Here is a 229,894-nt window from a genome sequence, read left to right on the forward strand (position 1 = left end):
AGAGTTCATGTTGTTTGATGACTATTTAGTAGAATAGATTTTTTATTTAAGAAAAATAATTTGCTAAATTCATATTATTCTCTTTCATTCCTTCTAAAACTTCAAAAATATACTCTTTCGCTGATGAAAAATCTCGATTTTCTTCCGGAATAATCTTTGTAATCATAGACAAAATATCTAAATAGTTGTTACAGTAGAATGAAATTATTTCTATTTATCTCTGTTGTAGAAATGTAAACATAAACATTTGTGCTGAAAAATTTATATCTCTGTTAGACTTAGTTCCATAATCTCCATTTAAACAAAAAATCTTTTTGTTTAAATGGAAGAGTATAATGCCAACTGTTACAAGTGTTCTAATATAGGAGAAATTATCGATAAAAGATATTTAGTTTGTAGAGGTTGTAATTTAATTTTGTACGAAAGACCTAAACCTAAGAAATTTCGAAATAAATTAACACATTTGAATAACCTGCTTAGAAAATTACAATATGGAGACAAGAAAGCAAACACATTTTGTTACAGAATTTTAGAAAACAGAATAAAAATTTTTACTTATCTCTTAGAACCATTGACAAAATTATTTTCCTTTTCAAAGAATACATTAGGTTTGTTGGTTTAAATACACACGTTTATTATGAAAAGATATTACCTGTATTTTTTCATTATCTGGATGTTGAATTTGTCTACGATTTTAAGCTAGAAATCCTCGATGATTTTATAGTACATTTGGGAGAAATTAAATGAAAGAACCTCGTCACAAACAATGAAGATGTTGGCAATTCCCTCGACTTCTCGAGTGATTGTTAGCAAATTTCATTTTTTCCGTCTTTAAATTTTTTTCTATCTAAATGGAGTTCTTGAAAGAGTTGAACGCTGTTGGTGAATTCAAGTTTAAAGAATATAAGAAGTTGAATGAATTAGAAGAAAATAAGAAATACAAAATTTTGAATTTGGAGAAAATAAAAGATAAATTCGGGTTTACAATAATTGCCGAGTTGGAAGATAATAAAGTACACTTAACCGAACAGACTTTTGAATGTTTTTGGATGAAAAAAAGATTAAAGAATTGAATAAACTTGATAATTACACTTGGTTGTTACTGGAAAGAAGACTATTAAAGATAAAGATTGTGTTACTATCAATTTTTGTAGAGTAGAAGATTTTTCGTTTATTCGAGACATTTCAAATAGATTGATTTGACAGCTCAAGAAAGTAGAAGCAAACAGCTATAGATTCGGTAATTTTTTTCATTCGTGATTACAGATTCGTTTATTGTCCTTTAAACAGTGATTTTTCATTGATTTACCGTCTGTCCCAAAAGTGAGCTAAAAACCCCATATTCATAATCTACTTATATGTGTATATATATATATATTATATATATATATATATATATATATATATATATATATATATATATATATATATATATACCTAATTCCTGGGCTGGGTGGCAAATTACTCCATTCGAAAACTATTTCTATGGCTGCGACCAAAGACGTCCTTTTCCGCAAAGGTACAATCAGGCCGGCGGCCATTTTCTCTACTGTCGTCATATATTGGAGTTGGAGATCGTTGAAAGGTGAGTGAGTTATTTTAATGAAATACTAGTTACACCATTAAAAAAGCAATTTAAAGTTGTAATAAGAACTATCAAGTGTTTGAAGGTAAAGTTCGGAGCGCTATTTCTTACACAACTATTGTATTTTGTTAAATAGGCTACTATTTATCATAATGATTGGTGCCACACGTGGGCAATATAACAAATTTTAAACTTATTGCATTGAAATTCCAAATATATATATACCTTACTCAGATTGATTAGCTAAGACCTATTAAAATAACGTTATAATTAAGGTAAAATACTTGTGTTTGTTGTCTTTGCTGTTTTCTAACCTCTGTAAGTGACTGTTATGGGTTATGAGATTTGATGTCTAGCATATTTTTTATTTGTCATCAAAGTCCTGTATTAATTTGAACTGATAGTATTGGAATAACTTATTTGGCCAACTAGCCTAGCTTAATATGGTATCAATGGGGTTAAAGGCAAATCACGAGTTTCACATTGTTACGGTATTTATTTACAATACCATGACCATGGAAAATGGACTTTTTTTCATGGGTTGGGCATTTATAGCCTAGTATTATTATCACAGGTGCATATAAACTGGGGGGGAAAGAATATTATTGTATTATATTGATGCCTTTCGGGCATTATTGCGTTAAGGAGCACGGGCATCAGGGGCATCACGTGATCTGGGATTCGACTTTTGCAAGCTCGAGTTAATTTTTTTTCTAAAAGAGCAAGCAGTGCGCAACACTGCGCAGCGGGTAGGCATCGTTGACAGGATTAACGTACTAGTCTGCATCATTTCAGTAACTTATCACTTAGCTTAATGAACATCCAATACAAAGGTGTGCCATTACCACTACTGAACTAGGTGGTTAAGAATAGACACGGAGGAACAAAATAGTTCAAAATGGCGTCCCTTCTTTATTTGAGAGAGCCGTGGAGTAATACCAAACTGTCAAATATGGATAGTGTTGCCAGAGGTACTGTCAAAAACAGAGTTTTCAGAGAATTTCAAAAAATCGTAACTCCTTTGATTTTCGTTGCCGACGGATTTTTTTTTCACTATTATTTTCAGGAAAAATTGTAGTTTACAGGAAAAAAAAATGAACATACCTTTCCATGGTCACGATATTGTAAATTGATACCAATAACGTTATAATTAAGGTAAAATACTTGTGTTTGTTGGCTTTGCTGTTTTCTAACCTCTGTAAGTGACTGTTATGGGTTATGAGATTTGATGTCTAGCATATATTTTATTTGTCATCAAAGTCCTGTATTAATTTGAACTGATAGTATTGGAATAACGGTACTTTGGGATTATACCGACCACACCAAGACATGAATCGTTATTTGACATTTTGCTTCTACTGATTACTAGATTAGCGTAGAACAATATTTCGTCATTATAAAACAGGAATTGTCTTATCGCAAACCCCTCCCCACCCTCAGACAGAGGTCAAAGTCGAGCGGTCTAGTAGATAACGTGATTGCAGAGTCTCGCCGCCCGTTCAGCTGGTGCGTCGCTTTGTTGTACTTCCGTGTTTTACCTCTACATTTCTCCAAACACAAAAATTCAACAAAAACAAACATTACCAAACAAAAACTAAACTCTTTATTGAAAAAAAAAACACTCAAAACTTGTTTTTATTCTTGATCACACTCTGCCACCCAAAATGCGAGTGCCTCCGGCCATCAGCGCGGCGCAGCACCGAAGGAAAGAAAAAACATCCCTCGAGATAGTACCTATCAGTAAAATATCAAATTCTAGAGGGGCTGATCAGAAATATAAATTGAATTGTAATGGAAAGGCAATTATGTACCGTGCAAAAAACTTAAATAATCATGTGATGCCGCGCGGCCTGCCGTAATCGGGATTATCGAGAAAGATAAGATAACAGCGACAACAATACTGATCACAATACCTGGAAATTTTTGTAATTATGTAATTAAACAGTTGTTTTTTTTCGTTCTATCATATTTTATTTCTATAAATTGAATATTTCTATATATTTTGCGTTCTTCATACTGGTGTGTCGGTATAATCCCAAAGTACCGGAATAACTTATTTGGCCAACTATCCTAGCTTAATTTGGTATCAATGGGGTTAAAGGCAAATCATGAGTTTCACATTGTTATTGAGTTTCACGCTATTAATGTATTCTGCTCATCCTCCGAAACAAAAATATTTACGCTTTTAGGAGGAGGAAATAACAAATAACTTTGTTTTTTAATAATTTGAAATTTGTGGTTACATTTATGCTGCATATTTGTGTTATAATTTGTCCTATGATTTATATGTTATCTATGGCTACAGTATTATAAGAGGTCACCAACAATTGGATTATGATTATCGATTTTAAATATAAATTGATACTATCAAATAACTACATTTGACCTATACATATTCATAATTAATCATTGCTAGCTTTCTTTATTTAGGCTAGTGCCATCATTTTAATGAATGAAACTAAAACTCAAAACATTTATGTTTACTTTAAAATCAGTTCCTGAAAATAGTTTTAATTTTGAATCAAGTAGTGTAATCAAAGTTTTAGGAATTCATATTGATAATAATCTTTCATGGGGACCTCACATTGATTTTCTGTCTACTACATTATCTAGAATTATTTCTTTATTGAGACGTCTTATCTTGCTGCATAAGTGAAAATTATGTTCGGACTGCATATTTTGGATACTTTCAGTCAATTTTGAGATACGGATTAATACTGTGGGGAAATAGTGCTAGAGTTCAGGAAATACTGGTGCTTCAAAAGAAAGCTGTTAGAATTGTTCGTAAAGCTGAATATCTTGATCATTGTAAACCTGTTTTCATTAACCAAGGAATACTTACAATAGTTAATTTATATTTGTTTGACTTATCTGTTTATATTTTAAATAATAAGGACTTAATAAACCATACACAAACACATAATTATAACACACGAAACAAAAATAACATTTTATGGAAATATTGTCGACTGAGCAAATCTTATGAATAGTCATGTTATAATTGGCTTGAAGGTGTAAAACAAATTGACACATTTGATAGAAAAATACCCTCTTAAAATTTATAAAAATAAACTTTATGAATGGCTGTTAATAAAACCCTTTATATAATATTGATGAATTTTTTTCTATTAACAAAATAGACTTTTTAATGATTGTTTTAAGATAAACTCATAATAAAACTAGGTAAAATTATCAACTAGACAATTGATGTCTTATATTGTTGTATATATAATATTTATGTATTATACTTATTAAATATTATTTAGAGACAATGCTACTTAGTCTGTAGCTGAATTAGTCTTTGTCAATGCATGTAACATGTTTTAACGACAAATAAACGAATTTATTATTATTATTATCATTATCTGCTAATGTTGTTCATGTAGAGAAGGCTAATGCCTACAAGAGCAGTGGCGATGATTATGCAGATAGCCTATTGCTCAAAATGTATTTATAAACATTGAGCAATGTTATTTAATAGTTACTAGATAATTATCTTGCTCCTTTAAATACAAATTGGTCAGTTTGTATTGATGAGATGAAAACTAGAACTAAAAGTAGAAATCAAATAGTGTTTCGCTATAAGAAAAGTAAGAACAAACACAGTACTATCTAAAAACGATCTTGAGAAGACTTGAACATTCTGAATTTAAATTATGAATGTAATGAGAAACCGTAACTTAAATACTAATTTTAATTGAAAATCAAACAAACTTTGACTTTTTAATGAATGAATGTACTTTTGACGGTATCGTACCTGCAGAAATACTATTTCTGATTGGCTAAAGTAATCATAAGTACTACGCTGCTTAAACGTTGTTTAAATTAAGTTTAGTTGTTTATGTAATCTGAAACAAGTACATTTATTTTACATTTAAAAGTATAGCTTTACTATAATACGATTTTAAAAGCTTAAAACTTGACAGTTAAAATTCAGTTTGACATTATCAGGTCAAAATTAAAATCATGTGTTTCGTTATTGACTAATGAACGGCAAGAACACTGACGTATGTTAATCATGTGTTTTCACAAGCAGGTCACGTTTATCCTTGAAAATACATAAGTAAATGATATTGTGTTGTTGTAACTATCTTGTTTATATATTATATTTTAATATTTATACATTAATTTCTTAGATTAAAAACTAGCAAAACCATATTGTTCTTTAGAATATCTATTACGTTATTTGGTCTGACATTTTTGCTTTCAGTCCTTTGGATTGTCATGAATATCGATGTTTCGAATCATTCTATTATCATCATCCATTTGATTGTGTTGTTGGCCATTTGTTATACTGCAGCCTTATCTATTATTTTCAGAGTTAACTGCTCCCTGCAGCTAATCTGAGTGTGCTGTTATATACTATATACCGGTCTGTTTAGTCTATGACAATGATGTGTACTCGTATTACTTATCTTTATCCGTGAAATCTATTACACAGTTTGAAAGTTTTTTTACGTATTCATTGCATACCAAACGGTTTCGCTGATTTCAATTTTTCTTTTACTAAAATACAGCATTTTTTATGAGCTTTAATTTTAGGTGTCACAAGGTGGTACTTTGGGATTATACCGACCACACCCAGACATGAATCGTTATTTGACATTTTTGCTTCTACTGATTACTAGATTAGCGTAGAACAATATTTCGTCAATATAAAACAGGAATTGTCTTATCGCAAATCCCTCCCCATCCTCAGACAGAGGTCAAAGTCGAGCGGTCTAGTAGATAACGTGATTGCAGAGTCTCGCCGCCCGTTCAGCTGGTGCATCGCTTTGTTGTACTTCCGTGTTTTACCCCTACATTTCTCCAAACACAAAAATTCAACAAAAACAAACATTACCAAACAAAAACTAAACTCTTTATTGAAAAAAAAAACACTCAAAACTTGTTTTTATTCTTGATCACACTCTGCCACCCAAAATGCGAGTGCCTCCGGCCATCAGCGCGGCGCAGCACCGAAGGAAAGAAAAACATCCCTCGAGATAGTACCTATCAGTAAAATATCAAATTCTAGAGGGGCTGATCAGAAATATAAATTGAATTGTAATGGAAAGGCAATTATGTACCCGTGCAAAAAACTTAAATAATCATGTGATGCCGCGCGGCCTGCCGTAATCGGGATTCTCGAGAAAGATAAGATAACAGCGACAACAATACCGATCACAATACCTGGAAATGCTTGTAATTTTGTAATTAAAGAGTTGTTTTTTCGTTCTATCATGTTTGTTTCTATAAATTTATATTTTTGTGTTCTTCATTATGGTGTGGTCGGTATAATCCCAAAGTACCCACAAGGTATTAGTTATGATTTCAAATTTTATCTTTGGGTATTGGGCACGGGGTGAGCACCCCATTTAAAAATTTGTTGTTGTTCCCCAATTAGTAGGTAGTATACATTCCAGTTTACAGAATTTCGATACTTGGGCTATAAGTCTTTTAATACGAGTTTGAAGTTTTCAAATGAACACCCTGTATATGAAAACCATTTTGAGTGACAAGTGAATGTATTTAATAACCAAATTATGTAATCTAGTCATGTTAATACTTGGTTCTAAATATGCCAATTGTAATCTTTGGTTTCAGATGCCGTCAGTGACACTTAAGGATGTTGATCAACATAAATTTGTGAAGGCGTTTTCTGCCTTCTTAAAAAAGTAAGTCTTCTTAATAAAAGTCTAAATGCTATATTGAAATACACATTCACGTAAGAAGTATGTTATTTGTAAAAAGCAATCACCTAATTATTAAATAAAAATGCCCTATGTTCAACCAGTCAATCGTTTTTGATTTTTATTGGATCGAAAAAGGGGCAAACAGAACTGCAGGATTATCCATTGGAACTACTTATTGTATTTGTAGATTCCTTTCCAAGTCTTGCCACACCATTAATTTCTAAATATAATTTTGTTAATAGTGTAAATACGTGTTATAGTTTAGTATTGAAATTATCCGTAGTTAACTTTACTATCTTATCGTGGTAATTTATGTGTAAGTTTTACTTCTCATTGTTCTCATTAAAAAGATGTACAGCATTTTTAGGCTTTAAATTTGTAACATGTACTTAATATGCCTAAAGTACATAAACATTTAAATTTTAGTTGTACTCATCTATATGACACAGTGTTATAGTGCTATAAGTGGCTTTTCTCAGATGACAGCTGATCAACAGTATCCAAATTACCAATCGCTAAACATTTTTGTCATATTTTGTGTATGAAAAACCATAAGTACATAACCTTATTAACAAATTATCGTAATATTTTTCTTGCATTTTGTATATCATATATTTATGTTGTGTATCACCACAGTCTGCAGCGTTTATTCAAGGATGACAGCTGATGTGCAGTATCCAAATTACTGATCGTTTAAAACTTTTGTTTGCTTAACTTTGTGTGTACAAATTTTAGATAGATAACCTAATCAATAAAATGTTGTGCTTTTATAATTTATATTTTTCTAACAATTTATATTTTTTTATGTTCATGTTTGTGCAATGCCACACGTCCGCTGTGCCAATACGTGGATGTCATCTGCTTGACAAGAAGCAAATGGACAATCAGCAATTTTTTTTACTTTACAACTTTTTATTTGCATTTTTCTCTATAAATTATATCATAATATATATATCTAAACCTATGAAAATACCTTCAAAATAGAGAGGTATTCTTGGATTATTTTTTATATTATCGGATAGTCTCTAAGAGGTTAAAAAATTAGATTGAGGATGATAAAAAATTATATTTAAGCTAAAAATGTTCGAGGATCGGATAAGTATTATTGGTAATTCTAAGCAATATATGGGTCAACCTCAATTTTTCTCATATTACAATATAATGTTCCAATAGTCAATTAGAAAAGGAAATGACTAGAATTTCTTGCTGAAAAGCAGTTATAGGTAGCAGGCAACCGCCAGACGGTCATATATTGCTTGACGTGATCTGGGCTTCAAATTTGGAACTACTCGAGTTAATTTTTTTTCTAAAAGAGCAAGCAGCGGGCAGGCATCGTGCGTGATCCTTTTTTTTTATTAAAAATTACTGATAAATTGTTATTACATATTACAATATAATGTAGGTAATGTATGTCAAACAATTTTAAACACATAATTACATGCCGGAAAGCAAAGTAAAACCAACAAATAACCTTAATAGTCGTCAACGTCGGAGTTGGAGTCTGGCTCAATGGGTTGTTGTTCACACAGCGGTCACCGCACGCTATGACACCGTTTTAGACATGTGAAATTGCCCGAAAGATGTTGTGCACTCTAGTTTTATAATCTGAATATTTTCTTTTAAACATAAACTCAGCTAAATGTCCAACAAGATGATGTTTTCTGTTGCCGTACCTTGGGATATTGCCTCTAACTTCCCGCCACAAACGTTCTATGGTTGGGTGTGTGCGCTGGTATCAGGATCAATGAAATTGTAAATGTGGTTAACAGTAAGATGTTGGTAATTGTTATATTGTAAACAATTATAGCTTTTCCAACAATCACCGATTGCTGTTGTTCCCGGCAACACGTACTTTTGTATTATAGGTAACAATGTTTCTTAGCCGCGTGTTGGTACAGGAACGAAAAAAACAACGTTTTGTTTCACGCTCAATACCAGCGTAAACCCAATTCCCTTCAATAATACGGCCGCGATTATATTTACGTTTACCGATTTTTGCCTCGTTAATCTCTACTGTTTTGCCCACCCCTCCTATAGGTTCTGATTTTTCAACTAGAATAATCACACAAACTTCTCTGAGATAGCTACTCCAATCTACTACAGCAACATGAGACAGGTCGAGTTCATGTCGTAGCAGGTCATGTCGTGGTGGTTTTAATAACACCCAATAAGCCTGTTTGCGTTGTGAGATTATGGTTTTCGAAAAAAGTTAATTTATACTGAGACACATACTTTTTGCACTGGACTTTCACTTTCTTCCGGTTACGATCAGTCTTTTCTATCCTGTTCCAACATCGAAACACGTGATCCGTTTCATTTAAGGTCATTTGACCCCCGCAACTCGGACATGTTTTATTACGTGGTAAAACTCCGTGGTCGTACAAAAAATTTCTTAAAGTTACACTATCCTCAGAACAAACTATAAATGACACTAACGTAAACTCGCACGAATTACACAAAAAAGGATTAACATCCGAACAGCTGCACATCACGATAGCAACTGATTAGGACCGGCCGCCAGTGACTGAGCGGACTGAAATTAATTCTATATACCCAGATCACACACGATGCCTGCCCGCTGCGCAGCGCTTCGCGCTGCTTGCTCTTTTAGAAAATAAATTTACTCGAGTAGTTCCAAATTTGAAGCCCAGATCACGTTAGTGCCCCTGATCACTAATAGGTAATTCTAAGCAATATATGACCGTCTGGCGGTTGTCTGCTCCCTATAACTGCTTTCCAGCAAGAAATTCTAGTCATTTCCTTTTCTAATTGACTATTGGAACATTATATTGTAATATGAGAAAAATCGAGGTTGACCCATATATTGCTTAGAATTACCGTATTATTACACTAAAAGCTGTTTTAAAATTTTAAAACTAGAATGGAATAATTTAGAAAAAATGTGTTTATAGTATGTAGGCCTAAATGATTTATATTTATACTGTTATCTGTAGTTAGTACAGACCCATGTTGTGTGTAGCATGGGTCGAGTGATACATCATTTGAAAGAGCTCACTTAGTAGAGTTGATTGCCGCAAACCGCATCTCAAAAGGTTTATCCAATCAGAAATGGCGGGTTGTTTTAGGTACACATTGTGAAGTACATTATTATGACTTTTTTTAACCCTTTGAGTGCCGCAGCGTCTACATAGTAGATGTTGTTAAATGTGCATAAATTGCCGGCATCTACCCAGTAGACGATTTGTATTTAATTAATATCACATATAATTCATTTTTGTTTTGACAAATAACTTATTTCACGGCAATCTACAAGTTTTCGAACAATCGATTGTGATTGATTTTTATTGTTCACCGCCCCCTTGTAGTTATTTGCCATCAGAAAAAAAAACAGATGACGCAATAGTTGGTCAGCTGCTACTTGTTGCCATTAACTACACAGTTTCGTTTGTTGTGTGTTTACATTGTGCTAGTTTCGTGTGTTTATGCTGAAAACTGTTGTTATTACTATTCTGCAATTGTGTTCAGTAAAACTTACAATGCATTTATAAACTTCTTTTTTCGTGTTTAGTGACGTATATTTTATTGTTGGATTGGTGATGAAGTAAAACGCAAGTTCCAATCAAACTATTGATTTTAGGTGAAGTAAGTTTATAGAAGTAAGGTTATATTGTAGGCCTGTGTATATTTTTATATAATTAGTATTTTACAGTCGTCTTACTTCATTGAGTGAAATAGGATAGTCATAATATTGTTTCTAAACTTTTGACAAACTTGAACAAAAATTGCTTTTTGTTGTATTTTGTATATATTGCAGTATCTGGTTAAATATTACTGTAACACACCATATTATGCATGATTTTTGTTCAGTTTTTCATGCTCTTTCATATGGTATAGGTAAAAAAAAATTTAAAAAAATATTGTATAAATAAAATTTTAGTTCAAACTTGAAATTTTTTTTTTTTAGTTTTTTGTTATAACCTATATTCTTTTTGTGTAAATAAAAATAAAATTATAATATTATATGGAAAAAATACCTTGTTTTATAACACACGTAAACTAAAAAAAAAATTTTTCAAATCGGTTGAATAGTTTTTTTAATATAGTTTTTTCCACACACGCTTGCAAAACAGAAGGAAATGCTCCGGCAATTTATGCGTATGACTTGGGAAATATGCCGTGGCACTCAAAGGGTTAATTAGCAAATTATGTCATAAATTTATAACACAAAAAATAAAACTAAAATGAATTTGTCGTCTTTATGTTTATGAATTAATTAAGTTCTACCATTATTCATTGTTGGTGAAATAGTTAACTTACTACTTAATTTTTGAATTAAATTTTTTTGTTATTTTTATAAATTCTAATCAGTGAAACCATTGGTTAGTAGAGTGAAACGCCGCCTACCGCATCAGAATACGACGATCCAGTCAGAAATGGCAGCGCATAATGTACTTAGCAATGTGTACCTAAAACAACCCGCCATTTCTGATTGGATAAACCTTTTGAGATGCGGTTTGTGGCATTCAACTCTACTAAGTGAGCTCTTTCAAATGAGGTATCACTCGACTCATGCTTTAATTTAAGATTTCCATGTTTTCCTCTGTTGGCCGTCCCCCCATGGTTGGCATGTCGTGGTAATAGCAAGGAAAAATAGTTTACATAGCCATATGATACTGTGCAAAGTTTATAGATGTTATCTGCTATGGTTTGTAAAATATTAAGCCGTACCCAGACTTTTCAAACACCTTGTATAAAAACTATTGAACACTGTGTAGAACAACAAAAATGAAATTTCGTTCTCCAACAAAAGAAATACATAATAGAGGCAAACAGAAAAAGTTTTAATAGAAGTGTCTTACTCTATTTTTACATAAATTAATCTAACTTATGCTATTGGATTGTATTGTAGATAAACTATGCTAATGTTGTTGACAGAGTTTGTACATAATATTTTTGAAAACTGTTTTTAAAGTGTAGTATAATGTTATCTGACTAGTTTCTGAGTTCTACCTCAACCACTGTTTAAATGCATAGACAACTGATTTATAGTTTATTACTAGGACAGGCAAGATGAAGGTGCCAGACTGGGTGGACATTGTGAAGAGTGGAAGGTACAAGGAGTTGGCTCCATATGACCAAGACTGGTACTACACCAGGTGTGCAGCCATCGTTAGGCACATCTATTTTCGATCTCCCGTTGGAGTAGGTGCAGTCACCAAGATGTTTGGAGGTCAGTTCTTCAGATGCTATGCCAAATAGGATATACTTCCATTATTATGTGCTGCTTGCAGTAAAACGTTATGCCTTTATGTTGGGATGTTGATACCAATGGATTTTAAATTAGTAAGATTGATAATTATTTTAGTTCAGATATTATGAAGTGTGTTTATTTGTTATGAAGTAAAATAATATGCTACATATTGGTTGTCTTGAACCAGTAAGTTAAGGCATATTACTAATATTAATGAAATCATCAAAAATTATATTAGTAATAACAGTATATACTGTACACTTAAAACTGAATTTGTTACATTTATTCAACACGCAGCTGTTAAGATCGTCCTTCAGTATTAAGGTTTGTCAGCCAGGCAGATTTTTTTTCTTATACAGTAGAACCCCCTCATATCCGGCCACCACGGGACCGAGCCCTGGCCGGATAACGATTCGGCCGGATAAACCAACCTACAGTACACAGCACTTGACTTGACGAAACAAAACAATTGTACTGTACTGTACTAACCGCACTGGAAATAATCAACGAACTGTTTACAGGTTAAACCTATTAGCTCAACTGAGGACAACACAGGAAAATGTAACCAAATAGATACACCAAAATAACGCAAGAGTCGTGGGAGACTAGTGCGTGCAACTGCGCGTCTGCAAGCCGTGGTAAATAAATTTCGATATTGGCTTCCGGGAAGTGGCCGGATAAACCGAGGTGCGGTAAAACCGAGGCCGGATATGAGGGGTTCTACTGTATTGTGGTTATGTGACCCATCTTGCATTAAGTATGAGAGTACTGGTCTCACTGCTAAAGGCAGGATGATCAAGCTACAGATTTTTCTGGCATTTAGTCCACCACCTTGGAAGATGTAGAGTCTGGGGATAATTTTTGTATCAGCAGTTCTAGACATATTGAGTGAAGCATTTGACAAGCATTGAACTGATTAGTGGGAATATATTAGCTCAAGTAATGTCATTAATGAATCTCCGATAAAAAAAAGTAAACTGGAGTTGGAAATCCTATTCAGCAAATTAATAATTGTGGCACTAGAGCTCTTGAATTTAGCATTGCTTCCACAGGACTCATCATGTTGTGAATTCTTTTAAAGAAGTCAATCTCCATCCTTTAAAGTATAATATTACAGGTGCTGCTTGTTCCATCTATCAGTAGAGAGCATATTAACGAACAATCGGAGGGTAATTCACATTTTCAATAACTTGGGTTTTATTAGACAAAACCTTGGTGAAAGTATCCCAAAGAAAAAAAAAACTTGTTTAAAGTGTTCAGTTCCAAACATATAAAAATAAAGTATCCCAAAGAAAAAAAAATTTGTTTAAAGTGTTCAGTTCCAAACACATATAAAAATAACTTTTAAATGTTTATTATTGAATGGAAAATATTTTAATTGTTCAACAGGCTAAAGCAAATGTTGCTTAAAATAGAAAAGCCTAAGCAGGATATTCTATATGTGAAATTTAAAAACATAAAACACTAAAAAACAACAAACACTATTTGAAACAAATTGAGAATATCTACATACCACTTATTTTACACTTTAAGTTATACCATGCAATTAACCCATTGCGGATCACTGACGAGCTGGGCTCGTCACGCAGCGGCCGGGCCTAACGGCACGATGACGAGCTCAGGTCGCAACAGCGATCTGCTTTTAAGTTTCCCTCCAAATAGTTCTATTAGTGTCTGATAGATCGGGCGATCGTCTTCACTTGTCAACTAAGAGTGTTTAACAATGGTCTATGTTTAGAGTTTTTAAAAGTTTAATAAATATCCTACAGATTGCAGTTGTATGTCGAAGTTGAAAAAATCGTTCATATGAGTTTACTCTCTGCTTTTTAGCGCTTCTGATTGGGTGTTTTCCTCAGTTGTTATTATAATACTTTTGAGTTTAGTTGCGTAACTAATCGATGCAGATGTACATATTGGGTTTAGTCTAGACAATGGCCCAGATGTTGTAATCGCTTCGCCCGAGCCGCTTTATTTAGACTATGTTTCAGACATCATCCCTGCCACCCCCGGAACCTTGCTCGCATGTTATCGTTCCTACATCATGGATACCCCAGCAGGCCCATGTTCCATCTCAACAAATATCTTCACAGCTGAATTTTCTAGTATACAATAGCGAACGATACGATGAGGTGCTCCATTGCTGTTCGTGCGGCCACTGCCGTAAATTAATTCGTGCCCGCGTACCAAAACAATACGATCCGCAATGGGTTAAAGATAATCATAAAATATGGCCAAATTAAAACATGCTTAGAGGCCTAAATATAATGAAATAGTATGGAATAACCAGTACATAAAGTAGAATATGTGCCTTTTCTCCCACATTTTGATGCAATTCAGCCTATTAGTAACATTAGCCTATTATACATTTGTTACTAGTGGTCCTAAAGTTAAAGATAACCTTTAAAAGCACTCACATGATCTGAGCTTGAATTTGGGTACTATCTTGAAGGATGTTTTTTTTTTTTTGCCAACCTCAGATCACATTTCAAATCATCCTTGATCTGATGTTGTAAAGGTTGGATTATCTGGGGATTTTTCAAAGCAATGATTGGAATCAAAATAACATACAAATTCTTTCCGGCTTGCATCAAAGTATCAATTTCATACTAATCAATATACATTGATTCAACCTTTATCAAATGCTACTATTATTTTTGTCAAAAAGTATTATAGTTACTATATAAAGTGGTTTTTCACAGTGTTGTTAGACCGTCCCTGCAGTTGGGGTGATTTACCTGGGTTAAATTTTTTATAGTCAGCTCTTTATGACAACTTCTGAAGACAAAACAAAAGTTATAATACTTTTTGATCATTTCACAAGGAGGTATTCAAAGTTTTGAAAATTTTGTGTCTATAAGCCCTTTGGGAAATGGCTTAAGAAAAATTTGTTATTTTTTGACAGTTTTGTATGAATTATGACTTCAGGAATAGCATGATTTGTATTACATTTTAACCCCTTCACGTTTTTTATGTAATATTATGTTCACAGTGATTGTGTAAAAGTTTGATACTGACATAATATTATGCATTGTTATATTGTTCCTCTTTTATTCTGTTGTGTGCCATAATATTGTGCAAAGTGCATTTCTATGACAACCATGTGTTGCAAAAGTAGTTCTGACATTTTCTACTACATGTCAGCACTTCCTTGGTCCTTTGTGTTTGCACCTTGATGAGTTTACTGTAGTTGCACTGTGCAGACCCATGGTTGCATATCACCCATCCTGGAGGATTTATGGATTTATTTTTAGTGTTATATTGTACAATGTAAATATCTGATGCACAAATAGATGATTGGCTTTGTTTGCGTGATGAAACAGTCACGAAAATGACTTCCAAGGTGGAGCATACATAAACAACAACAATTTTTTAAAGCCACTAATAATAATTGTGTTTTTCATAAAAAGTATATATTTAAATTCCAAAAACCTGTTTCTGTAAAAAAACAGAAAAAAATTCAGCAAAAAATTAACTTTGGATACTAAAAAACTGTTAAGGGGTTAACATTGCAGATGGATTTGTTTGACAGCAGGAGAAGAAAAATCTCTCTTTCATAATCGAAATTATGCTTACAAGATACCCATGTAGATCTAGAAATTTAAAATTAAGAATATGTTTGTACGTTCACATTATCATAAGACTTTTGTTTAGCTGAGAATAATAATCTTTTAATTCATAGGCTTTCAAAGTTAAACAATTTGGCTTTTAGAGCCCTAGGGATTAAATTAAAAAATTCACAAGTGATTTTTCTAAGATGATTAAAAATAAATTTAAATTTAAAAATTCCATATTAAAATAGTCTGAATCAAAATACTACTAATAACTTCAATGGAATTCAGATAGTAATTGATGCAGTCCCAAAACAATATAAGTATTATATATATATATATATATAAGTATTTTATATATATATAAGTATTTTATATATATATATATATAAATCTTTTGCAATTTGTAAGCAGCACCTAATTAATCTAGATCGTTATAAAGTATTCATGTTTAAGTAATTTTTAACGTTGATACTACTCAGTTAAGTTTATTCGGATGTGGATGAAAGTTTCTACAACAGTCATGTTGATTGTTGTGTTTTATTTCATCCCACATAAACCAGATTCTTCACACAAGATGGCCTCATGGCTCTGCTTGGTTTTGCGGATCTGAACACTTTAACAAGATATATCATGCATTCATTTTAAACTAAGTTTTAGATTAATTGAATACACAGAATAGCAATTTTACTTACCTTGTATAGTTAACTTTGCACAATCTTACCTACTCTGAAGCCATTAGTTCTGGCAAAATATTAGTTATTGTATGTTTTATGACGTGATATTACTAGTGCTCCATGTATGTATTACTGGTTTGCTATCAGTAGTTACAGTCTTTCCAGTCCAGAGTTCCTTTCAAACCTGGCATGAAATAGGTTTTTTATAGCAAAATTTCTAATAGCTTCTTTTGATTGATAATTGATACGCTTCTGTTATTTACAATTATTTAGTCCACGGGACTGTATAGTCATTCTCTTTCTCAGTACCACTATGCAGTTCGATAGGGTTGAAATGGGGATATAAGGACTCCTATTTCTTAGTGCATCAACCTTAACCTTATACCTTCAAAATATAAGAGTTTCTGTCTAATGCTAATGTCAAATTCATCACTTGCCTAAGAGGTTCCATATAGAGTCCTTCTCTTAACCTCAAGGTCCTCACCATTAAAACAATGTGTTTCCTCAGGCAGATTGCATAGTATACACCTAGGACATTCAATAGTGAGTTATAAAATGTGCAAGTACTTCCAGAGTTGACTTATGTCTATTAATAACATAAGTGACCTATTTCAAAAGACTTGTACTTAGCCTTAACGGCCAGTTTGTGAACTGGGTGTTGTGTTGCTTCCAAGTTTCTTCTGAAGCGCACTCTATTAAAACAACTATAAATCTTATACTATATATATATATATGTAATGTTTGATAATAAATTTCATTATGTCAATAAGTTTTTATATTTGTATACACGGATTTTGAAAAGAAAAGTCCTAGTATGTAGTTTAGGTTAAGTAATTTGACAATGCCTATTATAAATTTACTTGTATTTAATAGCAATAAATGACTTATTAAGTCATTTATTGCAACACATTTTGGCAACACTGCTCAGATTAAATTTCTGACTTAATGTCAATCAATCTCTTTTCGCAGTATTGTTCCACAGTTAATGTAAACTGCACTTAGTAAAATAAAAGGTGTTTTTTTTAGATATGTATAATACATACAATCAATTGAAGTTATAACAGCTTAATTGTATTTTAAAGTTGATATTAGAGATTCATTGGTATTTTGGTAATTTATTAAATATGTATTCATGAAGTAAAAATACAAGACTTTGTAGCCTATACTAGGAAAGTAACAATATCTTGAAACCTTCAAGAGTTTAGATTTCTTCTTTATGTTATATTACACTCTACTGCCTTAAGATAACTCAAAGCCTAACAGTAATTTTTTCAAGTAACTAGTACATCAAATACAACTATTGTTTAATTGCCAGATATTCTGTGACAGGTCGCAAGAGGAACGGTGTGTGCCCAGCACACTTCTGCCGCTCTGCAGGTGGTGTGGCCCGCAAGGCACTACAATCTCTTGAAAACCTGAAGCTGATAGAGAAGTGCCCTGACGGTGGGCGCAAAATCACTGTACAAGGCCGCAGGGACTTAGATCGTATCGCTGCCCAAGTGAGGCAGAAGAAGAAGCAGCAGCAACTGCTGCTGGCCCAGCAGGCTGGTATCTCAGTGCAAGCTCCTGCAGCAGCAGCAGCAGCAGCCCCCGCTCCAGCTGCTGATGCACCAGCTGATGGCAGTTGGTCACAAATGTAAAGTTTTAAAATAAAATTGTTATAAAAACTGATTTTTCTTTTATATTGAGTCTAATTTCTTACATTTAGTGCATTGGGCGAACATCCAATTAATTACCTATAACAGGGTTTAATAAAAATGTTATCTTCTGCTGAGTTTCAGTTGTCATATATAATGGTGATGGTAACATAGTTAGGGGAGAGTGGGGTAATTCTGCGCAGTGGGTAATAGTGCGCATCACTGTTTGAGACAAACGGACATAGTAATCCGATGTCTGATAATTGCTGCACCTAGCGGTTGCTATGCGAACTACTAGACAACAACACCCGGCGCGCCACTGGCAGTTTGTTAATGAGTGAGAAGTGAAAGAAGTGTTATATCGTGATTTTTCTTATAATTTTCTCTCATCAGGAAAATAAGAAGGTTAAGCCTACATCATTTTCTCCAATCTAAATAATCTGTTACATAGTCTTAAACTACGTTAATTTACGCGTGTTTCGTATATGATTGGTCTTTAGATTAGTTTCAGTTGCATATTTTAGGTTAGGTTTATTCGCACATGGTCGCAGTCGGTAATGGTACGCGTTTGCGCGCATGATTCCCCCTCACACGCTTATATACAAAGGTTTGCCTAATCTTTTGTTTTTTCGTGGTTTTGTTTCTCAGATGCCGAGAAATTACATTCGAAAGGGTGATCGCCTAAAGTACTCGCCAGATGACCTAAAAAATGCTTTGCGGGCTGTCAAAGAAGAGAAAAGGAAAATCAGAGAAGTCGGAAGAAGTTTCAACATTCCAGAGGCGACCTTACGAAAATACCTTGCCGTTCAGGAACCAATAGGCCTAAGAGACGTCAATCTTCGATTAGGTCGGAAAACTATTTTCCCGGCAGAGACGGAAGCTGAACTTAGTGAATTTGTTTTGCTGCTAAGTAGTCTTTTTTATGGTTTAAACACCCAAAGAGCTTCGCCGAATTGCCTACAGATTTGCTGAAGACAATGGTCTTAAGCACTCTTTCAACAAAGAAACTTGTCTGGCAGGCAAAGACTGGTTATATAGCTACTTGAAACGCAACACAAACCTGAAGTTACGCCAGCCTGAAAACACAAGTCTATAACAGAATTTCAGCGTTCAATGAGCAAGAGGTTAAGATTTTTTTTGATAACTTGAAAGCAGTGATACATAAATTTGAAATAGACCCCCCACCGTACGTACAATCAGGACGAAACCGGTATAACAACAACCGTCCAAAAGAAGTTGCCCAAAAGTGTTGGCACTAAAGGGTGCTAAAAGAGTAGGTTGGGCTACTTCAGGGAAAGGGGAAGAACAATCACAGCAGTTTTTGTGTAAGTGCTGTGGCCACTACATCCCACCAATGCTGATATATCCACGCAAAAAGAATGACCCCCAACCTTCAAGTGAAATGGACACATGGTGCACTTTACTGCCTCTCTAACAACGGCTGGACAAACTCGGAGCTGTTTTTTGGAGTGGCTAGCTCACTTTAAAAAACACTCACACCCTAACACCCGAGGATCCTGTTCTTCTAATCCTGGACAATCACAACAGTCATATATCCATACCGGCCTACAAGTTTTGCAAAGACAGCAACATTCATATGATATCTTTGCCCCCTCACACGTCCCATCGGCTTCAGCCACTGGACCTGACTTTTTTTCGGTCCATTTGAAAAACGCCTTGTATAGAGAATATGATCTTCATCTAATGCGATCCGGTCATGAGAAGATAACCGAGTATGATGTTGCCGGACTCCTTAATCAAGCTTTTATAAAGGTAGCTACCATGTCTAATGCTGCGTCAGGCTTTCCGTTTCTGCTGGATTTTCCCTTTCAACCCTGAATAAGTTTTTTGACAACGGAATGGCTGAAATGCGCGACTTTGCCTATCCCTCCAGTAGAAGGAGTTTCCAGAGCATGAAATGCCTACACCAACTAGGATCACTGTTTGTCCAGAAAAAACACTCCCTTCCACAAGTCAAGTGTCAACACCATCAACTTTCGGAAGTCCTCAGTCAACTGCAATTGCACCAAGTCTTTTTTGATGATCCGTTACCGTGCACATCGACCAAAGCTTCCAACTCCCTTTCTGGCATACGCTCCTTTCTTGAGTTCAAATAAGAAGGTTTATAAGCCTGCAAATCAGAAAAAACCCAGGGAAAAACAACATTCAGAAATTCCTAACTAGCACTCCAGTTAAAATAAAACTAGAAGCTAATGCAGAAAAGAAAAAACTAAAAGAAGAACTGAAAAAAAAAGAGACTGACCAAAAAAAACCAGAAAGTTGTTCAAAGTTTAGCTTTGTCTCCTAAACTTAATAAAAGCAATGGGCCTACTGCCAGTAAGGTAAAAAAGACCAAAGTTAGGCCTTATCACAAACTAGAGAAAAAGCGTTTGGGACACATCAGATGAATCAGACATAGACCCTTCAGCCATCCTGCAATGATGACGAGTTTGACGATGTAGACAGAAGTGTAATCGATCTAGACGCAGTTGAGGGGGCGCCCAATGAGTTGTGTGGTTTTTGTGGAGATCATGGAAAAAGACAGGGAACTGTGGTACAGATGTATATTGTGCGGAAAGTGGTATCACGCAGCATGCACAATGAAAGAATCAGCTAAAGACTTTATTTGCGAATTCTGTAAATACTAAAATAATTTTTATCCTCTTTGTTTAAAAAAATTATCTCTTTCATATTAAAAATATCTCTTTGTAACCAAAAACATTTTATATAACCATTTTAATACTTTATTCACTATAATGTTTTACTTACACACTGTATAATAAAGTGTTTACTATAAATGGTGACTTTATTCCACATTCCGATATGTGCTCAAAACGCGCACCATTACCCAACCCACTGCGTTACCATTACCCTACGTTCGGGCAATTGTGCGCTCTTGCATACTCTTAGAAAAATAAATGTACATAGTTTTGCCTTAGGGTATTTTATTTTCAAAAAAAACACCAGTGTATAGTATGATAACCACTTCAACTTTTGGTGTAAACGGATGACACAAAATAAGCCATTAAAAAAAAATATGAAAAATATTTTCCCTTAGGTGCGCACAATTCCCCCACTCTCCCCTACACAAAGTAGTAATGTTACCTTGATCTTATCAGATAAAAATTTATTTTTGAAAAGTTTTTGAAAAGTCACATAAAAATGCTGTAGTTTGCAAAATTTATTTTAATACATTTATTGAAATTTTATCAAACATTTTTAAATTATTTTATCATATAAGTAAGAAGGAATTGCACAATGTCGTGCTAATTGTTAATCTTAAGAATGGCTTGAACAATTCGGCCAATTCTATATTCATTAAAACCAGAGGAAGGTTTATGTAAAGAGAAAGAATAGAAAACTTGCCTGGATTATTTTGTAATTCTGAAATAATTGTAGTATTTATATTTCCTAATCCAAATTGGCACCTAACAGCTGTTAACACTTTCAGCTAATATTCAACAAATTAGCTGAAACATTTTGTTAACATTTAAATTTTATAAAATATTAAGTTATTGTACAGTAGTTTTACACTTTGACTGCGACAGACACCGTACAGTGCAGAATAGAAGGGAGAGTAGCGGTCTCTTCAGTATAGAGTCGCAGTGATGATGTTAATGCTTTATAATAAACTATTAGTCCAGAGCTTAGAACCAGTTTGCATAATAGAAGCATGAACTTTGATTTTCTTGAAATCAATAGAGGAATTTCCTTTACAAAGAAATGAACTGTCAGCCGCACAAGTTTGGGTAGAGGTCAGAATGGGATAGTATCAAAAAAGTTAAAAATATTCAACAATAATTTTCCTCAAATAAGTGGTGACTTGTATCTTTATCTAGTTTTTGGTGCTGATATAACTATCATTTATGCATCAAAAGGTTAGTTTTTCAATGTGTTAACTTAAGGGTTTCATATTTCAAACCCTTTCGGTAATGTCTCGGTTCGACATCCCCCAAAACTAGCTTGGCTGACAATCAATTTATTTTTTAGGAAAAATTCCTTTAATGACTTAAAAAAAAACCAAGTTGTGTGCTTATGAAATGCAAATTGGCTCTCAGCTCTTGGATTTAATTTATCATGACAGTTTTCTGTAGTCATTAAATGTCTCATCTTACTGCTTCAGCAGTCGTATCATCAGTGTGCTAATAGGAAACACTAAACAAAAATAAATTGTTCAACCAAACTTATTTAAAAATTTCAAACTGAATGAAACAAAATATACAAATAATTTGTGATTAGCTATGATATCTTTGAATAGCCGCAGAACCTTTATTCTGTTATGACTGCAGTGTCTTGAAAAATCCAAATATAAACTAAAAATATTGCCAACTGAGGTTCTTGATTTTTTTCAAAAGTTGTAATTAATTTCTTGTATCTCAGAAGAGTTGACATATTTTTCTTAGAATTACGTTTCTTTCCTTTATTGTTACCAACTGTATACTACTTTACACAAATTGTTTATTATTGATCAGACGTTCAACCGATTTTTCGCAGTTAACTGTCAAGAATTATAAAAGTAAAACTGCTCGTCTGTTTAGCAAAGGCAGAGAGGATACCACCAACAGGAACTGTTTTATATATGTGCTGATATGTAAACAGTTGAGTGGTTATTGCAATTAGGACATCCTGCAGGTAACAGGATGGCCTTTGTCCAGTGAACATCAAATTTATTCAATCACAGTATCTGTTGGGACCATCAGATCACATCACATATTCAGTACAATGATGGTGGGCTTTCACTGGATCATTGCTGTATGTCTCTTCAGTCATGCTGTGAAGGCATTGCATGATGGTGAGTGTGTACATTGTTTGACTATCAATATTTGAAATATCTTCACAGAATTGTCAGATTAGCTAAGTTGAAAGAAATGTTATTATGAATACATAAATATGTGTTATGAAATATTTCAGAAAATTATAATTTTTTACATTTTCAAGTAGAAATTTAAAGCAAATAACAATTATTGTTATGCTATGTTTTTATTACATTTATACTGAAGCAATCTGGTACTGCAGATTTACAAGTCAGTTTTGCCAAAAAATAAAGAAACTACAAAGAAAACTAAACATTTAAAAAAGAATTGATTTTTGAACCTACAAAACCCCTTGTATCAGTCTTCATAAAAGAATCTCACATAACTTACATAGTTTTACTGTAAACACTTATAACCAACACAATTTTTTAACTTGTACATGATTTTCTTAGGAGTAGTTTTAATGAATCTACTAGATTTGGTAAATAGTAAAATAGAGACTTTATAATCTAAAATGAGGTACATTTCGTAAAGCTAGGAGAGGTATTCCATGAAAACCTGAGAAGTATTGCTTTGCTTATGTCTTGAAATATATGCATACAAATATTTTCAATAGCTTGATCTGTTTGTTCCGCTGGTTAAACTATGTTATCGAGGTATACCAATACTTGGAGTACAGGTGGTTTTTTAGGACTACTGATATATTTTTGTAAAATATCTGCAAGTTGTATTTGACAGAATTGATCATGTAATAATACTGGCCAAGCTAAATAAATGTGGTCTTTCCAACCATATATCAACTTTATTTAAGAGCTATTTTACACAAAAGAAACAATATGTCTGGTATTGCGGCTACAAGTCTGATTTGTTTGATGTCACATCAGGTGTGCCCCAAGGTGTTAATCTGGGTCCGTCTATTTTTAATATTGTAATTGATGGCGTCAAGGAGGTGGTTCCACATGGGTCATTTCTTCTATGTGCGGATGATTTGAAAATGTATAAAGTGATAAGAGTCATAGAAGATGCTGTATCTCTTCAACAAGATCTGGTAGCCATAAATGATTAGATCAAATACTCATAAACTTTCCTTTAATGTATCTAAATATCACGTTCTTACCTTTTCCAAAAACATTAGTACTATTCATTTGATTACAAATTAAATGGGAGGGCTAAATATAAGATTCAGGAAGTGAATGATTTGGGTGAAATACTTGATGCTAGATTGACTTTCGTTTAAACATATTATTAAGATCATTAGTAAGGCTTTCTGTAGTTTAGGTTTAATAGTAAAGGAATAAAACTGTCCAATATTGTGATTTTTTAATGGGCATACTTATTGTATTGCTATGATTTAACTTTAATATTTCAAAAACAAATCATTAATTACCAATTGTAAAAGGTACTATAAATCGAATACGCTTATGTTAAAAAAACTAGGCTCTAGGCATTCAAATACAACTTTATTTTAAAGTAAATTTAATTTGAAACCATGGTATAAACCACGCAGAGGGATTGATATTGCTTAAATCTGGCATGTGTAATAAATATACATGATCAGAGATTATATAAACCTATTAACAACTTTAAAAACAAGTATCTATTTGTTTTGAATTTTTCTAAGACCAATTAAACTAGGGAAAACTTTGTACTGTGAAATTGTAATTTTCCAGAGGCTAAGCATCATCAATTTTTAGGGACAGACCAGTTCAAATAGTATTATTCACACTCACTGGACAAACAGAAGTCAGCATGCTTTATTCATGAACTTTAAGTACAGAATTTGCGTCATAAATTAATAAAAAACAACATATACTATCAATAACAATAGTAAATAGAATGGTGAAAAATGTTTCTTCTAGAGGATCAAAATTCCTGTGATTGTCGCCATCCGTAAAACTCAGTCATGGAGTAAAATGGGTGGTCAAGAAGCCAGTTCTTCAGCAAGTGACGAAACTGTTGAATGCTTGCAGTCTTCAGCTCTGGAGGAAGGACATTCCACATTCTGGCACCTGCATAGCTGGGTTTCTTCTCAGTCATTGTGCGATGGTGTGTAGGAAGGCTGTAATTGGCTGACTGTCTTGTGCTGTAGTCATGAATCTGAGCTGCGGTTCTTATGGGGCTTAATGATTTTAGATGTGAGTATGTTACAACTTCCAAGATATACAGATTTACTACAGTCAGGATTTTTAGGTCTTTGTATTTGCTTCTGCAAGTTTCTCTTGACTGGAGATCTCCAAGTATTCTTATAGCACGTTTTTTGGGAGCAAGAGCACTCGTTCTAGATTACCCCTTGTAGTTGCTCCCCATACTTCAATACCATAGCGTAAATGGGTCTCGAACAGGCTGTAATAGGCGATCTTGGCTGTATCCACGTCACAGATGTTCTTAATCCTGCGAATTACAAACAGGCTTACACTTAGCTTGTTGCACAGGAGATCGATGTGGGGGGTCCAGGAGAGGCTTTCATCAATTGTTACTCCCAAGTATTTGGCAACAGTAACTTCTTCAAGGTCAGGTAACTTGCCTACAGCCTCTCTGTGCTTGCCTAAAATAAGTTGCTCTTAGTTTTTGTCTCATTTACAACGAGGTCGTTCCTATGGCAATACTGAATTGCCATGTTAAGAGCAATATAAGAGGTCACTTCAAGATGTTTTGGATTATTGTTACCCAATAGCAATACAGTGTCATCTGCATACATTAGTGATCTGCAATAGTCTTTTAGATATCTTGGAAAGTCATTGGTAAATAAAATGAAAAGTACTGGACCCAGTACAGACCCTTGAGGAACTCCCCGTGTGATGCTTTTTGGTTCAGATTTGATTTGTTGCATAATCCCCTTGCTATTATGCATAAGTTCAACCATTTGGCACCTCCCTGTCAGGTAACTGTGAAACCAGTTATAGGCAGTCCCTGTTACACCTATCGCACTAAGCTTAGCCATGAGGTGATCATGGCTGAGGCAATCGAAAGCCTTGCTATAATCTAGTAGAATAGCAGTGGTGGTGTTGCCATCTTCAAGTTGATCAATAAGGAATTCTACCAGACAGATTAGGGCGGTGGTTGTTGACTTGCCTTTCAGAAATCCATGTTGCTGGGTTGTAAGGAGTTCATTTGTCGTTACATGGTCTATGAGTCTGGTTAGTGTCAGTTTTTCAATTATTTTAGAGAATGTTGGAACTAGAGAAATCGGTCGATAATTTGAGGCTTGGGTTGGGGATCCCTGTTTGAACAATGGTAGACTTTGGCCATTTTTAGAGCAGATGGGAAGTTTCCAGACAAAAAAGATTTGTTTACTATGTCTACTATGGGGTCAATTAGCTCTTCTTTACAAGTTTTTAAAAGCTTTGCTGAGATTCCATCATAGCCTGATGAAGTTTTTGGTTTCAGACTATCCATAACTCGAGACACCTCCTGTCTGGTTGTTTGGTAGAGGTCTAATACAGGAATATCTGGATTTTCAAACTGGTAGTAACATTGCTTGGCCAGTAGTTTGTCCATTGTTATGGATTGTGTCATCAGCTATGTTGACAAAAAAGTTGTTCATATAGTCTGCCATCTTTATTGGGTCAGATGAGAGTGTACCTTGTATGTCAAGTTCAGTCGGGAGGTTTATTTTTTCTTTAGGTTTTCTTTCCGAGTTGATTACCCTCCATAAAGCTTTTGTCTTATTATCAGCTTCGACCACAGCGTTTTTTGTGGCCTGTTGTCTAAGTAGTCTTAATCTCAAGTCATATTCCTTTTTTATCGCTGATGCATTTCTCTTATGCTCTTCACTACCTGTTGCATTGTATTGGTCTTGGGCCTTAACCAGCATTCCTTTTAGGTGAATTGTTGTAGGGTCATTTAACATTAATTTACTTCGCTTTGGCATTGTTCTTGATTTAACCATCGGACAAGCCTCGTTCATTCCATCAGTCAGTATCTGAAGAAATCTGTTGTAGGCATCATTAACCTCCAGAGAACTGTAGACTTCTGTCCAGTCTTGTTGGCCGAGACATGTTTTGAGCTTATAAAGATTTCTGTTGTTTATGGTGCCTACGCTCCATGGTAGAAGGTGCCTGGAGTTTTGTGCTGTTCAGCTTTAGTGTGCATATTTGGCATGTGTGATCGGAAATTCCTGTGTTAATGACATGAACATCAAGCTCCTCTTGTGGGAGGTTTGTGCAAACACAGTCAATGGAGGTTCTTGAAGTTGGTGTAATCCTTGTGGGTGGTAAATCGAGTCTCTCCATATCATGGCTTTTTAGAATGTCTTGCATTAGGATGTAGTCATGCTTTTTATCTAGTGAATCTATGTTAATGTCGCCCATGAAGATGACACGATGCTTTTCTGCCTGTATTTTTTGAAGGATCTGAGCTATGATTTCCAGGCCTTGAATCAAGTTTCTGTTTGTTCTGTACACACCTATAATGAAGGTGGTAATTTTTCCTATTTTGATTTTAATGACTGCCACTTCACACAATAGCTCAATGCACTGGTCATGAACATTTATTGCTTCAATTTTCTCCTGAAGCAACTCTTTTGCATAGATGGCAACACCTCCTTTTAAGAAAGTTGTCCTGCTGAATTCTGCTACTAATTTGTAGCCGATCAGTCTTGTGTTTAGCAGGACCTCTCTTTTTTGTCCATGTTCTGTTATGATGACTAAGTCAGGGTTTGTTGTGTCTAGAAGGGCATTCATCTTGTCAATTTTGTTAGAAATTCGATCTACGTTCTGATGTAGCACGGTGAGAGTTTTGCTACTTGAAAGCCTATTGTTTTTCTTTTGTAAAATTTTGTTTTGAATCGTTTCAATATGGGGTGAGTTTTGTCTAAAAAACTACTTTTTTTCCACTAAAGGGGTTGTTTTTCGTTGAATTCAGAGCTATTGGCAAGATCGCCCTGCAGTAAGGTAGGCTTAAGTGTGGTGCAGGATTCCCTCCAGTTTGTTATTAAGTCCTTGTAGAAGTCTATGTGCTTTATAAAAAACTCCTCATGACTTTCATTTTGTAATCTTTTAAAAGTATTCATTGGTGGGGTTTTACTGAGCACAGAGCCTCTTTCAGTGATTTTATAGGCCTTATTGTCTGATGGAATAGGATTTTTAGGTTGATGATTTAGACTTAAACTCAGAGATTGTCTGTCTTTCCCAGTCTCAACTTCATCCAGTTTGTTGGTCGGAGTTTGTCTGTCTCTCCCAGTGTCATGTTTATCAAATTCATCATCACCTGCTATTATAGACAGTTTTTTTGTCGGGGTTTGACTGATTCCCCCAGTCAATTCTGTTGCCTGTGGAGTTGTCAAGAGGCTAGAGCTCCTTGTCAAAGCTGTTATAGACAGTTTTTTTGTTGGGGTTTGGCTGATTCCCCCTGTTGATTCTGTTGCCTGTGGAGTTGTCGAGAGGTTGAAAATTCTAGTCTGAGCTGTTGTAGACAGTTTTTTTTGTCGGGGTTTGACTGATTCCCCCAGTTAATTCAGTAGGCTTTGGAGTTGTCGAGAGGCTGGAGTCTCCTGTCAATGATGTTTTGGACCCTGAGTCCTCTGTCATTAGAGGTATCGTGATGGCTATGTTTTTTACATTTCTACTAAGTTCTATAATGGATTGCACCATCTGGTCCTGTTTCTCTTTAATGAGATCCAGATCTAGGAGGAGGGTAACATTTGTTGGAGGTGAGTTTATATGAATAGTTTGGGTTCCAACATCTACAGAGGTTTTTATAACATTAGTGTGACTTTTTTCTGCTGAATGTTTAAGTTTGGCAATTAATTTTTCTTGCTCATTGATTTTAAATGAGTAGTTAGTGAGAATTTCAGATTGTTTAATGTCATGTTCCTCAAAAATTGTTTGGACATCAATTTTATCTTGTTTAGACTTACTAAGTTGCTGTTCCAATTCTTCCATTTGACTTAGTAGAGTTTCAATTTTTTGTTCATATTTATTCTCCCTTGTAGCGAGTTCTTCAATTTTTGCTTCCATACAGAGTAAGTTAGTTTTAAGTACAGTTACTTGGCAATTCAAATTATTGTTATTTCTCTTGAGATCAATATTTTCTTGTAATAAAAAAGATCCGGCTTCGGCAGCTAGTGTCAGGGATGTTTCTAAATCCTGTTCTTCCAATTTTCCATGGTCCTGCAGTTTTGTCTTCATTTTTTCTAACTTAAAATCTACAAGAGAGGAGTTCAAGATATCTGGAGAGCTATTTTGAATGTTACTACTTCCAGGTCCTTGAATCGGACTACTAAGGATGTCACAATTTGATGAAGTTGAGTCATTAATTTCTACTGTAGGACACAGTTGTTGGTCACCTCTACATAGAGTGCATTTCCATAAGTCAATTTCGTCAGCACCCCATTTTTTCAAGTTCTTCTCAAGTATATTCTGACATCCTGCATGATACCATTTTTGACATTGACCAGTGCATTTTATTCCTGAAAACCTAACACCAATGTCACAGGTGCCACACGGGTATTTTGGAGGCATTTTCCCAGAAAAGTATGAAAAATTGTGTAATTTAATATAGGCTTTCCAATTGTGGTTTAATTGTCAGAGTATAAATGAATGAATTACTGTATATTATTTGATTTAGATGTGCTAATCAACTGCTTTGTCAGATAGTGAAAAAAATAAGAGAAGTTTGTCAAAAACACATAGACCTAAAAACTCTTGATTAAATGGCAATCAAGTGCCGTGTCAATAGTATGAGTACAGCAGCTGGCTGTATTGCTGTAGGTCAGTGCTGACAATGCTGACAAGGTGTCTGGGTCACTGGTCTAGTTACAGGTGGCCAAGCAGCTGTGTGCCAACGCTGTATGATGTGGAAGGAATATCACTGTTAGTTTGTGACTTGGCAGTGACGTCACTGTTATTTAGTTATTTCATAGATGAGTAATACACGAATTATATTTCATATTATTTTAAATCTTAAAAGGCTTATAAGTTTGGAGTGAATAATATAGTTGTGTGAAGTGTTATGCGTGATTATTGAGTCTTTAACTTGGCTTAATCTTGATAGTTTACTTGCTTGTTAGTGTTCAGTATTTAATTAAAGTTTCTTGATAAAGTTCTGAAGCTTCCATGAAAGAAAATATTTGATTTTTTAACTTACATGAGATCCAAGGTAAGTATTGTGCACAAGTAAATAATATTTTGTTGTATTATTACCACTTAAAATACACACTTTTCTTGGAGTTCACTTTACTGTGACTGTAGTCAGTCAGCCATATTTGTATCAATATTATGTAAAGTTTACAAGAATCAGTATCTGCTATCTCCATTGTATTTTTCGTTTCTAAAGGAGTTGGTGCAGGGCAATAATGTTCGTGAAGTTGATTGGCTTCAGTTATATCCATACCAGTTCAACTATAATCAACAAAAAATAAAAACGCTGTAACAAACCATGTTGTACACGTAGCAATAAATATATAATATTTTCTAAAGCATTATTGCTCAGATCAAGACAGACACATTGATATACAGATTAATATGGATCTCCATTGCTTAGTTTCCTCTCTGTCGGTGGAAGTATGTGTGTGTTTTTAACTAAAAAGTTATATCTTAAAACCTAATAAATTCAATCCTACCAAGTCTTGGTCAAATGTTTATGGTGGGAAGGCCAGCTGAAAAAATATATTATGATAATGTCTTTAATACTTTCAAAATAGTGGCTATTAAAATATTTTAACTTTGAACTACTTAAAAAAATCAGCAACTTTACTGAGGTATTGCAAAAACTACATTTTAAGTGCATTCTATCACAAATCTAATGACCAAACTTATATAAAATAACATACACAAAGATTTACTGTGACAAAACATGGTCGACATTGAGGTTCTCAGCGAGTAGTTCACCATAGAAAAATTGAATAAACAGCAGCTCCAGATTATCTTATGCCAATTGCACTCAGATCCGATTTTCTTCATTTGAAGTACATGAAACACTTAATATCTGTTTCCAAGTAACTTTTTTTCTCTAATAAATTAAGAATTATTGTAATTTATCAATAAAGAATGCCTGTATGAACAGTGGCAGACAAAACAAACTTCTTAGTTAATATAATAAACTGCTTTATTTACCATAAGGCTTAAAATGTTCACAATGTCTGTTAAAAAAAACTACATAAAATTGACTTCAGGTTATCTGTTGTATATTAAGAATAATAGATAACAAGCACAATCATACATAATAAATAACGCTTTTCTAGAAATAATAACATCAAAGATAAGTTATTTTATTGCAAATATATCTGATGGTCGTATGACTAAATTTTAATAAATAAATATGTCCTGAAACAACAGATATTTAAAAAAAATTCATTAAACGTGTGTGTGAACTAAATGCTATCTGTAGGTAGGCCTGAAACATGTATTTCAATTGTTTTGCATCTAAGGGTGTCGAAATTAAGAAAGCTAATTAATATTAAAAACAGCATTTATCATTAGTTTTACTTTGCTATTATTAAAAAACTTAGAGACAGAGCCTACAATGGGCTTTAATGACCTTTGCGTAGACTCAAAGTTGAAAATTGTCTTTTATGTATTATTAAGTCGTATGGTAATTTTGAAGAGAAAGTAGGCATATTTGAGAAACATATTATTTCATTGTTTATCCAAAATTTTAATCGTAGAGAGTAGCTTATGAGTGACAGCATCACAAGATTCAGATAAAAACTATTATATTTCTGATTAAATAAAATCTCTATAAGACAAATCTGCTTGTATTACTGGTTGAATGGTAGGGGTGCTAATTCAGTGACTGGGACATGTCCATGTACTGAATAAGCACCCCCATGCTGTGCTAAGCTAAGCCCAAGGGGGTGCTAAAGCAGCATCCTCGCAATTACTCAGCATGTTCAGTTTTTGTAGTCTCCAGTCCAGACGTAATTTGTTATTGTTTGTTTAAACTTGTTAGACATGAAGTTAAGGACCTGTCTTCTCTACAGCAAATTTGTTTTCATGTTCCCGGTATTAAAACTATAATCCACCATCTATTTCCTATACCTCTTTCTAGAAACTAATATATTAGCCAAATCTCCTACAGTCTCAATGATGTGTCTTTTCAATTCAATGGCTCAACATTGAGATATTTTAAACAATATTTTAAGTGAGTTCAGAAGGGTATATTTAACTGTGCTTTATATATAAATATTTATAAGCATAATTATACAAACCATAGTTTGGCATAACTTAGATACCATAGTTTTCATTCTATTTAATAAGTGATTGTATCCTTGTTTATTGCTAGTTGCTTTTTTTATAAATTTTTATGTATACTATTTGTATACATATGTATACTATTTGTATGTGTTGTTTTCAGTTTAATAGTTTTTGTTATGAATACTTTTTTACTTGCTTACAAGTGGTAGTTTTTAGTACTGCTCTGTTGTAATTAGGTTTTTTTACCTGTAAAAGTGTATGTAAATAAATAAGTTAACCCTTTGACTAGAAACCCTGCAACGCATTCAGGAGTGCCCTATCTGCCACATGCAGTAATCACGATTGCCGTGTGAAGTGCTATGACGCTACACAGTATTCATAATAATAATGTTTCGTGATGAATAATCTCGCTTGATTACGAATGCAATCTAGCGAAATAAATAAACAGTTTCAAGTAGTTTTCGTCGTTCCCATTAGATCGCAGTTGTTCTGTTATTTATTTCTTTAGACCCAATTTTATTGACAGTATGCAGGCTATATGACTGTATTCAATCAGTTGTTCCAAGTAATCAGCTGATTCTGTTTCTGTTTTCGTAGTGAATACAGGTTTTAACCTCACTTTTATGTTACCTGTTGCCTTGATTGTAAATGTTTTATTGTGTTTACTTACTTACTCTTACTCCTGTGGCCACTCGAAACCCAGATGGTTTTTGACCTCGCCAACAATTTATTGTGTTTACCGTGAGTAAATAAATGTGGTTGTTTGTGTAATTACTGATTACATAAAATGGCACGAGAAAGACTTACAGACGAATATTTGGCTAAGATGCTCCCCTGAGACTTACTGCTCGACATTTTCACAACACCATCCCTGCTACAGATAAGGACAAGCCGAAGACAGCATGCAATGTGTGCAGATAGACCAACGACGTTTCGCTTTATGTGTCCAGCTGTTTCTGCCTCTTTCATACAATCAAAGATTTTTGAGGAGACTTGTGTACTGTTACTAACCTGTACCTTAGTATGTTTATGAGAGAATGTTGAATATTTTATTTTATTCTCATATTTTGTAAATAAAATAACTTTGGTGCATAATTAGATTAATTTCTGTATAAATGCAACAAAAAAAATTAAATGTTTGAGTGTTTTTCATAACACATGTACTGTAGCAAACCCAAATCACCTAAAAAAAACCAAATCGAAAATTTAAAAACTCACTTTTTAGGGTACTCTTACTGAAGAAAAACCAATCAGTCAAGGGTTAAGCCAATAGATCTACATATCAACAAAAATTTCTCATATGAATGTTGTATGTTTTTAAGGCAGGATATTGCAATTTCAACAAGTACATCTCATTACCCAAAAAAATAATGTTATAGTTGAGGAAGCTGTGAGAATACATACAAATATCCCTATAAATGTGTAGATGGATCAGATTACAAAGATTCTTCACATTAAAATATTCATTTCTTGCAAATAAATACAAGTAAATGTACAATAAACATTGTCAAAATACAACCTACACCACATGTAATATGCATTGTAACTACAATGAAAAACATTAAAATTCTACTAATTAAGGTACGCTATAAATTACTAACATGTTAACCAACTAATAAATGATCAATAAATAAAATACCAAACCATTAATAAAGTTTTATCAAAAATAAAAACAATAGGATGTACTGTAATAATACATATACAGTATTTAGTCAAGAGTCATGAATACAAAGTACTGTATATTCCCTTTTATATACAAATATATTAAACATCCCCACACTTCATGAATTCTTGCTGATTTTGGTGAACTTGCTGCAATTTCAGGTACAACAGCTGGTGTTATCTCAAGTACACCACAACAGCTGCTTGACTGTTGCTCAGAGATTGTGGAGTTTCCTTGTACACTTCCTCAATAGTAGCTTAGTGAGCCAATTTTTGCCTCTTGAATTTAGGTGTAAGCCATGACGAGTGTACATATTTAATTTAATATCAACATATCTGTCTTAGGCTTACACTATTCACCTTCACAAGTATTAAATAGTAGAATAATGAGAACAGAACTTCCAGATTCAGTGACAAATCTTCAGCCTACGATTCAGAGCAATGTAAGAGAACTTTTTTTTTAACACGTTAACTGCCACCATAAAGAATTCTAGAGTTCCCTGTATGCCAAAATTTTCTGTACTCGTTTTCTATGTGATATTGTTTTTGTGGTGAATATAACGATATTTGTGTAAATGAAAACGATTTATGCAAATTATATGATATGGGCTGTGGGGTTTAAGTTTGGACTGATCGGGTCGTCAAAAAGTTTTTTCAGGCAATTTCGGTTGAAAAATAAATCTGCCGACAGAAATTTCAGTACACTTTTTTATTACTATATTGTGCGTGTGCAATGAAAGGCTGATTGAACAAACATTTCCAACTGCTTCCTGCTCACAGCTGATATGTCGTGTAGTTCACGCCAACTTATGTAACCTCACTTGCACTCGCTGCTTTCATTGTGGTTATTCGTTACATACATTGCAGAAGAACTGCTTCTTGGAACAGCTGTTTTCAATGCGTAGCTATTGTAAAAGAATGGTGTAGAGGTTACTGCTCAACGTAGAAGAAGTCATGTCTCGTATTTCATCAAAACGTTCAGAGAAAAGTTAGTGTGTATTCACTCTTGGGTTCAGACGACGAAATTCTGTCTGCAGTGCGTACAACGGGCCTTCACTACATTTCTGAGTCAACAACTTTCATTGGCAAGGGAAAAAACAAATGGAAATCAAGGAAAAACTGTAAGATTTACCACAACAAGGCTATGCGTTATGAAAATCCACAAGTAAACTTTAATCTGTAGTACAGAAGTATTAATCCACTTTTATGTATCCAATTAAAAATATATGTTGTTTCTATAAATATTGAAATATTATATATTATTTTATATCCAATAATTTTTAATATAAATGCTCCCAAAATAGTTTTTTCTAATTTCATTCACAAAGATAATGAGGTAAATGAAACGAGAATAATTAATAAAACAATATAATCACATCATAAAATCAATTAACGAAAGTATAGAAGAAAAATATATCAACAATTGGTAAAAAATAAATTTGCCGACCCGATCAGGAGATAAAAGTTCATAATATTGTGCGGTGTTTTAGTGAAGCCACATTTTGCGAAACAAATTCAAACAACGTTCTCTGTTCATTCTTGTATCTATTTAGAACATTTAGTCCACATTGTTGCTACCAGAGCCAAATGCAATGCTCGTAGCTGCAATAAAGTTAAACTATGTTATCGTCATGGTGAGGCCCGATCGGGTTGGCAATGCATAGTAGCAACAAAATATTTGCCTACCCAGTCGGGTCGGCATGGCAGTTTAATGTGTTAAAGACAAGGGAAGGAATAATGAAGGAGCAGCACAGTTTTAATTGTCTTAAGAAAAATCAACCTATAAGAGAGGAGATGAAACTGTTTTTCGAAGAAGGAATGTTAGTTACTGGCTAAAGAACAAAATTGTTAGGAAGGGAGAAACACCTGGTTGTATTAGATACTGAGGAGTGAAGATAATAAGCTTTGCGCTACACTTATCAAATTAAGAAGTCTCACACTCCAGGTCGTAATAGATACTGAGGAGTGAAGATGGTAATTTTTGCGCTACACTTACCAAATGAAGAAGTCTCGCACTCCAGGTCGTAATAGATACTGTGGAGTGAAGATAATAAGCTTTGCGCTACACTTACCAGATGAAGTCTCACACTCCAGGTCGTAATAGATACTGAAGGGTGAAGATAATAAGCTTTGCACTACACTTACCAAATGAAGAAGGCTCATACTTCAGGTTTTAATAGATACTGAAGAGTGAAGATGATAAGCTTTGCGCTACACTTAGCAGATGAAGTCTCACATTCCAGGTTGTAATAGATACTGAGGAGTGAAGATAATAAGCTTTACACTACACTTACCAGAGGAAGAAGTCTCACACTCCAGGTCGTAATAGATACTGAGGAGTGAAGATAATAAGCTTTGCGCTACACTTAGCCGATGAAGAAGTCTCACACTGAAGGAACTGACAACCAAGTTTTGTTCCTATAAGTCCTTCTTTGAACTTTCAAACATTTCAGTTCTGAATTACTTAAAATCAACCAGACTCTCTCTTTCTGCTTTACTGTCAGAGCATCTCATTATGGAAAACATATTGTTCCTGCTAAACGCTTGGACCTGTTAGTTTTTGAGAGAAGGTGTTTATAGACACAATATGTTAATGAAAACAAAATATTTTAATATTTTTCTTGTACTTATTATTTTAATTGTTCTGTTGTCATGTCAGTAGCAAATAAAGTATCAATTAGATTTATATTGATTTAATATTTTAATACATTTAACTGATAAACAGAAGCAGTGTTAATAATATTACTCATTCACTACTAGCCCATACACATGCTGAGTGCTGCACCAGTGGCCTGACTAATGGGGAATGAGTGGAATAGAACCCCTTAAAGTCCTTAAAAAATGTATATAACAACAATTTGCACTTCGACCATATTACACTTGTAATCAGTTAAAAATATGATAATCTAGACTTAAATAAAAATGATGGAAATCTTTGAAAAAATTATTGCCCAGTTTCAGTTGTCCCTATTTTTTCCAGTCGTTGAATCCATAATGTATGATCAACTCAGTAATTATTTTGAAACAAATAACCTCCTTTCTGAATCCCAATTTGTATTCAGGGCAGGCCGTTCAACAGCTGCTGCAGTAACTAAAATAGTTAGTGAGGCATTGCAGGCATTTGAAAATAAGGAGTCATTTTCTCTTTCTCTATTAGATTTGAGCAAAGCATTTGATTGTGGCCCATTAAATAGTATTTTTAACTGAATGAGACTTTTATGAAATATCTTTAAAGTTTATGAAAATTATTGAGTTGTACTTCATAAATTGTAAACACAGTACATAAGTTTAAGAGGGAAAAAATTATAAATTGATATTTCCTTAGGCGTTCCGCATGGTTCTGTCCTTGGATCCATCTTTTTCCTTGAAATAATTAACAATTTATAAAAAAAAGTTTGATATATTGACAATGAAATGTTTTCATGTAAACTCAGTGAACCCTGTTACGACAAAATAGATAAATTCAATTCAAGTTCAATTTTATAATAGTTTGCGGCAAGATCATTAAGCAGAAAAAGAATCATCCATAACTAACGCCTGATTACATGTAAGATTTAAAAAAATTAATAAAGAAAAAGATACATAAACTTTACATTTGACTCATTTAACTGTAATAGCTACTAAAGAAATGAATAATTTATAAGCGGTATTTAACAAACATTAAATTCAATCGTAGTAGTTTAGGTAAGAGGCTAAATTCACGACTTCCGTCTAGTCAACCTCATCACTGCGGGTGATTGCCTCTTCTTTTTGTCATATATATATATATATATATATATATATATATATATATATATATATATATCTATATTTATATACCACCTGATGAGCTTGAGGAGATTGTCAACTCCCATGGCTTTTTAACATTATCCTGTTAGGTGACTTTAATTCACCTAACGAAGATTGGACCTCCTCTTGTGAATTGGATTGGATCCTCACAGTTCTTGCTAAGTATGGCGACTGTTCGGCCTTACACAGGTGAATCGTATTCCTAACTACAGAGTTGTTATACTTGATCTAGTATTCTCCTCTTTTCAAGATATAACTACATGTCCCCAATCCTGTCCCCTACTTCCTGAGGATGACCACCACCCCACACTTTAATTAAGAACTTCAGTGCCAACGTCGTCACACAGAAATGTTACATACCACACCAATATGAGATGTTGTGACAAAGCAAAGGTTTTCAGAGTCTTCAGGGCTTGAACTGGAATGAAATCGTCATGAAAACCTAAATGAATCATCCAAGGTGTTAATTAACACCATATCTGACAGTGTAGAAAAGAGCTCTCTTGTCTCAAAGTCTGGTCTCTCAGTCTATCCAGTATGGTTTTCCAAGGAGCTTATCCATCACTATTCACAAGAAAATAATTTACAGCCACTATTAAGTCTCTTAGCTTAGACAAACTAATGTCAATATGCCATAGTTAGAGCAAACTACAAGTCGTCATCAGCAACCTGATTTGACCAATATATCAATAAGGTGCAGAATTCTACCCCAAGAAAATTCAAAAAAGTCTTGTAAAGTTATCTGAGGAATATAAAGGGTACCACCCCCTCTCCATCTACCATGCCTTCTGTTGTCTAAATACTGTGCAGAACTGCTTGCTCAACATCTCTTCCTTCTATATAACAAATGTCTCTCTAGTGGTTTTTTCCCTGACGTCTTTAAAATCAGCTATATTATACCTCTCCACAAAAATGGTTCGGCCAACAATATTAGAAATTATAGGCCAAAAACCATCTTGCCAGTTTGGTCAAGGTATTTGAGAGGATAGTAAGTACTGACTAAAATTGTTTTCAAGGTCAGGAATCTGTTGCATTTCCACAACCACAAAATTTGTACTATTCCAAACCTACATATCTGAAGCCTTTTGTGAAGGCAATCAAGTAGATTCGATTGAGTTGGACTTTTCAAAGGCTTTCGACCGAGTCTGCCATACCATCATGATCCTTAAAATTAGGGCTTATGGCTTCAGGAGGCCATTCCTCTACTGGATTCAGAGTTATCTGTGGGGGTCTTCAAGTAAAATTCATTGCTTGTAAAATAAAATGCATCGCTCGTCAAGGTTGTCACCTGTATGATATAATTTTCAAAACCTAATGAAAATTAAATGGCATTGTATGTAGTTTTCAGAAATAAAAAGCTTTTTTTAGGAGTCCATTCTGCCCCTCCTTTGTACAAGAATGAATTATCTCACAGTTTTCTTGCTTCATCTAGCATTCCACAAGGCTCACATTTGAACCGATTTTGTTCAACATATATATCAACTCCTCTCAAATGCAATCATTTACTTTTTGCCGATGACATGAAGCTTTTCAGGGAAATCTCTACTGTTTATGGTGCTTCTTTCCAACAGGAAGATATCAACTTAATCTTCCATTGGTATGATGAAAACATGTCTCTTAACCATAATAAATTGCATTACTACCACCCCACCATTGTCCTAATTTTATTCAAGCATTGTATCATGGACATGCTGATCATGAGAGTAAAGGAAACCGATGATCTTGAGGTGACATTTACCACTAGTCTTAGTTGGGAGAACACCATAAACACATGTAATAAAGCGCTTGAAACTCTTGGTCTCCTTCTTAGAGTTTCTAAGTATTTTTCAGACCTTTGCACCTTGAGGGTGCAAAGGTCTGAAAAATATACGTTTGCATGATCAGACATCACTTAGAGTATTGTTGTGTGGTGTTGTCCACTTATCAGCGGTATCTGAGGGATAATAACAAGAGAGTCCAGAGAAGGTTTCTAAGACTCGTTGGTGTGTACCTTGGATATAAGTATCTAAATGCACCACTACATGAGTTCTCTTCATTACTAAACTTACTGTCCCTTGAATCAACATGCTTCACCTATATTAATTTTTTTATTACATAAGCTTGTAAATGAAATCCTTGATTACCCAGCTTTTCTGGGGAAAATCAATTTCAAAATTCCTTCCGACACAATATCTAAGGACAATATCTAAGGCCCTCTTTGCAAGAGAGGTGGTGTCCACTTCCTACGCAATCAACAGTCCAATGATAAGGCTTCAGAGAAAAGGTTGCATATTATGGAACCACATAAACTTTTTGAATAGAATTCTGCACAATTATTATATACTTATTTATTTGTTGTTTTTGCTTAGAAATGTTTCTTGCTATTCCTGTTATTATATTACTAACAGGAGATTTTATTAAAAAACTAACACTCCTTCCAGTGTCTCCAATAAGGAAATAGTAGTATTAACAATCTCTTAGTTTTATTTTTGACAAGAAGTTATAACCTGCATTTGATAACTGTGGTAGTTTTCCTGTCTGAGATTATTTCCATCCCCAACCACAGCACAACCGAACTTTGACATTGACAATTGATAAAGCTTTGACTATTATCTTGATTTGTGTTGACCTTGAAACTTGACCGAGGTTTGTTTAATACATCTTGTGTTATCTGATAACGAACAAGTTTGATTACTTGCAATCCCTAACTATTATTCCTAACTAAATTAATATCTATTCCCAAGTATTTCTTTTCTGCCAGAAAATATTATACAAATAATATTTCAATAACTCTTTAATATCTTCAATAACTTGACATCCTTCACAACCAGAGCACCAGGACTACTACCACTCTAAGCTAAAGAGCAAACACTTGGGCATTTGTAATGAATTATATTTAAAATACCCATTCTTCATTACAACTATAACCAGACATCTGTCAAAAAAACTGTCTGTCCATCTGCATTGGCAGTTTGACCACTGCTAAAGGGCAACCCTAATGAATTAACTATACTTAAACTTACACAGACAAAGCTGTAATTGGACAACTACACACCGTTTTATAACCAGACATCTGTCATAAATTGCTAGCCCTACTCACAATGGCAGTTAGCTGAGAGCAGTGATTGATAAATACTAGATATAAACCAATATATAAAAATACAACAATGTCAAACTACCCCTGTGGCTCCTGCGGCATAGGAGCCAAGTACTCATCAATTGCTTGCACTGGGCCCTGCAAGCACTGGTTCCATGCAAAATGCGCTGGAATGACAAGCACTGAACTCAAAAAGATAATGAAAGCTGGATACACTACCTGGAAATGCAAACAGTGTGACATGCCCCCAATCACTATGCAGCATGAAAATCACCCTGACAAAGAAGACAGTCCATCAGACCACGTACAAATACACATCTCATACCATCGTGGAAAAAATTCAGAACTTAGAAAACCCTGACGAAGTTGACCTCAGTCTGTCCTGACCCTAGCAGCTGAAGCAGGAAAACGTCCTTCTACAGGAGAATATAAAGTTAAAAAAAAGAAAAAGGCTCAACTTCTTGAGAAGTGCATAAGACTCGAGGCAGAGCTGACAGCCACCACAGAAGAACTGGAGAAAACAGGAAATAATAAAGAAAAATGCCAAAATAAAGTTGAAAGTCTACACCAAGAAACTGGCAAACCTGCAAACTCAACTGGACAGAGAAAAACAAAAACAATTACAACTACAGCAATTCTACGAAGAACACGACAATGACCAATGCAATTTCATCAAAGACTATGAAAACAAAATTGCAAGTCTAGAAAAAAACTATAAAAAAACACTAAAAACTAAACCAGAAAACAGTGCAAAAACAAAATAGAAATCCACGAGATGCAGACAGACATGCTGACACACAAACATGCCCACCACTGGAGATAAACCTTTGCCACTGCCAAACCAATTGCGAAATGACAGACCGTAGTTGTAAGTTAGGTAATGACCATTCACTAATGCAAGATATGATCAATTTAAAAAAACCGCCAAGACCAAATCGAGAACTCTATCAAAGCACTACAGAGCCTGCTGCAGCACGACGCTGATGAATTTCAGCCCAGGACCGGCGAAGTGCCCACACTCTAACAAAGGATAGAACCAACACTGCAAAAAGCCACTTCAGTGTATCCCTGCAAATGGCTAAGAACAGAAAGCATAACCAAAACCAAAAGGCTGCAAATGCTCTGCATCAATATCTGGTTCCTGCATAAGCAACCAACAGAGACTGCCCCAGTGCTATCTCTAAAGCCTAACATGAAACAGACCAAAAGCCCACCCCTAAACTCTCAAAGCCAAGGGCTAGAGACGAGACCTGTGAGGTGTTTTTCTCTAAACACATCATGTTCTACAAGAACCAACATGACTGAACACTATGGCTGGACTGACAGTGACGACCCATCCCAGACCGGCTCTCCCATGCGCTGGTTGCCACCCCATCAGGATTTGGACCAACGACCCCAACCTCGGGCTGGCTGTCTCCCCCCCCCGCGGCGCTCTCAAGGTCGGATGTCCTGCTGCTAAATCGCCCTACAGTTTTTTTAGACCACAACAACTTAATAAACAGCAAGCAGAAGTAATTGTCAACTCTCCAGCCAACCCGGACATGCCCACTCCAGAAGACAAGATATCAGAAAAGGCTTTAAAGATACTACACCAGAATATTGACTCTCTGGCATCAAAGTCAAATAGACTTGAAACACCTTCTCCAAGACCTCAATCCTGATATTGTGCTCATCACTGAACATGGTCTCAAGGATGATCAACTCCGCAATACAAGACTCCCTGGGTATAATCTGGTTGGTGGGTTCTGCAGGAAAAACTCTAGAAAAGGAGGAGTTGCCTTTTACTCAAACGAGGCTCTTGGAATCACTATACCACATTGTCAACACCTCAAACAAAACCTATTGAGCTTACATGCGAACTCTACATGATAAGCTTAAAAATAAACATGAAAACCATAAACCTGCTCGGTGTGTACAGGCCACCTGAAGGAAAATTTAGAAACTTCCCTGGACATCTTATCCGACACTCTTGATCTGGTCCCAACCTGGAGGGCCCAAACCATCATAATGGGAGATGTTAATGTGGACGGACTTGCAGAAACAAAGAACAAGAAAAAACTTGATAACATGCTAGCACGGCACAACTTAATACGACTCAAACCTGTCCACCTTACGAGAGTCACCCACACTTCATCATCTTCCATTGATTTTGTGTGCTCCAATGTGAACAGGGAGGATATAAATGTTGAAGTGATTACCACTGGTCTCTCAGATCATTGTGCCCAACTCTGCACCATCAACTTGCAAACCAAGAAAGCAAACTGTCCAAGCTCTACTCATAGAAGACTTTCTCAAGAAAACTTAAATTATCTGAAGCACCTATTGGCTGTGGAGTCATGGGGACAATGTATACAACTCCCCAGATGCAGACCAAGCCTACAACTTGTTTATTGGGAAAACTACTACAGCGCTCAATACAGCCTGCCCCCTGAAAAAATCCAGACCAAAGGGAAAACTCAAATCATCTCTAATAAAGAATGATGATGTCTGCCACCTTAAGAAAGAGTACCTGCAGGCACTCAATAATCAGATACTCCGAGGAGGAGAAGAGGACAAAGCACTAACAGCAGCAAAGAAAAAAGACTACGACTTAAAACTAAAACAACTTAAACAACAAGACACCACTAATTTTATTCAAAATGCTGAAAACAAACAAAAAGCACTATGGAAAGTAGTTAACCGTGAAAGGACAGCAGAACAACAAAATAGCTGAACCCATAAAACTACTAATGGACGGGACACTAATTAAAAAAACCCCATCAAGTGGGCTCACCAACTCAATCACTACTTCACAACAATAGCAGATAAGACTCTAGGAGATGCTAATCAAATCATGCACACAACGGTCCCTTGAACCAAACGGGAGACGAACCCCCCGAACTTATCCTACAGCCCACAAACTACCAGGAAGTGGAAAATATCATTTCCTGCCTGAAATCCAAAACATCCGCCGGAACTGAACGAAATATCCTCCATCATCCTCAAACACTGTAAGGAAGAACTGACATCCCCTCTCACATACATAATAAATAAATCCTTTTCCCAAGGTATCTTTCCACAAACCTTAAACTGGCAAAAGTGTACCCAAAGCTTAAGAAAGAACCATCGGACCAAATTAGCAATTTACAGACCAATATCCTTGCTCTCAACAATATCAAAGGTGATCGAGAAAAGTCATGCTAAACCAAACTGATGAAACACCTGACTGACCACAACATTATTACCAGCCAGCAGCACGGTTTCCTCAAGGAAGATCCACAAACCTCTGCCCTAATCCAACTTGCAGAATTCATTATTGACCAGAGAGAGAAGAAGGAAAAGAGGTCACTAGCCTGCTCTTAGACTTCAGCAAGGCTTTTGATTGCCTGGGTCACAACCCTTCTTATACAAAAAGTAAGAGCCATGGGTGTTAAAGGGATGGCAGGAAAATGGCTGGCAAGCTATTTAGAGGGACGATCACAAATGGTAGAAATAACATACAAAAAGAACAACACCATCTACAAAACAACTTCAACACCATTACCTCTAAATAGGGGTGTTCCACAGGGTTCGGTTCTTGGTCCTGTACTTTACTTACTGTTCAGCAATGACCTCCCAGGTGCCTGGAAGAATACTGTCAGGTAATTTTATACGCGGATGACGCTGCCATGCTAGTGGCAAAAAAAGAAGTCCAAGACCTTGAAATAACATCATATGTGTCTTTAAGCCTGGCAAAACAGTACTGTCAACAAAATGACCTTGTGCTAAACGAACAAAAAACCCAACAACTTACTTTTGGAAGAAGAAATACAGAAGCTGCAGGTCTGCCAGAAATAGAAGCCAGCTATGAAGCCAAGTACCTGGGAGTTATCATTGACAATAAACTGACTTGGGACACCACACATTGACCAACTAATCAAAAAAGCTCAGCAGTAACACTTATGTCATAAGGCGGATAAAAAATATTAGTAACATGGACACAGCCAAAACGGGCTTACTTCTCTCTTTTCGAGTCCCACCTGAGGTATGGGATAATAATCTGGGGTAACTCCTCCCATTACAACCTGCAACGTGTTCTAGTGGCACAAAAGAAAGTCATCCGAATACTGGCCGACCTAAACCCACTTGACTCCTGTAGAGCTGCTTTTCCTGAACTAAAAATACTTACTGTGGTGTCGTTATATATACACGAAGTTATCTGCTTTGCCATGTCCCGCAATCTTACAAGATTAGGAGAAACACACCCCTACAATACAAGAAACGCTAACAACTTTGCACTGCCCATTCATCACCTTGCATCTGTATGAAGAGAAACCCAGCTATACGGGATCAAAGCTGTACAACCTGCTGCCAAATCACCTTAAGGCAATAACAGAGGAGCGGCACTTCAAGAAAGAAGCTCGACAATGGCTACTGGGAGAGGACATTCTATACCATTGAAGAGTTTCTCAACTGGAAAAACTAATCTTAAGATACCTATAAAATTGTTAATATTTGCATCTATGACACCATTGTATTTCTCAAAGAAATTATAATAAAGATGATATGGACTATGACTATGACTATGACTACTGTCACTGTTTATACTTATTTGTTTATTTTACTTGTGTTATTATCACTTGTTATTAATTTATTTAATAATGTCATTAATTAATTTGTTGTAATGGTTTTGATCTCTTGGAAATAAATGGAATGTGGAAACACACTCACATGAATGGCCACTTACATGAAAAACATTCAAAGACAAAGCTGTCAACCAATAGTCTGCAAGCCACAATATCACTTCCATCAACAACTTTTTCACAACCAAAATAATAAAAGACCTACCCAATCAATCAAATCAATCCCACCTTAAGAACATATCAGTGGGTACCAAAATCCAGATAGTAATCTAACCTAAACATAAGATAATTTCTTTGCTTAAACCCCTCCTTACCTTGCAGGCTGTTGAAAGAACTGGAAATATGAACTGTGCATATATTGTATTGTGTGAAGTGCACTTGCCCTCTTTTAATTGGCTGAGTTTTAACAAAACCTAACATACAGGTAAAACTTGGGTGTTTGCCCTCTTTAATTGGCTGAGCTTTAGCAAAGCCTATCACTCATGTGGCTGGAAAGATATAATTTCTGTCTCCTCTGTTCGTCCGCACAATAATTTGAAAACAAACTGACCAATAGACTTGAAATTGTGCATGAAGCTTCATTTATATATGAGAAACACTGAGTTTGATGGTGGCACATGTCACATCATGGGGTTTGGCTGAGCTTAGCGAATATTTTTACATTGCTCTTATGGGTAACCATGATGGACAACGAGAAACTGGCAGAATAAATAAATTTTTAAAACAAATTCAACAGGTACACCCTTAAGAGATTCAAACGTATGACATAAACATATCTATTCTAATACATACAACATAATTTTATAGTAACTTGGTGTGTAGATATTTTTATTTAAACATTATACAAAACCAAATTTAATGAACACTAATCTAAATGAATCGTGGCAAAGATATGTCGAACGAGTTTTATGAATCATCACTTTCATGTCAATTTCTTTTTTGTATGAATGTCTATTTGTCTATCTGTCCGCAGTATATCTCAAGACTGAAATGATCTATAGATTTGAAATGTTTTCATGTAAACTCAACCCTGTAACAACACTCTTAACAGATCAATTCAATTCAAGTTCAATTTTCAAATAGTTTGCGGGAAGATTGGTAAGCGGAAATAGAATCGTCCATGTTAAACACCTGATTACATGTAAGATTAAAATAGTTAATAAAGAAAAAGAAAAGTCAACTTTACATTCAAATTAATTAACTGTAATAGCTAGCTACTAAACAATTAATAATTTATAAACGGTTATTAACAAACATTAAATTTACACATAGTGGATTAGGTAAGAGGCTAAACTTACGACTTCCGTCTTGTCAACCTCATCCCTGTGGGCAATTGCCAAGCCTTCTCTTGACTTTGGCCATTACAGTGGAAGGATGTGTCACTCTTCTTCTTGTGAAAGAGCAGACGTTTGAGTTGAATGTAATCATATATTCAAATTTGTGAAGTAGTGATGTAAAGTTACAAACTGAGTACAGGTGTTAATACGTGAATTCTGTTTGTGATAAATGGTAACTTTGGGAAAAATATCCAAAACTGGTGTGTTTGAAGTACATGTGCCTATGAAGAAATTTGATGTAAACTAAAATGCGGATAATTTTTTAGAAAACCCAAATTAGATGATTGATGACGGTGAGTATGGTAAAATATTAAGACTGTGCTAGGCCTATATGGATAGAAACATACTTTAATCATGTGCATGACCACCTACACAAGATCACATGGGTAATTATTAAAGTAAACTATGTGTAATTATGTTAAAGAATTTAGTCAGTTAAATTTAAGCCACACATTTAAACATTATCATACAACACCATTAACGTGTGACAATTTATAACATTGACCACCTGACCTTCATCTGAACTTATTTCACAAGACCACATAGGATTGTTATTCTCATAACTCATACCCAGACCTACATAACGATCAACCTTGTGGGTACTAAATGAACGTAATGATCTACATCCAACACACATCCACATTTGAGCTTCGACACACAGTACCAACAACGTGAGCCCAATAATGAAACTCCCACGTCTAAATAATTACATACAGCGACCAACAGTGGGCTATTAACTAGACTCTGACATCTGATCTTCTATAACACTTGGTTTGGCGTACTTCTACTTTGTTATAAAAATTTATAACTAGAGTAATTTTAGTAATGTATGTAACACATTCGCTCCCCGAGCATATACAGGCTGACTGTGGACCAACCAAAACTAGCATGTACTAATCCATTTCACAAAACAATGTTATATCTCCCAAATATTAATCAAATGATATGGATCAAAAATGTGATCAGACTGATCCAGGGTATAATCAAATTCTATAAATTTGAATTATGATTCTGGGTATGATCCAATCTTGATCAACATTTTATTAAAATGGTTAACATTTATGCAAAATATTCTATTTTTTATTGAAAACATGATACCGTTTTATCTTATCAAATTATGATTAGCAATGTCTACTTTGTATAATATTTGTTTTAATATGAGATATGTGATTCACAGAAGTCCTGCTGGTGGATGGAGAGACTTCTGTTGTTACAAATGGAGACAGCAAGAAGCTGACTTCCGCTGCTTACACAGACTCCAAGCAAGATTTCACATGTGGATCAGGGGCAAAATGTATATTATTGAAAAATTGTAAGCTTGTAAGGCAACTTATGAACAAAAATTGCTTAGCTAATAACAGGTAAATTTAATAATTAATATCTTAATAGAGACGATGTATCATAAGCAGGCGTGAAAAGAATATATTTATACAAAAAATCACAAACATATCAGTTGTAAATTATTACATGTAAATAATAATAATTGTTATTTTGAAATGGATCAAATAAAACATTTGATGGGAATTTTTATTTAGTCCCATGGTCTCTCATAAAAGTTTACTAACCACACATGGAACTGGTATGTTAAATCAAAATTGTTATTGATTATTATTATGTTATATACACAATTTAGCCCCAAGTCACTGAAAATCCAAATCTAACAGTAATTCTATTCAGGTTTTAATTGTTTCACAAAGTTTTTTTTATCATCCTCTAATTAAACTTATTTATCACAAGTTCAATTTCTAAAACTAATTTTAAAACTATAGTTAGCTTGTGTCATGGCATGTTCATAGATTTGTAACACATACTACTATTATTTTACCACATTTAAAAAAATTGGCATACACATATAAAATCACTATGAGAGTATCATAAAATAAAGAAAGTGAGACTATAATGTTTTTATTTAACTTAAAAAACTTTATATTTTGAGTTTTTTTATGAAGGAAGACAATACTACAACAAATATTGTCAACTTTTAATACATCATAGTCTATTTAATATAGATAGATATAATATAGATATTTAATAATTTTGATTTAGAAATCCTTGTTACTTTGTAGATGAGTCTACTTTAGATCAAATGAATCATGTTTCGTTACTTATCCATATCTTCACAAGTACGCTTGTACTATTAAGTGTTGCTTTTTTGCATTTTAGTACATTATTTTGCTTTTGTACTATACTTTCACATACATAAAAATACTGTAGGAGGTTTACGATTTAAAAGAAAAAGGGTCACTAGATCCTATGGTCAATTTGAGCCTTTTCTTATTTTCAACAAAATGTTTGAATTGTATTTTTTGCTGTGGAAGTAGGAGTGTAGAAAAGCCTTACAGTAAAGTGTAACAATATTTCCTGAAAGAGTTAGGATTAGGAAAGATATAAACCAATTTCTGCATTTCTAAGCCGTAATTAGAGGTGTTTTTGTGTTTGAGGCAAAATATCTAACCCTTGGGTGAGAGTGGTGGAGAAAACTACGGTCAAATAAAGGTATTTTAACCTCGCATGCCAGGTCTCCAGCTCTGGATCAATCTCTTTTCATCATGGGATGATTCCACTGTTTCAGAGCTTGTTAACTTTCTTCATCGTACATTTATTTTGTTTGTATGTACTGAATAATAATCATATCAAGTTATTTACTAAAATTAATTCAAGACAAGTTTTTAGACTTAAGCACCCACTGTCATGGCTATTTTTTAGGTTTCCAGTACATACTGTCAAAACATTGCAAATAAAACTATAATTTTTAAATTTATCAGCCTCACTGTATATAACCTTCAGTCAATAGGTGAGAGTGAACCAGAAAACTGAGAAGATAATCAAAATAAAAAAAAAATGAATCACAACATAGTTCAAATTTGTATAACATATTGTTATATTTAATTTGGTTGATCATTTTATTTCAATACTTAATTATAATAGTTGGAGATTGCTAAATAATGTTCTCCTGTTAAGGTACAGTTCTGATTCCCAGAAATAATGGTGATTGGCCATTTAAAGTTGATTAATTTTTATTTGTTTAAAAACTCAATTCATGCTGGCCATCACACTTGTTCTCATTGTACTTTCTGGCCGAATCTTTCTTTCTCTTTTATTTGTATAGTTTAAAGTCTTACAACAAAGTTTGTTTATTTGCCCATTTATCTTTACAATATAGTAAAGCACCAGATTTTGATGACGTTACACTACTTTTGCACCTTTCTTGGTCTGTCTTAGATATCTTTTAATTTTAGCCTTTTATCTGGAAAATTTTCCTTGTGTCTAAAAAGGCAATAAATTTTGGCCAGAAGGTCCAATATGCACGGTTGTTGTAGTCAACTGTTCATGTTCAATTTTTTGTCTTCCTCTAGTAAAAACAAATAATGATATATGTAATTAAAACATTATTACAACTTTGATTAAGCTTTGTTGAACTAAAAGAACTACAGTACACAAAAGTAGATGAAAACAGAGTGAACAAGAACATTCTGATCTGCCAATACACTGTCTTTTGTATCCAGCTGAATTTGACTGGATCAGCTGATATCACCACAATAATCCCGTATTTAGAAATCAGTTATATAGTCACACGAGTAGATAGGGCTTCTTCTATCACGTCTTTGTCTTTGTTGAACATTTGGTATCACAACTTCTTGTTTAGAGTTGGTGTCACTTGTTCTGGTCCTAATTTTTCTTGGGTTTTACTGCGCTCTTCAAACTCCAGATAATAATTTAACTGTCCTTCAATATTAAGAACAGATCAGTATGCAGGTACAACATGTCGAGAAGACACAGTAAACTCTCTGCCATCAAGATGTCTGATATGAGGATAATCAGAATTTGTTTCAATCTGGTTTTCAGAGAAGGGTGCATCATCTACCATTGCACATGTCTAATTTCAGAGATATAATTCTCTCAACAGTTTCATCACTCAGAGGAGTTTAGCTTTTCAAGAGTGTTTCTTTCTGAAAATTAATGGATCCATTTTCTATAGTAAGCAAACATTCCTAAAGCTCTAAAGAAAGGGTTAAAAGTACTAAATATTTGGTACTAATTATTGATGAACTCTTATTTTGAAAGGAACATATAAATAAATTGTAAAATGAGATCCATACTAGCTACAGGAAGTTTTTCATACTTCATCAGCTATGTCCTGGTTGAGTGCTGACTTGTGTTCATCATGCCCTTGTGGGTTCTAAAATTAGCTCTGAAATTATATGTTGGGACAGTGCCTATAATAGTACACTTTTTCCATTGATCATTTTCTAGAAACACTTTTTACGGCTGATTAAAAATGAAAGTAACCTGAATTATTTAATGGCCAATATTCATTGAGTTGACAAATACTTCCACTACGCTGTTAATAATATTCAAATTTTTAAGAACATTGTTCATGGGGAGTACAGCATTTTCAGAGGAACCGGAAATAAATTACTGTTTAAGAAGATAACAAAATATCCAAGTGCCAAAGTCAAGTCCACTAGTTCACCAAAACTATAGCAATACAGTGCTTCATTTATTTAAAAAATACTAAATACTTTTTTAATATCCATGAACAATGGTATTTTCTAAATAAAAATGTTCTAACATTTTTAAATTGTTAGGTAGAATTATTATTTATAATTATTGTATCTGTGACAGTAGTTGCATGAGTAACAATTTTTTTAAATAATTGTTTTATTATTTATAAATATTATAATTTATAATATATTAGCACGTCTTGCTACTATATTTTATCTTGTTTTAAGCTTTTAATTATTTATGAAAAATAACATTATTTTATTTTTGTAAGACAAAACAAAGCACAGTAAATATGTATTTTTATTTCTTTAGGTGTGGATATGTATTCTTTCTGAACAATTCTGTCCTGGCTGTGTCTTGTCTTTTATAAAATAAAATTATGGCAATCCCAACTCAGGATATACTGGGGATTTCTATTTATTTTACCCTTACCCAGAGTAATTAGATCCACTGACATTGCAAACATGTTATTCGGTTGGATGTTTTCAATAATGAGTTTGTAATATGAAAATTACATGTAATTCTATTGTTTAAGAGTGAGTTAACAGTGATGTGGAAATACTATTTCTGAATTCCAGATTGAGAGAGATAACTTGTGGCTACTCAGGGGATGAACCTCTGGTCTGCTGTCCAACATCTGCCATCAACAGTCCTGAACCCATAAACAAAGGGACTTGTGGGCAGCCATTGCTGTACAACTGGTGGAAGAATGACTACAAAGGCGTTGGAGCGATGCCATTTATAGCTCGAATTGGATTTAGAAGTAATACTCAAGTATTAGTCTCAATAACAAATCAAAAATGAAAAGATTAAATATGGGTTACATTTTAAATCTTAAAAATGCATACAAAACTATACTTTCCTTTTGTATTATCTATTTCACAATGTACCAATGAATAATCATATCATTAATTTACTATGACTCATCAACCAAATTTAGACAGTGGTGAATCAAAAATTAAAAATCTAGAACCCTTTATATTTTGTTGCACTTTGCTTATTAGTAAATGGGCAATAAAAAGTTTGAATCAAACTTGAACAGTCCTACTTGTTGAATTTAGTAGAAGAGAAGATTAGGTCTAGATTGCAGAACCTTAAGACCCTTAATTGCACTCATTTCACATTTAAAAATGTAACATTAACACAATCATTGAGCTTACTTTCTTTGATTGTTCATTAACACTTACATGTTGTCAGATTGTTCAATGCTCCAATGTTTCAGCTTATTCCACACACACACACACACACACACACATATATATATATATATATATATATATATATATATATATATATATATATGTATATATAAATCTTAACCCTTTGAGTGCCAGGGATCTCGCTACGATCGCGATCTCGGTGTCATGACGGGTAGCGGAGCATATTTTAAATTATATAATTGTGCGTTTTTATTAATTTAAAATGTTTCTAAGTTGTATTAGATATTAAAATTAATAAAAAAAAGTTATGAAAGTCACTTCCGAGTGTCCATGAAGACAGTGTCATAGAGTTTGTTTGAAAATTGCCTGAATAAGGTTATGTTTATGTTTTGAGTTACGTTTTAGTAATTATTGTTATATTACACTTGATTTTGCCTTATTTTAAATAGCTTTTATCATTAAAGTTTTGAAGTTTCAAAGAGAATTAAAAAAACCTTTTTACAGTGAAAAATAAACTGTAACACATTTTGTGCGGCCGGCCCACTTGTGGGCCGGCTTGGCTGCGCGCGCAGTGCGGCCGGCCCTCTAGTGGGCCTGGCTGTAACTGTTTCTCCCATGTTTCAGTGTAGCTCAGCTACTCGTCCGAGACGGTTGAATCTTTGCCGCATTTTCCAGTGGTAGTCACATTCCGTTTCGGTTGTTTTCGGTCTTGGTTCCCGCGTTGCGGTCGGCCTGTTCTAGGCCCATTGTGTACTCTAATATTTTTGTGTTTTGTGTTGTGTTATTATATAACTGAGGTGATTGTTTATATTCTACCGTGTTGTCTGTAGTGTTATACTTATTGCAATGGATTCTGCAGTGCCTAGTACCTCCGGTCTCAGCACCTTTGTAAGTAGAAATGTTGAAGAGGAACATGACAGTGATGGCTCTGTGGACGAAGTTCAAAGACTTGTTGACAATTTGTCTACTGATTCATCACATGATAGCGACGATGATGATCAGCATGAAATTGTGTGCCCGACTTGGAGTATTTCCACCGCAGGTATGCGCCAGATTGAATTTCTAAGAACTGATACTTTGTTGGTGCCATTCCCGGGTAACGGTACTCCAATGGATTTCTTCAATCTTCTTGTTGATGATATAAAAATGTGCCAGGGCTAAAAATATTTCTGGGAATTTTGCTGCACACTGGAACAATCAAAATCAACCGTCTTCAGCATTATTGGAGAACGGATTATCTTTTTAACTTTAAGTGTTTTAGCACGTTCATGTCAAGGGATAGGTTCCTGGTAATTTTGCATTGTTTGCATTTCTGTAGACACAATCCTAATGATAACGACTATGCTATTAAAAAAATCGAATTAGTTATAACCTATTTCAACAACAAAATGAGGAGGGTTTATTACCCTCAAAAAGAATTGTCTCTTGACGAGGCAATGGTACTGTGGAGGGGTAGACTACATTTTAGACAGTACATAAAGGGCAAGCGACATAAGTATGGTGTCAAACTGTATATAACAGAGCACCAGGGTTTTATATTGAGATTTCTTTTATTTACAGGAAAAGCAGACAATGTTGTCGGTGGTGTTGGGTACACCGAAAAAGTGGTTCTCCACCTGTTGAAAGACTACTTGGGAAAGGGACATGCTGTATATATGGACAACTTTTACAACAGTTACTCCCTAGCCTGCAAATTACTCTCTGAGAAGACCTACTGCACCGGAACATTGCGTGCTGGAAGGAAACATACACCTATGGAGGTGACAAACACAGTTTTGAAAAAAGGTGAAACAATTGCGCAGTACGCAAATGGAGTTATGATTGGCAAATGGAGAGACAAAAGAAATGTTACGTATATCTCAACTGAACATGAGAACGATTTAGTAGACAAACGAGGTCGTGGAAAGAAAAAACCCCTCTCGATTGTCAAGTATAATGCTCACATGAGTGGAGTTGATCGCGCCGATCAAATGATGGCGTACAACCCATGTGAACGCAAAACCATAAGGTGGTACAAGAAAATATTTATACATGTACTATAAATGATACTTGTAAATGCGCACAGCCTTCACAACATGAATCAACAAAAAATGTCCCTCTACGACTTCAGATTGGAAGTTATAAAAGGCCTTTTACCTCAACCAACTCACACCATTGAAACACCTCCTCAAAAAAAGAAAAGGGTTGAGGCTCACAAACTTGGAAAGATTCCTGGCAAAGACAGCAAAAACAAAACATTGCGAAAAAAGTGCAGGCAGTGTACTAAAGTGGGAAAACCAAACACTAAGACACTACCATTGTGAAACATGTCCGGAAAACCCTGGTCTGTGTATGGGTCAATGTTTTGAGACCTACCATGATTCCTTGTACTAACAAAAACATTCGGGTGGGAATGTATATAGTGTAAATATCATAACTAGGAATAATAAGGAAAAAGAATAATTACTAATATTAGACTAAGTGAAATAAATTTAGTAGTGGTTGACTTTCGAGGAGGTAGACAGTGCAGAACTAACCAAAAGTGCGGCCGGCCTACATGTGGGCCCGAGTGTATACAGTGTAAATAAAATTACAAAAAAAACCAAAAACAAGGAATTATAACTGTTGTTAGACTAAATAATACTGTACAATTAGTGGTTGTGCGCTTTTGAGTAGTTCGAAAATAACAACACTTTTCAGAAATGCGGCCGGCCCACATGTGGGCCCAAAACTGTGACGTCATTATTTCACCGAATTCAACCGGAAACATCCTATAGACCATCGTTCCTGTCTTTTAACCACCAAAGGTAAGTTATTCCACAATAAAAATATTCCCGCATATGACAAACCTAATTACGGATTTTCCCGCAGCGAATGTGTTAACTGTGTATTTTCCAAAACTCTGTGCTTTTTAGCAAAACAAACCTCAAGGGGCTTGAATAATTTTTATAATTGTGTTTATTGTATAGTATTAGGTTATTACACATGATTTTAGGGTATTTTTAAATGCTCTTTATCATAAAAGTATTAAAATTTTAAAATACATTTTTCTTATATTAGTTATTTTACTTTAAACTGAATTTTTATTTTGTTTCCATTGGAAAGTCACTATCTAAAGTTATTTTTAATTATATAAACATATTATTGTTATACAATTTATAATGGAAGATTTGTTTTCCTTTCAAACGAATTAAAAAGGAGCTTTTATTGATATAAAATCAATTTTAAGTGAATTTTTACTGGAACCTTGTGTTTCAGTAAAAATAATAACTAGCTATTAACTGTTTGTTTATGATACAATATTAGATTATTACACATGATTTTGGGTTGGGCTTCAATTCTCTTTATCATGAAAGTATTGAAATGTAAAAATAAATGTTTACATAGATAGTAGTTATTTTATCTCAAACTTGATTTTTATTTTGTTTCCATGGAAATGTTGCTGTTTAAAGTGATTTTTTTAATAGAAAAAATTATATAAAAATTTAAATGTTAAATATTTTCTGATACGTAATTCATTTACCTTAAAAAGGACGTAAAAAGAAGCTTTTTATGATCAAAAATAAATTGTATGTAAATTATTTTCTAAAACCTTGCACTTTCGTCCAAAACCCTCTGGCACTTTTCGCATAGTCACAGAAAAAGTAACTCGGCACTTTTCAACATGGATTTGATTTTATCACTGGCATTAAAAGGGTTAAACATAGCTCTAATCTACACTCATAAAAAATCTAGGAAAATGACCATATCAATTCTATTTTAAAATGAAGAATGGAATATTTTGATCACAACTGAGTCAAAAGCAGAGGGCTCATAAACTGAAACTGTCCAGACAGTATAGCTACCTGACACTTATGATGATTTCAAGAGCTTTACATCTGTTTGTTTCATATGGCAATGTGCACTATGAGTATTTTAGATTGTTAAGTTGTTCTAAATGTACAATAGTATCATTTCCTGGACACCAGAGTGATAACTGAGAATATGTGTCCTTAATGCATTTTCTTAAACAATTTAAATACATTTAAATTGTAAAAACTGTACTAAAAAAAGGAAAAATAAGAAAAATGTATTAACCCTTTTGCAGGCCAAAAATTATTTGCCCAATTTTCCTAAAAAACCACACAAAGTTTAAAAATAAAAGTATTGATATCTCTAAAGCTAATATATATTTTAAGTTTGTCATTGAATAAGGATTAAAAAAGACAAAAAACAAAATATTTATATTAATAATTATTTAATACTTATTTAACTTAAATACAAAATTTAAAAATTGAAACAAATTTGCCTAAAATGAAACTTTTTGTTTTTTTTTTTATGAAAAGTTAGTATAAACTGCAGTTTTTTTTCCCTCACAGTTTATATATAAATTAAATTACAAGTTTTGTCTTTAACCATAAACAACTTTAGTATGGTACTCTTCGAAGCACGTGTCCGGGTGTAGAGAGGGATTTCCCGCACAAGTTTTGCAGGCGAAGTTGGTCTCACGTCGCAGTCCTTTCTTAGAACACACAATGCATCGGAAATATTTTGGTTTTTTGCGATGAAGTGTCGTCGATGCAATCTTTCCTCATATCATCAGGATTAGCCATGCTTCAACAATCGATAAACACTAAAAACAATTATTTATAATCAATGATATTTACAATATATTTACAAGGCTCCGATATATTTACAGGTTGATGTCGTATCATAAGTTTCCAAAAAATAAATTACACTACAATATAAACGAGACGACTATGTCGTAGCACAGCAGGCAGCACAAGGGATGGCGCGGCGTCGACCGACCGGCTGAGACTAAGCAGTGAGTGTGCGTGAGGGGACGTCTGCGGCTCTGACAGTGACACACACACAATAGACCGCACGCCATTTTCTCTACGCTTTAGTTCCTTTGACCTCGATACGGCACCAGTATCCCAGCAAGCCTTATTTTAACATCAACTTGTATTGTCACATTCGCGTTTACAAATTTTAACTCCATTTAAATAAAATTAAACAATTAATGTACATTTGCATCCATTGAAATCTGTGGCTGTTATAACATATTCAGCCATGACGTCCATAGACGTTAGTGGCTCACCAAAGGTTAAAGTTGTTGTAAAACTGCCCAAAAACATTATCTCAAGTTACGTACCGAGGTAAACATTCACCAGATGATAAAGTAATTCGTCTCTGGTTTAACCCATTTCGTGACACAGGAAGCATGTTGAAAGGACATTTTATCATCACTTGTTTTTGGACAGCCAATTTGATGTTCTTTCAACACACTTTCTGTGTCACAAATCTGGTTAAATCAGCGACCAGTTGCAGACTGCCACCGTGGAGCTGTTCTACACATGCCAAGGTCAACGTTTCGTCCCATGCTACAAGGAAAACAAAACTTAGTTATTTCAACTTTGATGTTTAAATCTTACTTTGTCTTGAATAGTTTTTAAGTATAGGCCGTTCAAAATCCCGGCACTCTTTTTCGGAGGCTCTGTATTTCTTTCACAAAGAACCTGTATTATTTTGAACTATTTAATTAAAAACAATGGCCTTCGTATTTAAATTAATAGGTAATATCTTTTATAGAACTGAGTGATGAAAATAGAGATTTCCACTATTAGTAGATTTTCCACATATTTTGTATCCTGGACCTGGTGATATTGGTAATGGTGGTATGTAATATTGCCTTTTAACATGGTTTTACACCTTTAATAAGTTTAATTAATTGTTACGTAATTAATTATAATATTGCAAATATCAGACTTTTATTTTGTTTTAATGCAGCAATGATAACTTCAGTGTATACATCAATAGTATTCTTTGTATTTAATATTATTTATTTTCAGGTAAAACTCAAGGAACAGTTTCTTACCCTTGCTGTGGTTCTATAATCTCTCCAAGAGTTGTCTTGACTTCAGCTCACTGTGCCCTGGCCCAGACTGCCAAACAATATGTGTAAGATATGTGCTGTTCATCTATGTGTGTGTGTATATATATATATATATATACAGGGTGATTCATGAAGTTCTCCCCCCACTTCTACAGCACATTGTACTAGTAAAAATAATGAAAAAATGTTATATAAACATAGGTCCGAAACGCTTCGTTAGCGAGTTACAGCTAGCGAAAGATTTCGCCTGAATTCCTGGGTAAAGAGTAAAATAAAGCCATACTGAACTTTTGGAAAGGTTAATTAAGTAAGAAATATCGTGGATTCTTATGTATTTTTACCTGATAAAGCTAATAAAATAGGTTTCAGAACTGTACCTGTAGTAGTTTTGAGGGATTCGGGGTTAAATGCAAAACAATTTGGGGCACGAAACAATGTTTTTTTTAAGTTTGATGTACAAATAACTTTGTTAAATTGGTAATAAATACATATAAAATCAACAAACATTAATTGTAGAGAATTTAATTCTGAGAAAGTTGATATAATCAAAGTCTAAAATAAAAAAGAAATAAGTACCAACAAATCGATTTTATTCAGTATAATACATTACTAGTTTTAAGCAAAATTAAATCAGGTTGGGCCAAACCGTACGCACCTTTTTATAATAGATGTTCGAAAATGAGGCCATCATTATCAATACATTTTGCAGCACGTTTGTGTATTGCTTTTGTTGCGTTTCTTAATTTTTCAGGACTTCCCTGTATCTGCACAGCCGAAAATCCATAATACGGGCAATTAATTCATCACGAGAATTCACTTTTGTCTTGTATACAATGTCTTTCATCCCATCCCCAGATGCAATAATCCAATGGAGATAGATCTGGTGATCTTGGTGGCCAAGGGTGAGGCCCTCCACGTCCAATCCAGTGTCCAGGAAATTGATGATTTAAGTAAGCAGAAACGGCACGTGAAAAGTGGGGGGAGGTGCTCCGTCATGCTGGAAGTACAAATTTTGTCTGAGATGTAAAGGAACATTCTCTAACAGCCGGCGGCAACTCTTCTTGAAGGAAATGCAAATAGAACTCAGCATTTAGGCGTCCAGGTAATATGAAAGGTCCAATCAGCCGATTGTGCAAAGGCCACACCAGACATTGACGCTAAATCGGTGTTGAAAGTTCTGTTCCACTACCTCATGTGGATTTTCTTCTGCCCATGAGTGTTCATTGTGCAAGTTATTGACACCATCCCGAGTGAATTGTGCCTCATCCGTAAACAAAATACGCTTGTAGAGTTGATTATTAATATTCAAAAAGTTGCAAAACTCCAAGCGAAGCGGACCATCCCCTAGCTGTAGATGTTGAACCTTTTGTTTATGAAACGGATAAAATTTGTTTCGATTAAGTGACCTCCACACCGTTGACTGCGAAACTCCTATCCGCCTAGAAATACGTCGTGTACTTACACCTGGACTGCGATGAAACAGCATTTAATAACAATATCATCATCAAGTTGGACAGGTCGTTCATAATTGGTTCTAGTACTTGGTAGTGATCCTGTTTCCCGAAGAGTACGAAAAGTTCCTGAAAATTGTTTTGGTATCTGGAATCCTCCTATTAGGGTAACGTAGTTTCATATTCTTCTACAGCAGCTCTAGCATTACCATTACAGTAACCCAAAATAAAAACCATATCAAGCGTATTCTCTGATGTAAATAAGTAAGGCATTTTTTTCGCTGAATAAACAATCGAATTATAACTCACAGAAAAATTGCATTTAATAACACGATTCACAGAACCCGATCTCCTGCTGTAGCTTTCAAAACACCACTAATACACAGTTCTAACGTAACAGTACAGAATACCATTGTTAATCAGCTGTTATTCGTTGCGTTACCAACTTAGAAATTAATAAAACAAAAACTGCATTTCGATGATTAGTAAACAATAATGGGAAAATGTTTTGCTTCATTTATTTTCGAAACATTTGATGTAAATGTTTATAAAAAAATACAACGTAATAAAACATGATATTTTTATTTACAATCAAATTTATTTAACAGTTAATCTTGTTTTCTCAATTTATCTCATCATTAAGGAACAAACATTTTGTTTTTGTTTTATTTTATCTAAATACCGTACGGTATTTCTTTACAGCTAGTAATGTATTATACTGAATAAAATCGATTTTTTGATACTTATTTCTGTTTTATTTTAGACTTTGATTATATCAATTTTCTCAGAATTACATTCTCTACAATTAATGTTTGTTGATTTTATGTATTTATTTCCAATTTAACAAAGTTATTGTACATCAAACTTAAAAAAACGTTGTTTCGTGCCCCAATTTTTTGCATTTAACCCTGAATCCCCTCAAAAACTACTACTGGTACAGTTCTGAAACCTATTTTATTAGCTTTATCAGGTAAAATAAATACATAAGAATCCTCGATATTTCTTACTTAATTAACCTTTCCAAAAGTTCAGTATGGCTTTATTTTACTCTTTACCCAGGAATTCAGGCGAAATCTTTCGCTAGCTGTAACTCGCTAACGAAGCGTTTTCGGACCTATGTTTATATAAACATTTTTTCATTATTTTTACTAGTACAATGTGCTGTAGAAGTGGGGGGAGAACTTCATGAATCACCCTGTATATATATATATATATATATATATATATATATATATATATATAAATGATACTTGATATATTAATATTACCCACAAAAATATAATTTTGATGTAATTGTCAGGTTTTTATCTCATGAAGGGGGCAGCCCGCAAGGAGTCACAAGAAAATCTTAAATTAGAACATAGGTCTAGATGTACATCAAATTAAAAGTCTTTTAAAGTAGAGCACAATGCCAGAAACCGGACCGCAAAATGGTGGAAGAAGGCACCTCTCAGTAGTATAAGAAACCACAGAAAGGTTACTAAGTTTTGCAGCCAGATTAAAGACTCTTTTTGGTCTGCAAGATATTGTCAATCCTAGACTTAAAGGTCCAAAATATATACCGCAATGGCTTTAAATTACTTATAAACCACAAAAAAAAAAAATATTTTCACTACCACAGAATTTACTCTTGCAAACACTTACTTATTACTAAAGTAATAAATAAGTTACACATGGAAAATATCCTAAATGAATACCAGTAATAAAACATTAACATGAACTTCACCAGTCATAAGCTAAATTTGAATTACAAGAACTAGCCTTTGGCCAGAGGTAAGAAATGAGTATCACTTCTCAAATCTCACTTTACAACCAGAGAATACAGAACTTACACTCTCTGGTGATTGTGCAGTTTAAAACACCAATATAGTAATTGTTTAGCCAGAACCACAAAAGTACTTTGAGATGGAAATAGTCAATAAATATAAACAGCCTGAACTCAAAAATCCTGAGCATAGGAAAATGGAAATAAGATCACCAGGCTAAATGTTGAGATAAGTAGTTTACATACTAAAGATACTAAGTATTTTGAATGCCATTTATGTTCAATGAACCATTCTCACCTGAGTATCTCAAGAAGGCTCTAATTAGATACCATAAAATTCAGTCTTCAATAAAATTGATTAGTTAAATAATTATTTTGCATTTAATTTCTTGTAATTATAAAACATGTTTTATTAGACTCTGACTGTGCTATGAGTGATGTTTACAGATGGACTGTGAGAGTGGGAGAGTATGATACCTCAAGTGATCCTGACTGTGGCAGAACCTTCTGTGCCCATCCTGTACAGGACATACTTATCAGTCATGTCATCGTTCATCCAGGCTATGAACCCAAAACTTTCCGCCACAACATAGCATTGTTGGTACTCAGGCACAATATTAATTTTTCAGGTCAGCTCCTTTTTGTTAACATTTTATTTTATTGAGTTAATCTCCTGTGTGTTAACTATTTTTATAAATCCTTATGAAACTATCTAGGAATAGGAGCAGTCTGATTCCTACCCTTTTATTTACGTATTTCAATTTCCATTAAAAAGCCAGTTTTATAGTAATATTATAAATTTAATAGCTATTAAAGAAAATCAATACATACATTTTGATGTAGAACTATCTTGATGTCTACAAATAAACAAAAATAATTGAGGAAAAACTATTGGAATAAGAGCAGTGAATAATAAGAGGTTTATTTGCAAGTCAAAGTGATTATTTTCCTTTTATATTGAAGTGGCTATTAGTGACAAAATTTGACTCCAGATGAAACCTGTTGTGAAAATGAAGGAATCAAATAACTGGAGTCCTATAATCATAAGTGGCTCTGAAATGGCTGCTGAAGAGATTTGTTGATCTTATTGTAATAGTCACCATGAAATTGGCTTTCATAAGAATCTCAGAGTAATTGAGGTTTGCACTGATAATTTTGTGTATGGAAATGACAGCTCCCAGCAGGCAGCATTACAGTCATTGCTGAGAAAGTGTTAGTGAACCGGTTTCTGGCATGGAACCGGTATATTATAAAAGTGTCATAATTAAAGTACTGATTTTAATTATATAATAAGAAGGCAACATTTGCAACAACTCTTCTTAGTTTCAATGGTTGCAGTCCAAGTTCCTCCTTAAAATCATTGAGAAGGACATCACGATAATGGCAGTCCTCAAAAATCTCCTGTGTACAACCTTCAGACGATACTTTGGATACTAGACGATAGACCCATATTCAACCTCTTACTCACCAGAAAGCAATTTTAGAGTGCATGGATTGTTGATTTATCTGTTTGATCGAGACATTAGACCTAGATTTTTATTAGCAGATTTGGTTAAAACCAATATATTGCTAACATGTTTGCCAAAATCTCAAGTAATCAGATAGTAGATCGTTATTATGTAAGCAACTTATGTTCTTTTAACACAAGTAAAAGAAGATAGTTTCAAGTCATCTGTATATTTAATTGGCATTTAAGGTGTATGATTACACAACATTTAAAACAAATTTTATTAGGCTGTTTTATGACTGATGTCAATTCTGTCAGATAAGCAAAACTTAGTAGAGGTTGGGGGGGGGGGAGTAAGAGAAGGCATTCTCATTCTTCCCATCCTATACCCCTGGAGGATCCAATACTTTAAGAGAGAAATTACTGAACTATTACTCATCACATGATTAATATAACTACATTTATTATAGCCAGACAGTTATTGTACAGTAGTTTAATGTTTCACTGTGGCAGACTCTTTTAATTGCAGGGGCCACACTGTACAAGTATAAACCTGCTCTGATTGTGTTAACTACATTTATTATAGCCAGACAGTTATTGTACAGTAGTTTAATGTTTCACTGTAGCAGACTCTTTTAATTGCAGGGGCCATACTGTACAAGTATAAACCTGCTCTGATTGTGTTAACTACATTTATTATAGCCAGACAGTTATTGTACAGTAGTTTAATGTTTCACTGTAGCAGACTCTTTTAATTGCAGGGGCCATACTGTACAAGTATAAACCTACACTGATTGTGTTAACTACATTTATTATAGCCATACAGTTATTGTACAGTAGTTTAATGTTTCACTGTAGCAGACTCTTTTAATTGCAGGGGCCATACTGTACAAGTATAAACCTGCTCTGATTGTGTTAACTACATTTATTATAGCCATACAGTTATTGTACAGTAGTTTAATGTTTCACTGTGGCAGACTTTTAATTGCAGGGGCCATACTGTACAAGTATAAACCTGCTCTGATTGTGTTAACTACATTTATTATAGCCAGACAGTTATTGTACAGTAGTTTAAAACATTCACTGCGGCAGACTCCCTACAATGCAGAGTCATAGTGAATTGCTCTGTATCACTCAGTATAGACCTACAATAGTGATATAATATAGACCTCTAACAATTGATACAATAATTTTCATGTGAAATACTATTAAATGCTTTAGCCAAGCCCATGAGAACCACAAAAACCCATTACTGTCTATCTACAGAGGATTAAAAATAATCTATTACTACACTAACCATTGATAAATTTTCTATAAATCCAAACAATATTTTATCAATTAATTTATGATCCTTAATAAATTTAAAAAAATTGAATTTGTATAATTCATAAATTGTTGAGGGTGAAGATAATGAGGTAAATCTATAATTTTTCACACTTGTGGTGTCCTTTTTGAAAATAGTTCTTATTCTAAGAATTTTAAATGTACCTGGAAATATTTCAACTAATATGTATGAACTACTTTATTTATTTATTTCAACGGGAAAAAAACCCAGTACATCAAAAAATATACAATGAAAAATTTACAAGTGGTAGCTAACATACATAAACTGATGAATGACTAGGAGCTATGTATCACTTACAAACAAGCACATAGTTAATTGATATCAAAACAAACATCAGTAAGTTACCAGTCAACAACAAAGAAAAATAAAATATTTAGAAGAAAAAAAAGATAACAGAATTAATATCTATGAAAGGATAACAATTTATATAAACATCTGAAAAGTTAGAAAACGAATAATAAATACATTTCCAAAGAATCAAAGCAGTGCATATACATATATACATACACACACACACACACACACACACACGCATGCACGTGCGCGCGCGCGCACACACACACACACATAGATAATAAATAATAATAACAATAATAATATTTATAACAAATGTCGCTAATAATATATAATTAAAACAAAAATCAATAACCATAAATGACGCTTGCAATTTCTATAATACCAAGGCATTTACAGTTTTCTTCTTGACCACAGTGACACTATCAGCGAAGAAGTCCACGTGAGGAGATACTATGTTTCCTAGACGTTGGATACGTATGAGGGTACTATTGGCTTCATAGTTCGAACCAACGTGACGTCTGCCGAATAGTTCTGAAGATCTCGTACCCATTGGACAGCGAAAGAAAACTCCTCCTAAGATCTTTGGACAAACAATGCCGCCAGTGATAAGTTTGTGCAGAAACATAACCCCCTGGATACTCCTTCTGGTTTCCAGAGAACAAAGTCCCAAATCTTCCTTGATAAGCCGCAGCGGTACGTCTCTGTAGGCGAATCCCAGCCTACAACCAAGTAGACGGATGAATTTGTCTTGTATAGATTGAATCTGGCGCACCAAAGTTACTTGATGAGGAGACCACATGGCACAACCATACTCAAGCAGAGGTCGAACTAGTGTGCAGTATAGCGTCCTGAGTACAGTAGGATCATGAAAGTCTCTGGAAGAGCGAGTTATAAAACCAAGTGCCTTAGCAGCTCCGGCACGAATGCTGTTAATATGTTCGTGGGGGGTTAAGTCTTCACTCAGAACTATGCCAAGATCTCGGACAATGTTGCTTCTTGATAATAGGGCACCGTCAAGCGTATAATTGAAATATATGGGAGACCTGGTTCGATTAAATGTGATACAAGAGCTTTTATTAATATTAAGCGTCATATCATTCTGTCGACACCAACTCTCGACTGCATCCAGGCCACACTGAAGATTCAAGCAATCGACCTCACCCTCCATGGAACTGTACAGCTTAATGTCGTCGGCGAAAAGAAGAGAGTCCACCTTAATGATGTCAACAATGTCATTGATGAAGATGTTAAATAAAAGGGGTCCCAAATGCGAGCCTTGAGGTACTCCAGATGTAACGACGAACTCAGAAGAAAGGGATCCAAAAGATTTTACCACAAGTCTTCGATTAGACAGATAACTGCCAATCCATTCAAGAAGGTACCCGACAACACCATAAGCTTCCAATTTGGCCAGAAGATGAGAATGACTAACTTTGTCAAAGGCCTTCGAAAAGTCAAGATAGATGGCATCGAGTTGTTTGCGGTTGCTAAAGGCCTCAACAATGTTCGCTTCCAATACAATCAGATTAGTAGTTGTAGATTTTCCTCTGCAGAAACCATGTTGTTTTGGTGAGATGACATTAAGAAAGAGAGGGTTGAGTTTCTTCACAACGAGCTTTTCGAAGTTTGTAGCATCTTCCTTAGATCCACCTTTATGTATCGGTACGACATAGCTCAGCTTGAGGACGTCTGGAAAGATTCCATCATGGAGTGACTTATTGAAGAGAGCTTGCAGAGGGTTACAAAGCAGTACCCTACAGTATCGAAGGACACTCGATGGGATAAGATCAGGGCCGCATCCCTTGGTAACATCAAGTTGGTTGATTCAAGTTGAATCAAAAACCTCCGAGGTAGTGAAGGACAGCCCACTAAGGCAGAAAGGAGTGTTGAATCTGTAACTGTTGCTAACGAGTGAAGGTGGCGAGAAAACAGAAGAAAAGTAGCTTGTGAATAAATCACACATTTGCTTGGCCTCAGTTTCCGATTGATCTCCATACTTAAGAGTAGAGGGGCACATATCGAGACGTTTGTTGTTCCTAGCAAAGTTCCAAAAAGCCTTCGGATCAGAGGTAATGCAACCCTGAACATACGTAATGTAGTTGTAGTAGCACACTCTTGACAAGTTACGACATTGAGTTCAGATTCTTGAAAACTCAGCCTTTGATTGTTCATCGAGTGAATCCTTGTATTTCCGATGTAGTCTCTTCTTTTCAATTGTAAGGTTTGTAAGATCGGTGGAGAACCAACATGGAAACCTGGAAACTCCAATTTTCTTGAGTGGAGTGTGCTTTGCAACGAATTCCCTCAGTACATCACCAAAATGTTCAAAAAGCATATTAACATCAAGAGTTTCATCTGGTAGAATAAGTTCCTCAGCTATCAGACTATTATATACTTCATGAAGACGACATTTGCCAAAGCTGGGCACATAGGTACACCTAGGTTTAGGATTAATATTACCAGTCTGAAGGACAATATTCAGGGCGGGATGCTGCACATCAACTGGGAGCAATGGAGATGACTCTTTTCTTACATGTAATTCAGTTGAGGCAAATACAAGATCAAGGAGAACTTCCCTAGAGTTCAATACATGGTTATTTTGCAATAGCCCAAACATGCCTGCCAAATCCTTGATAGCCCTGGCAGAGGCAGTAAGACCAGCAGAATCATCAAGATGCCAATCAATTTGAGGCGTATTGAAGTCCCCAATGAGGACCGACTCCATGAAATTCACGGACTCAGCAGACATGACATCCTCAACAGCAAGACAATAATCATTATACACACTAAGGGGCTTACTTGGTGGTATATATACACAGTTCAACAGAAGCTTCATTTTACCATTCAACGTAATAGACAAGAATAGTGTTTCAAAAGGGCCATATGTTAGAGTAACAATTTGACGAGAGGAGAGGTCCTTGTCCACTGCCACCAGGACACCTCCACCACTGGATTTGTCACTGGACTCTGGAGATCTGTCACATCTGAATAAGTTATAATTAACAAAGCCAAGTTCACAATCTTGAAAGTCTGGAGTTAGGTTAGTCTAAGTAAGCATTACTATATTATAAGTACAGGTAGGCAACAATAATCTTAGATCATTTAACTTAGTCCTCAGTCCGTTCACATTTTGATAGTAAATAGATATATTGGATTTCCCGTTGAAGTTTAATCGTTTTTTTTTTTTTTTTTCGTTTGAACAATCTTAGGTGTGCCGTTAAAAAACTTGGTGGTAAGCCCAGTTTCACCCTTTCCAATGCGATCGTTTAACTCTGATCGCAAATCCACCAGAAAACTATGCTCTGCAGGAGTCTTGTCAGGCGAGATGGATATTTCAGATAGTGAGGCATTAACTTTAACAACAACATCTCGCTTGAAATTTCTAAGGAGCTTGATTGCCTTTTCTTTGCTCACCAGAACAACTTTCAGGGGACGATGGTTAGTGACAGTAGTTTTTCCCAGGCGGTGAAAAGTTACCAAATCTTCTTCTTCAAGATTACTGGCTGCTAAGATACTTTTAATCAGCGTCTTGTCATGGGTTTTCTTTGCCTGAACATCGCGACTGGGCGACTCTGGGACCTTAAAGAAAATTACATTTCTTGCTCTGAAACTGCGATCATTAATTTCCGCAATGACGTTCTCATAATTAGCCGGATTGGAGTTTGAGTTTGAACCAACTTTTTCGGTTTTTTGTTCGAGAGCAGAGATTTTAGCTTCAACTGTGCTTAAACGAGGTTCAAAATCAGCGATCTGAGTAGACAGAGCCGCAATATTCCTTTTTACCTCTTCAATTTCAGTTTTGAATTCGTTCTTGGTGGCTAGAGTCGAAAACTTCGCCAGCAGAGCGGTGACGTTTGCCGAAATCTCTAGTAAGGGATCTTGATTAAGAGGGTAGCAGTCCACTCTGTCGCAATTCTATTTTTTATTAACATCGTTGACATATGCGGAATATTCTGTTTTATTCAACCCAACACATTCGGGATGAAACCACCGAGAACAATCACCGTCACATTGAATACCCCGATTGATAACCAACCTCTTACAGTGAGGGCAAACATCCTTATTAGTTGGTGCCATAAATGTGATACAAGTGTTGTTACAAATATATCAGAACATGTAGGATAGAAGTTCTTCCATATAGTACCAACCACACAATAAAGATGAGATCGAGAAGGCTGTGGCTTTGATGCAAACGTGCGTGATCACTCACAAGCGAAATAATAATCAAAGTCAAGCATGCAGAATAGATCAGTGAAATGTCCAACTTGATGTTAGGTTAGAAAGAGTGTAGGCCAATTAATCTATTTGTAAATAATGGTTAAGAAAGTCTTATACATGCAAATGCTCATACTCAACAACTCTCTCAAAAAAAATGAACTCACTGTAAAAATCTGATTGTTCTATACGATAACTCACCAAGTTTGTAAAGAGTAAATAACACTGTACGTAAACAAGTCGTAACCACTTTTTTTCCATGATGAAGCAATGGTTTCAATACAAATGCTGCCTGACAGATTTTATCATTGTATTGGGATTTTATCCAATCCTGTTTGATATTTATTGTCAAAAGTTTTCCAAATCATATATTGTCAGAATGGAAGGTAAGAGTTGGGTCCTCAGAGACATATGGCCATGGTTATCTAATGCTACTGTAGTGTTAGGCATTATAATTTTATCTAATTGTATGTACAGTATTGTCATCAATAAAGGTTTCATATATTATTTTAGGCTCCTTGTAATCATTATTTTATTAGTTATATTAAAAATATTGTTATTGTGCTTATTATTTTTACCACCCATTTGATTGATCAGAATTTCCCAAGTTATTTTGTGAACATTTTATGAATTTTCTTTCAATTAATTGATAAAATTAGTATTTTTAGATTCAATTAATTCCTTTCAAAAATTTGTTCTTATTTTTTAAAGTATTTTTATTTCATCAATCTTTAGTGTTCTTGATAGTTTTACTGAGATTTACTATATTATTTCCCTTATCAAATATATTTTAAGTTATATAATAGTTTTTCCTTCTTGAAGTTATCTAAATAATACATAAAACTTTGATAAAATATACCACACTACAAGTTACAATACAGGTTAAAACCTCCATCCAACTTTCTTTTACTAAGAATGTACAGAAAATGCTTCAGACACCAGGTCTCTGCTATACTGTGTCAAAAAGCTATATTCTGTAAATTTGTAGCAACAAAGTTGGATAAGTAACAAAACAAAAATTTTTTATTGATATTGGAACTGTAAGTTCTCTATGTTTACTCTTGTTTTCACACATTCAATTTACATACGGTAATCTGTGGTAAATTAATAAAGTGGTTTTAATTGGTTAATTGTTCAAATGCACTGCCTAGAATCTATAGGGAAGTCCACCAAAAGGGAATGGGATTAACGATTAAAACTGCTATCCATCTGGGTTATAAACAAATCTCTTTTGATCCTTGTATGACATTTAGGATATTTTCCCCAAACAAAAGTATACAGTTCACTGCTGGTCACAGTCAATGCCCAGTCTGCCAGCTGATCTGTGTTAGATCTTTTTTGATCTCTCATAATTTTCAACGTGATGCAGTCTGTGGTGGTTGTATACATATCCACTCCAGAGATGTTTTGCTAACCTACCAGTAAAATTTGCTGCCTTTGTACCACAAAAACATCTTCAATAAGTTTTAATGACTACCAAAGTGCAATAACTTGGTATAATTATGGTGTAATAACTGCATAGCAGTCTTAAGGGATGGTTGACTGCCAGATTGATAATATCTCATTTCCTCTCCGTTATGAGAAGCAATCCCATGACAGTTCACCTCCGAAAGTTACCATTACCAACTTGAAACGTAAACATACTCAATGAAAGACAAGTATAATTAGGTGATGAGTACCCTGTTTTATTAGCAAAGATCAAATGATTTCTTTGAAAGAGTCATTAATTAATTAATTAATCATCCCTGGGATTCTAAGGAAGTACCTACTAAGGTTTTAAATGGAATACAAATCAGAGAATCTGGCTATATTGGTATGATATCAGAATATGATACCAATTTTTGATACATATATCAAACCTCCAGTGAGTATGAGTGGAATTGGATTAGCTGTCACGGATGAAACACTATGGTTAAGGTTTTTTAAAATACTTTTTCATTCAATGAATATAATTTACATTCCATCTCTGTTGTATACTCATTTATTAACAAACAATAATAGGCATAATGCCAAATAATAACGATAAAGTTTTTTTGTCAGCTTAGTGATAGTGATAGATAAAATTCTGAATGTATTCTAAATATACCATTATAAAATGAGTTTATATTCTTTGTGTGTTTTCAGTAAATGCTCAGCCTGTGTGTCTAAGAAGCCACTCTGCAACAGTTGTGGGACTAAGAGCCAAATTGGTTGGATGGGGAAAAACACCAGGACAGACAGGTAGAGATAGCAATTCATCAGTTCTGTTACTCTCACTAAACTTTACAGTAACACATTCTGATGCTAAATTTATTCTGTTAATTTCAGTTTGAAAACTGATTTGTATTGTACGCTATAGCTGAAGCAGTGTTGATCTAAAACGTATTTACTTCCGTACTTTATGTAAGCTGGTTCTGCTTCACCGCCAATACAAAACACTGATCACTTGGAGTCATAATGTTAAAAAAGTACTTCACAAAATTGACACTTTTATACAAATTTTAATTCATTAAAAGCAGTTATGTTATTAGAAGACTCATTATCAATTATTAATGAGTGCTATAAAACATCATAATAAGTTAAAGAAATACTGCTAAGAATATCAATACATTGTTTTTAAATAGGCATTCTATTTCAAACAATAAGTTAAATCTAGTCATAAGTCATTTTAAATTTAAATAAAAACAAGTATTTTTCAAAGAATTTTGTATTTTAAATTTTGAAGTAAGGTATTGGGTATATTTCAATGTCCATGTTAAGAGGTTGCAGATGAATAAGTAATTTTATTAAAGCCTTATTCTGCCCATCCTTATTGACCACTGGCCTCTGTGAGGATCTTATCAAACAGAATAAGGAGGAGAGTCAATACAGTACAATGTTGATAGGTATTGATAAAAAGTGCAATTGTCACATACAGGATTCAAACCTGTGCTATCTCTAACTCAGACTCAAAGTCCAATGTCTTAGACTGCTCCGCTATCGGCACTCCCAATGGCCGTTTTATGTCATTTCATAAAAGGCATTATTCCCCCTGCTCTCTGGTTTCAATGTTTAATACAGTTATTTAACGTCACTTAAATATCATTATATTTCTTGGTAATTTCCAGTGTTTGTTTCCTACTCAACTCTTCTGAAGGACAATGTGTTGGAATCGCAATAAATGAAAATTCAGAAAAGAATTACAATATTCCAATATTAGTTGGAGTGAGTACAAAATAAATAAATAAAAATTTTGTATGACAATGACTTAAAAATGAGTTTGTATAAAAGACATTACCCTATTATTTAATGAATTCTAGAAAAAAAATTAAAAGCTATGTGATGTGAATGATTAAAATAATAGTCTACATAGCTTAAAATTAAGAATTTCCGTTGTCTAATGTAATGTTTCTATAACACTTACGCGATACTAGTCGTGTAACAGATTTTAGGATAGCTGAAAGAGTAGTGAGTTGCATCCACCACAGTCAATGCTTTAATGTTTTTGTAGCTATGATATTGGAATTTTAAACATTTTTACATGAACAAAATTAAGAAGACTCAACATAACCAGTAGAGTTATAGCTACACAAAGTTAACAGGACTCTTTCGAATATCATACACAAAATAATCAGTAACACTTCATTTTGGGATCTATAATCTAATCACTTCCTCAGGTTGGTAACTAAACTTACCTAACACATAACTACAATCTAGAATAATATGTCAACAGCAACAGAAACCTGGTGGCACAGTAGTAGTCGAGTAGTAACTTGATCTCACTCTGTATTGGTCCACAGTGAAAACATTAAAATAAAAAAATCATATCATAGTGCTGTGACATGCATAAGTCACAGGAATTACAACGTGTTGTGAGTCAACTCCACATGATAAGAACAAAATAAATTAGTTTAAACAAATCAATATTTATGACATTTGAAGGCTAAAACTTTCAATTAAGTTTATTCCATAAAGAATCTGACAAACATTATTAAGTATATACATTATATGTTATTTAATACGTTCTAACTTTGCTTAATTAATTGTAATTTTAAATATTTCAGAAACTGTAGACTACCAACAAACAATAGAAATGCCAATTTTGCCCCGCAAAAAGTGTACTGATGTATATGAAGATGTGATTCCTGTTACCCAAGATCATTTATGTGTTGGAGGAGAGAAGAATAAAGATGCGTGTTCTGGTTTTGGAGGAGCTCCGCTCTTATATTTAGACTCGACTGACCAGCCTCGCTACTACCAGGTCAGTTAATTGTTAATTTATGTTTTTATACAAGGGTTATCCAGAAAGTAACAGAAATTTTTTAATGGTGTGGCAGTGGGCGGGGCTACAGCCGCCATCTTGGTGTCAAAATTCTCGGTTCAGTATGCATCAAGCTGTAGTCGTGTGTGGTCTGTATCTCTTTTACTTTTCTCACTGTGATTAATTAAAATGTGTGCTGCAGTTGAAAATTTCACCACTTGTGTAGTGCGTTCAGTGATAAGGGTTTTGTTGGCAAGAAAACATAAACCAATTGAAATCTATCGCCAACTATGTAAAGTTTGTGGAAATGGAATAATGAGTGAAAACAGTGTAAGACAGTGGTGTAAGACATTAAAAATGGCCGCAACAATGTTCATGACGACAGTTGTAGCGGTCAGGCTAGCCTAGTGACTGAAGATTTGATGTTGAAAATCAATGACACAGTTCGTGAAAATCACCGCTTCACAATGACTGAACTCTCAGAACATTTCCCACAAATTTCACAAAAAACCCTGTGATGTTTTTTTTTTTACTTCATGAAACTTTTGTAGGGAAGCTTGGATATCACAAATTTTGTGCCAGGTGGGTTCTGAAAATCTTTATGGAAAATTACATAAAACAAAGACTTGCTGCATCGTTAACGTTCCTTGATAAATATGACAAACATGGTAACAAACTTCTCGATCGTATCATTACTGATGATGAAACATGGGTGAAGCATGTCAATTGTGAAATAAAAATGCTGTCTATGGAATGGGGGCATACACATTCTCCAAAAAAAACCAAGAAAATGTCTCCAAACTCTTTCAATGAGAAAGATTATGGCAACTGTTTTTTGGGATTCTAAGGGTGTGATTCTGATTGATTTCCTTGAACAAGAATCAACAATCATGCAGAGAGGTACTGTGAAACATTGCAGAAGCTATGGCGAGCGATACAAAACAAGTGTAGGGGAAAATTTAGCTAAAAAAATTTGTTTTTCTACGAAAATGCACGTCCCCATACAGACAATTGTCACGACAAGTCTTGGATGATTTTGATTCGGAAGAGTTTGATCATCTGCCTATTGGCTCTGATCTGGTACCAAGTAACTACCACGTCTTTCCAGTGTTGAAGACCTGGCTCTCAACACAGCGCTTTGATAGTGATGCTGAACTTCATGCTGACATTAATCAGTGGTTAAGATTTCAGGCGGCAGACATTATGATAAATGTCTCAAATTGAACTGGGATTACATTGAAAAATAGTTCAAAAGTGTAGCTTTTAAATGTATATAATAAAATGTTCCTATTTCAGTTCTTGCTTTAGCCATAGAAACAGCCTAGCATTTTGTGAAAAACTAGTAGCAGTTAGAGGGCAGGAGCTAATGGTAGCCCCTTTCCTTGAAAGTGATAACAATATGGAGTGGAGTTATGACTGCCATTACTCACAGGATGTTCCATCAAGAAAGGTTTGAATTATTTTATGAAATGATGAAAAAAATGTTGAAATAGAAGTGATAGTAAAAATTAATTTAATTAAAAAGGTTTAGGTGTTTTTAGCTCAATGTTATTTATGCGTTTCCGACTTGCTTAATACAACAAGCACAGTAATATGAGTTTATTGGTGTTGTGAAACATGAAAAAGTATAGCTGAATAATTTATTATTTCTTAAATAAATGAGTTATTTTTGTCATTTTATGTAGTATTAAAAGTATAAAATAATTTGGCACTGTGATTTCAGATTGGAATCGTCTCATTTGGGTCTGATAAGTGTGGTGTCTCAGGAATTCCCAGTGTCTACTCTAATATTGACAGATATATAGAATGGATACGTCTTAATTCTCCAGATGAGTAACTCTGATATTTTTTCTGAATACAGTATAAAAAATATAAACGATTAAAACACTAACTATTTAATAAATGTTATTTTCCAATGTATTTGTTTTTTTTAACAGTGATTAGACTATAAAAATAAACTTTATTTCCTACAATATTGTTATTATACTTTTTTGAGGTGCACATCTGCAATTGTATTTTACCATTAATGGCACCAATAGTTTACTGGAAAACATAATCAACTCTGGTCTATCAGTTATTAAAATAAGTATATACAAATTTTGCACTAAACTGTAACTGTACGAAAATATCCACGCAAAAGACAGAATATAAATAAAGCATTCATACCACCATCAAAGTGCTAGACCTGCTGACTACGACTACTTTGTTGCAGTTTCAGATTATAATTTTTTAATTTATTTATTAAATAATTTCACTTAATGAAGATTCTTAGAGCAATTGGAAAATTCTGAATTTGATACAACTAATAATAACCACACAATATTCCAATATGAAATTTTATTATGGAGTCGCCAGATGATGAAATTTTTGATTAGAAAGAGTGTTGCACAAAATTTGAATTAATATTGGAAAATTGCGTGACTATAATAATGATATGTTGTATCAAATTTTATTTAAGTTTGACCTACTGCAAAATTATTGACACTGTATTTTCAATATTATTTTCATCAAGTAGTGTTTTAATCGTTCAGACTGGGAGTCCATGGGAGCTCTCGCCAGCCCTACTTTATAGATGAAATAAATCTAGGTACATTTACTATAAATTGCATAAAAGGATGAACAAAGAACAAACTTCATCACTTTTGACCACAATTGTTTAAAACTAAATTGTTACACTAGAATAATCAATGAAATTGCCAATTTATCTTCTTTAGTAGAAGCCTAAGTTGAGATATAAAGTGAACAAAGCCTTTGCAAAACATAGACAGTGTTAAGTTTTGTAATGGATCCTTTACTAACAAAGTTCCAAACAAGAGTGTTGTTGAACATTTTTTTTCGCTCTGTGGCTGTATCTCCTTTATCTCTAAACTCGTTCCATATTCATTCTAGGTTAATTGTTTATACTTGTTAGAAGAACCTATACTCTGGGTACAGAAAATTCAGATTTTGTCATTCCTGTCTTCTGAGCAACCACAGATGTTAAAAACGTCAAGATATTGGAGTAAAGGCATAACTTGACTATAGGTGGAGAATGGATGGGACACCCTGTGTTAATGTTTTAGAAATACCCCCTTTGTTTGCTTTCACTGCTAGAGGTTGGAGTTGAGTTGACTCTTTTCCTGTTTACGGCAACGTTTTTTGTTCTACCTAATTTTTTTTTTTTCTTTATTACATGAACATAAAGTACAGTAATAGTGTCATACAAAATTCAAAATGTCATACAAGTAAAAATGGTCACATATTTTATGTCATTCAATATTAATGCAGTTCTTTCTCAGCTTGGCGTTGTCAGGAACTCTTCAAGGGTGTATATTGGTCTTTTCACTAGGTAGTCTTGAAGTTCTTTCTTGAGTTGATTTCCTGATAGGTTTCTGATGTTTTCTGGGAGCATATTTTTGAGTTTTCTACCAATGTATGATGGTTTTTTACCAAAAATAGCAGTGCGGTGTTGAGGCAATATGTATCTGGAAGCATTACGGGTATGGTAGGTGTGGATGTCACTGTTGGTTTGGAGGTTTAGTCTGTCAACATGTATGATTGTTTCAAGTATATAGAGAGCCGTTACTGTTAGTATACCCAGAGACTTGAAGGCTTGTCGGCAGCTTTGAAGTGGTTCCAGTCCAGCTAGAGTCCTAACTGCTTTCTTTTGTAAGATGAGTACTCTATTAAGGTTTCCAGCAGAGCTGCCCCAGACAACCAGGCCATATCTGATATGTGATTCCACTAAAGTGTAATAGACAGTTTTTGCAGCTTCTAAAGTTCCAATCCATTTGATTCGTTTTACTACATAGAGTCCTGTGCTCATTTTTTTGCAGGTGTTATTTACTTGTTCTGTCCATGAAAGCTTGTTATCTATTGTGATACCCAAAAACTTGACCTGATTACCTACTGATATATTGGGTAGACTTGGTGTTTGGTCTTTTTTCCTACTGAAATGCACTTGAGTTGTTTTGTCGGGGTTTAGTGCTAGGTCATTGAGTTTGCTATACATGAGAGCATTTTGCAGTGATGTTAAAGACTTAACATAAAGTTCTTCTGCTGAGTCATCTTTTATTAAAAGGGTTGTGTCATCCGCATACATTAGACAGTGAGTGCTGTTGTTTTGGAGAAATGACGGAAAGTCGTTAGTAAACAGGATGAACAATATAGGGCCTAGCACAGATCCCTGAGGAACTCCTCTGGTAATTGGTTGCAGATTAGATCTGACTGTGCTTGTGACACCGGATGTGGTAGATTGTAACTCCACAGCTTGAGATCTTCCATTTCGATAGCTTACAAACTATTTGTTTGAAATGTCTCTAATTCCCAGGGTTAAAAGTTTTTTTGAGATCAGACTGTGCCCCAAGCAGTCAAAAGCCTTGCTATAATCTAAAAATAGAGCTGTAACATATTTTTCATTATCGATTCATTTTCATCATCAATTTTATATGGCATTTTTGAGAATTTTTGAATCGGCTATAATTATTACTTTTTTACCAAACACGTTTTCTAGTTATTATTTTGATTTTATAAAATAACAACTTTCTTCAATGCAATAGTTGTATTCTTGAAATATATGCAGCAAAGAGTATTTTGGATGTATACCACTAAGAATTGATCTACCTGAGTAGACTGGCGTTATTTGGCCAAAGGATGTGTCTGAATCATAAAGCAAAAATGAAGGAATGTGGAATTAGAGCAGTACACCATGTGCGTCACAAGAAGGCGTAGGCTACGCTACGCTTGTCAGGCTGTTTCAGATTATGTGCGTCACAAGAAGGCGAAGGCTACGCTACGCTTGTCGGGCTGTTTCAGATTGTGTTGATACAAATCTGGTCTGATGCAGTCATGATCGCGATTTTTAGCATCATGAATGAGCTAGTGATCGAGATATGTGGAATGCGAGCAGTGCACCATGTGCGTCACAAGAAGGCGAGGGCTACGCTACGCTTGTCAGGCTGTTTCAGATTGTGTTGGTACAAATCTGGTCTTATGCAGTCATGATCGTGATTTTTAGAGTCATGAATAAGCAAATGATCGAGATATGTGGAATGTGAGTAATGCACCATGTACGTCACAAGAAGGCGAAGGCTACGCTACGCTTGTCGGGCTGTTTCAGATTGTGTTGATACAAATCTGGTCTGATGCAGTCATGATCGCAATTTTTAGCATCATGAATGAGCAAGTGATCGAGATATGTGGAATGCGAGTTGTGCACCATGTACGTCACAAGAAGGCGAAGGCTACGCTACGCTTGTCAGGCTGTTTCAGATTGTGTTGATACAAATCTGGTCTTATGCAGTCATGATCGCGATTTTTAGTGTCATGAATAAGCAAGTGATCGAGATACGTGGAATGTGAATAGTGCACCATGTACGTCACAGGAAGGCGAAGGCTACGCTACGCTTGTCGGGCTGTTTCAGATTGTGTTGATACAAATCTGGTCTGACACAGTCATGATCGCGATTTTTAGTGTCATGAATAAGCAGGTGATCGAGATATGTGGAATGCGAGTAGTGCACCATGTATGTCACAAGAAGGCGTGGGCTACGCTACTTTATTAGTATTATGCATGTTGCTTCTTCTCACACTTGTTTTCGAATTTGAGTTAGTTTTATGTAATGTTTACAATATTTAACGTATTTATTTTCAAACTCCAACTTAAAATGAAAAATTCATTACATAACAGAGTTTTTGTCTATACATGGAGAAAATAAACCCATCAATCATCCTTTTTTACATTTTTTTGAGATGTCGATCCCGAACCACCTTTCATCAATATTGTATGGTAAATACTTTTGACATTTTGTGTCCTTACAAAATTTGTATTTTTAGTAATGGCAAATATATTGTAAAGACAGATAATTCTAAATTATTGCGATGGCCCTTTTTTTTGTAAAATGTACATATTACGCTCCATAAAGCTCTGTGCACTGTTTACCTCTTCTAAGAAAATTGTTATAAACTTAGGAAGGATTTAGTGTTGATTAATTAATGATAATCTATTGTAGTCTTTTTTTAACACTAATGTCTGAAACGGTTTTCATGTAGGTAATTATTTTAATTAATAACTACAGTATGAACTTTCCTACATGCAATTAAAGCATGAATGTATCAGTGGATTTAAGATCAATCATATAGTGGAGTACTTTGAAACTGATAGCCAGAGATGGTTTTATTATTACACTTTTTACACATAATTAACTTCAACCCTGCTCAGTCAGTATTATTTGACACTCCATTGTGGTTTTAGTAACTTTTGGAAGTGATCTACTTTATGACATTGACATATCTTAACAAAGGCACAGAAAACAGCACAATTCCAGTATCCTGTATAAAGATAGATTGGATGGCATAGGCATAAATAATGCTTAATTTTATTGTAGTACAAAAGCTTTCCAATATGAGATAAAATAACACTTTGTTGGGTTTTGACAGTGAGGTAGTTTTGAGAGGACAAGACAAGGTTCTAATATGGTATTAGCTGAGTGAGATGAGACAATATATGTGTTGTAACAGAATGAAGTAGTTTTTAAAGGACGAGACAAGGTTTTACCAACGTTTGGAATAGCTAATCAAATTCTACTATTTAACATTCGTATAATTCAGTTTAAAGTTTCTAAAGTTAAATCCCCAAGGAAACTATTATATGCAAATAGATAATCATTACTGTAAAATATATCAATTTAAATAATAAGTATACCTATACCTGATTTGATGAAAGTGAGTAATAATAAAAAAATAAAGATATACTGTAGTTAATAACCATAAGTAAAGTTGTATTCTACAATTCAATTTTGCTGATTATAAAAGATATAATCATATATATTTCAAAACTGTCAAAAAATATGTCTATATAATTAATTTTAATTATTCAAGTTAGGAAGTACAGGACAAGAAGACACCAGAAATGTTGGACCACATGTGATGACCAGTTTTAACAAAATGAGGGGTATTTTCTTCCCAAATCTGAAAAAGTAGGTTTTTAATAATTTATTAACTTTAAATTTAATTGCACGATTCCCTATAGCATTGATCAAACATTTGTAAAATATGTACTTATAATAAATTTCTGTATATATTCTAGTTTAAATGGTGGAAATAACATAAGCAATAAAAAACTGTACACTTTTATTTATATTTTCAAACTATAAAATCTCTCTTACAAACTACTTATTGAAGTAGGCACACTAGTTTTTTCTACATTACTGATTTTCTACAAATCACAGTTTCAAGTCTTAAGATAATCACTATATCTATATAATTTAATACAGAATACTATAACTTCAATTGTAAGCTGTTGTTTTATACTACTGTAATACAAAACTAACAAATATTAATAAGATTCAATTTGACACTCTGTGTAGTTCGGATTAATCACTAAATAATAGTTAATCAATTAAAAAGACTTTTGAATTTGTCATATATTGTATGCTATAATAAAGTCATATAAACCAAATATTATAAAAATACGTAAACTCATATTAAAAGTAAACTCTCAATTATTTACAGATGGTTTATCTTATTTGCGGATTATAATTGGAGACCACAGTAAAATGTTTAACATTAGAAAAAAAAAAAAAAAAAAAAAAAAAAAAAAAAACACTTAATTAAGTGTCAAGACTTTAAAAATACCCAAGAAACATTTATTAAATAATGTAGCTTATTAAAAGTGACAAGAAATAGTAGGGGAATAAACTGCAATCTGTACAGTACCATACAGGGTAATATTTTGTTACTTGAATTATCGTAGAAGTGATAGTGCAGTGAGCCAGGGTCATTGTCACTGCATTGTCCTGCTATTTTGCACCTAGTGAAGGGAATAATTTGGATTTCATGGGTCATTAAAGTAGATGGGGCTTATCTGCACTTTCCACAAATAATTGAAAGTTTACTGTATAGCTAATCATTCTTACTTCTATAACCACTATTATATTTTTATAGTGTAATAATTATTAATTTTATTTTTTAGCTGTCTCAATGTGGAGGGAATAACGGCTGGAACTTGTTTATGAAATCAGTTTTATAACGTCTTTGTACAGCAAATCTAACCTCTGTGAAACATTATTATCGTATATTTAATAGTTACCAACTCAATACAAAAGATAAAAAGTGAAAGGGTGTTTCAATCAGAGTGGAGTAGCCTAGAGATCAGCTGTGATTAAGATCAACAACTTTGGGTAAGATAGTGCCAGTGAATTAAACAGAGCTAGTAATATTGATCTATCACTAATCTGCCACATCAATATAACTACTCAACCCACACCATGTAAAAAACAAAAATGGCAAATATACAATTTGTTATATAAATGGTGAAAAAGTAAAGCAGTGAATTATTCATTTACACATCATGATAAATGCCACGAGTTAGGCACAATATTACAGTATTATATTAAGTTCCCTTTATTTAATTAAGCCTCCATTTTTTTAAAGTTCTTTATAGTCTTTATTTCACCTTTAGTTTGTGCATCCATATTCTACACACTAAAAAATACAGAACCATTTTTTTAAAACCTAAGCAGAATTTAACAAACAAAAAGGAAGGTTAATGTTTCTAACAACCTGGATATTTTTGAACTATTATAATTTTTATAAGAAGGTATGTTTATAGAAGTGACTGTTCTATACATGTAAGAATAAAATAAAAGAGTAAACTATTAAAAGTGGACCTGTTTTGAAAGTTTAATTGTCAGTTGATTGTCCAATTCAACAGTGTCCAGAGGCATTAGTTTTACTGACAAAGTTCCTCCTTGAGTGAAGTATAATTGTGCCTAGTAATAGGAAAATACATTGGGAAATGCATTAGGAACTTGAAATGAGGTCGATGTTACCCAACGTAGTCCACCACGATACTGTCACTGTACCGTGTCAAGCAGTAGAGTAGTGCTGACCCAGAGAGAATGCCAACATTTTGTAGGACAAAAGAAAGTAATGCTTGACATTGGCCACTATGCAAGCTTTCTTTCAACATGTCTTGCAATTCAGGTATCTATAGACACAAAAACATTGTTTTAGCAAATATGTTTTAGTTATATGTGTTATATTAATGGAAATATCTTAAAAATGATTTATAAAAGTAAATAAAACACATTTGTATGTTGATCTTACATTCGTAATTTAAGAGGAGTCTGTCGTCCTAAATAAAATACTAATTTCCAGGTTTATTTTTAAACATTATTCACGGAGGGTTCTTGTTCCGTTTATTAAAAATTGTATTTATTTCTAACAGTTATGTTTACAGTTTAAGTTGTTGTTACACAGAAACTTTCAATTGTGTAGTGTGATATATCAACTTCCCTCTCAGCTGCTTTATTTTTTTACAGTACAATCATATAAAACAGTAAGCTTGTAAGCCTGGTCTATCCTTTTGGAATACGTTGACGACCAAAATGCAATTTAATGGTGTGTCAATGGAAACTTATTCTTTGAGGTAATGCTCTGACATTTTGTGATGACTTTCTGTTTCAACTTTAATTCATCTCGTCAGCTAAGGAGTTTGTGCGTAGAAGCAGCAGATGTTCGATGTAACACACACACGCGCATTAGGACAAGATGTGGATGGTAAACAATAATGTTTCCTTTGCAAAATACCGCATTTTGCAAATCTCTCACTTTGTCTTTGAGAATTATCTCGGGCTTTGTCTTTGAGAAAAACAAACAGTAGCAGCTGTAATGCAAATTTCCAAGTTCCTTGGCTACTTCACCATGCTGATGAGTTCCGATAGAACGAACACAGGATCAGTCGTAAACTTGGTCTAAATCTTTTCCCATTTTGAAAGACAAGCAGGATTGACATTTTGATCAAGTGAAAAAACTTTGACACAAAGAGGTCAGTTACCCACTTGGAACCCAAAATCTCATAAGCCTGGTCTATCCTTTTGGGATAGATCCGTTACTCTGTGACGACCAAAACGCAACCCGATGGTGTGTCAATGCAAATTTATTCTTTGAGCAAACACATTTAACGATGACTTTCTATTTCGACTTTGATTCGCCTATTCAGCTAAGGAGTTGGTACGTAAAAGCAGCAGATGTTCATTGACACACATATCTAAGGTCAAAATGTGGATGGTAAACAATAACATTATCTTTAAACACATTTACTTTGTTGTTATGTTACTGATTGTTCAACCTATATTTTTATTGAATAAGTAAAGACATTTCATTTACTTAGAAGTTGCTTACATGATGATATGCAAAATGATAGTGATTCACTACTCAGAGTTATTTGTATCGACCTACTTGTCTATTTTCATCATAAGAGAAATACCAGAATTTTCTCCATATAAAGCTATAAATAGTTACAATGAGTGCAGTTTTGTATCCAAATTTTATAAAATTAAAAAGACTTGTGTTTCTCAAGTTTCTTGATATGATACTAAAAGTGATTGTGAAAATACATTTTCAAAAGCCAAGAAAAGATTACGAATCTCTCTCTACTAATAATTTACCAGATGCGTGAGTGACACGTATAGGAAAAGTCCTCCAGCAAACGCAAAGATGTAAGTAGAGCCCTCGAGTTCTCCCAACATGATGCCAAGGACCAGACCCACAAACGAGGTACAAGCTGATAGGAAGTTGTACAACATGGCTCGCTGCAAGGACATTCCTGACTGTATCAGAATTGCAAAGTCTCCTGTCAGAAAACACATGTATTAGCAGTATCTTTTAAAATAGTAATATTAATCTCAAAGTATTTCAATTAATCAAACCAATTATTTAGTACCTAAATGTATAATTTATTTTTCATTTTCATTGACCAGTTGTTTTTAGTATTTACTTAATGCTTAACTAAATGATATTTTATCCATGTCTGCTTTTTACCTGTGCAGATAACAAAAACTGGGTACATTACAAAGACGTAGAATGAGTAGCTTTGTTGTTAGTTAGTCAGAATAAATTTTACAACATTCATTCTCATAATTTTTCTCCAACTCTACTTGGATGGCTTGACATAGGGATGAGGCTGGAAAATAACCGGACTGAGGCTGAAATCAAATTTACTTACCAATATTTACAATTTGATGTTATTCTCTTCAATGTGCTCCCCTGGTCAATATCTACACTTCTCCAAGCAAATTTTACACTGTCCGTACCAATGCTGCACATCATTTTCTGTAACCCTGTTCATGACGTCTGTTGATTTTTTTTTCCTTTTACTGCCTCTAAAGTCTCAAATCTCACTCCTTTCAAAGTTGACTTGACTTTAGGGAACATAAAAAAGTTACAGGGGGCCAAGTCGTATGAGTAGGGTGGATGATCTAAGACAGAGGTATTGTATTTGGCTAAAAAAGGTTTTCACTGATAAAGCATTGTGGGCTGAAGCATTGTCCTGGTGGAGGATCCATGAGTTGTTTTTTTACTAATCGCTCCATTCTCTCTGTACACGCACACTTAGGGTAGTCAGGATGCTAATGTAATAATTCTGATTCATTCTCGAACAAGGTTACTTATCTTTTCAATGTTAACATCAGATTTTTATGACGATAGTCTGCCAATGCATGTGTCGTCACTCGTGTCTTCGTGGCCATCTTTAAATCGTTTAAAACTACTCAAACCGCCAATACGAATCCGGTTATTCTCTAACCACACCTCATATTCTATAGGGTTTGTTTTTTGTTATCTGGTAGTGGTGATTTCAGTGCATTAAAAATGTCTAAGCTGCATTTCGGAGGCAATAATAGCCAATAATACTCTGACAGGGCAGTCTTTACCAGCCTGAATGGATGTGGTGGGCATTATATTATTGAAAACCACAATATTTCTAAATTTGTTGTGTTAGTGCTCATTGTTTAGCAGTTAAGGATAATAATTTATTATCCGATGAATTTGATAAACCTCTTGTCTCATCCACAAAGTTCCGATTTGTAGATGTGCTAGCAGCTTATACTGGACTTTGTAATGATCTACAATGTAACATAACTAATGTTTGTTATAAATAAAAATAATACAGGGTCATCCACGAAGATATATAGAAACTGTGGGAGCTCATTCTACATGTAAAAATAAAGTTTATACAAACATGGGTCTGAAAATTCTTTGTTAGCAAGTTACGGCTAGCGAAAGATTTCAGCTCACCATATAAAACAAGATTTTCATTCTGGTAAGGTAGATTAAAATTGTTTTTGACCTGGTAAATTGAATAAAATAAGTCCCAGAACTGTAAGTTAAGTAGTTTTTGAGAAAACTAGTGTCATATTCAAAAAATAACTTTTTTATTTCTCTAAGAAACAGATCCAAATTTTTAGTAAAACTTATAGAAAATTTTATTCTGAATCAAACAATATAAATTAAGTTCACAGACATACATATATGTTTAATGTAACGTAAAAAATGTAGGACTAATTCTTCTAGCTTTTGAAAGTTTGCGGTGAGTGTAATGCTGTCTATATTCTTCAACAGCAGCTGTAGTACTGCCTTCACATACATCTTAAATAAACACCATATTGGTGTATTCCTCATTTGTAAATGATTGTTGCATTCCTACTCCAGTAATGTAATAATTACTAGGGACAGAACAATACTTAGATGGATTGAAACTCAATTACACAAATTGGTTATATTTAAGTTATTTAACTTACAGTTCTAGGACATATTTTATTCAGTTTATCAGGTTGAAACCCATAAGAAACTATTTACTTCTTAATCTGCCTTACCAGAATTTCAGGACGACCTTTTTTTCTTGATAAGCTGAAATCCAGGCGAAATCTTTCGCTTGCCGTAACTTGCAAACAAAGCATTTCCGGACCCATGTTTACATAAACATTTAAAATTATTTTTACATGTAGAACGAGCTCCTATATTTTCTGCATATCTTTGTGAATGACTCTGTGTAGTATGAGGCATATCACTGCAAGCCTGGGTTATGGCAACTGCTGTTTAATGCACTTAGGTCTAAGATATGTTGTTAAAACTTTGCATGAGTATAAAAGATTAGTGTCTTGTAATAGCATTAGTATTAAAATAATTAATTGATATCTTTTTCCATTACTAATAAATAATAAAGGCTAACGGCCAGACTTGAAGGAGATATTACAATCTCATGATCCATTTTTGAATAGTTGAATTTTAAATTTAAAGAGCAGTATTTTGAGACCCTGAACTTGGAGAGAGAAACAGTTTTTATAACTACCAGTGAAATACTGTAGATTGAATTTCTCTGCAACAATTCCCAATATTTGATAGAATAACTCCAATGGTTTAAATGATAATTGAAATATCTTAGGCCAGTGTGGAGAAAAAATAAAGTCGAGGTCTGTAGTTTTCTTAGTGAAAGCACGTATCATTTAATTTGATGGAGCTGTATGCTCGGTCACTCCTGTTCTCTCAACTACAGTATATATGCCATCCCACAATATAAAAGGAAACTAATTTTGAGTACCCAGAATAAACTAAATGGTTTGAATTTGTCAATGCTGCCATCTATAGTAAAAGATAATACAACTGTCATAACTATCTGGTGTATTTCATAACTACAACAGAGGTATTTTGTTCATGCAAACACAAAATTCTGGTACAAGTATTTAATAAAATGTCTATGTTTTATTCTTATATATAAGCAATATACATGCCAAATTTCATAAAAAATTGTCCTCTAGATTTTGTGTGATTGAAAATCAAATATTCAAACATCTTTCTTCACATTTATAATATTAATAGGATAGTCCAAATAGTAGTTAGTTACCTAATTCATGGGGAAATTCTTCACATGCGATACCAATGCTTATGCTGATGCCTGTCCCTATGCTGTGAGAATAACCAGCTCCGATGCTCATGCCATCAATAAAGTTGTGTAGACCATCTCCAAATATGATAATCCAAGCAACAGTTGCCACCTTCTGGCTTGTTTCTGTCATAGTCAATGATGCCCTCTGTTGTCAATGAAACGTGTTAAAATACTTTTAGATAACATAAATTAATTAGACTCAAACTATTTATTTGAATAAGCTGCAAAATATAAATAATACGAATAGTAAAACTAAAAACAAGACATTCATACAAAGGTTGTAAATAAAAATGAGGAAAATGAGTATTTGTTTTAATACTAGACTACAATGTAATGTCTGTTTTATATAAGAACTTCATTGTCATCCATCATATACCATATCCGATTTCTAGTTCCTGCTTCAGACAGCCAGATAGATACATTGACACTTAGAAGTCTTATTTATGAGAAAATGTTAAAATTCATGTGTGTATTTTACATTACAAAAATATGAAACATAGATTTTTTTCACGTATTTTTATGAACAGACAAATTTTGGCAATCTTGCCATTATCGTGGAAAGTCAACCTCAAGTAAACATTAAAATTTAACATGCCAAAACATTTGTTGGTTAATAAAAAAAATGTGTAAGGTTTTCATTAGATAATTATTTAGAGCTTACCCAATTATCTAAATATACATCAAACGATTTCACAATGTCTTCATTTGAGTGTATCATAGAAATTCTTTCATACCTTCTATTCAGAGTTTTGACTATTTTTCAAATCTAGAAAATTAAATTTAAACGATTCCAGAACATATAAAATGGATATATATTTGGCCCTTATTTAAAGTCTGAAAATTGTCACTATCTGGAATTTTTAAGAATTAATTGATATATGTAAATAAAAATATAGATATGAGTCCTAGCATATGCCCTTGATATGATAGTCTATTCATTTGTCCTTATTATGAAGTATACGACTCATTAAGAGGGCATACTAGTTAGTTGCAGACCATGCATCTGAGGTTTCATTTTAACATAAGGATTCATTTTTAAACTGTGATATAAATAGGAATTCATTCGAAATCTGTAAATTTTTCACTTCAGAAACTTAGAGTTCAGTGTTGTAATGTTAATTAATGAATTGTTAAAACTATGATTATCTGTTTACTAATGGTCTATAACTTATGTTCAAAATAAAGTTTCATATGGAAAATGTGTACTGGGAATACAAACATACTTTTATTGTATTTCCTGAAAACCTCATAGTTTCATGGTATTTGTGTTGTCAGAATAAAACAATTGAGTCTCTCAGATAGTTTTTCTAATCACACAAAACATTTATTTTTAACTAATCAACAAGGATATATTAATTAGTTTGATGTGAAGTCAGTGTTTATGAAATTGAAGAGATAAGCTCTTTACATATACTATCATTACTTAACACGTCATTTTAGAGCTTATGTTACTTAACATTTAATTGATGATCAAGTATTATAAGATGATAAAGTTGAGTGTTGGATACCTATAATTGTTATTTGTGTAAGATTATTTTTGGTTGTTGTTATTGTATTTGCCTTAACTAAAGCCAAATTGAAAACAAGCATTGTTGGACAAAACATAGACTTGAACAAGATTATTGAGGAAAAGGTATTACAGAGTTATTTTTATAACACGTTAAAATTATTGCAAGTTTATTATGTAAGAATTTTTTCAAAATTCATTTCTGTTACAAAATGTATGTTTTAGATTCCTACCAAAATGTAAAATCAATATCACAGATGTTAAAACAAATTTTAGAAAGTACATTACTAACTTAATTCTGTGAACAATTAAATCAATATTACAACATAAAAAATTTAACCAAAAATTCAGGATTAAAGGATTACAGTCTAAAAGTTTACTATATAGTCAGATAAATGAGGTAATTCATACAGCCAGTTTAGAATGCTATTGATGAAAAATCAATGATTTCCATTATAAAGAGATATGAGTCAATTGTGAATTCAGAATGATAATGTGGAAAATATAAGATTAAAAACTGAAAAAATGGTAAAATTCCTTGAAATTATAAAAGGAAATTTTTATAGACAATACAACCATTCTGCAGTTTTTATGGAAAGGTTTATAAAGTCTAACCAAACTCACATTTATCAGTCACAACATAAGTAATTTATTCCAGCAACACCATTATAAATATTTAGATTAAGGAAATATGTATACTCATTTAGTTTTCATAAAGTATACTCATGAACAGTAACAGATACATCATCCACTCAATTAGAAGCAAAATGCAAAAGAAATATTTACTGAGTCCAAAACAATGGATATAACTTTTGAGGTCTAGCTTCCGTCAGTATGTGATTTATATAAAGATGTATTTTGCACTCTCCTCTACAAGAAATAAAGAAATCTTCAGAGCAACTGTAGATGTAATCTAACAAGTGAATCAATCACTAACCTTGGCTTGTCCTGACGTGCTCAACAGTCCATTTAGTTCAAACTCCTTGATGCCGAGTGATCCACAGGTGTGGCCATTTGCATTGGCTTTAAGTCCATTTTTCTTCTTTGACTGATATCAAACAATTTATTATGACCCAACAGAATCTAATCTAAAGTACACATTCTACCTGAATCCATTAATTCATATTAAACGAAACATTTGTAATTTTGCAAATAAGGATCTGATATTTTATTAGTAATAAAAAGTAAAACTGAAAATGGAGATTAAAAGTTTAAAACCATTAAGTTTCAATAGAAGATTCAATTTACCATTTTGACTGATAGAATTAAGAATTGAATACATATTGTTAACATCCACAAAATTCTAATAGAAAAGTGCATATGCTGTTTAGGGCATCATCAGATATACAATGGCTATTCAGAAAGTAAGTTACGTTTCCATCTGATGCTGCAAGGTACGCACAAATCACATATATATATATATATATATATATATATATATATTGGTTTGCTCATGCTTGGTACCTCAGTCAGTGTCCAGCTGGGACAACAGGAACATCTCCTTATATTCAAATTTGAAATGTGTGCTACAATCGAAAATCCCTCCCATTGTAAAGTGCGGTCTGTGATTAGTTTTTTGTTGACAAAACACCTAAAACCGATAGAAATTCATCGGGAACTGTGTGAAGTGTATGCGAACAACGTAATGACTGAAAGTTCTGTCAGGAGCATTGTAATTGATGATCTGGTCACCATAGTTGATAAAAAGATTCTTTAAAACCGCTGTTTCACAATAACAGCTTTCTCTAAGTTTCCCACAAGTTTCATGGACTTTATTGTTTGAACTTGTTTCACGGAAGCTACTACAAATTTTGTGCAAGATGGATGCCAAGAATGCTTACAAATCACCATAAAGAACAACAAATGGGGGCAGCTTTGATGTTTTTGGAGACGTACCACAGTCATGGTGATGCTACTGGACTGAATCATAGCAGGAGACGAAACCTGAGTGAAACATGTCAATTATGAGACAACATTTTAGTTCATAGTTCCATAGGGTATACAAGTTCCCCTAAAAACCAAGGAAATGTCTGCAAACCTTGTTGGTAAGGAAGATCACGGCATCAGTGTTCTGGGACAGGCAAGGTGTTCTTATTGATTTTCTTGAGCATAGTGCAACAATAAACTCTGAGCATTTGCCAAACATTGCAAAACCTTAGAAAGGCTGTCCAAAACAGTGCCAAGGAATCTTGTCATAAAACATTTTGCTTTTGCATGACAATGCCCGACTTCACACGACAAACTGTACACAAGAACTCTTGAATTCACTCAACTGTTTTCCTTATCCCCTGCAGTACTGATCTTGCTCTAAGTGATTTTCACTTGTTCCCAAAAATGAAGACCTGGCTAGCGACACAGCGTTTTGACAACGATGAGGATCTCCAGATATGTGTCACAGAGTAGCTGAGATCACAGGTGGCAGAATTCTATGACAGGAATTTCAAAACTTGTCCACAGCAATGATAAGTGCATGATTATGCCTTTGTATGGTGATTATGTAGAAAAATAGTATTCTAGTCCCTCTTTCACAGACATAAAATAAAATATTTTTCTTGTACTTGGTTTATTAATTTCAAAACAATCCTTACTTTCTGAATAGCCCTTGTGTATATTATGATGATGCCCTAACCGGTGAAAGCGCTTTTATATTACAAATATTGTGGAAGTAAAAACATCTTCAATTCTTAAACCTTATTTCTTCCATAAAGAATATAATACAGAAGATATTTAAATTAAACAAAGAGTAACCACGTGAAATAATCCAGATTTACCTTATTTCCTCCAAAGACAATCTTTGTTAATGCTTCGACTGAAAACAACACCCAGAAGCTAAACCAGGTGTACATGGCAACTTTGAGGTATTCATGATTTGGATCATTTTCCTTTAGACTGAATCCCTGCAACAACGTTTAACAAACAATAAGTTTAGATTATTATATACACTGCATAGATCTAATGGAAACCAGTCATAGGTCTGGAGAAGATTTCATATTTACTTCCTCTTTCTCATAAAGGTAGAGTAGGATAAATTATGTGCCAAAGAATTTCAATAACTATTGTTGTTTAAACACATACAAGGTGTCTCTGTATTATACCAAAGGTTTTGTGAGTGTTTTCCTCACAGCATTAAGTAATAAACTTGTTATTAACATTTTGTTGATACAGTTCAACAAAATATACCGGCTGGGTAGAAAGTGAACAATAATATTTAATGGTGGTATATCAGTCAATACCTCAATATAAAAGTCATTAACATTTCAAAAGAAGCTTGGCTTTCAAAGTATTAAAACTTATTGAAAATGATAAAGTTGTTTGAAATTTTTTAAATATTTTAACTGACAAAAACAGCTATTCCAAATTTTAAGAATTCTGAAAAAATAATTATGATATTTGTGGGTTTAATCCAAATTTAACTGACACTAAATTTGACACTTTCATCTGAAGTTTGTCAAAAAGAATGAGACACAAATGTCTATGTATGTATATAACAAAGCCGAGGATGTGTATATGTATATATATATATATATATATATATATATATATATATATATAAATATACTTACACATAAGTATTCTTGTTTGTGTATAATTTTACTACACATGTAGTATGCACTGATACACACCATGGTACCGGACATAATTCTGTCATTATTAAATTCTTTATTGATTAAAATAAAATATTATAATGGTAGTATGTAAAGTAAAGTAATGTCTTATTTTACCAGACGAAGTTAGGGCTAAGAAGCCCTCTCTAACACTTAACCTGGGGACCAACGGCTTAAAGGTGACTTCCGAACCACCATCATTGGCCGGGCAGGCAGGCTACTTTTTTGTGATTTTCAAATTAGTCATGTCTAAATTAAATTGTTCAGATTAGAGATCATACCTCAGGAGGAGCCTAGTGGCTTGTGATAGACGGTATTCAACTGGAGAAACAATTGAAGATAATTAATTCGTCTTTTTCTATACTACTACCATCCAATGTTTAATAGTCCTTTGAATGGAATCTGATCAAATCCTTAGTGGAAGCCAGTAAAGCTTGCGAATCTAATCGGACAGGATTAGATAAGGAGTTGGTATTAGATCAAAAGGTTGCTTGTGGGCTTCTAACTTGTGCCTGAATCACAATTTCAAAATACCTGACAACGTCATTGCTAGAAGCCATGAGGTTCTGGATTTGGAGCACCAAGAGTATAAAGGTAATATCTTCCAATGATCTTAACTGATCTCAACTATGTCTGGATATAATTTACTCTCAATATAACGGTATTCAACAACACAATTTTTGAAAATTAAAATGTTCAGGACTCTGGTGCAATAAGACGGAAAGAGGCAGGTGCTATATTTTCTAAGACCAAAACGAATTTAGAGATCAGTTGCAAATATCTTATTTTCCATGTAAAAGTGCGTAGGTTTGAGCTCTCATAGGTCAAGAAGAATTGTGTAGCCAGACAACGTTTTTATTACCATGTCACAACTCATGATACCTAACCGTTCAGATAAAGTTATCGTCCTTATAGTTTATCACGCAAAGTGTGAAGAATGGGTCGTTATCATTATAAAAAATCTTCTCTTTATAAAACCAAAAAAGAAATTATACAATATAAGCCATTTTTTAAACCTTTCTTTGCTAACCTCTAAGACAAGATTAAGTTATATAGTTATATTGATACACTCTCAATTGTGTTGGCACACTTTTTATAATATCTACTCTAAAATTGTTTTCCTCTTAACATATGAACATTACAAATCATTAAAACTGTATTTTCATGGATCTGCCAAGTCTCTACTATTGCTATTGCTAAAAATGTGGCAAAAATGTTTTTGGATATTTCATAATTTCCCCACAAAAAGTCTTTATTGAATAAATTAATAGCAAGTCAATCAAATAGTTTTGTATTTGAAGAGACATTACTAATTCAGTTACCACTTAATAGTTTTCATACTTTAAGTGCCAATTTTGTAAGATCATAATTTAATATAGAAGATATGATACTATAATACAAAAGCACAAACTTAAGAGATACCTCAGGTATGAGTTGGAAGATGGCTGTAGAAGAAAGAGAGCCAACGGCTAGTCCAATGAGAACTCTCATAACGTGAGGGTAGAAAGGGCTGTTGAAGATTGGCCATAATACTGCGCCAAAAATCCCAGAGAGACTGATAAGTGCTACTGATAACCCACCAAACATCCACACTGAAACCACAAATACAAATACATTGTATCTATCCTTTTTTCACATATGCAGGATGTTTTTTTTATATTTGTCAGATCATTTATTGTTCTCTATGTCCAAATAATACAAATACCTTACTACATATTTTATAACATATATATTATTATATAAAATGGCTTCTGAGCCCCAGACAATGATCTAATTAAGATTAAATTTACATTAATGTAAATTATGTAAAATATTTACAATGTTGCAAATATTTAAAAAATGTTTACATTACAAATATTTACATTATTTACAAATATTATATTTACAATATAAATTATTTGTTATTCACTGTTTTATTAATTCTTGTAGTAATTTTGAAAGAAGTGAGTTTGGTTTTGTAAGTGATAGTGAAAGTAATTAGATGCAATGGAAGCAGATGAATTTGGTTGTAATGAAAGTTGTATAAGGCCTGAAAATTACATCAACAAAATGAAAATCTCATAAAAGAATGAATGTTGTAAGTAAAATAATTACATTTAAGAGTAATGAAGTGGGGAATAAACGTTTATAGTGGCACAAGTGTTTTGTAGAAGTACCAAAGAAACTAGACTTCACATTTCTGAAACAGATAAATTTTGCTTGAAATTAATTACTCAAAAATTTGTATCTTTGTGACAAATAATGGTCAGTTAAAGGAAAACATTGTTTGTAAAAAGCTGGTATTGCCATTCATGACATGAGTAATAAAAAGATTAAATACTTTGATAAAAATTTTAAACTAATTGGAATGTTCCAGAAATATAAGTGTGGTAGATATTTTAAAGGTATTAGAGTAAGGCGTAAAAGTTATTCTGTCTTTAGCCAATCTGCAACTTGGAACTTTGGCTCTGTGTACAAATTTGTTTGTTCACAGAGCAAAATCAAAATAAATAAGAAATTACAAAGAACAGAATAGTACATTGTACTATTTAGAATATATATTGACAAGTTTTATATTGTAATAAATAATACTTTGTAACCAGATACAGAATTTTATTTACCAGCCTGTTAATTAAACTTGGAGAAAAGTGAACTCATTGCTGGAATGAGCCTTTTCTTCCCTTGCAGTATGTGTACTAGTAAAGATATACAAATTATTACATGTTTAATTAAAACTATTAAATTATTTAAATTCTAGGATATTTTGTATACAGTTATAAAAATAAATTGCATTGTAAATGTTTAAGGGTTTTAAAACAAGAATGTGTGATTCATATGATGTAGTAGTCTATTTTTATGTTTTTCTGATTCTAAGGAACAATTCTTTAATTTATCCAACAAGAGATAATAACTTGTACATGCCCTATTTTTAGTCTAACATGTATTTTTAGCATTTGTTGTGTGATCACAGGTAGTTTAACTAATGCTATAACTAAACAATTAAAAAATCAATACGGTATCATCTGTAGCAACGTTTCATAGGTCCATAGTGTTTGAATAAACTAAATAAGTAGTCTTTGTTGGTTGTCTTTGAAATTTGAGGCTGTCGCAATTTAGGAATCGTTCATATATATATATATGGTTTTTTTTAAAAATTAGTTTATGTATTGGATGAAATATAAATATGATAAATCTTATAATTTAAAAGTGTTTGGACTATAATTTTTCACACTATTTCTCAGTCATTTTAATGTTTTTATTTTTATATATAGTGTAATTATATTAAGTTTTGTCTTAAAAATTTCAACTTGAACAGTTTCAAAAAAAATTAGGTGAGGTTTCCATTCAGTGTTCATGCTTCAAGTGTTCATGCAGTAAATATAATGGACATATGAGTTCTTCCATCAGCAGATTAAACATTTTGGTTTAAGCAAGTGTTGGTTTTCTAGTAAATAGATTAAGATGGTTGTGTGTGATGGTGCAATATTTGAAGCATGTTCTGTGTTTTACTGGTGCATCTACAGGTGTCTTGTTCAAACTGTAGAAACTGCTTGGGCAGTTTACTTCTTAAATATAAACTTTCAATCATTGTATAAATTCTCAGTTCAAAGGAGGTTGTTTGGCAACTCTCTTGGAATCCAGGAACTGTAAGGACAACTATTTTTCTCTTTATAAGGATTCTTTGTAGATGTATTGTAGATCCTCCCAAGGACATTATGCCATTCCTTAAATGGGATTTGAGGAAATGGAGTAGGCTGTTCTAGTTGATTATGAGGTGCTTAATTGCTTGAGCCTACGAGTGGGAAAGATTCCTGTGCATAACTTCTCGACTTCACCACTTCATAACAAGGGAACAAACATGCTCCAATACCAAAAGTCTTATTTTTGCTGGAGTAAATTAAAATACCAAGGTACTTTGTAGTGAATTTACAATTAAAATTAGATATTCCCATGTCTGTATTCTCGCTTTTGTAGTAATTTTTTGCAGCTTTTTATTAATATTGAATCAGGTTGTTTGAAACACATAATGATTTGACAACATTACAGACATATTCTGTTCTGTATATGTCAGTTGTGAATTAGGTTTTTATGTAGCAGGTGTAATGAAAGTATCCTCGGTATACATAACGTTTTGTGATTTGGCAGATTATTAGGTAATAAAAGGACTGGACTCAAAACTGAACCCTGTGGAACTACATATTATGTTGTGTTGTAGTTGTGACTGGGTCTTGTCTATTGTACTATTGGTTGTATACCACATTACAAGCTGTTTCTTGTCACTCAGGATAGCTATGATCAGTCTGTAACAGTTGTTCTGTAAATTAGATTCCTTGATAGTTAATCAATTTGAATTCTATCATATAATTGTTTCTTGTTTTTCAAATCTTAATTTTAAATTCATCTTGCCTGGCAATGTAATATTTATCATAATTGCTACAATTCATTTGTTTAACTCCTGAGTCATTTTACTAGTTTTTTTCAATATGAAACAACCGTTCCATAAATGTATGTACAATTTTATTTTTATCTGATTTATGACGATAAAGCATTGTATCAGATTCAAAACAAAATACAGTATTTAAAGGTTGTCTTAAAAAATATTATATTTAATAATGTGTAAATGAAAACATGTTTCAATGTTCTATTCATTTAAAGTTATCAAGAATTCATTTACTTTTTATATTACAAACTCAACTCACAAGACCTAATTAAGAGATATTTATCCAAACAACCTCCAAAATAAATCCCTACTGTTTTATTATTATTTTATGCCTATGTTATAATGTACTTTAAAAGGAGAAAAAGTATTCTCTGAGACATCACATGAATTAATTGAGAAGAATAGATCCATACTTATAAAAAAAATAATGGAACAACACATTATTTTACTACGGCAAATAAGTATCATCTTTTTTTAAATATTGTACACAAAAGGCTTCAAATGATTCTAGATTTCTACTACACGATTGATTTTACTGTATATACATGGTTGTTTTAATTATGCTAAAGCCATAACAAAATAAGTCCTGTAGTAGCAATATGGTGTAAAATAACATTAAGTATGGACGAAAATCACTAAATTAATACATTACCCATTTTCTTATAAGTAATTGCTATCTTAACACTAAAATATTTCGTTTTAGATTTCCTTAATTCAAAAATTATTATTTAATATTAATTATTTGAAATATCACAGTGGAAATGGCAACAGAAGATAACAATGTTGAAAATATTAATATGAAGTACTATTTTAAGAAAGAGCAAATGTTGATGAATCAAAAAGTGAAGGATCAAAGTTCAGTGATATATTTATCTCTCATTACATTGCTTGTGTACTTTGTGCCGATTATAAATTAATAGGGCCCACATAAGGTTGTTATTATTACTCTACTTTAAATCATTCAACAATAAGGGAATTATAACTTATTTAAGGAGTTAGTGAAATTTAGAAATCAGTGTTGTTTTTAATTCAATTTTCAATCCAGTAAACATTAAAAATATCTTTTTTTGTACATCTTAGGAGACATGTATTTAACAATTCGTATGTCTTCCATCTTCTCAAAAATGTGTCATAAAACTCCAGTAAAAATATTATTTTGAAATTACATGATAAACAATAAAACATGCAAGTTTATAAACCGAACAAAGAATTATATTTCTCTTACATAACAATAATATAGTGATTACATAATAAACTACCTATAATATACACAAAAATATAAACAATATAAAATATAGTAAATATTTATAAAATAGAAACACCATTAATAACAAGATTAACCATAGACTGATAGATAACATGATAGATATTAGAACCAGTAACGAGATAAATGTATAACAATATAAAAAATAAATAGCAGAATAATGGGTAACAAATAATTAAATAACAAATCCCCATCAAAACCTAAATGATTTTATTAAAAATACAAACAAATTTTGTATGGTGACAGAAATGAATATTGATGAATTGAATATAATACAGATCAAGCACTGACTCTACACTAAAAATAAGAGAGGTCATATGGATAAAATCTCACTTCATTTCCATGAACTTGTTTCTTGAATGAGGCAAAAGAGACACTGAAGAAATGAATCAGGCTTCCCTCCCTCAATGACCTCAACAGACCGCTATTATAGCTGTAGCTTGTAGGCAACTTTTCTGCCGAAAGATAGATTTGGATCTCGTACCACAAGGGACTGCAAAGTCAAAACTGTAAAGCAACGTACAGCAGTCAATGAGGCCGTTTACCAGTTAAAAGAGCAGGCCAAGGTCAGAGATCCTGCACCTCAACTGCGGGGACTGCAACTCATAGAGCCTCTCCAGAACAGTGACAGGGGTCTTGAAATGTCCATAACCAAGTCTATAACCCAGCATTGTGATACACGATACACGGATATTTTGAGTATGTGGATATGGATAATTATGGGTGGTAAGGACACCGTATGGGTGAATCGTATGAGTAAAAAAAAAAACACCTGAGGAGAAAAATCAGTGACAGAGGAGATTTGAAGTTCCTGGTTGAATGGAAGATGGAGCCCAAGAGTTTACTTGCTCTGAAAACAACATGGGCCAAGTATTTATGTGGGCTGAGTGTAGGAGCCATGTTCACTCCCAGATCCTTCATCTTAAATGCAATATTCAGGAGTGTTCCATCTATATTGTAGTTGAAGAGTGTAATGTTGATACACACAAAGGACATAACTTTACCCCTTTACACTTGGAGATGTTGGGGTCCATAATGTTAGAACTACACCAGTCCACTATATTAGCCAAAGAACTCTGGAGGACATCTTGATCCTCGATATTGTGGACCGTAGAGAAGATTTTTAAAGTTATCACATATCATTTCCATATTTTGTTTTAAACATTGTGGATCTCCAAGTCCATAAAAAAAGTCTTCCAGAGATGAAAAGTACCTAGACCCATTTATTTTCACACAAGAAAAGACTGTATTTAAGAAGTTTTAATTGAACCAAGTGCTATAATTAATTAGAAAGCAGAAAAGAAAACAGCTGTACTACACAAATAATGTGAATACATCAAAGAATAAATCTATTATGTGTGATGTGGCTATATGTTGGACAACTTACCCTGTGTGGGGGTGGGTCTGTGGAGTCGTGTTTCGGGGGTGCTGGAGAGAGGGGGAGCACCAGATGGATCCAACAGCAGCCATGAACAGTTGCCTGTCGCATTATTCACACCCAATAGGCCTCCGTGGCTGCACTTTAAACAAAAGTAATCACAGATAATATATTGATGTAAAGTTATCAAGAAGGGAAGGGGGAGCACCAGATGGGTCCAACAGCAGCCACGAATAGTGTTGCCTGTCACATTGCTCACACCCAGTAGGCCTCCGTGGCTGCACTTTAAACAAAAGTAATCACACATAATATATTGATGTAAAGTTATCAAGAAGGGAAGGGGGAGCACCAGATGAGTCCAACAGTAGCCACGAATAGTGTTGCCTGTCTCATTGCTCACACCCAGTAGGCTTCCGTGGCTGCACTTTAAACAAAAGTAATCACAGATAATATATTGATGTAAAGTTATCAAGAAGGGAAGGGGGAGCACCAGATGGGTCCAACAGCAGCCACGAATAGTGTTGCCTGTCTCATTGCTCACACCCAGTAGGCTTCCGTGGCTGCACTTTAAACAAAAGTAATCACAGATAATATATTGGATGTAAAGTTATCAAGAAGAGAAGGGGGAGCACCAGATGGGTCCAACAGTAGCCACGAATAGTGTTGCCTGTCGCATTGCTCACACCCAGTAGGCTTCCGTGGCTGCACTTTAAACAAAAGTAATCACAGATAATATATTGGATGTAAAGTTATCAAGAAGGGAAGGGGGAGCACCAGATGGGTCCAACAGTAGCCACGAATAGTGTTGCCTGTCGCATTGCTCACACCCAGTAGGCTTCCGTGGCTGCACTTTAAACAAAAGTAATCACAGATAATATATTGGATGTAAAGTTATCAAGAAGAGAAGGGGGAGCACCAGATGAGTCCAACAGCAGCCACGAATAGTGTTGCCTGTCTCATTGCTCACACCCAGTAGGCTTCCGTGGCTGCACTTTAAACAAAAGTAATCACAGATAATATATTGTATGTAAAGTTATCAAGAAGGGAAGGGGGAGCACCAGATGGGTCCAACAGTAGCTACGAATAGTGTTGCCTGTCTCATTGCTCACACCCAGTAGGCTTCCGTGGCTGCACTTTAAACAAAAGTAATCACAGATAATATATTGATGTAAAGTTATCAAGAAGGGAAGGGGGAGCACCAGATGGGTCCAACAGTAGCCACGAATAGTGTTGCCTGTCACATTGCTCACACCCAGTAGGCTTCCGTGGCTGCACTTTAAACAAAAGTAATCACAGATAATATATTGATGTAAAGTTATCAAGAAGGGAAGGGGGAGCACCAGATGGGTCCAACAGTAGCCACGAATAGTGTTGCCTGTCTCATTGCTCACACCCAGTAGGCTTCCGTGGCTGCACTTTAAACAAAAGTAATCACAGATAATATATTGGATGTAAAGTTATCAAGAAGGGAAGGGGGAGCACCAGATGAGTCCAACAGCAGCCACGAATAGTGTTGCCTGTCTCATTGCTCACACCCAGTAGGCTTCCGTGGCTGCACTTTAAACAAAAGTAATCACAGATAATACATTGGATGTAAAGTTATCAAGAAGGGAAGGGGGAGCACCAGATGAGTCCAACAGCAGCCACGAATAGTGTTGCCTGTCGCATTGCTCACACCCAGTAGGCTTCCGTGGCTGCACTTTAAACAAAAGTAATCACAGATAATACATTGATGTAAAGTTATCAAGAAGGGAAGGGGGAGCACCAGATGAGTCCAACAGCAGCCACGAATAGTGTTGCCTGTCGCATTGCTCACACCCAGTAAGCCTCCGTGGTTGCACTTTAAACAAAAGTAATCACAGATAATACATTGATGTAAAGTTATCAAGAAGGGAAGGGGGAGCACCAGATGGGTCCAACAGTAGCCACGAATAGTGTTGCCTGTCACATTGCTCACACCCAGTAGGCCTCCGTGGTTGCACTTTAAACAAAAGTAATCACAGATAATACATTGATGTAAAGTTATCAAGAAGGGAAGGGGGAGCACCAGATGAGTCCAACAGCAGCCACGAATAGTGTTGCCTGTCACATTGCTCACACCCAGTAAGCCTCCGTGGTTGCACTTTAAACAAAAGTAATCACAGATAATACATTGATGTAAAGTTATCAAGAAGGGAAGGGGGAGCACCAGATGAGTCCAACAGCAGCCACGAATAGTGTTGCCTGTCACATTGCTCACACCCAGTAAGCCTCCGTGGTTGCACTTTAAACAAAAGTAATCACAGATAATACATTGATGTAAAGTTATCAAGAAGGGAAGGGGGAGCACCAGATGAGTCCAACAGCAGCCACGAATAGTGTTGCCTGTCACATTGCTCACACCCAATAGGCCTCCGTGGCTGCACTTTAAACAAAAGTAATCACAGATAATACATTGATGTAAAGTTATCAAGAAGGGAAGGGGGAGCACCAGATGAGTCCAACAGCAGCCACGAATAGTGTTGCCTGTCACATTGCTCACACCCAGTAGGCCTCCGTGGCTGTACTTGCATATACACAGACTTTTTGCTTCTGACGTGTCGTGAGTCATAATAATAATATTTTTTGTACTGCAGGGTACAATTTACAACAATTTTTAACATCAATTAAAAATAAAAGGCAAAAACTAGTTACTATCAAAAAACAAATTCAAAGTAAATAAATAACTATAACTACATTTTGACATGTGTCACATGTTGTCGGTATCTGTATTTTTGCTGACTTTCTTTAGGTATCAGAAGAGAAGTTTGTTTACATATCAGAAAAAGTTATTTTTTCATTGTTGCTGAAGACTATTGCAAACTTGCCAACAGAGTAAAATGCTCAATTGTTTAGGATCATTGATACATCTGATCTCTTCAGGGAACTTATTGATTAGCCTTACACCACACTGATATGGTAAGTATTCAAAAGCAGTAGTTCTGTGCTGAGTGTTGTGAGAATTGTCCCAGGATCTAGTTCTGTATTGGTGGATGTCGCTAGCATAAACTGATTTACACTTAAGTTAGCAGTACAGCGCATCACAAATATGGATGTTAGGCAGTCAGCAATCAAAGCTCCCCAAAGGCTACTTCACATGACTCTCTTTGATTTAATTTTGAAATGATTCTGACAGCTTTCTTTTGCGTTCTAAACACTGTATTAAATTTGTATCTAGAAAAGCTGCTCTACAATCTCAAATCATAAGCTAAATGTGGATGTATTAGACCAAAGTAAGCTGTCTTCTAATATCCAAGGAACAGAATTTTGCCACATCACATAAGACATAAATGTTTAAGGCAACCTTTAAACAAACAATCATATCATGACAGCCCTCGATCAAGGTGCATCCCAAGACACTTGTTAGATTCTTTTTCTATTATGGCTTCATTCACTATCACAATTGATTGGCATTAATTTTCATGTTGACAGATTTGAGCTAAGATCTCTGATTTGCTCGGTACAGCAAGCTTGGGAGAAAAGACTGTATTGGTTAATGATTGTGAATTGTTTAGAGCAGTTTAAAATAAAAACAGTATGTGCTCTCACACTTTCTATGGCAATTACACAGTCTAAAGAAGAAATCTTTATCAGCACCCAGCAGGGATCACTTCTGGCTGGTTTATTCCTTCCAGTTGAACCTGCCACTGGGCACAGCAAAAACCGATGTGTCACTTTAATTTGGACAACCCTATGCATGTCCAGGAGCGGCACATCACTAACTGCAAATGTCAAGATTCTGGGGTGCAAGGGCAGTTCGATAGATCTAGTCTACTGCGGGAGATGACTGGTGAAATTTGGTGGGGTTCGTTTCCTAACTATCAGAGGTTCTTGCTAGCCTCAACAAGGGTGTGAAACCTCTTGTCTGCTTTGACTGGAGAGGTTGGTTTAGAGCTGGCCTCCCCTTCTTCTGGGGGGGGGGACATGACTTTGAGATTAGTGCCCTAATTTGCTAAGGTTCTTACAGGACTAAGTCCAATTTATAAGCTTCTTGTCCTAAGAGAAAAAAAATCTTTATCTGCAGAATAAGTTGATCAGAGGGTTGGATTCATCCAGGAGATTATCTGACCAAATCAGAGAGGCTCTGGTGGGGGTTTTTATTATCCGGGGTTAAAAGAACAAGGAGTTCTCTTCTAGAGGAATTTGTGTATGTTACAAGAATAAGTAAACCAGGAAAACAGGTATTTCTGAAGGGTTTATTCATCAAAGTGCTGTTTATGAGGTGTTAATTTTAATGGAGGGGACAACCCCCCCCCCACCCCGATAATATGTTTACTGGAAGCTACATTGAGTGAAAAGTTTAAATTTTTTATGTGAGCTAATTTAAGAAAGAAACAATTAAATTAAATACTGCTATCGGGCTAAAATAATTATATTTAATGTGACTACTTGATTAGCTAAGCTCTGTTTATACTCTCAGTACAACATGAAATTCATAGTAAGCATTATTTACATTTGGTGGAAAGTAATTTATATGCCTGAGACTGAGTGTTAGAATTAACAGAATTGTTTTGTTATTACGTCATCCAGTTGCAATCGTTGTGCCAATAACTTCTAAAATATTACGTCTAAGTTCAGCTACACACTGACTAATCCGTTTTTTGTATAAAAGGAAATACTTTTTTGAATACTTGATGTCTTATGTAATATTGAAATATTAATATTTTATTGTTTTCAGATATAATTGTTACCAAACAATAACAATTAACAATTATTAGAAAAAATATTATTGGAAGGTACTATTAATTGATAATATTTAATATTTAAATAATTGGTTTATTAACCGATCCAACAGAGTATCGAAAATTCTGACAGAAGGTAACAAACCACCAAAAAAGTTACTTTCCATGTGTTACTATGTCACATAATTAAATGTCATATGATTGTACTAAGTTTGTTTACACTGAAATTTTCTTGTTACCATTCTATCTAACCATAAGGCCAACGTAGAAAATTTTGAATTCACTTTACCTTTTCATTTTGATACCTTAAAAATAACAGAATTATTTCTTGGACCATGAAGAACATATGTACCAAAGTTTCCAGTCTCTTTACATGTTTCTATCAAGCCAAAGAAAATATGTTGTTCCAACGAATAAATAGGGTAATTATAATTTTATTACAAACAAATAATTGCAATGGAAATTTTGTACAGAAAATACATATTATTGTTTTATAATTATATTAATAAAAATACTACTATACACTTTTAGGATGGAAATTTGATTTTTTATTACTACTTTATATTCAAAACAAAAATAGATAACTACAAGCTTTTTTGAAATGAAAATAATTAAATAACTTTACAAGAATAAAATTTTTACTTTGTCTTTGAAGTAAAAATTTTGTTCAAAGAGTGTATTAGAAGGGTTTGCAGTTAAAATTTATATATTTCTTAAAAAAAGTTGTTCTTTCCATGATTATAAAATCAAAGAACTCAGATTTAATAATTGTATCTGAATTTGTATTTATTGGAAAGAAAAACGACATGCGACAGTATTTATATAATTCAATGAAGTATTTTCTCCGAATTGAATTACAAAAGGCATTAAAAATCAGAGTAAAAACTTTCAAGTTTAGCATTGCTGTAGATCTAGAGGGTTAAACACTAAAAAACAGAAGATCCAGCCATGAGGGGCATATTTTATATGTATTTGATATACCAAAACTAAGAAAGAAAACATGACAAAGAATACGAGAATAAAACATATGACAGTATGTGATGTACCAAAACTAAGAAAGAATTCATAACAAAGAATGAAACTTATGACAGATTTGTATGATATGCATGAAAAAAGACCATTATTCTCAGACTAATTCACACCCTAGTTTTGGAAATAAAAATTGTTGAGGGTAAGAGGAGCATTAAAGTAAAGTCTAATTGTTTATATTTCAGTTCAGCTGTAATATGTTCAGTAACTCAAACTTCTTGACGATTGCGGTAAAAATTATTAACAAACATTTTAAGATAACAATATCTAGACCTTTTTTACCCCCTATTGAAGTTTTAATTTAAATAATAGTAAACACGTATTTCAAAATGCTAGATAATACCGTAATACTATAATATAAATATGATAAAACCAAGATTTTAAAATGAATTACCGGTACTCAAATGTTAAGAAATACATAGACATTCAATTCATATGAATGTTCTATAGGTAAGTATAAAATGAAACCACAATATTATTAAACTCGTATTTTTATAAAATAGAACTTCTTAGCAGAATATACTTACTTACTTACTCCCAGGGCCATTTATATCGGAGGTGATATTTAGCCGCACCAACAAAGCTCCTAAATATCACCTCCGATATAAATGGCCCTGGGAGTAAGTAAGTAAGTATATTCTGCTAAGAAGTTCTATTTTATAAAAATACGAGCAGAATATATCAATAACATATTTTGATTTTGGGTATCAGTAACTATCTCTCTCTCTCTTTTAAACTAACGACAAGGTTACTGTTATCAATAGTTAGTAATATACTCTACGTACCAATTCAAGGACTGTGGTATTAATGATGTCCATACTTGGTATAATGTACACCTTGCTGTGAACACGGAACTGCCACTTCTGATCACAATTATTCTAGTTCCTACTTCAACTGTGCAATCGAATGATTCAACTTGAGATACAAATGATCACTGTTCACTCCAAGTTCACCTGAGAAACTTAAACCCTAGAAACTAATTGTATTTATTTGTAGAAGACCAGGATTAAGGCATGTTATCTGAAGTTGTGTACTGCTGATATAATCGTCTGGTGTTTTTTGTAAATGGGCTGTTATCTTTCAATAATCTTGAGAGCAGTTTTACCTTACTGTTAAACGTTGTTACTTTTGTTATCTATGTTCACGTATAATATGAATGCTGTAAAACAGATAAAAAATTAAACTTTATACATTTATAAATGTGAACACAAAAGCAATTTCATATATATCCAGCACTAAATATCACTACTTTATCTATTATGACTCACTATTAATGAATAAATATAAATTGATATCAATTTATTAAATTACATATTTAAATTGAAAACTGGTGATAAGCAATTCATTCAATAGAGTATGTCTACTGTGAAGTATTATTTTTATTTCGGAGGTGTGTTGACCTTGTTGCACAAGTATTTGATAGAAACAATTGCAATTATCAATGTTTGTAGATAATGGCTTAAAGTGTTCACGCCTGAAATAAACATGTATTTTTAGTTAAAACATATTAAAGTCGTCCACTGTAAAAGTTTCCATGCTTAGTTTATTTTTGGCAAAATTTGTAAAGGAATAAAAAAAATTTGAAATATTGTTACATTTAGCTTTTATTTACCTTGGATATCTTGAAAACAAATGAACATAAAGGCTCCCAATTTGCACATAAATTCTTATTTTTATATCCTTTTCGTAAATGTAAAGGGGGTTTCATTTTGAAAGTTTTGAATAGGAGAGGCTGCGGAAGGAGCCGAAAAGTAATTTGAATTTAACCAGAAACATTCCCACAGTTTATTTTTATAACTTAGGCCTAAGCTATTAAAAAACTCACTCTATATAATGAATAAACGCTTGAACTGTGCGTGGCGGAAAATTATTTACGTTAACTCTAGTATGCTAATTCACTATAACCAGTTATAGGCTACAACTTTACCGTGGTAATGAAAGTGCTAAATCTTCTTTCTGACATAACTTCACGCATAAACGTGCACGGTCCCTTCAATTTTGACGAATATCGGATTATCGAAAAGAATTTTCATTTACATATAATATTATTCTATAAAATAACTTAGGTTTTAAGGCATTATCGTGTGCTATGTTTGAAACTAAAATGGAGACAGTTCGAAACCTAGTTACTTGCTCCTCTAACAACAACGTGTACCCTATCAGGTGTAAGGACTACTCTATCAGAGGCTAGCGTGCATCCATTCAGTAAATGAGATGCCATAATGTAGTAGCTTACAACAAAACCAGGTTAAACGCTATGGACAAATATGTAACAAACAATAATTAAAGGACATAGTTAACATTATCTATGAAGGAAATTGTGTGAAGGATGAGTACAATATATTTTAAACGTGTAAATGTAACTCTCCACTAACATTAAGATGAATGGGAATGAAGGATGTTGGTTATCAGTGTAAAGATAGGGGAAGATGTACCATTAACTAGTCTAGTGCTACACTCTAGTAACAGCTGCTCAAAGCTTTACTGTCCAGTGTGGTGCACAGTACACCCACGACAGTCTGTGATATTCCTTAGGTTGCTCATTCAATCAATATACGACAGCTAATAATTGGTTAAAATATTTATTTATTGTCATTACTTAAAAATAAACATTATAAAGGTAGATTTTATTTTTAAATGTACTCATTTTATTTTCATGTAATAGAAAAACTAGACTAATCAAAAAGGGTTGTAAAAACTTTAACCTGGTATATATTCTGTTTTATATACTGTACCTTGTAATGGTGTAATAGCTATCCGTGGAAAAGTGTCGTTCTCGATAAAAAAAAGTCAAAAATATAATATGGCTTAGTTATTTATAAACATTGTAGTAAAATATTGGGAATTTTAAATAAGCTTAAATGTTTACATTAATATTAATTTTATTGATACATTATTTTTTGTTGTTTTATGTTCGTTCCGTAAGGTTAGTTAATTAACAAAAGATAAAAAAATATCCCATTCTGAAACAGATGCTGAAGTGTCAACTAAAAAAATGTGTTTTTAGCTCATCAAATAAGTGCTACCATTCATCTAAGACGGAGTGCTAATATGGTGGTATGCGTCATAAAGAATAGAAAGAAAAATATAGAGATTAAATTCCAGAATAAAAGTCGGTATCATCACGCTCTTTCACGTTCTTGTAAGCTATGGCACCTAACTCACCAGAAACGCGGGGTAAAGTTGAGCTTTCAACTATCACATGACACTACATTCAAATTCATCAATATTATATGGCTAAAAGGCAAACCACCAAATTCAAATCACATTCAAATTCATCTCTAGTCATCTTAAGTATTGCAATTTAGCAAAATGGTTATACCGTGGGAATGTAAATAAATAAATAAATAAATTATATACTTGTTCTACTAAAAACTTGTTTTCCAATGAAATTTATTTCGTTTATATAATGTTGTAAATATAAAGTGGGCTGTGGCAAACAATTTATGTTACGTGAATACATAGTTTAAAAATACACTAAGCGAAAATATAAATAATCATGGCAATGTGAATACACATGTGATACTGCGACAGCAGTTTCGTAATGTAAAGAACGTACATATAATGGATTTAATCAGATTAATTTGTGACTGACAAAACAGTTTTTACCTAGTGTTTTCTAGTCCGCTATTTTCTTCGAATTGTTTGTTCAAAAGTTTTATTTAAGTGTTTTTAATTATTGTTTTTAACTTTTTACCGTGTTTAGATTGTATTTGTTTGATTAATTCACAAGATTCGTTCACACAAGAAATTTGATGTTCAATTCAAATATTGTAAACAAAGGCTTAACCTAAAATGTTTTAAAACCTACTCCTACCGCTATGACAGCCAGCCAGGCTAATGAATTGTTCCCGCTCGGACAAAGTTCGACGTTAGACATGAATGAAATGCTAACTGTTCCTCTTCCCGATAACAACAACGACTTCGTGAATCCAAAAAAGCGACATATTACTAAAACTGCAAATGCTTCTCCACCTCCTAAGAAGTACTACCTCGATGTGAGTGAGATTCATTCAAAAAAACCGATTCAAGATACTTGAACCAACCCATACCAATGTTGCAGATCATAGCTACTGTCTTCCTTCCTCACAACAAGGACATGAAATGGAACAAGGATCTCCTGATGATATAAAGAAAAATAAATCACGATCTAAGATCCCACCAATATTTTTGCGTGACGTAAATAACCACCAAGAAATAATAAAAGATATTAAGTGTAATGTAACATCAAGTTTCACAACTGAAATCAAAGCTAAATCGATCAAGATAAACCTAACAGAAATAAATGACTACAGGAAACTAACTAACTTTTATGAAACAAATCAAGTAAAGTTTTTCACGTTTAAACCTTCCCAGGACAAAAACCTTGAAGTGATCATTCGTAATGTTCCCTACTCTCTAACTGACGAAGAAATCAATCAAGAGTTATGTGACATGGGTTACCCGACCATTAAAGTATCAAGATTGTTCAACAAAAACAAAAGTCCAATGCCACTCTGTTTTGTAGAGCTGGAGAATTCGGAAAGTGGTCGTGATATTATGAACCATTGAACAATTGTTTCACGCCATAGTTAAAGTGGAAATTAAAAGGAAGTCAAAAAACATCCCACAGTGTCTGAGATGCCAAGACTTTGGTCACACAAAAAACTTCTGCAAACTGGACCCTCGCTGTGTGCGGTGCTCGGGATCCCATCTCTATTCAGACTGCCCGGTCAGTAAAGAAACCAAACCAGTGTGTGTTAACTGCGGCGAGGAACATACTTCAAATTACAGGAGGTGTAAATACTACCAGGGCATCAAGCAGAAATTGACCGGTCGCAAGAAATCCTCCATAGGGAAACGACCAAGAATCTCGTCCACAAGTTACAACGACACGACCCCGAAAACTCAACGAACCTAGGGAAAACTCAACCAAAATCATCTCCACCTCGATCTCCGTTGAATATGAACTCCCCCAGCTATGCTGAGGTGGCTCATCCGTCGTACATTCCTTCAACTGCAAACTCCGTAGAGGATCCACAATCTCTGGAAGCAGGTAACATCTCAGGTCTTGACGAAATAATAAGCAATGTAGTAAAAATACTCGTACCCCAGTTGAAAAAGGTTATTCAGCAGGTTATTGCTTCTTTCTTTAAAAATGCCCGTGACTAACAATCAGGCCCCAACTCTCTTTAAAAACTTAATTGTTCTCAATTGGAATGCCAATGGCTCTTGAAAGACAAAAAACATCTCTTTACAGATTTCCTAGTAAGACATAATATAGATGTTGCATGTGTCACTGAAACTCACTTCCTGCCCAATGATAAATTTAAAATAAGTGGCTATTCTATTTACAGACAGGACTCGAGTGGCTCCTCATGCCTCTGGGGGGTGTCGCAATTTTTGATCAAAAGAAACATAAAACACCACGAATTTCCTTGCTCCCCAGTTACAAAGTTTAGAAGCTGTTTCCATAAAAATATTTTTACAAAATGGACTCAACTTTTCATTAGTATCAGCATACTTACCTCCTAACAAACGTTTTGTTGATGAAGATTTTAATAGGATTCTCTATAATAATAGTCCTACTATTTTAATGGGAGATCTAAACAGTAAAAACACTTTATGGGGATGTCGCACTTAATAAACCCAAAGGGTAATAAATTGAATGACTACTTGATGCGTACAACTATTAAATATTATATCTGCTCCTGTAGAACCAACATTTTATCCGTGGCAGAGAAACCAGCAACCTGACATATTAGATATTGTTTTGTTTAATAATTTCAATGAACCGATAGTACAGCAAACCTTATGCGAGTTAACGTCTGACCACTTACCAGTAATTGTAACTTTTTCAATTTAACCCGATTTTACCAATCCTCCATTGAAACTAATAAATGGTAAAGTTGACTGGGCTGTATTTCATAACGAATTAGAAACTAATATTATCTTGCCGAATTGTTTACAGTCTTTCGAAGATATTGACAACTGTGTACTACAATTCACTGAGCTGATTAAAAATTCGGTTAAAAAAGCAGTCGCAAAACAATCACAAACCATGTTTTTGTCCTAATCGCCCTCCGCAAAGAATTCTTAATTTAATTAAAGAAAAACATGTTTTTAGGAGACGGTGGCAGAGACACAGGCATCCAGAAGATCGCATTGCAGCTTAACAGGCTCATCAGGAAAATAAAATCAGAATTAGATATTTTCAAAATTAATGACTATCAGAAATAATTTGAGTGAAATAAACCCAGGCGATAGTTCAATGTGGCTGGCAACCAAAAGAATTCTCAGAACGCCTTCTACGATCCCTCCCCTTCAACAAGGCCAGGAGACGTACCAGAGTGACTCTGAAAAATGTGAGGTTTTTGCGAATTATTTTGAAAATGCTTTTTCCCTAACCCTACTGTTAATTTGCAAACTGAAGATGAAGTCAACAGGTTTTTAAATAGCACAAATCTTATCTGCTGAGCTTCCCACTCAGTATATCTCAACATCTGAAATTAGAAATGTTATCCAATACCTACCGTTGAGGAAAGCTCCTGGGTATGACTTGATAACAAACTTAATATTAAAGGAACTCCCGCCAACAGCCCATCAGCTATTAAAAACTTTATTTAATGCATGCCTACACGTTGGTTACTTTCCTAAATCCTGGAAACATGCTGAAGTTATTGTTATCCACAAGCCCGGTAAGCCTGTTAGAAATCCCTCTAGTTACAGACCCATCAGCCTACTACCCACTCTGGCAAAAGTATTTGAAAAGCTAATACAGAAGAGACTATGCAGATTCATTGAAGATGCTCAATGTATTCCTCCCCACCAATTCGGTTTTTAGGGCAAAACATTCTACTACGCAGCAACTTGCGAGGTTAACACAAACAATAGTGCAAGGGTTTGAAAATAAAAGACACTCTGCTGCTTTGTTTTCTGGATGTTGCTCAGGCCTTTGACAAAGTATGGCACAAAGGCCTTCTGTATAAGCTATTTCAAACTGGACTTCCAAATTACTTGCAAAACATCATCGAATCATTTTTAGAAAACCGGGACTTTTTCCAGTAAAAATAAATTCTACTCATTCCACTGTTCGACAGATCCGGGCTGGTGTGCACAAGGCTCAATTTTAGGACCTATCCTGTTTAATATGTTCATGCATGACCTACCCATTCCAGCTCATTCTACGCTTGCTCTTTTCGCTGATGACACTGCCTTGATTTCCCAACATCAAGACATTGACACAGCAGTTGACATGCTTCAGACTGATACAGACCTACTGTTGGATTGGTTCGTTAATTGGAAAATCGCACTTAACCCTCTAAAATGTGAAGCGAAAATATTTTCGCTAAGAAAATTCAATCCCTTAAGGAATATAGAAATTCAAGATAACATCATACCATGGAATGAAAATGACAGAACTGTTAAATATTTGGGTGTCTTATTAGACTCTAAACTTACTTATAAACAGCACATAAATTCAAAATTAAATCAAGCAAACACAAGATTGGCACAAATGTACCCAATTATCAATAGAAGATCATCTCTTAAAATTAAATGCGCTCTTTTAATCTACCAAGGAATATTCAGACCCCTCTTAACTTATGCTTGTCCAGTTTGGGGTCCTTGCCTCCATAAATCAAAAATGAAACAAACTTCAAGTATTCCAAAACAAGTTTTTGAGAATAGCAACAAATTCTCCATGGTTTGTTAGAAACCGACAGATTCATAATGAATTAGAAATTCCGACCATCTGTGACTACATCCGAAAACTAAGTGCTACATTTCTAGAAACTCTGGACCAATCAACAGGTGCTGTCCATTTTAACATTGGCCAAAGAACTTGTCAACAGAAGACTGAAAGCACGTCTTGTTTCAAGACATTTTATTATAATTTGAAACTTACATTGTTTGTCAAGTACTAATTTTATTGTTTATTTCTGTTAACTGTATTATGTTATAGGGTGTCTCCATTGGAGCAAACCCACTAATGATAATATTTCTATGTTCTTCTGTTTCTCTATGATTCAAACTTCTGTGTATAATTATTTACTTAGTAGTAATTGAAACCAGAAATAAAGCTTTTGAAAAAAAAAAAAAAAAAAAAAAAAAGATTAATTTGTGTATTTCAGCTGATATTTTCAAGTTAAGGGTGCTTTGACTAACGCTCCTCTCGATGTAATACTCAGAGCCAAATAAGAGAAAATCTCGGTCACTTTCAAATACAAAGATATTTCACTCAAAGGCTCTGTAGAATGTTTATTTTTAATCTTGATTATATAAAATATTATCAGTAACACGCGGCTTTGCACGCAATGACGTAGGCTTTGAACGTGTATGAGCACTGCTGGTTTGAATGAAATTTCTGACGGTGATTTGAATTTGGTGGTTTGCCTTTTAGACACGACCAAGAAATATGTTAAAAAGTGTATATTTATGATCGTTGTAATTTACTACGGTCTTAGTATTCTTTGCTCCATAGTTGATTTTGTCTTGTTTTCCCGATTAAGAGAAAATGTTTAAACTGAGGATCTACATAGGCAGATTTGAGAAACTTCTTTTGTCAAAAAACTTCTAAGATAGGATTTATAAGTCTTTAAATTTAAAGTAAAAATTAGACAATAACTCTTTTTATTTTATACCTAATACTTGCTTATATCTATAATTAATTTGCTAAAAATTTACTAATTTGTTAAAAGTATGTTTTTCTAAAATCTTGGATTTTCATATCTGGATATCTTCCTACTCTATGCCAAACAGCGGTTGCAGAAAAGTTGAAATGGAAAGTCTTGTTAATATCCAGCTTACTCTCTCCTTTCAAGACTATAGTACTATGTAGAGAAATAATTGGAAATAACGGTTAAATAAACAGCGGTTGCAGAAAAGTTGAATTGGGAAGTCTTGTTAATATCCAGCTTACTCTCTGCTTTCAAGATTATACATGAAGATAAATTGGAAATAACGGTTAAAATTAATTAAATATATGGTTTTGCTGTCATAAAACAATGCCTATACAGAACAGTTGCATACATTTAACATGCTCTTTTAATTATTAATACTTTGCAACTTTAGAGACCAAGTGGGATTATTCCGGCTACTTTAGAAACCATTGGGGCGTAGCCCGAGGAATTTTTCAAAATAAGAATAAGCGTGAAAGTAAAGCAAACAAAAAGTCACTTTCGCATTTATAATAAAAATCGTTTAGGATTTTTGGTTATTTAGTGATGACCGATTCTCTATAACATCAGGGATTAATAACTCATAATAAATTTTCTTCTTCATGAGCAATTTACACCTCGGGTGGTGGCGAGTCCTCAAGATATTCCTTAAGATGTTTCAGAAGGCTTGTATGACTGCTGGGAGTGGTGATAGGTATCAAGGATTGCAATAATGACACGGGTGCTTATACAAAGAAGTGTTCCATAGAAGTATAGGAGGGTATTGATTCCCTTTAATAGCTTGGCTAGTTTTACGCAAGGTCTAGTCTCCTTGGAAGTATTGACCACTGACCATAATGTAAAAAACAGATCTCACGTATTAACTGTAAAGCCTAATATGTATTACATCAGATTGTATTGTATGTGGAAATCAATTTCTACAATGATATAACACAAGATTTGAAATAGTTTTAAACACATTGATTGATACATATCTATAATTATTAAACATGTCAAAATAAACGCGTCTAATTTAAAATAAAAAATACAAACTTTGCTCGCTTTGTTCTAATTTTGTAACCGCACGTTACTATAAATTTTTAAACTATTAATATACCTATGCGAAAACGATAGGCGAAACATATCCTGTCTACAAAGCGCATTTTCTTAACATGAAATTTCAATACTTCGTATATTGTGGTCCATTATATATATATATATATATATATATATAAATATATATATATATATATATATTAAAATTAAATCCTTCTTTAAAATAAATTTTAGAGCAATTAAAAATATTATTATTGTTAAACATCATGGATATATTGTTTTAAAATGTATGTTGTTAACAATACAAAGTTACTTCATATGCACTCCTCAGGCCACCTTTTGTGCCAGAGATGAACCTCCAAAAATAAACAGGTTTACAATAAAGTGCATAAAGGTATTTTTCAGAATATTGCGGAGATGTTTTCGATGTTGTATTATTGTAAAAAATTACGTTATTTAATAAGTTTAATATATTCACAAGCTTAAAAAAGGGATTTAATGTTAATCTGCGGATAATTTTCTTGTATACAACAAGACATATTACTTGATGGGAAATTCCACTATCATAATAGGACCATTTTCTTGTGGCCAAATCTAAGATGCTCTGTTCTCTACAAGGACAATCTAGAGGATGTGGTGCCCTTTCATGGCTATCCCCACCCCCCCCCCCCCCCACCCCCCCCCCCCCCCACCCCCCCCCCCCCCCACCCCCCCCCCCCCCCACCCCCCCCCCCCCCCACCCCCCCCCCCCCCAAAACGCAAATTTATCACAATTCTGTTTTTCTGACTCAGGAATGAATTCTTCTGGTTCGTTTGCACTTATTAATTACTAAATTGAGGGTATCCATTGCTTCTGAGATCCGATTCAATTTTCTTAAATTCTTCTTTTAGTCCATCTTTATCTGAGCACAAGCTCTTTGCTCTATCAAACAACGAGTAGGCTACTCCTTCTTTGACAGATTTTTGATGGTTGGATTGATAATTTAAATATTTTCCTGTGTGTGTTATCTTTCGAAAAACAGTTGTCTTAAGGACATCCCTATCTCTTAATACACACACATCCAAAAAGGGAAGCTTGTTTTTGGACTTCCACTTCCATTGTGAGGCGGATGGAAGGAGAAATACTATTAATGTGATTCAAAAAATTATTTAATTCAATGTCTCCATGAGAAAAAATAACAAAGGTATCATCCACATACCTCCACCAAATCTTCGGTTTGAACTGAGCTGAAGCCAAAGCTTTTCGCTCGAATTCCTCCATAAAGATATTGGCGAAAATAGGAGACAGTGGAGAACCCATTGCCATCCCCTCATCTTGACGGTAAATTTTACCCTCTAACTCAAAATAATTGCATTGAGTGCATAGTTCTAACAGTTCCATAATTACTGGCACGGGAAGTTTAGTTCTATCCTTTAATGTTTGGTCTTCTTTGAGACGTGATTTAATAATTCCGAGAGTTTCTGGAACTGGTACATTTGTAAATAGACTTTCGACATCAAAACTTACCAGTTTGTCAGTTTCAGTCAACTTTAGGGATTTTGACTTCTCTACGAAATCCCTGGAATTTTTGATGAAAGAGTCAGTTTTTCCTACCAATGGCGTTAAGATGTCCAAGAGGACTTTAGACAATTCCCTGCAAGGTGAATCACGAGAACTAATGATGGGCCGAAGAGGGATGGTAGGTTTGTGGATTTTGGGAAGGCCATACATATGGGGGATTTTTGAGTGAAAAAAATCCCCCATATCTGGTCAGTCGTAGGTGGTCAGTAGACGAGTGAAGACGCATTGTGACCTGTATTCCGTAGTTTAATGTTAATGATTAGTGTTTTGTATAGTTTTTGTATTGAGTGCATGTCTTTAGTGTTAGTGAAGTTGACAACAACATGTAGGTTGTGATTCCTGACTTAGGCGTGCCACAACGCTTTAGTAAGATTTGTTTATTTTAACTTAGTTTGTAATTATGTATTAGGTTAGTTCTTTACCTGAAGAAGAGATCAGATTGCAGATCTCGAAACGTAGTGTTACTGTTTTCTTGTTTCACTGAACGATGGCAAATGTCCGGAAAAATCCTGTTTCCTTCACAATCCTTCCATCGTCAAAAATAACCTTTAAACAAAGAATTGATTCTCGGTACGGACCCGGAACCAGTAAACAAATCAAAGACCTTGAGAGCTTGCATCTTAAATTAACTAAACACATTAATCATTTAACTTTCTTGCATAAATGTAAGGTTGAAGACCTTATGCCTATAGGGTTAACTCTAAAAACTCCTTTTCATAGTAGGAAAGCCAGTAAAATTTTGTCTTCTGCTTCTAAATCTTTACTTAAAGAAAGAATTGCATATCATCATCGTGAAAGATACCTCCTCCAAAATAGTATTGAGTGTAAAAAAACTGAATTAAAAACACTGATCGGTACAGAATTCAAAAACATTCTCGAAAGCATCCAAAATAGATGTATAAAAGTTTCTGAAACAGATAAGAAAAAGAAAATCTCCAAACTGGAAAAAATTAGGCCTAACAAATGTGATTTGCCTAAGGATGGCAACGTGAATACGGATGCAAATAATAAAAAATGTAATCAACCTCTCTTCAAAAATCCTGAATGAAGCGGAAATATCAGTCTTATCCAAGGGTTTAAACTTTTCTGTGGCACAAAAATCGGTAAAGGCACTGGATTTCGTAACTGGAATCGAGTCGGCTGTTTCACAGTTACCTGAGGAACAGGGTGACCGGTTTCGTTGTGAGGCCAGTCTTTTACTCAGAAAAATTCCTCCCACAAAACCCAATTTGAACAATAGAGGAGAAAAAGGCCAGGTCGATCCTTGGGAAAGACGACACGGTCAAAATCTTACCTGCCGACAAAGGCAACGCTACTGTGGTACTTGACTCAGTAGCGTATAAAGAAAAGATTGCGGAAACTTTAAATACTGGCAAATATACAGTTTTAAATAAAGACCCGACTGATTCATTTGAACGCAAAGTAGCAAACACCTTAAGAAAACATAAAGAATTTTTTTCAGATAAATTTAGATCTAAATTAACTCCTCACCACTCAAAAATCCCCCATATGTATGGCCTCTTCCCAAAATCCACAAACCTACCATCCCTCTTCGGGCCCATCATTAGTTCTCGTGATTCACCTTGCAGGGAATTGTCTAAAGTCCTCTTGGACATCTTAACGCCATTGGTAGGAAAAACTGACTCTTTTATCAAAAATTCCAGGGATTTCGTAGAGAAGTCAAAATCCCTAAAGTTGACTGAAACTGACAAACTGGTAAGTTTTGATGTCGAAAGTCTATTTACAAATGTACCAGTTCCAGAAACTCTCGGAATTATTAAATCACGTCTCAAAGAAGACCAAACATTAAAGGATAGAACTAAACTTCCCGTGCCAGTAATTATGGAACTGTTAGAACTATGCACTCAATGCAATTATTTTGAGTTAGAGGGTAAAATTTACCGTCAAGATGAGGGGATGGCAATGGGTTCTCCACTGTCTCCTATTTTCGCCAATATCTTTATGGAGGAATTCGAGCGAAAAGCTTTGGCTTCAGCTCAGTTCAAACCGAAGATTTGGTGGAGGTATGTGGATGATACCTTTGTTATTTTTTTTCTCATGGAGACATTGAATTAAATAATTTTTTGAATCACATTAATAGTATTTCTCCTTCCATCCGCCTCACAATGGAAGTGGAAGTCCAAAACAAGCTTCCCTTTTTTGGATGTGTGTGTATTAAGAGATAGGGATGTCCTTAAGACAACTGTTTTTCGAAAGATAACACACACAGGAAAATATTTAAATTATCAATCCAACCATCAAAAATCTGTCAAAGAAGGAGTAGCCTACTCGTTGTTTGATAGAGCAAAGAGCTTGTGCTCAGATAAAGATGGACTAAAAGAAGAATTTAAGAAAATTGAATCGGATCTCAGAAGCAATGGATACCCTCAATTAGTAATTAATAAGTGCAAACGAACCAGAAGAATCATTCCTGAGTCAGAAAAACAGAATTGTGATAAAATTTGCGTTTATGTCAATCCCTTATGTGCCGGGATTATCGGAGAAAATTAGAAGAGTAAGGTAGAAAGTACAACATTAGAACCGCGTTTAAAACACACAACACTCTTAGACAAAGTCTCGTAAAAACAAAACCAAAAAATGGCACACAGGATTCCAAAAACTGTGTTTACAGTATAAAATGTAGCTGCAATAGGGAATACATAGGCGAGACAAAAAGACCACTAAACGTAAGGATAAAAGAACACAAAGAAAACACGAGAAAAGGGTTTCACAGAAAAGTCAAAAATTGCACACCATTGTTGGTCCGAAGACCATCATATGAATTGGGATGAAGCCCACATAATACATCGGGAACCACATTTCTTCAAAAGGAAATTAATTGAGGCAACATACATTAAATTGGCAGACCAACCAATCAGTCAACCATCAGTCGAGATTAGGCCGCTTTGGTTGCCAATTCTAAAAAATGAACTAAAGAGAAAACCAAAAGTATCAAACGGATCGGATATTTGTAATAAACCAATGCGGAGTCACAATATGGTTTTAAGAAGTTCATCTCGCATGAACCAATAATAATGAAAGGGCCCATTCCTGTTCCCCTTCCCTTGTATTTCCGCCATCTTGTTTTAGCCAGCCGTCACGATTGCCATTGGCTAGTCCCTCTGGTCAGTCGTAGGTGGTCAGTAGACGAGTGAAGACGCATTGTGACCTGTATTCCGTAGTTTAATGTTAATGATTAGTGTTTTGTATAGTTTTGTATTGAGTGCATGTCTTTAGTGTTAGTGAAGTTGACAACAACATGTAGGTTGTGATTCCTGACTTAGGCGTGCCACAACGCTTTAGTAAGATTTGTTTATTTTAACTTAGTTTGTAATTATGTATTAGGTTAGTTCTTTACCTGAAGAAGAGATCAGATTGCAGATCTCGAAACGTAGTGTTACTGTTTTCTTGTTTCACTGAACGATGGCAAATGTCCCGGAAAAATCCTGTTTCCTTCACAATCCTTCCATCGTCAAAAATAACCTTTAAACAAAGTATTTTTATGTATGTGAAAGTATAGTACAAAAGCAAAATAATGTACTAAAATGCAAAAAAGCAACACTTAATAGTACAAGCGTACTTGTGAAGATATGGATAAGTAACGAAACATGATTCATTTGATCTAAAGTAGACTCATCTACAAAGTAACAAAGATTTCTAAATCAAAATTATTAAATATCTATATTATATCTATCTATATTAAATAGACTATGATGTATTAAAAGTTGACAATATTTGTTGTAGTATTGTCTTCCTTCATAAAAAACTCAAAATATAAAGTTTTTTAAGTTAAATAAAAACATTATAGTCTCACTTTCTTTATTTTATGATACTCTCATAGTGATTTTATATGTGTATGCCAATATTTTAAATGTGGTAAAATAATAGTATGTGTTACAAATCTATGAACATGCCATGACACAAGCTAACTATAGTTTTTAAAATTAGTTTTAGAAATTGAACTTGTGATAAATAAGTTAATTAGAGGATGATAAAAAAAACTTTGTGAAACAATTAAAACCTGAATAGAATTACTGTTAGATTTGGATTTTCAGTGACTTGGGGCTAAATTGTGTATATAACATAATAATAATCAATAACAATTTTGATTTAAACATACCAGTTCCATGTGTGGTTAGTAAACTTTTATGAGAGACCATGGGACTAAATAAAAATTCCCATCAAATGTTTTATTTGATCCATTTCAAAATAACAATTATTATTATTTACATGTAATAATTTACAACTGATATGTTTGTGATTTTGTATAAATATATTCTTTTCACGCCTGCTTATGATACATCGTCTCTATTAAGATATTAATTATTAAATTTACCTGTTATTAGCTAAGCAATTTTTGTTCATAAGTTGCCTTACAAGCTTACAATTTTTCAATAATATACATTTTGCCCCTGATCCACATGTGAAATCTTGCTTGGAGTCTGTGTAAGCAGCGGAAGTCAGCTTCTTGCTGTCTCCATTTGTAACAACAGAAGTCTCTCCATCCACCAGCAGGACTTCTGTGAATCACATATCTCATATTAAAACAAATATTATACAAAGTAGACATTGCTAATCATAATTTGATAAAAACAGGATCATGTTTTCAATAAAAATAGAATATTTTGCATAAATGTTAACCATTTTAATAAAATGTTGATCAAGATTGGATCATACCCAGAATCATAATTCAAATTTATAGAATTTGATTATACCCTGGATCAGTCTGATCACATTTTTGATCCATATCATTTGATTAATATTTGGGAGATATAACATTGTTTTGTGAAATGGATTAGTACATGCTAGTTTTGGTTGGTCCACAGTCAGCCTGTATATGCTCAGGGAGCGAATGTGTTACATTACTAAAATTACTCTAGTTATAAATTTTTATAACAAAGTAGAAGTACGCCAAACTAAGTGTTATAGAAGATCAGATATCGGAGTCTAGTTAATAGCCCACTGTTGGTCGCTGTATGTAATTATTTAGACGTGGGAGTTTCATTATTGGGCTCACGTTGTTGGTACTGTGTGTCGAAGCTCAAATGTGGATGTGTTGGATGTAGATCATTACGTTCATTTAGTACCCACAAGGTTGATCGTTATGTAGGTCTGGGTATGAGTTATGAGAATAACAATCCTATGTGGTCTTGTGAAATAAGTTCAGATGAAGGTCAGGTGGTCAATGTTATAAATTGTCACACGTTAATGGTGTTGTATGATAATGTTTAAATGTGTGGCTTAAATTTAACTGACTAAATTCTTTAACGTAATTACACATAGTTTACTTTAATAATTACCCATGTGATCTTGTGTAGGTGGTCATGGACATGATTAAAGTATGTTTTTATCCATATAGGCCTAGCACAGTCTTAATATTTTACCATACTCACTGACATCAATATCTACCTTGGGTTTTCTAAAAAATTATCCGCATTTTAGTTTACATCAAATTTCTTCATAGGCACATGTACTTCAAACACACCAGTTTTGGATATTTTTCCCAAAGTTACCATTTATCACAAACAGAATTCACGTATTAACACCTGTACTCAGTTTGTAACTTTACATCACTACTTCACAAATTTGAATATATGATTACATTCAACTCAAACGTCTGCTCTTTCACAAGAAGAAGAGTGACACATCCTTCCACTGTAATGGCCAAAGTCAAGAGAAGGCTTGGCAATTGCCCACAGGGATGAGGTTGACAAGACGGAAGTCGTAAGTTTAGCCTCTTACCTAAACCACTATGTGTAAATTTAATGTTTGTTAATAACCGTTTATAAATTATTAATTGTTTAGTAGCTATTACAGTTAATTAATTTGAATGTAAAGTTGACTTTTCTTTTTCTTTATTAACTATTTTAATCTTACATGTAATCAGGTGTTTAACATGGACGATTCTATTTCCGCTTACCAATCTTCCCGCAAAACTATTTGAAAATTTAACTTGAATTGAATTGATCTGTTAAGAGTGTTGTTACAGGGTTGAGTTTACATGAAAACATTTCAAATCTATAGATCATTTCAGTCTTGAGATATACTGCGGACAGATAGACAAATAGACATTCATACAAAAAAGAAATTGACATGAAAGTGATGATTCATAAAACTCGTTCGACATATCTTTGCCACGATTCATTTAGATTAGTGTTCATTAAATTTGGTTTGTATAATGTTTAAATAAAAATATCTACACACCAAGTTACTATAAAATTATGTTGTATGTATTAGAATAGATATGTTTATGTCATACGTTTGAATCTCTTAAGGGTGTACCTGTTGAATTTGTTTAAAAATTTATTTATTCTGCCAGTTTCTCGTTGTCCATCATGGTTACCCATAAGAGCAATGTAAAAATATTCGCTAAGCTCAGCCAAACCCCATGATGTGACATGTGCCACCATCAAACTCAGTGTTTCTCATATATAAATGAAGCTTCATGCACAATTTCAAGTCTATTGGTCAGTTTGTTTTCAAATTATTGTGCGGACGAACAGAGGAGACAGAAATTATATCTTTCCAGCCACATGAGTGATAGGCTTTGCTAAAGCTCAGCCAATTAAAGAGGGCAAACACCCAAGTTTTACCTGTATGTTAGGTTTTGTTAAAACTCAGCCAATTAAAAGAGGGCAAGTGCACTTCACACAATACAATATATGCACAGTTCATATTTCCAGTTCTTTCAACAGCCTGCAAGGTAAGGAGGGGTTTAAGCAAAGAAATTATCTTATGTTTAGGTTAGATGACTATCTGGATTTTGGTACCCACTGATATGTTCTTAAGGTGGGATTGATTTGATTGATTGGGTAGGTCTTTTATTATTTTGGTTGTGAAAAAGTTGTTGATGGAAGTGATATTGTGGCTTGCAGACTATTGGTTGACAGCTTTGTCTTTGAATGTTTTTCATGTAAGTGGCCATTCATGTGAGTGTGTTTCCACATTCCATTTATTTCCAAGAGATCAAAACCATTACAACAAATTAATTAATGACATTATTAAATAAATTAATAACAAGTGATAATAACACAAGTAAAATAAACAAATAAGTATAAACAGTGACAGTAATATTATAATAACAGGAATAGCAAGAAACATTTCTAAGCAAAAACAACAAATAAATAAGTATATAATAATTGTGCAGAATTCTATTCAAAAAGTTTATGTGGTTCCATAATATGCAACCTTTTCTCTGAAGCCTTATCATTGGACTGTTGATTGCGTAGGAAGTGGACACCACCTCTCTTGCAAAGAGGGCCTTAGATATTGTGTCAGAAGGAATTTTGAAATTGATTTTCCCCAGAAAAGCTGGGTAATCAAGGATTTCATTTACAAGCTTATGTAATAAAAAAATTAATATAGGTGAAGCATGTTGATTCAAGGGACAGTAAGTTTAGTAATGAAGAGAACTCATAAGCATCTGTTCGGCCGTAATCTCGCTCACTTGAACTGGGAACCTGTTTTGAGTTGCCCGGATATCACAATATGCGCTAAACAATTTGAAAATACAATATCTGATCTTATTAAAACTTCCTCAAAACCTTTAAAATAACTATTCCACACGCTCAAAAAAAATTAAAACCATGGATTACACCCGATTTGGTCAAATTGATTCGCATTAGAGACAAAATAAGTAAAAAATTAAAAAAAACAACCCTTTAATAATGATCTCTATCACTTTTTTTCGTACATTCAGACACAATTTAAGTAAATCTCTTAAACAATCCAAAAAACTATATTACAGAACTAAAACTTGAAATTTATCAAAACAACCCCAAAATGTTCTGGTCTATCGTAAATGAGCTTGCTGGTAAAATTAAGAAGAGAGATTCTTTTCCGATCCATAAAGTTTTACACCGGGATACTCCGTATATATCTCATGGTTTGTGTAAACAAGTAGCTAATGATTTTAACTCCTTTTTCTCCGCGGTTGGACACAATCTGGGCTAGTGCCATCGATTCAGGTGGGGACCCGGTTTTGAGTGATGCGGATTACAGACAGAACACCGTGTTCACATTGACCACTGTTACTGAACTTGATGTAATACGGCACGCGACTGGACTGCGTGGGGGATCCGCCCCTGGGACGTGATGGTGTCTCGGCTGATATGTTAAAAGACAATATTTATATCTTCTCTAAGCCCCTTCTGCATTTAGTAAATTTTAAGTATTTCTTCTGGCATTTTCCTGGATATCTTTAAAATCGCTAAGGTCATTCCCTTGCATAAAGGAGATAGCTTCTTAGATAAAAATAATTTTCCGCCCCCCCATCAGCCTTTTGAGTGTATTCTCCAAGATCCTTGAGCGTATAGTTAAAGAAACAATTAGTTTTCTATCTTTCTAACAATCAAAATCTTGTGCGAGTGTCAGTATGGGTTCAGAGACGACCGGAACATTTCTGATGCTCTTTTTGATGTCAACAGACAAATCAATGATGCTATATCTGACAACTTGCGCATTATTTTAATATTTCTTGATTTGAGGAAGGCCTTTGACAGCATTGATAGAAATAGGCTGCTCCTTAAATTGGAGAGGCCACTGGAGTTCGGGGGTAATGCGCTTTCATGGTTCTCAACCTACCTCACAAGTAGGCTACAGGACCGTGTCTGTCTGTAGGACCGAGAGCGACGCGCTTCCGGTGGACTACGGGGTGGTTCAGGGGCAGTACGCTCGGCCCAATTCTGTTTTTGATTTATATTAACAATATCTCTAAATTGAATTTATATGGCAATCCTGTTTTATTTGCTGATGATAGCTTAATTTTAATAAAAGGTATCGATTGGGGGTGATGCCCGTTCTAACGCTCTACATGACCTCATGGTCTTAAAAAAATGGTTTTAACCAAAACATTCTTTCATTAAATACATCAAAGGACTAAGTTTATGCCCATCTCTCTCCGAGAGACCACAGACTATGCCCTCGGCGACCTCGTGGGTTCACAATTGTGGCAGTTACAATAATGATCTTTGTTCGTGTGAAACTATTGAAAAATGTATCGTCTTATAAATATTTGGGTGTCTTCTTTGACAAGCGTTTTAAAATGGTCCTGCACATGTTGAATATGTAAAAAAGAGAGCAAGGAAATATATATTTGCGTTTAAACATTTAAGTGAAATTTTAAATGAAAAAGAAATTAAACTTGCTTACTTTGCCTATGCCCAATCGTTGTTCTCGTTTGGAATAATAGCCTGGGGTGGAGCGTATAAAACTCTTTTACAGCCATTTGCAAGTGGTTCAGAAGGCAATCTTAAAAGCCGGTTTCAAAAAATCTAGGAGATACCCAACTGACACTTTATATCAAGAAACTGCCATTCTATCAATTCGAAAAATCTTCATTAAAAACACTTCTTGTTCACATTTATAAACATTTTTATACAATTTTCTCTACAACTTCACATTCTCATAACACACGATATTCACGGAATATTGGTGTCGCATCAATGCAAATCAGTAAAACCTTCTCATCTACAAATTCTCTTTATATATCCCATCTCGTGTATAGAAATATCTGTAAATACTTTCCAGACAACCAAATATTCACCTCACCTTCAATACTTACATGTAAGAAACGTTCGAATGAATGGCTGTATCTTATCAGCGCGGAGGAGGCCGAGGCAATTATCACGGCTGACTACAGAAGGACCTGACTTTTGACCCTGCCTCCCCCCTCTTGATGCCCCTTCAACAGCACTGATGCCTTTAGATGGACTTTTTCTATTTTATACTTTTATTTTATTTTTTTTTTTTTTTTATTTTCATAACAGTTCGTAAAGAAATCTGCTAGTAATGTGTTTAGGGTTGTTCTGCAGGTAGACTTTTTGATCTTTAAAATACACCACTCACTCCTTAATTTTGTTTTTCTTCTCTTTAAATATTTCCTTTTAAACTATTTGTAGTACTTACGCTGATAAATTTCAATGCCGTATTATGTAGATACGCGCGTGCGCGCGCGTTTGTGTGTATGCGTCTATTGATGTTATAATATGATAATTAATCACCAGATTAAATTCGTCCAAAATCTCCACAGGGAAGCAACTCGAGCCTACGCACAGGCTTTTTCCGCCCATGTAGGCTCATTTCCTAGGCCACTTTAAATCTGATGTGTATAATATTTTTATGTATAATGTTGTTATGTAAACATTTAACTAGTATAGTAAACAAGACAATATAAATTTTAATAGTAAATTTGCACGCATGTAAATATTGTTTGGAAATAAATTATGATTCAATTCAATTCAATTCATGTAGTGGTGCATTTAGATACTTATATCCAAGGTACACACCAACGAGTCTTAGAAACCTTCTCTGGACTCTCTTGTTATTATCCCTCAGATACCGCTGATAAGTGGACAACACCACACAACAATACTCTAAGTGATGTCTGATCATGCAAACGTATATTTTTCAGACCTTTGCACCCTCAAGGTGCAAAGGTCTGAAAAATACTTAGAAACTCTAAGAAGGAGACCAAGAGTTTCAAGCGCTTTATTACATGTGTTTATGGTGTTCTCCCAACTAAGACTAGTGGTAAATGTCACCTCAAGATCATCGGTTTCCTTTACTCTCATGATCAGCATGTCCATGATACAATGCTTGAATAAAATTAGGACAATGGTGGGGTGGTAGTAATGCAATTTATTATGGTTAAGAGACATGTTTTCATCATACCAATGGAAGATTAAGTTGATATCTTCCTGTTGGAAAGAAGCACCATAAACAGTAGAGATTTCCCTGAAAAGCTTCATGTCATCGGCAAAAAGTAAATGATTGCATTTGAGAGGAGTTGATATATATGTTGAACAAAATCGGTTCAAATGTGAGCCTTGTGGAATGCTAGATGAAGCAAGAAAACTGTGAGATAATTCATTCTTGTACAAGGAGGGGCAGAATGGACTCCTAAAAAAAGCTTTTTATTTCTGAAAACTACATACAATGCCATTTAATTTTCATTAGGTTTTGAAAATTATATCATACAGGTGACAACCTTGACGAGCGATGCATTTTATTTTACAAGCAATGAATTTTACTTGAAGACCCCCACAGATATCCCACACAGATAACTCTGAATCCAGTAGAGGAATGGCCTCCTGAAGCCATAAGCCCTAATTTTAAGGATCATGATGGTATGGCAGACTCGGTCGAAAGCCTTTGAAAAGTCCAACTCAATCGAATCTACTTGATTGCCTTCACAAAAGGCTTCAGATATGTAGGTTTGGAATAGTACAAATTTTGTGGTTGTGGAAATGCAACAGATTCCTGACCTTGAAAACAATTTTAGTCAGTACTTACTATCCTCTCAAATACCTTGACCAAACTGGCAAGATGGTTTTTGGCCTATAATTTCTAATATTGTTGGCCGAACCATTTTTGTGGAGAGGTATAATATAGCTGATTTTAAAGACGTCAGGGAAAAAACCACTAGAGAGACATTTGTTATATAGAAGGAAGAGATGTTGAGCAAGCAGTTCTGCACAGTATTTAGACAACAGAAGGCATGGTAGATGGAGAGGGGGTGGTACCCTTTATATTCCTCAGATAACTTTACAAGACTTTTTTGAATTTTCTTGGGGTAGAATTCTGCACCTTATTGATATATTGGTCAAATCAGGTTGCTGATGACGACTTGTAGTTTGCTCTAACTATGGCATATTGACATTAGTTTGTCTAAGCTAAGAGACTTAATAGTGGCTGTAAATTATTTTCTTGTGAATAGTGATGGATAAGCTCCTTGGAAAACCATACTGGATAGACTGAGAGACCAGACTTTGAGACAAGAGAGCTCTTTTCTACACTGTCAGATATGGTGTTAATTAACACCTTGGATGATTCATTTAGGTTTTCATGACGATTTCATTCCAGTTCAAGCCCTGAAGACTCTGAAAACCTTTGCTTTGTCACAACATCTCATATTGGTGTGGTATGTAACATTTCTGTGTGACGACGTTGGCACTGAAGTTCTTAATTAAAGTGTGGGGTGGTGGTCATCCTCAGGAAGTAGGGGACAGGATTGGGACATGTAGTTATATCTTGAAAAGAGGAGAATACTAGATCAAGTATAACAACTCTGTAGTTAGGAATACGATTCACCTGTGTAAGGCCGAACAGTCGCCATACTTAGCAAGAACTGTGAGGATCCAATCCAATTCACAAGAGGAGGTCCAATCTTCGTTAGGTGAATTGAAGTCACCTAACAGGATAATGTTAAAAAGCCATGGGAGTTGACAATCTCCTCAAGCTCATCAGGTGGTATATAAATATAGATATATATATATATATATATGACAAAAAGAAGAGGCAATCACCCGCAGTGATGAGGTTGACTAGACGGAAGTCGTGAATTTAGCCTCTTACCTAAACTACTACGATTGAATTTAATGTTTGTTAAATACCGCTTATAAATTATTCATTTCTTTAGTAGCTATTACAGTTAAATGAGTCAAATGTAAAGTTTATGTATCTTTTTCTTTATTAATTTTTTTAATCTTACATGTAATCAGGCGTTAGTTATGGATGATTCTTTTTCTGCTTAATGATCTTGCCGCAAAACTATTATAAAATTGAACTTGAATTGAATTTATCTATTTTGTCGTAACAGGGTTCACTGAGTTTACATGAAAACATTTCATTGTCAATATATCAAACTTTTTTTTATAAATTGTTAATTATTTCAAGGAAAAAGATGGATCCAAGGACAGAACCATGCGGAACGCCTAAGGAAATATCAATTTATAATTTTTTTCCCTCTTAAACTTATGTATTGTTTACAATTTATGAAGTACAACTCAATAATTTTCATAAACTTTAAAGATATTTCATAAAAGTCTCATTCAGTTAAAAATACTATTTAATGGGCCACAATCAAATGCTTTGCTCAAATCTAATAGAGAAAGAGAAAATGACTCCTTATTTTCAAATGCCTGCAATGCCTCACTAACTATTTTAGTTACTGCAGCAGCTGTTGAACGGCCTGCCCTGAATACAAATTGGGATTCAGAAAGGAGGTTATTTGTTTCAAAATAATTACTGAGTTGATCATACATTATGGATTCAACGACTGGAAAAAATAGGGACAACTGAAACTGGGCAATAATTTTTTCAAAGATTTCCATCATTTTTATTTAAGTCTAGATTATCATATTTTTAACTGATTACAAGTGTAATATGGTCGAAGTGCAAATTGTTGTTATATACATTTTTTAAGGACTTTAAGGGGTTCTATTCCACTCATTCCCCATTAGTCAGGCCACTGGTGCAGCACTCAGCATGTGTATGGGCTAGTAGTGAATGAGTAATATTATTAACACTGCTTCTGTTTATCAGTTAAATGTATTAAAATATTAAATCAATATAAATCTAATTGATACTTTATTTGCTACTGACATGACAACAGAACAATTAAAATAATAAGTACAAGAAAAATATTAAAATATTTTGTTTTCATTAACATATTGTGTCTATAAACACCTTCTCTCAAAAACTAACAGGTCCAAGCGTTTAGCAGGAACAATATGTTTTCCATAATGAGATGCTCTGACAGTAAAGCAGAAAGAGAGAGTCTGGTTGATTTTAAGTAATTCAGAACTGAAATGTTTGAAAGTTCAAAGAAGGATTTATAGGAACAAAACTTGGTTGTCAGTTCCTTCAGTGTGAGACTTCTTCATCGGCTAAGTGTAGCGCAAAGCTTATTATCTTCACTCCTCAGTATCTATTACGACCTGGAGTGTGAGACTTCTTCCTCTGGTAAGTGTAGTGTAAAGCTTATTATCTTCACTCCTCAGTATCTATTACAACCTGGAATGTGAGACTTTCATCTGCTAAGTGTAGCGCAAAGCTTATCATCTTCACTCTTCAGTATCTATTAAAACCTGAAGTATGAGCCTTCTTCATTTGGTAAGTGTAGTGCAAAGCTTATTATCTTCACCCTTCAGTATCTATTACGACCTGGAGTGTGAGACTTCATCTGGTAAGTGTAGCGCAAAGCTTATTATCTTCACTCCACAGTATCTATTACGACCTGGAGTGCGAGACTTCTTCATTTGGTAAGTGTAGCGCAAAAATTACCATCTTCACTCCTCAGTATCTATTACGACCTGGAGTGTGAGACTTCTTAATTTGATAAGTGTAGCGCAAAGCTTATTATCTTCACTCCTCAGTATCTAATACAACCAGGTGTTTCTCCCTTCCTAACAATTTTGTTCTTTAGCCAGTAACTAACATTCCTTCTTCGAAAAACAGTTTCATCTCCTCTCTTATAGGTTGATTTTTCTTAAGACAATTACAACTGTGCTGCTCCTTCATTATTCCTTCCCTTGTCTTTAACACATTAACTGCCATGCCGACCCGACTGGGTAGGCAAATATTTTGTTGCTACTATGCATTGCCAACCCGATCGGGCCTCACCATGACGATAACATAGTTTAACTTTATTGCAGCTACGAGCATTGCATTTGGCTCTGGTAGCAACAATGTGGACTAAATGTTCTAAATAGATACAAGAATGAACAGAGAACGTTGTTTGAATTTGTTTCGCAAAATGTGGCTTCACTAAAACACCGCACAATATTATGAACTTTTATCTCCTGATCGGGTCGGCAAATTTATTTTTTACCAATTGTTGATATATTTTTCTTCTATACTTTCGTTAATTGATTTTATGATGTGATTATATTGTTTTATTAATTATTCTCGTTTCATTTACCTCATTATCTTTGTGAATGAAATTAGAAAAACTATTTTGGGAGCATTTATATTAAAATTATTGGATATAAAATAATATATAATATTTCAATATTTATAGAAACAACATATATTTTTAATTGGATACATAAAAGTGGATTAATACTTCTGTACTACAGATTAAAGTTTACTTGTGGATTTTCATAACGCATAGCCTTGTTGTGGTAAATCTTACAGTTTTTCCTTGATTTCCATTTGTTTTTTCCCTTGCCAATGAAAGTTGTTGACTCAGAAATGTAGTGAAGGCCCGTTGTACGCACTGCAGACAGAATTTCGTCGTCTGAACCCAAGAGTGAATACACACTAACTTTTCTCTGAACGTTTTGATGAAATACGAGACATGACTTCTTCTACGTTGAGCAGTAACCTCTACACCATTCTTTTACAATAGCTACGCATTGAAAACAGCTGTTCCAAGAAGCAGTTCTTCTGCAATGTATGTAACGAATAACCACAATGAAAGCAGCGAGTGCAAGTGAGGTTACATAAGTTGGCGTGAACTACACGACATATCAGCTGTGAGCAGGAAGCAGTTGGAAATGTTTGTTCAATCAGCCTTTCATTGCACACGCACAATATAGTAATAAAAAAGTGTACTGAAATTTCTGTCGGCAGATTTATTTTTCAACCGAAATTGCCTGAAAAAACTTTTTGACGACCCGATCAGTCCAAACTTAAACCCCACAGCCCATATCATATAATTTGCATAAATCGTTTTCATTTACACAAATATCGTTATATTCACCACAAAAACAATATCACATAGAAAACGAGTACAGAAAATTTTGGCATACAGGGAACTCTAGAATTCTTTATGGTGGCAGTTAACGTGTTAAAAAAAAAGTTCTCTTACATTGCTCTGAATCGTAGGCTGAAGATTTGTCACTGAATCTGGAAGTTCTGTTCTCATTATTCTACTATTTAATACTTGTGAAGGTGAATAGTGTAAGCCTAAGACAGATATGTTGATATTGAATTAAATATGTACACTCGTCATGGCTTACACCTAAATTCAAGAGGCAAAAATTGGCTCACTAAGCTACTATTGAGGAAGTGTACAAGGAAACTCCACAATCTCTGAGCAACAGTCAAGCAGCTGTTGTGGGTGTACTTGAGATAACACCAGCTGTTGTACCTGAAATTGCAGCAAGTTCACCAAAATCAGCAAGAATTCATGAAGTGTGGGGATGTTTAATATATTTGTATATAAAAGGGAATATACAGTACTTTGTATTCATGACTCTTGACTAAATACTGTATATGTATTATTACAGTACATCCTATTGTTTTTATTTTTGATAAAACTTTATTAATGGTTTGGTATTTTATTTATTGATCATTTATTAGTTGGTTAACATGTTAGTAATTTATAGCGTACCTTAATTAGTAGAATTTTAATGTTTTTCATTGTAGTTACAATGCATATTATATGTGGTGTAGGTTGTATTTTGACAATGTTTATTGTACATTTACTTGTATTTATTTGCAAGAAATGAATATTTTAATGTGAAGAATCTTTGTAATCTGATCCATCTACACATTTATAGGGATATTTGTATGTATTCTCACAGCTTCCTCAACTATAACATTATTTTTTGGGTAATGAGATGTACTTGTTGAAATTGCAATATCCTGCCTTAAAAACATACAACATTCATATGAGAAATTTTTGTTGATATGTAGATCTATTGGCTTAACCCTTGACTGATTGGTTTTTCTTCAGTAAGAGTACCCTAAAAAGTGAGTTTTTTAATTTTCGATTTGGTTTTTTTTAGGTGATTTGGGTTTGCTACAGTAGATGTGTTATGAAAAACACTCAAACATTTAATTTTTTTTGTTGCATTTATACAGAAATTAATCTAATTATGCACCAAAGTTATTATATTTACAAAATATGAGAATAAAATAAAATATTCAACATTCTCTCATAAACATACTAAGGTACAGGTTAGTAACAGTACACAAGTCTCCTCAAAAATCTTTGATTGTATGAAAGAGGCAGAAACAGCTGGACACATAAAGCGAAACGTCGTTGGTCTATCTGCACACATTGCATGCTGTCTTCGGCTTGTCCTTATCTGTAGCAGGGATGGTGTTGTGAAAATGTCGAGCAGTAAGTCTCAGGGGAGCATCTTAGCCAAATATTCGTCTGTAAGTCTTTCTCGTGCCATTTTATGTAATCAGTAATTACACAAACAACCACATTTATTTACTCACGGTAAACACAATAAATTGTTGGCGAGGTCAAAAACCATCTGGGTTTCGAGTGGCCACAGGAGTAAGAGTAAGTAAGTAAACACAATAAAACATTTACAATCAAGGCAACAGGTAACATAAAAGTGAGGTTAAAACCTGTATTCACTACGAAAACAGAAACAGAATCAGCTGATTACTTGGAACAACTGATTGAATACAGTCATATAGCCTGCATACTGTCAATAAAATTGGGTCTAAAGAAATAAATAACAGAACAACTGCGATCTAATGGGAACGACGAAAACTACTTGAAACTGTTTATTTATTTCGCTAGATTGCATTCGTAATCAAGCGAGATTATTCATCACGAAACATTATTATGAATACTGTGTAGCGTCATAGCACTTCACACGGCAATCGTGATTACTGCATGTGGCAGATAGGGCACTCCTGAATGCGTTGCAGGGTTTCTAGTCAAAGGGTTAACTTATTTATTTACATGCACTTTTACAGGTAAAAAAACCTAATTACAACAGAGCAGTACTAAAAACTACCACTTGTAAGCAAGTAAAAAAGTATTCATAACAAAAACTATTAAACTGAAAACAACACATACAAATAGTATACATATGTATACAAATAGTATACATAAAAATTTATAAAAAAAGCAACTAGCAATAAACAAGGATACAATCACTTATTAAATAGAATGAAAACTATGGTATCTAAGTTATGCCAAACTATGGTTTGTATAATTATGCTTATAAATATTTATATATAAAGCACAGTTAAATATACCCTTCTGAACTCACTTAAAATATTGTTTAAAATATCTCAATGTTGAGCCATTGAATTGAAAAGACGCATCATTGAGACTGTAGGAGATTTGGCTAATATATTAGTTCTAGAAAGAGGTATAGGAAATAGATGGTGGATTCTAGTTTTAATACCGGGAACATGAAAACAAATTTGCTGTAGAGAAGACAGGTCCTTAACTTCATGTCTAACAAGTTTAAACAAACAATAACAAATTACGTCTGGACTGGAGACTACAAAAACTGAACATGCTGAGTAATTGCGAGGATGCTGCTTTAGCACCCCCTTGGGCTTAGCTTAGCACAGCAAGGGGGTGCTTATTCAGTACATGGACATGTCCCAGTCACTGAATTAGCACCCCCTACCATTCAACCAGTAATACAAGCAGATTTGTCTTATAGAGATTTTATTTAATCAGAAATATAATAGTTTTTATCTGAATCTTGTGATGCTGTCACTCATAAGCTACTCTCTACGATTGAAATTTTGGATAAACAATGAAATAATATGTTTCTCAAATATGCCTACTTTCTCTTCAAAATTACCATACGACTTAATAATACATAAAAGGTGCTCAGACTAACAAAGCTTATGGAACTTAGGAGTCCTCCCTCTTGCACACATTGTCCTTTTTTATAAACATTTTCACTCATGACTGCTTTCTGAATTTTTTCTTAATATCGCTAATTAAAAGAATTAATTGAATCGTATCCATCATTTATTCTACTTCAATTAATTCTTTCAATTAATATGTTTACGAAATTAATTAACGCACTGATTCAGAATAAGCTACAATTTTCAACTTTGAGTCTACGCAAAGGTCATTAAAGCCCATTGTAGGCTCTGTCTCTAAGTTTTTTAATAATAGCAAAGTAAAACTAATGATAAATGCTGTTTTTAATATTAATTAGCTTTCTTAATTTCGACACCCTTAGATGCAAAACAATTGAAATACATGTTTCAGGCCTACCTACAGATAGCATTTAGTTCACACACACGTTTAATGAATTTTTTTTTTTAATATCTGTTGTTTCAGGACATATTTATTTATTAAAATTTAGTCATACGACCATCAGATATATTTGCAATAAAATACCTTATCTATGATGTTATTATTTCTAGAAAAGCGTTATTTATTATGTATGATTGTGCTTGTTATCTATTATTCTTAATATACAACAGATAACCTGAAGTCAATTTTATGTAGTTTTTTTAACAGACATTGTGAACATTTTAAGCCTTATGGTAAATAAAAGCAGTTTATTATTAACTAAGAAGTTTGTTTTGTCTGTCACTGTTCATACAGGCATTCTTTATTGATAAATTACAATAATTCTTAATTTATTAGAGAAAAAAGTTACTTGGAAACAGATATTAAGTGTTTCATGTACTTCAAATGAAGAAAATCGGATCTGAGTGCAATTGGCATAAGATAATCTGGAGCTGCTGTTTATTCAATTTTTCTATGGTGAACTACTCGCTGAGAACCTCAATGTCGACCATGTTTTGTCACAGTAAATCTTTGTGTATGTTATTTTATATAAGTTTGGTCATTAGATTTGTGATAGAATGCACTTAAAATGTAGTTTTTGCAATACCTAAGTAAAGTTGCTGATTTTTAAGTAGTTCAAAGTTAAAATATTTTAATAGCCACTATTTTGAAAGTATTAAAGACATTATCATAATATATTTTTTCAGCTGGCCTTCCCACCATAAACATTTGACCAAGACTTGGTAGGATTGAATTTATTAGGTTTTAAGATATAACTTTTTAGTTAAAAACACACACATACTTCCACCGACAGAGAGGAAACTAAGCAATGGAGATCCATATTAATCTGTATATCAATGTGTCTGTCTTGATCTGAGCAATAATGCTTTAGAAAATATTATATATTTATTGCTACGTGTACAACATGGTTTGTTACAGCGTTTTTATTTTTTGTTGATTATAGTTGAACTGGTATGGATATAACTGAAGCCAATCAACTTCACGAACATTATTGCCCTGCACCAACTCCTTTAGAAACGAAAAATACAATGGAGATAGCAGATACTGATTCTTGTAAACTTTACATATTGTAATTGTTTGTCCAGTGAGTGTGAATAATACTATTTGAACTGGTCTGTCCCTAAAAATTGATGATGCTTAGCCTCTGGAAAATTACAATTTCACAGTACAAAGTTTTCCCTAGTTTAATTGGTCTTAGAAAAATTCAAAACAAATAGATACTTGTTTTTAAAGTTGTTAATAGGTTTATATAATCTCTGATCATGTACATTTATTACACATGCCAGATTTAAGCAATATCAATCCCTCTGCGTGGTTTATACCATGGTTTCAAATTAAATTTACTTTAAAATAAAGTTGTATTTGAATGCCTAGAGCCTAGTTTTTTAACATAAGCGTATTCGATTTATAGTACCTTTTACAATTGGTAATTAATGATTTGTTTTTGAAATATTAAAGTTAAATCATAGCAATACAATAAGTATGCCCATTAAAAAATCACAATATTGGACAGTTTTATTCCTTTACTATTAAACCTAAACTACAGAAAGCCTTACTAATGATCTTAATAATATGTTTAACGAAAGTCAATCTAGCATCAAGTATTTCACCCAAATCATTCACTTCCTGAATCTTATATTGAGCCCTCCCATTTAATTTGTAATCAAATGAATGGTACTAATGTTTTTGGAAAAGGTAAGAACGTGATATTTAGATACATTAACCCTCCATCGGGCGCTTAAAATTAGAAACACCATCAGGCGCTCACGGAGGTTTCCTCCAGGTTGGCGAATAATGGATATCATAATCGTTTTCGTTTAAACTGTTTTTATTTGTTTAAATATTCATACTGATTTAATTACAATGTAATATATTCATTTTTAGAAATTTAATAAAAATTACACTCTTATGTAATGAATTTTCCAAATAAGAAATTCAAAATCTTAAAAAATGTTATTGTATAATAACAACATGATTAATTTTAAGGAATAATGCAATTAATTGTAAAAATGTTTAACCTTCTGTAAATATGTATAGAAATTAACTTAGTTTTTAACTTCTTACAAAAAAACAACTTACTTCAATTCTTGAGATATTATACAATTGTAATGTCAATTATTGCTCTGAAATAAAAATTTATTCTTTACTAAAAATTTTTTTACACACTGCACAAAATTTCAAAACATTTTCCTTCTGGTTGTTATAGCGACAATGTTCACTCCATAATCATTACTGAAATGTTCCCTAGCACACTGGTACTGTACTAACAAGTCTCTCGTCTTCATTCTCCATTTCACAAAATTCAAATAAAATATATAGTAAAATTTAAAAAGAAACCATCACAGGTCACACATTTAGGCGCACACGGATTATTACAACATAAAAACTAAACACAATAAGGCGCTCACGGTGATTTCGTCCAAGCACTACAAACACACCATCGGGCGCTCACGGAGGAATCGTCCAGTCACGCACGGAAGTAGACCTCATACTGACACATTTTGATAAATAAAAGCGGGAGGCTATTGTTTCGTTTCCCCGAAAGATGCTCGTGAAGTACACTGCGGGAAACGACTGCCGACATCAGAAAAGTAGTACTATTTTTAATAATAAAACATACACGGAGGAAAAACTCCGTTTAGCGCCCGATGGAGGGTTAAAGGAAAGTTTATGAGTATTTGATCTAATCATTTATGGCTACCAGATCTTGTTGAAGAGATACAGCATCTTCTATGACTCTTATCACTTTATACATTTTCAAATCATCCGCACATAGAAGAAATGACCCATGTGGAACCACCTCCTTGACGCCATCAATTACAATATTAAAAATAGACGGACCCAGATTAACACCTTGGGGCACACCTGATGTGACATCAAACAAATCAGACTTGTAGCCGCAATACCAGACATATTGTTTCTTTTGTGTAAAATAGCTCTTAAATAAAGTTGATATATGGTTGGAAAGACCACATTTATTTAGCTTGGCCAGTATTATTACATGATCAATTCTGTCAAATACAACTTGCAGATATTTTACAAAAAATATCAGTAGTCCTAAAAAACCACCTGTACTCCAAGTATTGGTATACCTCGATAACATAGTTTAACCAGCGGAACAAACAGATCAAGCTATTGAAAATATTTGTATGCATATATTTCAAGACATAAGCAAAAGCAATACTTCTCAGGTTTTCATGGAATACCTCTCCTAGCTTTACAAAATGTACCTCATTTTAGATTATAAAGTCTCTATTTTACTATTTACCAAATCTAGTAGATTCATTAAAACTACTCCTAAGAAAATCATGTACAAGTTAAAAATTGTGTTGGTTATAAGTGTTTACAGTAAAACTATGTAAGTTATGTGAGATTCTTTTATGAAGACTGATACAAGGGGTTTTGTAGGTTCAAAAATCAATTCTTTTTTAAATGTTTAGTTTTCTTTGTAGTTTCTTTATTTTTTGGCAAAACTGACTTGTAAATCTGCAGTACCAGATTGCTTCAGTATAAATGTAATAAAAACATAGCATAACAATAATTGTTATTTGCTTTAAATTTCTACTTGAAAATGTAAAAAATTATAATTTTCTGAAATAATTTCATAACACTTATATTTATGTATTCATAATAACATTTCTTTCAACTTAGTTAATCTGACAATTCTGTGAAGATATTTCAATATTGATAGTCAAACAATGTACTCACCATCATGCAATGCCTTCACAGCATGACTAAAGAGACATACAGCAATGATCCAGTGAAAGCCCACCATCATTGTACTGAATATGTGATGTGATCTGATGGTCCAACAGATACTGTGATTGAATAAATTTGATGTTCACTGGACAAAGGCCATCCTGTTACCTGCAGGATGTCCTAATTGCAATAACCACTCAACTGTTTACATATCAGCACATATATAAAACAGTTCCTGTTGGTGGTATCCTCTCTGCCTTTGCTAAACAGACGAGCAGTTTTACTTTTATAATTCTTGACAGTTAACTGCGAAAAATCGGTTGAACGTCTGATCAATAATAAACAATTTGTGTAAAGTAGTATACAGTTGGTAACAATAAAGAAAGAAACGTAATTCTAAGAAAAATATGTCAACTCTTCTGAGATACAAGAAATTAATTACAACTTTTGAAAAAAATCAAGAACCTCAGTTGGCAATATTTTTAGTTTATATTTGGATTTTTCAAGACACTGCAGTCATAACAGAATAAAGGTTCTGCGGCTATTCAAAGATATCATAGTTAATCACAAATTATTTGTATATTTTGTTTCATTCAGTTTGAAATTTTTAAATAAGTTTGGTTGAACAATTTATTTTTGTTTAGTGTTTCCTATTAGCACACTGATGATACGACTGCTGAAGCAGTAAGATGAGACATTTAATGACTACAGAAAACTGTCATGATAAATTAAATCCAAGAGCTGAGAGCCAATTTGCATTTCATAAGCACACAACTTGGTTTTTTTTGAAGTCATTAAAGGAATTTTTCCTAAAAAATAAATTGATTGTCAGCCAAGCTAGTTTTGGGGGATGTCGAACCGAGACATTACCGAAAGGGTTTGAAATATGAAACCCTTAAGTTAACACATTGAAAACTAACCTTTTGATGCATAAATGATAGTTATATCAGCACCAAAAACTAGATAAAGATACAAGTCACCACTTATTTGAGGAAAATTATTGTTGAATATTTTTAACTTTTTTGATACTATCCCATTCTGACCTCTACCCAAACTTGTGCGGCTGACAGTTCATTTCTTTGTAAAGGAAATTCCTCTATTGATTTCAAGAAAAACAAAGTTCATGCTTCTATCATGCAAACTGGTTCTAAGCTCTGGACTAATAGTTTATTATAAAGCATTAACATCATCACTGCGACTCTATACTGAAGAGACCGCTACTCTCCCTTCTATTCTGCACTGTATGGTGTCTGTCGCAGTCAAAGTGTAAAACTACTGTACAATAACTTAATATTTTATAAAATTTAAATGTTAACAAATGTTTCAGCTAATTTGTTGAATATTAGCTGAAAGTGTCAACAGCTGTTAGGTGCCAATTTGGATGGATTAGGAAATATAAATACTACTGTGAAATATAATTATTTCAGAATTACAAAATAATCCAGGCAAGTTTTCTATTCTTTCTCTTTACATAAACCTTCCTCTGGTTTTAATGAATATAGAATTGGCCGAATTGTTCAAGCCATTCTTAAGATTAACAATTAGCACGACATTGTGCAATTCCTTCTTACTTATATGATAAAATAATTAAAAATGTTTGATAAAATTTCAATAAATGTATTAAAATAAATTTTGCAAACTACAGCATTTTTATGTGACTTTTCAAAAACTTTTCAAAAATAAATTCTTATCTGATAAGATCAAGGTAACATTACTACTTTGTGTAACTATGTTACCATCACCATTATACAGTAGAGTCCCGATAGTTCGAGTCTCGATAGTCCGAGGTTCCGTTAAATCCGAGCCAACACATGTAAAAAAATAAAATGTGATATTGACATATTTGTACAAACACACTCGAGCGCATGTCTGTAAACTGAGTGCTAGGCTACTTGGAGAAGCCAGCAGCCTGACTCATCAGTCCCACTTCATTTGCACCGCCACACCCCCACCCTATTGTCAAGGCCACGGAACATCGCGCCCCGTATTGTCTAAAATAAATCAGTCCGTTGCTCATCACGTTCGACTGCCGTACGGTTGTTCTAGATTACGATCGCAGTGCGCTTACCCGTCTGTTATTTACAACGTACAGTACTTGTTGTCTAAATATTAAGTTTTAGTAAAAAAAGTATTTTCTGAAATTTTATGTGTTCATTGTACAGTGAACTATGAGTTCAAAAAAGTAAAAGAAAGTTTGTACCGATAAAAACAAAACTAGAAGCTCTTAAGACTTGATAAAGGTGAAACGTTAAAATATTAGCTGCCGAGTACGGAGTTGGTGAAGTGACAGTTGGTGACTGGCGAAGGAATCGCGATAAAATTGAAAAGTTTGCATCAGAAAAGTGCTCGGAAACGTGTAATAATGAGCGGAAGTCTATGAAGAAAGCAGAGTATGAAAAAAACTAGTGAGGCCCTATTTGTATGGTTTTGTCAACAATAAAAACAAAGGTTGTCCTATTTCCGGACCTATTTTACAGGAAAAGGCATTGTACTTTCGCAATGAAATCAATGAAGTTGAGGAAGATTTTACGGCAAGTGTAGGATGGCTTGACCGTTGGAAAAAAAACGTTTATAACGTGAGGCAGTTACAAATTTGTGGGGAGAAAACTCTCGGCGGATTCCGAGGCAGTTGTTCAGTTCTGAGAAAAGTTAAAAAATCTTATTAAAAGTGAAAATTTAAACACCTGATCAGATTTACAACTGTGATGAAACTGGTTTGAATTTTAAAACTTTGCCATCAAAAACTCTAGCTTAGCGGGAGGAAAAAGCTGCTCCGGGTCACAAAAAAAGCAAAGAGAGACTGACTGTGCTAGCTGCTTCAAACGCATCGGGAAGCCATAAATTAAAACTAACTGTCATTGGCAAGTCTGCTAAGCCTCGTGAGTTTAAAAACATGTCTATTTTCAATGCTTTCAACAACTTATACAAACCAAAAAAATGCATGGATGGACAAGCAAATTTTTAAAAACTGGTTTTTTAGTTAATTTGTTCCGGAAACCAAAAGGTTTTTGAAGAAAAGCAACCTACCCTCTAAAGCCATCTTAACACTTGATAACGCAGGATCACACCCAGATGAAGGGGAATTACAATGCGATGGCATACGCACAATGTTTTTGCCAGCCGAACGTGACCAGCCTCATTCAGCCTATGGACCAAGGCGTACTTGAAACTTTGAAAAAAAAAGTACAGACGCCGTTTATTGCAATCAATGTTTCAAACAATTGAAGGAGAGGCAACCATAACAGATTTCCTGAAAAGAGTCACAATCAAGGATGTAATTTATTGGATCGCTGAAGCTTGGAGCAAAATTAAACCAGAAACAATCCAGAAATCATGGAAAGAAAATCGGAGTGTGTAAAATTGAAAATGATGATGAAGATGACGATCTACCGTTAATAAATTTAATAAACAGACTTTCTAGTTGCAATGGGACAAATCAAACTGATATTGGAGAGTGGATGAGTAGGGACGAACAGTTAGAGACAACAGACGACAACCAATAGTTGAGATGGTCACAGACATGACAGCTGACGGGAGTGAGGAAGAAGAAAGTGTGCAGGAGACAGACCCGGCAATGACTCACAGCGACGGCTACGCGGCACTGGATGCGGCCTGCGCTACGTAGAGCAGCAAGCAGAGGCGACAGTGGAGACACGTTATTGCTTCGGCGGTGGAGAAGACATGGCTGCCCGCAAACGCTGCAGTGTGGTGAAACAAAAAAACTCTAGAGAGTTTTTTTTAAGTAAAACATTGCATCTTTGGACCTCTGTAAGTAATTTATTAATGCTGGTATTTGTAATAAAAGCATATTTTCTTTTGTTTGCCTTCAGTTTCTAATTATAACCCAATTTTTCTCAAAGTGTTCCGTATAATTCGAGTTCTTCACAATTCGAGGTACATTCGGTCCCATTCACCTCGGATTACCGGGGACTCTACTGTATATGACAACTGAAACTCAGCAGAAGATAACATTTTTATTAAACCCTGTTATAGATAATTAATTGGATGTTCGCCCAATGCACTAAATGTAAGAAATTAGACTCAATATAAAAGAAAAATCAGTTTTTATAAACAATTTTATTTTAAAACTTTACATTTGTGACCAACTGCCATCAGCTGGTGCATCAGCAGCTGGAGCGGGGGCTGCTGCTGCTGCTGCTGCAGGAGCTTGCACTGAGATACCAGCCTGCTGGGCCAGCAGGAGTTGCTGCTGCTTCTTCTTCTGCCTCACTTGGGCAGCGATACGATCTAAGTCCCTGCGGCCTTGTACAGTGATTTTGCGCCCACCGTCAGGGCACTTCTCTATCAGCTTCAGGTTTTCAAGAGATTGTAGTGCCTTGCGGGCCACACCACCTGCAGAGCGGCAGAAGTGTGCTGGGCACACACCGTTCCTCTTGCGACCTGTCACAGAATATCTGGCAATTAAACAATAGTTGTATTTGATGTACTAGTTACTTGAAAAAATTACTGTTAGGCTTTGAGTTATCTTAAGGCAGTAGAGTGTAATATAACATAAAGAAGAAATCTAAACTCTTGAAGGTTTCAAGATATTGTTACTTTCCTAGTATAGGCTACAAAGTCTTGTATTTTTACTTCATGAATACATACGAGGGTCTTCCAGAAAGTAAAGAACGTTTTGTTATAAGTCAATAAAAACAAAAGATAAGAGCATGAAAATTTATTTATAAATACTTATAAACTTACTCTATTTTTCTACAAAATCGCCGGAACTGTCAAGGCACTTGTAGCGTGGCACCAGTTTTTCTATACCAACGTTATACTGTTCTGCCGCCAAGGAATGAAGCCACGTTTTTACTCCTTCTTTGAGGTCTTCGTCACCCAAAAAGTTTTTTTCCGCCTAAAAACACTTTCAACTTTGGAAACAAGTGATAGTCACTCGGAGCCAGATCTGGACTATACGGAGGGTGTCCGAAGATTTGCCATTTGAAAGAATTGAGTTCTGCTTTGGTTCGTGCACTGCAATGAGGCCGAGCATTGTCGTGGATCAGCACCACTTTCGACGACAGCATTCCGCGTCGTTTGTTCTGAATAGCGCGGCGAAGCCGATGCAAGGTCTCGATGTAGGCCTCTGAGTTGATTGTTTCGCCTCTCGGCATGAACTCCACATGGATTAGGCCTTTTCGGTCCCAAAAAACTGTTGCCATCAATTTCCTGGTGTTCAAATTTGGGTTTTCTTTCCTGTTTTTTTGTTGGTGAATTCGAGTGATGCCATTCCATTGACTGGAGCTTTGTTTCCAGGGTTCGATAGGAAACCCAAGTTTCGTCACCCGTTACGATGCGGTCAAGAAACGCATCACCTTCTTCGTCATACTGAGTCAAAAACTCAAGAGCTGCTCCCATCCGTTTAGTCTTGTGGACATCAGTAAGAATCTTAGGCACCCAACGAGCACACATTTTCTGATAACCAAGACGTTCAGTCACTATTTCGTGCAAAAGCGACCTTGAAATTTGTGGAAAAAATTCCACTAGACCACTCAAAGTGAAACGACGGTTTTGTTGAATTTTTCCATCAACTTTCGCTGCCAACTCGTCAGTAACGAGTGACGGCCTTCCACTTCGTTCCTCGTCGTGCACATTAGTTCGACCTTCCTTAAATTGAATGCACCATTTTCTCACTGATGACTCGTTCATCGCATTGTCACCGTAAACTGCCTTAATTTGCCTATAAATTTCAATAGGTCGAACATTCTGTGCATTCAGAAACCGTATCACACTACGCAGTTCACACTTGGCGGGATTTTCAATTAACGCTGCCATTTTAAACTTTCACAGCAGACGCAAACGTGACCTCACGGTACCGCTACTCAGCTCACACTGAGGCAGTAGGTGTGGCTAACGAACAAGCTATCTACCGCAGTGGTGGGGGAACTGCGCCGCCCGTGATGCGCAATCGTTCTTTACTTTCTGGAAGACCCTCGTATTTAATAAATTACCAAAATACCAATGAATCTCTAATATCAACTTTAAAATACAATTAAGCTGTTATAACTTTAATTGATTGTATGTATTATACATATCTAAAAAAAAACACCTTTTATTTTACTAAGTGCAGTTTACATTAACTGTGGAACAATACTGCGAAAAGAGATTGATTGACATTAAGTCAGAAATTTAATCTGAGCAGTGTTGCCAAAATGTGTTGCAATAAATGACTGACTTAATAAGTCATTTATTGCTATTAAATACAAGTAAATTTATAATAGGCATTGTCAAATTACTTAACCTAAACTACATACTAGGACTTTTCTTTTCAAAATCCGTGTATACAAATATAAAACTTATTGACATAATGAAATTTATTATCAAACATTACATATATATATAGTATAAGATTTATAGTTGTTTTAATAGAGTGCGCTTCAGAAGAAACTTGGAAGCAACAACACCCAGTTCACAAACTGGCCGTTAAGGCTAAGTACAAGTCTTTTGAAATAGGTCACTTATGTTATTAATAGACATAAGTCAACTCTGGAAGTACTTGCACATTTTATAACTCACTATTGAATGTCCTAGGTGTATACTATGCAATCTGCCTGAGGAAACACATTGTTTTAATGGTGAGGACCTTGAGGTTAAGAGAACGACTCTATATGGAACCTCTTAGGCAAGTGATGAATTTGACATTAGCATTAGACAGAAACTCTTATATTTTGAAGGTATAAGGTTTAAGGTTGATGCACTAAGAAATAGGAGTCCTTATATCCCCATTTCAACCCTATCGAACTGCATAGTGGTACTGAGAAAGAGAATGACTATACAGTCCCGTGGACTAAATAATTGTAAATAACAGAAGCGTATCAATTATCAATCAAAAGAAGCTATTAGAAATTTTGCTATAAAAAACCTATTTCATGCCAGGTTTGAAAGGAACTCTGGACTGGAAAGACTGTAACGACTGATAGCAAACCAGTAATACATACATGGAGCACTAGTAATATCACGTCATAAAACATACAATAACTAATATTTTGCCAGAAACTAATGGCTTCAGAGTAGGTAAGATTGTGCAAAGTTAACTATACAAGGTAAGTAAAATTGCTATTCTGTGTATTCAATTAATCTAAAACTTAGTTTAAAATGAATGCATGATATATCTTGTTAAAGTGTTCAGATCCGCAAAACCAAGCAGAGCCATGAGGCCATCTTGTGTGAAGAATCTGGTTTATGTGGGATGAAATAAAACACAACAATCAACATGACTGTTGTAGAAACTTTCATCCACATCCGAATAAACTTAACTGAGTAGTATCAACGTTAAAAATTACTTAAACATGAATACTTTATAACGATCTAGATTAATTAGGTGCTGCTTACAAATTGCAAAAAGATTTATATATATATATATATATAAAATACTTATATATATATAAAATACTTATATATATATATATATATATATATATATATATATATATAATACTTATATTGTTTTGGGACTGCATCAATTACTATCTGAATTCCATTGAAGTTATTAGTAGTATTTTGATTCAGACTATTTTAATATGGAATTTTTAAATTTAAATTTATTTTTAATCATCTTAGAAAAATCACTTGTGAATTTTTTAATTTAATCCCTAGGGCTCTAAAAGCCAAATTGTTTAACTTTGAAAGCCCATGAATTAAAAGATTATTATTCTCAGCTAAACAAAAGTCTTATGATAATGTGAACGTACAAACATATTCTTAATTTTAAATTTCTAGATCTACATGGGTATCTTGTAAGCATAATTTCGATTATGAAAGAGAGATTTTTCTTCTCCTGCTGTCAAACAAATCCATCTGCAATGTTAACCCCTTAACAGTTTTTTAGTATCCAAAGTTAATTTTTTGCTGAATTTTTTTCTGTTTTTTTTACAGAAACAGGTTTTTGGAATTTAAATATATACTTTTTATGAAAAACACAATTATTATTAGTGGCTTTAAAAAATTGTTGTTGTTTATGTATGCTCCACCTTGGAAGTCATTTTCGTGACTGTTTCATCACGCAAACAAAGCCAATCATCTATTTGTGCATCAGATATTTACATTGTACAATATAACACTAAAAATAAATCCATAAATCCTCCAGGATGGGTGATATGCAACCATGGGTCTGCACAGTGCAACTACAGTAAACTCATCAAGGTGCAAACACAAAGGACCAAGGAAGTGCTGACATGTAGTAGAAAATGTCAGAACTACTTTTGCAACACATGGTTGTCATAGAAATGCACTTTGCACAATATTATGGCACACAACAGAATAAAAGAGGAACAATATAACAATGCATAATATTATGTCAGTATCAAACTTTTACACAATCACTGTGAACATAATATTACATAAAAAACGTGAAGGGGTTAAAATGGGGTTTTATATCAATAGATTAAAGAAACATAAAAAAAGAAAAAAAACTGTCATGTTTCTAACTAATGAGGTTGTTTTTGCCAAAGCGAGGGGATATCAACCATGGCCTGCTTTCATTACAAAATTCGAAAACAACAAATACCACATTGTATTTTTTGGCACAAATGAAACTGCATTGTGCAAGGAAGCAGACGTTTTCTCGTATAATAAATATATATCAGAAAAATTACCAAAAAAGAAATTACACCTACTTTAAAAATTGCATTAGAGGAAGCTGAAACGCATGTTCTGCTCAATCCAGTACAGAATGCAGGCAATACTGATGAATACACAGAAGAGATCTTTACAAACGACCCAGCTGAACAAAGTTCAATTGAAGTAAATGAAATAAACAGCCAGCTACGATACGAAAAAGAAAAAATGGAATCATCCCTACGTCTGGTGGAGGAAGAAGCTACTGAGATGTGCATGAATTTTGAGAAGGAGATAGCCAATCTCAGAGACCAAATAAAATTGCTTGAAAGAAAATTATGTATGAAAGATAAAGAGCTGTTGGAAACTGCACAACAAATTGGATAATTATTGCAATTTAGATGAACTAAACTATCTGTCCCCAAAAATTTTGATTTCAACCAGTACACAGACAAGAAAGGAAGCTTCAGAAAATAAAGCGAACGAAGAACTTTTAACTAGACTGGAACAATACGAAAAAGAACTTAATAGTAAAGAAATACTCATTCTTAAACTTCGGGATAACATTGACGAACTTAATGAATCAACTGAAAATAATAAGTGTCTCCACTGCTACCCACCTCTACAATGCTCTGATTTCTCAAATGTTAAAGTTCACTTTCGGAACAATGCCAAAAATAGTTTGCCTCTCATACAAAAAAACAGTTTTACAACTGAAAACCAGTTTCAAATTCTTGAAATGGAAGACATTGTTGAAAATGATAAAACAGAGGAAAATTCAAGGCCCACTCATAAATCAATTGTAAAACCAAATACTAAAACTAATGCTAAAACAGAAACTAACCTTCAGCATGGAAATACAACTTCAAGGCCCAAACTGATCATTCTAGCGGACAGTCATGGGAAAAAGCTCAGTACTATGGTTGAACAAAGGTCATCTTTGAATGTGTGTTCTTATGTTAGGCCAGGAGCAAGATTTGACCAGGTTGTAGAAGATGTGGGAGAGATCACAAAAGGTTTGACCAGCTCTGATTACCTCTTAGTGATGGCAGGCACAAATAATGTTGAGAAATCAGGTGTCAAGCAGCTCATGAGTGATGTTCATACATTAATTAACAATACAAAGCACACCACCCTCCTGCTGGCTACACTACCCATGAGGCATGACCGCTGGGAGCTAGACGAAAATATTACAAAAATAAATGCTGAACTGGAGAACATTAGCGAAGTGCACGATGGCATGGTGAAACTTCTTCCCCTCCATCTCCTGCCTCGACATATGTTCACAGTGCATGGTTTACACATGAACCAAAGAGGTAAAAAACCGGGTTGCTGAAATGATAAAAAATCTTGCCATGAAGAAAGTCGTTGAAAGTGAAAACTGAAGTTCAAATATCAACCTCAACATTACATACTGGAGTAAAACCAACAACTATGCTCATTCCAAATGAAATCTACAAACAAGTGGCAGAAGAAGTAACTGCCAGTCAACAGGTTCCCCAGTTTCTTCAAACTCCAACAACAACAGGAACACTATTGAAACTGCCCCTGTGCGTTCTTCTAGAACTACCATCTTGGCCAAACTGGAAACATCATCCTCAACTTTAGAGTCAACACTATTACCAGAGACAAATATTAATGAAACTGCCTGCAGAACCACAGCAAGCTGAGAAACCTACTCCCGAGAGCCGTACTCCAACATCCACTCCAACGGTGTCTCCCGGTGATCGCAGCTACGCAGAGAAGCCACAGCTACACCTAGAGGTCACAACAGATCACAAGAAACCACCTTCTCTACACATCTCAAGCACAACACTCTCTCTGTAAACAGTTGCCCAAGTCCCCCTTTTACAACCCTAACTATGTCACCAAAAAATATTGAAGCTTTTGATGTAAAACCTTCCTCTTCTTTAAACTCTCCAATGTCAGAAAATACCTTACAGGGATGACTAATCAAACCAATTGCTCATCCAAGTGTCACATTCCCAGTACATTTCCTGCTTCCTCCAATAACATAGTCAAAAATACAATATCAATTTTACATCACAATGTACAACATCTTCCATCTCGCTTAGATTTACTTGAAATTTTCCTTAAAGAATCAAAAACCGGATTTAATTGCACTTAGCGAACATAAAATGACAGTAGAAGAATTGGATTTGCTACAAATTTCAAACTATGTAACAGCGTCTTGTTTTTCAAGGGAATCGGGTCGAGGTGGAGGTGTTATAATTTTAGCTCATAAAGATATAGATTTTAAGAGTGTTGAAATGCCTTCCATTCAGTCATTATTAATAGAAAAAGAGTTTGAGTATTGTCTAGCAGAGATAACAACAGGTAGTTTTTCATTTATATTAGGATGTATTTACAGATCTCCGAACTACTCAAATCTGTACCAATTTCTTCACAATTTAGAAATACTGTTAGATGTTTTGTGCACAAAATTTAAACAAAATTGTAATTGCAGGAGACTTTAATATAGATGTTCTGATAAAAAATGATACTTATAACAGATTTGTAAATATTTTGTCTATATATGGTATGAGGTATATGGTTAACTTTCCCACCCGAGTAACAGACCACTCTAAGACTGCAATTGACAACTTTATTACTAATATAGAACTAAACAATGTTCGTATAAATGGAGTAATTACTCAAATTTCGGATCATGATGGTCAACTAATGAATTTGATGAATGCAGTTTCTGATAGCACAAATTTAACTAGGAAAGAAGTAAGAAAATTTAAAAATAGTAACATAGACATTTTTTGCAGACATCTAAGCTCAGAATCTTGGTCTGAGGTCTACCAATCTACTGTTAATCTAAAATATGATAGTTTTTACAGTATTTTTAAACATTATTTTGATATAGATTTTCCTAAACGGTATGTAACAGAAAAACCCCATGTAAAACAAAAGAATGGATTGATGAAGAATTAATTATAAAACAGAATGAAATTATAGAATTGGAATCCCAATTTAGAAGGTTTAAAGATAACAACTTAAAGTTATTAATCAAACATAAAAAAAGAGAGCTAAAAAGTAATATAGCTAATAGTAAAAAAACTACTTTGAGGAAAAAATTGTCAATTCCAAAAATAAGATTAAAACCACATGGAAATTAGTTAACATGGAAGCAGGTAAACAGCCAAAATGTAAGGCAAATATTAAATTATTTTATCAAGAGAATTACGTAACAGACCCAATTGCTATATGTGATACTTTCAATGAGTTTTTTTGTTAATGCAGTCAAAGACTTAGTGTTACCAGAAATTACAGAATATTCTGCAAATTTGAATTTGTCAAATTTCCCTACAGTGGGCACAAAAATTTAAATTTGAAATGGCAACAGAAAACGAAATTGAAAAAATAGTAAATTCTTTTGAAAACAAATACTCAACAGGAAATGATGACATCCCTATTACGATCATTAAGGTAGCCTTGCCTTTTATCAACACTCCGCTGACCCATATAATTAATCATTCTCTAATTTCAGGAGTATTTCCTGAAAAATTTAAATTAGCTCGTGTCATTCCTATTTTTAAAAAGGGTAATTTGGAAGATGTCAAGTGTTACAGACCTGTATCTTTACTTCCTGTATTTTCAAAAATTTTAGAAAAAGTAGTTTTTAATCAATTTTATAAATACCTAGAGTCTAATAAGATACTTGACAAAGAACAACATGGTTTTAGGTCCAACAAATCTACTATAACAGCCGGTGTTGAGTTTATAGAGTCGATTATTGAATCTGTCGATAAAGGTAAAAAAGTAATTGGAATCTTCTTAGATTTGTCAAGAGCCTTTGATAGCGTAGAACATAGGAAGTTAGTGGATGTGCTTCAAAATCTAGGAGTGGAGAACACTGAGTTAACTTGGTTCAAATCATATCTATCACAAAGGAAACAATATGTTGAAATAGACCATTTCTTGGATAGTAAAAAAATTAAGTATAAAGAAAAATATTCCTTTCACCTTTTAAAAGTACAATATGGAGTCCCACAGGGATCGATTTTAGGTCCTTTATTATTCCTGTGCTACCTAAAAGGTTTACCTGGAGTAGTACAGGATATCAACAATAAGGTCTGTCTTTATGCAGATGATACTAATGTAACTGTAAATGCAAAAACTGAAGAATTAGTTGAATTTTCATCGTACATTGGCCTATCATTAATAAAAGACTTTTTAAACAGTAAAAAACCTTCTTTTAAACTCATCTAAATCTAGTTTTGTTTCCTTTTCAACAAAACAAACAAGGAATACAATTTTTTCCTACAGTATTTGTGGACAATGAAATATTGGAGCAGGTGGAGGAAACAAAATTTCTAGGCTTGACTATAGACGAAAACTTAGCCTGGGAAGAACATGTTAATCTTGTAATTCGTAAAACGTCTAGCGGTCTTTACGCTTTAAGGAGACTAGCCCATTCATGTAATATTGAAACTTTAAAAAATTTATATTATGCTTTAATCCATTCACATATTTCCTACGGAATTTGCATTTATGGATCAACAACAAAAAGAAATATGGACCAACTTTTAATGCAACAAAAAAGGGCACTAAGAATCATGTTTAATTTGAAGCAAACAGACTCTGTTAAACATTTGTTTTCAGAACTTAATATATTTACAGTTTACAGTTTGTACATTTACGAGTCAGTTAAATTTGTATTTATCAATAAAAGAATTGCAATAGGTAATACATCCCATAGGTATAACACTAGGTCACATAGATTGGTTGAACCTCATAAATTATTATTTTTCGAAAAAAACCCACTTTTAAAGGAAATAAATTTTTTGAATATTTACCCCAAACCATAAAAAAAGATCAAAACCCTAATACCTTTTTAAGTTTGTTGAAAAAAATTCTTAGCACATGCTGCTTTTTACTCTATAGAAGAGTTTATTTCTCACAACAATTAAAATGTCAGCAATAAAATATGTTAGTTTAGTGGTTATAAAAATTTTTAATTAAGTATAAATGAGTGTGTAATGACATTGTTCTGTCTTTAGATTGTTTACAATTCTGTATTGTAATGATAGTGTACTACTAAGAAAAAAAAATATATATATATATAGAAATAAGATAAAATATGACACTATTCTTGTACTTACTGTGCAAATATGAATAAAGATGATTGATTGATTGATTGATTGATTGTAATACAAATCATGCTATTCCTGAAGTCATAATTCATACAAAACTGTCAAAAAATAACAAATGTTCTTAAGCCATTTCCCAAAGGGCTTATAGACACAACATTTTCAAAACTTTGAATACCTCCTTGTGAAATGATCAAAAAGTATTATAACTTTTGTTTTGTCTTCAGAGTTGTCATAAAGAGCTCAACATTTTCAAAACTTTGAATACCTCCTTGTGAAATGATCAAAAAGTATTATAACTTTTGTTTTGTCTTCAGAGTTGTCATAAAGAGCTGACTATAAAAATTTAACCCAGGTAAATCACCCCAACTGCAGGGACGGTCTAACAACACTGTGAAAAACCACTTTATATAGTAACTATAATACTTTTTGACAAAAATAATAGTAGCATTTGATAAAGGTTGAATCAATGTATATTGATTAGTATGAAATTGATACTTTGATGCAAGCCGGAAAGAATTTGTATGTTATTTTGATTCCAATCATTGCTTTGAAAAATCCCGATAATCCAACATCAGATCAAGGATGATTTGAAATGTGATCTGAGGTTGGCAAAAAAAAAACATCCTTCAAGATAGTACCCAAATTCAAGCTCAGATCATGTGAGTGCTTTTAAAGGTTATCTTTAACTTTAGGACCACTAGTAACAAATGTATAATAGGCTAATGTTACTAATAGGCTGAATTGCATCAAAATGTGGGAGAAAAGGCACATATTCTACTTTATGTACTGGTTATTCCATACTATTTCATTATATTTAGGCCTCTAAGCATGTTTTAATTTGGCCATATTTTATGATTATCTTTAACCCATTGCGGATCGTATTGTTTTGGTACGCGGGCACGAATTAATTTACGGCAGTGGCCGCACACGAACAGCAATGGAGCACCTCATCGTATCGTTCGCTTTTGTATACTAGAAAATTCAGCTGTGAAGATATTTGTTGAGATGGAACATGGGCCTGCTGGGGTATCCATGATGTAGGAACGATAACATGCGAGCAAGGTTCCGGGGTGGCAGGGATGATGTCTGAAACATAGTCTAAATAAAGCGGCTCGGGCGAAGCGATTACAACATCTGGGCCATTGTCTAGACTAAACCCAATATGTACATCTGCATCGATTAGTTACGCAACTAAACTCAAAAGTATTATAATAACAACTGAGGAAAACACCCAATCAGAAGCGCTAAAAAGCAGAGAGTAAACTCATATGAACGATTTTTTCAACTTCGACATACAACTGCAATCTGTAGGATATTTATTAAACTTTTAAAAACTCTAAACATAGACCATTGTTAAACACTCTTAGTTGACAAGTGAAGACGATCGCCCGATCTATCAGACACTAATAGAACTATTTGGAGGGAAACTTAAAAGCAGATCGCTGTTGCGACCTGAGCTCGTCATCGTGCCGTTAGGCCCGGCCGCTGCGTGACGAGCCCAGCTCGTCAGTGATCCGCAATGGGTTAATTGCATGGTATAACTTAAAGTGTAAAATAAGTGGTATGTAGATATTCTCAATTTGTTTCAAATAGTGTTTGTTGTTTTTTAGTGTTTTATGTTTTTAAATTTCACATATAGAATATCCTGCTTAGGCTTTTCTATTTTAAGCAACATTTGCTTTAGCCTGTTGAACAATTAAAATATTTTCCATTCAATAATAAACATTTAAAAAGTTATTTTTATATGTGTTTGGAACTGAACACTTTAAACAAATTTTTTTTCTTTGGGATACTTTATTTTTATATGTTTGGAACTGAACACTTTAAACAAGTTTTTTTTTTCTTTGGGATACTTTCACCAAGGTTTTGTCTAATAAAACCCAAGTTATTGAAAATGTGAATTACCCTCCGATTGTTCGTTAATATGCTCTCTACTGATAGATGGAACAAGCAGCACCTGTAATATTATACTTTAAAGGATGGAGATTGACTTCTTTAAAAGAATTCACAACATGATGAGTCCTGTGGAAGCAATGCTAAATTCAAGAGCTCTAGTGCCACAATTATTAATTTGCTGAATAGGATTTCCAACTCCAGTTTACTTTTTTTTATCGGAGATTCATTAATGACATTACTTGAGCTAATATATTCCCACTAATCAGTTCAATGCTTGTCAAATGCTTCACTCAATATGTCTAGAACTGCTGATACAAAAAATTATCCCCAGACTCTACATCTTCCAAGGTGGTGGACTAAATGCCAGAAAAATCTGTAGCTTGATCATCCTGCCTTTAGCAGTGAGACCAGTACTCTCATACTTAATGCAAGATGGGTCACATAACCACAATATAAGAAAAAAAAATCTGCCTGGCTGACAAACCTTAATACTGAAGGACGATCTTAACAGCTGCGTGTTGAATAAATGTAACAAATTCAGTTTTAAGTGTACAGTATATACTGTTATTACTAATATAATTTTTGATGATTTCATTAATATTAGTAATATGCCTTAACTTACTGGTTCAAGACAACCAATATGTAGCATATTATTTTACTTCATAACAAATAAACACACTTCATAATATCTGAACTAAAATAATTATCAATCTTACTAATTTAAAATCCATTGGTATCAACATCCCAACATAAAGGCATAACGTTTTACTGCAAGCAGCACATAATAATGGAAGTATATCCTATTTGGCATAGCATCTGAAGAACTGACCTCCAAACATCTTGGTGACTGCACCTACTCCAACGGGAGATCGAAAATAGATGTGCCTAACGATGGCTGCACACCTGGTGTAGTACCAGTCTTGGTCATATGGAGCCAACTCCTTGTACCTTCCACTCTTCACAATGTCCACCCAGTCTGGCACCTTCATCTTGCCTGTCCTAGTAATAAACTATAAATCAGTTGTCTATGCATTTAAACAGTGGTTGAGGTAGAACTCAGAAACTAGTCAGATAACATTATACTACACTTTAAAAACAGTTTTCAAAAATATTATGTACAAACTCTGTCAACAACATTAGCATAGTTTATCTACAATACAATCCAATAGCATAAGTTAGATTAATTTATGTAAAAATAGAGTAAGACACTTCTATTAAAACTTTTTCTGTTTGCCTCTATTATGTATTTCTTTTGTTGGAGAACGAAATTTCATTTTTGTTGTTCTACACAGTGTTCAATAGTTTTTATACAAGGTGTTTGAAAAGTCTGGGTACGGCTTAATATTTTACAAACCATAGCAGATAACATCTATAAACTTTGCACAGTATCATATGGCTATGTAAACTATTTTTCCTTGCTATTACCACGACATGCCAACCATGGGGGGACGGCCAACAGAGGAAAACATGGAAATCTTAAATTAAAGCATGAGTCGAGTGATACCTCATTTGAAAGAGCTCACTTAGTAGAGTTGAATGCCACAAACCGCATCTCAAAAGGTTTATCCAATCAGAAATGGCGGGTTGTTTTAGGTACACATTGCTAAGTACATTATGCGCTGCCATTTCTGACTGGATCGTCGTATTCTGATGCGGTAGGCGGCGTTTCACTCTACTAACCAATGGTTTCACTGATTAGAATTTATAAAAATAACAAAAAAATTTAATTCAAAAATTAAGTAGTAAGTTAACTATTTCACCAACAATGAATAATGGTAGAACTTAATTAATTCATAAACATAAAGACAACAAATTCATTTTAGTTTTATTTTTTGTGTTATAAATTTATGACATAATTTGCTAATTAACCCTTTGAGTGCCACGGCATATTTCCCAAGTCATATGCATAAATTGCCGGAGCATTTCCTTCTGTTTTGCAAGCGTGTGTGGAAAAAAACTATATTAAAAAAACTATTCAACCGATTTGAAAATTTTTTTTTTAGTTTACGTGTGTTATAAAACAAGGTATTTTTTCCATATAATATTATAATTTTATTTTTATTTACACAAAAAGAATATAGGTTATAACAAAAAACTAAAAAAAAAAATTTCTAGTTTGAACTAAAATTTTATTTATACAATATTTTTTTTAATTTTTTTTTACCTATACCATATGAAAGAGCATGAAAAACTGAACAAAAATCATGCATAATATGGTGTGTTACAGTAATATTTAACCAGATACTGCAATATATACAAAATACAACAAAAAGCAATTTTTGTTCAAGTTTGTCAAAAGTTTAGAAACAATATTATGACTATCCTATTTCACTCAATGAAGTAAGACGACTGTAAAATACTAATTATATAAAAATATACACAGGCCTACGATATAACCTTACTTCTATAAACTTACTTCACCTAAAATCAATAGTTTGATTGGAACTTGCGTTTTACTTCATCACCAATCCAACAATAAAATATACGTCACTAAACACGAAAAAAGAAGTTTATAAATGCATTGTAAGTTTTACTGAACACAATTGCAGAATAGTAATAACAACAGTTTTCAGCATAAACACACGAAACTAGCACAATGTAAACACACAACAAACGAAAACTGTGTAGTTAATGGCAACAAGTAGCAGCTGACCAACTATTGCGTCATCTGTTTTTTTTTCTGATGGCAAATAACTACAAGGGGGCGGTGAACAATAAAAATCAATCACAATCGATTGTTCGAAACTTGTAGATTGCCGTGAAATAAGTTATTTGTCAAAACAAAAATGAATTATATGTGATATTAATTAAATACAAATCGTTTTCTACTGGGTAGATGCCGGCAATTTATGCACATTTAACAACATCTACTATGTAGACGCTGCGGCACTCAAAGGGTTAAAAAAAAGTCATAATAATGTACTTCACAATGTGTACCTAAAACAACCCGCCATTTCTGATTGGATAAACCTTTTGAGATGCGGTTTGCGGCAATCAACTCTACCAAGTGAGCTCTTTCAAATGATGTATCACTCGACCCATGCTACACACAACATGGGTCTGTACTAACTACAGATAACAGTATAAATATAAATCATTTAGGCCCACATACTATAAACACATTTTTTCTTAATTATTCCATTCTAGTTTAAAATTTTAAAACAGCTTTTAGTGTAATAATACTTATCCGATCCTCGAACATTTTTAGCTTAAATATAATTTTTTATCATCCTCAATCTAATTTTTTAACCTCTTAGAGACTATCTGATAATATAAAAAATAATCCAAGAATACCTCTCTATTTTGAAGGTATTTTCATAGTTTTAGATATATATATTATGATATAATTTATAGAGAAAAATTCAAATAAAAAGTTGTAAAGTAAAAAAAATTGCTGATTGTCCATTTGCTTCTTGTCAAGCAGATGACATCCACGTATTGGCACAGCGGACGTGTGGCATTGCACAAACATGAACATAAAAAAATATAAATTGTTAGAAAAATATAAATTATAAAAGCACAACATTTTATTGATTAGGTTATCTATCTAAAATTTGTACACACAAAGTTAAGCAAACAAAAGTTTTAAACGATCAGTAATTTGGATACTGCACATCAGCTGTCATCCTTGAATAAACGCTGCAGACTGTGGTGATACACAACATAAATATATGATATACAAAATGCAAGAAAAATATTACGATAATTTGTTAATAAGGTTAAGTACTTATGGTTTTTCATACACAAAATATGACAAAAATGTTTAGCGATTGGTAATTTGGATACTGTTGATCAGCTGTCATCTGAGAAAAGCCACTTATAGCACTATAACACTGTGTCATATAGATGAGTACAACTAAAATTTAAATGTTTTATGTACTTTAGGCATATTAAGTACATGTTACAAATTTAAAGCCTAAAAATGCTGTACATCTTTTTAATGAGAACAATGAGAAGTAAAACTTACACATAAATTACCACGATAAGATAGTAAAGTTAACTACGGATAATTTCAATACTAAACTATAACACGTATTTACACTATTAACAAAATTATATTTAGAAATTAATGGTGTGGCAAGACTTGGAAAGGAATCTACAAATACAATAAGTAGTTCCAATGGATAATCCTGCAGTTCTGTTTGCCCCTTTTTCGATCCAATAAAAATCAAAAACGATTGACTGGTTGAACATAGGGCATCTTTTTACAAATAACATACTTCTTACGTGAATGTGTATTTCAATATAGCATTTAGACTTTTATTAAGAAGACTTACTTTTTTAAGAAGGCAGAAAAACGCCTTCACAAATTTATGTTGATCAACATCCTTAAGTGTCACTGACGGCATCTGAAACCAAAGATTACAATTGGCATATTTAGAACCAAGTATTAACATGACTAGATTACATAATTTGGTTATTAAATACATTCACTTGTCACTCAAAATGGTTTTCATATACAGGGTGTTCATTTGAAAACTTCAAACTCGTATTAAAAGACTTATAGCCCAAGTATCGAAATTCTGTAAACTGGAATGTATACTACTAATTGGGGAACAACAACAAATTTTTAAATGGGGTGCTCACCCCGTGCCCAATACCCAAAGATAAAATTTGAAATCATAACTAATACCTTGTGGGTACTTTGGGATTATACCGACCACACCATAATGAAGAACACAAAAATATAAATTTATAGAAACAAACATGATAGAACGAAAAAACAACTGTTTAATTACAAAATTACAAGCATTTCCAGGTATTGTGACCGGTATTGTTGTCGCTGTTATCTTATCTTTCTCGAGAATCCAGATTACGGCAGGCCGCGCGGCATCACATGATTATTTAAGTTTTTTGCACGGTACATAATTGCCTTTCCATTACAATTCAATTTATATTTCTGATCAGCCCCTCTAGAATTTGATATTTTACTGATAGGTACTATCTCGAGGGATGTTTTTCTTTCCTTCGGTGCTGCGCCGCGCTGATGGCCGGAGGCACTCGCATTTTGGGTGGCAGAGTGTGATCAAGAATAAAAACAAGTTTTGAGTGTTTTTTTTTTCAATAAAAGAGTTTAGTTTTTGTTTGGTAATGTTTGTTTTTGTTGAATTGTGTTTGGAGAAATGTAGGGGTAAAACACGGAAGTACAACAAAGCGATGCACCAGCTGAACGGGCGGCGAGACTCTGCAATCACGTTATCTACTAGACCGCTCGACTTTGACCTCTGTCTGAGGATGGGGAGGGATTTGCGATAAGACAATTCCTGTTTTATATTGACGAAATATTGTTCTACGCTAATATAGTAATCAGTAGAAGCAAAATGTCAAATAACGATTCATGTCTGGGTGTGGTCGGTATAATCCCAAAGTACCACCTTGTGACACCTAAAATTAAAGCTCATAAAAAATGCTGTATTTTGGTAAAAGAAAATTGAAATCAGCGAAACCGTTTGGTATGCAATGAATACGTAAAAAAAACTTTCAAAACTGTGTAATAGATTTCACGGATAAAGATAAGTAATACGAGTACACATCATTGTCATAGACTAAACAGACCGGTATATAGTATATAACAGCACACTCAGATTAGCTGCAGGGAGCAGTTAACTCTGAAAATAATAGATAAGGCTGCAGTATAACAAATGGCCAACAACACAATCAAATGGATGAATGATAATAGAAATGATTCGAAACATCGATATTCATGACAATCCAAAGGACTGAAAGCAAAATGTCAGACCAAATAACGTAATAGATATTCTAAAGAACAATATGGTTTTGCTAGTTTTTAATCTAAGAAATTAATGTATAAATATTAAAATATAATATATAAACAAGATAGTTACAACAACACAATATCATTTACTTATGTATTTTCAAGGATAAATGTGACTGCTTGTGAAACACATGATTCACGTACGTCAGTGTTCTTGCCGTCATTAGTCAATAACGAAACACATGATTTTGACTGATAATGTCAAACTGAATTTTAACTGTCAAGTTTTAAGCTTTTAAAATCGTATTATAGTAAAGCTATACTTTTAAATGTAAAATAAATGTACTTGTTTCAGATTACATAAACAACTAAACTTAATTTAAACAACGTTTAAGCAGCGTAAGTACTTATGATTACTTTAGCCAATCAGAAATAGTATTTCTGCAGGTACCGATACCGTCAAAAGTACATTCATTCATTAAAAAGTCAAAGTTTGTTTTGATTTCAATTAAAATTAGTATTTAAGTTACGGTTTCTCATTACATTCATAATTTAAATTCAGAATGTTCAAGTCTTCTCAAGATCGTTTTTTAGATAGTACTGTGTTTGTTCTTACTTTTCTTATAGCGAAACACTATTTGATTTCTACTTTTAGTTCTAGTTTTCATCTCATCAATACAAACTGACCAATTTGTATTTAAAGGAGCAAGATAATTATCTAGTAACTATTAAATAACATTGCTCAATGTTTATAAAAACATTTTGAGCAATAGGCTATCTGCATAATCATCGCCACTGCTCTTGTAGGCATTAGCCTTCTCCTACATGAACAACATTAGCAGATAATGATAATAATAATAATAAATTCGTTTATTTGTCGTAAAACATGTTACATGCATTGACAAAGTCTAATTCAGCTACAGACTAAGTAGCATTGTCTCTAAATAATATTTAATAAGTATAATACATAAATATTATATATACAACAATATAAGACATCAATTGTCTAGTTGATAATTTATACTAGTTATATTATGAGTTTATCTTAACCCTTTGCACTCCTCAGTCCCTAAGAGGTGGACATGGTGCTTTTACCTGTTGCACTCTGTGAATTCTCGGCGCAGCTGTGTCCGTACACTCCTCAGTCCACTTCTTATGACCCAAGGTCATGTTCTCTACTACACTGAATATAGATGGTGCCAGATGTCTGTTCCACTCTGACATGTTATTCACAATCACAACAACAGGTGATTTTAAAGGGGCATTTTAAAAGGGACAATTTTAAATGATCGTTTTATGCTAAAGCGTTGCTTTCATTTTTCTCTTATTGATTATTTAATATATTTTGCATGGATTTAAAAATCAAAGTCTTAGATATATTTCTTTAAAGGTAAAAAGCAAAATTACTACAAGCAAATCCACAGATATAAGTAGTTAATTCTAAGGCAAATTTTAATATATATATAGGTGTTTGAAAAGTCTGGGTACGGCTTAATATTTTACAAACCATAGCAGATAACATCTATAAACTTTGCACAGTGTCATATGGCTATGTAAACTATTTTTCCTTGCTATTACCATGACATGCCAACCATGGGGGGACGACCCACAGAAGAAAACATTGGAAACCTTAAATTATTTAGAACTACGTCATCAAACTGTAACAAAATATCTGAACGAAAATAACATACAAGCAAAAACAAGAATCTCATTGGTTGTCACAACAACGATAGCTCACTGGAAGGTAATTGTTTGGGTTTGTTTAAATAGTCATGAGTCACCCAGCTGATAATTGCCAGCTGAGTTTCAGCGGGCAATCATCTTACAAAACAGACTTCAAAAATATTATTTCATATTTATTACTGCTGTTTTACATTAAATAAGTGGCATAAAAATTAATAAAACTATTTAAAAAATATTTTATTCATCTATAGTCTAGTCATCAATAGAAAGGGTTATTTTATTTTGTATTTTAACCCTCGCGGTGATAATAGTATCGGCCGCGACGATTATATCGTCCGCCCCGGGTGATATCGTCGCGAGCGCTACTATTATGTAAGCGCTTTTTTAAACGCTAATTCCTTCAACAATTCTCGTTGAAATCTAATGTTTCATATAGTGCTGTAATCATCGAATTCTGAAGTTTCTTTTATATCCTCTATGGAATCTAATAGATTGTTTTAACGGTCGATATATCGATGTTTTTCAACCAGTTGTTTTCTGTTGTTGGTGGTGTCTGCAGTAATGGTGTCTGCTGTGTTATTGTTTTGAATTGTGCTTATTTTAGTGACAATGGATAACAATTTAGGCTCAGATCAAATCAGAGATGTTTTAGATGATGAAATAAGTGATTTGGAAGATACTAGTGATATAGATGTGCCGGAACTTGATTCAGATGTATCATTAGAGGATTATTCTTCTGGCAGCGGTGAGGAATATGTTCCAAACTTTGAAGACTTAGAATCTTCTGAAGTAGATATTTCTCATCATACTGTAAATAATAGTGATAGTGATGAAGATGATACACCTAATCCAAATAGGCCTATTCAAGAATTTTCCAATCCCATGTGGTTGAGAACTTATACACCAGAAGATGCCATTGATATTGAATCAGAGTTCAAGGTTAGAAATCCTGGTACCAGAAACCTTCCTCCTAGAAACTCAAAACCAATATCATACTTTTCACTGTTTTTCACTAGTGCAGTATTGAATAGTATTGTCAGGGAAACGAACAAATATACCAATAAGACTATCCAGACTAAAAGAACTTCAAATGAGATGAGAAATGCATCTAGGCTACAGAAATGGATTGACCTGACACTAGATGAACTAAGAAAATATTTTGGAATCCTAATAAACATGGGCCTATTTGGTAAAAAAAATTTAAAAACTTACTGGGATACAAGATTTGAACAAAAATGTCCCTTTTTTTCTCAAAAATAATGAGCTGCAATAGATTCCAACTAATTAATTCGATGCTTCACCTAACATCACAAGAGACCGTAAGGAGAGGACAGCCAGGTTACGATCCCTGGGTCAAAATAAGGTTTTTATTGGAAAGCCTCAATGAAAATATAAAAAAGTATTTTGTTCCCTTTCAAAATTTAAGTATAGATGAGTCTATTGTTGGGATGAAAAATAGATGCGCGTATATTCAGTATCTTCCCAATAAAAGACATTCCAGATATGGAATAAAAAAGTTTGAACTATGTGATAGCCGTTCAAATTACATCTATCACATTGAATTGTACAGTGGCTCAGATTATTTGGAAGATAACTGTGGCCCTTTCACCCAAAAGGTTGTGATTCAACTTCTTGAAAAGTCTGAATTATTAGACAAAGGCTATCACATTTTCCTCGATAATTTTTATACCAAAATTCCACTTGTCGAAGTTTTGAGTCTTCGAAACACTTTTGTTACAGGGACAATTAACAAAAATTCTAAAGGTTTACCTAAATCTATCCTATCAGCAAAGCTTGGAGAAAGAGGAAGTATTTATTTTAGAAAAAAGAAGTTACTTTTGGTCAAGTACCAGCAGAAAAAATCTCGGAAGCCAGTTTTAGTCCTAACATCGGCCTGCCATGCAGAAGATCAGATGGTCACAAGCAAAAAAGGATTGAGATGTATGAAGCCTTTAGTAATACATAAATACAATCAATCTATGGGAGCTATTGATGTCAGTGACAAGTCAATATATCATTATTCTTGTACTAGAACTACTCCTAAATACTGGAAAAAACTCTTCATGAACTTCATTGACATCGCTCTGTTCAATGCATTTATTTTGTATTCAAATAATACTGATAGACCAGTTTCAAGGTATGATTTTTTAGTACAAATAGTCCATGAATCTGGTAAACAGTCAAGACAATATTCCCCAAAGAATCCAGCCAGGACCAGGTGGTGATACAGGCCACAAAATTGCTCATCTTGAGGGAAGTCGCCTGCGCCTTTGTGCTGTTTGTGGTCCAACAACCTCCAAAAGAAGCAGATATTGGTGTCCTCAGTGTAATTGTGGTATTCACAAGGAGTGTTTTCCATATTTAGATCACTACCCAAGGCCCCTAAAGCCTGGGAGGAAGAGGATGAGGCCCAACAGTGATTCCGAGTGAAGTTTGCTCAGAAAAAGAGGTGTACATAGTTTCATTATTGTATATATAGATTGAGTTTTTTTATGAATTGAGCCATACATGTGTAGTTTTTCTGAATGTACATAAAAAATTGAACAAAATGGCTATTTCAGATTTTTAATTTTTATTTATACATAATAATACTGGTTGTGAGAATTTGAAAAAACTTTTTTGCAAAAGTAAATTTTAACATTCAGCAGAGTACAATGGATCATCATATTACCGTAAGTTCACTTATAGTATTATTTTCCGATTCCTTAGAATGTACAGAATAAAATGATATGCAACACAATATATTACAATACAGTTTTTGAGGTTTAAAAAATGTTTTATTAACATGCGCACATTTAACACGTTGACTGCTGACGGCAAATACATGTAAATTGCCCCAGAACCTAAAGTCTAATATTTATTAATACACTTACTATTTGCTATCAGAGGCTGATTTATGGGCAGATAATAACGTCTGTGATCCAAAATGGCGGATTACATGACGTCATAGATTGACCCGCGGATCCGCGGGGTCAGCACGCGGAAAGTTTTGTCGCACAGAGCGCGGCTAAAAAGTTCTAATAACGCGAGTGGCTACCGTAAAAACAATCCAATTTTAAACTATTTCATTATATAGTGCAAAACAAAAACAAATAAAACTATATACAATATTTACAAGGTCTTGAGGGCATGGCTTTTACTGCTGGCCTCTGTGATGTATGTCAAAACAATTGACAGCACAAAAGTCCTGGTTTACCTGGACAAACAGAACATGTATATGTTGTCATCTTCCTTTTCTTTTCATTCTTGTAGCATACCCTACAATCTTTACGTTTTCTGTCACCCTTTTTATCCCGTTCTTCATTTTGTACAAGTTTGTAGGTTGGGTTTCTTGGCGGAGTAATGAGAGGAGGAATGGGTCGTCCATCAACATAAAAAACCAGTCAATCGGTGAACCATTACCTGGTACATCTACTAGCAATCTATTGTTTCCGGTGATGAAAGGGATCTGTCTTAGTCCATTTGTATTATTAACCCATGAAGGGTTTATTACAATATCTTCACTATCACTACCCGAACTGTCAACAGCAGTGTTTCCACTGGATTCACTATCCACATCTGATGCTTCATCGTCAGTAGCACTATTTTCTGTAGCACGGTTGGCAGACATGGTGAAATGCGATATAAAACTTGTATAATACAATATTACAATGTCACTACACATAAATAAACAACTCACTAAGAACGCATCACTTGCACATGCTAAAAACGCGGGAAACAGAAACGAAGTACAAGTCAAGGTCAACTCGGAACCACACGCCACGCTCAACGAGTACGAACCGTCCCGGCCGAGAGCTGGGCTCACACTGAGCAATAGTCGAGACTATGGCAACGCCCCGCGGATCCGCGTGGCGCGCACTGCTACGCCGCCGCTTACCCCGCGGGGCCCGCACTGAACGTGTTAATCAAAATATACCCATCACCATGGGTAAAAACATGTATCACCCGGAGGGTTAAGAAACAGATAAATAACATTTCCCCCAAAAAATTGTACAATCTTGTTGATTATATAGTTTAGAATCAGCCAAGATATGGCAGAACATTATATATATAACAGAATTATTTACAAAAAAATGTAATATAGTTAAATGTCACTGTCCATAAGAGGTGGCCAGAGGAGTTTAGGAGCATTTTAGCATCGGCCACTACATATGGACCAGAGGAGTGCAACGACACGGCTCACAACAAAATATTCAGAGTTGTAGAGGATATGACCTTGGGCCATAAGGAGGTGGCCAGAGGAGTGCAAATCACAAGTACTGTCATGCGGACGGGGAGTGCAAAGGGTTAAAACAATCATTAAAAGTCTATTTTGTTAATAGAAAAAAAATTCATCAATATTATATAAAGGGTTTTTTTAACAGCCATTCATAAAGTTTATTTTTATAAATTTTAAGAGGGTATTTTTCTATCAAATGTGTCAATTTGTTTTACACCTTCAAGCCAATTATAACATGACTATTCAAAGATTTGCTCAGTCGACAATATTTCCATAAAATGTTATTTTTGTTTCGTGTGTTATAATTATGTGTTTGTGTATGGTTTATTAAGTCCTTATTATTTAAAATATAAACAGATAAGTCAAACAAATATAAATTAACTATTGTAAGTATTCCTTGGTTAATGAAAACAGGTTTACAATGATCAAGATATTCAGCTTTACGAACAATTCTAACAGCTTTCTTTTGAAGCACCAGTATTTCCTGAACTCTAGCACTATTTCCCCACAGTATTAATCCGTATCTCAAAATTGACTGAAAGTATCCAAAATATGCAGTCCGAACATAATTTTCGGTACTTTGGGATTATACCGACCACACCAGTATGAAGAACACAAAAATAGAAATTTATAGAAACAAACATGATAGAACGAAAAAAACAACTCTTCAATTACAAAATTACAAACTTACAAGCATTTCCAGGTATTGTGATCGGTATTGTTGTCGCTGTTATCTTATCTTTCTCGAGAATCCTGATTACGGCAGGCCGCGCGGCATCACGTGATTTGCACGGTACATAATTGCCTTTCCATTTCAATTCAATTTATATTTCTGATTAGCCCCTCTAGAATTTGATATTTTACTGATAGGTACTATCTCGAGGGATGTTTTTCTTTCGTCGACATCAGCGCGGGGCAGCACCGAAGGTGCTGTCGAAGCCCGCGCTGATGGCCGGAGGCACTCGCATTTTGGGTGGCGGAATGTGATCAAGAATAAAAACAAGTTTTGAGTGTTTTTTTTAATAAAGAGTTTAGTTTGGTAAATGTTTGTTTTTGTTAAATTTTTGTGTTTGGAGAAATGTAGAGGTAAAACACGAAAGTACAACAAAGCGATGCACCAGCTGAACGGGCGGCGAGGCTCTTGCAATCACGTTATCTACTAGACGCTCGACTTTGACCTCTGTCTGAGGGATGGGGAGGGGTTTGCGATAAGACAATTCCTGTTTTATACTGACGAAATAGTCTTCTACGGCTAATCTAGTAATCAGTAGAAGCAAAATGTTAAATAACGATTCATGTCTGGGTGTGGTCGGTATAATCCCAAAGTACCTAATTTTCACTTATGCAGCAAGATAGACGTCTCAATAAAGAAATAATTCTAGATAATGTAGTAGACAGAAAATCAATGTGAGGTCCCCATGAAAGGATTATTATCAATATGAATTCCTAAAATTTTGATTACACTACTTGATTCAAAATTAAAACTATTTTCAGGAACTGATTTTAAAGTAAACAAAATGTTTTGAGTTTTAGTTTCATTCATTAAAATGATGGCACTAGCCTAAATAAAGAAAGCTAGCAATGATTAATTATGAATATGTATAGGTCAAATGTAGTATTTGATAGTATCAATATTTAAAATCGATAATCATAATCCAATTGTTGGTGACCTCTTATAATACTGTAGCCATAGATAACATATAAATCATAGACAAATATAAACACAAATATGCAGCATAAATGTAACCATAAATTTCAATTATTAAAAAAACAAAGTTATTTGTTATTTCCTCCTCCTAAAAGCATAAATATTTTTGTTTCGGAGGATGAGCAGAATACATTAATAGCATGAAACTCAATAACAATGTGAAACTCATGATTTGCCTTTAACCCCATTGATACCAAATTAAGCTAGGATAGTTTGGCCAAATAAGTTATTCCGGTACTTTGGGATTATACCGACCACACCAGTATGAAGAACGCAAAAATATAAATTTATAGAAATAAAAATGATAGAACGAAAAAACAACTGTTTAATTACATAATTACAAAAATTTCCAGGTATTGTGATCAGTATTGTTGTCGCTGTTATCTTATCTTTCTCGATAATCCCGATTACGGCAGGCCGCGCGGCATCACATGATTATTTAAGTTTTTAGGCACGGTACATAATTGCCTTTCCATTACAATTCAATTTATATTTCTGATCAGCCCCTCTAGAATTTGATATTTTACTGATAGGTACTATCTCGAGGGATGTTTTTCTTTCCTTCGGTGCTGCGCCGCGCTGATGGCCGGAGGCACTCGCATTTTGGGTGGCGGAGTGTGATCAAGAATAAAAACAAGTTTTGAGTGTTTTTTCAATAAAGAGTTTAGTTTTAGTTTGGTAATGTTTGTTTTTGTTGAATTTTTGTGTTTGGAGAAATGTAGAGGTAAAACACGGAAGTACAACAAAGCGACGCACCAGCTGAACGGGCGGCGAGACTGCAACCACGTTATCTACTAGACCGCTCTCACTTTGACCTCTGTCTGAGGGTGGGGAGGGGTTTGCGATAAGACAATTCCTGTTTTATAATGACGAAATATTGTTCTACGCTAATCTAGTAATCAGTAGAAGCAAAATGTCAAATAACGATTCATGTCTTGGTGTGGTCGGTATAATCCCAAAGTACCGTTATTCCAATACTATCAGTTCAAATTAATACAGGACTTTGATGACAAATAAAATATATGCTAGACATCAAATCTCATAACCCATAACAGTCACTTACGGAGGTTAGAAAACAGCAAAGCCAACAAACACAAGTATTTTACCTTAATTATAACGTTATTGGTATCAATTTACAATATCGTGACCATGGAAAGGTATGTTCATTTTTTTTCCCTGTAAACTAACAATTTTTCCTGAAAATAATAGTGAAAAAAAAATCCGTCGGCAACGAAAATCAAAGGAGTTACGATTTTTTGAAATTCTCTGAAAAACTCTGTTTTTGACAGTACCTCTGGCAACACTATCCATATTTGACAGTTTGGTATTACTCCACGGCTCTCTCAAATAAAGAAGGGACGCCACTTTGAACTATTTTGTTCCTCCGTGTCTATTCTTAACCACCTAGTTCAGTAGTGGTAATGGCACACCTTTGTATTGGATGTTCATTAAGCTAAGTGATAAGTTACTGAAATGATGCAGACTAGTACGTTAATCCTGTCAACGATGCCTACCCGCTGCGCAGTGTTGCGCACTGCTTGCTCTTTTAGAAAAAAAATTAACTCGAGCTTGCAAAAGTCGAATCCCAGATCACGTGATGCCCCTGATGCCCGTGCTCCTTAACGCAATAATGCCCGAAAGGCATCAATATAATACAATAATATTCTTTCCCCCCCAGTTTATATGCACCTGTGATAATAATACTAGGCTATAAATGCCCAACCCATGAAAAAAAGTCCATTTTCCATGGTCATGGTATTGTAAATAAATACCGTAACAATGTGAAACTCGTGATTTGCCTTTAACCCCATTGATACCATATTAAGCTAGGCTAGTTGGCCAAATAAGTTATTCCAATACTATCAGTTCAAATTAATACAGGACTTTGATGACAAATAAAAAATATGCTAGACATCAAATATCATAACCCATAACAGTCACTTACAGAGGTTAGAAAACAGCAAAGACAACAAACACAAGTATTTTACCTTAATTATAACGTTATTTTAATAGGTCTTAGCTAATCAATCTGAGTAAGGTATATATATATTTGGAATTTCAATGCAATAAGTTTAAAATTTGTTATATTGCCCACGTGTGGCACCAATCATTATGATAAATAGTAGCCTATTTAACAAAATACAATAGTTGTGTAAGAAATAGCGCTCCGAACTTTACCTTCAAACACTTGATAGTTCTTATTACAACTTTAAATTGCTTTTTTAAGGGTTGTAACTAGTATTTCATTAAAATAACTCACTCACCTTTCAACGATCTCCAACTCCAATATATGACGACAGTAGAGAAAATGGCCGCCGGCCTGTTGTACCTTTGCGGAAAAGGACACGTCTTTGGTCGCAGCCATAGAAATAGTTTTCGAATGGGAGTAATTTGCCACCCAGCCCAGGAATTAGGTATATATATATACATATTATAATATATATATATATATATATATATATATATATATATATATATATACATATATATATACACACATATATAATATATATATATTATACATATATATTAGTTTAGTTTTAAATTCAAAAGATATATGGGAAGTGTTAAAAGACATTTTAATGAAGCATAATTTTATTTATATCTACACGTTCTAGTTTAGTGACTAACGCACTGCTTCATTAAAAATGTCTTTACACTTTCCCATATATTTATTTATTTATTTAACGGGCATTGCCATTTTTACAGTGCTTACAAAGTGTGGTGCACAACAATTACTATATAGCATTTACAATACTGTTTTACATGCCTTAAAACAATATCAGATAATAAATAATAAATGCTCCAGTATCCATACTTACATACACCATATATATATAACCAAATAATAATAATTATAGGATAATAATATATAAATATAAATAATAATATATAGATGGATATACCCATGATATATAGATAATAAATGAATACAACATGTACATGTTATATACTTACATAACGTAACTAAACAACCAACAATAATCAATAATTGAATAGATAATGCGCATAACAACAACTACTAACTACTACTTAGAACCAATAACAAGAACAACAACAACAACAATAATAAATAGTAATAAATAACAATAAATTAAACTCTATTAATGCAATACCTAAAAACAGAAACACTTTAACCTAGACATAATAAACTAAACAACAAAATAATAAATGTACCCAAATTTACAATCATAAACGAGTAAATAGTGAAAATATTACATATTAATTGAATCCCCCCCCCCCCACCCCCCCCCCCCCCCACCCCCCCCCCCCCCCACCCCCCCCCCCCCCCACCCCCCCCCCCCCCCACCCCCCCCCCCCCCCACCCCCCAGTAATTTTAATCTCAAAGTATTTCAATTAATCAAACCAATTATTTAGTACCTAAATGTATAATTTATTTTTCATTTTCATTGACCAGTTGTTTTTAGTATTTACTTAATGCTTAACTAAATGATATTTTATCCATGTCTGCTTTTTACCTGTGCAGATAACAAAAACTGGGTACATTACAAAGACGTAGAATGAGTAGCTTTGTTGTTAGTTAGTCAGAATAAATTTTACAACATTCATTCTCATAATTTTTTCTCCAACTCTACTTGGATGGCTTGACATAGGGATGAGGCTGGAAAATAACCGGACTGAGGCTGAAATCAAATTTACTTACCAATATTTACAATTTGATGTTATTCTCTTCAATGTGCTCCCCTGGTCAATATCTACACTTCTCCAAGCAAATTTTACACTGTCCGTACCAATGCTGCACATCATTTTCTGTAACCCTGTTCATGACGTCTGTTGATTTTTTTTTCCTTTTACTGCCTCTAAAGTCTCAAATCTCACTCCTTTCAAAGTTGACTTGACTTTAGGGAACATAAAAAAGTTACAGGGGGCCAAGTCGTATGAGTAGGGTGGATGATCTAAGACAGAGGTATTGTATTTGGCTAAAAAAGGTTTTCACTGATAAAGCATTGTGGGCTGAAGCATTGTCCTGGTGGAGGATCCATGAGTTGTTTTTTTTACTAATCGCTCCATTCTCTCTATACACGCACACTTAGGGTAGTCAGGATGCTAATGTAATAATTCTGATTCATTCTCGAACAAGGTTACTTATCTTTTCAATGTTAACATCAGATTTTTTATGACGATTAGTCTGCCAATGCATGTGTCGTCACTCGTGTCTTCGTGGCCATCTTTAAATCGTTTTTTTTTAAACTACTCAAACCGCCAATACGAATCCTGTTATTCTCTAACCACACCTCATATTCTATAGGGTTTGTGTTTTGTTATCTGAGTAGTGGTGATTTCAGTGCATTAAAAATGTCTAAGCTGCATTTCGGAGGCAATAATAGCCAATAATACTCTGACAGGGCAGTCTTTACCAGCCTGAATGGATGTGGTGGGCATTATATTATTGAAAACCACAATATTTCTAAATTTGTTGTGTTAGTGCTCATTGTTTAGCAGTTAAGGATAATAATTTATTATCCGATGAATTTGAATAAAACCTCTTGTCTCATCCACAAAGTTCCGATTTGTAGATGTGCTAGCAGCTTATACTGGACTTTGTAATGATTACTAATGTTACTAATGTTTGTTATAAATAAAAATAATACAGGGTCATCCACGAAGATATATAGAAACTGTGGGAGCTCATTCTACATGTAAAAATAAAGTTTATACAAACATGGGTCTGAAAATTCTTTGTTAGCAAGTTACGGCTAGCGAAAGATTTCAGCTCACCATATAAAACAAGATTTTCATTCTGGTAAGGTAGATTAAAATTGTTTTTGACCTGGTAAATTGAATAAAATAAGTCCCAGAACTGTAAGTTAAGTAGTTTTTGAGAAAACTAGTGTCATATTCAAAAAATAACTTTTTTTATTTCTCTAAGAAACAGATCCAAATTTTTAGTAAAACTTATAGAAAATTTTATTCTGAATCAAAACAATATAAATTAAGTTCACAGACATACATATATGTTTAATGTAACGTAAAAAATGTAGGACTAATTCTTCTAGCTTTTGAAAGTTTGCGGTGAGTGTAATGCTGTCTATATTCTTCAACAGCAGCTGTAGTACTGCCTTCACATACATCTTAAATAAACACCATATTGGTGTATTCCTCATTTGTAAATGATTGTTGCATTCCTACTCCAGTAATGTAATAATTACTAGGGACAGAACAATACTTAGATGGATTGAAACTCAATTACACAAATTGGTTATATTTAAGTTATTTAACTTACAGTTCTAGGACATATTTTATTCAGTTTATCAGGTTGAAAACCGATAAGAAACTATTTACTTCTTAACCTGCCTTACCAGAATTTCAGGACGACCTTTTTGTCTTGATAAGCTGAAATCCAGGCGAAATCTTTCGCTTGCCGTAACTTGCAAACAAAGCATTTCCGGACCCATGTTTACATAAACATTTAAAATTATTTTTACATGTAGAACGAGCTCCTATATTTTCTGCATATCTTTGTGAATGACTCTGTGTAGTATGAGGCATATCGCTGCAAGCCTGGGTTATGGCAACTGCTGTTTAATGCACTTAGGTCTAAGATATGTTGTTAAAACTTTGCATGAGTATAAAAGATTAGTGTCTTGTAATAGCATTAGTATTAAAATAATTAATTGATATCTTTTTCCATTACTAATAAATAATAAAGGCTAACGGCCAGACTTGAAGGAGATATTACAATCTCATGATCCATTTTTGAATAGTTGAATTTTAAATTTAAAGAGCAGTATTTTGAGACCCTGAACTTGGAGAGAGAAACAGTTTTTTATAACTACCAGTGAAATACTGTAGATTGAATTTTCTCTGCAAACAATTCCCAATATTTGATACAATAACTCCAATGGTTTAAATGATAATTGAAATATCTTAGGCCAGTGTGGAGAAAAAATAAAGTCGAGGTCTGTAGTTTTCTTAGTGAAAGCACGTATCATTTAATTTGATGGAGCTGTATGCTCGGTCACTCCTGTTCTCTCAACTACAGTATATATGCCATCCCACAATATAAAAGGAAACTAATTTTGAGTCCCCAGAATAAACTAAATGGTTTGAATTTGTCAATGCTGCCATCTATAGTAAAAGATAATACAACTGTCATAACTATCTAGTGTATTTCATAACTACAACAGAGGTATTTTGTTCATGCAAACACAAAATTCTGGTACAAGTATTTAATAAAATGTCTATGTTTTATTCTTATATATAAGCAATATACATGCCAAATTTCATAAAAAAATTGTCCTCTAGATTTTGTGTGATTGAAAATCAAATATTCAAACATCTTTCTTCACATTTATAATATTAATAGGATAGTCCCAAATAGTAGTTAGTTACCTAATTCATGGGGAAATTCTTCACATGCGATACCAATGCTTATGCTGATGCCTGTCCCTATGCTGTGAGAATAACCAGCTCCGATGCTCATGCCATCAATAAAGTTGTGTAGACCATCTCCAAATATGATAATCCAAGCAACAGTTGCCACCTTCTGGCTTGTTTCTGTCATAGTCAATGATGCCCTCTGTTGTCAATGAAACGTGTTAAAATACTTTTAGATAACATAAATTAATTAGACTCAAACTATTTATTTGAATAAGCTGCAAAATATAAATAATACGAATAGTAAAACTAAAAACAAGACATTCATACAAAGGTTGTAAATAAAAATGAGGAAAAATGAGTATTTGTTTTAATACTAGACTACAATGTAATGTCTGTTTTATATAAGAACTTCATTGTCATCCATCATATACCATATCCAATTTCTAGTTCCTGCTTCAGACAGCCAGATAGATACATTGACACTTAGAAGTCTTATTTATGAGAAAATGTTAAAATTCATGTGTGTATTTTACATTACAAAAATATGAAACATAGATTTTTTTCACGTATTTTTATGAACAGACAAATTTTGGCAATCTTGCCATTATCGTGGAAAGTCAACCTCAAGTAAACATTAAAATTTAACATGCCAAAACATTTGTTGGTTAATAAAAAAAATGTGTAAGGTTTTCATTAGATAATTATTTAGAGCTTACCCAATTATCTAAATATACATCAAACGATTTCACAATGTCTTCATTTGAGTGTATCATAGAAATTCTTTCATACCTTCTATTCAGAGTTTTGACTATTTTTCAAATCTAGAAAATTAAATTTAAACGATTCCAGAACATATAAAATGGATATATATTTGGCCCTTATTTAAAGTCTAAAAATTGTCACTATCTGGAATTTTTAAGAATTAATTGATATATGTAAATAAAAATATAGATATGAGTCCTAGCATATGCCCTTGATATGATAGTCTATTCATTTGTCCTTATTATGAAGTATACGACTCATTAAGAGGGCATACTAGTTAGTTGCAGACCATGCATCTGAGGTTTCATTTTAATATAAGGATTCATTTTTAAACTGTGATATAAATAGGAATTCATTCGAAATCTGTAAATTTTTCACTTCAGAAACTTAGAGTTCAGTGTTGTAATGTTAATTAATGAATTGTTAAAACTATGATTATCTGTTTACTAATGGTCTATAACTTATGTTCAAAATAAAGTTTCATATGGAAAATGTGTACTGGGAATACAAACATACTTTTATTGTATTTCCTGAAAACCTCATAGTTTCATGGTATTTGTGTTGTCAGAATAAAACAATTGAGTCTCTCAGATAGTTTTTCTAATCACACAAAACATTTATTTTTAACTAATCAACAAGGATATATTAATTAGTTTGATGTGAAGTCAGTGTTTATGAAATTGAAGAGATAAGCTCTTTACATATACTATCATTACTTAACACGTCATTTTAGAGCTTATGTTACTTAACATTTAATTGATGATCAAGTATTATAAGATGATAAAGTTGAGTGTTGGATACCTATAATTGTTATTTGTGTAAGATTATTTTTGGTTGTTGTTATTGTATTTGCCTTAACTAAAGCCAAATTGAAAAACAAGCATTGTTGGACAAAACATAGACTTGAACAAGATTATTGAGGAAAAGGTATTACAGAGTTATTTTTTATAACACGTTTAAAATTATTGCAAGTTTATTACTATGTAAGAATTTTTTCAAAATTCATTTCTGTTACAAAATGTATGTTTTAGATTCCTACCAAAATGTAAAATCAATATCACAGATGTTAAAACAAATTTTAGAAAGTACATTACTAACTTAATTCTGTGAACAATTAAATCAATATTACAACATAAAAAATTTAACCAAAAATTCAGGATTAAAGGATTACAGTCTAAAAGTTTACTATATAGTCAGATAAATGAGGTAATTCATACAGCCAGTTTAGAATGCTATTGATGAAAAATCAATGATTTCCATTATAAAGAGATATGAGTCAATTGTGAATTCAGAATGATAATGTGGAAAATATAAGATTAAAAACTGAAAAAATGGTAAAATTCCTTGAAATTATAAAAGGAAATTTTTATAGACAATACAACCATTCTGCAGTTTTTATGGAAAGGTTTATAAAGTCTAACCAAACTCACATTTATCAGTCACAACATAAGTAATTTATTCCAGCAACACCATTATAAATATTTAGATTAAGGAAATATGTATACTCACTTAGTTTTCATAAAGTATACTCATGAACAGTAACAGATACATCATCCACTCAATTAGAAGCAAAATCAAAAGAAATATTTACTGAGTCCAAAAACAATGGATATAACTTTTGAGGTCTAGCTTCCGTCAGTATGTGATTTATATAAAGATGTATTTTGCACTCTCCTTTACAAGAAATAAAGAAATCTTCAGAGCAACTGTAGATGTAATCTAACAAGTGAATCAATCACTAACCTTGGCTTGTCCTGACGTGCTCAACAATCCATTTAGTTCAAACTCCTTGATGCCGAGTGATCCACAGGTGTGGCCATTTGCATTGGCTTTAAGTCCATTTTTCTTCTTTGACTGATATCAAACAATTTATTATGACCCAACAGAATCTAATCTAAAGTACACATTCTACCTGAATCCATTAATTCATATTAAACGAAACATTTGTAATTTTGCAAATAAGGATCTGATAATTTTATTAGTAATAAAAAGTAAAACTGGAAATGGAGATTAAAAGTTTAAAACCATGAAGTTTCAATAAAAGATTCAATTTACCATTTTGACTGATAGAATTAAGAATTGAATACATATTGTTAACATCCACAAAATTCTAATAGAAAAGTGCATATGCTGTTTAGGGCATCATCAGATATACAATGGCTATTCAGAAAGTAAGTTACGTTTCCATCTGATGCTGCAAGGTACGCACAAATTACATATATATATATATATTGGTTTGCTCATGCTTGGTACCTCAGTCAGTGTCCAGCTGGGACAACAGGAACATCTCCTTATATTCAAATTTGAAATGTGTGCTACAATCGAAAATCCCTCCCATTGTAAAGTGCGGTCTGTAATTAGTTTTTTGTTGACAAAACACCTAAAACCGATAGAAATTCATCGGGAACTGTGTGAAGTGTATGCGAACAACGTAATGACTGAAAGTTCTGTCAGGAGCATTGTAATTGATGATCTGGTCACCATAGTTGATAAAAAGATTCTTTAAAACCGCTGTTTCACAATAACCAGCTTTCTCTAAGTTTCCCACAAGTTTCATGGACTTTAATTGTTTGAAACTTGTTTTCACGGAAGCTACTACAAATTTTGTGCAAGATGGATGCCAAGAATGCTTACAAATTCACCATAAAGAACAACAAATGGGGGCAGCTTTGATGTTTTTGGAGACGTACCACAGTCATGGTGATGCTACTGGACTGAATCATAGCAGGAGACGAAACCTGAGTGAAACATGTCAATTATGAGACAACATTTTAGTTCATAGTTTCCATAGGGTATACAAGTTCCCCTAAAAACCAAGGAAATGTCTGCAAACCTTGTTGGTAAGGAAGATCACGGCATCAGTGTTCTGGGACAGGCAAGGTGTTCTTATTTGATTTTCTTGAGCATAGTGCAAACAATAAACTCTGAGCATTTGCCAAACATTGCAAAACCTTAGAAAGGCTGTCCAAAACAGTGCCAAGGAATCTTGTCATAAAACATTTTGCTTTTGCATGACAATGCCCGACTTCACACGACAAAACTGTACACAAGAACTCTTGAACTCACTCAACTGTTTTCCTTATCCCCTGCAGTACTGATCTTGCTCCAAGTGATTTTCACTTGTTCCCAAAAATGAAGACCTGGCTAGCGACACAGCGTTTTGACAACGATGAGGATCTCCAGATATGTGTCACAGAGTAGCTGAGATCACAGGTGGCAGAATTCTATGACAGGAATTTCAAATCTTGTCCACAGCAATGATAAGTGCATGATTATGCCTTTGTATGGTGATTATGTAGAAAAATAGTATTCTAGTCCCTCTTTCACAGACATAAAATAAAATACTTTTCTTGTACTTGGTTTATTAATTTCAAAACAATCCTTACTTTCTGAATAGCCCTTGTGTATATGATGATGCCCTAACCGGTGAAAGCGCTTTTATATTACAAATATTGTGGAAGTAAAAACATCTTCAATTCTTAAACCTTATTTCTTCCATAAAGAATATAATGCAGAAGATATTTAAATTAAACAAAGAGTAACCATGTGAAATAATCCAGATTTACCTTATTTCCTCCAAAGACAATCTTTGTTAATGCTTCGACTGAAAACAACACCCAGAAGCTAAACCAGGTGTACATGGCAACTTTGAGGTATTCATGATTTGGATCATTTTCTTTTAGACTGAATCCCTGCAACAACGTTTAACAAACAATAAGTTTAGATTATTATATACACTGCATAGATCTAATGGAAACCAGTCATAGGTCTGGAGAAGATTTCATATTTACTTCCTCTTTCTCATAAAGGTAGAGTAGGATAAATTATGTGCCAAAGAATTTCAATTCAATTCAATAATATCTTTATTCACACATTCATCAAGAATGGTTACAGAGTCAACACATGCAGTAAAAATTGATGTCATCAAGAAGTAGGTAAACTAGTTTAAAACTATTATAAATGCAAAGAGAAAATATCTTTAAAATTTGATATCAACTAACATTTCTGTAAAATAAAATATATATGAGGAGAAAATATATGAATGCATATACATACACATACATGTCTTAAATAATAGCATTAACAGAATTAAAAAAACTCATTCAAACTATAAATTGTAGAGTTTATCAACAGGCTGTGCAGTCTTTTCTTCAGAGTTTTAGAGTCACATGTTTTGAAGTTTTCTGGAAGCATGTTAAAGAGTCTTGCATCGCTATAGGAAGGCTTCTTGGTGTAAAGGGTTGTTCTATGCGCTGGAAGGGATATATCATTTGCCCGTCTTGTTGTGTAGCTGTTGACGTCACCAACCCTTGGTAATCTTTCTCTTGAGGCGTGGGTGATTACCTCGATGATGTATATGGACACTACTGTGAGTATCTCAAAAGATTTAAAAGCCTCTCTACAAGATTCTTGTGGCTGTAGTCCTGCCATGATCCGCATAACCCGCTTCTGTAATACCAGGACACGATGAAGGTTGCCGGCAGATGAACTTCCCCACAGAGTTATTCCATATCGAACATGTGATTCGAACAGAGCGTGATATGCGGCTTTCAAAGCGATAGAGGTACCAATGGATTTAATCCTCTTCATTGCAAAGATTGCAGAGCTAAGCCTTGAACACAGTTGGTCGGTGTGATTGCTCCAGGAAAGGCCTTCATCCAGAGTTAGGCCTAAGTGTTTTGTGTTGTCAACTCTCTGAAGATCTGGGGGCTCAGTCAAGCATTCTTTTAATCGTCCAGAAGCGAGATATTTTGTCTTTGCAGCGTTAAAAAATAGGTCGTTATTTGAGCAATATTGTTGTGCCATACTGACTGATATGAAGGTACGAATGTCCAGGTCTTCAATGGCATTGCCACTCGTTACAAGAACGGTGTCATCAGCAAACATGACTGGGTAGCTTATATTACCCAAATACTTAGGTAGGTCTGCAGTAAAAAGAACAAACAGAACCGGGCCCAACACTGAACCCTGGGGAACACCTCTTGTAACAGCCAAGGGCCCAGATCTTGCAGTCCTCTCTGTTCCATCCAGGTTTTGTTTTATTTCAACGACCTGTTCTCTTCCCGTTAAGTAACTCTCAAACCACTTGACTGTAGTCCCTCCAAAACCAAGAGATTTAATTTTGTTGATAATTAAACTATGGCCCAAACAGTCAAACGCCTTACTTAAATCAAGGAAAACACTTGTAACTGTGTTTCCTTCCTCCAAGTTGTCAATGATGTGTTCTATTAAATCGGTAAAAGCACTTGTGGTTGATCTTCCAGGGATAAACCCATGTTGTCTATCAGGCAGGAGATTGTTGAGTTTAAGGTGGTTTTGAATTCTGGTTAAAATTATTTTTTCTATGATTTTTGAAATAGTTGGGATTAGGGATATCGGCCTGAAATTTTGTAGCTCCTTTTTGCTTCCCTGCTTATGAAGGGGATAAACTTTAGATATTTTGAGTTTGCTAGGAAAAATCCCTTGAGACAAAGACTTGTTGATTATATCTGTAATGGGTAAAAATACTTCACCAATGCAAAACTTTAGCAGCTTAGAGCTCACGTCATCGATACCTGAAGAAGATGTTGACTTCAGTGACATTATAGTGTTAAAAACTTCACTGAAGGAAGTGAGTCTCCATTCCATAAGTGAAGTTCCAAGAAAAGAAGTATCACTCATAACAATGGCTCTTGATTGATTGTTTTGCAGTAGAGTTTGCTCGGCTATATTGGAAAAAAAGATATTAAAGTGTTCACACAATTTGTCTGGGTCTTCTTCTACCTTTCCTCCAACATCAATCTGCCATCTTGCCCCTGCACTGTCTTTTCTTAAAATTCTCTCACTATTGATGACATTCCAGATGGCTTTAGATTTATTACTTGACTCAGCAATAAGGCTTTCATTTTCTTCCCGTCTTAGAGTTTTTAGTTTTATATCATACATTTTTTTCTTGTTAAACGCATCCACTTTGTCTTGCTCACTTCCAGTTTTTTTTATATTTGTCAAGCGCCAGGATGAACTCTTTTCTAAGGCTGTTAGCTTCTGGGTTGAGTAGGGCTAGAATTTTTCCTCTATTTTTTTCCGTATGCAAATTTTACGTGGACATGTGATGTCAAGGGCTATTGTCAGGGTATCAATAAAGTTCATGTAAGCCTCGTCTGCTGTGGCTGCCTGATAGACTCTGTCCCATGATTGAAGTGACAGGATGTCCTTGAAGTGCTGGAGGTTGTCAGGATTAAATTGTCTGTGAGTAGTTCTAAAAGCTTCATTTTTCTTTATTGGGGCGTCAACGTAGCAAAGCTGTCCCATATGATCTGAAAGGCCCGTATTTTCCACTATGACTTTTACTCTGTCAGTGTTAAGATTGGTGCAGACAATGTCAATGGAAGTAGCAGAGGTATTAGTGACTCTTGTAGGAGGCAACGGTATTCTGGTTACATCGAAGGTGGCGAGTGCTTCGCATAATGCTACATTTTCTCTTGATGGAAGCAAGCAATTTACATTGATATCACCAACAATACAAATTCCACTGTTGTCACAAGGAAGCAAGCTGAGGGTATCAGTTAACAGGGCCAAGGCATTGTCAAGAGGAGCACTGGGTGGTCGATATATCCCAAGAATGTATAAACATGATTTCCTGTTGAATGTTATCCTGATTGAAGACATTTCACATACGAGTTCTTCTGAATGGTCAGCAATATTAACACTCTCCACCTCATTAGCCATGTCAGTGTGCTTGTAGATGGCAACACCACCTTTCCTGTGACTCTCTCTGCAAAATGCAGTTACCAGACAGTAGTCCACCAAGCATACATTTTTCAAAGTTAATTCACTTAGTCCATGTTCTGTGAGGACAACTAAATCGGGCTTGTGGATGTGTAAAAAGTGATTTAATCTATCGATTTTATTGCACAGCCAATCTATGTTCTGATGGAAGATTTGAATCTTGTCTTTAAATTTGAATTCAGGAAGATTCTGCATCGAGTTTTGCTTCTTTGAGTTGGGTCTAAAAAAGTCTGGGTTTCTGAAGAGTTTGAATTTTGGAGTGGTGATTTAATTGTTAGTACGGGTTGACGGCATAATTTTGGATCCACCGTGACATTCAGTTTTTTTGACAGGGTTTGGCTGGCTCCCTCAGTGGCAGTTTGATTCAGTTTTTTGGACAGGGTTTGGCTGGCTCCCTCAGTGGCGGTTTGATTCAGTTTTTTGGACAGGGTTTGGCTGGCTCCCTCAGTGGCAGTTTGATTCCGTTTTTTGGACAGGGTTTGGCTGGCTCCCTCAGTGGCAGTTTGATTCAGTTTTTTGGACAGGGTTTGGCTGGCTCCCTCAGTGGCAGTTTGATTCAGTTTTTTGGACAGGGTTTGGCTGGCTCCCTCAGTGTCGGTTTGATTCAGTTTTTTAGACAGGGTTTGGCTGGCTCCCTCAGTGGCGGTTTGGTTAAGATTATCATATGTAGTCTGGTTGGATAAAACATGAAGCTTGTCGATATAATCATTAAAAAAATCCTCGTAAGTTTCTCCCTCTCTAAGCACCTGTGCAGTAAATGGAGGTGACTTCATTTCCTTGCCATGCGCTTCCGACAGATAAGTTTTGTGTTTGTTCTCTGTAGGTTTGTCTAACTCTATTAAATCATAAAGTGTGTTCACAGGATGCTTTATTTTCTCACTACCTGAGTGGGAATTTTGGGATTTTTTTATTTCAAAGTTTTTTCCACGTGACTTTTTTCTTATTTGAAAATAACTATTATTTCAATAACTATTGTTGTTTAAACACATACAAGGTGTCTCTGTATTATACCAAAGGTTTTGTGAGTGTTTTCCTCACAGCATTAAGTAATAAACTTGTTATTAACATTTTGTTGATACAGTTCAACAAAATATACCGGCGGGGTAGAAAGTGAACAATAATATTTAATGGTGGTAGATCAGTCAATACCTCAATATAAAAGTCATTAACATTTCAAAAGAAGCTTGGCTTTCAAAGTATTAAAACTTATTGAAAATGATAAAGTTGTTTGAAATTTTTTAAATATTTTAACTGACAAAAACAGCTATTCCAAATTTTAAGAATTCTGAAAAAATAATTATGATATTTGTGGGTTTAATCCAAATTTAACTGACACTAAATTTGACACTTTCATCTGAAGGTTGTCAAAAAGAATGAGACACAAATGTCTATGTATGTATATAACAAAGCCGAGGATGTGTATATATATATATATATATATATATATATATATATATATATATATATAAATATACTTACACATAAGTATTCTTGTTTGTGTATAATTTTACTACACATGTAGTATGCACTGATACACACCATGGTACCGGACATAATTCTGTCATTATTAAATTCTTTATTGATTAAAATAAAATATTATAATGGTAGTATGTAAAGTAAAGTAATGTCTTATTTTTACCAGACGAAGTTAGGGCTAAGAAGCCCTCTCTAACACTTAACCTGGGGACCAACGGCTTAAAGGTGACTTCCGAACCACCATCATTGGCCGGGCAGGCAGGCTACTTTTTTGTGATTTTCAAATTAGTCATGTCTAAATTAAATTGTTCAGATTAGAGATCATACCTCAGGAGGAGCCTAGTGGCTTGTGATAGACGATATTCAACTGGAGAAACAATTGAAGATAATTAATTCGTCTTTTTCTATACTACTACCATCCAATGTTTATTAGTCCTTTGAATGGAATCTGATCAAATCCTTAGTGGAAGCCAGTAAAGCTTGCGAATCTAATCGGACAGGATTAGATAAGGAGTTGGTATTAGATCAAAAGGTTGCTTGTGGGCTTCTAACTTGTGCCTGAATCACAATTTCAAAATACCTGACAACGTCATTGCTAGAAGCCATGAGGTTCTGGATTTGGAGCACCAAGAGTATAAAGGTAATATCTTCCAATGATCTTAACTGATCTCAACTATGTCTGGATTTATTCTCAATATAACGGTATTCAACAACACAATTTTTGAAAATTAAAATGTTCAGGACTCTGGTGCAATAAGACGGAAAGAGGCAGGTGCTATATTTTCTAAGACCAAAACGAACTTAGAGATCAGTTGCAAATATCTTATTTTCCATGTAAAAGTGCGTAGGTTTGAGCTCTCATAGGTCAAGAAGAATTGTGTAGCCAGACAACGTTTTTATTACCATGTCACAACTCATGATACCTAACCGTTCAGATAAAGTTATCGTCCTTATAGTTTATCACGCAAAGTGTGAAGAATGGGTCGTTATCATTATAAAAAAATCTTCTCTTTATAAAACCAAAAAAGAAATTATACAATATAAGCCATTTTTAAACCTTTCTTTGCTAACCTCTAAGACAAGATTAAGTTTATATAGTTATATTGATACACTCTCAATTGTGTTGGCACACTTTTTATAATATCTACTCTAAAATTGTTTTCCTCTTAACATATGAACATTACAAATCATTAAAACTGTATTTTCATGGATCTGCCAAGTCTCTACTATTGCTATTGCTAAAAATGTGGCAAAAATGTTTTTGGATATTTCATAATTTCCCCACAAAAAGTCTTTATTGAATAAATTAATAGCAAGTCAATCAAATAGTTTTGTATTTGAAGAGACATTACTAATTCAGTTACCACTTAATAGTTTTCATACTTTAAGTGCCAATTTTGTAAGATCATAATTTAATATAGAAGATATGATACTATAATACAAAAGCACAAACTTAAGAGATACCTCAGGTATGAGTTGGAAGATGGCTGTAGAAGAAAGAGAGCCAACGGCTAGTCCAATGAGAACTCTCATAAACGTGAGGGTAGAAAGGGCTGTTGAAGATTGGCCATAATACTGCGCCAAAAATCCCAGAGAGACTGATAAGTGCTACTGATAACCCACCAAACATCCACACTGAAACCACAAATACAAATACATTGTATCTATCCTTTTTTCACATATGCAGGATGTTTTTTTTATATTTGTCAGATCATTTATTGTTCTCTATGTCCAAATAATACAAATACCTTACTACATATTATAACATATATATTATTATATAAAATGGCTTCTGAGCCCCAGACAATGATCTAATTAAGATTAAATTTACATTAATGTAAATTATGTAAAATATTTACAATGTTGCAAATATTAAAAAAAATGTTTACATTACAAATATTTACATTATTTACAAATATTATATTTACAATATAAATTATTTGTTATTCACTGTTTTATTAATTCTTGTAGTAATTTTGAAAGAAGTGAGTTTGGTTTTGTAAGTGATAGTGAAAGTAATTAGATGCAATGGAAGCAGATGAATTTGGTTGTAATGAAAGTTGTATAAGGCCTGAAAATTACATCAACAAAATGAAAATCTCATAAAAGAATGAATGTTGTAAGTAAAATAATTACATTTAAGAGTAATGAAGTGGGGAATAAAACGTTTATAGTGGCACATGTGTTTTGTAGAAGTACCAAAGAAACTAGACTTCACATTTCTGAAACAGATAAATTTTGCTTGAAATTAATTACTCAAAAATTTGTATCTTTGTGACAAATAATGGTCAGTTAAAGGAAAACATTGTTTGTAAAAAGCTGGTATTGCCATTCATGACATGAGTAATAAAAAGATTAAATACTTTGATAAAAATTTTAAACTAATTGGAATGTTCCAGAAATATAAGTGTGGTAGATATTTTAAAGGTATTAGAGTAAGGCGTAAAAGTTATTCTGTCTTTAGCCAATCTGCAACTTGGAACTTTGGCTCTGTGTACAAATTTGTTTGTTCACAGAGCAAAATCAAAATAAATAAGAAATTACAAAGAACAGAATAGTACATTGTACTATTTAGAATATATATTGACAAGTTTTATATTGTAATAAATAATACTTTGTAACCAGATACAGAATTTTATTTACCAGCCTGTTAATAAACTTGGAGAAAAGTGAACTCATTGCTGGAATGAGCCTTTTCTTCTCTTGCAGTATGTGTACTAGTAAAGATATACAAATTATTACATGTTTAATTAAAACTATTAAATTATTTAAAATTCTAGGATATTTTGTATACAGTTATAAAAATAAATTGCATTGTAAATGTTTAAGGGTTTTAAAACAAGAATGTGTGATTCATATGATGTAGTAGTCTATTTTTATGTTTTTCTGATTCTAAGGAACAATTCTTTAATTTATCCAACAAGAGATAATAACTTGTACATGCCCTATTTTTAGTCTAACATGTATTTTTAGCATTTGTTGTGTGATCACAGGTAGTTTAACTAATGCTATAACTAAACAATTAAAAAAATCAATACGGTATCATCTGTAGCAACGTTTCATAGGTCCATAGTGTTTGAATAAACTAAATAAGTAGTCTTTGTTGTCTTTGAAATTTGAGGCTGTCGCAATTTAGGAATCGTTCATATATATATATATATGGTTTTTTTAAAATTAGTTTATGTATTGGATGAGATATAAATATGATAAATCTTATAATTTAAAAGTGTTTGGACTATAATTTTTCACACTATTTCTCAGTCATTTTAATGTTTTTATTTTTATATATAGTGTAATTATATTAAGTTTTGTCTTACAAATTTCAACTTGAACAGTTTCAAAAAAAATTAGGTGAGGTTTCCATTCAGTGTTCATGCTTCAATTGTTCATGCAGTAAATATAATGGACATATGAGTTCTTCCATCAGCAGATTAAACATTTTGGTTTAAGCAAGTGTTGGTTTTCTAGTAAATAGATTAAGATGGTTGTGTGTGATGGTGCAATATTTGAAGCATGTTCTGTGTTTTACTGGTGCATCTACAGGTGTCTTGTTCAATCTGTAGAAAACTGCTTGGGCAGTTTACTTCTTAAATATAAACTTTCAATCATTGTATAAATTCTAAGTTCAAAGAAGGTTGTTTGGCAACTCTCTTGGAATCCAGGAACTGTAAGGACAACTATTTTTCTCTTTATAAGGATTCTTTGTAGATGTATGGTAGATCCTCCCAAGGACATTATGCCATTCCTTAAATGGGATTTGAGGAAATGGAGTAGTAGGCTGTTCTAGTTGATTATGAGGTGCTTAATTGCTTGAGCCTACGAGTGGGAAAGATTCCTGTGCATAACTTCTCGACTTCACCACTTCATAACAAGGGAACAAACATGCTCCAATATCAAAAGTCTTATTTTTGCTGGAGTAAATTAAAATACCAAGGTACTTTGTAGTGAATTTACAATTAAAATTAGATATTCCCATGTCTGTATTCTCGCTTTTGTAGTAATTTTTGGCAGCTTTTTATTAATATTGAATCAGGTTGTTTGAAACACATAATGATTTGACAACATTACAGACATATTCTGTTCTGTATATGTCAGTTGTGAATTAGGTTTTTATGTAGCAGGTGTAATGAAAGTATCCTCGGTATACATAACGTTTTGTGATTTGGCAGATTATTAGGTAATAAAAGGACTGGACTCAAAACTGAACCCTGTGGAACTAAATATTATGTTGTGTTGTAGTTGTGACTGGGTCTTGTCTATTGTACTATTGGTTGTATACCACATTACAAGCTGTTTCTTGTCACTCAGGATAGCTATGATCAGTCTGTAACAGTTGTTCTGTAAATTAGATTCCTTGATAGTTAATCAATTTGAATTCTATCATATAATTGTTCTTGTTTTTCAAATCTTAATTTTAAATTCATCTTGCCTGGCAATGTAATATTTATTATAATTGCTACAATTCATTTGTTTAACTCCTGAGTCATTTTACTAGATTTTTTCAATATGAAACAACTGTTCCATAAATGTATGTACAATTTTATTTTTATCTGATTTATGACGATAAAGCATTGTATCAGATTCAAAACAAAATACAGTATTTAAAGGTTGTCTTAAAAAATATTATATTTAACAATGTGTAAATGAAAACATGTTTCAATGTTCTATTCATTTAAAGTTATCAAGAATTCATTTACTTTTTATATTACAAACTCAACTCACAAGACCTAATTAAGAGACATTTATCCAAACAACCTCCAAAATAAATCCCTACTGTTTTATTATTATTTTATGCCTATGTTATAATGTACTTTAAAAGGAGAAAAAGTATTCTCTGAAACATCACATGAATTAATTGAGAAGAATAGAGTCATGCTTGTGAAAAAAACATGATGGAATACGGAAATTTTAATACGGCAAATAAGTATCATCTTTTTTTAAATATTGTACACAAAAGGCTTCAAATGATTCTAGATTTCTACTACACGAATGATTTTACTGTATGTACATGGTTGTTTTAATTATGCTAAAGCCATAACAAAATGAGTCCTGTAGTAGCAATATGGTGTAAAATAACATTAAGTATGGACGAAAATCACCAAATTAATACATTACCCATTTTCTTATAAGAAATTGCTATTATAGCACTAAAATATTTCATTTTAGATTTCCTTAATTCACAAATTATTATTTAATATTAATTATTTGAAATATCACAGTGAAAATGGCAACAGAAGATAACAATGTTAAAAATATTAATATGACGCACTATTTTAAGAAAGAGCAAATGTTGATGAATCAAAAAGTGAAGGATCAAAGTTCAGTGATATATTTATCTCTCATTACATTGCTTGTGTACTTTGTGCCGATTATAAATTAATAGGGCCCACATATGGTTGTTATTATTACTCTACTTTAAATCATTCAACAATAAGGGAATTATAACTTATTTAAGAAGTTAGTGAAATTTAGAAATCAGTGTTGTTTTTAATTCAATTTTCAATCCAGTAAACATTAAAAATATCTTTTTTTGTACATCTTAGGAGACATGTATTTAACAATTAATTCGTATGTCTTCCATCTTCTCAAAGGTGTGTCATAAAACTCCAGTAAAAATATTATTTTGAAAATACACGATAAACAATAAAACATGCAAGTTTATAAACCGAACAAAGAATTGTATTTTTCTTACATAACAATAATATAGTGATTACATAATAAACTATAATATACACAAAAATATAAACAATATAAAATATAGTAAATATTTATAAAATAGAAACACCATTAATAACAAGATGAACCATAGACTGATAGATAACAAGATAGATATTAGAACCAGTAACGAGATAAATGTATAACAATATAAAAAATAAATAGCAGAATAATGGGTAACAAATAACAATAAACAATTAAATATCAAATCCCCATCAAAACCTAAATGATTTTATTAAAAATACAAAAAAAATTTTGTATGGGGACAGAAATGAATATTGATGAATTGAATATAATACAGATCAAGCACTGACTCTACACTAAAAATAAGATTGGTCATATGGATAAAATGTCACTTCATTATCACTCCACGAACTTGTTTCTTGAATGAGGCAAAAGAGACAATGAAGAAATGAATCAGGCTTCTCTAACTCAATGACCTCAACAGACCGCTATTATAGCTGTAGCTTGTAGGCAACTTTTCTGCTGAAAGATAGATTTGGATCTCGTACCACAAGGGACTGCAAAGTCAATACTGTAAAGCAACATACAGCAGTCAATGAGGCCGTTTACCAGTTAAAAGAGCAGGCCAAGGTCAGAGATCCTGCGCCTCAACTGCGGGGACTGCAACTCATAGAGCCTCTCCAGAACAGTGACAGGGGTCTCGAGATGTCCATAACCAAGTCTATAACCCAGCATTGTGATACACGATACACGGATATTTTGAGTATGTGGATATGGATAATTATGGGTGGTAAGGACACGGTATGGGTGAATCATATTCAAGTATGAGTAAAAAAAAAAAAAAAAAAAAAAAAAAAAAAAAAAAAAAAAAAAAAAAAAAAAAAAAAAAAAAACACCTGAGGAGAAACATCAGTGACAGAGGAGATTTGAAGTTTCCTGGTTGAATGGAAGATGAAGCCCAAGAGTTTACTTGCTCTGAAAACAACATGGGCCAAGTGTTTATGTGGGCTGAGTGTAGGAGCCATGTTGACTCGCAGATCCTTCATCTTAAATGCAATATTCAGGGATGTTCCATCTATATTGTAGTTGAAGAGTGTAATGTTGATACACACAAAAGACATAACTTTACCCCTTTACACTTGGAGATGTTGGGGTCCATAATGTTAGAACTACACCAGTCCACTATAAGCCAAAGAGCTCTGGAGGACATCTTGATCCTCGATATTGCGGACCGTAGAGAAGATTTTTAAAGTTATCACATATCATTTCCATATTTTGTTTTAAACATTGTGGATCTCCAAATCCATAAAAAAAGTCTTCCAGAGATGAAAAGTACCTAGACCCATTTATTTTCACACAAGAAAAGACTGTATTTAAGAAGTTTTAAATTGAACCAAGTGCTATAATTAATTAGAAAGCAGAAAAGAAAACAGCTGTACCACACAAATAATGTGAATACATCAAAGAATAAATCTATTATGTGTGATGTGGCTATATGTTGGACAACTTACCCTGTGTGGGGGTGGGTCTGTGGAGTCGTGTTTCGGGGGTGCTGGAGAGAGGGGGAGCACCAGATGGATCCAACAGCAGCCATGAACAGTTGCCTGTCGCATTATTCACACCCAATAGGCCTCCGTGGCTGCACTTTAAACAAAAGTAATCACAGATAATACATTGATGTAAATTTATCAAGAAGGGAAGGGGGAGCACCAGATGGGTCCAACAGTAGCCACGAATAGTGTTACCTGTCGCATTGCTGACACCCAGTAGGCCTCCGTGGCTGCACTTGCACATACACGGACTTTTTGCTTCTGACGGTTGTCGTGAGTCATAATACGAGGGGTATTAGAAAAATAAGGTTCCCATGATTTTTTTAAATAGACAGCTCTATATTTCTACATAGTGTTATACATCAATTTAAAACTTAAAAGTTAAGCTATTTTTCCATATAATCACCGTTTCTGTCCAAACACTTTTGTAGACGATGCTGCAACTTTTCTATCCCCATGTTGTAGAATTCTGCCGCCAATCGTTTGAGGAATCGAGTAATCTCTTCCTTGACTTCATCATCGGTACTGAAGCGTTGGCCACCCAAGTGTTCCTTTAATTTTGGGAATAAGCGATAATCACTTGGGGCTAGGTCTGGGCTGTAGGGGAGATGGAGGCACAATAGTCCAGCCAAACTTTGTCAGCAGTTCTTGAGTTTCATGTGAGACATGAGGTCGAGCGTTGTCACGGAGAACGTCCTCACGCCACTGGACAATCTTCCTCTCCGGCGGTTCTGGATCGCGCGTCTCAGTTTTCTTAATGTGTCGCAGATAATCTGTTAGAGTTTAATGTTGTTCCATGAGGCAAAAGTCGATCAAAAGCAGGCCCTTCCTGTCCCAAAAGACGAAACTGAAGGCCGTCCACTTCGGTTTTCATCGTGAATTTCCATGCGGCCTTCACTGGATTCTCTACACCATTTCCGAACGTGTTGAACAGATATGCAGTTTTTCCCATAATCTTCGATTAACTGACGATGAATTTCAATAGGTGAAATCTATTTTGCACTTTAAAAAACGTATCACAGCACGAATTTCGCATCTGGCGGTAACAACAATAAAGAGCTCCATCTTCGAGGGCAGCTAGGCCGGCACTTTTGGACGTAGGGAGGCGCGAGTGGTATGGATAGAGAGAGGGAGCAGCTGATGAGTAAGACTGTGTCGCCAGATTTCTCCCATCATATCGCATTCTGTCTCGGCGGCAAAGGGAACCTTATTTTTCTAATACCCCTCGTAATTATATTTTTTGTACTGCAGGGTACAATTTACAACAATTGTATTTCTAAAATCAATTAAAATAAAAGGCAAAAACTAGTTACTATCAAAAAACAAATTCAGAGTAAATAAATAACTATAACTACATTTTGACATGTGTCACATGTTGTCGGTATCTGTATTTTTGCTGACTTTCTTTAGGTATCAGAAGAGGAGTTTGTTTACATATCAGAAAAAATAATTTTTTCATTGTTACTGAAGACTATCCCAGGAGCCTATCGCAAACTTGCCAACAGAGTAAAATGCTCAATTGTTTAGGATCATTGACACATCTGATCTCTTCAGGGAACTTATTGATTAGCCTTACACCACACTGATATGGTAAGTATTCAAAAGCAGTAGTTCTGTGCTGAGTGTTGTGAGAATTGTCCCAGGATCTAGTTCTGTATTGGTGGATGTCGCTAGCATAAACTGATTTACACTTAAGTTAGCAGTACAGCGCATCACAAATATGGATGTTAGGCAGTCAGCAATCAAAGCTCCCCAAAGGCTACTTCACATGACTCTCTTTGATTTAATTTTGAAATGATTCTGACAGCTTTCTTTTGCGTTCTAAACACTGTATTAAATTTGTATCTAGAAAAGCTGCTCCACAATCTCAAATCATAAGCTAAATGTGGATGTATTAGACCAAAGTAAGCTGTCTTCTAATATCCAAGGAACAGAATTTTGCCACATCACATAAGACATAAATGTTTAAGGCAACCTTTAAACAAACAATCATATCATGACAGCCCTCGATCAAGGTGCATCCCAAGAAACTTGTTAGATTCTTTTTCTATTATGGCTTCATTCACTATCACAATTGATTGGCATTAATTTTCATGTTGACAGATTTGAGCTAAGATCTCTGATTTGCTCGGTACAGCAAGCTTGAGAGAAAAGACTGTATTGGTTAATGATTGTGAATTGTTTAGAGCAGTTTAAAATAAAAACAGTATGTGCTCTCACACTTTCTATGGCAATTACACAGTCTAAAGAAGAAATCTTTATCAGCACCCAGCAGGGATCACTTCTGGCTGGTTTATTCCTTCCAATTGAACCTGCCACTGGGCACAGCAAAAACCGATGTGTCACTTTAATTTGGGCAACCCTATGCATGTCCAGGAGCGGCACATCACTAACTGCAAATGTCAAGATTCTGGGGTGCAAAGGCAGTTCGATAGATCTAGTCTACTGTGCGGGAGATGACTGGTGAAATTTGGTGGGGTTCGTTTCCTAACTATCAGAGGTTCTTGCTAGCCTCAACAAGGGTGTGAAACTCCCTGTCTGCTTTGACTGGAGAGGTTGGTTTAGAGCTGGCCTCCCCTTCTTCTGGGGGGGACATGACTTTGAGATTAGTGCCCTAATTCTTCCTCATGGAGGAATTGGATTCCTCATGGAGGTGGCCCCTACCCCCTTACCTTACCCATCATGAATATCCTGTCACTCCGGAAGCAGCGCTAAGGTTCTTACAGGACTAAGTCCAATTTATAAGTTTCTTGTCCTAAGAGAACAAAAAAAATCTTTATCTGCAGAATAAGTTGATCAGAGGGTTCGATTCATCCAGGAGATTATCTGACCAAATCAGAGAGGCTCTGGTGGGGGTTTTTATTATCCGGGGTTAAAAGAACAAGGAGTTCTCTTCTAGAGGAATTTGTGTATGTTACAAGAATAAGTAGACCAGGAAAACAGGTATTTCTGAAGGGTTTATTCATCAAAGTGCTGTTTATGAAGTGTTACTTTTAATGGAGGGGACAACCCCCCCCTCCCCGATAATATGTTTACTGGAAGCTACATTGAGTGAAAAGTTTAAATTTTTTATGTGAGCTAATTTAAGAAAGAAACTTTTCAGATCAGTTTGATCTGCCCTTATATACTAATCTCATATCCATCAGATTTTGACCAGGGAGTTAAATCCATTAAGTTATTTGATGACAAGAATATTTGGTGAGCCAACCTAAATTTCCCCTCTCCCTCTTTACTGCGGCTAGTATGTACTAATATTGTACAAAACAAACAAACTTGGACCAATGCGTATAGTAAATTATCACTTTTAAACCTTTGGAATTTTCTGTATTTTAAAATCTCTCTGTCTCTATCTACTACTTCCATTTTTTTCAATTTTTATCGTAAGAGGGTTTTTTGAATTAGCCGTTACAGATACGGGAAACATACAATGGACCTTGTTTATTGATTGTCCAATTTTCTAACTGACAATTAAATTAAATACTGCTATCGGGCTAAAATAATTATATTTAATGTGACTACTTGATTAGCTAAGCTCTGTTTATACTCTCAGTACAACATGAAATTCATAGTAAGCATGTTTACATTTTGGTGGAAAGTAATTTATATGCCTGAGACTGAGTGTTAGAATTTACAGAATTGTTTTGTTATTACGTCATCCAGTTGCAATCGTCGTGTCAATAACTTCTAAAATATTACGTCTAAGTTCAGCTACACACTGACTAATCCGTTTTTTTATATAAAAGGAAATACTTTTTTGAATACTTGATGTCTTATGTAATATTGAAATATTCATATTTTATTGTTTTCAGATATAATTGTTACCAAACAATAACAGTTAACAATTATTAGGAAAACTATTATTGGAAGGTACTATTAATTGATAATATTTAAATAAGCGGTTTATTAACCGATCCAACGGAGTATAAAAAATCCTGACAGAAGGTAACAAACCACCAAAAAAGTTACTTTCCATGTGTTACTATGTCACATAATTAAATGTCATATGATTGTATTAAGTTTGTATACTCTGCAATTTTCTTGTTACCATTCTATCTAACCATAAGGCCAACGTAGAAATTTTAGAATTCACTTTACCTTTTCATTTTGATACCTTAAAAATAACAGAATTATTTCTTGGACCATGAAGAACATATGTACCAAAGATTCCAGTCTCTTTACATGTTTCTATCAAGCCAAAGAAAATATGTTGTTCCAACGAATAAATAGGGTAATTATAATTTTATTACAAACAAATAATTGCAATGGAAATTTTGTACAGAAAATAAATATTATTGTTTTATAATTATATTCATAAAAACACTACTATACACTTTTTGGATGGAAATTTGATTTTTTATTACTACTTTATATTCAAAACAAAAATAGATAACTACAAGCTTTTTTGAAATGAAAATAATTAAATAACTTTACAAAAATAAAATTGTTACTTTGTCTTTGAAGTAAAAATTTTGTTCAAAAAATGTACTATTAGAAGGGTTTGCAGTTAAAATTTATATATTTCTTAAAAAATGTTGTTCTTTCCATGATTATAAAATCAAAGAACTCAGATTTAATAATTGTATCTGAATTTTTATTTATTGGAAAGAAAAACGACATGCGACAGTATTTATATAATTCAATGAAGTATTTTCTCCGAATTGAATTACAAAAGGCATTAAAATTCAGAGTAAAAACTTTCAATTTTAGCATTGCTGTAGATCTAGAGGGTTAAACACTAAAAACAGAAGATCCAGCCATGAGGGGCATATTTTATATGTATTTGATATACCAAAACTAAGAAAGAAAACATGACGAAGAATACGAGAATTAAATGTTACTATTTGATATACCAAAACTAAAAAAGAACTCATGACAAAGAATACGAGAATGAAACATATGACAGTATGTGATGTACCAAAACTAAGAAAGAATTCATAACAAAGAATGAAACTTATGACAGATTTGTATGATATGCATGAAAAAAAAAACCATTATTCTCAGACTAATTCACACCCTAGTTTTGGAAATAAAAATTGTTGAGGGTAAGAGGAGCATTAAAGTAAAGTCTAATTGTTTATACATTTCAGTTCAGCTGTAATATGTTCAGTAACTCAAACTTCTTGATGATTGCGGTAAAAATTATTAACAAACATTTTAAGATAACAATATCTAGACCTTTTTTACCCCCTATTGAAGTTTTAATTTAAATAATAGTAAACACGTATTTCAAAATGCTAGATAATACCGTAATACTATAATATAAATATGATAAAACCAAGATTTTAAAATGAATTACTCAAATGTTAAGAAATACATAGACATTCAATTCATATGAATTTTCTATAGGTAAGTATAAAATGAAACCACGATATTATTAAACTCGTATTTTTATAAAATAGAACTTCTTAGCAGAATATATCAATAACATATTTTGATTTTGGGTATCAGTAACTATCTCTCTCTCTTTTAAACTAACGGCAAGGTTACGGTTATCAATAGTTAGTAATATACTCTACGTACCAATTCAAGGACTGTGGTATTAATGATGTCCATACTTGGTATAATGTACACCTTGCTGTGAACACGGAACTGCCACTTCTGATCACAATTATTCTAGTTCCTACTTCAACTGTGCAATCGAATGATTCAACTTGAGATACAAATGATCACTGTTCACTCCAAGTTCACCTGAGAAACTTAAACCCTAGAAACTAATTGTATTTATTTGTAGAAGACCAGGATTAAGGCATGTTATCTGAAGTTGTGTACTGCTGATATCATCGTCTGGTGTTTTTTGTAAATGGGCTGTTATCTTTCAATAATCTTGAGAGCAGTTTTACCTTACTGTTAAACGTTGTTACTTTTGTTATCTATGTTCACGTATAATATGAATGCTGTAAAACAGATAAAAAATTAAACTTTATACATTTATAATGTGAACACAAAAGCAATTTCATATATATCCAGCACTAAATATCACTACTTTATCTATTATGACTCACTATTAATGAATAAATATAAATTGATATCAATTTATTAAATTACATACAGTAGAAACCCCTCATATCCGGCCACCACGGGACCGAGCCCCTGGCCGGATAACGATTCGGCCGGATAAACCATCCTACAGTACACAGCACTTGACGAAACAAAACAATTGTACTGTACTGTACTAACCGCACTGGAAATAATCAACGAACTGTTTACAGGTTAAACCTATTAGCTCAACTGAGGACAACACAAGAAAATGTAAACAAATAGATACACAAAAATAACGCAAGAGTCGTGGGAGACTAGTGCGTGCAACTGCGCGTCTGCAAGCCGTGGTAAATAAATTTCGATATTGGCTTCCGGGAAGTGGCCGGATAAACCGAGGTGCGGTAAAACCGAGGCCGGATATGAGGGGTTCTACTGTATTTAAATTGAAAACTGGTGATAAGCAATTCCTTCAATAGAGTATGTCTACTGTGAAGTATTATTTTTATTTCGGAGGTGTGTTGACCTTGTTGCACAAGTATTTGATAGAAACAATTGCAATTATCAATGTTTGTAGATAATGGCTTAAAGTGTTCACGCCTGAAATAAACATGTATTTTTAGTTAAAACATATTAAAGTCGTCCACTGTAAAAGTTTCCATGCTTAGTTTATTTTTGGCAAAATTTGTAAAGGAATAAAAAACAAATTTGAAATATTGTTACATTTAGCTTTTATTTACCTTGGATATCTTGAAAACAAATGAACATAAAGGCTCCCAATTTGCACATAAATTCTTATTTTTATATCCTTTTCGTAAATGTAAAGGGGGTTTCATTTTGAAAGTTTTGAATAGGAGAGGCTGCGGAAGGAGCCGAAAAGTAATTTGAATTTAACCAGAAACATTCCCACAGTTTATTTTTATAACTTAGGCCTAAGCTATTAAAAAACTCACTCTATATAATGAATAAACGCTTGAACTGTGCGTGGCGGAAAATTATTTACGTTAACTCTAGTATGCTAATTCACTATAACCAGTTATAGGCTACAACTTTACCGTGGTAATGAAAGTGCTAAATCTTCTTTCTGACATAACTTCACGCATAAACGTGCACGGTCCCTTCAATTTTGACGAATATCGGATTATCGAAAAGAATTTTCATTTACATATAATATTATTCTATAAAATAACTTAGGTTTTAAGGCATTATCGTGTGCTATGTTTGAAACTAAAATGGAGACAGTTCGAAACCTAGTTACTTGCTCCTCTAACAACAACGTGTACCCTATCAGGTGTAAGGACTACTCTACCAGAGGCTAGCGTGCATCCATTCAGTAAATGAGATGCCATAATGTAGTAGCTTACAACAAAACCAGGTTAAACGCTATGGACAAATATGTAACAAACAATAATTAAAGGACATAGTTAACATTATCTATGAAGGAAATTGTATGAAGGATGAGTACAATATATTTTAAACGTGTAAATGTAACTCTCCACTAACATTAAGATGAATGGGAATGAAGGATGTTGGTTATCAGTGTAAAGATAGGGGAAGATGTACCATTAACTAGTCTAGTGCTACACTCTAGTAACAGCTGCTCAAAGCTTTACTGTCCAGTGTGGTGCACAGTACACCCACGACAGTCTGTGATATTCCTTAGGTTGCTCATTCAATCAATATACGACAGCTAATAATTGGTTAAAATATTTATTTATTGTCATTACTTAAAAATAAACATTATAAAGGTAGATTTTATTTTTAAATGTACTCATTTTATTTTCATGTAATAGAAAAACTAGACTAATCAAAAAGGGTTGTAAAAACTTTAACCTGGTATATATTCTGTTTTATATACTGTACCTTGTAATGGTGTAATAGCTATCCGTGGAAAAGTGTCGTTCTCAATAAAAAAAAGTCAAAAATATAATATGGCTTAGTTATTTATAAACATTGTAGTAAAATATTGGGAATTTTAAATAAGCTTAAATGTTTACATTAATATTAATTTTATTGATACATTTTTTGTTTGTTTTATGTTCGTTCCGTAAGGTTAGTTAATTAACAAAAGATAAAAAATATCCCATTCTGAAACAGATGCTGAAGTGTCAACTAAAAAAATGTGTTTTTAGCTCATCAAATAATTGCTACCATTCATCTAAGACGGAGTGCTAATATGGTGGTATGCGTCATAAAGAATAGAAAGAAAAATATAGAGATTAAATTCCAGAATAAAAGTCGGTATCATCACGCTCTTTCACGTTCTTGTAAGCTATGGCACCTAACTCACCAGAAACGCGGGGTAAAGTTGAGCTTTCAACTATCACATGACACTACATTCAAATTCATCAATATTATATGGCTAAAAGGCAAACCACCAAATTCAAATCACATTCAAATTCATCTCTAGTCATCTTAAGTATTGCAATTTAGCAAAATGGTTATACCGTGGGAATGTAAATAAATAAATAAATTATATACTTGTTCTACTAAAAACTTGTTTTCCAATGAAATTTATTTCGTTTATATAATGTTGTAAATATAAAGTGGGCTGTGGCAAACAATTTATGTTACGTGAATACATAGTTTAAAAATACACTAAGCGAAAATATAAATAATCATGGCAATGTGAATACACATGTGATACTGCGACAGCAGTTTCGTAATGTAAAGAACGTACATATAATGGATTTAATCAGATTAATTTGTGTATTTCAGCTGATATTTTCAAGTTAAGGGTGCTTTGACTAACGCTCCTTCGATGTAATACTCAAAGCCAAATAAGAGAAAATCTCGGTCACTTTTAAAACAAAGATATTTCACTCAAAGGATCTGTAGAATGTTTATTTAAATCTTGATTATATAAAATATTATCAGTAACACACAGCTTTGCACGCAATGACGTAGGCTTTGAACGTGTATGAGCACTGCTGGTTTGAATGAAATTTCTGACGGTGATTTGAATTTGGTGGTTTGCCTTTTAGACACGACCAAGAAATATGTTAAAAAGTGTATATTTATGACCGTTGTAATTTACTACGGTCTTCGTATTCTTTGCTCCATAGTTGATTTTGTCTTGTTTCCCGATTGATCTACATAGGCAGATTTGAGAAACTTCTTTTGTTAAAAACTTCTAAGATAGGTTTTATAAGTCTTTAAATTTAAAGTAAAAATTAGACAATAGCTCTTTTTATTTTATATCTAATACTTGCTTATATCTATATTTGCTAAAAAATTACTAATTTGTTAAAAGTATGTTTTTCTAAAATCTTGGATTTTCATATCTGGATATCTTCCTACTCTATGCCAAACAGCGGTTGCAGAAAAGTTGAAATGGAAAGTCTTGTTAATATCTAGCTTACTCTCTGCTTTCAAGACTATAGTAAATGTAGAGAAATTGGAAATAACGGTTAAATAAACAGCGGTTGCATAAAAGTTGAATTGGCAAGTCTTGTTAATATCCAGCTTACTCTCTGCTTTCAAGACTATAGTAAATGTAGAGAAATTGGAAATAACGGTTAAATAAACAGCGGTTGCAAAAAAGTTGAAATGAAAAGTCTTGTTAATATCCAGCTTACTCTCTCCTTTCAAGACTATAATACATGTAGAGAAATTGGAAATAACGGTTAAATAAACAGCGGTTGCATAAAAGTTGAATTGGCAAGTCTTGTTAATATCCAGCTTACTCTCTGCTTTCAAGACTATAGTAAATGTAGAGAAATTGGAAATAACGGTTAAATAAACAGCGGTTGCAAAAAAGTTGAAATGAAAAGTCTTGTTAATATCCAGCTTACTCTCTCCTTTCAAGACTATAATACATGTAGAGAAATTGGAAATAACGGTTAAATAAACAGCGGTTGCATAAAAGTTGAATTGGCAAGTCTTGTTAATATCCAGCTTACTCTCTGCTTTCAAGACTATAGTAAATGTAGAGAAATTGGAAATAACGGTTAAATAAACAGCGGTTGCATAAAAGTTGAATTGGGAAGTCTTGTTAATATCCAGCTTACTCTCTGCTTTCAAGACTATAGTAAATGTAGAGAAATAATTGGAAATAACGGTTAAATAAACAGCGGTTGCAAAAAAGTTGAAATGGAAGTCTTGTTAATATCCAGCTTACTCTCTGCTTTCAAGACTATAGTACATGTAGAGAAATTGGAAATAACGGTTAAATAAACAGCGGTTGCATAAAAGTTGAATTGGGAAGTCTTGTTAATATCCAGCTTACTCTCTGCTTTCAAGACTATAGTACATGTAGAGAAATTGGAAATAACGGTTAAATAAACAGCGGTTGCAGAAAAGTTGAATTGGGAAGTCTTGTTAATATCCAGCTTACTCTCTGCTTTCAAGACTATAGTACATGTAGAGAAATTGGAAATAACGGTTAAATAAACAGCGGTTGCAGAAAAGTTGAATTGGGAAGTCTTGTTAATATCCAGCTTACTCTCTGCTTTCAAGATTATACATGTAGATAAATTGGAAATAACGGTTAAATTAATTAAATATATGGTTTTGCTGTCATAAAACAATGCCTATACAGAACAGTTGCATACATTTAACATGCTCTTTTAATTATTAATACTTCGCAACTTTAGAGACCAAGTGGGACTATTCCCTACTTTAGAAACCATTGGGGCGTAGCCCGGAGGAATTTTCAAAATAAGAATAAGCGTGAAAGTAAAGCAAACAAAAAGTCATTTTCGCATTTATAATAAAAATCGTTAGGATTTCGGTTATTTGGTATGACCGATTCTCTATAACATCAGGGATTATAACTCATAATAAATTTTCTTCTTCATGAGCAATTTACACCTCGGGTGGTGGCGAGTCCTCAAGATATTCCATAAGATGTTTCAGAAGGCTTGTATGACTGCTGGGAGTGGTGACAGGTAAGTCTCTCCTTCCAAGGATTGCAATAATGACACGGGTGCTTATACAAGAAGTGTTCCATAGAAGTATAGGAGGGTATTGGTTCCCTTTAATAGCTCGGCTAGTTTTACGCAAGGTCTAGTCTCCTTGGAAGTATTGACCACTGACCATAATGTAAAAACAGATCTCACGTATTAACTGTAAGCCTAATATGTATTACATCAGTTTGTATTGTATGTGGAAATCAATTTCTACAATGAGATAAACAAGATTTGAAATAGTTTTAAACACATGATTGATACATATCTATAATTATTAAACATATCAAAATAAACGCGTCTAATTTAAAAATAAAAAATACAAACTTTGCTCGCTTTATTCTAATTTGTAACCGTACGTTACTATAGATTTTTAACTATTAATATACCTATGCGAAAACGATAGGCGAAACATATCCTGTCTACAAAGCGCATTTTCTTAACATGAAATTTCAATACTTCGTATATTGTGGTCATTATATATATATATATATATATATATATATATATATATATATATATATTAAAATTAAATCCTTCTTTAAAATAAATTTTAGAGCAATTAAAAATATTATTATTGTTAAACATCATGGATATATTGTTTTAAAATGTATGTTGTTAACAATACAAAGTTACTTCATATGCACTCCTCAGGCCACCTTTGTGCCAGATGAACCTCCAAAATAAACAGGTTTACAATAAAGTGCATAAAGGTATTTTTCAGAATATTGCGGAGATGTTTCGATGTTGTATTATTGTAAAAAATTACGTTATTTAATAAGTTTAATATATTCACAAGCTTAAAAAAGGGATTTAATGTTAATCTGCGGATAATTTTCTTGTATACAAAGACATATTACTTGATGGGAAATTCCACTATCATAATAGGACCATTTCTTGTGGCCAAATCTAAGATGCTCTGTTCTCTACAAGGACAATCTAGAGGATGTGTGCCCTTCATGGCTATTACACAAACTACCTCAATAATGGGATACCACCAATGTCATACGATGTTTCACTTACAAACAATGATCAAAAGAGTAATTTGTTTACCTGTCTTTGTTGTTGCTGAATTCCCTTAAAAAAACACACTCATAATTCTTATATTATTTTAAGTTAGAGGTTGGTTACTGTAGGAGGTTGAAGTACGTAGATGTTATGGTAACTATATTTCTTACAGGTATAAAAGATGAATGTACAAGGCTAGATCAGAATTAAATTTAGTACGTTTAGGGGGAAAGTTGAGGGTACATGCAACTGTGGGGAAGAGTGATGAGGGTCCAACCGGAAGAAGATGGGCTGCACTGCTACCAGCTGTTTTGTTTCAATAGCACTGCAACCGGCGGTTTTTTTGCAATGCAGTTTTGGAAGTGTTTTGAGTAGGCTATTTCCTTCTGTCAACAGTTTGCTACAATATGTTATTTGAAGTTGTCTGGTTTTACAATAACTTGTTTTTGCAATAAGTATTTTAGCGTGTTCAAAATGCTAGACGAAGAGGAAACATTAGTTGAGCCTATAGTAGTTCTAAAAAGGTATATCGTTTGGAAGAGTGTCAGACATTGGGAAAAACGTAGGTTAAGTAGCAATGTAACTTGTAAAGACTGTAAATGTTAAAAAAATGTTAGTGTTTCAACTCCAGAGCAAAGGAAAGTTATTGTATCTTCCACAAGGTAACATCTTCGATGAAGTCGGTGTATCTTTGTGAACTGATTACAGTCAGACAAGTGACTCAACACCGCCCAAGAAAAGTAGAAGACGAGGCTGACTTCACAGTTATTTCTACACTTAAAAATTTCTATGAGTAAGTTGTTTCTATGATTAATGTTATAGTGTTTTCCAGTTTTATTTCTAAATACTTGTATTATAAGCACAGTAAAATCAACTTAAACAAATTGCCTTTCAATGTTGAAGTAGTCGTGCAGTTTTGATGTATTACACCCAATATTATAATATTGGGTAGTCATGCGTATTGTGTAATATCTTGTTTTCGCAACTTTTCCTGGAAGGAAACGAGACACGGTTCTTTTTAACTAAGTAAGAGATTACAATATTATTGTATAGATTTCTAGGTGGTGTTTATTTTTTTTTTACCTTAAAAAAGCTTCTTTCAATACTGTTTTTGTGTAGCGGATTTTGAATTATTTATTTTAAAATTATCTCGTGTGTAGAACTGTTTAATAGTTTGATTACGTGAGTAGAAAATCATTGTAATTTAAATTTGGATGATTAACCAAAGAACTAAAATTTTACTGGAGGATTTTTAAAACTGTAGTGTGTCAGTGTGCTATTTAATTCTGTATAAAAATTGCACAGTAAATAACTATCTTATCATGGCACCCACATTCTAGCTTAATTCCGAACTCCTTGAAATATGCAGTAGTTTGTATAATGTTTTCTTTAATGTTTAGTTTATACAAACTGTATTGGTTTGCCTATCTTGAATGATTTGTAGGTTTCCATCATAAAATTATGTAATTACGGTATATTAAAATGTTATTCACTGTAACATCCAGTGGTTTCAGGGTTTAGATACTAAAATAATCTGGGAAAAACTGATATCAGTTGTAAAAAATTGTATCGGTACTTCGACTTTCAGCACATATCTCATAACACCACCTGCAAATATTTCTCCGGGAAAAGTTTGCACTACTTTCTTAGGCTTTTGCTTGTAACAGTTTTTAAATTGACTATCTCGTTTTATTAAATTGACTATCTATTAATTAAATAATTAATAGGACAATGAATAATAATGGGCGATGTTAGGTCACACCAGAAGACATCGGGTGGCGATGCTGTACTAGAGAAAGAGTTGTCAGGTCACAGCGCATACGTCCAAGCGAAAAATTGTTCTGTACGCAGTGCACCTGATGTACGTGAAGTGTGTTTATGGGTACGATCTCTCCTGAGTTGGGCGAGTCCCACACGCTCGTACGTCGAACATTTTATTGACAATCCAATAAGGTAGGTAGCTTTTAAGGAACATTCACTTTTTACTAGGTATTATTAGAAATTATGTACGTAATCGTGCATTTAAATTTAATATCGTTGGCTCAACAAGTGATTTTGTGGCACGAATTACAGAGTAGACACTGCCTCGGAGATTATTGGGGCAGGGTCGATTGAGTGGGCAGCGGTAGCGGTACCGGTAGGAAGTACCAAGAGAAAGTGTCAAGGTCCGACCAAGCTGCAAGGTCGCTCACTTCGCCTCTCGTTCTCGCTCAAGTTCTTCACGGATTTCCCACTATTTGGCCCCTTTTGTATTGAATCCAGAATTAAGAAATTTACTGGAAGATTCGCCCTAAAACATTACAGGTTCACATGCCCCAACAATATGGATGTTAATTGATATTAATTTGATTGTAATTTTTGAGTCCCATCAGTTGAAAAATGCGAATCGTTAATTGACCGCGGCCATTAATTAAATGAGACGAGATTTTAATGGAAGACACACATAATATAATCACATATAGAGCACACATTTTCAACATTTATGGTTTTAAATCATTTTTTTAAGCTACCTCTTAATACATTTCTTTTAGAGAAGGGTAAATTAAAAATGTATAAAGTTTGTTATATACATTCCTTTTACCAAAATTATGAGCCTACATAGAACAGAAATATAGTTCCCATCAGTTTTTTTTTTTAAATAATCTATGTACTTATACCTTTATTCTGTAAGATTTCAAGATGGCGAGATTTACAAATTGTATAAAATACAGTAACATAACTTAAAATTGTCGTAGCAACAACGCAAAACGCAAGAAGAATCCATTATATTACTGTATTTTCGAAATTAGTATGACACACGCAGAACATCTACATTTTCCTGGCTGCGCTTCGGAAGGGATGTTATTTTAATTTGGCTGGGCAACGAACTAACCAAGACAGGGTACACCGATAGGATGAATTGGGTATGCTATAAGTTACAGCAGATATGGTTTGTGTGAATTTTCTGAACAGTTTGGAATTTAGAATTCATGAGCTGCCTTCGCCGAATTTCCCATGGACAATTCTGTCATGGGACTATTTGTTGTGGGCATATTTTTAAAAATCCATGTATTACAAGTGGTCGTATTGTATAACATTATATGCGTGTTACTTGAAAGGGAAAACAATTGACGATGACGATATTATCAGGGTAACCTTCACAGCAGATATCCCCGTGCCCTCGCGAGTCTGCGGTCCACGCCACTCGGTGACCTTAGAGTTGCTCGCTGCACTCACACTACGAGTACTCACGCTGTTCTTTATATAACCGTCAAACAGAATCAATGTGCTCCCAGGACGTTTTAAACGTAAACTATCAACAAAACACATCGTAGTTGGCTTGCTTATCTCGTGTTCACATAAAGATATCTAATAGTTCATTATAACACAGCGCAATCTTTACATAACAACGCGCGTCAATTACTGTAATTGTCAAAAAACAATACACCATACACGTTTTATTAAAACTCTTATTATACACTGACACGTGAACTACTGTACACCAAGGATAACGAGTTTCGTGACTCAGGATTATGTGGAACTAATTAGACTACAGACCGTTTTATTGTAGTAAAATATCCAATACTGCTTATTTATGAGCACTATCGGTTGGGAAATACTACAACTACCGGTAACGAATGCGTTCGCAATACTTTTTTTATTTTTTTGCTAGACGTGGAGCCGTAAACTTATTTCCGTAAGGAAATAATATTATATATATAAGTAAAACACCTTGAGATATAATGCGGTGGTAGATAAAAAATCGAACAGGAAGTGACTAAACAAGTAACAATTATACTACCGACGGCGCTGAGCCAATTTACCACTCTTGGCTCAGTGATCGGATTGAAACAATACGACACGACAGTTAAAATACCAGCTGGTGTACTTACCGCTTGGAGAAATGTGAATAGAGGAGTTAATGACGTATGCATAATGCATTACATATTTATTTAGCTGCACCTATATATAATAAAATGATAACTAGTTAGGTTAAGTGCGTTAAACATTCCTTGGATTAACATTGCTTATTGGATTTATTTTTATAAACTGAGCATAAATAACAGTTGCAGATACAAAGAAATATACCAAACTGTACTATACACATTTGTTTAAAATCTATTTTACATGCCTCATAGTAGGAGAACTCATATGCATCCCTGCAATTACTAGAATTTTGAAGGTTTGTGCCACCAAACCCATATGCTAATTCCAAACCTACAACAATTACGGAATTTAGTATGTATTTACACATGTCGCACGAAACAAGCATACAAGTTGAGAAAAATACAAACAGCAAGTATAATATTTTTTAACATTTTTTAACTTCTCGACATGGCTCATTACGTTAGGGAGGAGCTGAAGGCACAGATTAGGGTCACATGCCGTTAAACCTTAGACAACAGTCACGACCACTGTCTGAGTTGGTGTTTTTGAAGGGGGTTCTTTCTACGCCAATGGCATTTTAATTAAGGATACTAAACTTGTTTAAGTTAGAACGGTTCAAATCCTGTTACAAATACGAGTATTTATTGACATCCCCGGGAATCGAACCCGTGACCTCTCGGTTAGAGAGCCGAGCCCTACGCTACGAAGGTCAATTAATTTGAGAATAAATGGTAGAGAGGGCTTGACAGCACTAACATTTCTTATTGCATTCCATGATTAGGGCCATTCATCCCGAACATCCTGGCCAGCAGCCGAGCTGACACGCCAGTTCATGCGACCAAACAAGGGTGATATGATACTCACCCTTCGTGTTAGAATCAGAAATTAATATTTACTCCGTGGCAACAAAAATAATACTCATCCATCGTGTTTAGTAGTAGTACTTCCGCAGTGACACCAAACGTATTGCTGATGTCAGCAGATTTACTCGCAAGGTGTCACCAAACATAATGCTGATCATCTCTGGCAGCAGATCTACTAGCACCAAGGATAAATAAACACGGTGTCACCAAACATAATGCTGATCATCTCTGGCAGCAGATCTACTAGCACCAAGGATAAACACGGTTCCACCAAACATAATGATGATCCTCCTGTTAGCAGATCTACTGGCACCAAGGATCAGCACGATGCCACTAAACATAATGATGATCCTCCGTGTTAGCAGATCTACTGGCACCAAGGATCAGCACGATGCCACTAAACATAATGATGATCATCTTTGGCAGCAGATCTACTGGCACCAAGGATCAGCACGGTGCCACCAAACATAATGATGATCCTCCGTGTTAGCAGATCTACTGGCACCAAGAATCAGCACGGTGCCACCAAACATAATGATGATCCTTTCTGGCAGCAGATCTAATGGCACAACTCCATTGAAAATAATGTCGATCAGCGACCCAGAACGTAAGGTGAATTACTCGTATTTAATCTGTACGCCTTTGCATGTTCAAATTCCTTTTGTTTGTCGGATTTAACAACAAATTAAGATCTTATGTAAATAGTTTATGGTTCACACATATTGCGTTTCAGACTTTTAACTCTTTGACATAAAGCTCACGCAGTTCCGACAGTTTGGTTGGTTGTTACAGCTATATGTCAATACATGTAATGGTGTAAATTCGACACTGGCACCATCTGTTGTAACAATGTAATAATGTGAGATTCTTATGATAATGTAAGTTTGCAGTATTATCTATCTAAACTAAATTGAAAACCACTAATATGTATGATTAGCAAACCAACATTAACAAGTAATTGTTAGCTGAGCGTTTAGCGAAGCCACTCTCGCTAGCACCAGTCGCTGAAGTAAATCCGATTTTGTCTCCCTGTACGCACGATAACTATCGTATGGGGCTGACACTTGGTGTGAAACTGCGCCTCTATTATTTCCATATCGACATTGAGAATAATGTGTCAGCACTGGGAGTCGCGATGCCTGCCTGTCGAGTACTCCTGTTCTAGTTACATTAATCTTATGGGTAACCATGTTGGCAATGAGAAAAACAAATTAGTAAACCAATAGAGTGTATTGTCACTCATAAACTATTTTCAGTTATATTATCAGTTCATTTGGAACATGGTCCAGAATTAGATGTTTATCAACGATAAACATAACACGCAGCCATAGGGGTGTTTTATGCTTATGCCTAGAATATTGATATTAAAACAAAGGGAATACCTCTCCTACTCTGAAACTCGTTAGGGGTTTGTCTTCCGATCATGCAGATTTTATTTATTTGCATGGCTTTGAAACGCAAGTAAACTAAGTTACCTATTGATGACGAAATCAGATTTTTCCCTTTGTGTGTCTCCGTCTGCACGCACGACAGCTTTCGTGCGATTTAACTTAGAGGGTTGAAATTTGTTATGAAAGCCCTCCTCTACCACTATAACGAAATCTAAAATGGTAATGGTCTATAGGGAGTCTTTCTCTGGGCCAGGATGTTGGCCGCTGTGGGGACCTTTGGCGCACTGTAAACCTTGTTTACTAAAAACCGTTTATACTGGTAACGTAGTTTTCAAAAAAGGTTATAAATAATACTAAATACCTCAATAAATTAAACATAATGTATACTGACTTAATAAATAACAACAGTTACATTAATTACGAAATATGGCCTTCTCAAATAGATAGTACTTTTATTTTTAACGAAGACGACTCGAAAACCCTTGTTTGTGAAAGTAATATGCAATGTTTTTATATATGATGTTATTTTATGATGTTTATTCTATGATGATTATTTCTTATTCTTTGTTCACATTTCAAACTTCGTTCGGTATTGTAAAAATTTAGAAGTTAATTGTACAGATTGTATTGTAATATTGTACATATATTTGGGAAATAAATCAATTCATTCATTCATTCTTGCGAAGATTTAAATTAATAGTCTATGTATTTAAATATATATTACTTGTAAAATACATTACTTGTAATAGGCAATGTTCTACAATTTATCTACCCACGTTTTATGTGACATGGTCCACACGTTGGGAACTGACTAATAATTATTGTTATTACAAGACAAAATTACAAGTCTACTAATTAATTGCAATCTAACATGATTTATTGCTTCATTATGCTTAAATTATTGAGTCCGCCAATAATTGTTTACTTGAACAACTTCATCCATAAAAACTATATAGATAACTAACGGATAATTATTACTATCGGACATATATAAGCCTAATTGTCTGTTATTATATAATACTCGTGTACCTAGAAACATAATAAACATTGACTAACGCCATAAGTCAACACCCAGGTGTAGGCCTACTTAAATGAACACTACCAAATTAGTTTTAACTCGAATTTATAGAATGTCTCGTTAGATTCACGAACAGTTTGAGATGTTGTTAAATTATCATAATTATTACGTTATTTTTTAAATACTCGTACGACGTACGTGACCGGTCTCCTTTTAGTCCTTAAGTCTTGCCTATCCCCATGGCCTGCCTACTGGCCTGTGTAAGGATCTTGTTAAACAGAATGACGAGGATAGACATTCTGTATTCTATTATGTAAAGTTTGTTGCCTTATTGTAACGAGTCCACATCCGACTCGTACTTTACCAAATAAAAATCAAATTGGTGCTACCACGTGCTAAGCAAACACGTGCTACCACTCCTCTTGTGTACCACGTCTGTCACAATTTCAAGTGTTTCATCCTTCAAAGGTGATCAATTGTAAACATCTCGTGCCCCCATAATTTTCGGTGGAACCAATAGAGGTGTTTTTCTTTCCTAAGGAACATTTCTGTGATATATGGTTGTGATTAAATAAATAAGTATTAAATCTTGTGGTATAGGATGACGCAATGTTGAATTATTCGTTTTACATAGGTCACAGTAGACGTAGGTCATATTTTTAGAGATCAACTTAGTTTACTTATCACATACCTGTATTTATAGCTAGCCAAATAAAATTGAAATTTGTGACCATAGACTGTATTTCCTTCCTTAAAATTATTTAAGTTTAACTTTTTGTCATGCACGGGTCCGTAAAGTTGTTTAGAAAATGTTTGTGCATTATTTTAGAACACTGTTATATTTAAGCGAATAGAAAATTAATGTCATTTGTGGCAATAGGTTATATCTTCCTTTTTTAATATCTTATACTTTTAAATATTTAGTTCTACATAATATTTTTTTAGTTTAGATTAATTAACCGGAGGTGTGGGGTGGGGGGGGGCGGTCGATCTATCTTAATAAGTGTTATACAGTTTTTAATTTTGTTTTCTTTCTTAACCCAGATCAATTTCATTTATTTTTTTTATAATTTATTAATTAAAATAGACATTAAAACTTCGTTCAAAAGCACGCAATTTCATATAGTTTTTAAACAACTAAAATGTTATACAGTTCGAGTATAACATTTTAGTTATACGCATCAAATAGTCAACTTATACGAATTCAACAAATTGAACAAAAATTATTTTAAATGTCGGGTTTATAGGAATTTTACATTTTTTTTTATTTGAGTCGTGCACCCTTTAGAATACGCAATTAAAACAACTAATAATAAATATACCCTGCTTTACAAGTCGTAAGCGCATTTTCAATAGCGTAGGCTACAAAGAGGATTGTAAAAGCTTACAACAATTAAAAAACATCCGTCTCGTTTACTGAAATGAAATCGTCTATAAAGTTACCTTTTCATCAGAAACCCTCTACGTAGTTCCGTGGGATTTATTGATACGTATCCCGTCGAGATTTTTGAAGAAAATGAAAGTCACATGCGAAGTACCTTTGAGTATGAGATTTCAGGTAAATAAGTAACTCAAAGCTGATATCTAAAAAAAAAACTTGCATTGGTTGGTATCAAATTTAATACCGTATGAAGTTCCACTTGCGTTATCAACTATAACTTCGCTTCGTTGCCATGGCAATGAACTAATAACTCTGCCCTGTGCGTCGGAACCCAAGTGTAAGTAAATCAATCACAGAGATAAACTAAACATTGTGGAAAATACTAACAGAAAGTTATTACACTATCAACAGATTTATGTTGTCTCATTTTGTAATTCAAAGTATGAGATGTAATTTTAAGGGGCGTACAGTAAGTATTTTTTATTATTTCAGTGCTCAAACTAAAATTTACAAATGTTGTAGAATCCAAAATCTTACTGATGTTTGAAAAATAATATTTCTTGTTAATTATTGTTTTTCGATACGTTTTGTATGATTTTAATTAGACTGCGTTTCTTTACTATGCTATTTGTTAAAAAGGGACTGAATTTGTTGTTCCGCTTTAGCAATTCCATAAGAAATTTTTTAATGTAAACACAAATTAGTTAAATTATAAATAATACTACTTACGTCTGTCCTAAGAACACATCCGTAACGATAGTCAGCTTTACAAGGAATGTGTTCATAGCTACAGCTGACGCTCACAGATAGCAGCACTATCCACAGACACCTCATGACTGCCTGGTACTTGTGTGTGTTGGTGTACGCGTGCTCAGCTCCACATCCCAGACCCTACTGACGCTGCCACAGCGCCTCCACTACACTCTTATCTTATCTGAGCGACCAGCACCAGCGCTTGGCCAATCGGAGTCAAGTAGTTATTGTAGCGCCAAAATATGAGAAAATACGGCAAGAGTTCAAATAACGTGATCATCCAGAGCAACATAAATGGGTTGTTTTAATGGACTCTAATCACCTCCCACCATTTCTTGGGCATGGCCAGTTGACGAGTTTGGCAGTCTCAGAGCGAGTAGTTAATCATTTGGTGGATTTTAATCTCCAGTCTATGTTCATAAGGTGATCCACTGTACTTGGCCTTCTTCAGGGACACATATAAATACACATTTCTGGATTATTAAATCAAATAAACCATTTTATAGCCATAACATCGCATAATATATAGTAATCGTCAAGATAACAGTTTAAAATGTTGAACCAACACACCATATTGAAATCCTAATCAATCATACAGCAATCAAACTCATACCTACCATATTTATTCTTGCCAATTTTCCCACTTCCAGTGCCGGTTGACAGTCTTCTAACTGTGCCGTCATCTAGTCGAATGCCATACTCAGCACTATAAATTGCTTTTGAATCTATAAAGCGCTTCAAAAGAATTTTTAACACATTTGGTATTGATTCTGGAACTTGTTGATTAAACTCCTGTGAAGTGTTGTATGGTGAATAATGCACTTACATTGAGTTAATAGGGGATAAACGCAATTTCGTCTAGACAACAAAGATGTTTATTTTAGGTTTCTAATATTAATTTTTGTTACAAGGACTGTGGTCCAAAGTATTTTAGTTTTAATCCATTTTAGAATAATAACCTCATCTCAGGCCTTTTTTTACTATGAAGAGACAGAATGGGTCAAATAGTTGGAAGTGATCTCGACACAACCCACCGCACTATATACGAGTAAATGTCTTTGCATGGATAATCTGAACAATATTTTTTCCAATCTGATTCACTTCGGAATTCCTGCAAGGGAAAACAAAAAATATGAGCAAATCTTGTAATTGTGTTTAATGGATAAGAATTTTATAACAGAATAAGATAATAAGGAAAATATTTTTTTTTAATCTGCAGGAAGGAAAACCATAGAACTAGGAGCTAAAGGTTATATTTTTACATTTAATGATGAGAACATAAAGTAAACTGTAAGTTTTAGAAGAATTAGGGCTTAGTGACTTTTGGTGAACTGAAATCAAACCGAGTTCCAATATTTGTCTGTCAAGTAAGTCACTCTAGTTACATTGATCTTATGGTTTAACAAAGATAAACACAGAATAATTAAATTAGTGGACAATCTTTCTGTATATAACTTGTGAGCGAGGCGCGGCGCGGAGTGCACAGGCGTGTGTCCCTGAGTGACGAGTGACGGCAGTAAACCTATTCAGGCTTTCATTCAAATAATAAATATCACCTAACCAACCTCCCCCCCCCCATATCATTTAACAGCTCCAGCACTGATGAAGCTACTGGTAACAACTGTACCATCCAATATCATACTAGACTTTTCTGGATAATAACTTTTAATTTTTGTTTATCACTTTAACTTCCACCGTAAACTTCTTCCACAAATAGGTTTACAATAGGACAATGAAAGTGATGGCGAGACGGCAATCACCTACGAACAAAGAGCCAAATAATAATTCTTTGTCTGAGACCAGCGTTGTGCCCAGATTATTACGATGCACAAGTGTTCGTCTCGCGAGGAACTTGTGATGTAAATATTGACTAAGATAAATTAGCTTGAGACAGAAGACATCACATGTGCACGATTACGTGATCCAACCAACGATACTACTGCGCCGATAATCTCGAACTGACCCCAATGTGTGAATCTACAAACAGATCACATATTTACAGTTAATATAGGATATTCAATCTAGTAATCTAGCAGGGAAAAAATTGGAGAGAACTAATTAACTACATATTATAGTAATCTACTATTAGTATTTATAAATATCAAGGCATTGCATTATGTTTTCGGGCTATTGAAATTACACTTTAGTACTGATATGAGTACACTGCTACAAACTGCTCTTAGGCAAATATAGACTACAGTACAGGCTACATTTTACTCCTGACCTTCAACTTATGATAATTCAACTATAAGTGTCATAAAAAAAATTATGGTTGCCTGTAAAGTCGGTTTTACGGGCGAAGATTTTACGTGACAACGTCTTTTTCTCGGTAGAATATTTATTGATATGAATATTATTAAATTGCACAATAGGAACAAGGAATTGAATGAAAATAAGAATTGCACAAATTTTAACTATAGAAATATATTTTGTTTACTTAAACATTGTACATAATTTGAAATTAATTACAATTTGTTATTGTAAATGGTAAAGTTGAATAAAACATTTACTAAAATTGGAATTTGAAATTCTTGCTAAACACAGTTAAATTCTAACTCCGCGCGTGGTGATTGGTCGGTTTAGTTCGTTTGTTTGGTCGCACTGTTATGACAGGTTAGAGGTTATAATTTGTTATTTTAAATGTTTGACTAGCAATACGCGCTGTTTCTTCTCAATCGACTGAATTACGATTGATTGCAGAGTGATTTAAACTAATAATTTACTTAACACTATCAACATTTGTCAATAGTATGACATAACCTATAAACTCAGTTTCTCAACTTTTGTGTCAATCTAACAATTAATCAATCAATCATAGTTTACGATAATGAAATATCAGTGTACAATTATTTACCTTTATTGTTGTAGTTGTTGTAAATGACGAATCTAAGCACTCCACATTTTCACGAATAAACATAGTTATCTGCTTTATCCCGTGCGGCGGACCCACAGTTATCTGCTTTATCCCGTGCGGATCCCGTGCGGCGGACCCACTGGACGGGCATCGTAACGTTACCGGGCGTTACACTTTTTCATGAGTGACTCCGAGCCGCAACCTAATTTAAGACGTTGTCACGTCAAAACAATAACTAGTAAAAGGTTTACGAACAGTTCCTGAAGCTGAAATGATAGCGCCATTGTTCTGACCCCACGCATACAGTCCTTGAGCTGCTGATTGACAACGAGGCTAAAAATTTTTAAGACAAATTTAATTTAATATTGGTTGATCTCATTTTCAAGCGAAGTTTATAATAGCTAGATATATTTGAACTCTTTTTAAACCACTGCGAGCTGCGAAATTTTGGTACCGTTATCAACTTTTTCGTAACGCCGTGGAGTGCTAAAACAATATTTTTTATTTCCTCTTTGCAAGAAAAAAAGTAATTTATTTTCTCTTTAAGACAGGGTAAAAAGGGAATACAAATGAAGCCTACTCTAGCATTATATTACGGTCAATTTAGACATTGACCTTTGCAAAGATTCCCAGAAAGCTGAAAATTTGCACAGATATTAGGGACACAATTTTTATGAAATTGTGAAAAGTCCCCATCGATCCCATGTCTGAAAAAGTTTTATTCAATGTCAAAGGTCGCAAAAATGGGTTTTTTTAATTTTTCAGACAAACATTGTTGATCATGCAGTTATCTACAAAAATTTTCGCTACACTTTCTTTCTTAATGCACTCCATTTTTGAGAAAAAACAATTACAAAATTTTCTTAGGCTGTATTGTCTATAATTATAATATGTACATGTTTCCACGCCACCTCTAATGTACTGTACCTAACGCGTTTTTATGTGGTTTCCCCGGAAGGCTTATTCCACAGTCTATTCCAGTACAATTTAATGAATGTTTGGTTATCCTTCATCTTTTTAGTTGATGCACTCTTGTCTTCTTCTCTCTCTCTATTTTCTTCTTCTTCCTCGTCTTCTTAAGCTGACGTAAATTGTACTCACAGCGATACATCAGTTGTTTTGTCGTTGATTTGAAAATCTTCTGTTGGAAATTTAACACTTGAACACGATTGGCCTTGACAAGTTGTGCACGCCAGTAAACAAAATAAGTCTACTATTTTGCAGCCCCATCTTAAGTAACCCTCCTCTTTGCAGTTGAAAAAAAAAAACAGAATTAAGGGGAAAGAATTTTCTGGTGCAGGTGGAAGAAGCGTCTGGATTGGTTCCAATACATTATGACATGCTTCCACCCCATTGTTCTGGGTATAGTTGATTACCAAGCCACACCTGAAACTGGTAATATCCGTTGGTGATTAGAGTTTCTGGTGAAGAGTTGATATCTTCGAAAGCTTGTGCACAATATATTTGAAATATTTTCAAATATTTTCAAAAATTGTCTTTTTTAAACAATTTAATATTGTTGTTTTACCCCTTCGAAACATTGCTGATGTAGTATCACAGCCAGTCATAGCATGTAAAAACAGTATATAATTTTTACATTTAGGATAATCCGATAAACTCATATTTGAAAATATTTCCTGTTGTCCTGTTTTATTTATTGAAACCTTTGCCGGGTTTCAATAAATAAATAGTTCTTTCAATTGGAGTTCCAGAGGTAAGTAATACCAATAGATCAACATCTTCACCAACAACAACATTCATATCAGTTAGATTGAATTTACGAGTATTTATTGCAGTTTCTATGATGAGTACATCATTATCATTGTCAGCTTGCTTGACTGGAATATGTTCAGCGGTTAATTTTTCTTTTAGCATTGTAATTAACCGAGACTTATTATGAATGTGTGACAAAAATGTTGTTGGCTAGTTGAAACTTTCATAAATTGATCAAAAATAATATCAGAAGATGCCGATGTTTTTGCCATACGGCGACGTTGTTCGGTAGCTTTAATATTTTCGTACAATCTATATAACCGTCAAATACGACAGCTACTTTTTTACAAAAATGTCTACATACATATTGGACATATATTTATATTAAGATGTTGCTAAATGTATCTTCTCGATCCCAAACCACACGGTGCAATAAATAGCCTCCATCTACAGCGTATATAACATTTAAGTTGTCAAAATGAATGAATATCTACTTTTTTTAACAATCAAAAATATCTGATCTGATTTTTGTGATTTTCGCATTCCTACCTCATCAATACAGCACAAACTTTAGCAGAGAATATTTGAGATAACTACGCGTTTTCACTACGAAGGAATTTTGAAGACTAACGGTGACACGCGAACAATGAATGGCAGGGAAATGTCGTTCAAGGGCTCATGGTCCCTTAAAATTAGGGACTCCGTTTTTAACATCATACTCTCAGAATTATCGGTCAATATGAATGTATTAGTCAGGCAGACTTATAGTTTTACTTATATTATAAGCCCAATGATATCATACGCAGTTTAGTCATGCTTATTATGGACAATACAGCGTGACAAAGTACTGTAATTGTTTTTTCTCAAATATGGTTAGTGTTATGAAAACAGGGCAAGGACAATTCTTGTAGATAATTGCATGATCTACAATTTTTTCGGACATATTTTATCATAAAACTAACCGTTTCGCTGAAAAATTAAAAAAACCCATTTTTACAACCTTTGAACTTGAATATAAATTTTTTCAGGCATGGGATCAATGGGGACTTTTCAAAATTTTATAATAATGGTGTCCCTAACATCTATGTACATTTTCAACTTTCTGGGAATTGATGCAAGGTTACCCCTATTTTTGGGCTAAATTGACCCCACTATTCCAAGCCTTCCACGTTTTGGTGTCCCTAACATCTATGTACATTTTCAACTTTCTGGGAATTGATGCAAGGTTACCCCTATTTTTGGGCTAAATTGACCCCACTATTCCAAGCCTTCCACGTTTTGGTGTCCCTAACATCTATGTACATTTTCAACTTTCTGGGAATTGATGCAAGGTTACCCCTATTTTTGGGCTAAATTGACCCCACTATTCCAAGCCTTCCACGTTTGTATAATACTAGATTCAGATTCAGATAATTCTTTATTCATAGGTATTACAGTCAATACATTGAATAGTGTCATTAACTTAAGTATTCAACATTTCTTAAAATTAGGCTAATTTTACTTTATTGCATTTATAATTTTATAATAACTAGATTTTATAATTCAGTAAATAAGTTAACCTTGAATAAGACTAGTTTAAATGTAATATATTATAAAACTAGCTATCAAGATACACTTTACTACAAAACCGCTTTTAGCAGACATTCTTAGTGTGCACGACAGTAACGTTCCAGAAATAATCAGCTTGTAATGTTTGTAATTAACCATGTGGTACGCATAGAGTTTAAACTAGCTATCAAGATACACTTTACTACAAAACCGCTTTTTTAGCAGACATTCTTAGTGTGCACGACAGTAATGTTCCAGAAATAATCAAGCTTGTAAGTTTTTGGTAATTAACCATGTGGTACGCATGAAGTTTAAACTAGCTATCAAGATACACTTTACTATAAAACCGCTTTTAGCAGACATTCTTAGTGTGCACGACAGTAATGTTCCAGAAATAATCAGCTTGTAATGTTGGTAATTAACCATGTGGTACGCATGAAGTTTAAATAGCTATCAAGATACACTTTACTACAAAACCGCTTTTAGCAGACATTCTTAGTGTGCACGACAGTAATGTTCCAGAAATAATCAGCTTGTAATTTTTTGGTAATTAAACTATGTGGTACGCATAGAAGTTTAAACTAGCTATCAAGATACACTTACTATAAAACCGCTTTTAGCAGACATTCTTAGTGAGCACGACGGTAATGTTCCAGAAATAAATCAGCTTGTAAATTTTTGTAATTAACCATGTGGTACGCATGAAGTTTAAACTAGCTATCAAGATACACTTTACTATAAAACCGCTTTTAGCAGACATTCTTAGTGTGCACGACAGTAATGTTCCAGAAATAATCAGCTTGTAATGTTTGGTAATTAACCATGTGGTACGCATAGAGTTTAAACTAGCTATCAAGATACACTTTACTACAAAACCGCTTTTAGCAGACATTCTTAGTGTGCACGACAGTAACGTTCCAGAAATAATCAACTTGTAATGTTTTGGTAATTAACCATGTGGTACGCATAGAGTTTAAACTAGCTATCAAGATACACTTTACTACCAAAACCGCTTTTAGGCAGACATTCTTAGTGTGCACGACAGTAACGTTCCAGAAATAATCAGCTTGTAATGTTTGTAATTAACCATGTGGTACGCATGATAGTTTAAACTAGCTATCAAGATACACTTTACTACAAAACCGCTTTAGCAGACATTCTTAGTGTGCACGACAGTAACGTTCCAGAAATAATAACTTGTATTGTTTGGTAATTAACCATGTGGTACGCATAGAGTTTAAACTAGCTATCAAGATACACTTTACTACAAAACCGCTTTTTGCAGACATTCTTAGTGTGCACGACAGTAACGTTCCAGAAATAATCAACTTGTAATGTTTGGTGATTAACCATGTGGTACGCATAGTTTAAACTAGCTATCAAGATACACTTTACTATAAAACCGCTTTTAGCAGACATTCTTAGTGTGCACGACGGTAATGTTCCAGAAATAATCAGCTTGTAATTTTTGGTAATTAACCATGTGGTACGCATGAAGTTTAAACTAGCTATAAAGATACACTTTACTATAAAACCGCTTTTAGCAGATTTCTTAATACGACGGTAATGTTCCAGAAATAATCAGCTTGTAATTTTTGGTAATTATCCATGTGGTATAGTTTTAACTAGCTATAAGTATACAGACTACTGTAAACCGCTTTTAGCAGACATTCTTAGTGTGCACGACGGTAATGTTCCAGAAATAATCAGCTTGTATTTATCATTAACCATGTGGTACGCATAAATATCAAGCTTTTTTAGCAGATTCCTTTTTATTACGCAGACGATTCTTAGTTGTGCACGACGGTAATGTTCCAGAAATAATCAGCTTGTAATGTTTGGTAATTAACCATGTGGTACGCATAGAGTTTAAACTAGCTATCAAGATACACTTTACTATAAAACCGCTTTTAGCAGATATTCTTAGTGTGCACGACGGTAATGTTCCAGAAATAATCAGCTTGTAATGTTTGGTAATTAACCATGTGGTACGCATAGAGTTTAAACTAGCTATCAAGATACACTTTACTATAAAACCGCTTTTAGCAGATATTCTTAGTGTGCACGACGGTAATGTTCCAGAAATAATCAGCTTGTAATGTTTGGTAATTAACCATGTGGTACGCATAGAGTTTAAACTAGCTATCAAGATACACTTTACTATAAAACCGCTTTTAGCAGATATTCTTAGTGTGCACGACAGTAATGTTCCAGAAATAATCAGTTTGTACAGTTTTGTAAGTGGTCATAAGGTACGCATGGAGTTTAAACATATGCATAAGATTGTAATTTGTTGCAGTTAATACATTTTACCTACAGCAGTTTTATACTATTACTTTTACCCTCGGCTTCGCTCGCATTTATGCTATTAAATAAGCATCGGAGATCATTACTATAGAAATGAGTTAATATGATTATTATGTTTTATTTCTTAGCTAGGATTATCAATTCTAGAAATTACTGCACAAAATGAAATTTCTAAAACATAAAATATGCTTTATTAAATTACTACAACAACATGTTAAAATATATTTCACTGCAACGAATATAAGTAATTTTGAATTCAAACAATTTAAAAATATAAAATGCGGAGTATCAATGTAAAATATTTTTGTAGACTATATTTTACGTTTTTTCCGTCAGGTGCAAATGTGTGTAAATTCCGGGCTGTCAAAAATGTTACTGTTCACGGCTAGTCACCGTGTCGCACGATACTCAGGGCATTACAACGCCTCTCATGTTCCCCACGTGGAGTTCGATCAGCATGATTGACAACTTCGTAATTATCTGAAGGCCAATTTTCTAGTGCACTTTTAAAGATCTTCACCAAAACATTGTGACTTTGTAACATTCTTTGAATATTCGATATCGTTTCTCTTTCTACTCCTTCAATATACTGGCAACGACGGGTTACTTAATTTTGTTCATCACCCATAAAATAAACCTGTACAAATTTATGCAGATTTTTCTGGAAATAGTGATCCAAATTGATATATTTTCCCTTGTACAGTAAAAGGTTGGTGAAAATAAGGGAATTCTTATCACTATATTAACTCCAAAAGATGTCATTTGAAAGCATGAGTTATACTTTCTTGTTTTGCTTAGGAATTGCTTTGACTCATCTGTAACACAACAATAAAGTTTTTAAAGGTTCTTCTGGTTCACCAAGTAATGGAAGTGAAACTTCAAAAACTGGAACAGTTTCATTCCAGCAGTTTCATCTTTCCATTTGAAAGCATCGCAATACTGACATTTTTTATTTATTGAGTCAATAACAATTAAAGGATGATTATGATATTCAATTGAAGGGTCATATTGAAACCCAGTACTATTAAATACAGACCAATCCTTACGTATGAAATTTCAACGGTGCGTGGTCAGCATTTCTGCATTATGAATTCTCGCATGCGATTGTTCTGGCGTTTCTATCGCTCTTCTAGCTGCCTGCAGCGCTGCTCGTCTTTTTGAACAAATTTGTGCCTGAAGAGGCGTTTCGGTTGCTCTCAAAACACTTTGTCGCTGTGTCTTGCTGTCATCTGTTGTCTTTTCTCAGCTCTGCGTGAACCGCAGATTCTTGATTCCATGCAACTTTTGCTGCACGGGCCCGCGACAAATTTGTAGATAGACTAGATTTCCGTTTCCGAGGCATTTTAATAAGAAGAACGGAGTAAAAAATGGAATTAGTGAGTAAATTCTAAAATTATGAAAACCATCCAACCTCAAAAATGACACCTCAAAAATTCAAATATAGAAGAATTCCAAACAGCTGAAATTATAATCAATTATAATTGGATGGACGGATTGGATTGGATTATATGTTAACGTGACCATCGATAATACAGTGTGGCGGTATTACAGTACTCAGGGTTGAAACTTTATAACTGGAATGCTAGATGGCGTTGAAGTAGCTAGATTTTGAGAGTGTTTGAAATTTTTTTAATTTTCGTAAAAAATAAACTTTTTTATTAATAAAAAGTATCCTATGTTACTTCTAATACCTCCAAGAATATGTGTACAAAGTTTCATGATCGGTTTAGTAGTTTTCACGTAAAAGCGTAACAAACAAACTTACATTCGCATTTATAATATTAGTAGGGCAAGTTTATTTTCTTCTTTTTTATTTTTTTTTTTTTTTAGTTAAATATATTAAACCTTGCATATTGGACAAGGTTCAAACAAATTCAAACACATTTCTACTGTGGTCAAGACGAAAATAAGTTTTATTTTCTTTTATACTTCCTTGGGGCAAAGTTATCGTGATAACAAATGCAGTAACTATTGAGTACGTATTTTCGAATTTAAGTAGTTTTTCAAATTTCCCCCCGCAATTATAGTTTTTTTATTTTTTTTATTTATTTTTTTTAACTAACCCATATGGGTGTGTGCAAAACTGTATGATTTATAGAGGCTGTTTCGATTTGGTAATTATTTTGGATATTTATATTGTCTTAGAATGAAGAGACAACGCACAGAACATACTTATCGCTTTCGCTAATCTAGTCGTTCACCAATCTAATATTGATATGATTTGTTCCTTGAGAACTTTATGTATATCAAATTATCTCTTTATGTAACGTATTAGCAAAATGTATAAATTTTACTGAACCAGTTAATGTAATCTTAGTGTTGTTTTTCCATATTAGTCCTAAACTGAACATTCGTCAAACAGCTCAAAACTGTGGTCATAACGACTACTACAGTGAGATTTTCCATCTGGAGTCGTCATAGTTTAAAATTTACTAAAACGGCACAAAAAATAACGAATAAATAAATAAATAACGGAACACATAACACTAGATACGCGTATCAAACACATTCAACATGACACAACATCGTGGCTGGCAGAAGTCAGGATAACTCATTGTCACCAGAAGTAGAAACTATATAGAAGTAGCGTTATGACTACTGTTTGAACTGTTTGACGAAGGTGTGTGTTAATGTCAATAACTTTAGTGCTTTTATATAAATGATTAAAATTCTAAGTACTTTGTGATTAATTTTTAATAAAATTGTAATATTTACAGTGTACCATTTAATGTGTATCCAGTGTAATTCAGTGTACCAGTAGAATTATTGGGGGGGAACTTAGTTCAGAAATGGCTACATAAGTTATAAAAAATTGTTTCTTTTACGTATACGTGTTGTAATAATACGTAGTGGTGGCATACCACCCAGCCAGTGGGGAAAGAGTTCCGAATAACATGTAATAATAATAATAATAAATCTTTATTGAGTTCAAAATTGTATACAACCATGCATGTATATGCATGTATTAAAATACAATTGAACTGTATAAATCAATTTAAACACACGTCATTTCACTTATTAAACATTTTCAGCTCTGCTGATTACAATTTAGAACAGAACTAGAGGATTGAACCAATTAATTTTAAATTTTATCCCAGCGCCTTATTATAAACCCTTCAACAGAGTAGAACACCATCGATACCAACCAATAGGTTTCTCAATCAAGCTTTGAATGTTTTTGGATAATTTAAATTTTTTTATCTCATCAGGGAGCTTATTTATCAACTTAACGCCAACTTCTGATGGTAAACGTTCGAACGTGGCAGTTCTGTGCTGTTGAATACGGAAGTTATCCCGGCCTCTAGTCCCATATTGGACCAACTCACACTTGAATCGGCAGTTCAGAGCAACCTGAACGATATAGAGACAGGGCAAAGTTAGCAATTCAAGCTCCCCGAGGGAATTTTTACACGAATCTGAATTTCAATTTTGAAATTATCAAACAGTTTTCTTTTGAATTCTAAATACTCTAACAAATGTGTTTTATAATAGCTGCCCCACAGTCTCAGCCCGTATGCTGTATGAGAATATACAAGGGAAAATAGGCCTTTCTTTGTACACCCAAGTAACGAAACTTTGAGAGGTTTTGTAAAGCATACATTTTTCATTTTTCAAGAAGTGTTATGCAAAAAAGCAAAAAAAAAAAACACGAAGAAACTTTTGAACAGATGCCTTCTATGTGATCGTCCCATGTCAGGCCTCGATCAAGACACATCCCAAGGAATTTGGTAGAACCATCACAGCAGCGCAATCCTCGGGCTCATATTGCCGAAGGTAAAAATGTATCATTTTGATTTGGGACTGTTTGTTCTCAGGTTCAATGTTGAGAAATACTGAAATACAAGAATTCAGTTCCAAAAAAGAATTGATTTCTAATTGGTTTTTTGTTTTGGATTTGAAACATAGTGTTGTATCGACAGCGTATTAAACCATTTTACCTGTTATGAGCGACGAATTCAATCCGTTGACGTACAAGAGAAATGGTACTGGCCTAAGGACAGATCCCTGCGGGACACCATAGGCCATGTTTACTTAACCATGTTAATCTGACAGGGAATTCGCAATCTGCACACACTGGCTTCTATCACTGAGATAAGACGAAAGCCATTCGTGTGGCAAATCTCAAACACCACTTGTCAACTGACACAACAATGTCTCATGAATACACAGTCCAATTCTTTGGACAGATCGAGGAATATTCTTAGCACATGTTCCCGCCTCTCCAGGCCATCGACAACGGTTTAGGTTACATTTGTGACGGTATCGGTAGTAGATTTGCTTTTTCCGAAGCCACATTTGATGAGAACAAAGAACATCAAAACGTTCAAGGAACCGTTCTTATTAATCTTGACAGGAAAAGCTTTTCAAAAATGTTGCTCATGAATGGAAGGAATGAAATGCAAGGCAACGATTTTTTTTTATTTTTTTTAATTTAACTTTCGCTGTTTTCAGGATGGAAAGAAAAATGCCTTGAGCGAAAGACATGTGGATCAAATTTTTCAGAGAGTCAATGCTTAAAGCATCTTTTTATGAGCCACATAGACATGCCGTTTATGTCACGTAACTGTTTTGGTTTGTATCTTTGTATCACACAGGACAAATCCTCCTCACTCACTGGAGACAGTGCCATGGAAGAGACCGGACCTATCAATGCCACTTGGTTGGAACATTTGAAGGATGGATCGGATAACGTAACTGACTAAAAAGGCGTGGAATTCGCCTTCTAATGTTAATAGACCAGTAGTTAATTCGTTTTGGAGTCTGAGTTTTGGAATTTTTGACTGTTTCATTCATTAAGGCTAGATTGTTAAATTTTGTATGATGCTCCAAGCTGTTTTGGACAGATTTTCAGTATTTGTTAGTTTCTTTTCAATATCACTTGCTTTTGCTGTTTTTGTATCTTTTTGATAAGTGGTCTGGAAATTTGTATAAAAAGCTTTAATTGTCCGTTCTCTGTTTGCACGAAGATGGAATTGTAAAATTTCAAACGTCCACGTAATTTGACAATATCCTGAGTCATCCACGAATTCGATTTTGTCTTTTTTAGCTCTCTAAAGTTTTTAAACGGGCAAGCTACATTCAAAAGTACACAACACGATCTTGGAAAGCGGTGAAAGCTTTATCGACACTTTCAAAGTTATTTAAAAACTCCTATGACTCATTGTTTTAATGAATTCATAAGAGCGATGTTTTTCCGAAAACCAAAAGTCCCTTTTGATTTTGGATGATGGAAGTATAATTTTGGGCCTGAAATTATTAATTATAGTCTCCTGAGCATTAGTGGTCAGATATGGTTACATCCAATACAGAGATTGTGACGTTTGGAATGTTTGTGATGACGTTGTCGATGGTTGTGCTCGATGTGGTGGTCACTCGTGTTGGCGTCTTTACTGACCAGATTACACCGAAAGAATTAAGAATATCACGTAGCCGCTTGGTTAAGGGGTCAGTGCGGTCCAAAACATGGATGTTGAAATCGCCAGTTATAATAAACTTGGAAGACTTCAACCAGAGAATTTAGAAAAATTTCAAATTTTTCAAAAAAAGGTGTTGGTTGCTACATCCATTTGGAGAACAATATAAACCAATTATGATATTATTTTCGGAATTCAGGCTTATTTTTTACTGCACCCACTTCAAAATAAAAATCATGATCGACCTTGAAAGAAAGAAATTCTATACCAAATTTTACGACAATTGCAACACCTCCCTCTTTAAAAAGGTGCTCAATTAAAAGATTTTACCAATTCATAAATCCAGAACTTTCCGACTGTTTCAAATCTGAAACCGTGCTCTGAAATTGTAGGTTGTGCATTTTGGTGCACCACCGAGAAATGTTTTGTTGAATATGAAATTGGATTTTTTGTTTCGATTTTGACACTTTAGCTCTGCGTCTACCTTGTTTTTAAATTTTTTTACGAACATACAGTTTGTTGTTCTCCTGAACAGTGGAATCTCTCTCACATTCCTATGTTAGTGACGTTAACTGTTTCTACGAATTACTAATAGGCCTAATTCCAACTAATAAGAATGACAAGTTTTTTGACATAAGACTTAAGGAAATCACGTTGTTCAATATAAGCGTCCATTTTCTTTTTAGTCTTATTATACATACTCTAAAAGGTTAATATCCTTGCCATTTATCCTTGAGACTGATAAACAAAATTCCCCCACCCCCCCCCCCCCCCACCCCCCCCCCCCCCCACCCCCCCCCCCCCCCACCCCCCCCCCCCCCCACCCCCCCCCCCCCCCACCCCCCCCCCCCCAATGCTTGACCTTGAGTTTCAAGATTATGAATACCTGAATAAGAGGAAAAAATTGCAGTTCTGTGAAATGTTAGTGGTCCCTATTTTTGTAAAACATTATAATGATGGGGAAATGTCCAAACCCTGTTATGCTTACAACAAACTATCCATCCTCAATAATTGAATCTGTAGGGACCTGGCATTCTAAATCGTCTTGTTGGCCATCTTAAAAAATGTTCGAGACATAAGCACGATAATTTTGTATTTTTAGGCAGAATGTAGTTTAACTACTCATAATAAAATAATTGATTAGTATAATTGCTGGGAACTTATAACTAACATTTACTGTTGTGTTATAGGCTAGATTGAAGAGGCAGAAGAAACTTATAGTCTTGGTGGGTTAGAGTCATGTGGAGGTAGCCGCAATTCAATACTTGGGTCTCAGATTTATGAATTTTCAAGTAGTTTCTGGTGAGTTAAATCCTAGTAATGTATTAATAATTATTAACCTTGTCATTTGGTTTTTGTGTAATGCGGTTTTGTTGGTGCATGTTGGACACTTTTTTCTAGCACTTATTTTCTCCTCACTAGAGGACAAATCATTTCATTTTTGGCCAATAATATTTTTTGTCTTCATTAAACCAAAACAGCTGATAATTTTCATCCCAAATTATCATGGTCAGGTTGTTTTGTTTCAACATCACAGAACGCATGTATACAATTATTGAATGTACACCTTCTTAATATTTGAATTGTTGAGAAGGTTTGGTTATTTAAAATAATGATCTGTAATTAAAAGAATCAAGAATCAAGAAAATCTTTATTGTCTTTAAGCCACTTGACAATGCAATGGACAACTCAAAACAGAACCAAGAGAATTAAAGAGACGAAAGATCACTTTTTATTATATCTAAAAGGCTAACCTACTCACTATCACACCTTTAAAACCCATCAATAGCGTGTAATGATTAATTAGAATGTAGAGTCCAAAGTAATATTTATCATGACACATGTGGAATTAACGCCATCACATTTTTAGTCATTAAAAGAGAAGAATAATAGTAAAATAAATGTAAGTAGCAGCTTCTCCGTCTAATATAATATATAACACTAATCTAAATACAGTATATTGCACAATAAATTTAAATAAGTAAATAAAAACAAGTTAAGTAGATAACAATAAAACAATAAAAAGTAAAGCAATAAATAAATAAAAATGCAAACCAAATTAACATTAAACAATGAAATATAGAGTTAATCAACAATATTATAAATAACTAAGGAGGATAACTTATCACAACAAAATCATAACTATTAATAAATAAACAATAACAAATATCTCAGGTTTAAGTTTCATTTAAAGATAGAAAATGTTGATCTTTAACTTTAAATTAAAACAATTACTCAATTTATAAATTTGAAATTCTAAGTCTAAACGATTGGATGTACGAAGTCCTTCATAATAAATAACATCATTAAAGGTCGTGAAATTATTAAAACATTTATTAATGCCTACATATTCCCTAAAAGGAGATAGGTTGTTAAAAAAAAAATTATTCCCCAAGAATAAACATAGTCTTAAAATTGAAATTTTTATAACCTAAATTGATTGTGTAGACACTACGGGCAGGTGGTCCATTACCGAAAAACTAAAGTTGGCCTCCCCATATTGTATAACAATAGGTGGCAATTTTGATTAAGTCTTCAAAATGGATTGTAAAAATTAATACCAAACCTAAACAATTTAGTAACGGATGTCCTGTTTAAAAAAAAGTATTTTTTTTAATAATAATTATGGGTTAAACAATACCTATCACTACCAATTCTAATAAAATCACCCATGTAATAATGATAAATATTGGTCGGGTTTTCCGTTTTGTTTAATTGTGAAATTCACATTTTTGAATTTTGTGCTTTGAGTTCAGTGTTTGTGTTTGGTACATCTATGTAGGTGTTCATGTGAATTATTGCACCAACACTCTAATATTCTGTTTGGGGTCGATAGGTTACCCTCATCAACAACCTTATCATGGTCACACGCCATAACACTAGTCGACCACCTGCTCGTATCATCCCTGGCTATAGACTGAATCACCTACAGTGGACGTCCCAAGCCGCTGTGGTCACCACGCACCATGAAAAAAGAGAAATAAAAAATATTAATGTTCTACATCGCCCAACACTATGTGCCTGCCCTCAAACAGCTCGAACACCAGCCCCCCTCTCCCTCGACGGAAAATGCTTCCAGCACTAGAATTTAACATGCCGAGGTAACTCAGCGACCTGTTATTAAATTCCCGATGCCCAACTAGTTATTAGTATTGTGGCCCCTAAAATATGCTTACCAATGTAGCTCTTATACTGGCACTAGCATATCAAAGTTTAAGCATACATTTGTACTCATGTGACCAAATTGTTTTTGTGCATCTGATCCTTCAACTGCCTAATCAACCACAAAATGTCTAGTGTACTCACAAAAGTTTAAGAAAGCATTATAAGCAAATCATGTTGGAAATCCAGAAGTGCTTGTACCAAACATAAATTAATTTAAGTCTTTTTCAAATAGGTTTGGTTGACAATGATTCTGACATTGTGCACTCTCAATTTTCAAGTTATTGATTTGTTAAGAAAAGGAAGAAGAATGAGATTTAAGATGATACCATATCCATTATCAATTCCCCTCCATTGCAATAAAAAATAAAACACTTCCACTATCATCTCAGTTTTTCTGTGTTTCACAATACATGTCGAAACATCCCTAAAGAAGATTCATTCTGTGTGTATAATTCATGTTCATATACATTGGACGGATTTCAGGAGAACAAGTCCGCAACAGCATCAGATTTTTTCAGATGCTGCAACATAAGAGCGCAAGGTGATCTGGAGCTAAACTTAAACTTTGCGTTTTTGAATATCAAACCCTTCCGTACTATAGACTCGTACAGTATATGATTGCTCTTTATGTTGTTTTCATATATTTCGATTATATATTCCATGCTTTGATCAACATCATTGGCTAAAAGATAATGGGAGATAATGGGTGGTAATAGTACTATATTTGTACATATAGTTTATGGGAGTTTATAAGTAGAATAATTCAGTAATGCTCCTGACAAACAATAAAGTTACGGTTTTTGAAATGTTTTTGTTTTTTTTTCGGTGAATAAGTGATATTATAAAAATTCTATTTTTTTAGGATTTGTGATTGGCATATCATTATTACATTTTGAGGACCATATTATTCTTTGAAAACGAATCCTGTATCAAAATATTAGGAGTTCATGTTAGTTTAGGGGAACGTATAAAAGTTGAAAGTATTTTTGTAAACTAATAGAAGTGTTTTCTTAATCTACAAAAAAATCCTTACAAATGGAAAATAAATTGTTATATGTGCACTAATTCCTCGGCGAAGTGGTTATTACCAATTTTGGCTCAATTCTTTTTTGTGGGGTATTGTTTGAAGTACCCAATAATGGTTTTTAATGAATGAAAATAATCAGAAAAGTATTCCGAATGTTTCACAATGTTTGATTATTAAGATTATAATTACTTAACAAAAACTCATTCCAAATTTTAACTGACAGTAAACGAGAGCGTGCCAAAGATGTAGGACATTTGTTTACATGTCCCTATACTTGGGGGAGACCCGACAAGTGAATAGCAGGAAGTATGTATGCTTGTCGCTTTTTAGTCTTAAAAATTGTGGTGTAATAATAGCTTTATGTGTTGTTAAATTTTGTGCCAGTTGTGTAAAGTAAGTTGTCAGCGCTTTAATAATCAGGTGATAAATTTGTGATACACTTCCAAAATTAAATGGAAGAAGGGGGGGAGTTAAATTTATTATATCTGTTGTTAATTGTGCATGGACATGAGAATACATTTATTGTTTATCAAAGATTGTAGATCATAAGAATAAGATAGACAGTAGCTGGACAGAGTTTGCAGTTTGGAGCTCCACCCTTTATCAAGGATATAGATGGATGAGAATGAAGATAATCAGTTAAGCTGGACTTGAGTCAAAGTTTGTGACCCCACCCAGGCTCATTTCTGCTTATCATTGGCAGTTTTGATCCTTATCATACCTGAGATGCTATATTTTATTCAACAAAATATCCAGTCTAGCTCAGATGGTAGCCATTACTGAGCCATCAAAAACTTATTGAAACTGGATATATGGCGTGAGATTCAAACTCACAATTGATGACAGATTATTCTTTGCTACCAAACCAGAGTAAAGTTTCGGTTTTCATTACATCAAAACTACTATTATAGTATTGTTTTACTTGGAATTAATATATTTATCTTGCCATCCTAGTTATTTTAATCTTTGTAA

The 229,894-nt window shown here is 33.8% G+C and overlaps 5 protein-coding genes across 6 annotated transcripts; 2 read left to right on the forward strand and 3 right to left on the reverse strand.

Moving 5' to 3' along the window:
- The first annotated feature begins 1,449 nt into the window (after positions 1-1,449).
- Positions 1,450-18,368, forward strand: LOC124357387 (40S ribosomal protein S19-like). The gene is made up of 4 exons (XM_046809142.1): positions 1,450-1,585; positions 7,172-7,242; positions 12,282-12,451; positions 18,027-18,368. The coding sequence occupies exons 2-4, from the start codon at positions 7,172-7,174 to the stop codon at positions 18,335-18,337; spliced, it is 552 nt and encodes a 183-aa protein (XP_046665098.1). The 5' UTR covers positions 1,450-1,585; the 3' UTR covers positions 18,338-18,368.
- A 4,674-nt stretch (positions 18,369-23,042) lies between these two features.
- On the forward strand, positions 23,043-74,862 carry LOC124357386 (CLIP domain-containing serine protease 14D-like). Its single transcript, XM_046809141.1, has 8 exons — positions 23,043-23,126; positions 47,865-48,048; positions 51,772-51,956; positions 58,164-58,272; positions 61,871-62,052; positions 70,852-70,947; positions 72,750-72,946; positions 74,670-74,862. Exons 1-8 carry the CDS (start codon positions 23,057-23,059, stop codon positions 74,781-74,783), a joined length of 1,137 nt encoding a protein of 378 aa, XP_046665097.1. The 5' UTR covers positions 23,043-23,056; the 3' UTR covers positions 74,784-74,862.
- Positions 74,863-80,041: 5,179 nt separating this feature from the next.
- LOC124357388 (metal cation symporter ZIP8-like) lies at positions 80,042-105,505 on the reverse strand. The gene is made up of 8 exons (XM_046809143.1): positions 105,340-105,505; positions 98,835-98,967; positions 93,186-93,355; positions 90,930-91,055; positions 89,096-89,206; positions 86,610-86,796; positions 83,377-83,561; positions 80,042-81,914 (listed from the first exon to the last, which is right to left on the reverse strand). Exons 1-8 carry the CDS (start codon positions 105,370-105,372, stop codon positions 81,753-81,755), a joined length of 1,107 nt encoding a protein of 368 aa, XP_046665099.1. The 5' UTR covers positions 105,373-105,505; the 3' UTR covers positions 80,042-81,752.
- A 36,834-nt stretch (positions 105,506-142,339) lies between these two features.
- Positions 142,340-169,489, reverse strand: LOC124357389 (40S ribosomal protein S19-like). Its single transcript, XM_046809145.1, has 4 exons — positions 169,417-169,489; positions 158,104-158,175; positions 154,656-154,825; positions 142,340-142,670 (listed from the first exon to the last, which is right to left on the reverse strand). The coding sequence occupies exons 3-4, from the start codon at positions 154,813-154,815 to the stop codon at positions 142,360-142,362; spliced, it is 471 nt and encodes a 156-aa protein (XP_046665101.1). The 5' UTR covers positions 154,816-154,825; positions 158,104-158,175; positions 169,417-169,489; the 3' UTR covers positions 142,340-142,359.
- Positions 169,490-173,494: 4,005 nt separating this feature from the next.
- LOC124357390 (metal cation symporter ZIP8-like) lies at positions 173,495-211,065 on the reverse strand. Of its 2 annotated transcripts, none has more exons than XM_046809146.1 (6): positions 210,871-211,065; positions 189,692-189,824; positions 183,966-184,136; positions 177,824-177,949; positions 176,001-176,111; positions 173,495-173,694 (listed from the first exon to the last, which is right to left on the reverse strand). In XM_046809146.1, exons 3-6 carry the CDS (start codon positions 184,032-184,034, stop codon positions 173,500-173,502), a joined length of 501 nt encoding a protein of 166 aa, XP_046665102.1. In that variant the 5' UTR covers positions 184,035-184,136; positions 189,692-189,824; positions 210,871-211,065; the 3' UTR covers positions 173,495-173,499. The 2 variants fall into 2 exon arrangements, with proteins under 2 accessions (XP_046665102.1, XP_046665103.1); XM_046809147.1 differs by lacking the exon at positions 210,871-211,065 and adding an exon at positions 195,251-195,465.
- Positions 211,066-229,894: the final 18,829 nt, after the last annotated feature.

This window comes from Homalodisca vitripennis, chromosome 3, assembly GCF_021130785.1.
Source record: "Homalodisca vitripennis isolate AUS2020 chromosome 3, UT_GWSS_2.1, whole genome shotgun sequence".
NCBI classification, from domain to species: Eukaryota; Metazoa; Arthropoda; class Insecta; order Hemiptera; family Cicadellidae; genus Homalodisca; species Homalodisca vitripennis.

Excerpts from the sequence above, each read along its gene's own strand:
- LOC124357387 (XM_046809142.1), top strand. The coding sequence starts at position 7,172 with ATGCCGTCAGTGACACTTAAGGATGTTGATCAACATAAATTTGTGAAG. Across the intron at positions 7,243-12,281 it reads TTTTCTGCCTTCTTAAAAAA|GACAGGCAAGATGAAGGTGC; the intron begins GTAAGTCTTCTT and ends GTTTATTACTAG. Across the intron at positions 12,452-18,026 it reads AGTCACCAAGATGTTTGGAG|GTCGCAAGAGGAACGGTGTG; the intron begins GTCAGTTCTTCA and ends ATTCTGTGACAG.
- LOC124357389 (XM_046809145.1), bottom strand. The coding sequence starts at position 154,815 with ATGAAGGTGCCAGACTGGGTGGACATTGTGAAGAGTGGAAGGTACAAG. Across the intron at positions 142,671-154,655 it reads AGTCACCAAGATGTTTGGAG|GTCGCAAGAGGAACGGTGTG; the intron begins GTCAGTTCTTCA and ends ATTCTGTGACAG.
- LOC124357390 (XM_046809146.1), bottom strand. The coding sequence starts at position 184,034 with ATGAGAGTTCTCATTGGACTAGCCGTTGGCTCTCTTTCTTCTACAGCC. Across the intron at positions 177,950-183,965 it reads TCTTCCAACTCATACCTGAG|GGATTCAGTCTAAAAGAAAA; the intron begins GTATCTCTTAAG and ends ACGTTGTTGCAG. Across the intron at positions 173,695-176,000 it reads GCACGTCAGGACAAGCCAAG|AGGGCATCATTGACTATGAC; the intron begins GTTAGTGATTGA and ends CATTGACAACAG.
- LOC124357386 (XM_046809141.1), top strand. The coding sequence starts at position 23,057 with ATGATGGTGGGCTTTCACTGGATCATTGCTGTATGTCTCTTCAGTCAT. Across the intron at positions 23,127-47,864 it reads TGTGAAGGCATTGCATGATG|AAGTCCTGCTGGTGGATGGA; the intron begins GTGAGTGTGTAC and ends TGTGATTCACAG. Across the intron at positions 70,948-72,749 it reads AAAAACACCAGGACAGACAG|AAACTGTAGACTACCAACAA; the intron begins GTAGAGATAGCA and ends TAAATATTTCAG.
- LOC124357388 (XM_046809143.1), bottom strand. The coding sequence starts at position 105,372 with ATGGACATCATTAATACCACAGTCCTTGAATTG. Across the intron at positions 98,968-105,339 it reads ATACCACAGTCCTTGAATTG|TGCAGCCACGGAGGCCTATT; the intron begins GTACGTAGAGTA and ends TTTTGTTTAAAG. Across the intron at positions 86,797-89,095 it reads GCACGTCAGGACAAGCCAAG|AGGGCATCATTGACTATGAC; the intron begins GTTAGTGATTGA and ends CATTGACAACAG.